The sequence below is a fragment of the Achroia grisella genome, unplaced genomic scaffold (assembly GCF_030625045.1).
Source record: "Achroia grisella isolate CSIRO2021 unplaced genomic scaffold, CSIRO_AGI_Agris_v1 utg783, whole genome shotgun sequence".
Classification (NCBI taxonomy): domain Eukaryota; kingdom Metazoa; phylum Arthropoda; class Insecta; order Lepidoptera; family Pyralidae; genus Achroia; species Achroia grisella.
The window spans coordinates 733,981-1,022,338 of NW_026713023.1; the positions used below are offsets into that span (position 1 = coordinate 733,981).

The 288,358-nt window shown below is 33.8% G+C and overlaps 11 protein-coding genes and 1 long non-coding RNA gene across 15 annotated transcripts in view; 7 read left to right on the forward strand and 5 right to left on the reverse strand.

Moving 5' to 3' along the window:
* The first annotated feature begins 6,574 nt into the window (after positions 1 to 6,574).
* Positions 6,575 to 16,474, forward strand: LOC131851446 (putative phosphatidate phosphatase). Its single transcript, XM_059201949.1, has 6 exons — positions 6,575 to 6,908; positions 8,273 to 8,427; positions 10,330 to 10,529; positions 10,984 to 11,098; positions 13,040 to 13,213; positions 13,926 to 16,474. The coding sequence occupies exons 1-6, from the start codon at positions 6,860 to 6,862 to the stop codon at positions 14,034 to 14,036; spliced, it is 804 nt and encodes a 267-aa protein (XP_059057932.1). The 5' UTR covers positions 6,575 to 6,859; the 3' UTR covers positions 14,037 to 16,474.
* Positions 16,475 to 20,791: 4,317 nt separating this feature from the next.
* On the forward strand, positions 20,792 to 30,675 carry LOC131851466 (probable glutamate receptor). The gene is made up of 12 exons (XM_059201970.1): positions 20,792 to 20,852; positions 21,302 to 21,421; positions 22,200 to 22,345; positions 22,752 to 22,911; positions 23,690 to 23,882; positions 24,524 to 24,693; positions 25,156 to 25,385; positions 26,225 to 26,324; positions 27,038 to 27,216; positions 28,032 to 28,136; positions 29,705 to 29,871; positions 30,438 to 30,675. The coding sequence occupies exons 1-12, from the start codon at positions 20,792 to 20,794 to the stop codon at positions 30,673 to 30,675; spliced, it is 1,869 nt and encodes a 622-aa protein (XP_059057953.1).
* A 1,185-nt stretch (positions 30,676 to 31,860) lies between these two features.
* Positions 31,861 to 41,090, forward strand: LOC131851467 (glutamate receptor 3-like). The gene is made up of 12 exons (XM_059201972.1): positions 31,861 to 31,912; positions 33,845 to 33,985; positions 34,669 to 34,814; positions 35,154 to 35,313; positions 35,866 to 36,058; positions 36,201 to 36,370; positions 37,008 to 37,237; positions 38,069 to 38,168; positions 38,792 to 38,970; positions 39,291 to 39,395; positions 39,906 to 40,072; positions 40,883 to 41,090. The coding sequence occupies exons 1-12, from the start codon at positions 31,861 to 31,863 to the stop codon at positions 41,088 to 41,090; spliced, it is 1,851 nt and encodes a 616-aa protein (XP_059057955.1).
* Positions 41,091 to 61,701: 20,611 nt separating this feature from the next.
* On the reverse strand, positions 61,702 to 73,879 carry LOC131851427 (threonine--tRNA ligase 1, cytoplasmic). 2 transcript variants are annotated; one of them, XM_059201925.1, is made up of 14 exons: positions 73,698 to 73,879; positions 72,600 to 72,844; positions 69,874 to 70,045; positions 69,290 to 69,367; positions 67,891 to 68,148; positions 67,076 to 67,222; positions 66,403 to 66,512; positions 65,939 to 66,094; positions 65,347 to 65,524; positions 64,995 to 65,117; positions 64,539 to 64,717; positions 64,002 to 64,176; positions 63,079 to 63,193; positions 61,702 to 62,183 (listed from the first exon to the last, which is right to left on the reverse strand). In XM_059201925.1, exons 1-14 carry the CDS (start codon positions 73,761 to 73,763, stop codon positions 62,029 to 62,031), a joined length of 2,157 nt encoding a protein of 718 aa, XP_059057908.1. In that variant the 5' UTR covers positions 73,764 to 73,879; the 3' UTR covers positions 61,702 to 62,028. The 2 variants fall into 2 exon arrangements, with proteins under 2 accessions (XP_059057908.1, XP_059057909.1); XM_059201926.1 differs by having other exon boundaries at positions 73,822 to 73,872.
* A 1,471-nt stretch (positions 73,880 to 75,350) lies between these two features.
* LOC131851460 (uncharacterized) lies at positions 75,351 to 76,218 on the forward strand. The gene has a single exon (XM_059201964.1). The coding sequence runs from the start codon at positions 75,521 to 75,523 to the stop codon at positions 75,995 to 75,997; it is 477 nt and encodes a 158-aa protein (XP_059057947.1). The 5' UTR covers positions 75,351 to 75,520; the 3' UTR covers positions 75,998 to 76,218.
* Positions 76,219 to 77,162: 944 nt separating this feature from the next.
* On the reverse strand, positions 77,163 to 86,077 carry LOC131851453 (peptide-N(4)-(N-acetyl-beta-glucosaminyl)asparagine amidase). Its single transcript, XM_059201956.1, has 10 exons — positions 85,746 to 86,077; positions 84,586 to 84,768; positions 83,967 to 84,132; positions 82,556 to 82,734; positions 81,445 to 81,627; positions 80,894 to 81,064; positions 79,524 to 79,675; positions 78,705 to 78,979; positions 78,011 to 78,172; positions 77,163 to 77,705 (listed from the first exon to the last, which is right to left on the reverse strand). The coding sequence occupies exons 1-10, from the start codon at positions 85,956 to 85,958 to the stop codon at positions 77,539 to 77,541; spliced, it is 1,851 nt and encodes a 616-aa protein (XP_059057939.1). The 5' UTR covers positions 85,959 to 86,077; the 3' UTR covers positions 77,163 to 77,538.
* Positions 86,078 to 86,803: 726 nt separating this feature from the next.
* Positions 86,804 to 92,150, forward strand: LOC131851477 (Bardet-Biedl syndrome 4 protein homolog). Its single transcript, XM_059201981.1, has 9 exons — positions 86,804 to 86,893; positions 87,416 to 87,549; positions 87,953 to 88,065; positions 88,242 to 88,336; positions 88,778 to 88,940; positions 89,444 to 89,720; positions 90,411 to 90,566; positions 91,112 to 91,321; positions 91,878 to 92,150. Exons 1-9 carry the CDS (start codon positions 86,881 to 86,883, stop codon positions 92,037 to 92,039), a joined length of 1,323 nt encoding a protein of 440 aa, XP_059057964.1. The 5' UTR covers positions 86,804 to 86,880; the 3' UTR covers positions 92,040 to 92,150.
* Positions 92,151 to 97,947: 5,797 nt separating this feature from the next.
* Positions 97,948 to 180,214, reverse strand: LOC131851424 (zinc finger SWIM domain-containing protein 4-like). Its single transcript, XM_059201922.1, is given in 25 exon segments — positions 97,948 to 98,160; positions 98,577 to 98,763; positions 99,257 to 99,379; positions 99,749 to 99,970; positions 100,402 to 100,552; positions 100,814 to 100,929; positions 101,195 to 101,373; positions 101,620 to 101,777; positions 102,097 to 102,320; positions 102,666 to 102,807; positions 103,674 to 103,827; positions 104,306 to 104,555; positions 105,055 to 105,164; positions 105,836 to 106,002; positions 106,564 to 106,656; positions 107,266 to 107,343; positions 107,800 to 107,927; positions 108,386 to 108,673; positions 109,057 to 109,137; positions 110,083 to 110,173; positions 110,655 to 110,775; positions 111,372 to 111,499; positions 114,170 to 114,263; positions 179,795 to 180,184; positions 180,187 to 180,214. Coding segments are annotated over 25 exon segments (3,834 nt in total). The 3' UTR covers positions 97,948 to 98,029.
* Positions 180,215 to 194,782: 14,568 nt separating this feature from the next.
* LOC131851455 (uncharacterized) lies at positions 194,783 to 206,026 on the reverse strand. The gene is made up of 17 exons (XM_059201958.1): positions 205,568 to 206,026; positions 204,935 to 205,111; positions 204,356 to 204,533; positions 203,820 to 203,999; positions 203,365 to 203,541; positions 202,247 to 202,365; positions 201,910 to 202,051; positions 200,781 to 200,851; positions 199,894 to 200,113; positions 198,961 to 199,149; positions 198,265 to 198,362; positions 197,510 to 197,629; positions 197,064 to 197,222; positions 196,260 to 196,337; positions 195,929 to 196,000; positions 195,607 to 195,783; positions 194,783 to 194,854 (listed from the first exon to the last, which is right to left on the reverse strand). The coding sequence occupies exons 1-17, from the start codon at positions 205,841 to 205,843 to the stop codon at positions 194,783 to 194,785; spliced, it is 2,505 nt and encodes an 834-aa protein (XP_059057941.1). The 5' UTR covers positions 205,844 to 206,026.
* A 1,397-nt stretch (positions 206,027 to 207,423) lies between these two features.
* LOC131851479 (uncharacterized) lies at positions 207,424 to 211,352 on the forward strand. Its single transcript, XM_059201983.1, has 5 exons — positions 207,424 to 207,491; positions 208,225 to 208,462; positions 208,867 to 209,029; positions 209,850 to 210,011; positions 211,161 to 211,352. Exons 1-5 carry the CDS (start codon positions 207,458 to 207,460, stop codon positions 211,287 to 211,289), a joined length of 726 nt encoding a protein of 241 aa, XP_059057966.1. The 5' UTR covers positions 207,424 to 207,457; the 3' UTR covers positions 211,290 to 211,352.
* A 2,223-nt stretch (positions 211,353 to 213,575) lies between these two features.
* Positions 213,576 to 288,358, reverse strand: part of LOC131851429 (sodium/potassium/calcium exchanger Nckx30C) — an 81,086-nt gene continuing 6,303 nt past the window's right edge. The window contains exons 2-8 of one of the 2 annotated variants that reach the window (XM_059201929.1): positions 276,278 to 276,301; positions 245,198 to 245,369; positions 232,091 to 232,281; positions 225,949 to 226,087; positions 224,645 to 224,897; positions 217,444 to 217,702; positions 213,576 to 215,205 (exon numbers count right to left, since the gene is read on the reverse strand). In XM_059201929.1, coding sequence (XP_059057912.1) covers positions 217,459 to 217,702; positions 224,645 to 224,897; positions 225,949 to 226,087; positions 232,091 to 232,281; positions 245,198 to 245,369; positions 276,278 to 276,301 — 1,023 coding nt within the window. In that variant the 3' untranslated portion in view covers positions 213,576 to 215,205; positions 217,444 to 217,458. Of the gene's footprint in view, positions 217,703 to 224,644; positions 224,898 to 225,948; positions 226,088 to 232,090; positions 232,282 to 245,197; positions 245,370 to 276,277; positions 276,302 to 288,358 lie in introns of both variants that reach the window. The other variant, XM_059201928.1, reaches the window with a different exon arrangement.
* Positions 217,611 to 232,189, forward strand: LOC131851430 (uncharacterized). 2 transcript variants are annotated; one of them, XR_009357889.1, is made up of 3 exons: positions 217,611 to 217,697; positions 225,064 to 225,148; positions 232,102 to 232,189. It is a non-coding gene; the product is annotated as an uncharacterized LOC131851430 (long non-coding RNA). The 2 variants fall into 2 exon arrangements; XR_009357888.1 differs by lacking the exon at positions 217,611 to 217,697 and adding an exon at positions 224,745 to 224,835.

A 288,358-nucleotide genomic window follows, 5' to 3' on the forward strand; every position in this document is an offset into this window, starting at 1 on the left:
CAGCTGGTATTGGCAACTTGGTATGTTATTTTTTTATTTCTTATTTTGTGTATTACTTGTAAATTGTTGTGTTGTGTTGGCAATAAATTATATATTTATTTATGTTGTGTCATGTCATACGTTACGCTAATAGTGCGTTTCTACGACAATAGATACTGTCAGTCTTCAGTCATGCTATCAGTCGTCAATAAAATCCGTTATTAGTAGTAATTAGTGTTCGTAATTTCACGAAGAACTGTGGATGGGACACAACATTTATTATTTTTAAATAATAAATAATAATAATAACATATCAGCGCATTTTTTGCCTTTAATGCACAACAGAATTTTTTGTCACTATACCTGATAGTGACAAAAAGTTCTGAAAAATACTGAAACATTTGTTTGTGTGACATGGCTGTGATTGTATCCGATTGACCAAATCGTGTCGTGTATACACGCCTTAACTAAATATAAAGACGGTTAAATCCAGTTCGGTTTCACCGATAATCTTGCCCTTTGTTTGAACTGCCTGCTATGTACTTTTTTAATTTCGTTGCGGTGCAAGCAATAATTCCGACTAAAAGTAAAAATTCTATTAAAATACTCCGTATCTTCTAACATGTACCTATTTTTAAAAAAATATGATCACAAAGGTATTTTAAATCAAAATTAAATTATTAGTTATCCTAAACAAAAGAAAATAGTAGTATTCGTCAAATAATAAATAAACTTATATAATTAAATTATACAATTAATGTACATAATAACATTTTATTACTATATTATTCGCGCCATATTTTTCCGCCACAGGGAGATCTCCACCTACAACTTTTTCGCGCGTTATTCCACAGTATGACATAGATATACCTTTTTTTTCTTCTTTTGGCTCCGGCGAGACATATATCTTGTTCCATTGTTAATACTAATTCCACAGATTATTAATGTTACATAGCATCACAACATGATGATTCCAGTGACGTATTTAAAAGAAAAATTAGTTTGATATAAGCACAGATAACATATATAAGTAAGATCGAAATACTGGAACACAAATTCCTAGCACAGTTAACGTTACGTCCTCTTATATTTTCAATAAATTAACAGTTTACTTTATGTTTAATCTTTAAAACCTTTTGTAAGTACTAATAGAACTGAATAAATATTCATTTATTATTATATACATTATCCAATTCACATAATGTAATAAAGGTTTAATTCCAGAAACTTATTTTATTTAAAAAAATATATATGATCATTTACAATTCCTTCGACTTGCACTGACTGCAGCATGTACGTTTATATTAGAAGTACAAATAAGAACCACGGAAATGTAAACACTATTCATACGTTCTCATTTCAACTACCTGCAGGTAAAGCTGATTAACTTTTTTTATAGATAGATAGATAACCAGCTTCATCCGTGACTTCGTCTACTATTTTTGAGATAAGAAGCCTAGTCTGGTCGTAGAAAGGTAATAAACATATACAGACACTTTTGCATAATAATATATATGTTTTTTTATGGATGATAATGGAATGGTGCCCCCGCCTGCGCTAACGGTTTACGTTGGCGGGGCACCAGTGGAGGATGATATGATGAGGTCAGGTCAGTTAGCCCATCTAGGTAAATGGCAATTTATCACGATGGTTTCCTGTGAACCGCGTGGATGTCAACCTGACATAGTACATATCTAACAATGGGAGCATCTGTCCAAATTAATAATAATAAATAAATAACCCTGGACGAACACAAACACAGCGCCATCTAGTACCACAGTAATACCTTGTGTTATGTGTACTTGACAACTGATATAAATACTAATTATTAGATATTTTTTTGGAAATACTTACATAATATGTATTTTACAAACAATCATACTAGTATACAAATATTTGAGCTGTGCGAGAAATCGAACCCGCGAAGATCGGAAGTAAAGCGGGTTACTAAACCGCTAGACCACCGAGGCTATTAAAAGTACTACTCTACTAAGTACTGTCAAATATTACTAACAATACCTATATTTTTATTAGCAATTAGATTACTTTTTTTTTATTATTATATATACTTTACGGCCCTGGAATTAGATGGAAGTTTCCATTACGAACAATCTCATCCATTATGTTTTATTATTATAAACATGGTCTACAAATTTACACAAGAATAGTATGAAATGAAACCAGTCAGTTGATTACATTAAGATAAAGATCGACCCTCAACCAATATACACCTGTTTCCTGTACATTGTTTGAACCCCGAGGGATGTTCTTGTATTCAAATAATAAAAACATTGCTCTATTTTTTTTAATGTAAGGCGAGTCAAATGCGTTTCATAGAATGACAAAGTTACTACGTGGCTCTCTTTCTGCCGTGTAGCCTCCAAAGAGTGCCATCTCCTCCCATCTCGCCCCTCCTATACCCAAGCCTTTTCCCCTCGTATACCCAAACTCTTCTAATAATAGTGCAAAGATGCTATTTCACATTGATTTATTTATCTACAGGCTAGAATACGTATTCCATACTAAGATATAATTTCGTCCGCTCGATTCGTCCAGCGAAGCTGTAATACAATGTTTTTTTTTAATTAATATATAATTTCGATATTGTGTAAACTAAATAATTTATGTAGGTAATTCACATTGTTCAATCAAATGATCATTCTTATGCAAATAAAATAAAAGGTATTAAATATTTGTGGATTATTATTACATCAACATATTCAAATTACACCCCGTCAAACTGGTAACACATCTTGAATTTAGTATTAACTCATTACACAAGTTTAGGCGGGAACCGTTGACCGCGATAAGAAATCCCATGGTCTAACAACTACTATAAACTCCTTATCATTTTACACCGCGCCTTTTAAATTTGCTTCATTAATACTAATCCCAGTATGGACCATTTTATCACGGTCGTTATAAATTTAGTATGAAGCTGCGGTTGGCCAACATCCCGACTAGGACTTATAAAACTACGCCGCGGCCACACACGATGAATTTAAAAAATAAATAAAAACATGCGCATCACTTGTCTATGGTATAACTAATGGGCTTGATTGTAAATTAAATAGTTCTTTGTAGTTCCAAATTCAAAAGCATATTAAAATTTGTTACTCCAATTGCCTATCCGATTGTTTTAAATTAAAAATGGATTTTTTTTAAAAAGAATGATATATGAGATCTTAGGTACCAATAATTTTACATCTAAAATAGTACTTATTTTAGATCAATCGACTAACTTAAATGCATATTTGAGAGTATAAGTCGTAGACAAATATATAAAAATGAAATCTTTCCTTTTTATATATTTTAAGATTATGTCAATTGGACTATATTTTTGTTTTTTTTTGTTCTCTACGTGAATCAATATTGTTAATTTTTTTATTATTTCAAAGCTTGTGGTTCTAGATAGACTAGATCAGTATCTGATTAGTCATTTTCGAGTTATATTTAAATATACGATATAGTCAGTGTTTCCGTGCCCAGAACATGGTGTTGTATTAACTATCTTGTTACAGAATCCTAAAAATTATGACCCATAACCTTAATCAATTCAAATAATGCAAAAACATTGAGATCAAATTCGTAAACACTTTTACGACCAAACGTTTTGGTTAAAGGGTTAGCCCACACGTAATTTTAATTACAATGGTAGTTACAGTAGGTACAGTTAAACAAAACTGATTGTTAAATTAGTGAACTGAAATATCCAAACATTTTATTACCCATAGTTTAGTTCTGCCATTATGTTATATGTTCTCGAGATATATATGTACTATACTACATATTTTATGTTATATAGGTACGATTAAATGTACTCATGTAGGTATACGAAGGGAAGTATCATCTTTCAAGTAAAAATCAAATCAAAAGCGGTTCAAATTAAAAACAGTTTTAAGGTAACACGATAAAAAAATTCTATCCAATTAAGAACTGTCTCTTTTTTTAAGAAATAGAATTAATCTTTATTCAAATAAACTTAATATAAGCACTTTTGAATAAGCAAGAAACTTGTGTGTTGCTCTTTTGAATAGATTTTTTTATATAAACAGTTACACAATAACAAGTAAGAGGCATGCGTTAATACGTTTGCCTGGCTTTTCAACAATGCACATTAAAAAATATGTGCAAATCATCAAAATTTATTTGCATGCAAAGGAGGCGATATGCGAGGTGATACATTTTGTGATGAAAATTTCGATGGAGAGAATTATATACTTTCTTTTTCTTTATTAATTTAGGCACTCTCGTCTCTTTTTAGTACGCCAGTCCCATATTTTTTTTAATATACTTTTTAATATTTATTCATATTATATATGTATATATATATATTTGATACTAGCTGTTCCCGCGACTTCGTCCGAGTGGAATTTTCTAAAATAAAAGTACATAGTAAAGTTACTCCTTATTACATCAGCTACCTGCCAATAAAAGTCCCGCCAAAATCAGTCCATTGATTTCAGAGATTAGCCGGAACAAACAGACAGACAAAAATGTAAAAAATAATATTTACTTCAATATTACATACAGACGCTCCAATTTTATTTATATGTAAAGATAATTACGATTTTATATATTAATCTAGCTATGTCTGCGGTTTCAACTGCATGAAATTTATAACCTGTGATATTCTGATGTATAAGCTATATTACTATAAAGTTTCATTAAAATCCATTCAATAATTTTTGCGTTAAAGACTAAACAAATATCCATATAAAGTATGTACGGATAGTACATACTCACAAACTATCGCATTTTTAATATTAGTATGATTGTTCTAAATTCCAATTTCATTTAGTACATACATATGCAGTACCGAGTACCGAGAGTCCATTGTTTAGCTAGTATTACATTCCTCATAATGTTGCCAGTATCATTATGTAAAATCTATTCGAATTACGTGTACATAACGATTAAGTACGTACTTAAGAATATCGGAGAAACATTGTTTATGGTCGAACGATAACTATGCCGTTCAAAGAACAATAGAGTTTAATCTTTGACCCTTCTCATAATACCAGGAGATTTTTCGATTAAAGGGACATGCGTATAATATTATAGTAGCTTATTATTGTTTATGGTAGGTTTTGCTTCCAATATGGATTTAAAAAAAAGTTTTAGTAAAAAAACTCTATCCGTTTGAGTGCCTAATTAAGTAGTGCTTAAGTAGATATAAATTTATTTCAATAAAGATTAATTCTATTCTATTCTATATTATATGTACTATACATAGTTAAGTGGTAAAAATATAATACTAATGCAAAAATACTATGCTAATAAAAATATACTTAAAAAGACAATAAATGATTTCTCCAAGCAAATGGTAATAACAGCAAAGTTTCGACAATCGTAATTTAGTTATGTTAGTTACATCTGACTATGTACTAATGTAAATGTAGAGTTGATACACATTATTTATACATAAACAGTCCGTGTGTCCGTTACATCGTTTGCATCTAAACACAACAACATTCCAAAGCACCATGTGAGTTCTTGTATAATTAAATTGGACTTGTAAAATTGTGCATTCTAAGATTTATTCATTTATTTATTAAAGGAAAACCAAGGCTATTTAAGTATATCTTAAATAAAATCAATATATACGTCATACTAAGCCATTGACAGGCTTTCACTAATAACAACAGACTAATTTTAATAGATTTTCATCCCTACGTATAAACGCAACAAAACATTATAAAGTTAACAGAGAATATGAAATTTAATCATGTATTCTAATTGACAACAATCTCATTTGAAACAAATAAAAATATTTTTTTTTCTATTATAAATGTAAAACTCAATTCGTAACTTATAACTGTGAAATAGATGTAAATAATCGCAAAACTAAAAAATTCCATCTCTTGAAAAGACCGGTCCTTATTTTACAAAAACCTGCTGACTACTGGAGAACCAAAAAGTATTACCCGTATTATTAAAAGTACTTTATTTAATAATTAAAACAATAAAATCACTTAGGACATACTTGTCTTAAGATATCTTATTGGTTTTACCTCTTCTTACACGCTCTCTAATTATATAAAAATATTTGCATCCCAAGACAAAACATTATTTGTTCGCCATCTATTGTCAAGTAGTATCAACTATTCTGGTTGAAAATACCTGAAGACAAAACTATCAAAAAGGCCCTTCTTTGAATGGTTATTTTAATACGAAATATTTATAAAATAGATTTATAGGATTTTGTTATGCTTTAAATTATATAAAAAAATAAAGTTAGTAGTCCTTGCTCGACAAATCTTTTCAATGATAAATATTTTATAAAATTAACCAGAGTATAGTGTTCACTATTTGAATTTAGTACCAAGTTTTTGACGAACGTAGTTTTAAAGTATATTATTTAGTAAAGATTACAAAAAATGAAATATTAAATTAAAAATAAAGTGGTTTCTTTTCTTTTTAATACAGAGTTTTTTCATTACGCAGTCTACAGCAGTCAAAATTTCAAAATGTCATGTCTGACATTATTCTGCTAACCGTTGTCAAATACCAATTACCAATGTCAATTTTTTAACTGCTGTGTGAAGAACTACTGTCTTTAAACTTCGAGGAATTAAATATTATAATAATTATTAAATTAATATAATTAATTACAAATGAAATAAAATATTTCTAGTAAAAACCACAAAAATTCAATAAACTCTACATAACTTTATGTTACGTTTTGAGAGAATTTAAAACAAAATTACAATCAATTTTGAGTTCTTCCTAAATACTAATTAATGTATCATCTATTTAGTTTGTGGTAGACATATTAAAGTTTGTAAGAAATTAAAGTGTAGTGGCAGTCGGTCTGACTAATTTCAGTTTCATGATTCATTTGCTAATATCTATCATATAAGTTTCACGTGTTTAGAGAATGGATAAGGTGAAATTAGTATGGTCTAAAATGAACCGATGGCACCGATGTAAGTGATCTTTACAATACAATTTTTTACTATTATAGATTATATTTTTATAACTTTTTTATTGGTTAAATTATTGAAACAAAGGAACAACCAAATATTAGGTATTAGTAGATATATATATATATTAGATTTTCTCGAATTTATATTATTGGCATGGACTATAACCTTCTCAGCTTGCTACAACACATTGGTGAAAACCACAAATTGATTTAGTGTTGCCTGAGGCTATGATGCACTGATTTTCGAACCTCCTAGCAATATTCTCAGACTAAATATCTCACATGATGGATCCATAACTTACCATGAGTTGGGGTGCCATCTACACTCACCCCTTATCAAATGGTGAAGCTGTAATGGCTAGCTGAGGCTTACAGTAGTTTGGAAAAATGATACTATATTGCATATGTTATACACAAAGTGATAAAAATTTCTAAGTAATATTTTCAAGTCAGAATTTTAAACACTAAAGTGTACAAATTTAATTTATGATCAAGGCTTATGGCTTGTTTATGATTATTTTATAATTAAGTATGATATACTCTGTCTAAGCTAAGACAGCTTGTCTTTTTATTGACATAATTGCTTAACTGTTAATTAAGAAAAGGAATTGGAACAAAATTGATTTTGTTTGTCATTATGGATAAACATCATATGAAAACAAACAAGATTTTTATGCGAGTCACTGAAGTTGTAGTAATACTCATATTTAGGCCTCCTTATGCGGAGGAAGCCTATGTCGAAGGACATTGTGACCACAACCACAATGTTCCTATTGTTAATACATAAAGCGAAAAAAGTAAAACTTGCTCATGTAACAGTATATACTAGTACTTTTATAATAAGGAGGAAAAATTTATGGACAGAAAAAATAAGGGTTTTTTATTTATATATTTTTTTAATTAATTAGGTCACCAACAAGGCATACAACAGCACAATTACAATATATTGAATACTAGCTGTGCCTGCTAAATTAAATTTATAGCCTATGTATTATTCTGATAGTTTCATTAAAATCTGTTCAGTAGTTTTTGCATGAAAGAGTAACAAACCATCCATACTCACCAACTTTCACATTTATAATAAGGAGTTTCTGAGTGCAACCTTAATTATTGGCAGCTACAGCATTTATATGAAAAAATTATGTGTAAAATTAATAAAACATGTGATGTTAAAATGACTTGTAGCTACTCTGGGCAAAGTAGCTACAGGTCTCAGGTCACAAGTAACCTTGAGAAGATGCACTGTAATACTTGTCAAAAACAATTTCGCTTACGGGCTCCATGGGCCCAACATCCAAATCCAAATGACCAAAACCAATACCGTTTAAAGGTGAAGTGTAAATTTATTACTCATATTGTTACCAGTATTGCTACTATTCCTCGTGTCGGAGTTCCAGCTGTTTCCGGGTGGAAAAATTGGATTCCTATGCAATGACCCAGCGCTGTCACACCAATTTAATGGAGATACAATCTCTTGGAAGTGGTTATTGGTGACAGTCATCCTTCTTCCATTAGTTGTTGTAAGTTTATTTATTGTATTTGTGTATATTTATATATTTATGGCATTTGTAACTTCACACAGCACAAAATGAATGAGCTTCAACAGCACAAAATGAATAAATAAAAATTAATAAATGATATTTAGTACGCACAGTAGACACAGTCTGAGTGTTATCTATGTACATTATGCATGTATTTCATCGCCCCTATCGATCCTCTGACCAATTCAAAATTACAACGGCCTGAGTCGAGGTTCGAAACCCTAGCGGTGTCCTCAGACTAAAGTTGTATCCGTCAGGCAGGAGTAAGCTTTCAGACCCTCCATAAGTACTTCTACAGCTTTGGAGTGTCATTAGAATAGTTCGAAATAAAAAAAGTATCTATATTACAAAAAATATATATCGAAGTATTTATATCAGTTGCCTAGTAGGTACTCATAACACAAGCTCTGCTAAGGTTGGGATTAGATGGCGCTGTGTAAATTGGGGTTATTATTATCTATGTTGTATGTACATGTTCTTCCAAAATTTGAATAATCCTCAATTACATTTATTTTTACATTACCATGTAAAGAGTTGTAACGAATACAATAGATCTGTATTTTTTTAAGATGTATGAGATAAATTCAAGGCTATTTATATTAACAATTTGACACCGTCATCGTGACGATTACGTATAGTAAAGTGCGATAAATATTATGTATATCTCGTTCCTTTCGTCATTCGAATATGAGGTGAGGTGAGGAGGTTTTTTTTTAGCGTTATATATTAATTAATTGCGCCCGCGACTTCGTCCGCGTGCAATAGTAACTTTGACCAAATAAAGAAAAAGTATTTAAGAATCTAATGCAATAGATTCAAAGAAAAGTTTCACGTTTCTAGCTCCAAAAATGACGAATTTCCATATAAACTTTCATCTATCCTTTCAACCCTTTTTTCTTATTAAAAAGTAGCCTATGTTCTTTCTTAGGATCTAGACTATATGTGTACTAGATTTCATTTCAATCAGTGCTGTATTTTTGACGTGAAAGCGAGACATACAGACAGAGTTATTTTCGCTAATATTAGTAAGAATATCATTACTAAAAAAATAGATTATAAAACAAGGAAGGAATACGACCCTTTTTGTATGTTTTAGTTATCAATATGTTATCTGACACTTTCGTCAACCTGATAATATTTCTTTTCAATCTACATGTTCTACTTCCATATTGGTCCCTTTACTAATTTGATGATATTTCAAGTAACTTCCACTGAAATGTTGAATTAACCGACTTAGAAAAAGGAGGATTCGTAACTTTTTTCTACGCAGACTGATTTTGATGATTCTTAATTTATTAGAAAACTAGTGATTCAGTGGTCCCACATAAATTGAATTAATGATCAAGATCTAACCAGTAGTTTTTGAGTTATCCTAAATGGGATTTAAGTCGTTTGTGCAATTTGCTCTCTCTAATATTGTTGAGTGCAATCTTTCGTCATACTCGTGAACCGGTGCCGCTTGTGACTGGTCTGTGCGGATTACGGACACTGATTACAAATAAACTGAATATAAATAAACACTGATTACTATTTTCTTTTGACAAAAGTGCAATAGCCAGATGCTGATGGTCACTCTAATCTCCCTTATTGAATTTAACAATGATTCTGTATTCTTGTAAATATGTACAAGCTCATTTAAAAATAATACGAACTGACTTTCTTATCAGTTCTTCTCAGCTCGAAAGCACTTCGATACGATACGTACAATACGGTAGATTTGAAATATAAGAATCTGTTGTAGACTAACATTTAGTCAACAAAAACCAAACCAAATAAAAATTTATTCAATTTTTAATTGATTTGGTTTTTGGTGACTAAATATGTTTTGTGGTTCTATTTGATTTTTGTGTACTAAACACTGCACTCTATTATTATTTTCAGATGTTATTAATAGAGAAAGCTTACAATTCGGACAATAAGACGGACAGAGCGAAGCAGCAAGCATTGCGCTGGTACAAGGAGTACATGTTTGGTGTACTTATAAACTTGACTGTGGTACATGTTCTGAAGCAGGTTGTTGGCTCTCCAAGACCGCACTTTTTCGATACATGCAGCCCCAAAGAAGCGCTGACTTGTGAGACGTACGTTATTATCATATACAGGGTGTATGGGATAGGTTGACAAAATTAAAACTGTGATTTCAAACCATTATTGAATAAATACTGAACTGAAAACCAGTGGAAAATCTTTCCGGAAAAAAAAATTCATCTCTCCTTTTTTTTTTTTTAAAAACATCTAAACTATGATATTATGTATACTATTACTAGCTGACCCCGAAAAAGTTGTTTTGCCATATAAATGAAAATCGGTATTAGAAAATAGGGGTTGGTGATAGAAAGGTGAAATTTAGGGTTATATACATTTTTAATGGTAAATTGTAAAAAAAAATAAACAATAAAAATTTTGACTTAAAAACAAAAAATAGATTGTACCCGGTTCTTAGATCTAATGAATATGCATATAAAATTTTATAAAAATCGCTCAAGCCGTTTCAGAGGAGTATGGTAACTGATATTGTGACTTATTTTTTTTTAGAGGTGAATATGTATACAGCTACACTTGCACGAAGGCAGGCTGGGTGAGTCAGTCCGACAGGAGTTTCCCGTCGGGTCACACCTCGCTTGCACTACACGCTGCGGTTTTTATTGTGGTGAGTAACTAATAACTGACATTTGACTAACTTAAAAAGGGGTCAACCAGGAAGGAAAACATGACGTAAACAAAATGCTTAGATACCTAAGAATCGTGGTATATATTATTTATATGAAGATTGTCTCTTCTTATTAAAATAAGGATAGCATATCTTCAGCACTTTGTTTAATGGATGATAATGGAATGGTGCACCCGCCTGCTCTAACTGTAAACGCTGGCGGGGTACTAGTGGGGGATGATAATATAATACAATAATAATAATAATAATATCAGGAAGGGGTCTTCTATGTATTACGTATTCTATGTTTTTTACGAACACAGAGTTATGGGAGTGTTTGGAGAAACATGAAGCGTCTGGGAATTGGACCAGCTCCCCAAAACACTGGCTTACTGCGTAGAATGGGATTACCCAAAAAAATGTATCTATGTATTTATATAAGTTGTCTAGTACCTACACTACACCTCAAGGTGTTAAGTCCGCCATATCATGTATATTTGTGCATTAAAGTTTGAATAATTAAATACATATAGCACAAGCTCTGCTTCGCTTGGAAACAGATGGCGCTGTGTGAATTGTCCTGAGATATTATTCTTATTATACTAGCTGTGCCTGCGGTTTCAATCGCGTGAAATTTGCTGGAAGTAGCCGCCTGTTAAACTGAATATCATACGTCACTATGTATAAAATCTTTAAAACTACGCAACGAATTCTTAATAGATAGAATGATTCAAGAGGCAGGTTTATATATATAATACATGTACACCCGTGGCCGGGGCGATAGCTAGTTACAAATAAATAAAATTGAATTATATATTTGTAATTAAAAATTAACACATTTTTACTAAACGCATATGTAATTATATACCTTACTTACATCAAATAATTAATAAAAAAAATATACTTAATGTTTTTGATATTCTAACACTATATTTTTTACTAAATTCTAAAACAATTTGGTACAAACAAGACAACTATATGACGCACATTTAACCTTAACTACACCAGCCTAAACATCTTAACCTCTCTGCATATTAAATATGTAGTTTTTTTTTGGATGATAATGGAATGGTGCACTTACCTGCGCTAGCAGTTTACGCTGGCGGGGCACCAGTGGTGGATGATAAGATGAGCATGAGGTCAGGTCAGTTAGCCCATCGTGACATTCACGAGGAATTTATTTATTTATTTATTCATTTATTGCAGGCAACTAGGCCCATATTATTAATACCTTATAGACTAACATACATATAATATAATATTTAAAAACTAATACATTGATATTGTCTGTGTGATCACGGCACTGAAGACGGCAATCTGCCACGGTAGCTCCGGTATACCACACCTTTCGGCCAGTAGTCCTCTTTCATGAAGGTGGGCAGCAAGTCAGTGGGGACCAGGGCCACAAACGCTTTGAAACTCGCGTTGTTATTTAACACGATGGTTTACAGGAGGGACCGCATGGAGGTCAACCTGACATGGTACATTGCTAGCAATAAGATCATCAATCCACATTACTAACAATCCCCTTTCCCCCCTATCGTAGCAGATTGTCACACAAACACCAACTATATATTAGTATTAAAATATTAATTCATATTTATGTTAGTCTATAAGGTATTTATAATATAGTCCTAATAGCCTATCTATACATATAAATAAATCTGTTTGTAATATTGAAATAACCGTTTTTTACTACACGCACCAAAATTACATTTTTTTACAATTTTAGTCTGTCTGCCTGTTTGTTGCGGCTAATCTCTGAAATGGCTGGACCGATTTTGACGGGATTTTCATTGGCAGGTAGCTGATGTAATAAGAAGTAACTTAGGCTACTTTTATTTAAGAAAAATCTTTAATCTTAGAAAATTAAAGTTAAATTCCACTCGGACGAAGTCGGTACAACTAGTGATAAAAAAAAATTAAAATCTCTTTCCACAGTATTATCTCCAGCAGCGTACCAGTCAAGTAAAGCCGCCGGCTGTATTCGCATCTCAGATACTGTGTATGATGATAGCAGTATACTGTGGTCTATCACGAATGACGGACCATAGACACCACTGGTGGGATGTAGTGGCCGGCGCTGTTATATCTCTACCTATATTGTTTTATACTGTAAGTATACATTTTAGTCTATATGTTTATGATCTCGGTGGTCTAGTGGTTTAACACACCACGTTCTAATGAGCACAAGTTTGATTCCTTAGAGATACAATGATTTAAATAGATGAGAATGAGAAAGAATGGAAAAAAATAGAAAAACGCTTTAAATATAAAGAGAATTTTCTCAACGACCTCGGTGATCTGTGGTTTAGCACACCGCCTAACTTCCGATGGTCGCGGGTTCGATTCCTCGACCGGCACAAACTTGCATTCATGAGTATGATTGTTGGTATCAGTCTGGGTGTTATCTGTGTATAATATGTATGTAGTTACGAAAAAAATTATATCTACGTATTTGTATCAGTTATCTAGTACCCATAACACAAGCTTTAGTTAGCTTAACTTCTAGATGGCGCTGTGTGAATTGTCCGGCTCGAAGGACCATTAACTATGTATAAATCATAGTTGAAAATTTGTGGAGATAAATAAAACGCCATGATGGTATTTTCACATCTCTAACAATATTTTTTATTCTTAAAACAAATGAATGCGAAGCGCGTTCGAAATTTAAAATAAATACAAAGAAGTTTTTATGTCTCGTACAATTATTATTATTATTTATATATATACAGGCAACGGTAACCGTTCTATTCAAATTACGTAAAAACACTACTTCATGCACTTCGTAAATTATTTAAGTCAAATAATTCTTATTAATTTTCAGATATACTCGCTGTGTAATAACTTCCACTGTCTGAATATAAGGAGCTCTGAAGCACCAAACATAGACAATACTAATAAACAACACTCCACACTTTTAAATAATTCGACGTAACCAAAGACAATATATATTTTATAACTGTCCACAATAGACATTTATTAAAAAGTAAAATATTTTTGTAACTATATACTTTTGTAAAATATATTTTTTATTTTGAAAAAGAACTTGTGAGACGAATTACAATGCCACTCATTTACGTTTTTACTTTTTCTACGTCTTTTTATTTTTTCTTATTTATTGACGTATGGAATAATTATGACATAGATTAAAACAAAAAGGTTTTTTTTATCCGATATATAATGCTTCAAAATAAACCTTTTTGTTTATATATATTACAGCATAGTATTTATTTGACAATGACCACTGGTATTTTATCGACCAATTATATTGAGTGAGATTTTTATGTAATTTATTTTGATGGTTAATTTTATAGGCTTATGTTAAAATATACAGATTGTATTATATATAGTTATATCTGGAGATATAACCATAGTGCAGTTCGGTCTTTTATTAAAACGCCTCTGTGGTTTCCATTCATTTCGAATTTTTAGAAGAATTTGTAAAATTGAAATATTACTGAAAAGTTTTACTTTTTACTGAAATCAGAGTTTTACTGTAATATAATTATATATTTTTTGTTACTAGAAAGTATTTTTGTTTGCTTATAATTGACGCTTTTCCACTAGTCATGTATATAATAAAGTGTTTAACACTTTTATATGACCATTAGTTTAAATATACATATTTCAAACAAATATATATGTTACAATCATTTGTATACCTCTTTTACTGTTAGTTAATAGAATAGAATAGAAAATCATTTATTAAAATAAACTTAATTTAATCACTTTTGAATAGTCATAACAATTTGTTTTTTATCTACCACTCGTTCGGAAAGCTGTCTCATCACAAGAAGAACGAGCAAGAAACTTGTGTGTTGCTCTTTTAAATAATCCTTGTAAGTTTACATTTACAAATCGAAACGTGTGAATACAAACTACCAACATTGAGATTGTATGTTAAATGCTATAAAATTATTTAGCTGAATGTACTGTTTTAATATTAAAGTAACAAAACAGAGTTTGTATATAAATTTAGAAATGGAAAACAGTAACAGTGTTTATTTTATCGAATTAGCTGTTATTTTTCAGAAGTGCATTTTTTGCGTAATGGATCAGTGCTGCACAATGAAAATTGGTACTTCCATATCTTAACTATAATATATATGTATTATTTATTTTTTAAGAATTAATATTTTAGTTAAGAATTAGTTTAATATTTATTCTTAATTGCAAGTATGTATTTCAACTCGTATTATAAAGAGTGATAGGTTATTTTTGTTTGTCAAATAATCAAATATCAATTTTTTTATTAATTTGATTTATTCATGTACTTAGGTCTATTACAAACTCTTATGTTATGTCAAATCCACCGTCGGTTCGGAGTGTTTTCAATCCAAGATGAACGGACAATGAACTTGCTCGTATTCTTTTCAAATGAGCTTGTACATGTTTAAAGAAAGGGTTCATTTTTCAAATAGACTTCTATTTCAATTTTGTCAAAAGGATATAGTCTAATTAGTGTCCGTAATCGAACAGACAGACAGACAGACCAGTCCCCACAAACAACTCTCGTTTCCGAGTATGACGGATGAGCAAACCATCATTGTCAATGTCAAAAACAAATTCAATTAATACTTGGGGAATATAAAAATTCCCACGCTTATAAAAGGCTATATTATTTATGAATAAAATATGCTTTATGTCACGCATACGGAGCCACGGGGCATATATAGTTTGTAATAAATGTACAAATAGGTACATTGAATTGAAAGTAATTATTTTAAGAACCTTATGATGGGTGGAATGGATCAAACGAAATCGCTTTAAAAAGCTAATTATAGTAAGTGAGTAATATTGTTTTGTATCTTTAAGTACTGTTGTACATCTTCAACATAAAGATAACTTATTCATGTAATTTATGTGTGCAATAAAGTATAAGTAAATGATGATGTCCTCCTTGTGGTAAGTGGTAAACCCGACATCAGCAGTTTCTCACTAATGTTTCCTTTCATGCGCTCTTATGTGACTAGTGAAACCAAGTTTATTTAAAACTTGATCGCATTGAGTTAACCCGAAATCATGTATAGGTTCAGAAACGCATTATTACTAAATAAATGTTAAAAAAATTATCACAATTCATAAGGGTATATTAAGGTTTCTTAAGGGTCGGCAACGCGCACCTGACCCTCTGGTGTTTCAGGCGTCCATAGGCTACGGTAATTATTTACCATCACATGGGCTGTATGCTTGTTTGCCTACATGATATAAAAAAAAAATAAGGAATTGATTTTGGTCGATAGGAATTGATAAGGGTATAACACCACAGAAATATTTTGTGTTATATGTTCTTATATGTAGTAACACTCACAATGGTCCATATTAGAACGTTAAATGAGGGGAATAGAGTCCCTATTACATCATAACAGACAAGTAATACAGATAAGTAATAATAACTTATCTGTGGTAATTAATATATGTATATTTAATTTAGAGCATTCATATCAAGTTTTATTGTAGATGGGAAACATAATATAAAAAAATATTGTGACGAAGTCAATATTTTTTAACAACAATATTGTTTAAGAAAACAAAAAATAAGTATATGTATCAGTCACAAAAGGTTTGCAATAAAGTAAGGTCAAAAATGACATATAAAAAAGGAGTATCAATAAAATGCGTAAATATTTATAAAAGGGATACAAGACAAGTTGCCAGCAATAATTATTAATTTTAAAAATGACAGCAATAGTGGCACCCTCGCATTAAGTTTTTTTATATTATTTTGTTGCCCTTCATTTCATTTTTTACTTAATTGTGTGACCTTTTGAGACAAATATATTCATATAATTATTTCTGTTTTTTTTCTGAACTCATCTCGCTATAAGTGTTTTATATTTTACTGTCAAATAAGGAAAAACAGTTCAGAAGAAAAGGCCAAGGCAATACAATAACTAAAAAATAATTAAACCTATTTATTAAACGTTTGGTATTTTTATCTATAAAGGAAAAAAACTGGTTTACACCATATTTTTAAGGTATTAGGAAAGGATTGGGAAAGAAATATATATTTTAGTAATATTGTGTAAAACCGTCCAATTTTATTTGTAAGTAGCAATTTTTTTTTATTTATTCATTTATACTCAGTTCTTTCACGGTACAAAAGGGATATGTGACATGGTGTCAAATGGAAATATTTTTCTTGGAATATTATTTATAACATAATATCTAAAGACACTGGATTAGAGATAAGTTATATGTAATAAAATTAATAGATTATAAAATATAAAAAAATATGTGTTCTAACTACAAAATATAACTACTAAAGTTCTGTCATACGGTAACTCACTCACTCAAAAATAAATAACTACCAGTCAAAATAATTATTTATAAGTACATCTTGTTTAAACTAATTTTATATGTAATTGGTAAAGGATTTATATTTTTTTGTAATAACTATGGTATTGCACTTTCAATTAAATTTATTAAAAATGATTCATATATAAATTTGAAATATTATCATTCGTTCTTTCAAAGTTGTAGAAATTATCCAAAATGTCTACATTGAATAAAATATTTAAAAAAAGAACAACTTTTTTTTATTTATTAAGAACAACGGATCAAGAAAATAAATGTTTTTAGTATCAGAATAGAAGTTGATACAACGTAATGAAGAGAAAAAGTAAAGAGGTCAGAAATTGTAATCTTAATATTAATAAGTGAAGCAAAAACTTCATAAGTTTTTGCTTCACTTATTAATATTATCCTTTTTACGATAATTGCACGGATATAGGAGTATAAAATTTCGAACACTTAGATACAGTTTATATAGAGGAGTGCATAAATTATTTATAAAAAATACATTAAAATGAAGATTTTAGATATTTAAATTCATAACGAATGCTATTTCTTTTTTTTCAAGTGGCTCCACTGAAAATCAGCGCTGTAGGCTGCGGCACCAGCTGAGTGGAGGTCCTTTCAGCTCATAGCGAAATATTAGTTTTTAAGTTTTCTTTTATACTCTGTACTATGATGCTGAATAAATGACTATTATTATTATTATTATTATTAATAATGTTCAAACTTATAATTTAAATTAATTATGGTAGAATTTCGATCTTTGGGCGACCACTAGTATTATTAATTCCCTTCACTATTCGAATAAATTAAATCGTTTTCTTATCTATGGGAACCGTTTTATTATTCCACCATTAACGTTTTACAATTTTATTAGATACTAGCGGCCCGTCCCGGCTTCGCACGGGTGGACATTTTTACAACATTTTACATTTTTATCTGATCTAGCAAACCTCTATCTCGACAAGCAGATTTGTAAGTTTCTTTAACAATTCCATCAACTATTTTTAAGTCCTGAAACGATGTTGGGCTACGGTCACGATGAAGTAGTATCCTGAGATAAAAACCTTCTGACTGGAAAGGATAAATACTGTATACTCATTTGAATGCTACATCTTTTTTATTATTCCGGGTTGTCCACCTAGGTCTTATCCACGTTTCCTTCTAGAAAATTTATTGTTAGCATTGAGTAGTGTTGTAGCAAATCCGTCACTACTGTAGATCAAAAAATGCCGTGAGTTTCATTTTTGGTGGATTGTCTAATGTTTTGCATGATTTCTGGTGAGAAGTATACTCGTCCGTTCTCTAGGTATACTACGGTAGAGTGTCTGTCACGTATAGGAAACTCTAACAACCTCCACACTGCTTCAGATGTAGCGGCTGTTTAAATAATTTTCAACTTCGTCATGAGCATTTCTGACACTGCTTATTCCGAATGCTTGATCCGATCCGAAAATTGCTTGATCCGATGAATAGAATGTACACCTACGATTACTGCAGGTACTGAAACAATTTTGAATAATTAAATAATTTATTTGCATTAGGATTAATAAATAGGTATAAATAACATGTACAACACGATAGCGTTTTGTTTTCTGTTTCTATGACTTATTAAATTCGTAATTCGGGACTGGTCTGCTCTTATCACTACGACTGATTTAATCTTATTGTATATTTATATTTGACCCAAAAAAATTGTGCTGGTTGGTAGTTTGTATTCACACGTTTCGACTTGTACCTAAATGTAAACTTATTATGCAAGGATTATTTAAAAGAGCAACACACAAGTTTCTTGCTCGTTGTTCTTGTGATGAGACAGCTTTCCGAACAAGTGGTAGATAAAAAACAAATTGTTATGACAATTCAAAAGTGCTTAAATTAAGTTTATTTGAATAAATGATTTTCGATTCTATTCTAATATCTATTGAATGGAATAACCGATTTGAACAATTAAAAAAGTAATATACATAAATTGAAACAGTTTTGAAAACAACATGATTTATTTAGATAAGGATTTAAACTGAATGAATAACATGGTCTAATTTTGGTCGGTATTTCTATCAACTTTTAAAATGTAAAAAGTAGTTATTGTGACATAACGATAATAGTTGGATATATAGTATAGCTAGGTTTTTTGTAGTTATTGATACGTTCTTCAATATTGTAGAACATACTTTTGTTCTATCACCAATAGTTTCCGCAGCGCACGCGACGAAAGATATTTTATAGCATTTTTTTACACCTTGAGTTACGTTACTAAAGTTTTCATAAGGATCCCTACTCTTTTCTAGTAATAAATATAGCATATGTTACTCAGAGTGAATGTAATTTTCTAATGGTGAAAGAATTTTTGAAATCGGCGAATAAGTTTTGAATTTATTCATTTTTAAACATACATACACACAAAAATACAAATCTTTCCTCTTTATAATATTAGTATAGATTTATGGTACTACCGATGGTATCGTTACTACAACTTTTAATTACAATGGATCTACCATCATAATACCATTAGCCAATCGAGTTCATAAAAATGTTTTTTACCTACCTTACTTAGTGTAGTTGTCATTTCATACTGAAGTGAACGGTACGTCACTTTCAAGTGACATGTAAGTGATCCTTTTTGTTTTAATCAAACTTCATAGACGTGCCATCCCATTTGATTTTTTAATGGATGATGATGGAATGATGCACCGTGCTGCGCCATCGGTTTACGCTGGCGAGGTACCAGTGGAGGATGATAAAATGAGCATTAAGTCAGGTCAGTTAGAACATCTTGGCAAATGACAATTTACCACGATGGTTGCCAGGGGGAACCTTTTGGAGTAAACCTGACATGGTACATTGCTAACAATGGGGTTCTTAGTCCGCATTACTGATAAACCCCTCCCCACCCTGATTTGATTTTAGAGACTTGTAAGGGGAAAATATTTCGTGGTTATAACATACACCTACCAGGGGAAACGAGTTTGTTAATAATATGGACTAATAACATCCATTGTTAGCAATGTATCAGGTCAAGTTGACCTCCACATGGTTCCTCCTGGAAACCATGCTACGCCACTAAGGAACAGGACATTGTCGACTACATATGGACCAAAAATAGCCTGACATTAAGGGTGACGCAGCTGGAATTGAGTCGTAACGCGAGTTTCATGGCGTTTGTGGCTCGAGTTCCCACCAACATTCTGACCAACTTCACGAAGCAGGACTGGCCGAATGGTGTGGTGTATCGGCGCTACCGTGGTAGATTACCGTCATCAATTCAGTGACCACACAGACAATTTATGTTTAATTTTTCTATAAATGTTAATATCATTCATATGTATGTTAGTCTGTAAGGTATTTATAATATAGGCCATTAGTAGCCTAAATTAAATAAATTAAAGGAAAATGCAGCAGACTGCTATACGTGTTTCCAAGCGAGAAGCATCCCTTCATAATTGTGTAATGTGTAACTAGCATCTCATACCGACTTTGAATTTCGAATGGTCGAATCGAAAGGTCTTTGATATTCGAAATCAAGATGTGATAAGGATATATTTACTTTTTAATTACTGATAGAATTTTTATACGGTTCTGAAGATTTGTTATTTTCTAGATTTTTATGTTATTATTTAGCTGGAACATATAGTCAACTTGACTGTAACTAAAGCCAAGTTTTGTCATAATGCATGAGCAGGAATAAATGAGTACTTTGTGCAGAATTTTAAATTTTACACCCATCCCCTCATTACTTTTTTATAGATTTTTAAATATGCTTAAAATATTCGAATTTTAAATACAAGACGAGTTAATAATGTAGATTATAAATATTGTTGACTGAGGACACTTAAGAATATTATTTATATTGCAGCGACCTATTAAAAATAATGGAAACTTTGTTTAAACTATTAATTCTAGTTGCAACCGATGCACTAGTACACGCTTATGATGTGAATTCTATCGATTTTATTAAAAGTTTTATCGATAACGAACGGAAACCGACTCATTTGATCCTAAACGAACTCTGCTGGCCAAAATGTGAGTCTACCTACCTATATTACGTATTACTTTCTTATGTTAAATGTTAGGTATTACCGAGAGATATCTCCCGGCATTGCTCACTTGACTCAAGAGTTAAAAGTATTTTATGTCTTAATCTAGAGTATAATCTATGTGTATATACCTGTCATCTGTCTGTCCAGCCAAATTATAATTAGCATTTTGTAAAAAAATTCGTTGGTATTTTATATCCTAGATACTTATTAGAAGTTTGTTTAGATATTAGACCTTTCTTTTGCTCATGTGTTCAGAATTGCGCCTTTGTTTATGTGTATGGCTAAATCGCTGTTTCTCTACTTCTAAACCATTCAATAGATTTTGATACGGTTTCCACTATCATATCAAGATTCTTTTCAAAACGTAATATATATATATATACCTATATGTTCCCAAAAATGTTATTCTGAACAATATTTATTTAAAAGATGTTTCTTGCTCGTTCTTCTTGTGATGACGCGTTCCACTCATTCAGTGGCAGAATAAATAAATATTACTATTCAAAAGTGCTTCTATTAAGTTTATTTGAATAAAGATTATTTCTATTCTATTTAACTATTATATTTTACTAGCTACCTGCTACTACTACTAGCTACCTCCTCTTGACTCACTCTATCTATTTAAAAACCGTTTCAAAATCCGTTGCGTAGTTTTAAAGATTTAAGCCTACATAGGGACGGACAGACCCCAACTTTCTATACTAGGTAATGAAGTTATAAGACATAGTGGTAGACTGTATGTTAATTCTATTTTATTCCAGCTATTACTGTCAAACTATATAATGAAATTATACGAAAAGGCCGTAGAGTATCATCTACAATCAAAACGTCTTACAGCTACCAAAACCATGGGATTATATTCCTACTCGATCTGGACTGTCCTCGTTCTGAAGAAGCTATTCAGAAAGTGGGTTTAGAAATAATATTTACCTATTGTTTTATTTACTACCCCAATTGAAACCTTTTCTAATCGTAGATTCGCCTCACGCCGAAATATAACAAAATCTGTAAGAACTTTCACGTTATTCAAATATACTTGACGCCCTCAGTGGTTTAGCGGTTTAACATACCGTTTTACTTCGTTTAGCGCGGGTTGATTTCTAGCACGATTACTTGTATCAGCCTGGATGATTTCTGTGCATATCTATATGTTTACAAAAATAAATATCTAAGTATTTATATCAGTTGTTCAGTACACATAACACGAGCTTTCTTTAAGCTATGGGACTGGGGAAGATGAGGGATTGCGCTGTATAAATTATCCTAGGTTATATGTATATATTATTATTACAATTAAATGTCTCATCTATTAGGCTATATCAAAAAACCTCTTTGGCTCTCCGTACCGTTGGCTCGTTTTATCTGGCGACCCTGAAAAGTTAAGGTCGTCAGGTCTGTGGGAAACTCCCGCTTTACCAGATAGTGACTTGGTGTTAGCGGAAAGATCGGAAAGTGGATTTACACTGACTGAATGTAAGTAAAATTCGTTTAACACCTGAAATATTAAAATGTCCTTACCCGACTCCAGTGACGTATAGGCATTATGATATATTTTATCAAAATAGGTCTCTTTTGCGAAAGTCTATTTCATTACTTAATGTATTTATATTATTTTGTTTAATTCCGCTTCTATTAGCATGTATGAGAACAAAAATATTCTGTGCGGAAACTTGACCCCCGCTACCGGAAGCGTTACGACCTTTTCTATAGATGGTCAAATTCCGACCGTTATTGAATCTACACTCATATTGCGATACATGTTTCGCCTCAAAACGAGACATTATCAGCCAAGAAATAGAACTCGGGTATAACTTTGAAGGCTGGTGTTGTGCGTGCAGTCACAGTTTGGATATATAATCAATAACGGTCGGAATTTAATCACCTATAGACAAAGTCATAATGCTTCTAGTGTCGATGGTTGGGTTTCTGCACTGAGTATTCATGATCTCACACATGCTAATAGTAGCAGAATTAATCAAAATAATATGAATCTATTAAGTAACGATATGGTTTTGTGATATGATGACGTTAGGTTAGTCTTCTGGAATGGCAACACATAAGTAGTATCATGACAGTCACAGGACAACGAGTGTGGTGCTATTCATATATAAGGGTTAGGTAAGGTTTGCGATTTACCATCGGCGTGCTGGTTTGTTTACCATTCCAAAGACAATTTTGTTTATTTATCCTTAAAAAATATTTGAAAACGAAGTTCTTACATTACATTGTAAACATTTCAAATACTCCACAGTACATAGATCATCAAAGAATAGTTCAATGGTTTCAACCCCTCGCGGGTACTACGATACGACCCTGGTGGATATCCGACCACACCGGGAGATGTTCAGGAGACGAAGGAACATGATGCGATCCCCTTTGACTATGTCAAATGTGGTGCAGGACAGCAATAGCACTATGTATCATTTACCAAGAGAGGACAGACTGTAAGTATTTATATATATATATGGGCAATATTACTAGGAGTTTCCGGGCTGACTTCTTATGGTTATGGTAGAATATCAGGGTTTTACCCTTTTCATAGTCCTCTCCGATCGAACCCCCGTACAATTTCGAAATTACGACTACTCAACCCTCTCGGATTGAGCCGTCTAACCCCTAAAAGTCGTATCCGTCAGGCAGTAGTTGGCCTTCAGTCGCTCCATAAGTCCTTCCGCGGGTTTTAAGTGACTACGAATAGAAGTATAGCCTATAACAACCTTAATAATGTTCAGATATATATTTTAAAATAGTTATCTTTGAATATCGACCATTGGCCGAATACTAGTAATATTCAATACACTATTGTAATGGGCCCATAATGATAGTTGTGCAAACAAATAAATAAATGACTTTCTTCTGAAATACGAGTTAATGACACTCTTTTAGGTATTTTCGGTAGTTAAAACTACGGTCTTCTCGTCGTTATATTAGAATATAACGATCAGAAGACCGTTTTACTGGACCGTGACTGGAGACCAATTTGATCACCAATAGTGATCAATATGGTCTCCAGTGTCGGTGGTCAGGTTTCCGCACTAAATATTTGTGGTCTCACAGTATTTTTATGTTTTACATACCTTTTCAGTGAACTCCAGTACGATGTTATATCAAAAACTTGTTGGATAAATGTTCACTTGGCCTTCCAAATGCTGAATGCTACCCCGCGGTACATCTTCAATCAAAGATGGGGTTACAAATATAAAGGGAAGTGGTCTGGGATGATAAATGATTTGCATATAGGCAAAGCGGATGTAGGTAAGCGAAAAATTTTGACCTGGTAAGCCGACCTCGCATGACTGTAATTATTGTAGAGATCTATATAATAGATACATATAAATATGTGATAAGGTTACTTTCAATAGACGAAAGAAGTTTTAAAATTGGTTGAGTCGTTTTGGAGTTATCGACTACAAAGAAAGAATCAAATATTTCCTCTAATATTATATTAGTGTACAGGACAAGATCCATTGGTAGAGTTCCTTATTAAGTTACATAAATCTTCTCTTCTACCCATGTCATAAAATATTCAAAATCTTTTTATAGACGGTGTTTTCTTTAATGACCACTACAGGTAAAGAGCGACCACAAGCGGTAAAACAAAAGATTTCTTCTCAATTCCAAATATTCCATCAGGTAGACTGTAATCTTTTTGCCAACAGTGACAGAACTAGAACATAGTTAGAGGCACTCTTCTTGTTTTCTGGTTGTTTCTTTCAGGTACAAACTGTTTGGGAACATTCATGGAACGATTCGAGATAGTCACATATACCGATATGTTGGCTCCCTTCCACGTTAGCTTCATACTCCGGCAGCCTCCCCTCTCTTACGTCTCCAATATCTTCTCGCTGCCGTTTTCCAGCAACGTCTGGATTGCCACTGCGGTGTGTTCAATTCTGGCCATGTTCGGTCTTTATATCACCAGTAAAATTGAAGCCAGGGGTGGAAAGGTTAGTCAAATGGTAACAATTAAAGCAAAACTTCGAAATATCAACTTAGTTTAGTAAGCTGACGGCCAAACTGATGATAAATGGACGAATCGTCTAATTTACATATATAGATAGTGTTAATACTCATAGTATTAACATCGCGCATACAGCTATGACGCGCTCTGCGTAATATTCTGCATCTGTGGCGCATTTCGTTTTACGCGGGAAAACTAAAAACAAAAAAATGGCTGCTTCTGCAGACATACTAATAAACTGTTGTACTCCTGATTCCTAATTATTTTATACCATTCTACATAATTTTATGTGTCTGCAATTTACTTTTATTTTACTATATTACTCTTATATACAACAAACCGATTATAACAGCCTTTAGTATAATACCTAACAGATAGTAATAATAGTACAGCTCTGACTATTTTTTTTTATTGGGTTGTTTGGGCTATTGTCAGGTGACTGTAGCACCTGTAGCACTGCGACCTACATAGATATATTGTGCTCGCCCTTTTTCAGAGTTCGCTACCTAGACCCGTCAGGGACAAGAATTGAAGGATATTCTTAGGAGCGATGGTTTTTATCTCCTCGGGAAAGGGTGTAAACTTTCCAAAGGAGAAATTTCGTTTATGCATGAGTGGGCTACATCCACATAGGATGTGTAGTGGAGTTTCCTCTTCAAAGCTCTATACCAATGTATCAAGTCAGGTAGACCAACATGCGGTTTCCTCTAAACTATCGTGATAAATTTCTGGTGAATTTGCCTCGATGGCTGACCTCATGCTCATCTTATCATCCTCCACTAGGGCTCTGCTGAAAGAATAGTACAGTACATAGATTATTTCCAGACTGCATCACAACTGGACGGCACTATGGGAGATGCGTTCTTGCTGACCATGAGTGCTGTAAGCCAGCAAGGCTGTGTGATTGAACCTAGAAAAGTTTCAGGTAAGTGCCTTTAACTGCCATATTAGTACCGTACCTATATCTCAGTAATGGCCTCGATGGTCTAGCGGTTTAGCACACCGCTTTACTTCCGAAGGTCGCGGGGTCGATTCCTCGCACGGTGTAAACATTTATATTCATGAATCATGAATCATTAGTATGATTGTTTGTATCAGTTTGGGTGTTTTTTATATAAATTATGTTGTATTTATAAAAAAAAATCTAAGTATTTATATCAGTTGTCCATCCATAACACAAGCTCTGCTTACCATGGATCTAGATGGCGTTGTGTTAATAGTCCAGGGTTATTTATTTATTATTTATATATTTCGGATATTTATGATATTCGTATACAGATATTCCATATATTCATACATTTTTTAAATATTATAAAGTTGAAGCACAACTTGTTTGTTTGTTTGATTTTTTTGTAAATACATATATGAACGATCAATAAAAACACTAATAGTTATGAATATTAATCATCAGAAACTACTATTTCGAATTGAAAAAATATTTTTGTATTGGATAGTCAATTTGTTGAGGAAGCTTTAGGCTATATAACATTACGCTACTACTCATAGGAGCGGAGCTGCAATGAAAATTATTACAAAAGGTGGGGAAATGAAACGCAGACATAGTTGCGCGGGTTAGTTTAGTTTAGTTAGTAGTAGTAGTAGTTTAGTTAGTAACTATATATTTCTCCCGTCAAACAGGCCGCATCATAGTGTTCATATTCTTCACTGTTCTGATGGCGCTATACGCCGCGTACTCCGCCAACATCGTCGTCCTGCTGCAGGCGCCCTCCAACTCCATCAAGAGTCTAGCACAGCTGATCTGGTCCAAAATACCTCTGGCAGCTCATGATGTTGATTACAACCATATTGTTTTCAGTGTAAGTTTTATTTCGGTACTTTAGCTTTATTATGTTTAAAAAAAGAAAACCCACCATCAAATCATCTCAGGTGGGACATAGTCAATTGTCGGAATCGTGGTGAACTTAACACTTGATATAACCCACTTTTCCTGCAAATATTTGAAATATAACGTACCAGGGGGTGAGTCAATTCCCTTACAGCAACCGTACCAGGGAGGGACTCTATTCAACCTTCTTTTGTGAAGAAATTATCTCCCGGAAGGAGGCGGTGGAAAGGGCGCAGGAATCTGATCTTTCTGGTACACAAAAGAGTCCGATCTACACGCACATCGGCCCAAATATCTTTAAATGGGCCATTGTGTAAATGTGGAGAATAGAGTCTAACTTACATTTCTAAGAGTCAAACCTAGAGAGGCGTAACCAACTCAACCCCACCTCTATCCCCCACTGGGCCGAAGTGCTTACCTTGAGAGAGGTAGCGTCCCAACTAAATGGTCTCAAAGATATTTGACGACCTCGGTGGTCTAGCGGTCTAACACACCGCTTTACGTCCGATGGTCGCGGGTTCGATTCCTCGCACGGCACAAACATTTGTATTCATGAGATTGAGCAGCGCGAAGTAAGTCGCTCTGAGATGCGGCCTGCCACTTGTATCCCCCACTGGGGCCAAGAAATTCGCCTTGAGGGAGACATCGCCCTAACTAAATGGTTTCAGAGGCGTGCATGCATAACTAGATCCTCTTATTTGTAACGGTCAGATTTAAACTCTCATCATGCACTAGACACGATGCTCTCAATAAAAGAAGTGTTAATGTTTTTTATCATCATTTCAGACCTATAAGGACCCGCTGCACACGACAGTCTACCGGAAAGTGGACCCAGAAAAGGGAAATGGACAATTTTACGCAATGAACGAAGGTGTCGAAAGAATTAGACAGGTATTATTTAGTATGAATCAAATTTAGATGTTTGTTTTTTATTTATTTATTAACAAATAACTTATTATTACCAACTAACCAGATTTCAATTTTACCTGTAAATATCCCGTAACTATTTGTATGATGTATACCTACAATGTAACTGAAAAGAAACATTTTAATGCTATGTAAAAATAGTTTTTTTTTTGTTTTTTGTATATAAACAAAAACAAAACAAAAAACAGACGTAATAATATTTACAATAGCATATACATATATATCGTATACCGTGCGAGAAATTGAACCCGCGATAATCTGAAATAGCGGTTTGCTAAACCGCTAGACCACCGGGGCCTAAAATACTATTGTATAAACCTATAATTAAACATACATAAGTCTAATTAATAGTTATAACTTGTTAAGTTTGAGAGCGATTAAACTGTTGTTACCATTTAACAGTTCCCAAAGTTAACAAGAACCATGTAATTAGGTACGTTAAACTTGTTTCGTAATATATATGGAAATATGTATTTATTTCAAAAAACAATGTAAACTATTTAAAGCAATTAAATGAATAAATAGATTTTTATACGCAGAAATGTTTTATTATATACTGGCTCATCCACCCAACTTCATTCGCGTCACATTTTTTCCGTATTGCTACATTTTTATTCCAGCTCCGCTCCTATTGGTCGTAGCCGGAAATTATATATTTTACACAACTCAATATCACTTCTTTCCCCCACTGGGACCGAGGTGCACGCCTTGAAGGAGGCACCGCCCCAAACTAAATGGAAGCGTGCGAGCTTACTCACACGCTATCTTAGCTGTGGTCTGTATCTTAGCTTAATGAATCTGATAACAAAGCAAATATTTGCGGCAGAGATCTCAATTTATTAAGCTCTTACAAATCAACCCGATTTGATTTTTTCATTTAGATTTTTTTTATTTACTGCATTTTATAATTTATCTATAATAAACTAAGTACTTCAATATATTTTAATGGTTGATAATAGAATAGTATAACCGCCTGCACTAACGAAATACGCTGGCGGGAGCAATATAGGATAAGCATGAAGTCAGGTCAGTTGACCCATCGTGGTGTATTCTTATCTGGGCTGGGCTGGGCTGGCTTATCCGTCATACGCATGATCGCCTGCTGCTTGTGGGGACTGTACTGCTCTAATCACTGCGATTAATTTATTCTTATTTAGTTACTTAAACATTCTGTATTTAATATTATGACTCTAATGAATTAGGTTTATTGGAAGCTTGTATTCACAAATTTTAACTTAAAAATGTAAAGTTACCTCAATAATTTAAAAGAGCAACACACAAGTTTATTTCTCGTTCTTCTTGTGCATACGAATGAGTGGTAGAATAATAAAAGTGTGACTATTCAAAAGAGCTTATATTAAGTTTTTACTAATAAAGAAGATTTCTATTTCTAGTAGCCAACATGTAAGAATCAAATTAAATAAGTTTCAAAACTACTGCCTGTTTATTTACTTTCACCACTAATCGTTTCATCACAGAGTAAAATAACTAATCCCTACTTACTAACAATACCTTTTCCCCTCTGTTTCCAGGGTTTGTTCGCGTTTCACTCCATCGCGGAGCAGGTGTACCGGCGCATTGAGCAGACATTCCTCGAGGGTGAGAAGTGCGACCTGGTGGAGATCGACTTCTTGAACAGAATCGACCCCCTCGTGCCTATGAAGAAAGGCTCACCATACTTGGAGCTGTTCAAAGTCGTGTTAGTAGTACAGGGTTTCTACGATTGATTTATCGTTTTGTTAATGTGTTATAACAATTGTTATAACACAAGGCCCAAGTTAATACATTGAGGCAGAGCGGCCTCATATTAGGATGAGGTTTGAATAAACTTAAAAGGATTAGGCTCACGCGCTTTGTCTATTGTAATTTGTATTCTTTAGATGCATTTATTTTAAACACACGTATGTTTACTAAAAAATTGCATCTACTTACGTTTTTTTTTCGGACTACTCTAATGCTGTTGACCACAGATGGCCTTTACAGCTTCACCGGACGATACAATTGATCCCCCGACCAATTCCAACGGTAATCGAAATTACGACGGCCTGAACCGAGGTTCGAACCCCTAACGGTGACCTCATACTAAAATCGTATCCATCAAGCGGGAGTTGGCCTACAGCCGCTCCATAAGTCCTTCCGCGGGTTTGGACTGCCATCTGCACTCGCCTCCTATCGTCCGATGAAAATGTAAAAGTCAGCTGCAGCCAACAGCATCAAAGTAGTCCGAAATAAAATGTGGTAAGAATAAGATTCCTGTTCCAACAGGTTCAAACAATTGGCAGAGTCTGGTATACGATCAGCGATAATTAAACGTATGCTGGTACCTAAGCCCCAGTGTTCCGGCAAGATGGCAGCGTTCAGCAGCGTGGGCCTGATGGACCTAAAGCCGGTGCTGCTCCTCATGGTGTACGGCGCCGCGCTCTCCCTTACCATCCTTTTCCTCGAGATAGCACACCATAAATTGCAAGTATCAAAGTTAGAAGTGGGGGGATGGGTGTTTTAGTAATATAATAATTGGGGAATAATGTAATATATGGGGAAGTGCCCCATTGATAATGTAGAGTAATTAAATTGAACTGAGCAGGGTCGCCGTTGTAAATATTATGAAATCATTCATTTTATCGAATCAGGCTTATTTTTTTTATATAATATTATGAAATCATTCATTTTATCGAATCAGGTGCTTATTATATGGACGTCCTATAATGTTTTTAGATTATTTTATCTAATGGTACGGGAATTAAAGAATATAATACAAACCCATTAAGTATTGTACACATTTGTCAATTTATAAAACATCCAACATTTCATTTGCTGTTTTTTTTTCACAGGTACATTAAGACAAAAATGATAAACAAAAATAAAATGCATCCAAATATGATCAATGATTACCAGCAAAAGTAACATTATAAATAAGATAATAATATAAAAATATGTTTATTTAAATGTATAATTGCGGAATTAACATGTTTATTTACTAGAATTTGTATAAAATTCAATACCTAGACTATATAGATAGAGATACAGAGACTAAGCTAAAATTATTATAGCTAAAATTAGTATAGTCCGGACGAACAGTGCCGATGATGACGTCGCAAGCGCGTGATTGGCGGAATACAAACTGATCGGGGTGTAGCAACCAATCAGGCAATCGATCCATCGTCGGCACGATTTGTACGACTCTTACCGGAAATGTGCATCCAGCATTATTGTGTTCACAATATTGTATGTCACATTATTTATGCAGTCCAAAATTTTAATTATATGTTTAAATTTAATTATTTAACTATTAGAAATATTAAACAAAATTATTGCATTATTAGAAAAAATATAATTATTAAATATAGAAGATAATGGACTATAGGTCTCTATTAAAGAAATATGTAGTATCTGGCAATTTGTGTTTTATTTTTATAATTTTTAAATTATTGCCTATTTAAAAATTTAGATGAAAGCCGTATCTACGACTGAATATAATATAACTTGGTGTCAATCTACAACTGAAATAGTTCTCAATAGTTCTTTTCAAAAAACGCGAAACATTGAATACTCCGTTAGCGGATGTATACCTATATTCGAAGAAACTAATAATTAAATACTAGTAGAGCTCAATTTACAGCAAACAAATATACCTAAAGAAAAGACCATGCAATAATAACAAATATATATAAGAACTATAAACGAAATAATGATAAAAAAGTATGTGGTTAAATCACATGCAGTCGAAGTGAGAGCGAGAGGTATACCAGCGAAATCTCTCTACAATCTTCTCTTGACCTGTTTAGAACTGCAGTAGATTTTATATTAGAACGTGTATCTAAAGCTGCGTTAGCTGGCTCCTACTAGATTTGGCTGAGCAGGAAGAGCAGGAGAGGTGACGTACGTCTTCTTCGTCGAAGGAGAGTTTTGTCTGCCACACGATGGACCCGACACCCGCACTATGAATCCGTCGGCAAAGATGGACCCGACACCCGCACTATGAATCCATAGGAGGTGAAGGAGAGTGTTCACGTACGTCGGCAAAGAGCCTTAAACCTACACCCGGGTCACAAGTCCCGGAAAACTTCTTGGAGTTTTGTCTGCCACACGATGGACCCGACACCCGCACTATGAATCCATAGGATGGTAAACCTTCTCTCTCAATATTTTCGTCTTTCGCGACAAATGTTTCGACTTCGTATGAATATCTTCGACAAGATGACGCGGTGTGTCTATTACAGCGACTCACCTCGCACTCAAAGCGTATGTGGCTTTATGCAGTCTTCTGCATCTCTTTCTTTGTAATATTTGATATATGTTAAAATATGTTCACCATCTACTGATATTTTATTAAAAATATCGTCAAATATTTATGATGCAAAGGTACAGTCGCTTTTCAATGTCAGTCAACAAACATTGTTAAGGCTTTCAAAATTACACTTAATAACACTGTGACAAATAATTACAGATAATTACAGTCAGTAGAGTGTAGCCATTAATTATATGCAATTTGGTTCCGGAATATGAAATGATGAAAGTTTTATTAGCATTGGTTTATGTCCTCAATTTGTCATGGTTTACATAAACAATATTCCAAACTTATGTGGGAACAGTGGCCACGGAAACAACGCATTGGAGTTAATTTAGTAAGTTACGGGATATGGGTAATTCTTTCTTCTTAGCTGGATATACAAGATATACGTAACTCAATAGTATTTATAATATTTTAGGCAAATTTAAATCAGGTGAAAAGTCCAATAAATACTAAAATAAGTCTTATACATAACTATAAATATAGAACAGAAAAACCAACATCAGATAAATTAGAAAAAGCTCATATTAGAACAGAAAAAAAATCTTATTGAAATAAACTGATATAAAAAAGCGTTACTGAATAGTAAAAATTAATTTAAATTCAGGTTATTAAAACTATGTTCATATTAATAGTAACATTTCAATAACTAAATATTGTTAAAAAATATATATGAATTAAATATACTGTTTGAGATTGGGGTAAACTCACTCACTTGACACTTTTTTCAAATATTACAAATTACAGATTTTATACGAATAATACAGACTAAAGCTAGCAGTACCCAAGTTAAATACGAAATTAAATTTCGTTGTCAATGAAAGAACCAACCCAAATATTATTGTTATAAGTTTTCTTGGATTATTCATGATGGAAGGGTATAAATTAAACGTTTAAGCATATAAAATTTGTCTATTGTTACTACTTCACATCTACTTTGTCTATTGAATTAATTTTACTTTATATGTTTAGTTGTTCCTCTAGAACAACCTCTAGTCTCGTTTCATGTCCCTAACCCCTATAGTTCTTTACAAAACTTCAAACATTATCAGCTAAAGCGTAACCCGAAAGCGCAAACACGGAAGCAAAGAGAGTTGCAAAAATATACTCATTTAGAAAAAGAAATCCCTATAATTCAGATTAAGACTTCAGTTTGTGTGCATTGTTCTTATTATTTACGGATACAATAAAACTGTTCATATAGTTTACGTTACATTCATTTTTTTTTCAGGACAATTCACACATCGTCAATTTGTCTCAAGCTTGTATTATGGGCACTAGACAACTGATATAAATACTATATAGGTACATTATTATACTTATCTTTACAATTAATATGTAAAAAAATTTGTTCAGTTGTATGTTGTAATAATGTATGCAGAATTAAAAATATTTATTCTGATCACAACTGAGGTGCTAGTATACGGAAACGACGCTAATACAGTTAGTTTCATTAGAAGCTTCATCGATAATGAACAGAAACCTACCCATTTAATCTTAAACGATCTCTGCTGGCCAAAATGTAAGTATATATATATTTTTATAATTAACTGAAATGCCGAACAAGCTGATGATCAAAATGATGAACGTGGTGGTCGACTTTCGTCTAACACGCAAAGAATTATTATGTGTTCTGCAGAACTAAGTTGATATGACTCTGGATCATGCATGAAGTCAATAATCATAGTCAGTTGTTAAAAATTGCACTGACAAAATGAATACGATCGAAACCGGACGATGGAATGTTATCTGTGCTATATTGTGTTTTTTAAAGCCAGAACAATTCATACAGTGCCATCTAGCCGTAAACTAAATAGAGTAAAAATTATAATTTTCTGTTAAATACAATTCTATAAAGCGCTTGCACAGTTTATGCAAAAAATATTTTATTCTGTGATACGGGCAGGTAGGTCTACTCTGGATTCTTCAATATCGATTCAGTATATTTTTAATGATTAACATTTTTTTAAATTTAATAATGTTTAGACTAAATACATCTATAACAATTTTACTTAGTTTTTTATTAAAAACAAAATAATGGATTTATATATACGTTGCTAGTATATACATACGTCTAACTTATTTTGTATTTTGTATTACTAAGACAGACATTAATTATCCGATTACACAGATGAAAAAAGATAGGTTATTATTTTATATCTACTATGACTTCAATATCATTCTAGCGGGAAAATTATCTTACAGATAATGAACTGCAACTAGTAAAAGAAGTATCAAAAGATGCGTGCAGCGTTTCATCTTCTACATATCAACTAAATAGATACCAGAAACATGGAATTCTGTTTCTTCTTGACATAGATTGTCCGAATTCAAATGATGTCATCAAAAACGTAAGTGTTCAAGATTCTTTTGGGTACGTGAACTTAGAAAACAAAACAGTATCTAAAAATTTTTACTTAATTAGATATACACAATATAAGTAAATAATTGCTTCTTTAAATGTACTAAAGGAGCCATTATTCACTTATTTTGCTTACTGATGAATACCGTATTTCGGTATTTTTTTCTTTCGAGTAAAGTAATATCTACAACTTATTTGAATTATATATTTTTAAAATAAGCCAATAATTACTCGTTTAGTAATGTTTTACTGACAAATACCGTATTCCAGTATTTAATTCTTTTAAGTTAAGTATCTACAACTTATTTTAATTATATATTTTCACTAGGCTACTTCAAGAAATATCTTTGGTGCTCCCTACCGTTGGCTTATGCTGTCCACAGATCCTAAACGGCTAAAATCGTCGGTACTGTGGAAAAGTCCAGTTTTAACCGATAGTGATGTGATTTTGGCGGAAAAATCGGAAACTGGTTTTAAACTGACTGAAAGTAAAGTTACTTTTGTTTATTTTTATTCTAGGAAGTAAAAATGCAAATGTTTGTGCTTTGCGAGGAAAAAAACCCGCGCGAATCGGAAGTAAAGCGGTGTGTTAAACCGCTAGACCACCGAGGCCCTCAAATATGCATGATAAATATAATAATAATAATCAACATCATTATTTGTACCAAATAATGAACTATTATAATTGCTACTTATAATAAAATTAAGAGATATTAATCGAGAGAAACCGGTGTACAACTCAAACGGGGCAGTGAGTCCACCCTCTCTATTCTACTATTCTGTTGTGTCGGTAAATTATTGTGATAAAAAATCAACGAAGATAACATTCAAGTTCAAAGTTGTTCTCTACTAACAAACTAATTAAACTAAAAAAAATTAAAAATAACAGAATTAAAACCTAACAATTACTCATTAAATAAACATTCAATTATTATAATATGAAAATTATAACTTCGCTTGAGCCTACTTTTGTCCCCCATATATTCGGATCTGATCATTAAAAAATTTGGTACTTAATTCACATTAATTAACATTAACAGTACATAAACCATCAAAGAACTTGTCAATGATTTTAACATCACGAGGGTACTACAATGGGACTTTAGTGGACACTCGACCACATCGGGAGATTTATCGGAGACGAAAGGACCTTATGGGAGCCCCTCTGACCATGTCTAACGTGATACAAGACAGCAATGTGACACAGTACCATTTGCCAAGAGAAGATAGACTGTGAGTGTTCATTTTATATATCTTAGATAGATATATATATATATATTACTACCTGACAAAACAAACATTGTTTTGCCATAAAAATTTAAAACACTATTATAAAATAGAGGTTGGAGAAAATTAAAGAATGAAATTGGTTTAGGGATCTGCAACACGATGTCATTGCAAAAACTTCCTGGATGAACGCGCGCTTAGCTTTCCAAATGTTAAACGCTACCCCACGGTACATATTCAGTCACAGATGGGGGTACAAACAAAATGGGCAATGGTCAGGCATGATAAATGATTTGAACACCGGCAGAGCTGATGTAGGTAAGTTCATATCTCCCGAATACTCCAGCAAGCTTATCAGCATCTTGCTTGCACGTTGTTTTCCAGATATATACGTTATAACAGTCCCCTGAAATAGCAACAGTATAGGTGATATGTTCAATAACTCGTGTTGTAAGAATCATATTACAACACTTGATAATCAACATTTTGGAGAGTATATAACTAGTGCATAGACCTGCAAGAGACGAGACGTAAAGACAAATGGCACTCTGCCTGCTCCTAACCTTTGGTTTGAAGTAAAGGCAAAAACATAACGTTTCGACTTTACTATTTGCTAATAATAAAGACGTTATTTCTTTTTTTAAATTCTGGGCTGAATTTTAAGGAGCAACTTGTGAAATTACCGAGTAGAGACCATAACTTCAGGTACCAAGTTACGAGTACATATGAAATATCTTTTGATCATATATGCTAATACGACCTCGCGACCCTCGCACCAAAAAGCCAGTAGAAATCTCCCTGGGGTTAAGTACTGCCGAACTCTGAACGGCTAACCGTTCAGAGTTCGGCAGTACTTGTCTACGTCCACTGGGGCAGGCGGTTTTCCATGAGGATTTTCCGCAGAAAAGTAAAGGCTTCAACACTGATAATGTTATAAAGAAATCTTTATTTTAAGGTACGAACTGTCTGGGAACAATGATTGAACGACTCGAGGTAATCGCATATACAGACACGCTGGCCAACTATCGGGTCGCCTTTGTGTTGCGACAGCCTCCTCTGTCTTATGTGTCTAATATATTCTCCCTGCCGTTCTCTGGCACTGTGTGGATAGCTATTGCATTGTGTGCAATACTTTCCATGTTTGCTCTGTATATCGCCAGTAAATGGGAGGCCAAGAATAGAAAGGTATGAAGTCAAGTTAATAATAATAAACTCTTTATTGTGCACACAGGAGATTTAAAGCAAATGTAAATAAAAATGTAGCAAATGGTTGCTGCAGAAACAAACAATTTAGTTGTAGTTTAAAACTTAATATGCTATCGTCGTCGCCGATCTCACATTATATTCTACTGATAAAGACTATTACAGAATAGCAGAGAGGGTGGACTCACTGCCTTCACTGAATTGTAGACCGTTTTGTCTCCTTTATTAGTTTTAAATTATATTATTGTATGGACAATAGTTGTATTGTGTGAAAAGTTTTTGTTTGAGACAAATAAAGATTATTATTATTATTATTATTACTATTATTAAACATTAAGTAGAATTGTAATAACGAAAAGCTTATCACTGTAAGCAATTTGTTACAGCCAATCTGGAAGAAAAACTTATGTACTCTATGTACATAACTTTTTCTTCCAGATTGGCTTGGACTGTGAATGAATTGGAATAATTTACTTAGGTTATTTTGGTGATGATGAAATGGTGCACCCGCTGTTAGAACAGGTTGTATTCATCAGACTGGCAAGATACCAGTGAATAATGATAATGTGATAATGAAGTCACGTCAGTCAGACTATTATGCCGAAATTACTAGAGAAATGTAGTGATTTCTAAGTGTGAGTCATTAGAGTGGAGGTCACCATACATAGTTCATTTGCTATGGGACCACTGGTTCCTATTACTATTAATAGAATAACTTTAAAAACATTAACAAGTGCGGTTTCTGTTGCTCTAACCAAATCAAACAGTGGTACCTAGAATAACTATGGGAATTTATAATCTACATTCTTCCAGAATTTATCACAACCAGATGGAACTATAGGGGACGCGTTCTTGCTGACCATGAGCGCTATAAGCCAACAGGGCTGTGTGATTGAACCCAAAAGGCTTTCAGGTAATATACAATTAAAATAAATATGTGTAAGTGTGGAGAGCGTTAGTTGAGTAGAGGCTGTGGTAGAGGATTACAATCCCGACTCGAAACAAAAACTGCTACTATGAAAAGTTCTACAACCAATAATAATAGTTGAAACTACCTGATATGTTGTCATAGGATAAGGAAACTAAAATAAAGAAATCACATTAAATAGATTTTTTAAATAACTTCTTTTTAAAATTACACATAGCTCAAAAACCTTTTGGATTTAAGTCGAGGCAGGGGTAAAGGATTTTCGTAAAGAGCGTACGGATAAAGACAGTTAATATATAAAAAATCCTTACCTCGACCTTACTTTGACGACCCCGGTGGTCTAGTGGTCTAGCACACCGCTTTACGACCGATGGTCGCGGATTCGATTCTTCGCACGGCACAAACATGAGTATGATTGTTTGCATCGGTCTTGGTGTTTTCTATGTATAATATGTATGTATTTACAAAAATATATATATGTATATGTATCAGTTATCTAGTACCCATAACACAAGCTTTAGCTAGCTTAACTTGGGTCTAGATGGCGCTGTGTGAATTGTCCTAAGATTGTTATTGTTATTATTATTACCTACAATTAATCAACACAGGCCGCATCATAGTGTGGATATTCTTCACTGTTCTGATGGCGCTATACGCCGCGTACTCCGCCAACATCGTCGTCCTGCTGCAGGCGCCCTCTAACTCCATCAAGAGTCTAGCACAGCTGGTGTCATCGAAGGTCGCCCTAGCTGGTTATGACGTGGACTACAGCCAGTTCGTTTTTAAAGTGAGGATTACCACAGATAAGTTAATTACGGAGTTAGTAATTAAATTAGAATTGACAAGAAGGGATATAACTAATTTATTTTTGCGACTCAACTATGGTATCGAACTCAAAAAGAAAGACACAAACTGGAAGCTTTGGAAATAAGGTGTTGGAAAAGGATGGAAAGATAAAATAAGAAATGAAGAAGTACTGCAAAGGGTTAATGAAAAGAGACAGATATTGAGAATAGAGGGGAAAAATGTTGCCGACTAAAATAAACTCAAATGTCTTAAAAACGACACTAATAATTTTATATAAAATATCTGTACTTAATTTTTCAGGTCTACAATGACTCGCTGCATATGGCTGTTTATAAAAAAATTAAACCAGATAAACCGAATGGACTGCTATACGAAATGAATGAAGGGGTGGAAAAAATCAGACAGGTTTAATTTTTTTATATCTTTCAAATTATAACCTAATTATATCAATAAATAAATTAATATTTTATTTGTCTGTTTGATTTTGCTAATCTCTGAAATGGTTGGACACATTATTTCGGGACTTCACTTTTAGATAGCTAATGTTATAAGGAACGTAGGTTACTTTTATTATTGTAAAAAAAAAATTTGAATTCCACACGGACGAAGCTGTGGATAACAGCTAGTTTATAAATAATTCCGGACAACTGTATACAGATACAGATAGGTATTTTATTATTAATATTATAAATGCGAAAGTTTGTAAGTATGGATGTTGTTAGTGTTTCACGCAAAAACTACAGAACCGATTTTGATGAAATTTTACAGTAACATAGCTTATGCATCAGAAAAACATATAGGCTGTAAAATTCACGAGGGTGAAACTTAGGGCATAGCTAATAAAGTCAAACTGATATTAGTAGACAGTGCTGTATTATCCCTTTTTAATATTTATCAATGTTTAACCCTATCCAGGGGTTGTTCGCGTTTCACTCGATCACGGAGCCGGTATACCGTCGTATTGAGCAGACATTCCTCGAGGGGGAGAAATGTGACCTGGTGGAGATAGACTACCTCAACGGATTCAACCCTTTAGCGCCCGTGAAGAAGGACTCCCCATACTTGGAGCTGATGAAAGTCGCGTAAGTTCCGTATAGTTTTAGTACCTACAACCCAATTTTACGAACGGATTTTTATTTTGTTTTATATTCCTAACAATTTATATTGTGATTGTTATCTTTTTCTATCTCGGGATATTATTTAAACTTTTTATATTTTAAATTGTAATGAAACACAAATTACACAGTAATCTATATTTTGGATGAAATGAACAGTTTGTATATCACTATGTACCCGCCCCGGCATCGCACGGGTGTGGACCACTCTATTTCTGAAAACTGTATTAAAATCCGTTGCAAACAGACATCGATAGCGATTCCATTTTATATTATGTAAAGATTAAATATCTACTAACAATTCCTTCTTTTTCTACTGTCCTAGAAAATGCAATGTTGGTAGATGTCCATTACCAATCCTTTCTAATATTATAAATGCGAAAGTAACTCATATCTGTTCCGCTAGACAGACAGACAAACTTTCACGCCAAAATCACTGAACTGATTTAAATGAAATTTGGTACACAGATAGTGGCAATACTAAATACCATGTATCGCCAATACTAAAGTTAGGAGTTTGACTTATTTTTTAGGCTATTGATAAATATAAATAAACACCTATCCCATTCAAAGTGTGTGAAAATTTTAGCCATAAGGGGATAATACATAATAAAATAGGGGAAAAGTCTGTATGGCAATTCGTCATTTTTGAAGCTACAACCATAAAACTCTATTTTTAGGTTTGGATTATTAAATATTTTATACTATCCAAGGTGGACGTAGTCGCGGGCAAAGCTAGTTTACAATATACCACAAAAATTACTTTTTATTATACAGATTCAAACAGCTAGCCGAGTCTGGTATAAGAACCGTGCTACATAAACGCATGTTCATACCTAAGCCCCACTGTTCCGGCAAGATGGCGGCGTTCAGCAGCGTGGGCCTGATGGACCTGAAGCCGGTGCTGCTCCTCATGGTGTACGGCGCTACACTCTCACTTACCATCCTTCTCCTCGAGATAGTGCACCACAGGTTGTTTTTATAATTGTATATTTATTGACGACCTCAGTGGTTTAGCGGTTTAGCACACCGCTTTAATTCCGATGGGCGCAGATTCGATTCCTCGCGCGGTACAGACATCCGTATTCACGAGTACGATTGTTTGTATCAGTCTGGGTGTTTTTTAAGTATTTACAAAGAAATCTAAGTATTTATATCAGTTGTCTAGTACCCATAATACAAACTCTGCTTGACTTGGAACTAGACAGCGCTGTATGCAACTTCCAAGATGTATTATAAAATTATTGTTTAGTTTATAGAGATATATATACGCGTGTCCGGTAATTAATAGATAACCTTGAAACGTCTTGTGGTACACTTGAAACGTGGTGTGGTAGTGGAAACACTTCCCATGCCATTGGCGCTGCCACTCGCGCTGCCCGGCGCTGCTCGATTGTCGGTTTTTCGTGTGCGAGTCAAAAGACTAGCAGCGCGAGTGGCCGCGTCTTTTTACATTCAGCCCTCTCGCTCAGTTGTCGCCCGGCAATATTTCCGACAGCGCGAGTGGCAGGGGAAGCGCCTGAATGTAAACGTAGCATTATAGTTCAACTTATGGCCGTCCTAAAAAATATACGAAACAAAATATATCATAAGTTATCTTTATTTTAAAGAAAAGTCATTTTTTTCTGTCTTATTGTACTGTCCTGATCACTATGACCAGAAATTAATTAATTCTATTGGTTTTTTGTTGTTTTCTTATTATACACTAACTGTGCTGATAATTAGAAAGTATAATAAGCTGTTTAAATTTTTATTTATTAATACCCAAACTAATTTATTTTTGATAATTATGCAAAAAAAATTTTTAAGCAAAGTTCAAACCTCGTGGGTATAAAAAAATATATGAATATATGGGAGACCAATAATTTTGAAATAATGTCTCTTTCAAGTAGATTTTACAATGGTAATATCATAACTGTATCTATCATAAATAGTGAGTTATTGCCATTAATGTAGAAATTCAGAAAATTTGACTAAATAACAAAATTTGTAATATAGGATCATTTTTTAAATTAAATTGTATTTCACGCGGACGAAGTCGCGGGTGCAGCTAGTTCTATATATTACGTAGCTATATTTAGCAAAGCGTAGATATTTTAATCATAGACTTAATAATAGATTTTCCTACTTCTTATTCTATTGTTTTTTTTTTCTATTTGTTATATGCTTGTTAAGATTAAATTGTCTGTGCTAAATTAATTACCAAAAACTAGTTTTGCTATACTTTTAGATTTCAATCTTTTTTTTTGTCTTCAAATATATATATATATATTATTCAACTACTTGAATATATTATTTAATAATTAATTCAAACAAACATTGTAATTCAACGCGGCATGGCACATCGAGGCAGCGTATCCATGACACTGGCAGCGTTGCCTCTTTGAATGGCCATACTTAGCCTTTGGGCAAAGTAGCTACCAGCTCTCGGGTCTATTTTCATTCTTCATTCTCATTGTTATTCTTCAATATCAATATTCATTCTTCATTCTTTATTCTTCTGAAAATATCGAGTTCTCATTCTTCATTCTCAATTTTCATTCTCATTGTTATTCTTCAATATCAATATTCAGTTTTCATTCTTTATTCTTCTGAAAATATCCAGTTCTCATTCTTCAGTCTCATGCTCATTCTTATGAAGAATGTAAACCAGTATAATAACCTTTATTGCCAACATGGTTTAAATAACGATCATACACAAACAAGAATAAAACAATCATATTCAAGAAGAAGTGAAGAATAACAATGAGAATGTAGAACAAAGAATGTGATTGAGATTGTGAATGAAGAATCAATGGGAATGAAGAATGAGAATGAAAAATGAGAATGAGATTGAGTATTATTATTCATTCTCATTCTCATTCATTCTTCATTCTTCTTTCATCATTCTTATTCAGTCTTCATTCTCATCCATTCTTCACACTCGTTCCTCATTCTCCATTCTACATTCTTCTTTCTCTTTCTCGTTCATACATAATTCATTCTTCATTCTCATTCATCATTCAGCATCCAATAATCATTCATTCATCATTCATCATTCATCATTCTTATTCAGTCTTCATTCTCATCCATTCTTCACACTCGTTCCTCATTCTCCATTCTTCATTCTTCTATCTCTTTATCATTCATACATCATTAATTCTTCATTCTCATTCATTCATAAATCATTCTACATACATCTTTAATTCTTCATTCCCATTCATACATAAATCATTCATCATTCATTCTACATTCATCATTCATTCTTCATTCATTCTTCATTCGCATTCATACTTCATTCTCATTCTTTAATATCAATATACAATTCTCATACACATTCTCTTTTGAAACAGAATTTCTCATTCTCATTCTCATTCTTCATGCTCCTTCTTCATTCATTCATCATTCATTCATTATTCATCATTCATTCATCATTCACTTTCCTTCCTGTAATAAAATTAATACATTGGCACCAAGTTATGTGTCGGGATCGTCTTCTCGTCCTGGCACGACAGCAACACAGGCGGCAATTTTAAAAAGACGAAAATATACGAATGTGGACGGTCGTATTGGTTTTTACCATTTGTCGTGGAGATGTGGAAAAATGGAGAATGAGGAATGAGAATGAAGACAGAGAATGTGAATGGAGAATGAGAATGAGAATTCGATATTGAGAATTAAGAATGAATGAGAATGAGAATTCGATATTTTCAGAAGAATACCAAATTCTGATAATAAAGAATGAGAATGAATATGTTTGTTTTATTCTTGTTTGTGTATGATTGTTATTTAAACCATGTTCATCATTCATTCATCATTCATAATGATGAATGAATGATGAATGATGAATGATGAATGAATGATGAATGATGAATGAATGATGAATGATGAATGATGAATGAATGATGAATGAATGATGAATGATGAATGAATGATGCATGAATGATGAATGATGAATGAATGAATGAATGATGAATGAATGATGAATGAATGATGAATGAATGATGAATGAATGATGAATGAATGATGAATGAATGATGAATGAATGATGAATGAATGTTGAATGAATGATGAATTAATGATGAATGAATGATGAATGATGATGAATGAATGATGAATGAATGATGAATGAATGATGAATGAATGATGAATGAATGATGAATGAATGATGAATGAATGATGAATGAATGATGAATGAATGATGAATGAATGATGAATGATGAATGAATGATGAATGATGAATGAAGAATGATGAATGAATGATGAATGAACGATGAATGAATGATGAATGAATGAATGAATGATGAATGAATGATGAATGATGAATGAATGATGAATGATGAATGAATGATGAATGATGAATGATGATGTATGAAGAATGATTGAGAATGAAGAATGATTGAGAATGAAGAATGATTGAGAATGAAGAATGATTGAGAATGAAGAAGAATGAATGAAGAATGAATGAGAATGTAGAATGAATCAGAATGAAGTATGAATGAGAATGAAAAAGACTTGGAATAATGAGAAAATATATATATTTGGATAGTATACTAACATAAACAGAATAGACTGAAAGTAACAAACAACAATCTACAAAAGGAATATAAAACGTTTCTTAATGAAGCCAGTTACAACAGAACGGACTACAGACTCCAATGTTATTGGATCGGAATTAGTAACTATACAGTATCGATAGATGTATGGTATTAAAGGATAAACAGAATGAAAAAAATATACACGATGAATGAATGATGAATGATGAATCGTATTTCTGACTATCTAAATTATTAATTTCTTTAATTAGCTGTAATAAAATTAATACATTGGCACCAAGTTATGTGTCGGGATCGTCTTCTCGTCCTGGCACGACAGCAACACAGGCGGCAATTTTAAAAAGACGAAAATATACGAATGCGAATCGTATTGTCGTCGTCTCATCATTATGAGAATGAAGAAAGATGAATGAATGATGAATGAATGAATGATGAATGATGAATGAATGAATGAATGATGAATGAATGATGAATGAATGATGAATGAATGATGAATGAATGATGAATGAATGATGAATGAATGATGAATGAATGATGAATGAATGATGAATGAATGATGAATGATGAATGAATGATGAATGATGAATGATGAATGATGAATGATGAGTGATGAATGATGAAAGATGAATGATGAATGATTCATTCATGAGAATGAAGAATGAATGAGAATGAAGAATGGATGAGAATGAAGATTGACTGAGAATGAAGAATGAATGAGAATGAAATATGAATGAGAATGAAGAATGACCGATGTATGAAGAATGATTGAGAATGAAGAATGATTGAGAATGAAGAATGATTGAGAATGAAGAATGAATGAGAATAAAGAATGAATGAGAATGTAGAATGAATCAGAATGAAGTATGAATGAGAATGAAAAAGACTTGGAATAATGAGAAAATATATATATTTGGATAGTATACTAACATAAACAGAATAGACTGAAAGTAACAAACAACAATCTACAAAAGGAATATAAAACGTTTCTTAATAGCCAGTTACAACAGGACGGACTACAGACTCCAATGTTATTGGATCGGAATTAGTAACTATACAGTATCGATAGATGTATGGTATTAAAGGATAAACAGAACCAAAAAAATATACACGGCATGCTTTCATTCATTCATCATTCATTCATCATTCATTCATCATTCATTCATCATTCATCATTCATCATTCATCATTCATCATTCATCATTCATCATTCATGCATCATTCATTCATCATTCATCATTCATCATTCATTCATCATTCATCATTCATTCATCATTCATCATTCATTCATCATTCATAATGATGAATGAATGATGAACATGGTTTAAATAACAATCATACACAAACAAGAATAAAACAAACATATTCATTCTCATTCTTTATTATCAGAATTTGGTATTCTTCTGAAAATATCGAATTCTCATTCTTCGGTCTCATTCTCATTCATTCTTAATTCTCAATATCGAATTCTCATTCTCATTCTCCATTCACATTCTCTGTCTTCATTCTCATTCCTCATTCTCCATATTTCCACATCTCCACGACAAATGGTAAAAACCAATAACCGTCCACATTCGTATATTTTCATTCTTTTTAAAATTGCCGCCTTCATTCATCACTCATTCATGCCAGGACGAGAAGACGATCCCGACACATAACTTGGTGCCAATGTATTAATTTTATTACAGCTAATTAAAGAAATTAATAATTTAGATAGTCAGAAATACGAGGCACAGCGAGCAAAGCATGCCGTGTATATTTTTTTGGTTCTGTTTATCCTTTAATACCATACATCTATCGATACTGTATAGCTACTAATTCCGATCCAATAACATTGGAGTCTGTAGTCCGTCCTCTTGTAACTGGCTATTAAGAAACGTTTTATATTCCTTTTGTAGATTGTTGTTTGTTACTTTCAGTCTATTCTGTTTATGTTAGTATACTATCCAAATATATATATTTTCTCATTATTCCAAGTCTTTTTCATTCTCATTCATACTTCATTCTGATTCATTCTACATTCTCATTCATTCTTCATTCTCATTCCTTCATCATTCATCATTCATTCATCATTCATCATTCATTCATCATTCATTCATCATTCATTCATCATTCATCATTCATTCATCATTCATTCATCATTCATTCATCATTCATTCATCATTCATTCATCATTCATTCATCATTCATTCATCATTCATCATTCATCATTCATCATTCATTCATCATTCATCATTCATTCATCATTCATTCATCATTCATCATTCATTCATCATTCATTCATCATTCATCATTCATTCATCATTCATCATTCATCATTCATTCATCATTCATCATTCATTCATCATTCATTCATCATTCATTCATCATTCATTCATCATTCATTCATCATTCATCATTCATTCATCATTCATGATTCATTCATCATTCATCATTCATTCATCATTCATCATTCATCATTCATTCATCATTCATCATTCATTCATCATTCATCATTCATTCATCATTCATCATTCATTCATCATTCATCATTCATCATTCATCATTCATCATTCATTCATCATTATGAATGATGAATGAATGATGAACATGGTTTAAATAACAATCATACACAAACAAGAATAAAACAAACATATTCATTCTCATTCTTTATTATCAGAATTTGGTATTCTTCTGAAAATATCGAATTGTTGTTTGTTCATTCTCATTCATTCTTATGGTATTCTCAATATATATATTTTCTCATTCATTCATTCTCCATTCACATTCATTCTGATTCATTTCATTCTCATTCCTCATTCTCCATTTTTCCACATCTCCACGACAAATGGTAAAACCAATACGACCGTCCACATTCGTATATTTTCGTCTCTTTAAAATTCATTCTTCTGTGTTCTGTCGTGCCAGGACGAGAAGACGATCCCGACACATAACTTGGTGCCAATGTATTAATTTTATTACAGGAAGGAAAGTGAATGATGAATGAATGATGAATAATGAATGAATGATGAATGAATGAAGAAGGAGCATGAAGAATGAGAATGAGAATGAGAAATTCTGTTTCAAAAGAGAATGTGTATGAGAATTGTATATTGATATTAAAGAATGAGAATGAAGTATGAATGCGAATGAAGAATGAATGAAGAATGAATGATGAATGTAGAATGAATGATGAATGATTTATGTATGAATGGGAATGAAGAATTAAAGATGTATGTAGAATGATTTATGAATGAATGAGAATGAAGAATTAATGATGTATGAATGATAAAGAGATAGAAGAATGAAGAATGGAGAATGAGGAACGAGTGTGAAGAATGGATGAGAATGAAGACTGAATAAGAATGATGAATGAGAATGAAGAATGAATTATGTATGATCGAGAAAGAGAAGAAGAATGAAGAATGAAGAATGAGGAACGAGTGTGAAGAATGGATGAGAATGAAGACTGAATAAGAATGATGAATAATGAATGAATGATTATTGAATGCTGAATGATGAATGAGAATGAAGAATGAATGAATGAGAATGAAGAATGAATTATGTATGAACGAGAAAGAGAAAGAAGAATGAGGAACGAGTGTGAAGAATGAATGAGAATGAAGACTGAATAAGAATGATGAAAGAAGAATGAAGAATGAATGAGAATGAGAATGAATAATAATACTCAATCTCATTCTCATTTTTCATTCTCATTCTTCATTCCCATTGATTCTTCATTCACAATCTCAATCACATTCTTTGTTCTACATTCTCATTGTTATTCTTCACTTCTTCATTGAATATGATTGTTTTATTCTTGTTTGTTATGACTCGTTATTTAAACCATGTTGGCAATAAAGGTTATTATACTGGTTTACATTCTTCATAAGATTGAGCATGAGACTGAAGAATGAGAACTGGATATTTTCAGAAGAATAAAGAATGAATTCTGAATATTGATATTAAAGAATAACAATGAGAATGAAAATATATATATTTTCAGAAGAATAAAGAATGAAGAATGAATATTGATATTGAAGAATCATTCAATGAGAATGAAGAATGAAAATAGACCCGAGAGCTGGTATTCTCACTTTGCCCATTCTTCATTCTTATGGCCATTCAAAGAGGCAATTGCCAGTGTCATGGATACGCTGCCTCGATGTGCCATGCCGCGTTGAATTACAATGTTTGTTTGAATTAATTATTAAATAATATATTCAAGTAGTTGAATAATATATATATATATATTTGAAGACAAAAAAAAAGATTGAAATCTAAAAGTATAGCAAAACTAGTTTTTGGTAATTAATTTAGCACAGACAATTTAATCTTAACAAGCATATAACAAATAGAAAAAAAAACAATAGAATAAGAAGTAGGAAAATCTATTATTAAGTCTATGATTAAAATATCTACGCATGCTAAATATAGCTACGTAATATATATATTTTTATTCATTATTCGCGATTTTCAATCGTGAAATACAATTTAATTTAAAAAATGATCCTATATTACAAATTTTGTTATTTAGTCAAATTTTCTGAATTTCTACATTAATGGCAATAACTCACTATTTATGATAGATACAGTTCATGATATTCATCATTGTAAAATCTACTTGAAAGAGACATTATTTCAAAATTATTGGTCTCCATATATTCATATATTTTTTTATACCCACGAGGTTTGAACTTTCTTAAAAATTTTTTTTGCATAATTATCAAAAATAAATTATTTCATTAATAAATAATCATTTAAATTCATTATTATCTTTCTAATTATCAGCACATTGTATCATTCAACAAAAAATCATAGAATTAATTAATTTCTTGGTCATCATTCAGGACAGTACAATAAGACATTCAAAAAAATGACTTTTCTTTAAAATAAAGATAACATTTATGATATATTTTGTTTCGTATATTTTTTAGGACGGCCATAAGTTGAACTATAATGCTACGTTTACATTCATTCCCCTGCCACTCGCGCTGTCGGAAATATTGCCGGGCGACAACTGAGCGAGAGGGCTGAATGTAAAAAGACGCGGCCACTCGCGCTGCTAGTCTTTTGACTCGCACACGAAAAACCGACAATCGAGCAGCGCCGGGCAGCGCGAGTGGCAGCGCCAATGGCATGGGAAGTGTTTCCACTACCACACCACGTTTCAAGTGTACCACAAGACGTTTCAAGGTTATCTATTAATTACCGGACACCCGTATATATATATATATATATATATGACGTAGTACACGACTGACGTAGTGATCTATCAACGCACAGCCCAAACCACTGGACGGATCGGGCTGAAATTTTACATGCAGGTAGATGTTATGACGTAGGCATCCCCTAAGAAAGGATTTTGATAAATTCCACCCCTAAGGGGATAAATTAACGTGAGCGAAGCCGCGGGCAAAAGCTAGTCTTTCTATAAGTTACTTAACAGATCTCAAACAGAATTTATATTTACGATACATTCTTTTCACAGGTACATAAGACAGAGGATTGCTAAAGTGAGAAATAAAAGAACATATTGAAATATTATAGTTATATGTGTTAATATTTTCTTGTGTAGCATTTAATAAATTTAAATAATTCCTCGTTTTGCTTCATCCTAACCAATGGTCCAAAGATATCCGATAAACAATAATAATCATTTCATAAAGAATGAACAAACGAAATGTATTAAAATGTTCTATATGTAATATAAACAGAATGAGACACCAGCATACGCCATCTCGTTCTATTCTATATGTTTAGCGAAAGTGGCTACTTAATTAAACTTCAACGAAACAGACTAAATAGTCTATTCTGGAAACTAATTCCCATCCAATGATATTATAACGCTGCGTTTCACATCTATTCTTACTACAGAATATTACATTGCTAATATTATAATATTAGAATAGAATAGAAAATCATTTATTCAAATAAACTTACATTGAAGCACTTTTGAATAGTCATAACATTTTTTTTTAATCTACCGCTTATTCGGAATGCTGTCTCATCACAAGAAGAACAAGCAAGAAACTTGTGTGTTGCTCTTTTAAATAATTTATTCTTACTTACAATTTAAGTTTAAGTGTGTGAATACAAACCACCGATTAGCACTAATTCAATTAAATACTCAAAAAGAAAAAATATTGAATACATAACCAACTGGTTAAACAATTAATAAGAGGAAATCAGTCATAGTGATTAGAGCAGACCAGTCCCTACAAGCAGCACCCGTTCACGAGTATGACGGATGAGCCAGCCATCACTGCGCTCGACCATATTTTAGGGAGCCCAATGACCCGGCCCACCACGCCGCCACAAGTCTGGACATTTTAGTGAGCATGACTACTCAAAACACCAGACCACGTCATAGCTACTCACAATTGCCATCTGATGTTTATAGTATTCACATTTCACATAAGAATGCATGCGGCAATTAATACAAAACCCGCTACGCTTTCATATTTCTAAAATAATTGAATCGAGAAAGCAATGAGATAAACAAATTATAACGTTGTATGCTAATAAACTAATTATTTACTTGATATGTTGTCGTCTATGAATTCGTCTATCCTGTAATAGGCTTTCTTACACAAAAATTGTTTAATATAAGATTTGAATTGCCTCTCAGTCAGATTTAGTGCAGATTCTGGCAGTTTATTATAAAATCTTACGCAATTACCATAGAATGAGTTACTGACTTTGTGCAGGCGGCATTTAGGTAAAATTAGCTTATTTTTATTGCGTAAGTTTCTATTTGTACAGTCTTTAAGTTTTCTAAAACTCTCTAAATTCTTCCGTGTATACATGATATTCTCATAAATGTATTGTGAAGTAACGGTGAGGATATTTGAATCTTTAAAACACTGACGTAATGACTCTCTTGAACCCATACCATAAATAGAACGTATGGCTCTCTTTTATAAAATAAATATAGTATTTATATCGGCTGCTTTACCCCACAGTAGTATACCATATGACATAATGCTATGGAAATAACTAAAGTATACAAGTTTAGCCGTCGCCACGTCTGTTAATTGCCTAATTCTTCTAATTGCATATGCAGCTGAACTGAGTCTATTGGCCAATTTTGAAATATGGGGCCCCCATTGTAATTTCGAGTCCACTGTTATACCTAAAAAAACTGTATCATTAACAAAATTTACTATTTCGTCATTAAGCAATAACTGTGTATTTATTGGTCTTACATTAGGAAGTGTAAATTTTATACACTTTGTTTTGCTGGAATTTAATAATAGGTTATTACATGTAAACCAATTTAATATAGCAGACATAGCACAATTTACATCGTCTAATTGATTAGTTTGACGTCCAATTTTAAACACTAACGAAGTATCATCCGCAAACAGCACTATATCTGCAATTTTCTCTACCATAAAGGGAAGGTCATTTATGTAAATTAAAACGAGAAAGGGGCCTAAGATTGACCCTTGTGGAACGCCCATCCCAATATTAGCTCCCTTAGATTTTATACCGTCAATATCTACAGTTTGGACCCTATCCTCTAAATAAGTTCTCATTAATTTTAGATCATTATCTTTTATACCATAATGTTCGAGCTTGTACAAGTGTTTTATGATCCACGCAATCAAATGCCTTTGATAGGTCACAAAAAACTCCGAGTGCATCCTGTGACTTCTCCCATGATTGGAAAATATGTGTTATCAGCGCTACACCTGCGTCAGTGGTAGACTTGCCGGCGGTGAAACCATATTGTTGACTGTGAAGCAGTCGGTTATCCCTGAAGTGTTGTAACATTTGATTTAACATTATCTTTTCAAACACCTTACTTAGAACTGACAAAATAGATATAGGTCTATAGTTCCCTGGCTCAAATTTATCTCCTGATTTAAATAGTGGGATTAATTTGCTAAATTTCATTAATTGTAGAAAAGTGCCATTATCAATACATTTATTAAAAATAGTAGCTAGATATGGAGCAACAATATCTATGAAAGAACTAACTACTTTTACAGACATGCCCCAAAGATCTTCTGTATTTTTTAAATTTAGATGTTTGAATATTTTTATGATATGAACGGGGCTAACATGTGAAAATTTAAATCTTAAAGCACAACAACCGATATTAGACTCTAGTAATATTTTTGCTCGAGATGGAGATGAGTCCAGAGAAGATGTAATATTAATCGGAATATTAGCAAAAAAATCTTCAAAAACATTAACTACATCTTTTGTTGCTGTTATTAATTTATTATCATAATTTAATGCAAATTGATTATAGGCTAATTTAGATTTATTATAAGAAAGAATCAAATTTCGTGATCAATGATAGGGCAGATTCCAAATAATGGTTAAAAAAAATAATTACAGATATAAACAAAAAAAATGAAAGCAATGAAGTGATCGATATTGTTATAAATTTTAGTCTTGATTACATGTTAAAACACTACAACACTACAAAATTCGATTGGATTGAAATCAATACTGAGGTTAGAAATCCAGAGTATGTAAATTTAAGTATACATAAGTATGAGATCTGTATGACTTATATACTATATATACTAATAAAAAAAACAAATATTAATTAGAAGCATTTATTGTAACCACGAAATTAAATCTACTACATAAATTATAGATGAATTCTTGGAATCACAAAAGAATACAACTCATGAGGATGCAGATACTAACGAATACTAATCACCCTGTATGTGACATGTCCTGACGTGTTCACACAATAAATACGATGCCTTAAGTATTAAATTAATTTCAATAACTAAGCTGATGTAAAAAATTGACGCTATTTTTTATATATTAATTGTTATGTACGAGCATTTCCAAATTAGACAATGTATTGCAAGAGAAAATTATGTTTTTATACCTTTCTCCCTTCTTCATATAAAATAGACTCCTCGCCCTGACTAACCCCATATTTAAGTTTACAATAAATATCTTAATTAATATTTACTATCAATTCAGGAGTATTTTAAAAGCACTCCCTAACTGAGTAATCATGGAAGGGGACGGGAATTGTTAGTATATCCCCATTGCGGGCAATGTACCATGTCAGGTACCTCCACGTGGTTCCCTGAAAACATCGTGATAAATTCATGGCGAATTTACCACGATGGGCTACCTTACCTGAGCTCAGGCTCATCTTACCATCCATTACTGGTGCCCCGCCATCATAAACCGTTAGCGCAGGCAGGTGCACCATTCCATTATCATCCATAAAAGTGAGTACTTACGATAGTAAGGGATAGTGAGGGGAGGGGGGATTTTTGAGCAGTAATAGACAATACCCTAGATTTAAATAACTAAATCTCACTGCTCAGCAATTATTGACTAATTTAACATCACAAAAATAGTTCATATACTAGTAAGTGGCCGATAAAATAAATTTAGTAAATAATTCTCTATTCGTTGCCACTGTAGTAAAATATTATTATAACATATTCTATATAACTAAACGAGCTATAGCCAATTAATACTCAATAATGTTCAAATTATAGCTATATATATGTCTACCGGAGACATTTATTAAATATATAATAAAATCTTAAAATTGTGAAAGTCTGTTTTACATTTTTACAGGTTTCAGACAAAATCAACTGCAGGAATTCGGATAACTATTTCACAGAAAGTGATGTATTTTTTAGCCACACTGCAGTGATCGTAGGAAAAGGGAAATTAAGGAACTCACCCAAATTGCACAAATTATAATATTGATGATCTGCGTCGGCGACTTGAAGCACTTGAAGTTTTCAATTACAATACACCACACTCGCGACACAAATACAGTTTGTTATAATATTTAAGGAGCTCCTTGATTAATTAAAATTGATGCATGCGGTGGTTGTTTCACTTGTTAGATGGCGGCGAATAATGAATTGTCCATATTGTGCCGGGGAAAGGGGGGCGGGAAAAAGCAGTGTGGCGGCTTACCAACCTATTATTATTATTTTTTTTTTTTATGGATTTAGAAGACGCGCGAACATTCTCCCGGCCTTGAGAATACGTAGTATTTTCAATAAGAGTTAGAAAAATAACGGAATGAAATTAAATGATACTATACTAATATTTATATGTTGTTTATTAACTATGGAATTTTTGTTAAGTTGGGTTATTGAGACGGTAAAGAACAAAGTTTTACAACGGGGCGTTTGTACGAACCACTACATGTTTTTACTAGCGCGACACGTACTTTGCCGTCTGATCCAGGATATGTTTCAGTAATAACGCCCAAGGGCCAACGTAACGGAGGTACATCATCTTGATGCACTAATACTACAGTACCGGGTTTTACATTCTCATTATTAACAAGCCACTTCTGTCGCACTTGTAAATTATTAAGATATTCTAAACGCCACCTTTTCCAATAGCTTCTAACCATGTGATCAAGTAGCTGTTTACGTTGTCTAATACTTCGAGTATCTTCGGATACGCGTTCAATTGGCAAGTACGAAAGAGGAGATGCCATAATGAAATGTGCAGGAGTTAGTGGTTCTGGAAATGGCTCCTCAGTGAGTACACAAAGAGGCCTTGAATTTAAAATTGTCTCAATTTGCGTTAATACTGTTAATAGTTCTTCGTACGTGAGTAATTGAGAACCGATAGTACGAAATAGATGATTCTTTATATTTTTGATATTTGATTCCCACGCACCTCCAAAGTGAGGTGCGCGGGAGGGATCATATGCCATTCGATACGATGGCTAAGTACTAAAGTTTGAAGTTGAGCCTTTGCTCCAACAAAATTTGTTCCATTATCGGAATAAAGATATGAAACAGGTCCGCGTCGAGATATGAAGCGTTTAAAAGCAGAAATAAAGATATCGGACGATAGGTCTGTGGCTAACTCAATGTGTACAGCCTTTGTTACTAGACAAATGAATAAACAAATGTATGCCTTTTGAGATCTTTGGCCGCGACGCCTACATAGAGTTATACTTATAGGTCCAGCGTAATCCACACCGGTATGCACAAAAGCTTTCGTTTCACGCACGCGGTACGAAGGTAAATCTGCCATTTTTGGCGCCTTACTAGATGGAGAAGCTTTAAAGCATTTGTTACAAGAGTGAACTCTTTGTTTAATTACACTTCTAGCTGATAAAATCCAATATTTTTGGCGTAACAATGAAGTTAATAATGACGCACCAGTGTGACAGTGCACGTGGTGATAATAATCTATAATCAAATGAGTAATATGATCGTGTTTAGGTAACAATGCAGGATGCTGAGCTTCAAAGGGTAAGTTACTATTAGATAATCTTCCTCCTACTCTTATAAGTCCATTATCATCAATAAATGGATCCAGTTTACGAAATTGAGAAGAAGGTAAATTGTTTTTCTTTAAATCATAAAAAAGCGATTGAAAATATAACTTTTGCACTTCACGAATAAGATACATTTCTGATACATTAATATGGGAAGACATGACGCGGGGGCTACTTGGTATTAATTTTACAAATTTAAGAATATACGAAATAATACGTAATATTTTATTCCAGGAGGAGAACTTCAGCGCCATTTGGTATATTATAGAAGCGGGAGTAGACGTCGTACAGGTAAGTGTTTTATTTTTTATTTCAGGTAACTGTTCACATGCTACAGATTTGAATGGTGATACTGGCCATTCGGCGACGGGTCGCTGTAACCAAGCGGGGCCATGCCACCATAATGAGTGACATATCAACTGATCAGGTAATAAACCTCTAGACAGGCAATCACTAGGATTCTCTGTCGTATTTACGTAATAGAAATGACAAGGGTCTAGATTTTCTTGACATTTAGCGATGCGGTTACTTACAAAAATGTTCCATCTGTGTGGTGATGAATTAATCCACGAAAGTGCTATTTTTGAATCGGAAAATGCATACGTATTATTAATATTAATGCGTGTACGATACGTTTCTGACACTAATTTTACCAATTTTGACATTAATACAGCGGCACATAATTCCAGCCTAGCAAGAGTTACAATTTTGATGGGCGCGACTTTAGATTTAGCGCATACTAAAGCAACGTGCACAATGCCTGCAGCATCTGTGACGTGTAGGTATACTACGCAACCGTACGCCTTCATACTGGCGTCCGCGAAAGCGACTATATTAGTACTACAACCATTTTCTACCTTTACATGTCTAGGAATTTTTAAAGAAGAGAGATGAGGTAATTGCTGTTTAAAATTAAGAAAATGGTTTTGTATGTCTATTGGTGGTGAGTCATCCCATCCAATCCGTTGGACCCACAGGTCCTTTATTAAAAGTTTAGCAAAAAGGATAACGGGCGCAGCGAATCCCAGAACGTCCCATAAGCGAGCAATAGCGGAAAGGATAGTACGTTTAGTACATTTGTTGTCCAAGGGACATGTTGAAAAAGTAAATTCGTCTTCTAAGGGAAGCCATTTTAACCCGAGTATTTTTAAATTATCATCATTTACAAAATTAATAGCGGCGCGTTTACATTCAGGTACCGTAGATAGTAGTTCTACAGAGTTACTAGCCCATTTAGTAAGATGGAAACCCCCTTTTTTAAATAAGTCAATAGTTCACGTGACAACGCCACCCCCTCCTCGAGCGTAGGTAGCTAAATCATCAGTATACAGTTCATGAGTAGCTATATCTGCTGCTCGCGGACCCTTCTCGTCCTCTGCCAACTGCCTGACAGTACGCATGGCTAGGAATGCATCTGAGACCGAATGCGACTCGATTAAATTGAAACCGCGAATGGGTTCTGTAGAATTAAAACGGTACAATATTTTTTGATATTTTCTATGTTCTTGTTTTACCTCAATTCTTAAATACATTTGTTTAATGTCTGCGGTTAGTGCAATGGGAAATAAGCGAAAATTTAATAAGAGAATGAATATATCTGCCTGTAAATTGGGTCCCGTATGTAATACGTCATTTAAGGATATATTATTATGACATTTAGCGCTTGCGTCGAGAACTACGCGTACTTTCGTGGTAGTTTTATCGTTCCTAATGACGGGGTGATGTGGTATGTAATACCCTTTACCGTATTCGTTACTGGTGGGTGGAACCTCGGACAGGTAATCGTTACGGAGATAATCTTGTATGATTTCATTATAACTGACACGAAGACTTGGATCTTTTAATTTACGTTCCAGTGAGAATAAGCGGCGAGTAGCTACAGAACGGGAATCACCCAATATAGCTGGATCCCTAGAAAATGGGAGCGCGGTACAATATTTACCTGAGGAATCACGTGACACTGTGTCGCAGTATATCTGTTCACACTCTTTTTCTTCCGGACTCATGAATTTATTTGAAGGAATTTCTTCAAGTTCCCAGAATTTGCATAATGTTTTATCTAAGTAATCATTTTCGTTATCATGTTCGGAATATACAAGAAATGTTGAAGAAGCGGGTTTCGTATTGGAGTCAACGACTGAAGGTGTGTCTCCCATTAAAATGTATCCAAATACGGTTTCCAGAGCGGCTGGCGCGGGAGGTGCAATAATTTTACCACCTAATAGTAAATATGGGAATAATTGAGCCCCAATTACAAGCTCAATCTGTCCAGGCGTATGCCAGAGTGGATCAGCAAGCGGTATATTTAATAAATTATCAATAATCGTCATATCTACTAAACCGGAAGGCATGTTATCCGTTATGACATCGACGACAAGCGCATCAATAGTATATGTATATAAATTATCTCTCGAAGAAATACAGAGCGGAACCCAACCGCGAACGGTTTGCGAAGCGGACCCTATACCTTTAATAGTAGAATGCGTGTTAAGTGCAATTGGTTTTAAATTAAGCCGTTTACAACAAGCAGTTGTCACTATATGATTTTGTGACGCGTTATCAATAAGGCATCTAATATTCGATCTTTGTTTATAGTAATTTAAGACAGTTACTTGCGCCGTGCTAAGCAATATTGTATTGTTGTTATTAATAACATGCGCGCGAGCACACAATGATACCTGACTCGCTGGGGTCAGCTGTGCCGCGACTTGAGCGGCAGCCCTCGCCCCCTCCCCCGCCGCCGGCGGTGGCGGCGGCGTCGGGCAATTGCATGAGGTTAGAGCAGGCACGTCAACAGAATTGACGGTTGACGCGGTGACTAATGCGTGCGAGCAGGACGGCGGCGCGGAGGATTTTCGATTATTATTAAATTTATTGTTTACAATATTATTATTATGTAATAATGTGTGATGTTGTTTATTACACATTTTACAATGCTGCGATGAATTACAACGCGATACAGTATGTGACATGCTCAAGCAATTTATACATGCACGTTTATTTTTAATAAAATCGAAACGTTGTTCGGTTGGAAGCGATTTGAAAAAGGAACATTGATATAATTGCAAGTGATCACCACTATTGCACATTGAACAACATTCATTATTGTCGTGGGATAGCAAAGCTTTCGAGTTGTGGACTGTATTATTACGCGGGCTAGCTACGATAGGAAAAACCGTAGGACGGGTGCTATACGATCTAATATACTTTTAATAAAATCTACAAACTCCGAATAAAGGAATATCTTTATCTCTAATTGACATTTCGAATGCGTGTGCTGTTACAGAGTCTATTTTTCTTAAGGCAATCGTTAATAATATGAAATCTTTAAGATCACCAATTTTTAATTGTTCTAAGGCTGCCACTGCGGCGTTGAAGGATTCGATAAAGGAATTAAGCGAAACAGAATTATTAATAGCGGATTTAATATTCAATAAAATGGACATATAATGAGAGCCTAATGCTCGTTGGTCTTGGTACTTATCAACTAAACTTTGCCAAATGCTGGCGTAGTTTTCTCCGGCTGGTACTATCCCAGTCGTTAGTCTTAAAGCGGGGCCTGACAATTTACCTATCAGAAATGTATCTTTTGGGAATCAGATACTTTTGTTATATATTAGCTTTAAAACATTCATAGAAGCTTGGCCAGGAATCCAATCGGCCATCAAATGATTTAAGATCAATAGGTGGAAGGGGTATAGAGACCTGACATCCTGGGTTTGCATACGAGAACTCTGCCCTGCGATTGCATTAACTGAGAACGAACTCTCTGAATGCGTGTGTAAATATCTTCAAACGCATTAAGTTGGGAATAGTTGGGTACATACGAAGAATCATCATCAATTTTGTATTGATTTATCATATCCAAATTAGCAATAAATTCATCACGAATTACTGACAATGTCTCCGTATCCGCCATGAACGCCTCCGTAGAACGAAGTTCGGGACTAGAAATATTTATCTTTTTTGCGCAATCATGCAGCCTATTTATACGTTGAAAAGTGCAATTAATTTTAGCAACTAAAACAGTGACCTTAGAACTCATTTTTAAAGATGGCGAATAGCTTTATTTAATTATAAATTAATTGAAGGGCAGTTATAAGTACTCAATAACTAAATTACCTGTAAATAATAGGTACACAGGTGCGGCTTGTTACTATGCGATATAGAACATCGATATCTATTCGTATTACACAAATAACACGTTATTTAAGTTAAATAAGTATCGTTTTTTTTTTTTTAAAAATAATGCGAATGTAGACATGAAATAGGTTTGTAAATAATTAAATTATATTTACGCGGTTGTACGAAGTTTGTGTATTTTAAGCGGTTTGATATTACGATGTTTCGTATTAAGCGATTATACGAATAGCAGTAGAAATGTATTATTATAGCGGTAGCGAATAGAAAAAAAATAAAATATCACGATCACGTGCAATTAGCGATAGGTTTCAAAATGGCGAATGCCGTGCGCTAGCGACGACAATTGTTTTGAACGCGTTTGTAGGTTTTTAATGCTAATACAATGCGATGAAGGAATATATATATAGAAAAACGCGTTCTGGATCAGTTTTACAGGAATCCGGTTCGATTGGTACCATAAAATGATGTATTTTTTAGCCACACTGCAGTGATCGTAGGAAAAGGGAAATTAAGGAACTCACCCAAATTGCACAAATTATAATATTGATGATCTGCGTCGACGACTTAAGTTTTCAATTACAATACACCACATTCGCGACACAAATACAGTTTGTTACAATATTTAAGGAGCTCCTTGATTAATTAAAATTGATGCATGCGGTGGTTGTTGTTAAATAATGAATTGTCCATATTGTGCCGGGGAAAGGGGGGCGGGAAAAAGCAGTGTGGCGGCTTACCAACCTATTATTATTATTTTTTTTTTTATGGATTTAGAAGACGCGCGAACAGAAAGTATTGTTAAAAATGTAGGTTATAGAGAGGAGACGTCAAAAGAGATGATATAATTAATTTTGTAAAGAATTTCAATACGCCACCAACTATTTTATTCATTAAATAAATTTTCAAAATCGGTTCATTAGATCCAGAAATTGTCACCTATAGTCGCACAAACTTTACAATATTAGTTATTAATTATTTAACAACGTTAGTATAGTAATCTAAAGTAATATTGTAGAGCTAAAGTTTGTTGCACTGAACCGATTTTGAATAATCTTTTAATGTTACATAGCCCATATATCGAGAAATGAAGGCTATATAACAATACGCGACTATCAATATAAGCCGAACTGCAATAAAAAACGTACTAAAAACGGGGAAAATGAAAAAAAATTAATTTGAATTTAATTATAGATGGCGTATAGATGCTGTATTAATTGTTATCAGGTTGATTATCATCAATAGATCTACTATAAATACACGCGGGCAATAGCAGTATATATAAAATAGTATTTAATTTGCAACATTAGTCTAATTTGAATTCACTCATAACATATCTTAAATCTTACATTATCTGACAAAACACACATTGGGATCTTTTATTATTATAATTTGATAATAAATAATGAATTTTAAAGCTTTGTCTGATGAGTAATGTAATAGAACAAAACAATTTTATAAACCAATCATTGCGGACTAAACGTTAAGCCACGCCCTCATTTTGTTCGAATGACATGTACAAATTGTATATTTGTACAATATATAAGTTGTACACATTGTACAAGATTTCTATTCTTGTACACGTGAGCGAAAATATATACTGGAGTTAGTCGTATCATTCTACTTAACAACTAAAAGAAATTAAATGACAAGATAAGAGGCGTGGCATCAATATGTACCCATGCAGTTACCGTAGGCTTGTTTGCCACCATTGTGGTATAAAACAAACGAAATAACTGTACAAAGTTTAGCTTAGTAATAAAAAATGAAATAAGAACAAATAAACTACAAAATAAGAATAATTATTCTTATTCTTATTCCTATTATTCTTAAGAAATATTTTGATTGTAGGAATAATATCGAATATCGGCAATTCAATCATTCATCATCAATCTATGAGCAAAGGCCACCATTAACAATCCCCCCTCTCTTAAAACCATTTATTGAAATCGTTCTGTGCAATATATTTTTAAACGTGTGTTTTGTCATAAAAATAAATAGGAAAAGTGTAGTGTAGACTATTTGAGTAGTTGACTGTCCTCTGATGGGGTCTTATCTCGGACGAGCGCGTTCAGATGCTGTATAAGCCCTTCTACGGACATCTCGCCGTGCACTTTGTTATCTCGCGTGCGTACGTTCACTGTGCCAGAGCTTTTCTCCCGTTCGCCCACAACTGAAATTAAAGTTACATAAACTTTATTACCCGCGGTCAATTGATGTACTGAAAGAAAATATCCGACGAGAAATGAGAAGTATTCAAATTCAAATTTAAAATAGCTTTATTCATGTAGATCTATTACAGACTCTTATGATATGTCAAATCTACCATCAGTTCGAAATGATTTCAGCTGAGAAGAACTCAGCACGTATTCTTTTCAAATGAATGTTGTACATGTTTATAATAATACAGATTCATTTTAAAATTCAAATTTCGAAGAACAGAGACCACCAGCATATGTCATTGCAAAAGCAAATAGTCTAATCAGTGTTCGTAACCCGAACAGAGCAGTCCCCAGAAGCAACACCCGTTCACGACTATGACATATGAGACAGCCATCATTCACTGAACTATGACATATGAGACACGTCGTCACAAGCGAACTTTATATCATTCATCATCGTGTTTACAGCATACATAGATTGTTGTCGCGCGATATAAACTTACGAATGGATGAGTAAGATTACATTCTTTATGTTTGACGGCCTACATGATCTAGCGATTTAACATAACGCTTTGTTTCGATTCCTTGCATGGTACAAGAATTTGTGTTCATATGTATGATTATTTATATTGGTATGGGGGTTTTCTATAAATATGTATTTACAAAATAAATATATCTAAGTATATCTATCAGTTGCTTAACTATAACATAAGCTCTGCTTAGCTTGAGACTACATGACGCTATGTGAATTGACCAAGGATATTCTATGGTTTCTTAAGGGTCTGTAATGTGCACGTTATACCCCTGGTGTTTCAGGCGTTCATAGGTTACGGTAACCGTTCACCATTAGATGAACCGTATGCTTGTTTGCCACCATCATAGTATAATAAATCGACAATAACTTACCGAGTATATAATTGAACTGCGCTAGTTGCGCGTTCCTCACTTTCTTGTTGAGTGTATCGCCAGCGTCCGTGTCCACTTCAGACATAAATCCAGCCTCATATAGTTGCTTATTCACCTAAAACATAGTACATAATGGGCTAACTGGCCTAATATAGCAGGATGGTTACCCCATCCTGTCATTTTCCACTAGAATAATATTAAAAAACAACAGTAACATTTATTAAATTGGTGTAGTTGTTCCAGATTTATTTATTTAGATACTCTTTATTGTACTAAATATATAAGAGGAATCGATATTAACAGAGTTATATGGTACAAAAGTCGCCCTTATCGCTTAAGCAATTTCTTGCAGACAACCTTTTTAGGCATCATTTTACCTTTCATATAACAAAATCAGCATTATTTCCCTTTGTTTCTCTTCTAACGTGGCAAGAATTAGTTTCTAATATAAGCATTTCTCTCTCTTTTTGCTTTTTCTGTCAATGATAGATATATTTTATTTCTATTTGCATTATACAGTAAAAGAGAAAAGTTACATCAAAACATCTGTATAAATACAATAAGACGGGCTTATCGCTAAGAGCATTTTTTTAAGGCAACCATAGGGTAAAAGGTATAATTGTGACATACAAATAAAGTAGAATGTTGTGGTGAACGACTAACATAAAAAATTGTGCGTCCTTCTGATCACTCTCACGTCCAATTCTAACGGGGATTGAAATTACGTGGTTCGAACCCATATGGTGCATGGTGCCCTCAGACTAAGGTCGTATCCATCAGATAGGGGTTGGCCATCAGCCGCTCCATAAGACCTACCGTGGATTTTGAGTGCCATCTGTACCCTAAGCTGTAAAGGCCAGCTACGACCAACTGCATTAGAACAGCTAAAAAAAATAAGAATTGTCTTTAAACAAAATACCTACCTGTACAGCGTAATCATCGAACGCGGGACCGACGGGCACGACGCAGACCTGGCGCGGACTGAGCCAGAACGGCCACTTCCCGGCGTAGGACTCGCTGAGGATGGCCATCATCCGCTCCACAGAACCGAGAACAGCACGATGGATGATCACAGGCCTCTTCTTCTCGCCACTCTCACTGTCATTTTTTTTTTATCTTATTAAATATTGAGGGCTTATTTTCGTAGAATATGCCACCCCCATCGGTACACCAATACATCTTCACATAGAATAAAATAAAGTAGTTTTCCACGTGGTTTCCCCCAACCATCGTGATATTTCCTGGTGAACTTAGTACGATGCTAACTGATCTGCCCTCATGCTCATCTTATCACTCTCCACTGGTGCCCCGTCAGCATAAACCATCGCACCGCACAGGCGGATGTACCATTCCATTATCATACATTAATAAAAAATACCAGATTGTGATCAGGAGTAGTAATTCAACGTTTTTTAACGATTTTTGGGTTGATACAGCCTTTAAACTACAATAATACTCACCTAACGTATGTGAGATTGAACCTCTCTGGTAGTTGGAAGTCGAGCTGTATAGTAGCGCACTGGTGCGAACGTCGCAGAGCATCCTGTATAGTGATGTCGATCTTAGGTCCGTAGAATGCACCATCCTCGGGGTTCAATTGCCAAGGTTTGCCAAACTTGTTTAGGGAGTCAGCCAGAGCCTGTACCAATAATAATAATAATCTCATAACAATTCACACAGCGCCATCTAAACCCAAGCTGGCTAAAGCTTGTGTTATGGGTACTAGATAACTGATAGAAATACAGAGATTTTTTTTCGCAAATACATATTATACATAGAAAACACCCAGACTGATACAAACAATCATACTCATAAAAAATGTTTGTACCGTGCGAGAAATCGAACCTGTGACCTTCGGTAGTACTAAACCACTAGACCACCGAAGTCGCCGAAATAAATTATCATAATTATATTACCTTTTCAGCTTGGTCCCACGTTGCTAAATCGCCGAGGTACTTCTCAGGACGGGTCGAAAGCTTCAATTGGAATGTGAATCCGAAGGTCGAGTACACATGCTCCAGGAATTCCAGACATGCAAACTGTGACAATATACAAAATTTATTTTATTTATATATTTCTTATTGTTGTTTATACATTCATTAAAACTGTTGTGTTATGTCATTTTCTTTTGGATGAAGTAGTAGGTTGATCTCCAAAGTTTCCCTAGGAACAATTGTGATATTTCCTGGTGAAATGCTCATGCTCATCTTATCACGCTCCAGCCAGTGTATACCATTATTATTATCATCATTCAGAAAAAAAACTCACGATCTCCTGCTCGATGTGTTGGGGCGTACAGAAGATGTGCGCGTCGTCCTGCTGGAAGCGCCTGACGCGCGTGAGTCCGGTGAGCGCGCCGCTGAGCTCGTTGCGATGCAACACTCCGAAGTCTGCCATCCGCAGCGGCAGCTCGCGCCACGACCGTGTGCGGTTGTCGAACATCAAGCTGGGGAGAGAGACAGAAGTTAGTTAGCAGGGAGATAGTGATAGGGAAAGATATAAGTTACTTGGTAGAGGGAGACGGAAGTTAGTTTCTAGGGAGAGATAGAAGTTTCTTCATGTGAAGAAACATAGGTTAGCTGGTACGGAGAAACAAAGGTTCATTGATAGGGAAAATCCATGGTTAGTTGGTAAGGGGAAATAGATGTTAGTTGCTAAGGAAATATAAAAATTATTTGATAGAGAGAGAGGTTAGTTGGTAGGGAGACATAGTGATTATATGATATGGAGAAAAATGGGTTAGTTGGTGACAGTGGTAATTTAGTAGGGAGAAACAAAAGTTAATTGGTAGGAAGACAGAAGATAGGTGGCAGGACAGACAAAGATTAGTGGAATAAATGTATATACATATGTATATTACCAGTGACCAGGACAGTTCATAGGCTTCAGCGCGAAGGTCTCTTTCTCCACGTCGAATGAGAACATGTTGTCTGCATAGTGCGCCCAGTGGCCGGACGTCTGCCATAACTTCGCGTTATACATATTTGGGGTCACTACTTCCTGAAATCCGCGAACTCTGAAAAATAAGAACAATATTATTATCCAGATCCAGGATCCTGAAGGTGCGAAAATTGCGAGGATTGTGGAATTTGAAATATTGAAGATTTCTATTTTATATAGACAAGAAATGAAGAATATTAATATTATTTTTTAATTATGCATAATAAATACATTAAGACAATAAATAAAACATTACACACATTACTATTATATTACACGACTGATAACAAAACGTCAATGCATTGCACTGACAATGAAACGTCATTCCATCACATTTACCCCGTTTTTGCACTACGTTCGCCGAGTCTGAAAATATTAATATACCTGTATTGATCTCGTATGAAGTTAATGAGAGTGTTGTATATGTGGGCTCCGCGTGGTTGAAAGAAGCACGACCCAGGCGACAGCTCGTGGAAGAAGTATAGCTCTTGTTCCTATAAAAATAAGACTCAACATTACTTATTCGGTTGTGTGATCTAACTTAAAGTACCTTTTCTGAACCTTCTATTTCATTTTTTTATAATTGGAATGGTACATATACTGACTACCCCCTAGATCATATGAATACATCACAAAGGTGTCATGGCTTCATACCATGAAAACAGTCATATACTGTACTTTATATCTGTCTTAACTATTTCAATCACTAAGCCTTGGTTGAAGGGTGAGATATGGTAGTAAAATCAAAGAATATGGATGCACAACATCTTTGTCATGTTGAATGGCAACACACTATATTTATGAATGATATGGGACACAGTTGCCTAGATATTAAAATGTAATAATTACAATTAAAGCTATTAAGACAAAGTAAATATTGTATACTAAGCATAGAAGAAACTGTTACATTTTTACTATTTATTTATATACATTTAGTATATAATAAGATCGATATTTTAATATATATTATCAGTTCCATATCACCTATAATATACATAGTCTCAACCGACAACAAAATATTATTTACCAGCAACAAGCAACTTAAAATAATACAGACCCTGCCAATTTTTCTGTGATCCCTCTTAGCTGCTTCTTCCTGTATCACTTCCCATTCTTTCAACTGTTTGGGCTCTGGAAATGAAACGCCGTACACTCGTTGTAGGCTTTCCGCATCCGCTTTGCCTTCCCAGTATGTTGCAGAGTTCTACACAGAAATTTTTTTTCATTAAACTTATTTTATTAAGGACATCAGAAAATATTTAACGATAAAACTCTATAATCTCGGAAACTAAATTCACAGTTGAAAAGAATAAACCAGAGAAAATGTGGTATGGAGAATATTTTCTTATTTCATTGCAATGGCAACACTTGATGACGTAATGATTTTGGCACTGTTTATGCATAAACGCGACATTTACCACCTACCATCAGATGGGCCTATAGCTTGTTTATTATATAGTTACATAAAAGATATTTGTACAATATCTTTTATGCCACTCATATGTGGTAGCTTCAATATATAAACTTAGATGAATCATTTGGCTAATTTGTAAAATTATACACTTAAAAGTTATCCATACTAATATTACAAAGCTGAAGAGTTTGTTTGTTTGAACACACTGATCTCAGGAACTATTGGTTCGAATTGAAAAATTATATTTGTGTTGGATAGTCCATTTGTCGAGGAAGGCTTTAAGCTATATAACATTACGCTACGACCAATACAAGCAAAGCATCAGTGATAAATGTTGCAAAAACAGAGAAAATTATTCATATTTGAGGGGTTCCGTTGCGTGCACTGCACAATGAAGTCTCGTGTACAGCTTGTTGGTTATAAAGGCTATATTATTATAACAAACAAAAAAAACTTACTTTTGTAACCTTGACAGCTTTGACCTTCCCAGTGTGTCGAACATGTGGTCCCCTACACAGATCAATCAGCGGGCCACATCTGTACACGGTGGTGGTCGGTGTATTCACCTTCTCGTTCAGTATCCGCACTTTGAATTGATTGTAACCGAACATTTCCAGGAGCTGTTCCTTAGTCAGCTCCAAACGTTCGAAAGGCTGCTTCTCTTTCGCTATCTTCTTTATTAAGCCTTCGAGTACGTGGAAATCACCTGATGAGATCTGTGAAATTACAATAATAATAATAACTCAGGATAATTTACTTAAGCGAGAAAGGGATTGTTAGTAATGTGGACTATTTATTTATTTATTTGAGCGACCAACAAGACATACACCATGAGGTTACAATTATTATAACTTGCAAATAGTTCAGGTATATAGTGTTGACTTAATTACTGGTTGACTATTAACCTCATTGCTAGCAATATATCATGTCAGAATGACCTCCACGTGGTTCCCGCAAGAAACCATTGTGACAAATTCCTTGTGAATTTGTTCTTCCTTTCTTTCCTTCTATATTTCCCTCAATAATAATCTTCTTGAAATCATCGTGCCCTATCAAGTGTCCTAACATTTTTCCTCGTCTATTATATATCTATACTATCTACCCATCCCGGTTTCGCACGGGTGTACATGTATTATACATATAAACCTTCCTCTTAAATCACCCTATCTATTAAAAAAAAACGCTTCAAAATCCGTTGCGTAGTTTTAAAGATTGAAGCATACGTAAGGACGGACAGACAGCAACAGCGACTTTGTTTTATATAATGTAATGATTTCGACGCCGTCGTATTGTAAAATGAAAAAAAAACGTGACCACACTGTTTTCAGGTATGATGCCTCGCATGATACAAACATATGTATTTATGAGTTTAATTGGTTCTATAGATTAAGATGTTGTCATTCCCAAAAGTGGAAACTAATATCATTTTAACCCAATTAGTATCGTCATAAATTTATATTTATCATGTACTAATGTTCAGATAACATTAGTATAGTTTTTATATTATATTGTAATTTTTATTTCTGCCAACATTCCTTAGATTAAGGTATAATAATAATTAATAATAAAATATTAATATAATAATAATTGCGCACACAAGTAATATTTACAAAAATAATTGAATATAAATATGTATATCACTGTACTTGATAATATCACAGTAAACAGTCATGTTTAAAGTGAAATGTAGCTTGAAAAGCACGCTGTTGATGTTGGTTATTACACATAAAAATTACCATAAATGGCAACAGATAAAAGACACTCCTATTAATGTAATTCTGCTTTTGTTGTATCACATATAAAAGAAACAAAATTAATAGACTTTTTATGTGGTAGAGCAAAATTAAATATGCTTACCCCTTTCTCTGGATAATACATATCATAGTAGAAACCTTCCTCAATTGGTGGACCATAGCATAGACAACCACCGTATACCTGAGAATAAAAAAAAAAATATTTTCTAAGCCACTTGTTTAGCAACCTGGTTATCCTTATACAATAGTCCAATCTGATGTGTTATCTTATTTACATAAGTGGTTGTATATCTTTCAAGTGATGAAGCTGATCCAATGAATAAAAAATAAATAAAACTGTATTGAAGGTTCTCACAGAATGTACATTTGTAACTTTTTTTAAACGCGAGAATAATATTTATTAGGATAATTTTAAACGATTTTTAATACTAGGATGCAATAATAAAGATCTGCATTACTCATATACTAAGTTAGAATAAAACCCAGCCTTGCTTTTTATATCTCATTTTTAGTGTTAATCTATGTATCATTACAATCACCTTTGTATGAAATAAATTTTATTTCATAATACAGTAGTGAAAACCAGTCAAATTGATGCACAGATAAACGGACCAAATTCTAACTAGTTTTGTAATCTAAGATAGATTTTTTCATCTCTTCCACATGTATAAATTATCTTTATCATACCCTTTCCAAAGCCTCGCCTAACATATGTGCTGACGAGTGCCAGAACACAGCCTGAGCGTCTGTGTTGTCCCAGCGCAGCAGCTCCAATTTGCAGTCACCTTCCAGAGGACGGTCGAGGTCCCACAGCTCATTGTTGACGCGCGCAATGATGGTGGAGTCCGCCAGGCCCTGGCTAAAGGTAGAGAAACATTATGATAAGATGCAGAATAGTGCTAATTTTTTTATACTACAAGCCAAAGTAACGTAATGATAACGATAAAAAAAAATATATATTTGTATAAGAGACCGTGTCCTCAATATGAATAATAAGTCCAGGTCAATATGAATAATTATTTTTTTATTTTGCCTTGACAAGGATCTGCATAAAAGAGGAAGAGTTTATCACAATCAGGATTTGTGAGCCTCATTACTTAGGTTTAGCCTAATTACATTACTTGGCAGATTACATTGCTAATATCTTCTGCCAAGTCAAGCTCTCCGTGCTGTGCCCTCTCAAAGATATGATTTTCTTTAGTTAGTTCCTTGAAAAGTTTCCACAATATGCTAAAAGGCCTGACATACTCATCCATTCCTGTATTGATACCCCATCTAGTTGAAAAAAAATTAGAATTTTTAAGTCACTATAACTTGAAAACATCAAAGATAAACACAAACTCCAATCAAGCTGTGCTTGCCCCTTTATAAGGTAATTAATGTTTACATTTTATTAAATTAGGTTTTATTTTGAAGTCTATTTAATTACTTAATGGATTTACAGTTTTCTCTAATTCTACTACCATTAGCATATGTGAGGCCATAATGAATGTTTGTAGTCTCACACATAATAAACATCTTACTGATATTCTAAACGCGGAAGTTTGCGAGTATGAATTGTGACTTTCACGCAAAAACTACTAAATGGATTTTGATGAAACTTTACATCAATATAGCTTATATATCATAATAAACACATAGACTGTAATTTGGAAAGATATTAAGTAAATTGAACATATAGTGATAAATGTCAAGTAAGTGTAATGCAGACGAAGTTGCGGGGATCAGCTAGTAATAATATAAACCCATTAAGTAATGTAATTAATGTTCACAACAAACCATACAAGTCTTAAATTGTTTTAATTAAGTAATTAATCTGTTATTACAGACAGAGATATTAGACTGAAGAGACTCCAACACATTAAACACGTATACATCAACATTATAATAATAATTAAATTTGATTAAACCTGTCTTCAAAATAAAAACTGTAATAATTGAATCAGTCTATCAATTTGGAGACATGCAAATGGACAAAATACTTGGTAAACTTAAAACAACCATATCCTATACTATATTAAGTTTGACGCGATTATTATTTATACATAAAATTAAGAAAAAGCATGGTATCTTGCCACAATTACCTTTATATACCACTAGCTACCCACCCGGCTTTGCACGGGTGTACATGTATTATACATATAAATCTTCTTCTTGAATCACTCTATCTATTAAAAAACCTGCTTTAAAATCCGTTGCATACTTTTAAAGATTTAAACATACATAGGACGGACGGACAAACAGCGACAGTGAGTTTGTTTTATACTACGTAATGATCTACTGTCTACTTGAAGAATAGACAGTAGATCATTATAGTGATCATTACATTACAGTTTATAGTGATCACCTTGATGGTTGAAACACTGCCAGAATATTGAGAAATCAATAAAAATTATCCCATGATTTTTCTTAATTTTACATATAAACCCTACTCTAGTATCAGTTGTTATTATTTGTGTTAAAGACAGTTATCAGACAATTTTCATTCAACATCAAAACAACATTAAAGCTTGTATATTGTATATAAAGCCATTATATTGTGATAGTGAATTGATAAATAATAATCAATTCACTCAGATATCATTGAAAAATAAGGAAATCCATTGACACATCATGTAAATCAAGCTCTGCTCATAAATGATACTTACTATTCAATCCAAAACTCGCTTGCGAGCAGGCAAACAAGATTTTCTATTATTTATAGTTCTGTATTAATTATTCTGCGATCAGAACCATATACAATTATAAAACACATGTATCATTAAATATACAATTAGTATTGTATTAAATTATTAGTAGTAATTTTTTGTTTATTTGTATGTAAGAGATGAAACTGTTAAGGCACAATACCATTATCACCCACTATTGGAGTTCTAATTATTCCTTGTCTGACACTAAATTAAAAATTACCAGAATATAATTTAAAAAAAGAATGCAGACAATTACTTTTTAAAATTAATATGTAAGGCCCAAAAGTCAGCCTGCTGGTACTTTATAATGCACAACATTATAAAGTACCAGCAGGCTGACTTTTGGGTGTGAACTATAAAATATCAAATAGTATCCTTAGATAAAGACAATTCCAAGGACAGATATATAAATTAGGTATAGTATATCTATGATAAACATTTGTTAATACCATAAAAAGTCAACCATTAAGCATATAATCATTCAACAATATTTAAATTCAAGAATGTTTAGCTTTTTATAGTATAATATACAGCTTGAAAACCAAGCAATTGATAGCTTATTACTTATAATAGAGCAACACAGCAAGTATCTTGCTCAATTTTCTTGTAATGAAACAGCTTTCCAAATGAGTGGTAGATTTAAAAAAATAAGTTATGGCTATTCAAAAGTATTTAATTTAAGTTTATTTGAATAATTTTCTATTTTATTCTTTGTAGACTCACCTGATGCCCTTAGCGACATCATAAGGTGTGGTTCTCCAAGCCTTGGCTTCTACCGTCTTCCCATCGGGCAGAGTTACAACAATGCTGAGTTCCGGTTTTTGTGCCAACTCCTCTACATATTGAGCCTTATATTTATCCCATAGTGTAATTCTCTTCTGGATATACTCCGGCCATGGATTCAGCTCTGACACTGAACCAGACTCTTCAGTTTTCTTCTTTTTTTCTTTCATTGCTTTAGTCTTTGACTGCAAAGGAAAATAACATTTACTTTTTTTATAAGGAACAAGAAACCTAATGTCATATTACATTGGTACTTTTAATTTAGGGATTTCTATATTTAAATTAAAATGTAATTTTGTTGTAATTAAATAATCTTTCTTCATTCAATTCAATCTTCTCACATGAGTAGTAAACTATAAGTATTATATTTTAAAAACAGTTTTAAAGTGCTTTTATAGATTATATGTACATACAAATAAAAAAATATTATGTTACTCCTTATTAGTTTACACAATAAGCTAATGTAGACTTTTATGTAACTACAGAAATATTAAGTAATTTTTTTATTTAATAATAATATGATAAAATTGTAATTAGAATAATTAAATAAAATGGTAGTAATGGTAGGTAGAGATCTGTTGCCTTTCAAAGTGGAGATAATAAAGAATAAAAAATAGGTAAAAGGCATATCTTTTGTATAGTAAACAAGATAGGTTACCAAATATGATAGGTTATATTTACAAATATTACTCAACCGTTTCCTAAAAATTGTTATACTGTAACAGTTTAATTTTTTTTCATAAATCGCATTTGTATTTGAAAAAAAAATTATAACAATAACAAAAGATATGTTTGTTAACTACATAAGTAATAAACATTTCACAATAATTAAAAAACAGAAGCGTTACTTCCGTGTTCCCAACAAATCCTATTTGCCTATATTCCTATAAGTGAAATAATAACTTCATATAAGGTCTTATTACTTTAATAATTCCATATTTAACAGCAACGTTAAATATGAAATTATTAAAGTAATAAGGCGGTATGTAATAAATGATTCATTGCAGCAACATTTGCTGACGAAACAATCCTACAAACCCATGTGGCATAGGTCTCCTTCAAACGAACTACGCAACGTCCGCGGAGGCCGAGCAATTTTAGCATCACTTAAATGAACCACAGAAATACAAACTGTGACTAAATAAATTGTTTAAAATCCTGCCTTTTCGTTAATATTTAGGTTTTTTATATCTTCCGCGGCGGTGTCACCCATCACGTTGCTGTGCTAGTTTCTTCGCAATTGACAGTTTGACAGTTGGAAATGGTTGACACTTGACAGATTGCACAATTGACATAAAATGTCAGCAGAGGCTGTCATCAAAGGATTTATATTGGCTGCATGTGCAAAATTCTCTTTGCCTTTCCTTTATAAATATTACGTCATTTTTGTATTTTTTGTTGTCTTATTGTAAAGGCTGTACGGTCTAAGGATCTTTGCCTGTTCCGTCAGTGAAAAGGAGATGGACGAATATGGAAAAAAAAATGTATTATTGTAAAGTACTTGTAATCTCAGATGAAACAATGTTACATAGTTGTAATGAAACATTTAGTTTGTAAACAATGTAAAACCACAGATAACATAATATTACATATTCCTCATTGAGTGCCACTGGTAAAACTAACTTAAATTGTATTTCACAGGCCCTAAAGCTTATTTTCTATTTACTCCACAAAATTAAGGAATTCTGCTCCTTTCGCAGTTTGCTATTATATGAATGAATTTGCCCTAGTAGAAAACAGTGAACTATTTCAGTATATTATTGAAACTAGCTGTGCCCGCGACTTCGTCCGCGTGGAATAGTGACCCTGATCAAACAAATAAAAACTAATTACAAATGTAACCAAAAAAACCCAAAAAAATTTCATCTTTCTAGCTTCAAAAATAACAGTACTTCCATATAAACCTTTCTCCCCTTTCAACCGCTTACATCCCTATTTCTTTAATTATATTAAATTAATAGCCTAAAAAATAAGCATCAAGCTCCTAGATTTAAAAACGACAATACTAAAGGGTTTTTCGAGGAAAATTGGAATAAAAGAACTTTACACTCTCTTCTAATTTTCACACGCGTGAGAATTATTTCTATAACATTTCTATTGTTCTTAAGTTCTTTAGCGTTCTTTCTTCTTTAGGAGCACTTTCCCAAGTTGTTACAAAGATTGGTAGTTGTCTATATTTGAAAGAATGTTTAGTATTTTAGATTCTACCATTGCATCATCAAATGGCATTTTTAATTGTGTCAGTCTATGTATTAAATTTTCAAGCATTGTAAAATGTTCATCTGTGTCCTTTCTTATTGGAAAGCAGAATAATATGTTTTGCTGTTTGTATTTTTTCCCTCAGTATTGTCTGCATTATCAATATATTGTAATGACCTTTGAGAAGAATTTTTATTTAAAATTTTGCTGAATTTTTATTTAAAACTTATACTTAGACTGTGTGTATTATTTGGATAGCCCATAACCTGAAGGGTTTTACGAGGAAAATTGGAATAAAAGAATTTTACATCTTTACAGAACAACTATTATATTTAGACAGCGCTTGTAACATCCTTTTAAAAAACAAAGTAATTTCTTCTTTTTTTACAAATACTTTATATAAACTAAGGATGTATCAAGAAGAGCCGTATTTTATGCAATTACTGTAATTTGTTCTTTAGCCCGCCAAAAATCAAACCTGCAAATTGACATGTAACTATTTTATAAATATTATAAAAATGAAATTGCATGATGTTGGTAAATATGAGATTTAACCTTCTGACATTTATAAAAAATTTAAATGTGACTAAAAATGGTTATTTAACAAGACTATCAATATATATATAATCAAAAATTCTAGTTTGGTTCGATCAATTGCACTTATGCAAAAATTCAGTTCTATGGATGCATCTTTGCAGCGAATTATGACTGCTTTTAAGCAATTCGAGAAAAAACTTGACAAATTGCAAGAAGACGTAAACAATCATGGTCAAACTTTATCGGAATTACGTTTCATGGTGACTAGTCTTTCGAGTGGAGGCGATATTAAATTGGATGATTTCAGACGTCCCACAAAGAACAGCACCGCTATGCAATACGAACGCCTGAATATAGAACAACCGATGAAAAGAAGAACCGCCATACAGCCATTCTCTACTAAAATAAAGGTTAAAAGCTTCCAAAGCCAAAAATATGGGCTGAGATCCTCAAGTCTAGATACATCATTTTTGAATAAGGTTCCGACAGATAAAAAAGGATTAGGAAGCCATACGTATAGACCGGGAAAAGGTGATGCACCTAGAAAAGCTACTATGCTGAGGACACGGAAGGGAATGGATAAAAAGAGAAGCAAGGTCTAATATAGACATTATTGGAATTGATGTGGAATAATAGAAACTGAACTTTATTACGAAACGATATATAGATGAAATTGAAATAGCATGATTTTACTAATTTAATGGGAGTAACTAAACCGAATTTATGTAAAATAAAATGCTTACTGATATAATTATTATTCTATATTCATAAAAAAACATTGGAATGTATAGAAATAGACAAACGTAATTTAATTTAAATATGTTATTAAAACATGTTACCCACAGACATGAAGCATTCTCATCTCTTAGTTATCCAATTATCAAAGCTAACAGTACCTCCAATTACGCTATAGATGGAATCGCAACTTGCGAATATTATGAAATGAGAAAAGATTAACAAAAGTTTATAAATAACACTTAAATTTATGAAACACGTTATATTTCAGATAGTAAAATTGTGCAGCGAGGTACTTTTTCAAAAGCAGATATATTTTAATAAGTAGTACATATAAAAGTTCTATAATAAAGGTTAACTACAGTAAATTAATTTTAGCGATAAGGCCGCCTTTTGTCGAGCATATTCTCACAAATCTTCGTTCCTTAATCACTATTATGATATTAAATATTGCAATGGCACTTCAACACATGCTTGCAGAGCATCTGGCCAGTAACGAGTTTTAAAAAGCAAAAACCATATATAAATAGATTAATTACAAATTATTAATAAAATAAATTCTAATATATTATTAAAATAAAATATTAATATTAGGTTATGAAAATTATGTGGCATTTCAATAGATAGAATATTATAGATGTGAATTACTGTTCCTCAATCATACACTAATAACTGAACAATTAAGAGATGCGAGTTCAAATCCCGCCGAAAGCTATTTCAGTCTATAATAGCCTAGGGCAATTAATACAATGCTATCTAGTTTTATTGTATATACATAGAAACCATACAGAGCAATAAAATCAAACTCAATATAAATGTTAATATATATATGTATATAAGAACAAAAAAGAAAATGTTTATACCGTGCAAAGAGTCACACTCATGACCATCCGTCAGGGACCGTCAAGTCTAATATATAAAATTGTAGCATGCAATGCGTATATTTTAAAATTGCTGAACCTAACACTACTCTTATAGAACTCAAACAGAATCAGTCTCAAATGTACTTATTTTCATATACATGTCAATTGATTGTATGTAAACAGATGCGCAAGGTATATAGGATATTAATTTAAAAAATTACCGCCATTACTGAAATGCCACTATTCACCGTCAAAACTTAAACTAAAAATGTACAAGAAAACATAACATTATAAACCCAATTTTATTGGTATCAACAACTTAGAACAGATTTTATAAAATTCACATAACAAATAAACCTCTAAATACAGACTAAACATTCTGGAATATCATTTAAAAAGTACAAAATAAACCAAAACTTCATAACCTAAAAATGTATACAAGCTGTGGTCAAATTTTTAATTTAGAAATTAGTAAAGAAACAGCACCTTATAATATAAAAAAAATATATAGAATCTGTGGTCAAAATTTAAATTTATATTTGGTTTTATTGTTTTTTGACTACAGTGGCCAGTATTTCGAAGCCACTAGATTTGGTTTCTAATGATTGTCTAAATATCTGCGCGTGTTGCCATGCCACATCACCGTTGCCGCCACTGAGATCCACTGTAATCACTGCGGTGGTGAATTCGTCACTGAACGTTGTTGGTGATTCTGAAAATTATTATGAATTTCTATCATATATTATACTAGCTACCGAAGGCTGGCTTACTGTTACTCTAGGTTTAAAAATTAAATGTCTAAGTCCAAATTTCTCCATTACACATACAGAGAAAACTATCCCTAAACCAATTAGAGCTATTATTAGCAATTCCACCGACAAAACTAAAATACAGGCCTATAAATAGGTCTAGCACCTTTGCCTATAGCACAGTTTCATTCATTGTTTTATTTCATTCATTCCATTGCACTATCAAAGTAAATCTTCAAAAATAAATCAATACTATATGAATACTAACCACTAAATTTAGTATACACAGGATCCTTATTATCAAATTTTAACTTCCAGTCGATCTTTCCGGTCTCAAACACAGCGGTGCTGGCTTGTATGCTGATTACCTTGAACACGTGATCGGCTGTTGTACTTAGTCTCCACGAGATGCTACCATGATTTTCGTCCGCTGTGATATAGAAAATTGTTATTAATTATTTTTATGTATGTGGAATAGTTCTTCACGCACGGGATTTTCATTTAATGTTATTCATAAACACCTATACAAGTACACAATGTAAATAAAGTGGCTTTAATAAAAAAAAGAAATTCAGTTGAGTTTATTGCCAGTGAACTGGATTTGAATTAAACTTCTATACTGAACTGGACGGTAGGGGAAAAAAGTATAGTAGTACAAAAAAAATCATTCATAAGCGGCTAAATGTCCTACATGAATAAATGATTTTAATTTTGAAGAATAGATTTTAAGAAGAACTTAGTAATGTGAATTAATGGCCCCATTCCTACCAAAGTACCAAGTCAGATTGACTACACGGTTCCCCCTGGAAACCATCGTGATAAATTCCTGAATATGGCATGATGGGCTAACTGACCTGACCTCATACTCATCTTATCATCCTCCACTGGACCCCACTGTGGTTGTACATATAAAAGCATTATTATTATTATTAACTACGTAAAATTAATAAAAATGCACTTACGTTCTCTTGCTAAATAGACTTGTTTCCAATCCAGCTCGATCTTCCTAAACATGCCCTTTCGCTCATAAGTTCCAGCCTCCCATCCGATAACCAGATCGTCTTTTCCTCCGTCGCAGGATATCCGGTACTTGTCCGTGCTCGGATAGTACCGGATACTGTAGTTGCCCGGTTTAGAGAGTTCAAAGGTATGACTAATATTGCCGATCTCGCCACGCTTCGCTCGCCAGTCTTTAGAGCCGGTTATCCGCCCGTGTGATTCACTGTCATTTGGCTTTCTGAAAACATATTTCCTCTGAAATATATGGGTTTAGTAAGCTAGCTTACTAAGCCCATATATTTTAGCTTAGAAAGGAAGAGTAAAATTAAAATGGTGGTCAAATGAAGAGAAGAATTATGAGAAGTGAAATGATCAAAATATCCTTTTACCATGATTTTATTGTGTTCACAAATTTTAACTTAAAAATGTAAAGTTCAACTAAATTATTGAAAAGAGCAATACGCAAGTTTGTTGCTCGTTCTTCTTATGTTGAGTCAGCTTTCCCTATGAGCGGTAGTTTAAAAAAATAAGTATGACTATTCAAAAGTGCTTAAATATAAGTTTATTTGATTTTCTATTCTATTCTAACTTCCGGTTTTTCGAGAGTAGTGGACCATTAGATGGCGATCTATGACCGGTGATTCGGACAAAAAGGGCATTATATGAGCAGCCTGCGAACAGAATGGGCAAGTTGTGAACAGGTTTCTAACAGTACAAAATTAATTTTATATGTATCAATTGCGATTGACATTTATAGACTTTGACTAAAGTATGAATGTTACCTTTCCACCATGAGCTCGACCAGCTCCTCAAGTGCTCGTTTGGTGAGATATCGCCGCCTAGCCTCCGACACCTGGCGTTGTCTATGCTCCCGTAATGTCATTAAACCCGTTATCAAATCAGCTTCGTTGCAGAGATTTCGTCTGCCCAGGATCTAGAACATGCATAATTTTCACGTCATTGACCGTCTCGGTTTAGCACATTTCCGATGATCGTAGGTTCGATTCTTCGCACGGTACATATATTTGGAAATGTGAATCACCACACTGACTTATCTGTATGGTATGTTCTATTTATTTAAAATACTGTTCATTATTGACCAGTATCGGATTTATATTTTTATAAGAGAGGGCAATTTATTTCCCCATGTACCTACTACATCATCAGCAGCAGTATCAGTAGGTAGGTACTACATCATCCATATACTTTTCGAAAATATTAACTTTCTCTAGTTTAATTGTTTGACTTTTATCCACTGAAATCGAATGACGGTCCTCCCTCTAAAATCTGCCGCCCTTAGGCCGCGGCCTATATGGGCTATTTATAAATCCAAGACTGTTACTGACGATATCGTCAGAAATAATTATAATATGTCAGGACTAACACTGCACTATTTCGTCCCAAGCTAAGTAAAGCTTATGTTATGGATAATAGACACATGATAAAGACAATAATAATAATAATAATCTCAGGACAATTCACACAGCGCCATCTAGACCCAAGTTAAGCTAGCTAAAGCTTGTGTTATGGGTACTGGACAACTGATACAAATACATAGATAATTTTTCTTTTTTCGTAAATACATACATATTATACATAGACAATATTACTCGTGAATACAAAGGTTTTTACCGTGCGAGAAATAGAACCTGAGACCATCGGATGCAAGACGGTATGTTAAATCGTTAGACCACCAAGGCAGTTAACAGTTCAATAGAGGAGGTTAAGTCCTAGTTAAGCCCTAAACAAAATAGAGTTTGTATTAGTAAAAATAAAAATATATTTACGTATTTATCAGTTATCTAGTACCCATGACACGAGCTTTAGGTAGCTCAACTTGGGACTAGATGGCGCTGTGTAAACTATCCTGAGATTATTATTATAAAAATAAAAGAACGCAGAAATATAAATATCTCTTTTTTTCTCTTTCTTTCTTTAATATTTACTAGCTACTCGCCCCGGATTCGCACGGGTACACATGTATTATATAAATAAACCTTCCTCTAGAATCACTCTATCTATTAAAAAACCCGCTTCAAAATCCGTTGCGTAGTTTTAAAGATTTAAGCATACATAGGGACGGACAGACAGCGACAGCGACTTTGTTTTATACTATTTAATGATAATATACTATATAATATCTCCCGCTCACCTGTTTGTGGTTAGTGGTGTACCTCCAGGTGACGTCCTGAAGGTCATCTCTCGAGACCCCAATGACGTAGGAGAGTTTCTTGCCCCATCCGTGGCTGTAGGTGAGCGGTGCGTCCATTATGGCTTCACATGGGTCCACGTGAAGCCATTTTTTTGTGTCGTAGTCGTACACCTGGTTCAGGGGAGGGGATATTTAATATATATATATACTATACTAACCCGCGGTTTCACCTGCGTGATAATAGACCTTATATCTTTTGAATTATCACTATTTCACGTCATTCTGATGTATAAGAAATAACATTATATTACGAATATAGACGAATAAAGTATAAATTTTTTTTTCATTAAAATCAGTTCAGTAGTATTTGCGTGAAAGAGTAAGAAACATCCATCCATATCCTCACAAACTTTCGCGTTTATAATATTAATATATATGTATATTGTTAAATATACTCTTTACCTACAGCAAAGGATTGGTAAGTTATTCATTTTACCATAAAAGGCATTTGCCAGCCGTATTATTAGTTATTGTACATAAGGCAGGCTTACCTCGCACCAAACATGATCCGTGACGTCATACACGTATCGTGTATCGTAGCCCATTGCGCGGCATATTAGAGTGAAACAGTTGGCCCACTCGCCGCAACGTCCGCGCCGCGACTTCAACAGCGCGCGCAGATCGTTGTATCGAGGGAAGTCTGTTTCTATCTCGCACTGGTAGCAGTGGTATAACTGAGACAACAATATAATATTAGTTATTAAATAATCATCATTACATAGTATAAAATAAAGTCGCTGTCGCTATCTGTCCGTCCCTATGAATGCTTAAATCTTTAAAACTACGCAATCGATTTAGAAACCGTTTTTTAATAGATAAAGTGATTCAAGAGGAAGAAATTGTGATTCAATCAGCACGTTCGATAGTAGATTGTGCTTTACGTTATGTATAACGACACGTAGGTCACGCAGTACCTCATATATATAGTTTATGTAATTAGTCTAAAAGTATTCAAGATGTAACAGTTAATATAAAAGTTACACCCTAATAGCTAGTAATAATTAAAATGGCTATTAAAATAGGGGTTAATGGTAGGAGGGTGAAAATTTAGAGTTGTACGTGTATTTTAAAGACACATTATAAAAGAATAAAAAAAAATGTTAGAGATGGACAACAATTATCACTTAGGTGTATGAAAAATAGATAGTAGTCGATTCTCAGACCTACTGAATATGCATAGAAAATTTCTTATAAATTGGTCAAGTCGTTTCGGATGAGTATGGTAGCTAACATTGTGACTCGAGAATTTTATATATAAAAAGATTATCCCAAAACTCCCGCACTGACAGTCATTTTATTATGGTTACCTTTTTTGCATTTCTTGTACAGTATATTATGACAGTTTAAAAGCACACAAAAACGCATAGCAGACGGCCTCGGTGGTCTAGTGGTTTAGCACATCGCTTTACGCCCGATGGTCGCGGGTTCGATTCCTCGCACGTATGTATGAGTTATTGTATCGGTCTAGGTGTTTCTATGTATATTATGTATTTTAGAATAAAAAAACAAGTATCTACATATGTATTTATATCAATAGTCTAGTGCCCATTATACAAGCTCAGCTTAACTTGGGACTAGATGACGCTGTGCATTATTACATACCTCCAATGTACATGTTTCGGTTTCAGTTCTCAATGATGTGGTCTTAGCGAATACGGTCTCCCCACCGCATCTCTTGCACGCTGGCTTGTCGACCCACGAGAAAAACTTGTGCTTGAACCAGTTGATGAGTTCCATCAGCAAAGCAATGTCGAATGGGAGGTCTTGTCCTTTGAATTCTCCTGCGAATTAACTTATTTTTTTATATTCTATCGAATTATGTGTTATTTTTGCAGAAATGGATGTAGATCAAATTACACACACATTTTAATAGTAGCAGAACTAAATAAAATAATACAAATAAATTGAGTAATGTTTTTCCTCTTTATTTTGACACTATCTGTGCTCGCGGTTTCAGACGCATATATAGCCTATACGTTATTCTACTGATTAAGCTATATTACTGTAAAGTTTCATCAAAATCCATTCCGGATTTTTTTCGCGAAATAGTAATGAACATCCATACATCCATCCATGTATACTTACAAACTTTCGTGTTTATAATACAACAACTAAATAACATGAGATAGAATGTGAAGTTTAGTACATATATTTGTGACCTGCTATTCCACTTCAGGGTCGAATCTCAATATAGATTTTAAATCAATCAATTTTGGTACTCTTCTTTCGAAACATAATCATGTCAAAACCAGATATCAAAAACAATGTTATGATATATTTTACCGTATTAGGTGATATTTTGTGATATATTGTTCAACTAACAGTAACATTAGCATGTAGATATGGCGGAAATATTACCACAGCTATTGGAAGCATTATGTTCCCCATTAGTGATTGAATAACATGTAGTTATTACTTCTTTCATAGAGTACCAAATATAAAAATTTGCTATTATACAATTCAGGAGTATTGTATAAATAAATGAATCCAATATAATAATAGCTAATTGGTTGATTGCAGATAGTCAAAAAAAAAAAAAAAACAGGTTTACAAAAAATACACAACACAGAATCCAACATAATTAGATTGTAATTAATTTCCTAACTAGATAGGCTGTTTGGTAATAGGGTAAGAACTAATTCATCCTAGTTAACATGTTCAAGAATGAAATCCCACTAAGGACTGGCATTTTTTTATTGTTCATCAGGTGGGTATGTGCATCTTTAAAATGTTTCATTTCTAAAATGTGTGTAGATTCCTTTCTAAAACTAAGTACTTAATTACTTAAATACAATTTTAATAATTAAATAATATACAATTTCAAATTATTAATTATTACTATTTTTAATATAATTATTATATATTATATAAAAAATAACTCATCCTCCTCTCTTCTCTTCCGCTTGCTGTACCCAACAGGGTCCATAATTAACCTACTTTGAAATGTACCTGTCTATCTATCAACTGTAAAATTATGGAATGCAAAGCTTAAATAAATAAATAAAATACTGACCAGCTTTGATCTTCTTTTGTCGTTCTCTGACTCTGTCAATAGCCATCAATTGTAATGTCACAATAGGAATACATTGTCGTGCTAAATCTTGTAAGTCCTCATCTTCATATTTTATCATATTATTGAATAATGCTTCAATTTTTAGCAACAATGGGTTTTTAGTTTTCTGTAAAAATTAACAGCATTCTAATTGAGGTGAATACAATACATGTCAATAGGTCTACTGACATAATATAGATATATTTAAAATATATAATATCTCAGGATAATTCACACAGCACCATCTCCATACTCCCAAGCTATATATATAAATTATGGGTACTAGACAACTGATATAAATACATAGATACATTTTTTTTTTGTAAATACATTTAACTATATATATGTCTATAGGGGGGAGAGAGGATTGTTAGTAATGTGGACTGAAGATCTTATTGCTAGCAATGTACCAAGTCAGGTTGACCTCCATGCGGTCTCTCCTAGAAACCATCATAAATTCCTGGTGAATTTGTCACATCCTCCTCTCTGGTGCAGCATTACATTATCATCCATAAATATATATATGTCAAGGATTTGAAGGCTGTATAAGCTCTTATTGTATAATTATTCTAGTATATACCAGTATATTAGCTGGAGTGAGTATAGTCTTCTTTGTTTGTGGTTGGCTTCTTATAGATTTAATACTGGTTTTGCTCTGATCCAAGCCTCCATAGCACACACAGAGCTTCCTCTCTATTGTCACTTGAGCAATCCTCAATTTGCTGAGTGAATAGTCCTTCGGGTATATTAATGTATCTGCCACCTAAAAGTAGGAAAAAATAGATATAGAAGTTTTCCATTCTCATTCATAAACATAGAATTGTTCAAAAAAAAGAGATATGTAAAATGAGACAGTTTCCTAATTGGAAATACAGTCCTGTCTTGTCAACAGATTCCCACAACAAATATGCTGAAGGCTTGGTGAGCCGATTGTGAGATATAAATGTGAAAAAAACTTCTGAGAATATATGTGGCATGTTTGAGGCTGTGTGTGTGCACCTTAATTCTCTTTCTTGCTACTAGTACATACATATCATGTGTACCAGATAAGTAGATGTATAGCCATATGGCTGTATTCTCCTTTTAAATGCTAGTATAATTGTGAGTCCATACAAATAATATGTGTTAGAACAAATATCTCTCGTATGACATATTTAAGCAGTTAATTATTGTTGTTTTAAAATTCATCCAATTCGGACAGGTGAAGAGCAAGAGATATACTGCCTAGTTATTAGTTCTATCAATCTTGAGTATGTACATCAATTTACATAAATTCATAGATTGAGTAATTCACAGCCATTAAACAAACATGAAAATTGTACCCAAAAGTACAAATCTGACGCTCATGGCACCCATGGTCTAAGTAAATGGTGATGTACCCACATATTTGATTTTGAATTTACAGTTTACCTCATTAAGAATATAAAGATAAAATATAAAACAAAGTCAGTATGGTAAGTTTTCTGCCCGCAGAACATCGATAAGACATGGTATACAGAGGCAGTGTCTGAATAACTTGTCACATACAACAGTTATAAATATATTTTAAAATTTAATTTCTTCCTTGCAATGGATAAAAAATATTCATGTTACATGGGCTGCGAATCATGGTATACAGCCAGTATTAAAAAAAAAAGATGAACAATCTATATAGTTCTATGGTTACATTTCAATATTATCTAAGGGCAAAAAATATTTCGCGAAGAAAAAAGTGCGGTAGATAAAACCAATATAACTTACCAGTTGAAAACCAATGTATTTCATATAGTCCACTAAAGCTTCATACTGTTTACATTTCTTCACAAAATCACCACTGATCGTTCTCAACTCGTAGTCATGGGGATTTTCTAAAATACTAATAATATGACCGAGAACTTCATAAAGTATTTCACTGAATTTCCTACTGTCCCGTACACTTTGCTCCACTAACGCCAGGCGTGCCATATCCTCCATTGTAAATATTTTATTCTATATTAAATTACTGTAATTATATATTTGATAACTTGTTATTATTTTTATCAAAGCAAGAATTCATTCTCAGGCCGATATGACTTGTCAATTTTTCATTTGTGTGCCGGCTGATTCCCCATAGTGAAGTACACAGAGACATATTGTAATATCGAGTCGTTATTTACAGTGAGAATTTCTAATTGAGTGTTCTCGCTATAATTGTTAATAATAAAAACTACATAGTCTGTATTCTACACAATGTTTTAATTTATCCAATATAAATAAATTTTGTTGTTATCAGCATATTTGTTTTCAATCTATTCTAATGCTGTTGGCCGCAGCTGGCCTTACAGCTTCACCGAACGATACGGAGTGAGTGCAAATAATAATACAAACCCGCTGAAGGACTTATGGAGCAGTTGAAGGCTAGCTTCTGCCTGATGCATAAAACTTTAGTCTGCAGGTGCTACTAGTAGCACCGAATACCTAGGTATTCGAAATTCGGCTCATCATTAAAAATATAAGTTTATAGATATGAAGTTGATTATTATGTCTAAACTTTTATTTATCGATAAAAACACCAATGTCGTTTGTTCATCACTATTAATCGGTTTGCTGTCAAATAATGTGTTGCTATGACTATATAGAAATGTTGCCATTCTTAAACATTTTAGATGTATATATTACAAATAAAAAAACCCATTTTATTGCAGAAATGACTAACAACTGCAATATCGATGTTAATAAAATTATTTACTTATATATATATAGGTATATTTCAATAATTAATTTTGTATGTATCTATTCCACTATAGTTACAAAGAATGTAATGTACTTGTTACCATAGCATTAGTGAAACAAAACAAAACAATCTAAAAAAAAACATATAGAATTGTATACGTAAGATCCAATATATACAGATAAAATGTTGGAAACTGGTTGGTACTTATTATAAAATAAAATGTTTGTTTGTCTAAATGATTCATTGCGTATTTACTAAGCTACGGACTTATGATTTGGCATAACTACCTCACTTGTTTGTATTGAATGATAATGGAATGGTACAACCTCTTACGCTAGAGGTATACGATGGAGGGGCACTAGTGGAGGATGATAAGATGAAAATGAAGTCAAGTCAGTTAGCCCATCGTGACAAATTCATTAAGAACTAACGATGAGTTTGCACTTGGTGAGGTCGACTGACATACATATGTAGTTAGTAATTGTCACCATCATTGCCAACCTTCTTCGCCGTGCCAGTATTTTTTTTTTAATTTGGGATGAAGATCATATACATTTGTTAATCCGATGTTCCGATACCCGGAAGTGATCATAGGAATATAAATGTTATAAAAAATCCTTAATATAGCATAAACCATTGCACCATTCAATATTCATGTATACAAAAAGACTAAGTATCTACCTATCTTCGTATCTATCAGATCTAATTTATCTTTTAGAATTTCGTGGAGCATCTCGCAACTGGCTCCTGCATGCTAGGTATGTAAGGGGCGAACACGCAATGTGCATGGAGATAGCTGATGAACTGCAAAAGCAGTGTCAGAATACACATAGATATGCACACTTTATTAAGGTAGGTGGGAATTGGTATAAATTGTTTTAAATCCTAATTTAGGCATAGAGTAATTTTCTTTTTGGAACATTATAATGACTTCATCGTGACCTATCTCTAATACACACACACGCATACAGTTATACAAATACATGTATAAGGGTGCACCCTTCAAACCTAAACCAAAGAATAAATGATTCTATTTTTGATAGAAAAGTTATCCTCAGATTCTGACAATAAATAATTCTCAGAGTCAGAGAATAAACCCTGAAAAATTAATTTAAACTCTGAGAATAAAATATTCTCAGTTTAAGAATAGTTTTTCTTAGACTATGGGAATAATTTTAAAGGAATCATCCTTAATAAATATAATTTAAACTTTGTATCTACAATAACAGCCAAGTTAATTAAGATGTTACAATAGGGTTTGGTGTTAGCGGATGCTGGACGGTACCAAGAAGCTCTGGAGAGATTCCATAGCTGCATTAGACTGCAACCTCATGAGCCTGAACCATTGAAGGAAGTCGGAAAATGTTTGTAAGTTGGTTTCTAATATAAATAAAAAAATCAGTTATTTACGCAGGACATTTTAATCACTTATGTAAGTATGAATATTTTTCCCCTACCGTCCATTTCAGTTGTTTGAGAAGAACTAAGAGAATAAAAAAATAAATCAATAAAAAATGTCTCTACTTTATGCTGTACTTCCATAGATTTCGTCAGGGGCGGTTCCAACTTTCCCTTGAAGCGTATTTAGAAGCTGATAAATTGACAAAACACCCTGATCCAGACACCTACTGTGCTTTAGGTATGTACACCTATATGATATGGTATATATATGTATATTATAAATATACCTGTAACTGAAATGACAGTATACGAGAGCATAACGTCTTAGTCATCCGCAATGGCAACACGTGACGTCATGATGGCGTCTGTGGCTCTCTTCATAGCACTTGATTGCCATTCCAATAAAAAAAAAAAATTATGACAATGATGAAATATGTGACTACTAAAAATATAGGTACCTTCACTGGCGGCGGACCAATGAGTAGTGCCAGATATACAACAGAAATACAAATCTTTGTCCCGTATTAGGAATCGAACCTTAATAAAACTGAATATTAATAAAAACAACGGCCTAACTTAATATGATCTCTGCTATAAACCTGATTCTCGTCTGGTTTTTCATAAAACAAAGTTTGACTATTAAATAATTGATGTTCTTTTATCCAATGATACTCCACAGCGGAATGCGCATGGAATCTTGGAGATTCTGAACGCGGTGTGGAGTGGGCGAGAGCTGGTGTTCAGGCGGGCGGCGGTGAGAGAGCCGGCGCGCTGCTTGCCAAGCTTCTACTCTCTTGTGATGATAAACAAGGAGCACTGAACGCTTACGACCATGCATTATCGTGAGTCCTACAACATTGAAATCCGTGAGCCATAAAATGTGTATAAAGAACTTTTGCGCAAATTATATATTTGTAATAGAATGGTTTGGGAACTTAGTATAAGAAAAGGATAAAATTTTCGTTTAAACAAAACTGTGCTATATTTTCACTAGTATGCAAAGTCTGCAAAGTTTTGGGCTTAGATAAATACTAAAGAGAAATGTGGGTCTAATATAGTTTATATAAACTGTTGTTATATAGCCCTAAATAAATAACATCTAGTCCGTGACTAAGCAAAGCTTGTACTATGCATGCCATACAACTGTTGCACAACTTAAAATTAAATATCTTTTTACGCAAAGAAACACCCAGACCAATATTAATACAAAATTACAAACATATATCCATGTTTATAGAGAGCCTGGATCGAACTCACGACCAAAAAAAGGCAGTGCGCTAAAACAATAAACTGTATGCAAACATGTATTACCTAACACGTATTCTCTGCAATTATTTAAATTTAGAACACACGCCTGTGGTGCGGACACTCTGGCTGCAGCGGGAGCTCTTCGTCTCCGACTTGGTGACCCGCGACGTGCCTTTCAACTCCTCGGTGCAGCATTAGCTCAGGAACCAACACAGCACGCTGCAGCTCTCGCATTAGCGGCTATGCTGCTGCAGCATAAAGATCTGGATGCAGCCCTGGCGAGGTTGAAAGCGGCTCTAACAGCACATCCTACCTGTGTGGCCGCACACACCAATTTGGGACTAGCATTGATGGCGAAAAAGAAATATATCGCTGTGAGTATAGATAATTAACTATATATAATAAATTGGCTTAAAAAAACAGAAATTCAGTTAAGTTTCTTGCCATTTCTTCTCTATTAAATCTGTATACTAAAATGGACGGTAGGAAAAAAATATTAATTAAAAAATTTGGCGTTCCTAAGTGATTAAAATGTCTTCCATGAATAAATTGTTTTTGATGTGATATCCCACGGCGCTGCTAGTGAATTCATATAAAAAGTATGTAAATTTATTTATCCTTTTCTACACAAAATTGTATACATGGCAGACTCAATACCTGAAGGTATTCTCTTACAGTCTCAATATTTTAGTAAATTTAGTGTATGAACTATAGTGTGTAGTAAATTAAAATTAAATCTGTTCAGTTGTTTTTGCGTAAAACAGAAACAAACTACCATCCATCCTCACAATTTTTTTTAAAAAAGCGTGCTATATACATGGTAGTGTGTGTACATATTTAATGAGCTTTTTATTACGTATAATTAAAAAAAAAATATGGATTTAATGTATTTTAATCGTAATTAAAAAAAATACTATTCTTGATTCCCGCTGTATATAAACTATGTGTGCAAAATTTCATACTATTCTGTCCTCGCAATTTTTTGCTTTTCGCATTATTATAACGAATTATCTCTAGATCAAGACATTAAAAGCACAAATTGAGTTAGTCTTTTCGGATTTCAGGCTCTGACATGTCTGCAGCGAGCAGTCTGGGCGGCTCCACTTAGTGCTAGAGCCGCTCATGACCTCGGCTTGACTCTGCTGATGTGTAAAAGACCTACATCAGCATTCTGTAGACTAGCGACGGCAGCCGCTTTACAACCTACTCAACCATATACGGTCAGTTCTGAAGAACACTTCTGTTGGCACGCATAATCTTTCTTATCCTTATTAATATAAACGCAAAAGTAACTCCAGCTGTCTGGCTTCAGACTAAAACTACTGGACCAATTTAAATGAAATTTGGTATACAGATAGTCTAGACCCTGAGAAAAGACATAGACTAATACTAAGTAACTAAAGACGAATACTTTATAATGCTATTAAAGGGTTGTAAGGGGTTGAAAGGGGTGATGAGGTTGTATGGCAGTATTGTCATTTTTAAAATTTGAAGCTTGAAACTTATGTTTTAGGCTGTCTATTAATTATAAATAAATATAACATTCAAAGTTTGTGAAAATTTTACCCCTAAGAAAATCGACATTTGTATAAAGCTAGGAGGAAGAATAATTTTCTTGATTTTTGGTCAAGGTCCCTATAATACGCAGATGAAGTCGCGGGCACAGCTATTTATGTATTGCATAGAAAAAGATTGTTTTTTTTAACCAATAGTCATCTTGTTGTTTTCATAAAGCATTTAACAATGATTAGACTTGTTACAACAGGTGCTCCTTATAGGTGTGGCTCTGGAACGTCTCGGAGACAGTCGAGCTGATGCAGCGTATGCCAGAGCGATGGCGTTGGCCCCCGAAGATCCCCTAATCAGGTTAAACCTAGCTGGACGGCACGCGCGGGCTGGTAGACTGCTTGAAGCTGTAGAGGAGGCTGCAGTTTCAGCGGAGTTGATAAATAGAGAAGAGAAAGTTGATAGTCAGGTAAAGTACATCGGTATATTTTTATAAAAGTATCTATACGATTTATTATTTATATGTGATAGAGTTAATAAAATCGGTTAATTTGAATTTATCCATTACAAACAAAATCCAGACGGAGTATAATTAAGCTCTATCTGCTAAAAAAGTGTTTGGACTACAAATTTAATTTATTGAAATATTTTTGGTATCGGCCAGAACACCAAAATTCGAACTCACGACTTTCGGAGTCAATAAGTTTAAATAGTAATACGTCATAATGATCTCAAAGCCAGCTCAAACAACAAGACCGCCTACCTGATGGTAAACGATAATCATCGCCTGCAGACATGAACTGCACTACGGACATCGAATTATCATGCATTGCCATTCGAGGTCTCAGACATCACTTTTCTGTAATTTCACTGTCTAACCGCACCACAACATAAATACAGCTTATTAAAAAGGTGGCTTGGGGGCTCATGTAACTTGGTTAGACTTAAGTGCTTACAAAGAGGTCTTTTTAGTCTACCTTTGGTAAAGTTTACTCTACCTTTCGGGGTATTGCTATTGTTTCCAGTTGGCAAGTTGTCTGGCATCATTATTGGCAATGTTACGGGATGCTGGCGTCGAGCTATCGCGATTACCAGACGTACCAGATGCGGACGCAACTTTGCCAGTCGGGACCACAAACGATTCAACTACTGCAGATGAAGAACGCTTAGCACCGGACGAGGTTTAGATGTAGTACTACACCTTGGGCCAAGTATGAGGGAAGGGGAAATGTAACCATAATATGGGATGTAACCAATGGCTATATTTCCACAAATCATTATTCCATCATTAACAACGACTTCACCTAGTTGATGTTATAATAATTAAATTATATACATATGAATGAATAGACGAATAGATGTTTTCTTTCATGCAAAATCTACTGACGGATTTTGATGAAACTTTACAGTAATATAGCTTATAACATAGCAAAACCATATAGGCTATAATTTAAAAAGATATGTAAATTGTGCGAAATAAATTAATATGTAATGTCAAATAAGTGATTCAGAAGAAGTTACGCGGTCAGCTAGTAATAAATAATTATGTATTTATTAGAAATATATAGAAATATTAGAAATATAAAAATACAGCAAATGTATATTTTTCTGTTTATCTATTGTTATTGAGCAAGCAATAAAGTACGAATGTTATTTATTATTTAACGGCTTCGATGAATGTAATGCAATCATGTTTTTATTGCATGTGATTTTTATAACGCTGTGTGCGGCAGTGGTAAGTACCTACATAAATAATTTAAATATATAAATAGTAATTTTTATTTAAACAAACCTTACTATTACTGCTACTACCTTATCCACTAGATTGAAGCACATGCTAACATGTCGATTAGTTCACCCTAATCATATGATTTATAAAACTCTTGCGTCTTTTATTTCCCATAATAACATTAAATTTTAATACCCATGATCACTAATTTCGAGTAATTCCAAAATTTTACCCGTTCATTTTCTGTTTGTTAGGCTTAGTAGTCTCTTGCCAAAATAAAGAAAAATGACGAAAAGAAACACAAACAAACAAAATAGAGAAATATGACGAATGAAATTTACATATGGTCACGAGGCATGCATATAGTGACGGATACTTTAAATACTTAAAGCCATTTGGTATTTGTGAACAACTTTGCTATATGGCTTACTGTACACATTTTAATAGTGCAATAAATAATAAAATTATTAACAAAATAACTAATGTCGTAGATAGAAGGCAAGAATCGAACGGCAAGTTTAATAGTCTTGCCTCCTCTAGTACTCGGATACGACGAGCTCCAAGAAGAGGAAGAAGTTAGAGAAAATAATGAAGAAACTAATGAAGTGAAATTACGTGGTACCCTTAAGGGTACAAACGAAGAACATGTCAATGTAGAGGAAAATTTTAATGCGATACAGAATAGTCAGGAAGGTAACGGAAAAGTGAAACAAATTGAGCGGGCAAAAGTAGATAAAAACATTGAAACACAGAAACTATGTCCGTGTCAGAATAAAAATAAATGATAATAAAGTCCATAATTCATAAATGTAACTATAGAATATATTTCAATTATACTTACCTATTGTTTTAATGAATGAAAATGAACCGCCCCCGCCACCCCTTTTTGTAAATGATAATCGTGACCTGTATACATGAACAGCACTACGGATATCACGTTATCATGTAACACCCGTGATACCACTCATGCTACCATTTTGGCATTCCAGGGGTCTAAGATGTCATATTTCTTCTGCTCTAATTTCATACAATGAAACGAATAGGGAAAATACATGTTAAGCAATAGATATTTTTTTTAATATATAATATACACAGAAAACATTAACATCGATTCAATCATATTCATGAGTACAAATGTTTGTGCTCTGCGAGGAATCGAACCCGCGGCTAATGTAAAGCGATGTCCTAAACCGCTATGCCACCGAGGCCGATTATTATTTTATTAGCTTGCTTATTATTTTATCAGCTATTGTACAGTGTCTATGTTTGAGGGATTGAATAAAAAGAACATGAATATTTTTCAATTATTTATATTGAAATTATCACCATCTTAATACCAGCACTGAAGGGTGTCCACGTTATACGTTCAACACAATGATTACACAAAATGATTGTTTGACACTGATCGGAATATTAATAGTGAATAAAAGAAAAATCAACGAAAACAATGGCAAAGCCGGTCTGGCTAATATGGACTTGCCTAAAGGCACTTGAGGTCAAATATTTATTTGCTTGGAGTTACAACTTGGCAAGTCATTTAAAATAAATAATTACAAATAATAACGGCTGTAGATTCTCATTATAAATATAAAGTTATTTCCTACTTTTTAATATAAGTAACTATTATAAGCTCAAAATATTCTGAATTGATTTAAACAATTCTTTCACCTGTAGAGAGGAGAAAGTAAAATCAGCGAGTTTCATAGACTGTATTTTGTTTTTAAAATTATTAGATATCTCTACAGTAATCTATGGTCATCCACAGTATTTAGTTGTAACTTAAATTTTACAATAATCATCTACAGCTCAATAAATATATCAAAAATAAAAACAAACAACACTCTAAAGTCCTCCCAAAATACAGTTTCACAACAGACCGGCTCAAGGCTACAAAATTATTGCTCTATATTAAATTTATTTGCATTACACAAATCAGTAATTATATTATAAAATAATTGTACACGTTTCATTATTACCTAGACTATGTTCAGACTAAATGAGTTTACATTGTAGAAAATGTAATTTTATATAAAATTCTTTCGATTTTATGTTTAAGTAAAATAATTCAGTCTGCACATAACCTCGCTGTAGGTACAGTGCCGATTTTGTTTTATTTTAGGCTATATTGTAGGTATTTCATGTAAAGATCTATTGTTTAAGGCAAGCTGATTCATAATTTTATGCAATTATTTAAAAGCCGAGTATACATTACAGAGAATACATTAATATATCTCAATTTTGAATATTACGGAAAAGACGCTACGATTCGACAAATAGTGTGTATTCGAGTTTATGTATCTAAAATGTTTATTTCTATTCATTACTATTATAACCAGTATAGCTGTTCTTTCAAATATTATTCAATTTACAAACCAATACTACTAAATAAATAATATATTTAAGAATCAACCAGAAGTTTTTTTTGTTAAATAAAAAATACATAAGGTTTATTAAGGTCATATTATTCGTCTCAGCTCTACCTGTGAAGTACCTACATGCTATGAAATTTATTGATCACTTATTTGTGAGAACTTTTGATATTTATCGTTATGATATTTATTGTTGGTTTTGCAACAATTCATGTCTGTTCGTTTTCAATATAGAGTAAGATTTACGCCGAATGAGCACTGGGTCGACTGGCAGTGCATTTTATGTACTGGTAAAGAATATTAAAGTATCTCTATAGAAAATATAACGTTCACCATTTGATGTGAGAAATGACGTATTTCAAAATCGTCCAAGTTGATAGAGTAGTTAGTATAAGTTCCATGCAAATATGAACCTTAACTTAATGTGTAGATACTTTATTTTTGCTTTTATTGTGTTCAAGATAAAATGCTGTCGCTTAGGTGCGTAGCAACGATTTTCGGCGTAAATCGTGTTTAACATAAATTATGTACATATGTGTTACAAAACCAACATAGAAAACGTCCTTTCCGTATATCAAGTTGTATATCTTGACTTTTATTATAAATCTAAATGAATCACTGATTGGGAAGATACTGGAAGTCTCTATAAGATGTATCTCAGCGCTCTAACTAAACAATTCGCTTTATATTTACATTCTATTAACATAAACTAATGTCGAGTTATTAATTTTGTGATAACACTTCATTATTCTTACATTCCTTTGCTGATTTGACACATCACAGGGTTGGCAAAATATTTTCTCAAATTTGTATAGTGTTTTATTACTTAATGACCCAGTGATACGGTGCATTTTGTGTCATATATATTTTTTTATGTGATTGCTGGTGTAATTTTATTTGGCACACATTATTATTTTAGGTAAGTTTACTTGCTAATTCCCTTTAATTAATTAATTCCCTTTAAAACCTATCGCCAACATACTTAAATAGCAAATAACACGGATATCATATTTATACTGAATTACTAATACCAAAATTTAAAATATTGAGATTGTTTAAATGAAATTCATATAGAGAATTTACTTTTACTGATCTTGTATCCGTGTTTTGAACGCACATTCCACTGCATCCACCACTGGGTCCTAAAGTTCGTTTTAAGATGGATTTTATAATATTGTATTGTTATTTTATGAGCTGATTATATTTATATTATTAGTACTTTGCCCAACCCTCTTTCACACCACAAAAAGTACAAAAGTCCTTCAATAAACTTACACACTATGCCTTTATTCCGCCTTAACCTCTGAACACTGTCCAATCTTCGTCCACTATATTTAAATATTATTTTTCTATCTTTATAAATGCACTTCTTGATAAATTTTATACCTACAGAAATTATGATGGTAAAAAAATAACTAAAATAACTGGCTGAAAGGTGTATTTAGAAAAATAAAAAATAAATGCAAATAAAGTGAAATATATACTCTGTGGTGTTAGAAATACAAACGGACAGGGTATATATTTATTTGAGTTTCAAAGTGTGTAATATAGTATTTTAGAATACGTTGTATTCCGAAACCTTTTGTTTTTCAACTGAGCATGTAGCTTTATCAAGTAAATAGCGAATATATTGACTGCAAAAATCGCGCCATAACTTCCCGCGCAAATGTGGCAAGATGGCGCATAATTGAGATCTTCGCATCACTGGGTTTAGGGGTTATTATATATACCTTTTCCGTTTAATACATTGTATATCATGCTAGATAATAAACTCAACGAAAATCGACTTTAATTGTAATAAGTAAAAGGCGATTTTATAATAATAGTAATTTTTTAGTTATTAATGATTTTTAAACATGTGATATTATGAACATGAATAACATAGTTTTATATAATATATAACATTGGATGAAGACAACAAAATACGAAATCGGTATAAAAGTGTAAAAAAGAAAAAGGTGTAGAAACATATAACTATATGTATCGAATACTCGAGAATACTGAAACAATGATGGCATTGCTTATCTCACACTTGGACTTACTATATATTTCTTTGGTGTTGTGTCATTTTCATAATGATTATCCATTGCTATTGGACGCTATAAGAATGGCGCACTATTCACCTACCAACGCTCTGCGTTTTGTGTTCGCAACGGCTAAATACCGAATAAATCAGCAATTTACAGATTATATAAAAGTACATTGCGCTCACAAAACGCAGGAGGACTACTTATAACAACTATAATTCTCAGTACTAATCTTACATTGCCATATATTTACATAACCCTATAACTATTTACACAAATGGAATCATTGAGATCATTATAATATTACTTACAAATTACATGACGTTCACGAGTTAGCTATAGTAATTAAATTAAATAATACTTTAGAATAGACTGGTTTGGTACGCGAATGTACACTAGTACCATTACATGAGGTAATCGTCTACCGCAGTCCGCAACCATTGCTGTATTCTGTACTAAAGTACTAGAGAGACGTCGTATTATAGACCCAATCAATTGCAGTGATATAGCCACACTGCACACCGTCATTCATCTGACACTCTTTATTGCAATCATGTATTTTTATAGACAAATTTGTTATTTTCATGAAATGATGGCGAGCTGAGTATTTAGATACGTAAATAATTAAATGTTAGTGTCTGTTTCATTATATTTCTCAAACGCTCACATTATTTCGTACTGGGTATAGCTTAATTATAGCGTCATCTCTAATATAATACCTCAATGACCGCAATGGTCTAATATTTTGGGACATGTTCTTTTTACATAACATATTGTCACATTGTGATTACGAAAAATATATACACGGTTTTCTATTGCACTGTGTCAACAAAAAACAAGTAAAAATTTAAAAGAAACGATTGCACTAAATTTACACAAAAAAAGTTTTTCAAAAAAAGAACATTTGTTTTAAATAACGTTCTAACTGACATAACCAAATGTCATTTTGAATGTCAAACTTCAAGTGACAGGTGCCAAATTCGAAAGTCAAACTTAACTTTTTTATTGGACATATTGCATTGGAATAATAATGTCGGTGGACGAACAGGCATTCAGCCGAAGCGCTCCTTGACCAGGAACATGAGTTTCTTCTTGCCCTTGTACTTGAGTTTGATCTCCTGCAGCAGCGCCGCGAACTGGTGAGGTCCGTCGTGGGCGAGTGCAAACGTGTCACGCGCTTTGCCTGTACAAACATTTTAAAGTAAATAACTGTTCATCCACTTCATCCATTTTGTGTGATAAGAGATAGCATATAAATATAAAAATTTATTTCATTAAGGTTACAAAGAAGTAGACAGACTTTCGCATTTATAGTTATCATACAATCCCATCACTGTCACTACGAATCATTACACACATATTTTAAGACACATGCAACCGTACCCGCAGTTTAGAAGTGCAATCTGCACTCGTTTTCTATTCAGTATCGTTCAGTGAAGCTGTAGGCCAGCTGCGACCAACAGCATTAGAATAGTTCGAAAAAAACCACCTTATAAACATTTGTATTACTTATGATTGTTATATCGGTCGGGGTGTTGTCTGTTGTGTGAATTGTTCAGGGATATTATTATTATAATTGGTCGGCGCTGGTGTACGTACCGAGGAATTCTACGAAGTCTGCGTAGTGCCTGGGCGAGATGTGCGCGAGTCGCGCGTGCGTGGTGGAGGCGTAGGCCCGCAGCGCGGCCTCCAGCAGCGGCCGCAGCGGCGTGGGCGGGCGCGGGGGCGCCGGCCGCGCGCGCGAGCACCCCGCCGCCGCCACGCAGCACCGCCGCAGCACGTCCGACTGCAACGCACACCGCACGCTCAACACACGCACTCGACATCTGCCCCTCCGATGATCCCCCGTCCAATTCAAACGGGAATTGAAATTACGACGGTCTGAGCTGAGGTTCGAACCCCTAGCGGTGCTACAGACTACAGCCGTATCCGTCAAACGGGAGTTGGCCTTTATTATTTAAACAGTTATTAGAAGTAACTTTTGTAAACGTATATATGTTTCTATATGTCGTTGAGTCACGCTTATTTACGATAATACACACTATTTCGTAAGATATGGCGTATGTATGCCAAGTCACTTAAAAGTCACATAAAAGAGCCTTGTGCTCAGTAGAACAACGTTTTTTTATAAATATGACCCATAGATACTTGAAGAAATTCGATTAACTTATTAGATGTTTAATATGAATCGACTTTATATAACTTGTGTTATTCAAGAACATATATCACAGATAACAATATATCAGATACCGTTGTTATAAGAGTTATTGTATACTGACCAGCACGGGTGCACACTGCACGTTTTTGACGAGAAGCGGGAGCATCGCCTGCAGCTCGGCGCGGCCCAGCGAGTGTGCCAGCGCCACCGCCCAGTGGATGTCCGCGATCGCGGGGTGGCTGTCCTGTAATTTAAAAAGACGATAAACTTTTATAGCTCCTATATATTACTAGCTATCGTGACAGTAGTCTTTTGAGATAAAAGAAAGCAAATGTCCATCATCGTTATAAAATCTATCTTCAAGCTAAATTTCATTAACATTAATTAAATTGTTTAGTAGTAGAAATGTGAAACCAGACAGCCAAACATACAGCATCCGCCGCTATATACGTCTGTACATATGTACGCAGAAGGACGGAAGGCGAGCGTACCTGGTTGTAGTGCAGGTGCAGGTTGCGCATGGCGAGCGTGGCGAGGCGCATGGCGCGCGCGGGCTGTCCGCGCTGCTCCATGTAGCGCGCGACTGCGAACAGCTGGCTGGAGGCGAGCGTACCTGGTTGTAGTGCAGGTGCAGGTTGCGCATGGCGAGCGTGGCGAGGCGCATGGCGCGCGCGGGCTGTCCGCGCTGCTCCATGTAGCGCGCGACTGCGAACAGCTGGCTGGAGGCGAGCGCGCCGCGCGCCGCCGCGCCGCCGACGGCCGCGCAGGCCGCCTCGAACGCTCCCGCCGAGCCCTCGCACACCGACAGCGCACTCAGCGCGCACCCCGGCGGGTCCTGCGACACCGCACACGTAACAACTCACATTTTTCCGTTCAGTACGTTATTGAACTATGCGACTTTCGTTCGGTTCGTCTATTTGGCAGCTGCGACTTTGGAATGCACCAATTATACACATATCATAAGTTTCTTGCTTTCTTATGATGAATGAGTCATAGAATAAAAAATATGACTATTCAAAGGTGCTTCTGTTGAGTTTATTTGAATAAGGATTGTATGTATTTCTATAACGAAAGTAACAAAGGACAACCGTCCGACTGAATTGAATATATATGACCCCTGTAAAACAGCGAGTATGGAACGATTTGGACCCAAACTAAAATAATAAAAAGTTCTAAGAAATAATGTCGTACGAATTACATATCTTTAAACAAACTATTAGACGTCTACATATCAGTTACTAACGAATAGACTATAATGTTAAATACCTTGGCGGCACACTGCAGAGCCAGCGTGCGTGCGCAGGCGCTGAGCTTCTCCTGCTGCTCGAAGGTGAGGCCGAGCCGCAGAGCGGTGGCATGCGACATGGCCGCCGCTGCCACCGGGCCCGTCGCTTCCGTCGGCGTAAACAGCTCGTACCTTCATAGAAAAACAATGTTTTACGTTTGGAAAAAGTATTTAAGATCGCTTATTCTTTTTTTATGAAACGAACTTATTATTAATCTACTCAAAAAAAGACTAGATTTAGTTATACTCGTTAGGAATATGCGATAGTTAGGCGACTAATATCGCAATTCTTTCTGTAAGTAATTGTGAAAAATACCCTAATCAATTCTCTGAATACCTTATTCGGTATTAAAAGTAAATTATAGTTTATATGCAGACATATTAATAACTAACCAATTCTGCATAATAGAGAGCAGTGCGTCCAATCCAAGTTCTGTAGCACAGGTCACCAGCCAACGCACCATTTCTCGCCTCCGCCAATTTACCGAAGACAATGTCATCCGCAAGACCTGTAATCAAAAATATTTATAATTTAAAATCACAAATCTAAAGTAGTATGTTTGTAGATACCTAGTGGAAGAGTTTTCTGAAAGCAAGTTGTCTATTAAGCACGCTTATAGGTAGGTAGAAGAAAACCTTCCTGAAAGTTGAGTACAAAAAGCAGGCGCAGGCTTACTGCGACAAGTTGATTATGAGGTGGGATAGCGCGCCCTGCGCGAGCCGGGACAGCAGCAGTAAGAGGAGTACAGCAGCAGGCAGGAGTACAGTAGTTACCTGGAGGCCGAGTTCGAAGGCGGCGGCGAGTAGATCGCGGTGGTGGTGCGGCGCGTCGGGCGGCGCGGCGTGACGTAACGCGTCCTGCGCGAGCCGGAACAACTGCGCGGCGGACCGCACGTGACGCTGTGCCGCCGCCAGGGCCGCACGCAGCCGGGCCGGACTGCCTCGCGCGGCGCCTGCGCAACACGCACCAGGATCACATAAGTTTAAAGCCGAAATTATAATCTAGCATCATTCTCGACTTAAGAGTGTGTGCGTCGGGCTGCCTGACGCCGCTCCTGTGCAATGCGCACTGGATCACACAAATATTATACGTAGGAGAAATAATAATGTAGCATCATTCTCAACTTAAGAGTGAAGTAGTTAGGTTGTCTAGGCGTTAGTTCGCCCTAGTTGCATGTGGATATTCTACGTGAACTAACCTAGTAGTGCGCTGGCGAGTGCTGCCTGCTGCTGCTCAGCGTGCTGCAGCGTGTGCCAGGCGCCCGCGCCCGTCACCCCCGCAGCGCCGCCAGCTAACGCACCGCTACCGGCCAACCCCGCGCCGTCAAGCGCGTAAGCTTCCTCCACCATCGGCAGCCTGCATGTATACCAGAGATCTCAGTACAAACATGTATAGAAATAACTTCATACATTATGTACAAACACCAGGGTCATCTAGTCTTATAGTAGAGCAAACTCTGTTTACATTTCATCTATGGATTATATCACTATTTTTTATCACATAGTCAGTTTTTGTAATACAATGATGGCAAATATACCAAAAACCGAACCGTTTACCATCAGTTATTATGACTGATGGTAAACGGTTCGGTTACCGTAGCGTATGGATGCTTAGAGGATGTCGTGTGCCTTACTCTATCTTAAGAAATCTTAATATACTCTTTTTGGTCACTGACCGCATGGCGCGCAGGCCGACTCGGTAGGCGAGGTCGGGGTCGGCGGGCAGCAGCGCGAGGAAGAGGAAGCGCGCGAAGGTGTGCGCGGGCGCCGCCCGCGGGTGCACGCGCGCGCCCAGGCACGAGGCCGGGCCGCCCGCCAGCAGCGCGCGCGCCACGTGCGCGCACACGCCGCCCGCCGCCTCGCCCTCCACGCGCTGCAGCTGCGCGATCAGACGCTCCTCCTGTCGAGAACCACTCTTTTAGCATAAGCCTATACGACGGCAGCAGAACAGGTAAACAATAGGCTTACACGACGCAAGCGCGTGCCCCGATGACATCAGCCTGTACGGATCTCTGTGACTTTCTAACGTTTGCTGCGCCAGTATACGCTTAGGCTTACTTTGGCATACATGAACTGACTTCATATTCGTCTTATAATCTACGGCCGGAAAGAAAGTTGTTTATTATCGGAGACGGTAATGTAATCTGCATTATCGGACGTTTAGTTTACATAACTCTTTAAAATATATATGTTTCCATATAGGTAGGTATTTTAATAAATGAAATAAATAAATAATATCACTAACCTGTTTACAATACCGTTCTTGTGCGTAAAGGCCACTAGGTAGCATTCTCTGCACGCCGAGGCCCAACAGCGCGGCCTCTAGCGCGAGCGCCAGGTAGGTTTCTTCAGGGTTTTTGCTGCCCGCCACTGGTACATGCTGGTACCTGTTACGACAAAACCGTCACTATGTACCGGTGGTTTAGGAATTGTCCATCTGTATAGCAGGGATGTTAGGGAGCTCCGTAACCGTAACCGAAACTATCGGATATCCGATATAAAAAAATATTCGTAACCGTAACCGAATCCCAAACTTTTGTTTCGGATACGGTTATTCGGTAACCGAAACTATCGGATATCCGATCTGTAAGGGGAATCCCAAACTTTTGTTTCGGATACGGTTACGGTAATATCGGATAGGGGCGGAGCCTAAAAAAACTACCAAATGTTGAAATAAAACCATTTTATTAGCTATTTCTATTTTACTTTTGAAATTCTTTAAAAAATCTAATCCGTAACCGAAATTATCCGAAACTAACGGATGATCCGAAATAATTTCATATCCGTATCCGAAACCTATCCGTATCCGAAATTTCATATCCAAAACATCCCTGCTCCTTCCCTGCATCCCTGTATTGAAATACAATAATTATCGAACGAATCAAGAAACATTGATATCTGAAAACATCGTTATTTCCTTTTGACCTATCGGATATCATATCGTTTCGAATGATCTTTTATTGTCGCTGTTATAGGTTGATAAATGATAACGATAAATTAAAAATCAATCATTTTTAATTCCTGATAATTCCTGATAAATTCACACCGTGGGTCAACGGACCTTACTTCATCCGTATCGTATCTATCATCTTCCATTGGTGACGAGATACCCTATCTCGGATCCTATACTGATAGAGCAACTGTATGAATTATTCCATAGTTATAAAAATTACATGCACTGTTACCATCTTTCATTAGACATTGGTTCCATTATTCCATTTCAATAGATAGTGAAAAATAGAAGGTCAATTACCTGGGTGGCAGACCAGTGTTAGGCTCCTCGTCCAGGTAGGCGGTGTGGAGCCGCGGCGAAGCTCGCTGATCATCAGGCGCTAGGCACGCATCCGCCAGGCACTCATACACACACCAGATGGCTTCTAACGTCCACCCCGTCCAGCATCTGCTATCTGTTTGACGAAATATAAGTAATGTTTTATTTGGAGGTCGGTTCTGTTTTAGCAGCTCAAATGGAAATGTACAAAGTTATGAAAAGTAGTGATATTTTTTATTTATATTATAAGTATTGTTATGAGAGTGAATTTTTGAAGTTATTTCCGAAATAAATGAAAATGCGACTACACTCAAGTCTTGTAAAGAACAAAGTATTCGTGAATTTTTGATTAGGTATTTGAAATGTAATTTGTAGCAAAAATGTTGATTAGGATGTCAATTTATTTGTCTATTTAATTCTGCCATTAATTTTGATGTACAGGCTGTTTTAATGTCAAAGGCGAGACATGAAAGTCAATTTTATCGAGGAAGGCTATGGGCTAGAAAGCTAAAACCAAACCAAAGAAGTAGTAATGAAAAGAATTTCAAAAACTGCCAAAATGTGACAAACTTAAAGTTACTGGTCAGGTAGTATAATAGTAAGTATGAGGAGACCTCTGCCGATGCAGCGCTGGGAGTGCGAGAGCGCGCACGTGGCGGCGGCGGGCGTGCACGTGCCGGCGTCCATGTGCGCGACCACCAGCGACAGGCGCGCGCGCTCTCCGCACGAGCACGACCCGCCCCCCGCACACGCCCCGCCCCCCGCGCCCGCCGCCCCCGCACCCGGCCCCGCCCCCGACCCGCACGTGCTGCTGCCCGAAGCCTCGCCGCCGCCCGCTTCGTGCCATCGGTGCTGCGCCACCTCCTACCGAACGAATACCGATCGATACTCATTACTATTAGGTTTCTTTTGACTTGCTTCAGATATATTAATGATTACTAAGCAACTCCTTGTATATTTTGCAACAAATTATTTATATAATTAGTTTTTGTATGAAATATTTTGTTTCATTATTCTGATATAAATAAAATAGAAAAAAATGCAATTTATAAAGTTGTATACTACTGAATATCGACTGCTTAATTTGTTTAAGCATTACTAATTCTCTATAGAGGAGGGAAAGGGGATTGTTGGTAATAGGGACTGATGACCCCATTGCTAGCAATTCACCAATCAAATTCTCACATCTCCACTTCCCTGGAAACCATCGTGATAAATTCCTTGTGAATTTGTCACGACTAACTGACCTGCCTTTCATCTTATCATCCTCATCGGTGCTCCGCCAGCGTAAATCATTAGCGCAGGCGGGTGGGAAATTGCATTATCATCCATTCAAATTCTCTATAGATGAGTAGTCGCGTACCTGTCGGTGTCTCATGGCCCTCGCTGCCGCCACGGCCAGCCGCAGCGCAGCCGGAGCCCGGCCCGTCGCCCGCAACGCCTCTATACGGGCCCCTACCACTGGCAGGTGCTCTGTAAAGTACCAAATACTTAGTCACTACACTTAAGGCCTAATCAGCAGGTTAACTTTATCTTGTTAAATTCTGGTCTAATATCTAGGTTACATTGATGTAATAGATAGTTACAGGGTAAAGGGGCATGACACCTTAATATTCAAAAATTACATTATTAGAGGTACCCGTCACATCATCAAAATGATCCCAATTTGTCATATGACAACGTTACTTTAATGAAGAGTTTGAACACATATTGAACGGAGAAATTTACTGTAGCGGGGATGTCAACAATATTATCGCTGTATGCGAATCTGCTCTTACTACGAACGTCCTTGGTGAGCCGAGTCAGTCTGCCGTCCGTCTGTCATGCTTTGCCCAGAGTGAAGGACACCCTGCCGCTACGATTTTTTCCGTTTTTGCGATATATGAGTGATAAAGTGTATTCATAAAATAGTAATAGAATGGACTATAGTTTAATTTTATTATGTACCCTTTCAATATATCAGCGACGTTTGCTACTTACTATCAGGTGTATGAGTTTGTTAAAGCTCATATCTGCTTCCGTACCCCGTAATCTTCTTTCACATCAACGGTAACCTATAGTCATTTTTTTAATCTCAAAGGCTAAATTGTAAATATCAAATTTTTAAATAATGTTATTCCGTTATATATAAAAAATACACCAACCATGCCATAAAGGTTGTCCGAGATCATTGAACTTGGGGTAGGACTGCGGAGCGGCGACAGATGCACCAGCCTTCTCCGAAGGCTTCTCAGGGTCGGAATACTCGTCGCTGCCCAGGATATTCTTCAGGTGATCATTCTCCCAAGATATGTCTACCGCGTCCAATGCTCTGTGTACAAATAATGAAATTACTTTAAAATATACCAGATTATTTAATGATAATTATCCACACCAATACAAACAGAATCATGAATATCATTGTCTTTGTCAACTCATGAATATTGTGCTGGAATCGAAACCGCTATCGGATAATGAAGGACAGTTCTTCACCGAGGTCTTAACTATATTTATTAATAGTCATAGAGAAAGGATTTTATGTTTTATCTACAGGAAGCAACATTAAACAAATGCGAAATCTCAGCAATACTTGGATCGTAAAAAAGTTATCTAAGATATTAGAAATTTGAAGGCATTTTTTCGTAATTTTTTCGTATCAACAATTACTAGTTCACGTACGCATTATATACGATCATTTTAAATTAACACGGTGATAAATGAAAAAGATCGATCCATCGAAATATTGAGAGTTTATAAATAAGATTATGTTGGAAAATAATCCGATTACATAATAGGTACAATTGTATAAAATCGTCAAAAACAGTTTTAAGTAATAATCTGTGCCTAACCACCCATGTGAAGCTGTGGTACAAGATATATCAAAATTACTCACTTATGAAACACAGTGCGCGGCGCGCTCTGCGGCGCGGACCGTTGATTGTGTAACCTGAGTCTCTTACTTGCTCTCCTATATTCACGTTCATAGCTGAAAACAAATAATAACCTCTCAATAAGGAATTGATATGGAGAAGATTAGTCCATGGGTTAAGGTGGAGAACCATAAAAAGAAGGAGGAAGGGCACTATTAGTAATGTGGATTAATAACCCCATTGTTATATGCACCATGTCAGGTTGACCAGATGTGATTCCCTCTGGAAATCATAGTGATAAATTCATGGTGAATTTACCATGATGGGCTAAATAACCTGACCTAATCATCTTATCATCTTCTACTGGTGCCCGGCCAGCGTAGACCGTTACCGCCAGCGGGAGCACCATTCCAATATCGTCCATAAGAATAAAACCGTAAAAAGAACAGAGTATGTAAATGGAAATCTGTCTTTTTCATTATTACTTCAGGGGGCGTATTATGAACTCTTTAAAATCCAGTCAGTTTCCAGGTAGTTTAAGCCGTAAACTGAATAGGAATAAGAGTTCATAATACACATCACTGATTTTATTTTTATTTTTATTATTATTTGGTGATTTAAAAGATTCTGGGAGTGTAAAGAGATATAATTATTACAACATCCTAGCAATTTTACATCATCTAATGTTGGAAAGATAAATAATCAATAACAGAATTAAAACTTACTTATTAGGCCTAGATTCTTCGTCAGAACTTTCAGAATGGGAATGCATCTCTCTTCTTTGTCTTTCTCTATGTCTTTCTCTGTAACAAAATGGAATATTGAATATAGAGCATTTCTTTTACCAAAATGTGGGGACATTTTCTTCATTTCCATTTTAGTACAAGTTTAATGTAATTAAAAAATATGGATTACAAATAAAATATTAGCCAAAATTGGGTCAACTGTCACTTTCATTAACTATAGTAATATAGTTATAGAAGTATTTAATAAAATCATGAGGTTTTATTATTTATAATGTTGTATCGTTTATAAGTATATGGTATTTATTACAAAACAACATTTTTCAATGAAATAAAATTAAAATTAAAAATCAATATACCTCATAAAGATATCCACAAGAAAACAGTTTGGTCCTATAATTACCAAAAAAAAAAAGCAAACACTTGCAGTTTCACGGAAGAAAAGGTGAGAATAGGGTTTTCTACTCATGTGATTTAATAACATTCAACTGCCTGATAAATATAGGCAATGCTCACCTATCTCTCTCCTCTCTCTCCCGCAGTCTCTCGCGATCTCTCTCCTCTCTGTCACGGTGGCGTTCTCTGTCCCGGTCTCTGTGGTCCCTGTCGCGATCCCTCTCATTTCTTTCTCTTTCTCTTGCGTACTGAAATATAAGTATAAATTATAGGTTAAAATCATATTACGATAGGATGCATGAGACTTGTTACAGGCTAACTACTAGGCCCACCATTATTCGGTAAGCGTTTTTACCTATATTTTATTTCTATATTGTAATACTGTTGGCTTAATACGACACCTTACTTCTGATGGTCGCTGGTTTGATTCCAGTATGATACAAATATTTATGTTCATGGGTATGATCAGTTTTATAATTATAAAAAACATATAATATGTTTCTATCAATCATTTAGCACTTGCAGTACAAGTTTTGCTTAGTTTGGAACTAGATGGCGCTGTCTGAATTACCTTTGGTTATTATTAACACATTGTATTCTAAATCTAAGACTACGAAATTTAAATATAAGATTTATACGAGTAAACTGGCGTTACTAGAGATTCATGAGGTTAGAGAAATTATATACAGAAGAAAATATACCTTACCAATGGAAAAGACCTATAATCCGGATCCTCAGTGGGACAAACTTCTACTGCGGACCACTTCTCCAATAAATTCCTCCATTGCATCCTATGATTCTTATTGCTGCCAGGGTCCAACACTATGCTGACCCACAGAGCACCAAGTTGTTCCCATAGTTGCCTGCATTTCTCTGTCATGGGGGTGTTTTGGTTCCTCCACAACAGGAGTCGAGGGTCTGATAGGAACTGCTCTGTCATTAACATGAGCATTCTGGGGCCGTTCGAGTCTTGGGCTCTTAGCATTTCTCTAACCTGAAATAATGAAAATTACAAGTTAATATATCTTCACGACTTTTAACACTTTGCTTTTTTGAGAAAGGACCTCACTTTCTTGAATATTGACTTCTTGGCTCTAGTTCTATGGTAAAAGAACCAGACTGACTGCCAGTAATAGTATTTGAGAAACTGATTGTGTACAGGAATTAAATTATAATTTATTTTTGCCGTTCTGGATAGTATCTGGCTCAAAGGAATTCTTTAGCAATTTAACCAGGAAATGCTTTTAGAACATGATTACCTATGGGCCGGTAACAAGAGGGGTTAATTTGAATTGGATTGTTATAGCATTCATTTTCATTATTTAAATATAATATTGCTCTATATTTAAACAATTAATTCTTAATAATAATAATTACCTTCGAAAATAGTGAATTAAGTTGCTTATTCGCATTATAATAGGTTCCCTGTAGTAAGTAGGCGCGGACTTGTTCACAGACCTGCAACAAAACATTTACAGATAATCTCACGGCCGTCACAACTCACTACATACATTGTAATGACTTAATAATTGCCTCACTAATTATACACCAGTAGTACGTACGTTCGGATATCTACTATCTACCGATTTGATGTAACGTGGGCGAAGAAAGGTCATAAATAGTCATTAATACAATATTAACCTTTACCTATCACTTATTTGAACTCATTTCACACAATTAGGGGTTGATTTGGAAAATATATAAAGAGTTTTGTTTACGAAATTCGTCACACTCGTGAATGAATGCCGTTTTGAGAACTCTATTCTGGTGGAAAGAATAGTTAATTATGTAAATGTAATTTAATGAGAATTAGAGCAGTTTCATGTTATTTTTAGTTCTTAACATATTCCATGGGGGAGAAAGGATTGTTTTTAATGGGTCCACTGGTCATTACTAACAATTCCTTCTTAACTTGTTTTCTTTTATGCTTATCCGAACGTCCACTGCTATATAATGATATAGTTATCTTTTTAACTGCAGTTTCTCTCTACGCTCGTAATTATTTAACAACAGTTATATATATATACTATTTCGAGAAAATAAAAAAGTAACATTGGCTAAACTATACTATAGATTAAATGTTATTAGGTATAGCAAATCCTAGTGAAGGTTTCCTTCTGAAAAACATAACCTTCAAAACTCAAAACACATTTTTATTCTTCTCGACCTACTCGAGCAAGGAACATAATACTCTAAAGAATCCTCGAGTTTTTATTTCACTAGCTCAACAATACACTTTCTACAGACTCTATAATATTACCGAACACACTGTAGACTAATTACATTTTAGTTTTATTTATTTTTTTAAATTAACTTCAACTTCAATAATATTTGAATAGATGATTCTAAATTCTTTAGTTAATAACTAAAATCTTACAATAACGACTTTTATAAGCCTCATACCTGCTGTTCATCTAAATGCCAAGCGTGATGAGCATCTGGAGGCGGGCCAGCGGTGGGGTCTGGTGCTCCACAGATCCTGTTAATCGCAGACCTGGAGGAGAAAAGGGGATTGTTAGTAATATAGTTTAATAAGCCCATTGCTATGCATATACAGTCACGCTATTTTCCCTAATGAATTTAAAACTGAATCTATATTTTTGGAAACATGTACAAGGTCCTTTGAAAAGAATAAGAGCTTGTCCATTCTCCTTAGCACGTAAGCACTCCGAACTGACGGTAGGTCTATATATGAGTATATTGCAGACTCTTATGATAGGTCATTAATAGGAGTCTGTAATAGACCTACACTACTACTCGTAAGGATACTTTAATTTGATTTGATAGCAATATATCATATCAGTTTCACCACGCAGTTCCCTGCAAACCATCATGACAAATTGCCATTTGGCAAGGTGTGCTAACTGATCTGACCTCATGCTCTTCGTATCATCCTCCACTGGTGCCCCGTCAGCGTAAACCGTTAGCGCATGATCCATCAGTCCATTATCATCATTAATAAGAAAAATACACACCTGGCCTGCAGCACCTCGTCAGCTAGACGCTGCGCTGTCGGCAATACTTCTGTATGGTGCTCTGCTATGAGGTACTGCACAAACTTCTGTAACTGTTGTCTGTCCATTTGCAACAACGTTTCTGGAATTAAATCAAATTAGCATTAAAATATTTATATATACAAATAAATAACATTTAACTGGCTGTTTTGCTATCACTTCCGGTTGTCCGAGTCCGAGTGCACAAGATGGCGGCCTATGAACAGGAATTCTGACAAAAAAGGCATCATACGAGCTACGCGCGGACGAGTTGCGCTGGTCTAATAGTTTATAATATCTAGTTAACAGCTTTTCACTAAATGCATATGAAAATATATATATTTATAGTGAATACTGTATATACACGACATTTACGTTTTTTTTTTAATTTTTTTCTGTTTGTGCTTGCTAATCTTTAGCTGGCAGGACTAATTTTGACTTTTGATTTTATTTGTCAATTTAAAAATCATATTCATATCCAAATAATAATATAACAAAATATATTAAATGTAACTCTATACATTGAAAACAAAAAATCATCAAAAAGGTCTAAAATATTTAATGATATTGTAACATAAGTAAAGGTACCAAAAATTAAAAAAAATAACATAGCACGTCTTGTTATCATCATTAAGTCTATTATTGAATCCAATATTGAAAGTCCCCATGTTTAAAGTGATATGCAATATTTAAAATCACCTGATATAGGCACCCTGAGCCTGACGGAGTCTGCATTCCTGATGCGGTACAGCGCCAGCGCCACCACATGTTGACACCAGAATATGTCCCGAGCTTCGCAACTGCACGTTACACCTGTGATTTTGCATCTGTGAACATAACGGACAGATTCTATTTTAATTTATGTAATTAGAATAATATAATATCATCAGAATAATACATAGTCTACAAATTTCACGCAGTTTTCCGCGGGCACAGCTAGTATTTAATGATTTATTCTTAAACCGCCAAATATTTTATTAATGTTTTGTCATTCTCAAGGGTTATATATTATCTTCATTAAAAAAAATACAAAACACTGTTCTTTATCTTTGTTTTATATGGCTGCCACCAATTTAGACCGATGATTTCACCAACGTCATGGTTTGAGAGACACGGTGGAATTTTGTAGTTGTGGCTTTTTTTAATGTGCTCAGTAAGATTCGACAATTTCCAAACTGCCATAGTTATTTAAGTTATTGTTTTATATCTAACTATCTACTCGCCCCGGATTCTCATACTACATTTATCTTTACATCTATACGTATAAATAAAATTGGAGTGTCTGTTTGTAATATTGAAATAACCGTTTTTTACTACAGCATATATAACAATTTTTGTTTGTCTGTCTGTTTGTTCCGGCTAATCTCTGAAATGGCTGGACAGATTTTGACGGAACTCTTTTTGGCAGGTAGCTGTTGTATTATGGAGTAACTTAGGCTACTTTTATTTTGGAAAAATAAAGTTAAATTCCACGCGGACGAAGTCGCGGGAACAGCTAGTAATATATATAAACCTTCCTCTTGAATCACTCTATCTATTGCTAAAAACTGCATTAAAATCCGTCGCGTAGTTTAAAAGATCTAAGCGAACATATTATTATATCGGAACCCACTTTATTTTTATACTATGTAAATGGCAAGGAACCGACTTCAATGTTATACTATATGTAAAGATATTGCTAAAACACTATATGTAAATATCGATACCTCTTGTATTACTATGAGCCAATACACGAAATTAGTTCCACAGATATTTTCTATTAGACAAAAAAAAAACGTTAAAACCTTACGGTAGTCATAAAGTAAATGAGACAATCGTTTCTATTATGGCGCTGACAAAGTTTCGTACAGAACAAAGGTATTATTCTGGTGCGTTGCCCTTTGCGACAATAAAAAAGGGTCCTTTTACTGATTTTAGCCCGACAATAGGTAAGGTCTTTGTGACCTTTTTAATTCATTGTTGTTTTAGGAAAAGAAAGTGTGATTTGTGGTTTGGGTCGACTACTGATTTCTTATTCAAAAAATTATGTTACATTTAGATTTATGTTACATTTATATATATATGTGTGTAAAGTGTACAATTGTCAAATGTGTATATGTAATAATGGTTGACAATAAATGTTTTTTCTTTCTTTCTATTTATTAGAATTGCCAAAGAAACAGAGCAATGCACCTGAGAGTGTTTTAATCGTCGCCTGTAAACATGAACATCGCTACGCGCATCACGTTATCACGTGACGCCCGTGATACTCAGTCTTTGTTGATCCGACGTCTGTGTTATCTGCCCGTACTCAGTAATGTCTTAACAATGAATATACAGTAGATCTTTGACGGCGGAATTACGAGTGACTTAAAAATATACTATCTGTAGTCAGGTAATCCTAAAGACTGTGTTATTTGCATGTACTTAGTTATGTCATAACAATGAATATGTCAGACAAAGAAGCTTCTAAAACGGAGTATTACAAGGGGCAAAAATATATAAATTTAAAAATAATTATAAATAACGCTAGACATATAACACAACGCCATATATGCTAAGCAGAGCTTGTGTTATACCCATAACTAGATAACTGATATAAATACTTGCTTAGATATATATATATATATATATATATATTTTGTAATAATATATATAATATACATGGAAAACACCCAGACCGATACAAACAATCATATTCATGAATGCAAATGTTCCCACGTTGGAGGAAACTTGGAACTAGCGACCATCGGAACTAAAGCGGTGTGCTAAACAGCTAGACCAGTGAGGCCGTCATATATCATTTATCTGTAGTACAGTGCCCGTAATACAAACCCTATGAGTTGTCCTGATTTATCTATATTTAGAGCAATCGGTTTCCTATTCATATACATATTTGAATATATATATTTGACAGCTTCGGTGGTCTAGTGGTTTAGCACACCGCTTTACTATCCGATGGTCGTGGGTTCGATTCCTCGCACGGTACAAACATTTGTATTCATGAGTATGATTGTTTGTATCGGTCTGGGTGTTTTCTATGTATAATATGTATTTATTTAAAAAAAATGTATCCATGTATTTATATTATTGTCTAGTACCCATAACACAAGCTCTGCTTAGCTTGGGACTAGATGGCGCTGTGTGAATTGTTCTGAAATATTATTATTATTATATGAACAAGTTTTACTTAATTGAAATGACGAACAATTTCATGGCCCACCTTATAGTAAGTGGTAAGCCTATATACATGATCAGTACTATGGACATCACGTTATCATGTGACACCCGTGATACCATTCACGCTTTGTCATTCATAAACACTAAGGTGTCAAGTTTTTTATCCTGTATTTTCACTGTTTAATCTGCACCCTGCGACCGAAACAGATTGCAGAGTAAGCTGTGTGGCGATTGTAATAGTTGAGACTTGGGTAATCATACAAATGACTTTGTATTATGGTATTATTTCCTTTATACAATCAAAACTTAATTGTAATAGAGACTGGACTAGATGTTACCTGTCAAATGAAACTGTAACTCTGTAAAGTCTTTCTGGTTCTGAGCAGGGCGGAACTGTGGCCGGGGCGCGCACCACGCCGCTCAAATGAAAACCTGTAATGAAGATATTACAATATGTTAAAAGAGATTAATCAATTATATAAGCTTCAGAAGGAAGTTTCTAAAATAATAATAAACCTGGACAATTCACACAGCGCCATCTATTCTCAAGTTAAGCAAAGCTCATAAGTACTAAAAAACTAATATAAATACTTATATATATTTTGTAAATATATACATAGTATACATAGAACACACCCAAACAAAATAAAAAAATCATAATTATGAATACAAAAGGCACGGTGCATGAGTAATCGAACCAGCGACCATCGGAAGTAAGGCGATTTTGAAAATCGCTAAAGCACCGAGTGCGTCTAAAAGTTACTAATATTATTGTAAAAGCCGTGTTTCTAAAATTATTTCTTTACTTTCATATTATCACTAGCACTATCAAATCACCATCCTTTTGCGACATTACTTATCACAAAACAGATTGCGATGCCTGTGGTACTCCCACACATCGCTATTGAACTGAAAATCAGCGCTAGAAACGATGTTTCCAACATTATGTTACGTTGTGGTCCACATTTACTCTGTGTTGTAAGGTGAGTAAATTGCTGTTTATTTTCGTTTTATTCCATCATTTTATTCTATTTTGAGAACTAATATGAAGCTTTTCTACTCTTTATACAACAGTCTTATCTCTAAATCTGAAGAGTACGTCGCCTTTCTGACAAATCTAGCAAATAAACCAGTATGGATGGATGTGTGCAACGGTGCAATTGCAACAATGAAAAATATTATTGTATTAGATCTGTGAGATTATTATTGTTGTAAATACAAAATTTCCGTCAAGTCTATTAACGTATTCTGCCACTTTTATAGTCACTTGACCCATACAAACATGTCAAACTAAATAAAGCTTGTAATGAGTGATTTTTAGATGTTTATTCTCAAAATTGACCAACCCATGCATATAAAACGAGAGTTTGTACACACTTCAGATATACAGTTATTCAAATTCTACATGAAAGGAGTTATGATGACAACAGATATTAGTAGCTATCGTAGACGGGCTAGAGAGTCTCGATTTTCTATGTCTTGTTCAGTCACACACACAAGATTAGGTTATGGATGGAATGAATAATCATTGATCTCACTTGTTTTATTTAATTTCACACCTTCATTATATTATATTATATTACATTAGCATTCATCAAACAAGCTTTTGTAATTTTTCATAATATTTTGTAATTTTAAACAAAATTATGTACATACATCAAGAAGACGCTACTCCATCTTAAGCTTGACTTCAAAGATATTGTGATATATTTTAGTAATGATGGAGTACTATTTTTTGGTATTTTTTACAGCTGTCTTCTTCTTTGTCCAACCCATGTTCCCAGTTTATCTGGGGTCGGGTCTCCCGGTACATCTGCGCCAGAGAACTCTGTTCTGGGTTGTCTGTATATTAAGGTTGTCCTGGTCCATCTGCTTCTTAATATTATCCCACCAAGTGGCGCGTGCCCTGCCCCTACCCCTATTTTTTAGAGCTGTACTTTAATAATTTCGTAATTCATTTCACATATTAGACCAATCGTGCCAACATAGCGACAACCTTGATTGCAATGTTGCTTGAGTGCATGACAATTCGTACAAATGTAACGGTACAGTAAACATGGATTGACCCTATAGTAAATATTTCGCGATACCTCTTGATCAATGATGCAATGATTTCACGCGGCCCATAGAAATCACTATAGAAATGATTTCACTTTTTGGTGTGTAAACTGATCGTTCAAGGTAATAAATTTTTTATTTTTGTTGTGTGACGACTTTTGCAACAAAGAATAGTGTTTTTTTGGTTTTGATTTTCTACATAATTTCTGCCCTGAGACCTGATTGTCAATGGACAAGAAAGTGGCACCCGAAGGAGATCAGCTCAATGTAGTAATTATAATAATAACACAGGACAATTCATACTGCATTATCGAGTCTCAAGTAAAGCAGAGCTTATGTTATGGGTATTAGACAAAGGACATAATACTTAAATATTTTTTTTAAATATATACATAATATACATAGGAAACATCTAGATTAGTACCTACAAACAATCATACTCATTAATATATAAAATTAGCTGTCCCGGCAAACGTTGTTTTGCCTTAAAATAAAAAAAAATTAGGGGTGGATTACCTCTAACATTTAGGGGGATGAAAAATAGATATTGGCTGATTCTCAAACCTACTCAATACGCTCACAAAATTTCATGAGAATCGGTCAAGCCGTTTCGGAGGAGTATGGGAACAAAAATTGTGACACGAGAATTTTATATGTAAGATATCGGAAGTAAAGCGGTATGCTAAACTGCTAAATCACCGGGGGCGTCAAAAATCTTTAGGTTTGTAGTAAGCAATTCCTATATTACCATTAAGAACCTAAATGTTCCCATTGCTAAATGTACATATTTTTATATTCATTGGTTCTAAATAAAAAAATTACAGCCACTATTGAAATTAAATCATTCTGTAGCAACACAAGATGGAGGCCATCTAAAATAATAAAAAAATCTTATTATGTGATTTTATTTGCAAAAACAGTGATGGTCCACGTTCTGCTTGTACATATACACGGCTACTGCAAGCGCTCTAGTGTGGGTACTGGATAATTGGAGAGAGACATTAATTGTATAAGTATTTGTTAATTTATTTGTTTTGCATGGGTGTACATTATATTATACATATAAACTTTTCTTTTGAATCACTTTATCTATTGCTAAAAACTGCATTAAAATCCATTGCATAACTTAAAACATCGCATCAACATGTAACGTGGAATGAGATAGATAGCAAAAAAACGAATAATATCTAATTAAAAACATATTCAAGAGTAGCTTTCAAATTTGGAACCTCCGAAATACGAACACAGTATCATACGAGATGGTACTGATTGCCCATGATCTAAGCACACCCACTTCCGTTGCGTAATTACAGTCATATGAAGTATTGACCTTGGTAAGTTGGTTGATGCAGTAGACAATCAACATGATTACTTTTCCTGCTTAATTCAACCTTATTCCTCGGGAATACGGGAGACCACGGGCGTGGATTACAGGCACGATGTTCACTGATATCTATAATATCGATGATAGCTGATGGTTGCTATTTTCCAACAGGTAACTGTCAATTTGCATGACATTACTATTATCAATTTGTGAAGCAAAAACTTTGTAACCCTTTTTAGGAAAATTGCGTGGACAGAAGAGTATGAATTTTCACACACTTATAGTCTGTTTATAGAGTACTGTCCAAAGATAATATTTATTTATAGTTATGCCTAAAAATACATTAAATAATTAAAAAAACATCACACATATTACCGTGTTTTAACACACACACGCCTGAAAAATTGTTTTACATTATTTGTCTAGTCTTTCTAAATGTGAAGCATAACCATAATTTTAATTAATTATGCTTGAATTTCGACCATTGGACGACCAATAGTATAAATAAATATGTTAAGAAGAAACGATGTGATGGGAAAAGGAATCTTAAAACAAGTGCTATAACGTTTATGACAATCCAGCTAGCAACGCGGCAACGCCTTGCTCTGTATTCAATACATATTTTGTACAGGTAAATTTTCTCACAATGGAAACTTCAAGATTCTTCATAAAATGCATAAAGGCGATGGCAAAGTTGTGTAAAGGTTTTTTATACTCTGAGGACATAAGAACGAGATAGGAGACCGAACAAGAGATTGCAGGTTGAAATATCTGAGTTTCCATATTATTACATAGTACAAAACTATGTTTTTGTACAATTCAATCAATATTAATGATGCAATTCTAATATTAAATAAAATGTATTAAAGTATTCTATTAGTTTTAATACGCAATAGGGATGGATGCTTGGGATGGTGCTGTGTCGCTTGTACTGGATAAAAAAGATATGCATTATAAGAAATTAGAGCTTATCGTAGATGTTTAACTAAGTATAAGTAGTAAGTAAGTACTAGATAGTCCATTTGTTGTCTCTATCGGATCAACTTATATTTGAAAGGAAGGCATTATCTGCATGAAATAAAAAATATGAAATCGCATAATAAGTTGATAAGAGTTCTTATAATAATAGCAATAAAAATCATATAAACATATCGTTATCAAAATCAACAGCTATTATTTTAGTAAACAAAGGAACGGATTATAAGCAATTAAACAATGGTTAATAAATAAATTTTGTATATATATGAGACTATAACGGGAATGGGTTCTAAACACGAGATAAACTCGATTCAAACTCCATATTTCGTAACGACTCGTGTTATCCACGCCACTTTTGAGCGCAACAATTATTTAGAACCAATTTGTTTATATCGTAATAGTAATTGAAAGGTTCCGATAGTGGAACGTTAAAATTCAATTATCGATTTAAGTACTCGATTTTTTACATGAAACAATCAATTATTCAAGTACATGGATGCGATAAATCGCAACGGACCGATGCGAAATCGATAAAACGACAAAACTGCCAGCCATTGTTGCGTCGAAGAAAAAAAAAACTGAGCGATTTGAAAAGCAATTGCGGCAATATACTACGGTGAACTACAATTAACCTGTGTATTGTTGTTACTCGAGAATTCGTGATCGTTATTGCACAAGTTTTAGAGTTCAATGTTGCATAAAACTCTTTCTATAAGGCCGACCGAGCAATCTCGTTTACCTTTGAGCGTGGTTACGGAGATGGAAGCGAGCTGGTACTAGAGAAAAAGAATGGACTAAGGTTTTTTGTTGAGAAAAATTCGTAAAAAGTATTCGAGTGTTAGCACAGCTGTTTTGTAGGGCAATTTTATTACAGAACGGTCTGTGGCGAGGAATTAAATGTGGTTAAGATGCCTATTTTGAACTTTATTGATTTTACATCGTTACTTGTATGTGTTTGCAGCTGCATTGATTCCTACATTAATTTACGCGTTACTACTCACATCTATGAATTATTTACGATTAAATTATACTGTATAATTATACTACTTGTATGTCGATATAAGGACAGAGAAAAGATGACAGAAGAAATCGGATAGACTGGATAGACATCAATAGAGGATATCTTGAGTCGATACCAAATAGTGGTACAAAGCATTTTCAACATCATATTGGTAGATAAGCAAGGATTTCTCCAGTATAGCTGGAGGTTAGTACTCTTTACGTTACGCCACAAAACGTTTCTTATCTTAAGCATTTGCATTCTGTCTATAAATGACAAGTTTAGAGAGTCTCTCTATACAAAATCTGTATAACATGTAAATTTTTATTACATTGTGTCATTAAGTTTTATTATTAATTTTTGCTATCTACCTACGCTAAGAATAAGGGGCACTTACGTGATACCAAGAATGGCACGTAGGTCCGATTATCCGACCTCGTGTAAGTGGTAACAGTCTCTCATAGATGGTAACAGCAATTATGGAACTGTCACCTCTTGAATTGACTAAAGTACCAATATATTTCACATGTAATTCGGTATTTTATAAAAATGGTAAACGTCTGTCTTAGATGGGAGTAAAATGAATAGCAGGTTAAATGTAATATCATTGGGACTCTGAATAAATAAATATATACTTCTAAGGTAGATTTAGGTCAGAATAATAATTACTATACAGAAAAAGATGGTTTACAATACAATTCTATTCTAATAGCTATAGATTGAACAACTGAGCAAGGATCGTGTAAAATTATTCGCATAAGTTAGCTGCTAATAAATGCAAATAGCAATCTCATAAAACACACGGATAATTATAAAAATTTCAAGAAGAATATCAAGTCTACGTACACATTTAGAATAAGAATTCAAGTAATGGAACTAAATAGGTATTGTAACTGTATTAAATTTCATTATGATAATGGAATTATTAACTGTTCGTACTGTTGTTAACTCGTAAATAAAATAAGAAGTGGACTGTAGGTTATTATATTTAATACGAGGAGTTATAATATTACAAGGAACATTAGCTAATTAATAAGGTACGCGTGCGGTGACGTCGTAGGCGCAAGGCAAAGTGAAAGGTGTCCCGGCCTAGCGGCTGTCAATAACTCATGTTCGATAGCGCTCGAACATCCTCCTCGGGTTGAAGTATTCAAGAAACAGGAAGAGGGCAGAGGTTGTTGAAAGCCCTCAAAATTGTTCCCTTCTTGGTCTTCAGTTCGGCCACGCGTGCGGCCCCGTCGATGCCAGGGAAAACTTTAGTGATGCGCCCCAGGAGCCACAGTAGCGGCGGTTGTCCTCTATCCTTTACTAGGACGAGTGTTCCAGCAGACAGCTGGCCAGTTGAAGACGTCCACTTGGTTTTCTGTTGGAGTAGAGAAATATACTCGAGGTGAAATCTTTGCCAGAAATGTTGTTTGATGTGCTGCACCCTGTGATAGCGTTCCAGACGCTCAATTTTGATGTCAATTACTTGTGGATGTGGAACCGACATTAGTGGTCGTCCAATTAAAAAATGTGAAGGAGTTAGGGCTGTTAAATCTAAAGGATCAGAGGAAATAGGGGTTAATGGACGTGAGTTTAAAACTGCCTCAATTTGAGTCAAACATGTTGCCATCTCCTCATACGTAAAATGAGCTACTTGCAGTAATCGCCTTAAATGATGTTTGGTAGAACGGACTGCTGCCTCAGCGATACCATTGAAGTGTGGTGAATAGGGAGGAGCGAATGCAAACTCAATACCTTGTTGGGTGACCTCGTATGAAATATCAGATTTCTGTAAAAACGTTTGTAGCTCGTTGCAGGCGCCGACAAAGTTAGTACCGTTGTCAGACAAGATACTTTGAGGTTTACCTCGACGAGCCACAAAACGGTTTAAAGCAGACATATACCCTTCTTTTGATAGGTCTGTAACGAGCTCGATGTGCACGGCTTTGACTGCAAGACACACAAAAATACACAGGTATGACTTTATAAGCTTGCAACCTCGCCCTTTCCGGTCAGCTATAAACACTGGCCCAGCATAGTCGACACTGCAATGTAAAAATGGAAACTCTAATTTTGTTCTTGATGTCGGTAACTGTCCCATAATAGGTTGTATTGTTAAACATTTATTTTTGAAGCATTTTATGCAATTCCTGACTACTAATTTAGAAATATTTCTGCCTCCTAGAGGCCAATATGTAAGTCGAATATTAGCTAAAAGAAGCTGGGGACCAGCATGTAACAATTCTTTATGGTATTTAATAAATATTAATTTAGTGAAATGATGTTTTGCACACAATAATATGGGATGTTTTATATTATAGTCGTAGGGAGAATTGTCTAGTCTGCCGCCTACGCGAATAATACCATTATTATCTACGAATAGACTTAGAGATGCAAGTCTATTTTTACGTGGTAATGATTTTTTTGATGAAAGTAAACTAAGTTCTATTGGAAACATATCCTTTTGGGCATGGATTGTAATAAGCTGTAATGAATCAGTAAGTTCTTTACTAGTAAGAAAACCATGCAACTTATTGTTTTTACCTTTTAAATTGTTAGCAAATCTTAGTATATAAGCAACTACTCTATGCAAACGATGAAAATTTGAAAATTTATGAATTAGTGTTTTAAATAATGACTGATTATTATATTGTGATTTTATTAATACATGTGAATGAGGATTTGATGTAAGGTCGAGTGATGAAAAGCGATGCGATGACACTACATCAGGTGGATCTTGTTTCACAGTTTGATTGGGCATTTTTGGCCAATCATTTTTATTTAACAATAAAAACTCCGGCCCTGACCACCATAAAGAACAGGTGCTGATTAGGTCAGCCTTCAGCCCGCGAGAAACAAAATCCGCCGGATTATCCGTGGACGGAACATAACTCCACGTATGCCCTGCTGTACTTTCCTGTATTTCATGTACACGATTGCGTACAAAGGGTTTTAATGTATTAGCTGCCATAGATAACCAACTCAACACTATTGTCGAATCGCACCAGAACCGACAATGACTAATAGGTAAAGTAAGAGAACTCATCACTTTAGTACACAATCTTGTTCCTAAGAGGGCGCCACAGAGCTCAAGACGTGGTATTGTAGTGGGCTTAACCGGTGCCACTCGACTTTTTGACACTAGAAGTTGGACTTTAACTAATCCTTTATTATCTGTAGAACGAATATAAATGCATGCACCATATGCCGCCTCAGACGCGTCTGTAAAAACATGTATTTCGTTACATACATAATTGTCACATAATACCCATCTAGGTATTTTTAAGTTATTTAGACAGGGAAGGGTTGTTATTAAAGAAAGCCAGAGACCTTTTAACTCGTCAGATATAATGTCATCCCAATCATATTTACTAAGCCATAGCTTTTGCATAATTATTTTGGCTTCTACTATACACGGACTGACTAGACCTAACGGATCAAAAATCTGACTAATAATTGACAAGATATTGCGTTTTGTAATTTGTTTGTTTGTATCTATATAGATAGAAAGTACTAACGTATCTGAATCGCATAACCAACGCAAACCTAGCGTTTTACATGAAATAGTACTCTTTTCAAAAAAATCTAGACTGTTTGAAGCCTCTGTAATACCTGAAATTTCAGTTAAGATTTGTAATGAATTAGACTGCCATTTTCGTAGATGAAAATTTGCAGAAGATAAAATAGAAATTACTTCCTTACTCATTTTGACCACCTCAGAAATTGAATTACCACCGCTTAGATAATCGTCGACATAGAAGTCACGTTCAATAGAAGTCTTTACGGTTTCATTACTTGATTCTGGTGATAAACTAACCAGACATTTCGTGGCTAAGTAAGGGGCAGAAGCTGTGCCATAAGTTAGGGTATTAAGTCTGTATGTTTTTAAGGGTTCATTGGGATTCGATCTAAAAATTATCTGTTGTAAAGAACGGTGGGAGGGAGTGATGTCAATTGCTCTATACATTTTTTCTACGTCGCCAGATATTACATATTTGTGTTGACGGAAACGTAGTAAAATGGAGAACAGATCATCCTGGACAGTAGGCCCCACCATCTGAATATCATTGAATGATATTCCAGATGTGGAAGCAGCAGAGGCATCGAAGACTACCCGGAGCTTAGTTGTAGTACTGGATTCCCTAACCACACCGTGATGCGGCAAAAAATACTCAATCTTGCTACTAGAATGCGGTTTCAATGGTGAAGTAATCTCAGTCATATGTCCCAGGCGCTCGTACTCTGCCATAAACTGAACGTATTTCTCTTTATAGTTAGGATCACGTTGAAAACAACGTTCTAAGGAAAGAAATCGACGTTTAGCCATTTCATAAGAATTACCTAACGTGTTACAGTTGTCTTTCAATGGATAAGTTACCATAAAACGACCGTCTTTGTTTCGAGTGGTATTAGTACGAAAGCTTTCCTCACAGGCTCGTTCTTCTGGAGATAAACTATATTTTAAAGGAACCGAATCCAACTCCCAGAATTTATTTAAATTTAAGTTTAATTCATTAGTTTGTAGATTACAATAATGCGATTGTTTTGTTGAGAAATACTTTGATGAAACAATCACAGGACCGGTAACTATCCAACCGAATTTAGATGCATATAATGTAGGTTGGTTTTTACCGAGTTTAATAGATGCACTACCGAGAACCGCCCAAAATACTTCAGCACCAACTAATATGTCAATAGCTGACGGACAATAGAAAGAAGGGTCGGCTAACTGTAAATTTGAAGGTATAGGAATGTTGCGAATGTCAATTGAAGTTGGAGGTAACAGTTTTGTAATTTCAGGCAGAATATAGCAGTCAATATTAATTTTAAAATTGTCATCATGTGATATAATAGTAAGATTACAAGATTGTGTACTATTTGATGTTTGGCTATTTATACCTGTTATTGTGGAGTTAATGTTCCGCCGAGGCAATCTCAGCTTGTTACTAAGCGTCTGCGTAATAAAATTGGCTGTGCTACCATTATCGAGTAGGATCCTGGCGTCGAACTTCTCACCGTCATCGCTCACAACCTTCACCATAGCTGTGGACAGTAAAATAGAAGAAGTAGTATTCTGTATGATAGTGTCACAAGATAAAGCGACATTGCCTGTTGGACAATTAGTAGAAGAAATACCGGCAATGTCAATAGGAAGGGCGACACTACTACTACTACTAGGCATAGAATTATTAATAGACGTAGACATGGTCTGGTCATCTACATGCAAGAGAGTATTATGCTTTCCTTTGCAATATTTGCAGCGTGATAATCTACATCTTGATGTGATATGACCTGTGCGTAAACAATTCATACACACATTGAGTTCCTTTGCTTTACAAACTCGTGATTCTATAGATAGATTTCTGAAAGATTCACATGTATATAATAGATGGTGTTTAAAACAAAGGGGGCATTTTAATGGGGGTTTATTGTAAGAAATTTGGTTTGAGTTATGATTATTGTTATGATTGTTATAATTATTAGTGGCAACTATGAAGCTTTTTTGTTTATTATCTAATTTATGTATTATTTTATGATTTTGATTATTGTTTTCTAATGTTTCTAATAAATCTGCTTTGTTGCTAATGAATTTACAAAATTGTGATAAAGTGGGTGCAGTATCCAATGTATTGCGATACTCCTCCCAGTTCCTACTAGTGATGGGATCTAATTTGCATGACATCATATACACTATAAGCGTATCCCAAGAATCCGTGGGCTCGTTCAATGTTTTTAACGCTCTAATATTTTTATTAATGCTATCTATGAGTGAACGTAACGACAAATGTGATTCTTTTGGCAGCTTATCAACATTGAACAGTGCCTGCACGTGGTTATGCACTAAAAGTCTACTGTTATCATACCGATCACATAGTAAACTCCACGCCATTAGATAATTGTCTCCTTTGAAATCAATATTCTTAATTATTTCTTTTGCGCTTCCTTTTAATGACGCACGAAGGTAGTGGAATTTACTAATGTCATCTATCGCGCTACTATTATGGATAAGCGATAAATATGTCTCTCTATACTCTAGCCAGTAATTATAACTACCGTCATAATGAGGTAAATTGATGGTCGGCATGCGTATAAAGCCATTTTGGAACGATTGACCTGTGTTTTTATTCGAGGAGCCCGCTACAGACCCGCCGTCACCACCGGCGCAGGCAGCATTGCCAGTGCCAAGTAGTAAACGCGCCTGCGCAGCCAATGAGTGATACCGTTCCTCGAACTTGGTTCGCTCTGCATACGCTCCCTCTGGGTTATCCGCAAGTACTTCGATCTCCAACTGTAATTCATCGAATTCACCAAACAATGCATCGAATTTACTTAGACGGCCTTCCAACTCAATGCGTTGGAGGTCCGAAATAGTTTCACAGCTGAGAAGTACAGTAATAAAATTACTAAAATTAGTTAATTTAGCTTTCATAGCACTGCGTTTTCTACATAATAAATCTTCGTTATTTGCCATTGCTAAATAAGTTTTAACTTAATATAACGAAAAGATTATAAATTAATATCGAAAAATAAATATAGAAATGAAAAAGAAAAGTTATTTATGTATATAAAATATGTAAAGATGCTATTCAATTATAATAACTGCGTAGTAACACGAGCAAAAGAAATAATTTCTATTGAATAGATAAGCACGACCTTGACCGCGAGTGAAGTTACGGTCAGCTGCAGCGTAGTGCAAAGTCCAAGCGGTGCAATAATGCAATCGTTAGCCAAATGTACCTACGAATATTGATGCGAGATATTATCTAAACGCACGCTTAATACAATCGAATATGTATAATATAAAAGTAAGCAAGATGCGTTTAAATATTAAATATGTATATAGGTATTGGCGACTATTGACTTATTTTGAAGTAGTGAAAGAAGGAAAAAATAATAATTGAAAAATAAGCACCAATTGCACGAAAGTATGCGGAGATTATATAGAAAGGAAATAATTGGAACAGACTCACTAGATGTTGTCCTTATCCACAAGAATTGTCCTCAGTATATGTATAGAAGTTTCTCGAAGTGAAGGCAGGATGCATCAATTTGTAATGTTGTCTTGAATTTCTACACCACTGTCTTTTGAAGGCCTCGGGAATAATTATTATATATTCTTCTCCTTATATAATGCGACTTCGATGCGCCGTAGAAGCGATGACACGTCGTATTCTCGTAGCACTTATTGCAATGCCCAAGTTCAAACTCCAACGAAATTCCAATGGTATTGGTATAATCTTGCGGGTTACTTAAGGCCAGTCTGATGGACCAGTTTGTTGTTAACTCGTAAATAAAATAAGAAGTGGACTGTAGGTTATTATATTTAATACGAGGAGTTATAATATTACAAGGAACATTAGCTAATTAATAAGGTACGCGTGCGGTGACGTCGTAGGCGCAAGGCAAAGTGAAAGGTGTCCCGGCCTAGCGGCTGTCAATAACTCATGTTCGATAGCGCTCGAACACGTACATACATATATTAACCATATAATTATACAACTGCATAAATATTACAATAATATCAGAAACCTACTGCACCGGATCTCTCCTCGACTTTTGCATCAAAATGTCACTATACAAGTATATTCCCAAAGCGCAGCACACAATCGCCAAACCAGCTATCGAATGGAGGTGTTTGTTTGGAAAACTGGTCGACCTCATATTCTTTTGGAAACGTTGTAACCAGCCAAACTAGACTCTCATAAACCAGCCGTGCGGCAACGTTTTGTGAATTATTCAAGGTATTTAGGGTTTTATAATTCAATACATTCATTTTATTTCAATACATATGCAATTCAAAAAGATCTACTTATTTATTATCACTGTAATCGTCAAATTTCACTGTTTCACCGTTGAGTTCGAAAACATACTCGTATGTAGATTAGCAGATAAGTAGTATTTCGTCTTCTATTTAAATGATGGTGAAAACATATAAAATATTGTATTTATAATAGTTGTTGAAGAGAATTCTTCAATGGTATTTAAGTTGTAATTAGGATCCATTAATATTAGATTTTTTTATTAAAAATTAATCCATCCACTTACACATTTTCGTTCAATAATATAAATATTTATGTTGATTGAAGATGTCGCTGCAAATAGACATAGTCGTTAATTTGTTCGGCAAATAATTACAATAAATAAACAATGACGTGAGCACGGTCTCTTTCAACATTTTGTGGATCCCTTGAGATTTTATTAAACTACATGTAGTTCCTATATATACTATTAGAATAAAGGTAAACTTATAATAAAGCTATCATTTCATTTAATTGAACTGTTTTATTCTTTACTGTCGAAATAGTATCTTTATTTGGAGATTTTATTAAGAATAAAGGAGTTAAACTTATTAACAAATAAGATAAAGTGGAAGAAATAACTAAAAACTGAATGCGACTGTCCAATGACACAAACAATAATAATGCTAAATCCGATCATATTCCAGTTAAATACAGCCTGTCTAGCACACGTCAGCCAGCAACGCAAATAAACAATGCCAGACTAGTCCAGCATTCTGCTGATGTAATAATAACCCGGTTAACACAACCGGGTCAATAGCGAGGTCAAGGCGCCGCCATTGTAATGCAATGTGCTATTTACGCTAAACAATGTTTAATTACGTATAATTACATAATTAGGCCGTGTAGTTTTGATAAACTTGTTTTAATTCAAGGATAAATAACAAGTTTGCGATTAAGAAGGATAGGATAAAATTACTTTTGCGGATATAAAAGTGCATTTCCAAGTAGATCCAATTTTTGCAGTTAATTTATAGGAACTTATTTTTGCCGCGACTCATTCCATGGATTCACCGCGCGGGTGCCAGGTCCATCGTATGGTAGAATGGGAAACTCTGAACAGTTTCCGAGATCCTTTGCAGACGTACGTAGCACTCACCTTTAGCGCTCGTGTTTCTCTCCCTGTCCAGCTAAATCTGGTAGAAACTTGCTAGTGCTACTTTACACGTTCTAGTATAGAACTTAATGCAGTTTTAGACAGGTCAAGATCTTTTAGAAGATTGTAGAGATTTTGCTGCTATACATCTCGCATCTACTTCGACCGCATATAAATTAACCACGTAGCCTTTTTCATTTGTTTTTTTGGCCTCAAATTGTCCGTAATACGTGGGAAAATTGCCCTACATAGTAAAATAGATTTACACAGATGATAGAGCCGCTATTTGAAATAAACAGGAAGTAGTCTCACGTTTTATATTTGGCATATCATCCGTTTAAGCATCGAAAACTATAAATAGTTATTCTGGAAAAAGATGGGTAAAGTTTGTGATTATTATAACGATAATAAAGGAGGATTGGAAGAAATCTCTTTTTTAGGATAAATCTGCTATTATACTCATTTATTTCTTAAAATAACTGTGTATCCGTTTAAGTTTTTTACTATACAACTAGCTAACCCTACCAGGCTGATATAGGGTAGTAGCAATTTGCGTAGTTTTAACATTGAGGTCATTAAAAAAATTCAATCTTTTAAGTTGACAGAATTACACACAGAATCCAATTTCATAAAAAATGGTTTAAGTAGATTACAAGTGTTTAACTTGTATACTACTGATTTATATTGACATGACATGTTTTCTTTATATAAGGATATCTGTTACTAGTCAACCAGAAGCTGTCTCAGGGTAGGATATTTTTGAAATTTGCACCTAAAGAGTAACGTCAGTAACAATTAGAGGTCTCTGAGTGCGGCTAGTGTTATAAATCAATAAACAAAAGCATTTACTTTAAATTGTTGTATTCGGTTTACTAGAATGTCAGCCATACATCGCAGTTATGCATAAAGTAAATTTCGTCCCTATTCTATTCACGTTCTGTCTACACAGTTTGTGCACATGTCATGACGAACTATCATTCAACTGCTACTATTTGTTTCTACAAGTACTTGTAATATAGAGACAAAGATCTCACCATGATGAGATAGCACTTCCTTGGCACTTTATTTGTCTTCATTGTGATATATTGTAATGAAAATTTTAATTTCGTAGTCGATTCTGACAGAGTAAGCAATTATGCATGATACCATGTAATACTAAAGTAATGAAAGAGAGTGTATTTTATAAAGCTTCAGCCTTCAGTTATTTACAACAAATGGCTTAAACATACATAACATACGTGATTAGATCGTTTTATTTCTTAAAAAGAGTCTTAATGACATGTTAGTTAATAAAAGCATTTATAATATTAATGACTATTTCAATGACAAATATAATCGTTACTACTATTACTTGTTTTTAATAATTTTTCTTATATTGGTATACACGTATTTTTATAAGCTTTGACCGACTTGTTGTATGCTCTTTGAGTAGAACTTTGCAATAAAATTGTAATTTTTTTTTGTAACAGTTTTCCATGATCTCTGATTCGGATTTCTGTATTTAGTTTTTTTTGTTCTATTGTGTAGTACAATCTGTGACCGTATTTCTACATTTAGTAGTATAATTGTTGGGATGTCGTCATGACATATTCGGTATGTGTCACACACATTCTACTTCACTTTTATTAAATTATATTTAATAAAAAATATATCTATTTAATAATTAATGTATTTATAATTCTGTTAATTTCCGTAATTCATTTGGTCGGAAGTTGAACAAGTTAGAAAGTTGTCAAATGGTGTGTCAAATTATTTTTTTTATTACTAGAACTAGTTTCAGTACAGCACCATATTTCACACGACAATATTGACTTTTGGTGAAATCAAACGTTTGAATATCGCACAGAACTGGAAATGAACTCGTTTCTGATTGGTATATTCTAGAATCTAAAAGGAAACAACTCGATGACATCGATACTACTATTAGAAATACGAAAGTATCTGTTGTTTTGTTAATTTTTCACGAAATAACCGTTGTATTGGTAACATTTAACGTAAAGATATTAAGTTTATTAAATTAATAAAAAACATACGATGTCGCCGGTCATTCTTTTTTAATCAATTTGGAATGACTTTTACTTGTTTAATTTTTAAATTTAAAACATTTTTAAACCTAAAACCACCTGCCTATATGCTATAAAAGGAAATAGTCCAATCAGTCTCCATAACCCGAACAGACCAGACTTATACCAGAAGTTGGCTTCATGAAATGTTTTCAACGATCATCATATAAAGACCGTTGACCTAAAATTAAGAGGGAAAACTTGTTTAAAAGCATTAAAGGAAAATTTTAATCCGCTAAAATGCGGAAAGGACGGCATCGCAACTATTTATGCTATGTAATAGGGCGCCCTAGCAGTAGGAATTCAGTGCGTCATAAACTGGATGAAACTGGTAATTTTTGGGCAAATGCCATAAATTTGGGAGTAATAACAGTACGCGTCGGCCTGCGCGCTATTCGTTTTTATTTACGACTGTACTTGTTTCACATTCAGCCGGTTATAACTTTTGTACACGACTGTATTCCCTTGATTTTTTTTTATTTAATTTTTTATTTTCCGGTATCTGCGTTCGGCGGTTTTATCGTTCTTTGTCTGTGGGGATTGGTGGCTTTTTGCCTTATTCGAATTCGATATTACTGTTATTTTATTCTTTATTGCAAGAATAATAATCATTTGTCGTATTATATTTGGAAACTTGTTTCAATCTTGAAGCCTGATATTTGATTATGTATGGTTATGTACCTTTTTATTTGTTAAATATTCAAATTATTATTTCTTTATTTACTTAGTCATATAAAAACTTTATTATACTGCGCATAGAGAGCACTACAAGTAAATTATTACAGCGAATAAAATATATAGTTTAATTATAATGCTGTAACAAATTAACATTTTAAATAACTTGAGCTAGAAATTAATATACTACGCAACATAATGCTACTTCAACGGAAAATCTCCATATACCTATATTTATGCCTGTTCTTTATTCATTATTGTCTTGTGAAAGTTGGAGTAGCAGGAGGAAAAAGACGTATACTTATTTACAAGGTAAGTAAGGTATATAATGATAACTTAAACTTGACGTAACTTTAACATTATGGTCTCATAATTCCTTAAACTAAAAATCTCATTTTTTAATTTTACTAATATTATAAGTTGAAAGTTTGTGAGTACGGATGCAAAGATGAATGGACGTTTGTTACTTTTTCAAGCAACGACTACTTTATGGATTTTAATTAAACTTCACAGCAATATAGCATATACCTAAATCAGAGTAACACATAGGCTATAAATTTCAGGTAGGTGAAATCAAGGGAACAGCTAGTATAGGTATATTTTTTAAATATTGATTGTATGGAACTAAATTACTTAGAAAATAAAATAACGTCCAAGTAGTTTCTCATAATGTAGTTTTCTGTTGATTAAGGAATTTAAAAATATTATTAATATTTTTAATTAATAATATTTTTTAAGTTTATTCATCACAAATATGGAATTTTTTTGCTCTCTATAAACAAGAGATTGAATTTAAAAACCTAGTTGGCATATTTTCTATAGCATTTTGAAATTTGTCATTGTAATATATACTTAAAGATTATGAAACACTCGATTCCAATTTAGTTTTTAGTAAGCGTGAAAGTGCACAATCTAAATATTTCTGTAAAAAACACAATGCATATCCAATGCAATATTTGTTACGCGCTATATAATACCTACATATTAGACAATGATATAACATATGGATATGGCCTAGTTCCTGCGTATGTAGCTGTGTGAGTGAGCGGCATGACACGACCGGTTTGTTTACATTAATCACCGACATCGTTGTGTATTACGAACGTGCCCCAGTGTGAGTCATGTCGCTACGTCACTTTGTTTACTTCTGTGTCAGTGTGCGCTTCTATACTGTATAGCGCATTCAAAATGTTTCATAATGTGCGTGAATACGTCACGTGGGCAGCTCGCCACGTGCACGTGTGGGTGTGTTCGCGTGCCGGCGTGACGTCAGGCGCCATTTCGTCACAGTCTTCTCTGTGTGCACACGTATTTAGTAGTGTGAGTGCAATGTATCGACTCAATGTTACATTTTTGTGACCTTAACCGCTAGTTATACATCAAATACATTTACAACAGTGATCTATTATATCTTGATTATTATTAACGAACCACTAATCAGTTGCTTTTAAAAGATTGTACCTGCCTTTACGCTTTATATTGGGAAAGTCATAAAGGAGCGGTACAGGTCTGAACTTCCCCCAAAATATTCTTTGTGTGTGTACAGGACGTGGCTACAAACAGGGTATATGAGGGAAGAGATAAATTTAATAATTTTCGATGTGTAACAAAGGGGTGTAACTTTGTCGCATATCTTCATATTGGCGCGTAACTATAGAATCTATATTATAATAAAATAAGAAATAAGCATATTATTTAGAACAGAATAATGTATGTTCTTTGGCACACAAACTATTAAACTGTATACAAAAAGTAATTGATATAGAATAAAGTGGCAAACAATGTTAGACTGATTTACTTAGACGACAATATTTCGTTTAAACAGTTTCTAGAATTTGTAAATGTTAATGTCTTACCAACTCAAACCTTGCCTTACTATATCACCTAATCTACTGCACGCGGCTCTTCGTAGGAAATGGGGAGGAAAATATTTCTACTTCTGCAGTTAGTAAAGTTCCTCCATGCTTAATAGACAATATAAAATAATAGACTTTACATAGATAGTAACTACAGTAGCAAGCAACGAATTTATTCTATTATTCACAGTTCCACATATTCTTGGATGATGACATATTAGCAATCCATGTTCATCATTGTTCATATTTTAAAAATAAATTATGAATAAAACTGCCATAAATGAAATTTAATTGTTTATCTTACTAATATTATAAACGCGAAAGTTTGTGTGTGTGGATGATTTTAGTTACTCATTCACACCAAAATTATTATAAACTTTACGGGAATCGCGGATACAGTTAATACTCTTATAAACTTCGTTATTAATTAAAAGCACATGATAAGTCAAAACTACTGATAATTCGAAATAAAGATTAAATAGAGAAGATTGTACAGGAAACTCAGTTGTAACATATTTACAATGAGATTCTACATGGTTTTATTAATACTAAATATATGACGCATAGCATATTTTTAGCAATTCTTGCTTAAGACTTTAAAGCAAAAGCCAATAGCTATTTATAGGAGGGTGGACTCGGGATTGGTGTTTTAGTAACAAGTGTTTGTGAAAACGGCAACATCTGTGGCTCTGTTGCGAATCGCTCCTAGGGGAGATCTTTGGCAAACGTATTTTTATGTGGCTCTATCATTTTGAACTCTAGCTGTAATAAATTAAGGACTCTCCTAATGTTACCAATTTATCAATATATCCAGCTACGACTGAATTTGAAATGCAGTGGATGTGTAAAGCATATCGGAAATTTAATGTTATCTGTCAAAATTAAGGTCAATAAATACACATATGCATTGTAGAGTAAAATAAATAAAAGTGTTTTAGAATTCAGTATTCTCTTCCAAATTATTTGGTATCAGATGTAAAAAATATGAACAAGTACGATTACCACATCGACGTTTATCGACTAATGGTTTAGACTACCTTATGTGGTAAAATAAATATCCAGTTAACAAGGTTTAATGTTAGGTCAGCTCCATTAAGGCAATAGTAGAAGATTGATGGTTGCAAAGAGTTACTTCCATTGATTTTATCATCAATTTTTGAGTGGAAATATAAGGAAGTTATGTGACTTTTCCCACACTTAACATTGTTTTGGGTGTTAACTGAAGTTAAAATATGGCATTTACAAACGCAATTCGTTTGCCGCCCTTATGGAGTTATTCTCCCAATGCTACAAGAACCATAGACTATTACGTTTTAATTGCATTGGGTGCAAATATTAGTGAAGAATTTTAATGATGTCATTTTAAATTAACTAGTAAGGAAAGCACTTAACATTCTATTTGATCTGCACGACACCGATTCCGTAGCAAATACACTTGGTAGATGTTCACAGAGATCAAACTAACGTATAAACAGAATATATAGTGAGTACTGTCAAAATATTTACCAGGTCGGGAGTATTGAGCAGACGACGCCATGTTTTTCCAGTGCAAACCCAATATCGACAAGAGGCGGGGCGAGTATGTTGGAACCCTATAGCTTCACACCTGCCTACGCACAGGTGCCGGAAATCTATTAACACATGACACGCGAGTCTTTGTTCCATAAATGTTCTAAAAACTGTTGGAAAATTGCGTCAAACCAAACGCTTCCAAGTATTAATATCGAGTTTAGTGAATAATTATCAATGGAACGTTTCTCCGAATTATTTTCGAGCTAGTCTCGGTCGAAGTATTTTGTAGTTCGTTTCGTTTTTCAACTTTGTTTCATGAGTGTGGTTCAATAAACTCTTTAATAACCTGGTCTTCTTCAAAATAATTACCATAACAGTAATTATTATTACAACATAAATATGTAGAACCCTCATTATCAATACCCTTATAACTTGTTTATACATACACCACGTAGGTAGTGTTCCATTTGGCGAGCAATTTAAAGTAACCGTCTCGACCCGCATGACAGATGTCACTTTTCTTTTTTTTTCATAAGCAACGGACTCAGGTAATATGGCCGCCAACGCAACAAAATGCAAACGAACTCCATTAGCGCAGTAAAATATCCGGACATTCGAATTTATTGCTGGCTTTTACAATGACTGGTCAAGGAAACGAGTGGCAACGAGTGGCGGGTGTTATAAAAAGTTGTTTATTGTTACTGTGGGCTTCGATAGATGGTTGGATGTGGCATGTTTGTTTCCCAATCAATGTAGAAGGGCTTAATGGACTCTGTTCTGATTTCGTAAATAGATAGGGCCATGATTATAAAAAAAAACATAAATTTTATGAAGATAATGTTGTTGGTATTGATTATGCCTATTGGATGGAATTGCAAGAGTTCTGAAAATGGTTAAGTACAGTATAGTTATTATAATTGCATAATGGTATTTGGTATTGCGATTGTTATTGTACAAAATATTTAAAGTTTTTCTTTATAAAAACATATGTACATTGTAACCAACATTCTTTGTATTTTTGGACCAACATTCGTTATGTTATTTGAATAACTTTCGCCGATGCAACTGATATCCATTTCTGAATGTAGGTCTCGGTAGCCACAGTCAAAGATTTAAATAGATCGGTATCGATCTTTATCCAGAATACCAGATGTACTGATATTCTACTTAATTCGAAAACTCTTTCAAATATTTTACCGTTTTACTTTTATTACAAAACTGAAATATACATTTAGCTGAATCGAAATTTAAGAATACTTATTTTTTGTTATAGGACAAGTGTAAAATAAATATAAAAATTGGGGATACTTTTGTATGACAATGATTACAACTAGTCTCAAGTTGTTCATATAGTAGATATTCTCAATTGTAATTAATCTAAATACCATAAGTAATTCTGAAGTAGCCGCTTCCTTTTCCATCAACATAAGGATAGATACGTTAGGTTCAGAATATGCGGGGCCAGATGTTCAATGTAACGTGTTCGTTAGTCATTAAGTTCCTTCGCATTTAATTCTTGAAACAAAGTAGTAGATGATGTATGTATTCATTATTATTACCTCTTCCTTTTCCGTGGCATCCTTTATGATTACGATTACGTCAATTAGAATCTATTAGATTCTCTGCTTTGTGGTCTCTTAGTTACATCTTTACATGGTATAAAATAAAGTCGCTTCCGCTGTGTGTTCGGTTAGATCTTTTAAACTATTCAACGTATTTTAATGCAGTTTTAGCAACAGATAGTGTGATTGAAGAGGAAGGTTTATGTACAACCCCGGGGCTCGTAGCAAGTAAAAAATAAATTAGCTTTATTATAGAGTTATTGTCTTTTACTGTGTTTTAGTTAATAATATTTGTCTACGCACTCAACGCAATGTATAGATGTACGTATTTTGTTATGCATTCAGAATTTTTCAGGCGCCTGCCACATATATCAAATTATTTTTTACTAGCTGTGCCCGCGGTTTCACCTGCGTGAAATTTATACCCTATATGTTATTCTGATGTATAAGTTATATTACTGTAAAGTTTCATCAAAATCCGATTAGTTTTTGCGTGAAAGAATAACAAACCATGCTCACAAATTTTCGCGTTTATATTATTAAGATAAGATATGCAACGGTAGAAGCACTTTCTTTTTGGATAATATTTTCTTATAGGTGGTTTTCTAGATTCATTGTCGTTAGAGCAGTATCAACTCTTGAAACGACAGTGTTTATTATATAAATTTGTGGTATTTTCTAAAAGTTTACACTGTGTAATACGATTCTGGGAATTTTGTCAATTTGTGTCTATGTTCACTAATATGGTAATTATCTCAGGAAAACTACTGTCATGTATTTTTAATAATATTGTATGCTTATTATTCTAAATGAACTACACGTCATGTACGTACATTATACCCATGCCAAGACTTGTTGTGGATGATAATGGAATATTGCAACAGCCTGCGCTAACAGTTTACGCTGACGGGGCACCAGTGGAGAATGATACGATGAACATGAGGCCAAGTCAGTTAGTTCATCGTGGTAAATTCACCAGGAATTTATCACGGTTTCTAGGAACCACATGGTGCTCGACCTGATTTGGTACATTGCTAGCAATGGGGTTATTCGTCCATATTACTAACAATCCCCTACCCCACCCCATGCCAAGACTACACGGGTCGCTAACAATAATCGGTCCAGATGACTAAATATAACTTAAACTCTACATAGCAAGGTAACATAAAATTAATACAAAACCAACGTTTTACACTCCAGCTGAACCGTCTAATGTACACAAACATTGAAAAAAGCAATTTGCAAGGCCAAGGAATGCTGGCGTCAAGAGTGCGACGACCGCGCGTAAATAAAGCAGCGTGGAGTATTGACGGCGAGTTCATTGTCTCTTACGTAAATAATGTAAGGCGCATTCGGTCAGAGATACCTCAAGGCTGATTTGGAAGCGATCTTATCGCGTCTTATATTTGGCGAACCAGTCTTATTTTGACAGCGTGGCCCAGTGGTTTACTCCACTTAGATCCAACGCTTGTAAGTTCTAATCAGGCTGACATTAAGAAACTTTGAGAGTAGATTTTAGACTCTACGGTAATATGTAATCAAATTAATCCAAGAGACGGCAGTAGCTGCTATAATGTAGATTTAGTATACTACATATGGGTATTTGAAATAATGCTGAATTTCTAGGTTTGGGTAGATCATATTTTAATTAATACGATATTACTTTGATTTATTAATAAGATTGTTATAAAATACTATAAATATGTATTGTTATATTTCTTAACATTTGTTTGTTTGGGAGCCTTATGTACGAGACATAAAAATTCTGTATTTATTTTGAATTTGGATTGAGCTTCGCATTCATTTGTTTTATGAATAAAAAATATAATTAGAGAGATGTGAAAATACCATCATGGCGATTTATTTATCTCCACAATTTTAAACTATGATTCATACATAGTTCATGGTACAATAAGAAATTCGGGAATACAAAATGTATGAATAAAAAACAAATAATAAACATAATTTTTATGACATCAGTGGCCCATTAGTAACAATTTTCCTAAACTGATGTTAGTATAGTTATAAGATATAGTTATTTTTCTAATTCTTATTTATATTTTTAATGAAAGATAAAGGAAATGAAATTGTTTCAAACTGTTTGCTCATTTTTAAATATATTTTTTCAATAAATTTTAAATGTATTTTTATTTTATATATTTAATGTCACTTTTGCCTTGCTACTGTTTGTATCGTCATTCTTCTTTCATTATATTTAACTACCTACTCGCCCCGGCTTCGCACGGGTGTTATATATATAAACCTTCCTCTTGAATCACTCTATTAATAAAACCGCTTCAAAATCCATTGCGTAGTTTTAAAGATATATATACAGGGACTAGGGTTCATTCCCGGGAATTCTCGGTTCGAGAATTCCCGGGAAATTCATGGTTTTTGTTCCCGGGAAATCAAGCTCGAGAAAAGTCGAGAACTCGAGAAATCATGTACCTATATAGAAATTAAATTGCCCTTTGTTTAGTTGCGAGGCGGCGCAATAATTTAAGATACTAACGTTTTTACTGTTCTAAACTTGACGCGGTCATTATTTATACGTATAATTAGTAAAAATCACGGGATCTTACCACGTTTTATATTTATTTGCTGAGTTCCCGATATTTCGGTAGTGTTTCAACCACCATGATCACGGGTAAACTGAAGAGCAGCGGGTAGATGGAAAATGAAATCTTTTTATGGGCAGACATATGTGTCTACTTTCACACGTCTTCGTTTGTTGCTACTACTGGAACTCGCTCGATATTCATCTCGGCAAACTGTACTCACAGTATCTTTACGTACATTTAATACACTTTTTGATCGCGTTTTTTATTTTTGTTTAATTAAACCAATCACTGGATTCCAGGCATTAGAGAGCCTATAGCCGTCTTCTCGATTGAAATTTGTATATTTCTGTATTTCAATGGCCTCTCTAACCATTCTTGGGATATAATGCCGTTCTGATGTTAATACTTTTGGTTGGTGTAGTTCAATCCACGTAAATCAGCCATAGCGGAACACTTGTTGGGATCGGGACCCAATCACTGGATTGAACTACACCAACCAAAAGTGTTAACATCAGAACGGCATTATATCCCAAGAATGGTTAGAGAGGCCATTGAAATATAGAAATATAAAAATTTCAATCGAGAAGACGGTTATAGGCTCTCTAATGCCTGGAATCCAGTGATTGGTTTAATTAAACAAAAATAAAAAACGCGATCAAAAAGTGTATTAAATGTACGTAAAGATACTGTGAGTACAGTTTGCCGAGATGAATATCGAGCGAGTTCCAGTAGTAGCAACAAACGAAGACGTGTGAAGGTAGACGCATATGTCTGCCCATAAAAAGGTTTCATTTTCCATCTACCCGCTGCTCTTCAGTTTACCCATGATCATGGTGGTTGAAACACTACCGAAATATCGGGAACTCAGCAAATAAATATAAAACGAGGTAAGATCCCGTGATTTTTACTAATTATATTAACGTTTTTGTTTTCTTTCATGTTATTTTTTTATTTTGTAGAAACTATTTTTGTTTACGTTGTTTTTTTTTTCTAAATAAGCAGCCAAAAATGGTGCTGTCTTTATAAATATAAGCCTGAATAATTAGGTCCTAAAAAATTTAAATTGGCGTTTTGTAAGGGAATAACCTGAAGTATTTATTTTCAATATATATATATTTATTTTATCAAAATATGTGCCATTGCTATTTATGCACTTTTGCCTTTTGTTTTTGCACTTTGGACTGCCCCATCGGAGTTTAATTTTTTCCCTTGCAAGAAGTTATCCAAATTTCGAAAAAAATGGTAATTTTCCCAATTGAAGCTCTTCTAATTTGGTAACTGTCTGTTGTGCAGTATGTGGTCAAGCGTTCTTGGCGATTGACCAGCCTCGGTTGTTTGGCAGCTAGCTTTTCGATCATGGTTTCTCAATTGCTGACAATACACATTTGCCGTAATCGTCTGGCCAGATTTAAGAAAGCTGAAGTGAACAACACTGGAAATAGTCCACCAAACGTTCACAAGTAATATTTTTTGAGCAAATTTTCGCTTGGGGCAGGATTTGGTTGGTTCGCCAGGGTTTAGCCATTGCAATGAGCATTTCCGATTATCGTACAAGATCCACTTTCCACCACAGGAAATGATTTGATTTAAAATCCCTTCATTATTATGCCGGTTGATTAATGTAATGCAGCAGGCTACGCGCGTTTGTCGATTAACTCCAATGAATTCATGAGGGACCCACTTTCAAGCCTTTTCGCCTTCCCAATTTGCTAAAGGATTAAAACAGTTTTGTCACTAACACCGCAGCCTGCAGCTAACTCGGATGGGTTTGCGATGGATGCGCTTCCACAATAGTCTTCAATTCTTCATTATCAACCTTGGATTCCAGCCGCCCACAGAGATTGCTTTTGCAGGTCGAAATTTCCAGAACGAAAACGTTGGAACCAAAAATGCACGTGTTTTCTTTTGCGAGACCATACACATCATTAATACTTCGTGCCGTTTAGCACCGTGTAGCACTGGTGCCACAGCGGAACTCGTACTCGTAAATAACGCGATATTTTAAGTTTTTCATTTTGTATGCTGCGAGTGACCCAAAGTGAATAGCTGTATAAATTTGGATATGGAGTTCCTAACCAAAGAGGAGATATTAAGATCAAAGTGGCCAGTACGACAAAACGTCAATTTCATATGTAAGGACCTAATATTATTTCTCTATTAAAAAAAAAATTATTCATAATATTAATGTTTTTAAATATACTCAATAAAAGTTTAATTTGATACTTTTATTTGAGAGGAAAACCACTGAATTTTTTGACGTTATTGGAACCAAATAATATGAGAAAACGTACGTAAATATAAATTTCTCGACAACCCGAGAAGACCCGAGAAATTGACCTCGAGAATTCTCGAGACCCGAGAAATTGAAAAGCTCGAGAAATCATGAACCCTAACAGGAACAGACAGCGACAGCGACTTTGTTTTATACTATGTAATGATAATGATAGTATCTAATAGTTGTATTATAATTAAAGTGATCAGAATTATAGTAAAATTTTATCAGTAAGTGCATCTTTGTTCACAATTCGACTGTATTCACAGTCACACAATGGCAAACAGTCTCTACAAAACGCTACCATCTGAATGCAAGTGTTGCGTGCGAGTAATTACAGTCTGTGGTGTTTAATTGAAAAATTACTGCGCAAAAATGTTTCACTTTAGTGTGTGCGGCGTAATTATGGACGGTGATGGATAACGTAATTTGACCAGCTGAAAAACCGAACTGCGTTCACACCACGTCTATATACTGCAGTAGCTGTGCCTGCGGCTTCGTTTGTGTGGTTATCACAAACAAAAATATAAAAATTCCGTTCAAGTTACCCAAAATAAATATATATATTTTTGGGTAACTTGAACCGTTTATGCAGCGCACGCAACAGAAGCCCTCAAATATGAATAATTTTCACCGTTTTTGCAACAATTTTCACTGATGCTTCGCTCCTATTGGTCGTAGCGTAGTGTTATATAGTTTAAAGCCTTCCTCGACAAATGGACAACACATATTTTTAAATTCGAACCAATAGTTCTTAAGATTAGCGCGTTTAAACAAACAAGCTGTTCAGCTTTATAATATAAGTGTAGATGTACTATTCACGATGAAAAACTACTGAAGTGCGAATTCAATATTTACTAGTATGTAAAGACTAAATCTATAAGTGAGTGTGATTATATGTTACATTAGAATGCATTTCAATGAAATGTGGCGTGAAAATTTGACACAATGACATATATGTATATGCTATCTATTACTACGTAAAAAGAAGAAAGCAGAAGAAAACGCATGTAACGGCCTCGGTGGTCTAACGGTTTAGCACACCGACTTATTTCCAAAGGTCGCTAGTTCAATTCCTCGCACAGCACCAACTGTTGCGTCGGTTTTGGTGTTTTGCATTATGTATGTATTTATAAAAAATGGATGTATGTATAGTATCAGTTATTTAGTACGCAAACACAAGCTCGGTTTAGCTTGGAACTAGATGGCGGTGTGTGAAATTATCCTGAGATATTATTATTATTATCTAGTATTGTACTAAATAATTTGTTGCAATTAAAGATATTATTAATATTGATTTATTTTTAATATGAAACATTTAATTATATTATTTAATACATCACCATATTACGTTGAATTATGCTCGATTTATAAAATCCGAAATGAATGTTCACATACCTGAAACAAATATAAATAATACATTAATAATACGAATAAATTCAGAGAATACATGACAAACAGCTGAAATTCACGTGGCAAATGTATAAAGCAGAAAAAAAATGTTCATAGCCGTTTAAATTGTTATCTAGGCCATGTTTATAAGGAAAACGTATAAAAAACACTTGAATGAAGAATAATGTCACTAATATGAAAAGATAAGAAAAGTGAGTAACTTCTTATGAATAATCATATAGTGAAACGGCCGGCCTCGGTGGTCTAGCGGTCTAGTGGTCTAGCACACCGTCATACTTCCGATGGTCGTGGGTTCGATCCTCGCACGGTACAAACATTTGTATTTATTAGGGTATGATTAGGGTATGATCGTTTGTATCGGTCTGGGTGTTTTCTATATATATTATGTATGTACTTTACAAAAAGAAATATTTATGTATGTTTTATATTAGTTGTCTAGTGCCCATAATACAAGCTCTCAACCTTACTACTACCGTACTAGATAATATTGCGTAAATTGTCCAGGGGTATTATTAGTGAAAATAAATTGTTCATAATGATTTGGTTTTCACCAGTGAAAGTCAATTATTATGAAAATGAATTCAGGTCAGTCAGCTTACCATGGAGAATTCATGAAAGAGGTGTGTGTCCACGCAATAAAATTTCAATATAGGTATTCTTCAATATTCCATTTGGTCCATAGTGGGAAGAGACGAGAGCAGTGTCTTCCCTTACCCAAGCGTGATAACAATACTTTCAATTGAAATTTTACCGTAAAAATTTACATTTGGTCTAGTCGACTTTTTTATTTATTTATTTAAACTTTGCATTCCATAATTTTACGCTAAGCAGTTGTTAGGTAGTTAAATTCAAAGTAGATCATTTATGGACCCTGTTGGGTACAGTAACCGGAAGAAAAGACTTACTTATGTAACAGTATATATATAAAAGGTACATTATATCTATACATATAAATAAAATTGGAGTGTCTGTTTGTAATATTGAAATAACCGTTTTTTACAACATGCATATGAATATAAATACAATATAACATTTTTTAAAATTTTTGTCTGTCTGTCTGTCTGTCTGTTTGATCCGGCTAATCTCTGAAATGGCTAGACCGATTTTGACGGGACTTTTTTTGGCAGGTAGCTGATGTAATAAGGAGTAACTTAGGCTACTTTTATTTTAGAAAAATAAAGTTAAATTCCACGCGGACGAAGTCGCGGGAATAGCTAGTATATATATATATATATATATATATATATATATAATTCTATGTCTTGAACATTTTTCCTAATTTTTATACTGTCTTGGATTGTTGTCAAATCAGTTGTCAGCGAGCCTAACTTGAGATTAAAACAAACGAGTCATTATGTTCGTACTTGTAACCCACCATAACATCCCGTTCCGTCAACCAGGCCGCGTGCGAATCAGGAATCAGGATTGCATGTGGTCGTCTCGGGTGCCGTTATTACATCCACTCCCCGCATGTCAGTGACATCATATACGCTAGTATTAGACCTCTGTGGTCCAGCAGTGTACTACACTAAACACTTCCCTACTTCGAGTCGTGAGTTCAATTCCTCATACTCATATCGTATGTAAAAAATGTATATAATTATTTCTGCCAGTAGTTAGTACCCATAACACTAATTCTGGTTAGCTTAGGGCATGCCAAGAGTTGCAGAAGACTGCTCGCGCAATTTTGTAACACTGACAAAAGGTTAAGAGGTTGGTTTTTAGTCGGTAAGAGTCAGGCAGTACTCGTTTACTACCTGCCAGACTCCATTAGGATGTTTTACAAGTTAAAAAAAGAGAGTGCCAAAAAGAAATAAATATTACCGAAATTTATCAACTCTCCCAAACAAGTTATCCCCCTAGTTCTTAATAATATATTGAACGCGAAAGTTTGTACGTGTGGATGTTTGTTACTCTTTCACGTAAATAATACTGAATGGAGTTTAAAATAGATAATATTTATTAGTAAAGTGTGAGAAATTTCATACTGCTCCGTCCGAGCATACGTAAAAAAGTGCTACAAAGTTTTTGCTTATTAATATAATGATTATTAAAATATAATTACTAGTTAATTTACGATTTGGTGTTTTTAATGGTTTTTAACGATCTCGGTACATCACAACGAGGTATGTGGATACCTCGTTGAGATGTACCATACGTAGCAAACTATGTTTTGTGCAAACTGACCTTATTAATAATAATAATAATTCCAGGACAATTCACATAGCGCCATCTAGACCCAAGTTAAGCTACCTAAAGCTTGTGTTATGGGTACTAGATGACTGATACAAATACATAGATACTTTTTTTTGTAAATAAATATTACTATTATTATTTATACATAAAAAACACTCAAACCGATACAAACAATTATAATCATGAATACAAATGTTTGTGCCGTGGGAGGAATCAAACCCGCGACCATCGGTTGTAAAGCGGTGTGCTAGACCGCTAGACCACCGAGGTCGTCATTACACCGGCTAGGTTATGTATCCAGGTGGATACAGCCGCGGCAGTAGCTTGTATGATAAAATTGAAACCAGAACAATCTGGTTTGCTTTTCGCTCGACTTCGTGCAAGCATTGAGTTACTGAAGTTGAAATATGCCAGCGGAAACCGGACACCTGCCCGTCGATGGGTATAAAGTATAATACTTGTTAATTGGTACAATTTCTCTCTGTACTTAAACTTTAAGTAAGTTTGGGAAGCCAGGAATCTAGGTCAGAGATATATCAATTCGTCTTTGACAGTATTTTTCACATGAAGTTTGATTTAATGTCAAACTTCATGTGAAAAATGTCTTTTTTAAATTATAGCCAATGTGTTATTCTGATGTATAAGTTATATTATTGTAAAGTTTCATCAAAATACGTTAAGTAGTTTTGGCGTAAAAGAGTAACAAACGCCCAACCATATATCCATCCATAATCAGAAACTTTCGCGTTTATAATATTAGTAAGTTAACATAGTATGTAATAATAAATATTCAATACAATTTTATATTTTTAATATTACATATATAGAAATGAATCCTTAATATCATAATATTTCCCCTGGTAACGCTAGGTATATCTTGAGAATTTATCTTGATAGTAATAAACACCCAGACCGATGGAAACAGTCATACTTATGAATACAAATGTTTGCACCGTCTGAGGAATTGAATCTGCGACCAGCGGAAATAAAACGGTGTGCTAAACCGCTCGACCACCGAGGCCGTCAAACTAAAAACTATTTACATTAGTTTCGTACAAAAATGTTCCAAAGTTCAGCCGGCATGTTGCAAAGTGCAACTCGATGTATCAATGCATACGGCTGGGTCCAGCGATTGATCAGCGGGGTCGGCGACCGCTCTCCCCGTTCCTAATTTGAATTCGCGGCGTATTATCGCGCGGGAGGTCGTAATTGGATAACAATGAGGGTGCTGGCGCCACCCCACACTCCGTTGCCATTCGGACATAACGCCGCAAAAAAAAACGTTGTAACGCTGTGGCCTATTTCTGCAAATGGATAAAGAGATGTTTCGTGACTACAGTTTTGTGTTCTTTTTTTAAATGACTAATTATTATAACATTATATAATAATAATGTGTGAAAAAAAAACCAGCAAAAGCTGAGAGAATGGAAACTGAAAATAATAATAATAATACCCCTGGCCAATTCACATAACGTCATTTAGTCCCAAGGTTCACGGCAGTTTATATCTAATGTTATGAAATAATATATATATAAAAGATCAGGATAAAGTAGAATATAATATAGGACTCATAAAATTATATTTTAACTTTGTTGGAATTCAGTACATTTTGTAAAATATTTTGAAAAAAAAATCATCTAATATAGATAAGTAATATTAAAAACTCTTTACTTCTTACTGTACCTACTCTAAAATATATAGGCATATATTTGATAATTAAAAAAATATATATTCATAACTAGCTGCGAAATCCTACAAATATGACTTTACCTTTTGTATTATATGTATTAGTACTACTATATTAAATATATTATATCTATAAATCCTGTAGGTACGCAATATGTATAACATTGTAGGGTATGAGTATATCCACCGAAATGGTTGGTTTTTATGGTCCTATAGTTGGATAAAGCCACCGAATATCCGCGAATCTTCCAAAACCACACTCGTATTTGTCATAGCGCATAATTCTATAGATGGCACTGCGCAGGCGCGTCGCTAACGTCGTTAGACGGCACTAAAGAGAGACACAGGGCGTAGGGTGGCATCAGGGTTGCCAACTTATTTATTTATTTAGGACATCCCATGAACCATACGCATAGAATACATGTAAAAAATGTAATTTTAAAGTGCTACCTTATAAACTGCCTATGACTGCTATATAACTACAACATTTAAAACGTAGGTACTATCTTACTAATATTATAATCGAGAAAGTTTGTGTGTATGGTTGGATAAATGGCCGGATGTTTGTTACTCTTTCACGCAAAAACTACTGAACGAATTTTGATATTTGAAACTTTACACTAATATAGCTTATGCGACGAAAAATCTATTCATAAATTTCAGCAGCAAAAAATCTGTCGTACAAAATAGCACGAAATTAATTATGCCCTCGTACCACGTAGACCACAAATCTTGTATCAGCAAAAGGACATTTTGCGGAAATAATATGTCTATATATATATTGACAGAAGATTCGGTAAAAGTATATTCGTACAGCTGACAGCCCTGTGTGGAATCGTCATTGGAGAAATTCTATTACGCGTTTTATAGCAACGCCTTAATGCCGTGGTGGGGGTTATAAAACATGTCCATTATAGTTGGAGCCGAAATATTCCACACTGTACACCCCTTCGCACCCCTTCTAAGGGTCTATTTAGAGCGGTGGTGTCGCGAAATCTGCGTTGTACGTCTGTATAGGTTTAGTTGGACGATTCGTTGCGCACAGTTTATTTTAAATTATACGAGGAAGGGTGGTTTTTAATCCGTACAAGTCGAATGCCAGATGACTGTTGATAAATAACTGGGATACTGCGATTTTAAGGAGGGGGTAGTGCTGGGGATGTTCTTGTTTTTGTATTCTGAGATTTGATGCAGGCTGACGTAAGATACTATTACCCCATTTTCTCGGAGAAGTATTATATACTAGCTGACCCACGCGACTTCTTCCGCATCACACTTATCATTATATATCGCCCAATTCACATAATATCTTTTTAAATTATAGTCTATGTGTTATTTCGTTGTATAAGCTATGTTACTGTAACTATTCACAGATTTTCATTGTATGTGCCTTCTCATTCCTTACCATTTCGATTATAAAAAACCCCGTATTTTGGTGTAAGACCTTTTTGAATAGATACAGTACATACATATGTACAGAGTAGATTATGATTATTATGAGATGGCGCTCTCTGGTTAAAAATTCCTTGTAAAATGTTTACTCAACAACATCCGACTTTACCTATTCTATCTTCCTTTCCTTCAGTGGGCTTGGAGTACTTTCTGCACTCGCTCCCGTATTCATCCAGTTATCTAGTGCCAAATACGGCAAGACCAATGGAATATTAAAAAAAAAGTGGTCTCGAATTACAAGATCACTTTATCCTCCATCCGCTTGATTCACACGTCATCATAAGCAGAATTTTTAAAATACTGGTGAATCCCCACTAACGGAAATATAATTTTAAATTTAAATTACTCATTATTATGCTTCTTTTTTCCTGTTCGAAATTAAATCAATTAGTATTAAATTATATAAATCGCACGTTAAATAATAAAGTGAAGTAACTCAACATTTATAAATTCTGCAAAAAGATCTTTAACGCTTTGCTATAAGATCGAATTAAGTCTGTGAAATGCGTAATAGTCTTAATGTATAGATAAACAGTTTAGTATGTAACCACAACAATCAGTTGACATCTCACAGTAGGGAATGGGTCTCTCCCTATAGGAGGATATTAGTCTACCTACTAATACTAGGCTTGCCATGCGGTTTGGCATATAGAATTTTATTTAGAATTTTCTATCTCTTACGCTAGTGTGTATCCCTAGTCTGTCATTAAGATTACCACTGTATGGTAATTACCTGATATTACTCCGTTAGCATAGGAATGAAAATATTGCGGTTATCTGCGATTTATCTGCTTTCAATTTTAAAAACCCGGGTTGGGTTTACTACAAAAAAAAAATGAAGACTAATCTAAAAATAGAGTATAGTTTCAAATTAAAAAGTTTTTTCAAATCAGATTTTATATGACGAAGCAATGAAGTAACAAACATTTAAAAAAATACAGCCGATTGGAGAAATGGAGGAGTTTCCTTTTTTGAGTTGGTTAAAGAGATAGCCTATATAGCCTTGATATATAAATCTATCTTAATTACAAATTTAATAAAGATCCGTTTAGTCGTGAAAATGTAAGAAATACATACTTTCGCATTTATAATATTATAAAGGATGATATAATATTTAAGTGACAATATAGCTAATAGTTTGCTGGCACAACATAGGCTGTATTTTACTACAACAAAATTGGTATGTTGCCAGTTTTGTTCACTACCATCGAAATTTTGCAATAACACAAGCGGCCATTTTTTTCAACTAAACGATGAAATGAAAAGAGCAAACGTTGGGACGTGACTAATAAATGATTGGAAATAGTACGTGATGCACTCAAACGGACGCCGGGAATCGAACCCAGTTGGACGAGCTGTTATATGCAGGGCAGCGGACTTGGCGATATTAATTTATGCCACGGCACGGTTTCAGACTGTCTGACAGGAGAATTTAGACTGGACTAAATATAGAAATACATGTTGGTCTCTTTTTATATTATGACTTCAATAAGTTTTGATATACATATAAATAATTGGAATAACACAAAGTAAATATAAATAAGAATAGGGACTAGTCTGCTCTAATTACTACGATTGTTTTACTCATATATAGTTACTCAACTAGTTGGTTGTACATTTCATATTTTGACTCAAACGAATTACTATTGTTTGGTAGTTTGTATTCATACATTATAACTTTAAAATATAAAGTTACAAGTACAATAGCAACCAGCAAGTTTCTAGCTCGTTCTTCTTGTGATGAGACAGCTTTCGCAATGAGGCGTAGATTAGAAACAAATAATTATGACTATTCAAAATGTATTAATTAACCGTTTACCATCAGATGGGCCGTATGCTTGTTTACCACCTAAGTGGTATAAAACAAAATTATATGTAAGTTTATTTGAATAAAAATTTCTATTCTATTCTATTGATTCTAGGACAGATATAGATAATAAGTATATATATAATAAGTACTATTACTTACTTATATATATACTTATTATCTCTGATTAACGCAACGGTTGACTGGTAAGGAATGCTATAAGTCTGACATATATACAATTTTGTGCGCAAAAAAAGAAGTAAATAATATATCTTTAGATCAGTAATCCGATATAAGGTAGTCAGAGATATTGTTAACTGTCGACGTTCTAGTAACATAACACACTGGCCATGTTCGCACATAATATATTTATATTCCGCTGCATGTTTTTGAGAATTGCAAAATCCCTTAAAAATTAGATTTGGGATTAATATGATCCATTACCGGAAATTTGTTAACGTTTTGGGTGGGCGCAGTAAACCAAGGCAACAACGCTATCTAACATGATATAGTAAACATTTTACAAGGAATCATCAAAAACATGCATAGCATAGACTAGTCAAAATGTGGATTTTATATTATAACTATTGGTCTGGGTGCTTTCTAAGTATATTATTGTATGTATTAAAAAAAAAATGTTTATAATAATAATCTCAGGAAAATTCACACAGCGCCATCTAGACCCAACACAGCTTGTGATGATGAACGTATGGGTACTAGATACTAGGTACTGATACAAATATATAGATTTTTTTTTTCGTAAATACATACATAGAAAACACCCAGACCGATACAAACAATCATACTCATGAATACAAATGAATACTCATGAATCGAACCCGCGACCATCGGAAGTAAGGCGTTAAACCACTAGACCATTGAGGCCGTCTATGTATTTTTATCAGATGTCTAGTACACAAGCTCTGGTTAATTTGGGACTAGATGGTACTATATTAATTGGTATGAGGATATTATTACTATTGGTAAATAAGCTGATATAATGAATGATGAACAGGCTTTTTGAAGTGAGTGTATACCCACAGACGGTCATCATTGTAAATTAAATAAATAAATATAAAAAATAAAATAAACCAGCATTTACTGTTAAATGAACGCTTCATTAAATTGGAATTTAATCAACTGTCGTAAATGTTTAAATGAAATATATTGTTTAACTTATATTTATGCGTGTGGGCCAATACATAATATTTTCCTTCTCCTGTTTCCTTCCAACAAAAACCGCTTTGGTCTTTAATGACGTGAAATTTATAAATATATTTAAAATTTACATGCATTCTATTTAAATAAACTAAAAAAATTAACTTTTAACATTGTTATTAAATTATTAAATTTCGTAAGTTAAACTATATGTATATAACCTTTTTTTTATACTACTATGGTGGTAAACAAGCATACGGCCCATCTGATGGTAAACGGTTACTATAATAATTATATCTGGGATATTATATAACTTTTAACTTATTTATATACTTATACAGGTTTTAAGACGAATAATTTTCATGCCATCTAGAGTTGACCACGGCTACTGCAAACTTGTTGAATTGTTTAAAGGTTGTTTTACTTACCATAACAAAATAATTTGTGATCAAATCTGTTTAATTATACTAATAAAGTTAATAAAGAAGTAGCCTTTTATATCAGCTACCTGCCAAAAAAGTCCCGTCAAAATCGGTCCAGCCATTTCAGTGATTAGCCGGAACAAACAGACCGACCGACAGACAGATAAAAATGATAAAATATGCCATTTTGGTGTATGTATTTATTTTCATATGCATGTAGTAAAAAATGGTTATTTCTATATTACAAACAGACAATCAATTTTATTTATATGTATAGATGTATAGTAAAATGAAATTTTCAAAAAGTAAAAAATATTTTATTTCTTTAATTATACCTATGGTTTTATAATAACCACATATTCTGTAAACCTTATATTTTGTATTTTTTCTATAAGAAATGTCTTATTTTGCGAAATTAGCATGTGGTAATCGAATTTCAATAGAAAAAATAACACTTTGTGTACAATAATTTATAAACGTACAACAACATTTTCATTATACTCCAGTACGAAATATTTTAACAATATGGTTTATTTTTATAGCGTTCTAAATGGGCACAATGGTGTATATTATATCGTTTTGTATTTATTACCAATACTAAAATATACAAACGCATGAATAACACTAACAAAAATATTCTCCGTGCCATAATCCTCTATATTCGCAATTGTATGCCAAGATTTTTTGCAATTCTCAACAGATTTATTAAAAGAAAAATGGAAATTACTACTTTTTTATACTATATTTCGTCATAGGCAAAGGAATAATTATATAATTCTATTATATGGCATTATAAAGTTTACAATGCAAACACTTATTATTATTTTTTTCGTTAAATTACCAATTTCAGTAGAAATTCTTACATTTTTTATTTGGGTTTCTTATGTAGGAATATAAAACGCTTCCCTGCAGGTTTTTTTTATTATAACGCCTACAGTAACGTTCTCAATATTTTTTCAGTAAATTAATCACTTTTACGGAGCACTCGAATATAAATCACTTTTTCAGTTCGAGAGATCGAGTCAAGTGTACCGTTTCACGTGGCCATTGGCCATCTAATGGCGCCCATCGAATTCCCCGTACCCATTATGGCCCCGTGCCACCCTCCTTAGTCCTTACCATTTATTGCGTAATCTGGACTCACGGCTCATGAGTATTTCAAGGATTTGCTATAAACACAAATTTTGTCTATGAACTATACCATAGATATATAGAAATAGAAAAAATATAGAGTGCCTGTGTACTATGAAAATTACTTTTCGAACAGTTTAAATATACTGAGTGAATAAAGTCGCTGTATTTCTTTATGTATATATAGCTTTGACTGGTATTGACTATCGAGAATTTTATTCTAGAAGTTTATATATAATACAGGTATATAAATTATAGAGCATACATCAGATACCCGTGTTCCTTTTGAAGGGGAATGATGGCTTGTTTTCTTCAATTAAACGTTTTTAGATTAATTATCGTAGGCATGTCATTCCATACGAAATTAATCCGATTAAAGAGATATGCCGACTCTGCTTTAAAGAATTATATTTTATAAGGAAATATTACATAAAATTAGGCTGTATGGTTATGTACCTTTGCCTTTGCCACTTGTGGAAAAATGTACTTCTAACCTGAAAACAATTCATGTTTTGTATATTATACTGAGTATAAACCTACAAAATGTAATACTTATAATAATACAAGAATCTTAAACCTTACTAATATTATAAATATGAAATTAGGGATGTTTCTTACGGATCGAATTTTGATGAAATTTTGCAGTAATATAGCTTATACTATAATAAAAAGAAATGCTGTTACTCTTTGGAATTGACCTGACATCTGATATTCTTATTTATAATGTAATTTAATTGTAAAAGTAATTGTTATGAATTATAATTTGCATGTCCCCTGAATATGAGGCGAACATTTGTACTGTTGTTGTAAATGTTGAAGCAAATAAATTATCTATCTTATCTATGTATCACTTAAATAATTTTCGGTGCTCCAGTTTCGTAGTCTCGTGTTATTCCGTTAGCTTGGTCACCCAAGCATTATGCAAACTCCCATAATCTGCAGAATAAACAAGGGTGCCGGGTCGCAGCTTGGTCGAGATAGTTTTTGCGGAACACTCTTTATATCCCTCCTGCTATGCAAACACAAGTTTTTGCATTACTTCGTCCAGACAACATAGAGTAGCATGTGCTCTTTTCTTTTGATTGTATAGTTTTTTTTTATTGTATAGTGTTTTCGCATATTTCTACTACAACAATTTAACGAAATATCTGTAGCAATAATCCGTTCTGGCTATAGTCAAATCACAGAGCAAATGAAGAAGAACGAAAGATATATTTATAAATATCTGTAAGAAGCCATTTTAGCCACAGAGTAATTAACAATATTTTATAAGGCTTGATATCAAACTTAGGAGAATGAATTCTAAAAAAAATGCTTACAGGGTTTTTATACCTGAATTTTTTTTTATATAAATAATACGTGACTTTAAATTAATCTATGCAATAAATTAATTTCATACAAAAGTTATTTTCTTTTATGTGTGATATGAACTTGTTTGAGATTAAGGAATATAATCATAAAGTTATATTTTACTTAAAAGCAAATTATTATCTATATATTTATTATTTAAATATCGAACGGTATGTTCCGAACATGTACCAAACTATCCGGTTATCATTATCACATTTGAAAATAGAACGCACGCGAAGCAGGCAAGCGAGTAATCGGGCAAAAGCTTTTATACGACCCACCGGTATAACCAGACCCCACTGTTTATATGGCTATTTCCCGCTATAGCCCGTTTTATGACGCTTCGCAGGGGGTGGTGGGTGTCTTTTTATAGTGGCATTAGTTTAAAGGCCCCAAGGCACGAGCTCACATGTGCCCGAACAGATAAGCGGTGGCATCCCCACTCGAAAACTTGTTTAGTCGGACCGATAATAACTTCGTATTGTCTGCAGGGGATGGATCCCAGTTTGCCGTAAAAATTGTTGATGCCCAACATTCTGTGATCGAACCTATCTTCATGCTAGACTTTAGAGTCTAACATGAAGATAGGTACGAATAGACATAGGGATAAGCAGACAGAACTGAGCTGAAAAAAAATCTGCTTTCTGAAAATTCGAATTCATCAAAAGATTTTTTATACGAATTTAAATATGGTCAATTGATGAGAAATTTTAATTTGACCTCTAGACATCTAGAATCTTCTATTCTTATGCAAATCACTTCTAAACTTCGCATTATAGTTGTAATATTATACAATAGCCTTCTTTTAAAGGTAGTCCGTTCTACAAAATAGCATAGAATGAGCCCGTAAGAAGGAAGGAAGGAAATAAATATCATTTTAAATATATTTAATTAAATTATGTTACTTTTTGTATTAAATGTCTAAACAGAAACCTTTACAAATACAAGCGTCTTACGACTATTTTGTTTTTAAGATTAGTAATAAGAAGCGTAGGACAGCCCTATCGCGAGGTTTAAGCCATTTAACAACACGAATCAAGGGCCCTAAGCCTATAACATAAATTCTAGCTCGAGATCAGAAAGTAGGGCTCACACTCGAGGGAGTTTGCCCAAAGATCGATATCAAGTGCCAATGCTTCGCTGTGCGCTCCCCTATAACGGATAACCAATATATATAGACCCCTGCAATTCCATACCAATCCCCAAGAGGTTCACGATTATGGTTCAGCTGGGAGGCACGGTAGTCAACTTATAATGGCCAGGGTGCGTTCCTTTTATGGTCCAAGTGTAGTGAGTCGTGGCGCATCTGGTGCGTTGCATAAAATATGTAATTTAAAACAATGGGCTTGAAAGCGTTTCAATGACAGTTAACGTTTAATATTTAATACTTGTATGGCGAACAAATGGTCGCTATACCTCAGACGCATCTGGCCGTCTGTTTCCTTAAAAGATTTTTAAATATTTCATTTTGTTATGTCATTTACCATATACAACTATCAAGGCAATAGAAAGCGAGTCGCGTATATGCACAGATATATCGTCATACCGGAATATTCATAGTTCAGGTTATGAGTAATCATTCCAGAGGTATAAGATATAGTGCCTCTTATACTGTGATTTCACTTAAATGACTAAATAATTTAGTATGAAATGGTGAAACCATCTGCGCAAATAGTCAGCCCAAAACGTTACGTCCCATCAGAGTTAACATCATAGCTTTTAGGGGATCAACCTGACAAGATACATTGCTAGCAATGGTCTAACAATCGCAGTTTACGTTTAGATTTATTGAATGGAAATCGAATGCAAACAATATGACGGTCCATCTAGATGTAAATAGTATAAAATAAAATTACCTTCGCCTATACATGAAGTGTTAGTGACATCACGTCATCATATGATGTCTATAAAGCCCATCACGTCATCATGTGATACCTATAATACCCTCCATGCATTGGCATTCCGGAGGACTATGATATTGTACATCACATGCTGTAATTTCACTGCCATATATCACCTTCCGGTCAAAACACTTTACAAGGAATAAATAAAAAAGCTTTCGAAGCTTTTTTATTTATTATCCAGTATTACATACTTCCACGATCTTATATCAATCTTTTTAGTCACGACTCCAACATTATCCTTAAGATCGTGGAAGATGGCGAGAGCTCTACCGACAAGAGCACAACTTAAATTATGAATATAAACTCATGTATAACTAACTAGTGGTCGCCAAGTTGTCGAAATTTCAAATAAATTAAAATTATATTGAACATTATTAAGGTTCTATTGTCTTGCTTCCCGTAATACATAGCTTACTTCGATAAAATCTTAATTCGCTGATTTGACACTAATATTATACTGATTATTCAACTAAAACCGTTAAACATGAAGTATATAAACTCAAGAATAACGGAAACACGCGTGCAATGTAATCGCAGGAAACACACTTAAATCTGAAATCAAATACAATGCAAACTGCATGGGTAAACGAAATCAATTCAATAATAGCATAAGAAATTGCAGTTCCCAGTACTGTATTATTAACGTAGGTAACCACTACAATAATCTGTGGTTATTAACGATAATATAGTGTCAAGAACACGATAATGGGTTGACCAAATCACATATAATTGTATGCCCTTTGTCATAAAATGATTGTTGGTGTTCTAACGAAATATTACAAATGAGAAAGTGAATTTGATTGCTACGCTTTCACGCCCTACTGGCGAAATTTGGTAGCATTTGGGAGGCAGAAGAGAATAGGCCATTTACTTTTTACCTGATAAATAAAATGAAATAAGAAAGGTAAAACAAATACATATTCATAATCATAAAATTCATGTATGGTAGGTCCATACATACGTGAACAAACCTTTGATTTTGATTCGATAGTGGTTACGCATGCGAATTCGCGGGTAGAGTCTAGATCATTAAAATTCTCTTAACATTTCGAGATAACAAAATAAAACTGTATCACATCCATAGAGATAAATATACTCCGTATAGCAATAACGTTTAAAAGGGTTGTGAAAAGGAATTTGTAGCAAAACGTTTTTCACTATTGATATAGTCAAAGTTTTATGAGTACAACGTCGCCCCTCCATCGCGTTCTCAAGTGCATCTTAAAGATAGGATGGTCCACTCAAAAGGATGGGGGCCTCTATGTTTTGAACTGAATTGTCCATGTTATCCCTTGTCTATGGTGGTCTTTGTTTAGGGCGTGTGGCGGTTGTATTATGTTACCTATATTTTTTATACAAATATTATTAGTTGCCTACGCCTAAAAGAATTGATAGAATAAAGCCTAAGAGCACTGTCTTCAGCCAGTACCATTAGGATCTCTTTGTTTACAATTTAATTTATAAATTGCAACAATTAGTTATTGCAATATTAATTACTGTTACGCATAGATAATTATACCTAGAATGAAAAAGATTCATATTTTTTTTGTGTCGTAAATGTCTGCCGGTTTCCCGCTAATAATTAATCATTCGTTAAGTGAAAGATTCTTCAAAATCGGTTAAAAATTTATATGGCTTTTTTCATTCCTAAAAAAGTAATACTTCCTCTGTATAATATTAGCATACAACATAAAATATATTAGAACAAACTTGTATACCAGATCAGAAATTAACATACGAATTTCTAAGAAATTTTAATCAAGCCGACGACGTCCCTGGAAGTGAATCTTTCAATAGCCTTAGATCGTTGGGAGGGGGAGCAAATGAGGTTAATCCCTCCCTGCGTGTAGTGGGGAATTAGCTAGCCTCCTCCTTACTTGTGCCTATGAGAACTCCAGCGTTAAATCCAGCCAACTCAAATAGTACGTTACGTCGTTTCTATTTGCGTAAACTGTTTCATGAATAAGAATTATTGCTCGTATTTATAAATCAGCTAAACGTGTTTATACAAACCTATTTTATTCATTGAAGTTTACTTTACTCTTATGTAAGAGAAGTTTAAAAATATTGAATGTATTTGAACAAAAATGAAAACATGAATAGATCTATTTGGAGATGTTCTAAAATTTTGCAATTACCTTTTTAATGAAATACAAAATGAAAGTGTGCATTTTACATTATCAACCGACTTTTTGCCTAAACAAACTTGAAAATCTCAAAAACCAGTTGGGTTTTGAGACTATCAAAAATTTCGTAAATCAAATGGTTGGCTTCGTTTTTGAATTGATATGCAATATCTCGAATTTGGAGTCTTTGAAAGCAGTTTCTATGTTGTATAAAATTAGATGATAACATCTACTATAAAATTCTCAAAATCCTTGCATATACCAGAGAACTCTTTTATAATATTAAGTTTCAACGGAAATAACATGTCGTGCCTCGATATCCGATAATTTCACTACCATATCTCACCCTTCAATCGAAACACATTACAGAACTAGCTGCTTAGTGCAGAGACAGTAAAACGCAGACGACTTTGAACAAAGTCTACTTCAGAATAAAACGTATTATTTATTTGCTCAGCGTCTGTTAGTTCTCTGTGTAATTTTATCCTAAAAGTACAGTGACCGATTGATGTCCGGAAATGCCTACTGACCGAGACTGTTATTATGTATCAAAATCTTCGGTAGCCTCTTAAATTGGTTGTGTGAAAACCCACCAAGACGTTTTTATATTAGCTATTTGAAATAGAAATACATTTCGTTTATTCAGTATGTTTAAAACTTTATAAATGATTTATGATTGATGACAAAGAAGAAAATGCTAAGAATATGATTTTAAAACGTAATTAAGCAATAACATACACGAATCAAAATAAAAACCTGCTATTTTCCGAAACACCTGTCGTTTCAATAAATGTAACTTTAATCGACAACAATGTACGGCCATGTTAATTATTATTGTCAATTTCCTTATTGTCCGACATTAAACCATTACAACGTTTGGTTTAAAACGTTGAAGCTAAATTACAGCAACAATTTAAAGTTTATTTAGAATTAATGAGAGAATCAATTTATTTATTTTAAAACAAAACGTATTTATGTAGGGACCTAAAATCGTGCCCTGCGGAGCACTCCAATTTATTTCTCATTTTCCTCTTGCTATCTTAAGTTTGATTGGTTCTGGCAGTAGTTAATGTACTAACACCACATTTTAATCATGTAGAAGGTAGCATTAAGTAACGACAAGAAATTAACAAAACATCTAAATATCATAGGTACGAATATAATTACAGAAGACCCATTTTTCATATACTATAACAGATGGGTAAAACATATTTATTTAAAAAAAAAGGTACATGTAATGTTAAATATAAGAGTAGAGAGTAATCTATAGCTAGGTAAAATAATGACTACAGATGCTATCAATAAATTAAATAGCTACATTCAATCATCTAAACTTGATTCTATAAACTTAATAGTGGTACACACCCCTAAGACTCAATGAGGCATGGGATGCAAAACAAACATGAATGAGAAGCTAAGTTAATGGGAGGCGGTCGCTTCGAACCACAACTCATATTCCAGTTTGGTGCGAAATAAATGAAATCCAAACAGCCGTCAGCCAACATTAGGTATATCAGGGAATGTCAGGAGCAACAATCACACGCACACGTAGACTACGGTCCATGTACGGTTAGCAGCAGCAATAAATTAATCGCATAAAATATTGGTCTATACAAACTTCATTTCACTTTCGGTTTTTCGGTCACTTCATTTCTTTTGATTTATCGATCCCTCTGGAATAAAGCATACTAGAAACTTTAGATTCGGTAAAGATCACAGAAATTAAAATTGGTATATTATTCTTTTCATATTCTTTATTTATTGATTTTTTTATATATGTAAATACTCTGAAAGCCGATTTGGTTGAGCACGGTAATACAGTCGTAACTACAACCGAGATTATCAATGCAATGAACAGCCTTTTAATAGAGAAATTACGAAAGAAAGAATACCGGTAAGACCATTATTTACTTGCTCAACACCATTGCAAACATTTAAATATATTTTCTTTTAGTATCTATTACGTTCTATAAATTTAATTATATATAAGTTTGTTATAATCTTTTCGCTTTTTAAATCTACTGAGATATGACAGTGAAACTATTAGGGCATATGGGTATAAAATCTTAGTCGTCAGAATTGGCAACCACGTCATCTAATAATTAATTTCACTGTCACCAAGAAACTTTAAGATAAATTCTATTTTTAACAATTTGCAATCCCATAAATCCGGAAAACATTTACTTAAGCGTACACAATTGTAAAAAGGAGTTGATATCGCTTTATTGATCGCAATCAGCAAATTGGAGTATCCATTGTAACCTGCTAAAATTTACGGACACAATCACACAGATTGGCCAGAATGCTGTACACATTATTGGCACATATCCCATGTATAAATCTTTTTTTGTGGACAGTACGGCAATTTATTTGGGAGGTAGGCTCCGGGCGCTTTCAAATGCAAAGTGTCGGCTCCCTCCCCTGCTATACGAAGGCGTCGTTTTCTTTTATACACCGCGTACAATTAGGCGATTTTTATATATCATTAGTATTGAATTAGCATTCTTTATTCTATTGCCAATGATAATGAGAATCGATCAGAAAGAAATACATGAAACAACCTGTATTTTTTACCCGATAGTCCTCTTTTGCTTACTGTAGCAAGAAACGTGGACATTACATAAAAAATAACAAAATTAATCATTTCCACACACCTACATCACTAAAATCTACGTCAAGTATACTCGGAACATTGCTAATCAATTTTCAATCCTATCGCTGAATGATAAGGCTTAGATAGATTACCAAACAGGTTTCCTTCTAACCCGTTGGACTGGTCTGCCATTGTTTCCAGGTTTTTGTTTCACAGCCCACCCGGATGTTGTAGCGATATATTCACGCTGTATTGTGGTAGGAAAGTAAATGTAAATTCCACATGTAACTAATTAATACCGTTAGGGATGTTCCTTTTTACATGTACATATACTAACTAAAACATATATATTTCAATAATCCAAACTAAGCAGAGCATGTGTTATGTTTACTAAACAGTTTACAGAAATAATAGTTTTTTATAATTGACTCCAAAAAAGAAGGAGGATTTCTAAATTCGGCTGTATTTTATTTTTATGTTTGTTACTTCTTTATTTATAAACTGATTTGAAGAAAAAACTTTTCTTTTTTCTAAAAAAGAGTATACTTTCAGAGTGGTTGAATCTTTTTTTAGTTTTTGGGGTCGGTATTTTTTTAAATATTATTTTCAAAGTTCAACCCAATCACTTGGCTTGCGATGTTCAAAATTTCAGTAGTTTATACCTATAGTGCATCCTGTATTTGCCTTTAATAGAATTTACCCGTGGATAGTTATTAACCGTTGACAATATCGCATATAACATAAAGGGGTTAGAGTTACCCACTGGAACGATAACCGACGAATCAAAGTACAATATTATACTAATGACTGCCTAAAATTTTATCCCAATGCCCACTCCGTATTCAATTCGTGTTGTTTGTATGGTAATGTTGTGGAGGGGACTTGGTTGTGTTCAAATAGAGGACGAAATAAATAATATCGTAGTGCAGAAGTGGAATTAGGAGAAAAACTATAGGATATATCTATGGAGTAATGTATAATATTTATTTATTTATTAATTCTTTATTGTACCAACATGTTATATAAAAATTATATGAATAGTGTATTTGATGTACACAAGGCAGTCTTTTTACTCAAGTAATATTCTTTGTCTATATAACTTCACAGAATTGGAAGGTTTTAGTTATTTTCAGTTAGGTTATGTTGAATTAAAATATTTATTTATTTCTTAGCGAATGATCACGATGGCGACAGGTGGCAATTCTTCTTCTGATTACTCCATTTAGAAAGACAGTCTTATATGTGTATTATTATACTAAATGTACAAATTCAGTTTCTTGCCACTTCTCTGAAGTAGCTAGCTGAACTACTTTAGTTGAGAAGGAATGGACAGTAATGAAAAATATTGTAGTAGATAAACAGCAAAAATGTCCTATAAAAATAAAAAAATGACTATATATTGGCGACTACGGTGTTCTTGGGATTTAGCATACCCGTTTTACTTGCGACGGTCGTAGATTCGAGTCCTTGGTACAAACTATCATTATTGTTATTCATTCATGAGTATGATTGTTTCTATCGGTCTGGAGGTTTTCTATGTATAATATACATGTATTAATGTCAGTTGTCTGGCAGATCTGCTTAGCTTGGAATAGATAACATTGTGTAAATTGTCTAGAAATATTATCAAACGTCGTATATATCATATATATAATAAAATATGGTAGTTCTCATGTCTTGAATGAACTTAGTAAATTGGACTAATGTTTTATACCCGTACTTACCTAGCCAACACCTCGAATCGAAACCCATTGTGTTCGCTGCGCATTCAGCGGCCAGACAAAAGAATATTTCTTTTGCTTAGTACCTACTTGTGTCTAACTACCGAGGTGTGAAGATTGAAGATCAAAGTATTGGGTGCGTGATAAAGTGTCATAAAGACCAAGAACGTTAGGCACGCGTTGATAAAGTTCTGAAACTATATAAGGGCTGAATAAGATTTTTTGTAACTCTACAATACCTATATAAAAACGAACTAACCCGCACAACTTTATATGGATCACTCTTACCTGACATTTATCATTATATAATTTTAAATTACATCCTCTCATTCTGATGTCTAAGCTATATTACTGTAGAGTTTCGTCAAAATTCACATCGTACTTTTTGTGAGAGTAACAAATATGGGACGAGTATGGAGGTAACAAAACATAGGATACATAAATAATAAATAAATAACCCTTTGGACAATCAACACACCATCATTTAGTTCCACGGTTAACAGATCTTGTGTTATGGGTATTAGACAATTGATATAAATACTTAGACTTTTTTAAATACATAATATACATAGAAAGGACCCGACCGATACCACAACCATGTATATACAAATATATATACAAATGTTTGTACCGTACGAGGAATCGAACCCGGGACCATCGGAAGTAAAGCGGTGTGCTAAACTAGACCACCGAGGCCGTCAATATATACTTCGATACATATATAACGTGACCAGATGTCCCGTTTCAAATGGGACTGTTCCTTTTTATAATTACGAGTCTCGTTGTCCACACAAGATTTCTGGGACGCAAAATTGTCCCCTGTTTTTGGTAAATCCACGAAAATTTGTGTAGTCGAGCAGTTTATAATGTTATTCAGTTCTGATGTTGACAAGTAAAGTGAATATAAAAACAAGTGCTAAAAGTATCAGTTTTACTTAAAAGCTTGACTAGTTATATTAAAACAAATTTGTTCATCCGATAATACTTAGCTTTTAAGCTAACTTTTTCTAAATAAATAGTTTTAAGCAATTGTTTTTTTCAGTGACTGTCTATTCACATAAATTAACCAAAGTCCCGTTTTGAGTCAAAGAATAAATGGTTACGTTATACATATAACATGTCTGCATTCTATGCACAATAGTACAACACGACGCGACGCCAAAGCCCGATGGTAACACGTGGAAGCAAGTGCTTGCATCTGGACGCGTTTCGACTTAACCCCCCCGTGGCTGCGGGCGCTTTTTGTCCCGGCCGCAGGTACGAACAGCAAAAAACGCGGGCGAAAAAATACCACCGCTTTCTCTGAGGGGGTACGGCTGAATTGTGTTTAAATCTCCATTCGAAACTGAAACATATATCAGAGTGGATAAGGTTTGTTTTAGAAAGACACGTTTTTTTCAAGTTTCGGATAACAACGCAGGGGTCTAATGACACGTGAGACTTTTTATAAGATTATTTCTCTAGTCCCAGTTAATTAGAGTTCAAATTGAAGGTTTCTGTTTACTAATTTATTTTTAATCAATCGGTATTCTAATGGTTTTTGAACTGAACATAAATTCCTTGGGGGACGAGGATTCTTACTAATGTGGACTCATAACCCCATTACTAGCAATGTACCATGTCAGGTTGACCTCCACGCGGTTCCTCCTGGAAACCAACGAGATAAATTCCTGGCGAATTTACCACGATGAGCTAACTGACCTGACCTCATGCTCATCTTATCATCCTCCACTGATGTACCGCCAGCGCAAACCGTTACCGCAGGCGAGTGCACCATTCCATTTTCATCCACGAAAAAAAACATACATTCCTAGTTCAGCTACGTTTGTTTGTTAAGATATTGTTATTTTTCTGTATCATCTACAGATCAGTTAGTTTAAAATTTTTTAACATTTATGTGATAGCTAGGAAAATTATTTTTTATATTTTATGTATTTATTTATGTCGTCTGTGTGGAATAGTAATTTTGATCAAATAAAGAAAAAAAAACACTTAATAATGAAACAAAAAATCCAGAGAAAAAGTTGCATCGTTCTAACCGACGAAAAATACGACGCTAGCTAGATGACGAATTAGCATAAAAAAATCTACTTTATTTTACCCCCTTAAGGTTAATTTTTTTACAAACTTTTAATGTCATATATATTTATATTTAGTCAATAACCCAAAAAAAAAAGTTTCAAGCTTCTATCTTTAAATATGACGATAGTTTCATACGATCTGTCATCTCCTCTTCCACCCATTACAACACTTTTTTCGCACTAAAAAGTAGCCTATGTCCTTTCTCAGGATCTAGAATATCTGTGTAGCAAATTTAATTTAAATCGATACAGTACTTTTGACGTAAAACCACGACAGATAGACAGACAATGTTACTTGGGCATTTATAATATTAGTAATATGGTATAGAAACTGTTGACTTTCGTAGATTATCATTTTGTTTACATCATAATTTGCCGGTTCATTATAAACACTGAGCAAAACCCCACAGCAAATAAATCCTTACGTACAAGGTGTAGAAACTTGTTCGGTTGCCAAATCTCCGGATGGATCTGCCTGCCAGCCATTGGCAACAGCTTCCACGCTACGCGAAGCCAAGCTGCCAAGAGGCGTCGACCGAGCATGCTTGCCAGGTGGCATGCCAAGATAGGCTGATTTATTTTTTTGCGATCTGCAATGACGCCGCACTAAGCTTGGCTTCGTACATAATTATATTTTTTATGATCATCATTATCAATATATCAATAATTTATTAAAGAAAAAAAAAAGGTTTTTTCTTAATGACACTTTTATTTTGTTTGCTATATTATTATATATGTACATACATATATATACAATACTAGCCACACAAAGATTTGATTTTTGCCATATAAATTAAAACCTCTATTAAAAAATAGCGGTTGATGCTAGAAGGGTTAAAATTTAGGGTTATATGAATTTTTAATGCCACATTCTAAAAAAATAAAAATGTCCAAAATATTAACAAGAAATATTAAGGGTGGAGAACCCTTATTACATAGGGGTATGAAAAATAGATAGCCGATTCTCAGACCTACTGAATATGTATATAAGATTTCATAAAAATGTAAGAAGTATTATAACTAACATTGTGACACGAGAATTTTATATATAAGATATAATACTATTAAAACAAATATTTCTTTAGGTGAATTAAAAAAATCCGCAGCAATTTTCACGGGAACGAATACTAATATGATAGAGTACACGGGCAACAGTTCATATATTGATAATTCTAATCATTATAATAAAATTATTAGACAAACATTTTAGTTTTCTATTAGTGAAATATTAAAAAAAAAGTATATGTACTAACTAATAAAACATTAGTAAGTATAGATAGACATTATAACATCTAAATTTACAGGAATGTAGTATGACGAACCTTATTTTGACCTGCCTGGTAGATGCCGGGTAGGAGGCATAAAGTTTTTAAAGCCTACTAAACTGGTAAGTTGCTATGGTAGGGGCGTGACAGGCCCTTGTCGGCCGTTTTGTTGCTTCTCCCATTGGCAGAGTTATGGAGTTATTGTCAAATTAATATGGTCGTACTTTGTTGTTTATTGCTGCGCGTGAGATTACTTTATGGTTGGCAGCCATTTTGCTTTCAATCATTACTTTCATAAACGTGTGGAAAATACAGGAAAATTAAATTACGAAATTGAAATCATTAGACAGAATTTAATTTACACACAAAATTGGTTGGGCTGCAAAATGTTATTTGAATTTAAAAACGTAGAATAACTCAATACAACAAAAATTGCTTTGTATAACCTGTATAAATTTGATAGACATCTTGGACTGAGGGCGTAATACTAATGGAGTGGTATTTTACAGCGGCGGATTATACGTGGTTAATCACCCACTGGACGCGTCCACTGGAATTAAATCGTCAGCAAATCAGAAAGCCGTGAGGCATTCAAAAATAAATTCGATAACTCCAAATAACAATTTTAGGTATAGTCGACACTTTGGTATTTTACTGACATTTGATTTTTTTAAACGATAAAGAAATAATAGCTCTTTAATAATCGTGTGTCAGTGTGGTAGTCCTCTTGAAAACCATGACTCTAACGGATTAAATGCCCAGTAGTCTAATAGAGTATCTAGAGTCAAAACAAAACCTTATAGTTATAAAAAGAAGTGGTTATAAAAGCCCTAGCAACGTATAGTACGTGTCAGCTTCACCTCCACGTGATTCACCCTAAAAACCATCGTGATAAATTCATGTTGAATTTCGTCATGACTAACTGCCCTAACCTTATCCTCCACTGGAGCCCCGCCAGTGTAAATCGTTAGCGCAGGCGGGTGCAGCATTATCATCCGTAAGTTTTAGGAGCCGTTGTAATTTCACAGAATTTATTAATGTTTCCGATTTGTTTATTTCAAATATAACAGTAGGCATATTGTGTATATTGTTTCGACTGAAACCAGCGTTGATTGTCATTCTTGCATGCGCGGAACACATCAAAACATTAACAAAAATTATAGGCGATGGAAGGGCAGGTACATAAGAGCAATTTATTTTATTATTGATACAAAGTTATTGCTCCAAATTACAGATGATTGTTGTGGTACGGTCGGATCGGCCCCGGGTCGCGCTGGAGGGTTATTTATAGTTTTGATTACTTTTGCCGGCGTCGAAAAATAAAATCGGGGTTATGAGTTTTGTATGCGTTTGTGATTTATCAGTGTCAGGTTGGGTAGGTAGCAAAAATGGGCACGTTTAACATAATTTACAGACCCTTTTAATAAGTTTTATATTAATCAATTAATCCATTTATAAAATTTTATCATCGTTTCCTCGTCATTATTCCATATCATTTGAGGTTGGCAAATATACTTTTTTTTCTTTTGATTCATTTCTGATTTCAGACTTCATAATTTTAGTTAGTGATTAGTTGAACAAATTTTATTTATCAAGCTTAACATAATTGAAATATTAACTTCTAACTATTGATTTAATATCTTCTAACAATTGTAAAATTTCTAATATCCCTGGACAATTCATACAGTACCATCTAGTCTCAAGCTTAGCAGAGCTTCTATTATGGGTGCTAGACAACTGATATAATTTAAAAATATCTATTTATAAATATTTAGTTCTTTCTTTATGAATAGATACATGATATACACTATATTACATATAAAATAAATGTAACTCTACATACATATATTATTATTTTTGTACGTAGAGAGCTAAAACCAACTATTATTCACCAAATTACACTAATACCTCTTGGTAAAACAAAAACACGAACGTATTCTTTCAACGGTTTGGATACCATCAAAATGTAATGTAACAATCTACTTCCGGCCGCGTCGAACCCACGACCGTCTAATGCGATGCCTTAATGATAACAACGGCCCCGAAACATGGTGTTACCATTGTTTAAAACAAGGTCTAATCGTATATACGACCATTTGGCAAATCTTTTTGAAAATAATGTAATTTACACTTAATTATATGGTACAAAGAAGATTTTTAGAATTCCGCATTTGCGAAGAAGTTATTGTTGATGGTAAGTGGTAACTATTACCTATATATGAACAGTACCACAGATATCATCAAATAATCGTATTAATAATAAATCCTGGACAATTCACACTGCGCCATCTAGTCCCAAGTTACGTAGAGCTCGTGTTATGGCTAGACGACTGATAGAATGTTTTGTAAATACATACATAATATACGTAGGAAACACCGAGACCAATTCAAACATATCATACTCATGAATACAAATCTTTGTACTGTGCGAGCAATCGAATCCGCGATCATTAAAACAAAAGCGATGCGCTAAACCGCTCATCGTTTCAAAAATGACGAATTTCCAGACAAACTTGCATCCGCTATTTTATTTTAACGTTTAAGTGTAAAAATTTAATAACTTTGTATGTAAACAATTATTTATATTTAATCAACAGCTTTAAAAATCATTTTCAAGCTTCTAGCTTAGCTTCAATAAAGTAAGTTACACACAAACTTTCATCTCCTTTTTCAACCAGTCACAAACTCTTTTTCGCATTAAAAAATATAACCTATTGCCTTCTCAGGGTCTAGACAATCTGAGTACTAAATTTTAATAAATTGATACAGTAGCTTTGGCGTGAAAGCGCGACAGACAGACAAAGTTACTTTGGCATTTATAATATTAGTAAGGATTTATGTATTTAACATTAAAACGCAGTACCACCCACTATACTCGTTCCATTTGTTTAATCAATAATATTTGCTAGATATATATAGATAAAATGACAATATTTGATGTCCAACAAATATTTGGGTCAGCCATACAAACCGGGGCGGCTGAGTGTGCGTAACGATACAGCATCGATAGCAAAACGATAAATTACGCAAACTACTTAATCTATTATATTTACCAGCGTTAGGTTTCCGATACTATGTGAAGTGCTGAGTATATTGACCTCGATAGATCAGGAATGTGGAGTAATCCGTTTGTCAAACATTGGTGCTTCATTTGAACAATTTTTTAGGCGCATCCCAGAAAATACTCGACTCAAGCACTTCATTTTTGACATTTAATAAAAATAAATAGATAGATAATTAATTGATTGCCAACACAACACAACATTTTACTAATAATACACAAAATAAGATATAAAAACATAACATACAAAATTGGCAAAAGTCTCAGCTGTTGCTGATATAAATTAATTGTTCCCTTTTGTCTCTAAAAAACATATAAAAGTATGTGTAAAACGAATTAGATTATTTTTGTGTAAATTGCAATAACTTGCTATTATCAATATTAACTAGTTACATTAGTCCATATATTATAGAAATAGATATAGTAATAGTCTTTATTCAAATAAACTTAATATAAGCACTTAGTCACATTTTTTTATTCTACCACTCATTCGGAACGCAGACTCATCGGAAACAGAACGAGCAAGAAACTTGTATGTTGCTTTTTAAATAAATGTTGTTTTAAGTAAATACACATCAACGAGGATTAGGCATGCGACATTCAACATACAAACCGCTACAGACTCAATCATTGTTCAATCAGACAATATTGACTTGTACAGTGTATACAATTAGAACATTATTGTGCATAACTCATTGCACATAAATAACTCACTAATAGGATACCTACCTATTTTTTTTAATGGGGGTTTTGGGCTATTGTAAGGTGCTAAGACCTGTAACACTACGACCTGTATAGATCTATTGTGCTCGCCCTCTTCTAAAGTTCTACCTAAACCCGTCAGGGACAAGAATTGAAGGATATTCTTAGGAGCGATGGTTTTTATCTCCTCAGGATACAGTGTATATTTCCCAAAAGATATTTCGTTTTTGCATGTACTTACCTAAGTAAAAACAATAATTTGCCATAATCCATAATAATCACATTATATTAATTTGGAATATCTCGATTTACTTTCTCAGTTCTATATACATAATTACATATATTAAAGTTACAACAGAAAAATAATACGATTAAATATTTTAACGTATAGCTAAATAGACTAAATTCTTCCTAGAATCTACATAATGTGGGTCAGCCATTTTGTACCATCTAAGTTTGTGGTAATGTTTCTGAAAGTCCAATATCTCCTCGATTCACAACATTAGGCTCCGCCCTTGGGGCAATTATGGTCGAGACAGTAGCCTCATAATCCATCGAATTTGGGACACTCCTTCCATATTATGAACTTCAATAAAGTATGTGATGACTTCGATTCCTCGCCCGATACATTTGCATTTATGAGTATCATTGTTTTTCCTATATTATTTCCAAAAAAATAACTAATCAGTTGTATTCTACCAATAACAATGCTCTGCTTAGCTTGGTACTAGACAGTGCTGTGTGAATTGTCCAATGATATCCCTATATATAAAAAATACGTGTCACGTTATTTGTCCGCGATGGACTCCTGAACTACTGAACCGGATGTAAATTGGATTTGCATATTGTGTGCAATTTGATCTAACTTGAAAGATAGGATAGCTTACAACTCAATTTATAGTCGCAATATTATTTTATTCAAGCACCAAGCCACAGCAACACGTGGCCGGGTCTGCTAGTATTAATATAAATTTTAAAAGTTTTAGGAGGCAACTATTAAATAAATATCAGACAGAAATAGACCGAAATAGAACTACTGGCATACTGACCAGAAAGGGATCACCAAATATACCACAGAGAGACAGAATAATAATACTATAGAAATACATTGATATATTTTATTTTTTACATCGGCATTAAACAACATGTCACACGGATCAAGGACCTTTCTGACACCTCGTACAATAGCGGACTGTCAGTCAAAGCAAGTTGTAAGTGACGTTGAAAAATGACATGGACTTGTGTGCATATGGCATATGGAGCGCTGGACTTCAAATCCACGGCCGGTTTCGTGTCGAATAAATTAGAAAGATAACATGTCACTAGACGGGTTAACATTTATAAATACCTGAAGTTACGAAATTTATAATAACAATGTGCATATATTTCTCGTGACGGCCTCGGTGACCTAGCGGTTTAGCACACCGCTTTATTTCCGAATGTTGCGGATTCCATTCCTCGCACGGCACAAACATTTGTATTCATGAGTATTATTGTTTGTATCGGTCTTGATGTTTTCTATATAAAATGTATTTACGGTTAAAAAAAATCTACTAGATAACTGGTACAAGACCAGTTATCTAGTACCAATAACACAAGCTTTAGCTAGCTTAACTTGGGACTAGATGACGCTGTGTGAATTGTCCTGAGATTATTATTATTATATTTATAATTGTCTGTATTTCCAATTATTTTTACATTATTCTTTATTTCTAAACTAGATATAGAGCAGATATGAAACTTAACAGATTCGAGATCATGATTTTACTAAATGTGTCTGTGGCTGCATGTGTGTTAGAAATTCAAATACATTTTTTGTTATACGTTAGGGAAATATAATAATAATATTTAACATAAAGACCACAAGGACTCTCCAACATCCAAAAATGACCTACACGTTAAAATGTTAAATGTGTATCTATGAAGGCTTTAAACGTACGTAAAATACATTTACTCCTGTACACGTAATATCAATACATTTATTTGTATAATATTTACAGGGATACATCAATTGATGTAACAGTATAAGGCATTCCTATATCTTAAATTTTAAATATCGTCCGAAAAAGTGAAAAATTTTATCGTAATTGGCAATTTCATTATTGGTCGTAATAATTATTTAATTCTCATTTTCTTTCGTTAGGTACACGGTTGTAAGGAGAAGATTGCTCTAATTTCCTTCATTTATACACCCGTGGCAACCCGGGGCGCGTAGCTAGTCATCTAATAATTATCGCTAATGCATATTCGGTACAAAATAACTTTCCGATGTATTTAATTACATTAATACGCTGGGTCAGTGTCGGAGCGTAAAATATAATAACTTGATTCTGTCTTCCTGCGTTTGATTGGAGCTAATTTGAGCGACCTCCCACCTCACCCTCTTTGTGCCAATTATTGTCTGACCTGAGGGTATTTGACTATTTGACCCTCCCGCGATGATACAATTATGATGCGCCAAAGGAAGTGTATTTGATTCCTTAAAAATAATACTTTCCATATTCAAGAAATTAAAGGTGTAAAACCTTTAATTTCTTTCAGAGTTTTAGAATAGTATTCAGAAACATTTTTAATACCTATTTTTAGAGATAAATGCGCCCTTGTCATCACCATCATCATCATCATCGCAGCCCGGAAAACGTCCACTGCTGGACATAGGCCTCCCCCAAAGAACTCCACGACGATCGGTCCTGCGCTGCTCGCATCCAATGCCTTCCAGCGATCTTGACCAGATCGTCAGTCCACCTTGCTGGAGGCCTTCCCACACTGCGTCTTCCGGTCCCTGGTCGCCACTCGAGGACTTTATTGCCACAACGGCCATCTGTCATACGAGCTATGTGTCCTGCCCATTGCCACTTCATTTCATCATTCAATTCGCCCTTGTACATTACATTTATTGGATCACTGTTTTTTTCCTACATGTGTGTACAATAAAGAATCTTTTGACTATATTTAATGCTATAACTGTAATTAATTTAGAAATATACTAATTGGTATGATTGAAATAAGTTTCCGTGTAATTCCAATAGTTCACGAGTGTAATAAATGCACATATGAATAAAAACCATTATAAGTCCTGTTGACTATAGATGAGTGGACTGTATATATGCGATGAATTAAATAATGGAAAATACTTGTAATGTATGAACAGTAACAGTGATAGGGCTCAATAATATATGTGACACTTCAAAGGTTAAAAATTGAAATTCAAAATCTATATGTAAAAATAAAATTGGAGTATCTGTTTGCAATATTGAAATAACCGTTTTTTACTACATGCATATGAATAGAAATACGGTACACAACCTATATATAACATTTTAAAAAAAAAATCACATTTTTATCTGTCTGTTCCGGCTAAGCTCTGAAATGGCTGGACCGATTTTGACGGGACTTTTTTTGCCAGGTAGCTGATGTAATAAGGAGTAACTTAAACTACTTTTATTTTAGAAAAATAAAATTATATTCTATAATAGTTCGTTGATTCATAAATAAATAGTATTAAAATATCCAAAGTAAGCAATAAGTAGTTTAAAATCGCACATGCATATATTTTCCAGCGAATTCTCCTTCACACAATGATTCAATGTATGTATTGTAATGGTCTTTGTGAGTTTTCTGATGAACAGTTTATTGAATAATATGCTTATTGTGTGAATTTCTGCATAAATTGCAAACACCAAATATTTGCTAAATGATTTTATTTTTGTCAACAAAGTTTGTTGCTGCAACAATATCTTGATGGGAAGTCTTTACGTCATAATATTATCCATGAGTTTTATGTAGTTGGTCATCGATTTATGTACCATGAAAATGTAGCAATTTTTTTATAATCCCAGTCAATTCACACAGTATAGATGGTACTGTCCAGTCCAGTCAAGCTAAGTAAAGCTTGTGTTATGGGTAAAGACTTGATAGAAATGCCTATATACATAGCTTTTTGTACTATTGTATACATACTCATGAATACAAATGTTTGTACGAAAAATCAAACGAAATAAATAAAATTTTGTAGTGTCTGTTTGTAATTTAAAAGTAACAGCTTTTCAAGAAACGAATATGAAAGTATATACGGTACTTACATCAAATAATAAATTAAAAAATATTGTCTATATTTGTCCTTGCTAATCTTTGAAATAGCTGCACCGATTTTAACGGAACTTTTACTCGCAGATAGTTAATGTTATAGGCAGTTATTTTTTATTATAAATTAAAAAAAAAACAAATAGTTCAATTCCAAGCGGATGAAGTCGCTGGTAACAGCTAGTTAACAATTAACTGTAACAATGAGACAGTAACTGTCAACTTTAAATATTTAATCACATCTCACGTAGCATGTAGATCATATATTCAGCAGCACGGTGATAAATACCACGGTTTCTTCCCACAATCACCAGCATTAATTATGTGGTATTTGTACCATATCAGGTTGACTTCACCGTGGTTCTCCTGGAAACTATCATGATAAATTCATAGTGAATTTACCACAATGGGCTAACTGACCTGACCTCACTCTCATCTTATCATCCTCCACTGTTACCCCGGTAGTGTAAACCGTTAGCGCAGGTGAGTGCACCATTCCATTACTTATCATTCATAAGAAAAAAACTCCATTGCTAGGGGGATTGTTAGCAATGTGAACTGATAACCCCGTTGCTACCATGTCAGGTAGACCTCCACACTGGAAGCCATCGTGATAAATTCATGGTCAAGTGACCTGACTTCATTCCTATCTTATCATCCTCCACTGGTGCCCCAGCGTAAAAAAGGCGTTAGTGCAGGCGGGTGTGCACCCGCAGGAAAATATTATGTCCTCATGGGTCATATGGTATTCAAATAGGGAAGTCGGTACATTGACACCAATGATGAAATGCGTTTACCTTGTTGTTCTGTGGCATGTAAATTGACACAGAGCAATGCATTATCCTTGTTTGTTCCGGTTTGTAACCGCTTTTACCGAGGTAGAATCTATTTATTAACTAACTGTCCTGGAAAACGTTGTTTTGCCATATAAATAAATAACGTTATAAAAAAATAGGGTTTGGTGATAGAAGAGTGAAAATTTACGGTTGTACCTATATAATTATTAATGGCACATAATAAAAAAGTCGAAAAATTTTTGGGGTGAGCCACCCTTAACACTTACGGGTGTAAAAATTTGTTATAAACCTATTCTCAGACCTACTGAATATACAAATAAAATTTCATCAAAATCGGTCAAGCCGTTTCGGAGGAGTATAAACACAAAACTCGTGACACGAGAAATTAATATTGGCTAGGTGAAGGAAAAACTATGTATGATAACTATATATGAGTATATATAACTGTGAGTATGATATTTCGCACACTTATATTTTATATAGAGGAGTGCAGCATGTTAATATTTTTTAATAATGCATAAAAATACGTTAAATCAATAAAATAATCATTACGTAGTACGTGCGTACTACCACGTAGTTGACACTTCAACAATAAACAAAAGAATATATACATATGTGTGTACGCATAGGTGTATACTCTTTTGTTTATTGTTAAAGTCTATAGTCAAAATGAGAATAGATTTATATTGTTTGTCTTAATTTATTTTGATATCATTGTGTCCTTCACTGAAGTGTCAGTCAAAAATGGTCATATTTTTTTTGGGTGCCGGGCAGATTTGTTTTCACGACCTTACAGGTGTAAGACAAGATAGTAGACTAGGCAACGTCTACCAAATTTATCACAGATTGGCTTCCAAGCCTCGCGTTCTCTGCAATCAATTTTTTCATCGGCTTTTTCTCTATCAGACTTCCATACATATTACGTACATTGTAGTACAAAGTAATTGCATATTATCAACAGTAATTGTTCGCGATTGTTTTAATGACTTCATTTAATAGTATCAACTAATTACTCTCTTTGTAATACAACGCAATTCATGTTCATTATTTAAAACTATTACTGTATATATTTAAATGGAATCTTTTTATACTGCAGTCACAGTCTATATTTTTTTTCGTAAACAGCAGATTTTAGTCTCTAGTACACTTAGTTAAGCAATTAAACAGCCAAAAGGTTTAGAATACACTGACACAATTAGTTTTCATTAGAATTATACCTTTCTATGTACATATATTTCATTCTTCATTCATAAATGACGTCATCCGCAAAAAACAAATAATCAGCTCCAATTATATCTACAGTACAATAAACTAGCACATATTGAAAGCCTTGTAACACTCACAAAATGTCCTGATTCACCCAAGTACACTAACAAATTTATAGATCCCAGCTAATTCCCTTGTAAATACACTTTCAAAGAACAAGAACCTTTTTATGTCTAACAATCGGCACTTTATCTATGGCTTCACCATCAAATCAGGCATTCACGACTCTTCAGAATCTTGTTTGCCTTCAAAGATTCACTGTACAAATTTACCACACACGTAACACTGTTCTTGCGAATTGTTCCTTATTACTATACACGTAAGGTACAATAGATTGCAAAACTGGCGCAGTTATTGGGCTCTAAAACGCGGAGGTGCTTTCTGTATAAGCAGGTCTTTGTGATGGGACCAGTTTAGTGTGAGCTTCCACGGCCCCCTTATTACTTATCGATGCTGGCGTAATAGGGGGTGGTGTTGGGAGATCGGGGGGTTAATTTAGTTCTGTCGCCGGGACGAGGTCGTGTGACAGAAATGTTCATAAGCCGACACTGGAACTCTGTTATTGGACAAGGGAGCATTCAGGATGGTCTCTCGGTTCGCTCTATGTATTCTTTGTTGCAATGAATCGCGTTTGTATTGACAGATGCTGTTTTTTCTTCGGTTATGGCTGAAGGCTGTTATAATATTTATGTTAATAATCCCCACAGTACAAGAATTGCCACGTCTGTTAATATTTGCCCGTGTATGTGCAGGGAGATCTGGTTTTGTTTGTAAGACCGCTCAAACTATAAGACTGGAGATATTTTAAAATTTATCTTTTAAATATTTTGCTATTCAAATATTTCTTTATAATAAAATGTTGGCATTCATAAATAAGAATAATTCACGAATAAGTTTGTATTATGTGCTGCTATAATAACAGATATTGTAGCTGTTATTGTCAATTTAACATGAAGTGTCCTCGAAAACCAAGTTGCGCAGAGCAACTTGGTTTCCTCGTAGGTTTTATTAATTTTATTTTTGTATTACATACTATAGCTTTATACTCTTTACCTACCATTACATACGCTGACTTACTAACTAAACCACTAACTGAACTAACAGTGAATGATTAATATACTACTTCAACAATGAGAAATGAAAATAACAAGCCGACCATTTGCGTAATCTCAAATTTGTACAAGTTAAGGAACCAGTCAGTTGTTGAGATAACGTTTAGTACGTTTGTATTTCCTTATCAAAAGAATAACGTTTTCAACATAGAACATTGCTCTTCTTTACCAGAACCTTAGTTGTTTTGCGACAGATAACGCAGCGGGCATGGAAATTCCTGGATATTCTCACGTTGGAAGATACTTAAAAACCAACTCCATAAGGAATTTGTTTATGTAACTGGATGACAAACAAGCTGATGGTCCAGCTAGTGGTAAATCTTTTAAGTATACAGGCTCGTGTAGCAACCATCTATACTATAGAAAGTTGCTACGCTAGTGCACATATCATTATCTTACTAATATTATAAACGCAAAACTTTGGTGACGATGGATGGATAGATGGATGGATTTTTGTTACTTTACACAAAATCTGTTGAACGGATTTCCATGTAGATTTCATCAGAATAACACATAGGCTATAAATTTCATGCGGGTCAAACCGCGGGCACAGCTAATTTATAATAATTATAGGCATAGGCCATTAATAAATCTAATGGTAATCTACGCCAAAAGTCGGTCACTTTCAATTAAAACAGAAATTTTAATATTTACAAACTGATTTTGAAAAGTGTTTTTAGACTTTTAATGACTACTTTGATGTAGTATTGAAAAGGCATATTGTGATCTTCTAGCTGGCGGAGAGTGGAGTATAATAAAATGAGCATGAAGTGAGGTCAGCAACCAAGCCTGGTAAATGCCAATATACCATAGTGGGGAACTGCGTTGAGGTCAATCTAACATGGTATATTGTTAGCAATGGAAATATTAGTCCGTATTGCTAACAATCCTCTTTCTCCCGAAATTACAGAGTAGGCACGTAATCATGTCACCTTAGTTCTCTGGAAGAGTAAAGCTTAAGGTATGCCACTAGCATCACATGATGATATAATATCTGTAGTGGTGTTTATTTGTATACGCAATGATTGCGTTTTTTTTGTGATTCCAGATATATAAAAAATGTTATGTACAATATTTTTTATATATTTGTTGTTAGCATAGTAAATATTTAATAAACATTACTTTGATAATAAAAGTAAGGATAAGGATAAAGATTGGATATATAATACTTTAACAACTTTATTTTTATCATTGCAGATTAAAGTTCATATGAACTATTTTTCATGATAAGCGATCATTACTATTCTACCAATATTATAATACTTGTAAGTTTGTGAGAGATCTTTCACATAAAAGTCTGAGGATTCGAATGAACAAATGTATTATATTGGTAATATAGATTATGTTCTAGATTGACAATTTATTCAAAAATTAAAAAATCATCTTTATATGTGATGTCCTTTTTTACTACATCATCGCTTATTATTCAAACTATTAATAAAGCAACTCATATTTATATAATCTGATTTTCAATCTCATTTCTAGTAGCTGTATCATACTTGACCTCTACCAATTGTAAATTATCATTAACAAATGTAGGATTGCGTAGGATTTAATAATAGAATTACTAGTATACATTAGAATTGTATGTACATTAATCAATTATTATTTTATATAACGTACAATAGCATTCACACTCATCACCTGCAGTAAAGTATTATAAATAAAGTTTCTTGCTTTAAAACTTTTAAAGTCAAGATTATGAAGCACAAAAACCTTGGACGAATACATGCTTTTATATTAGCTCTGTGTACTTAAGAAGATATCAGCGATCATCACAGATGAATCATGAGACCTCGAGCAATAAAAACTCTCAACCCTTCTTGGAATTACTGCGTTGAGCACACTATGTGACCAGAAAACCTAATACAATTAACAATGGTTGCAACAAAAAACACTGACAGCATCTTAGATGAATTTGAATTTGTAAATGTTAACTTTTTTGAGAATCCTTTATTATAAAGCAACTGTAAATGTTGAGCAAGCCATCTACAATATTAAGTCTACATTATTGATGAACCGTCAACGTGAAAAGGGTTCTAATGTTAATCTAAAATTAGATCCGATACAAAGTTTACTATCAATAATTCAATCGGATGCAACTTTATCCAAAGATCTTCATCGGACACAAAACCGGTTCTGTTCCAACACAGATTCGGGCTCACAACGACATGAAGTTATTACCATTAAATTAAAATATTTACAATCAGACGCCGGGTGCATTCGTTTATTTTTGCATGACAATCAAATATCACATACATAGTTATATTAAAACACATTTGCATGATCCTTCAGGGCAGACTAAATGTTCTTTTATTCATGCTCTTGAATCTGACAATTCCTGTTTGGTAACTTCGACGGTGCCAACGAGATATTTTTTCATCGCCTCTGCTTTTTATTCTGTTATCGATTATACGTTACGACTAAATACAACATACGATCAAAACTGGATTCCAATTTGATGTACTAATAATTCCATTAGAAATCCAATCACAATAATGGGAAAATTTATCATATCTTTACTGAAGGCGTATCACCCTGGCCTCGTTTTAGTTGCAATTTACGTAGGTAGACAATTTAATCCTTCCTCGACGTAAGGGAAGGCGTCGTGCCTTCAACTCACTTCTGAGAACATATTTCAGCCTGTTTTACTTAAGTAGGCGGCACCGTCGTATCGTAGATTGAATGAGTCAGATGATATGGGTGTGGGAACTTATATTACTTTAGACACGAGAAATATGGGCCACTAACAAGTTTATCTGAAACTTAAGTACCTACGTGATTCATATAGTGAACGCTATCTCGGAAATGTTCTCCGTTGCCCTCAAGTTGGACGAAAGCCAGTGCCTAAAATCGTACTGCGGGCGTATTTGAACTATGAAGCCGTGTTTATACACCGTATCTTTTATTGCTCCAGCACACTCAGAGTTCTCTAGAGACGTGAAGACATTATGGGCAGCGATGCCTTCCTAATGTGGCATATGTGGCCGCGAGGCGACCCGAAACAGGCGGAATGACCAGTAATCGTCGTGCTGATGGCAGATAAGCGCAAATGAATATGTAACGCCCGTCCTCCCACGACCGAGCACAATAAAACGAGTCTGACCCTATAAAATAAAAACAGGCAATTAATATTGTTTATTCGCGTCCGTTATTCAGAGCGGACACTAACAAACGATGTCTGCATGGATTAATGCGACTCTACTCATCTTGCACGCCGACGCGACGCAATGCTGACACCCGAGTCAAAACGCAGTCAAATATTCCGGTTGTGTAATTCCGTATACGCACTTATAACGGAACATCCAGTTATGTTAATTTTAGCCGAATTTCACGAGCCATCTGACGTAGTTTTGAAAGTAGATTTTAATCGAGCCATCGATCGACTAGGTAAGGTTTAAAGGGAAATTGCATACGAGGAAGCGTTGCTGTGGAATCGTGGCTTATTGTTTATGAATGCGGCTCGCTCTTGATGCACGGCAATTACCTACGATTAATTATTAGCTGTGCGATTCCTCATTGGTCGGTAGGCGTCACGAGGCGTGTCGCAGGGTAACACTATCGGACCACTCTAACCTAGTTCTATAGATTGATGTATCATGATTAATGTCTCCTCGGGAATCGATCGCCGACTTATCTGTATCAGGACAGATTAATCTACCGCTTACGTCATTTCAATAGTGATGCATCAACTATGGATGTGGGCCATGGGGTGTCGGGCTTGCGACCAGCCCTGCCAGTTCCTAATCTCTTGAAACTTTTACAAGCAGACGCATGAATAATTCCCGAGAGGAGCAGCTATCGATCGCATACGTCGAGGTTTTTATTTATACGGCGCGGGTGGGCGAGGCGCATATTAGTAAACAAGCGCAGGCGCGGCGGAGGCGGACACTCACCGACTTGTAGCACGTTCTCCACGCAGCCGGCCTCCAGCAGCTTGAGGCCGCGGCAGAAGGCAATGTTGCGGTGGTCGTCGGGCGGCGCCCGCGCCAGGGACGAGTACATGCATATGTCACGCTCGTCCCGCGGGAACGACCAGTACACAACCCGCCGCTGCACAGGTTCAGGGATGCGTTCGTAACGCTCCTCGATACGTTGGAAGGGAATAGTCGCGGCTACTATTTTTGCTGTGATATCTAACAGCGTTGCCGGGGCGCGCGGCCGGCAGCAAGCGCGCGGCGCACACACGGACATGGCGCTCGCTCGGCCGCTCGGCGCGGACTGACGGAAGGCCGCCGCTCCCCCCCTCGCCGCTGACCTCACCCCCCGCAGCGGGCGCCCCCCGAGCCCCGAGGATGCGCGCCCCGAATCGACATACCGCGATAAATTATTCATTTGCCGGCATAATGTGCGATATATTATTAAAAGTTGGCATTTTTGTGTTGTTCTCCGGTGGTGAGGAATAAAATCGATAACTATGTGGAAACGAGGTGGTTATAATTTATTAAACGAACTGGATTGCAGTGCCGCCAGCTTTCCTATTATAATTTAAATTATTTATGAACTGTCGGATATGTAACTGACTATTCTTGATCGCTTTTCAGTTCATAGCTAGTAATGTTTAATATTTGCAATAGAATTCTATAGGTATGGGCTATCTATAATAAAGTGTAAAACAATAAAGTAATAACCATAATAATAATTTTATATTACATTATTTTATTACTACAAGAAATCTTAATAACATTAACAGAATGGGTGATGATTAAGTAGGTTACAGTAATAAAACGAAGGCAAAATAAATATCATAAATTTGTTCCTAATCCATTTTAGCCCTGCCTCCTCACATTACACAAACGAAGGGGAAAGGCCGGCGGGGGGCGGGCGGGGGTACATTAACAGCTGATGACGGCGTCGAGGGTTGCGGGGGAGGGGGTATAGACGTCAGGTGTGCGACCTGCCGCCATGCGCTGCTCAGCTGAGATTTGGTCGCTCAGCGCTTCAGCGGCTGAACGTTGCGCGGTGTGCGTTGACCTTTTTGTTTATCGTTTATTTTTACGTAAACATTACGTAACATTATTATAGTCTTGGAGTCTTATTGTAACATTAAATTATAGCATTTTTTAATTACGGGACCTATATAATTATTTATTATGATTTTATTTATTTTGTAAACTTATATATATATATAACAGGAGGAATATTAGATTTTTAATTTATAATATTAATTACGAAAAAGTAATATTGAACTTTAATAATTTAAATCAGGTAAAATGTTTTTTAAAAATATTTTTCTTTTAACGTATAAAAAATCTACATTGCCAGCGTGTAAAAGGGTTGTAAATTATATTGAAGAAATTAAGAAATCCCTTCAATAATTGCACATGTGGGAAACGATATTAAGATTAAGATTTTAAAACAAGACAACCCGCGTCAAACTTAATTTTAATAATATTATATTATAAACGCGAAAGCTTGTGAGTATTTGTTGCTCTTTGACGCAAAAAGTACTGAACGGATTTTGATGAAACTTTACAGCAATATAGCTTATACATCAGAATAACGTCTGATGCATTAACTAAATTACTGTAAAGTTTCATCAAAATCCGTTCGTTCTATTATATTTATAGGCTATATTTTTTATTGAAATTTAACACGTGTGAAACCGCGGGTACGGCTAGTATTTCGTAAGTAGATATATAGGTAGGTGTAAAAGGGTAATATCAGTAGGTAGTAATCAGTACGATACCAGCATTCTGATTTATATTGCCTGATTACTGCTAACACTAAACCCAGATAATTACTAGGTATACCTACATCTAACAAATCTTATCACTAGAGGACTATCGTAAACTAAAATTTATAGATAATTAGATAGTAGTTAGGGGAGAGAAGGGATAGTTAGCAATGGAGTAGCGGTCCGCGTCAGGTCGACCTCCACGCGGTCCTCACAAATATATTGGATAATGATAATAACTTTATACATAATCTAACTGATTGAAGTGTATGTTTGTAATTTCAAATTAACAGCTTTTCACTTGCATATGAAAGTGTATATACGGTACTTACATCAATTAATTAATATAAATTTTTTATCTCTCTGTCTGTCTGTTTTGGTCCTGCGAATCTCTGAAACGGTTGCATACATTTTGATGGGAATTTTACTCGCACATAACTAATCTAAAAAGGAGTTATGTAGGCTTGTCTTATTTTAGAAATTTAGTTAAAAAAGAAGTTAAATTCCACGCAGACGAAGTCGCGGGTAACTAGAAACTTGAAATATTTTAAATTAGTATATTATTTTAAAGTAATTAATTTACTGGTAACAGTAGTTTACCATTTACCATCAGCTGAGCCGTATGTTTGTTTGCCAGCATCGTAGTATAAAAAAAGTTTAATATTACACATTATTATTTAGGGCCGTTAATATACTTTTAATGGTAATAGCTCAGATAACATATTAGTAATCGTTTACCATTTACCATCAGCTGAGCCGTATGTTTGTTTGCCAGCATCGTAGTATAAAAAAAGTTTAATAATACAGTCACATACATAGTAAATATTTTTGTAAGTACTTACTACAATAACACTATTAAGAAAAGTAGGAATTGTCTATGGTATATAAATCATTATGACGGAGGAGTCACCGTTACTGGCGTGTAGTGTATGTTTGAGACGTGTTGTGAATGTAAATGAAGCTACAGATCTCAGGATAAAAGCCAATGTTACTTCGTTTTTTCTCTAATTACTTTACTATGCCCATATTATCTTAATTTCTTCTCAAGATATTTGTAAAACTTAGTAAAATAGGATTATGTTTATAATCTTATTTAATCACGAATATAAAGAGTATGTTTTACATACAGAATAAGGTCCGACATGTTTTGTATAGTACACAGTTACCTAGATGCATCAATGTAAATACTTGCTATTAATTATGGATAGAAAGACTAATATAAATGTTGTCCACTAAGTACTGAAGAAACTTTGTCACCACACCTTTTCCTACTGTTATTTAATATATAAGATCAATATTATTATGTACATTTTGTCAGTTCATTATCATCTGTAATATGGTGTATATTACAGATGATAACTGACAAAATGTCTCAACTGACTACATCGTATTATTACTATCCCTCATCATTTAGTTTATTTATTATTTATGAATAATAATGGAATGGTGCACCCGCCTGCGCTACCGGTTTACACTGGCGGGGCACCAGTGGAGGTGTAAGGTCAGGTCAGTTAGCCCATCATGACAATTTCACCAAGAATTTATCACGATGGTTTCCAGGGAGAACCGCGTGGAAGTCAACCTGACAACCTGTCCACATTACTAACAATCCCCTTTACCCCCAATATTTAATATTGTAGCATACAAAATACTCTAATGATATAGAAAATATTAAATATATATGTTCAACATATGTGTTTAACATATGTGTTTAACATGTTTTGCAATCTCATTGCTAGCAATGTACCATGACAGGTTGACCTCCACGCGGTTCCCCCTGGAAACCATCGTGATAAATTACTGGTGAATTTGTCACGATGGGCTAACTGACCTGACCTCATGCTCATCTTATCATCCTCCACTGGTGCCCCGCCAGCGTAAACCGTTAGCGCAGGCGGGAGCACCATTCCATTATCAACCATTAAAAAAAAAACATGTTTTGCGGCATAACTTAATAATAAAAAAACAACGGCGTAAGAATTAAAGTAACAATATATGTATATATGAATTAAAACTAGTAATAAATAGTAAATTACGTCAAATTTTATTATTTTTAAAGTCCAATGTATAACAGTAACATTTGTCGATTATTAATTCCTGTAATTTACATTTTTGTCACGTACACTCGCCATTTTGGCATTTGTGTTGCACCACATTGTGGAATCACTTTCCACCAATGGAATTTCCGAACCGATACAATATTGAAACCTTCAAAACCTTATTCATTCTTAAAAGGCAAAGGCACTTGAAATTCCTCTGGTGTTTGCGGATGCTCATGGGCGGCGGTAATCATTTACCATCTGGTGAGGCAAAAACTTGCTTGTCCCCTATGCTATGGTAGATTTCATCAACTGCTAGGACTCTCTGCCTCTATCCCACTATAAGTCAATTGCTTAGTAAGGCAGTTAAAGTACTGGATAAGAAGTGTGTCATCTTAGTCCTGTCTGGAATAGCAACTCATGAGGGGCATTTGCGTAGTTAGTGCCCGGGGGCATATCAAAAAATATTTTTTTTAAAACGCACATATCGCTATCCGTCAAATTGACAACACTGCCAACCCACAGAAAGAATTTAGGGGAATTCTGAAGGTATAACTTTTGAATTTCTTTCAACTGAGTTGCCATGATTAAAGTCAGGTTGCAACCTGTCATATTTATTTTGAAAATGGGAGAAATGTTCAAAAGTTCTGTTCGATCGAGATTTTCTATTAAGGGTCGAGGGCCCCCTGAGCTTGAGGGCCCCGGGCACTGTCCCGTCTAGCCCCTAGGTAGCTACGCCACTAACGAAAAGTGTTTTTTTACCTTACCATCGGGTGGGCGATCAACCGTTTTAAAACGTAAAGCGGACGAAGACGTATGCAGAAGCTAGTATTATATATATTACCATAACACTAAGTCGAAAGTCATCTGAGGATGTGACTAACAACTACTTTAAAATGTACTACATATACAAAAATGTAACAATAAAGCGCTGCAGCGCTTGAAAGTTGAGCGCTTCTCTCGGATCCAGAGTGTATTATGTCTCTCGCAGACGGAGGAAATCCCGGCGATGCGATACCTACATACCTACCATAGACTGTACATAACAATATTTATAATTATATGACAGACAGCTGGCCATTGAGAGGGAAACTGTTTACATAAATTATATTTAAAACGTTTTCATCTATACATATTAAAAATTGGAGTGTCTGTTTGTAATATTGAAATAACCGTTTGTACTACATGCATATGAATATAAATACAGTACATACAACCAAAATAACATTTTTTACCGTTTTTGTCTGTCTGTCTGTTTGTTTGTTCTGGATAATCTCTGAAATGGCTCGACCGATTTTGACGAGACTTTTATTGGCAGGTAACTGATGTAATAAGGAGTAACTTAGGCTAATTCTAATTTAGAAAAATAAGAAGTCTCGAGTACAGCTAGTGTACATATAAATTTTGAGAATATATGTCGGTAATTATTGACATTTCATATTGAAATTTGACTACTGGACAATGTCGTCTTAGTACTTGTACTGTGTTTATATTTAGTAAATAATGAGAGGGAATAATTACATAATAAATAAGCCTGCACAATTAACAAAGCGCCATTTTTCCCACGTTTATGCAGAGTTTGTGTTATGGGTACTAGACAACTGATATAAATACTATAATATTTTTTTTTGTAAATACTTACATAATATACATAGAATACATCCAGAATACAAATTATCATACTCATAGAATTTTTATTTAGCAGACATTGAGAGAGAAACTGTTTATAGAGAATATTTTTATAAATTTTGAGAATATATGTCGGTAATTATTGACATTTCATATTTTAAATTTGTTGAAGGTTGTCCTTTTACCAACTGTACTGAATTTTTATTTAGCAGACATTGAGAGAGAAACTGTTTATAGAGAATATTTTTATAAATTTTGAGAATATACATATGTCGGTAATTATTGACATTTCATATTTTAAATTTGTTGAAGGTTGTCCTTTTACCACCTGTACTGAATTTTTATGTAGCAGACATTGAGAGAGAAACTGTTTACAGAGAATATTTTTATAAATTTTGAGAATATGTGTCGGTAATTATTGACATTTCATATTTGGGATTTACCTATGGGACATTGTTCTTCTTACTATTTCTACTTTATATCTGGCAGGATTTTTAATTTTAAAGTGACTTTAAAAATAGTGCAATTATGGAATATGACTTCACTAGTTGCGTTTATAACGAGTGTTTTAAGAACTGTTTTATAAATATATATAAAACTGGTGACGTTATCACCACTTTACTAGCAAGTGTATGTAAAAATTATATTGTGTCAAAGTTTTAAAAATAGTAGAAATATATAAAAATAACTTAAAAAAAGGAAAAAACACCACAAAATTATGCACGTGTCTGCGAAGTAATATAATATATTTATAATATATAATATAATAAGCGTTTTTTTTTTAATCTTCTACATCTCTGTGCTCGTCAAAGTGGAGCCAAATTCGTGTTGCGAGTGGGATACAGGACACAGTGGTGAATATATAATTAGGTACTTCGTCGTAAACATGTCTCCTAATTGCGGCACTAATTGATGGTCCTAATTGAAGGCCTGGTGGTCTAGTGGTTTAGCACACCGCTTTAATCCCGATGGTCGCGGGTTTGAGTCCTTGGACGATGCAAACATTTGTAATAACGATTGTTTGTATTTGATCTGGTTGTCTTATATATAAAGTTACTAATATTTTAAACGCGAAAGTTTTTATTTGTGGATGTATGGATGCTTGTTAGTCTTACAAGCAAATACCAGTTTCTATTGAAATGGATTCTAATGAAACTTTACAATAATATAGCTAGCTATACATCAGAATAATACACAGGCTAAAATTTTCACCCGGGTGAAACCGCTAACGGTTTACGCTGGCGGGGCACCAGGATGATAAGATGAACATGAAGTCGGATCAGTTAGTCCAACGTGACAAATTCATCAAGAATTTATCACGATATATCACGAATATATCTCCTTTCCCCCTCTAGTAATGGGGTTACTAGACCCTACTACTTACAATCCCTCACCTTATTATAATATTATGCGAAGTCAATACAATACCTCCTCTGTGTGAAAAAGGTCAAATCAATTGACCTAGTTGCAGAAACCAATAACTGTATGTGCTTTATTTATTACCTGTATTAAGTCCTATATTAAACCAACTCGTATAGATATATATTTTCTTTGGATGATAATAAAATGTGGTCCTGTTGATGGTAATAGTATAAACAGACTGGACACTAACTGAAGAGAGGAGAATTAGGTAGAGGTAGATGAAGTTTCTAGAAAGAATGAACAGTATTATAATTTTCCAATTCGTTTTAGTATTCTCCCCTTAGACTTGTATTTGCGGGTGAAAATCTTCAAACAATGATAACTATAAAAGAAATGATGATGATAAGTAAGACTAAAATTTGCGGACAATAACTACAGGCGTTTAGTATTATAGCAATTATTACTATTATTCAAATGAGATGAAACGGCGAACTTATAAATAGTTTACAGAAGTGGTCGGGACGGTGTTTTAATACTTAAATTAATTTCTTAACTCTGCCTCGTCATAGAGGCCTCGGTGATCTAGCGGTTTAGCACACCGCTCTACTTATGATGGCCGCGGGTTCGATTCCTCACACAGTACAAACTTTTTTATTGATGAGTATGATTATTTATAACTGTGTTTTCGATGTATGTGTACAAAGAAAATATATGTAAGTCTTTATATCAGTTGTCTGACACATAAAATTCACTTGTGACGGTCGCTTGAAAAGATGAAAATGGGACTCGTGAAGGAAAGACTTCACAAACAAATTCTAGGGATTAAAATAATGTCTCGTCTACTTAAATGGCGTAGATACTTCTGAAGTTTCGAGGCAACATCCCCCAACATCCCCCATTTATCGATCAGCGTTTACAAATTAACAAACAGACTGAATGTCCAATGATTCATTCATTAGTTTCAATGGGTGGGGTGAGGTGGGCCTTGGGAGGTGTCTGAATAACTTTTAAGTGTCCCCCTTTAGGGGGGGAAAACGTGTATGTAGAAAATAATCTGTACTAATATTATAAAGAGGTAATTTTGTGAGTTTGCAAGTTCAGATTCAAACTTCGATACTGAACTCAGGGGCGGATCGTGAATTTGTGGGGCCCTGGGCTAAATTTACTTAGGGGCCCACCTAATTATATTACTGAACTAAAAATATACACCGACCTAAAACAAGCGACCAAAAGTTCCTTTCAATAGACGCGCACTTGTATGGGTTGATTGATCTCAGGGTTAACCTTAAGATAGGTTTTTTAACATTCTAGATATTTTTTTATATTCTAAACATCGACTCAAGGGGGACTGCGGGCGCTTTGTATCCTCGGGGCCCTGGGCTGTAGTCCAAAAAGCCATTAGGTAGATCCGCCTCTGACTGAACTGATTATGAAAAGTGTTGGATATCTCCGTTACTGAGGAATGTTTTTATCATCACGCTACGACCGAAGGAGGATAGAGCTGCAATGAAAAATATAATAGAATAGAATATCCATTATTCAAATAAACTTAATTTAAGCGCTTTTGAATAGTCATAACAATTTTTTTTAATCTACCGCTCATTCGGAAGCTTGTGTGTTGCTCTTTTAAATAATTCTTATATAAATGTTGTTAACACGAGGAAAAAGTGATGCAGACCAAATTGTCGTACGTACGCTGTCTCGTGGATGGTGGCCCTATTGAAAATCAGCGTTGTGGTAAAACTTAGTTATACTACAGTATAAATGATGAGTGAGTCACATTCAGTGTTACCAGTAGGTATTATTAACCTGGAAAAATATAGTACAATTAAAAAAGCACCGCGGGAGTTTCTTGCTCATTCTTCTTATGATGAGTCAGCGTTGCGAATGAGTGGTAGAATAAAAAAATACAGCTATACGAAAGTGCCTATAAAGTTTATTTGAATAAAGATTAGTTATATTTCTATTTATTGTATATGATATAATCTATACATATAAATAAAATTGGAGTGTCTGTTTGTAATATTGAAATAACCGTTTTATTCTACGTGCATATGAATATAAATAAGGTACATAATAAATAAAATATGAATATAAGCACCAAAATAACATTTTTTATAATTTTTGCTGCCTGTTTGTTCCGGCTGATCTCTGAAATGGCTGGACCGATTTTGACGGGACTTTTATTGACAGGTAGCTGATGTAATAAGGAGTAACTTAGGCTACTTTTATTTTAGAAAAATAAAGTTAAGTTCCACGCGAACGAAGTCGCGAGTACAGCTAGTGTTGAATAAATGTCTTTTATTATTATTATTATAAATTGTATGGTGAAATATTTCTTTAATCTCTTACGTATTTTATTAATTGATCCATTACTATGAGTAGTTGCATCTTTTACAGGGATGATACAAATCCGTCTGCGTAGCTCTGATAGTTGCAGAGGTCTAGATTAAAAAAAGTCATTAGTGGTGTCAGTCAATGACACCATCGCACTACCCGCCAAAAACTAGAATACCATCCCGTTCATCTGGATGAATGTCCTCCATGCGTTTTTTCAGAAACTTTTTGCCACGCTCAACCACACCGTCCAACAATTGTATTTCCGAACCGATTCGATATTAAAACCTACAAGAAATGTGTTTATTCCTTCTTAAAAGGTTGGCAACGCACTTGCAATTTCTCTGGTGTTGCAGGTGCTCATGGGCGGCGGTAATCACTTACTCTGACCATCACGTGAGCCGCAATCTCGTTTGTTGCTATATGCTATGCTATAAAAAAACTATGATTTTAAGAATAAACATTTCTACGATACCCACTTTGAGTATCATTGATTAAGTTTTTGAAACTAAGCAATGTGTCATCACTTCATCACTAGGTTGTTAATTTTATAGATCTTTATATGAAGGTGGTAGGGATACTAGTAACATTATTGCAACTGATATAAAAAAGGAGTAGATTTTCAATTAAACTGTATTTTTTGTAGGCGAACTGATTTTTTTTCCACTTAAAAACTGGTACATTGACTTCTCATGTGGTACATGTCATCAAAAATTTACTTGTACATTTTTTAACCTGTAGTTTAAATAAAAAATCTTTCAGATTCTCAGAAGTCACTGTTTTTTTAATTCATTATATTTTATTGTATTAATTCGATGAATATTTCAATTTATAAATACTGAATAATAAATAAATACTGATAATGGTACAATTATACCTAACTGAATGAATAAATTAATAGGTTTTTTAGATTACTGAAATTACCGAACTAAACGTTCAGTTATAAACTTTTATTTAATAAAATTGTTCTTTTTAGGAAGATATTGTATAGAAACACACAAATAAAAATTATTTCATATATTATTATTTAGTGTTCTATAAGAAAGTTTTTATAATTATTTTAATGTAAAAACATAAACGTCTTTCCAAACCCGACTAAGAATAGCAACCGATCAAAAGCGCATGTCTAACACGCACGCACATGTATCTAAGTCCATACTCTCCGAGTATCCCATCTCTGCCCCCCCATTTTTCGCCACAATGGCCAGCAATACATTTCGTGACTTGGCAGAACTGATGTTGAGAATTTGGCCCCCCCGCCCGATCAATACGTGCGCACAGCGCCATCTACCCACGGCCGCGCATCCAAATTGCAGTTTAATAGTTCATTAGATCCGGCAGAAATGGCGGGACACAGTTTAAATTCGGAACGGTATCGATTCGCGGGCGCTGTTAACGTTTCCTTATAAAAGTTGGCGGGCGGTTATTGTTTTATTTTTATGCTGTACAATATGGGCACAGAGCAATTAGTTGTACGGTTTTAGAGTTGGCAATGACGTTAGAGAATTGAATCTTTGTAATAACTTGAAATGGTTCTAAATAAGATAACCTTGCATAGTTTTAAATGGAAATTAATTTATTTTGAATGTTTTAAGTCTGACTGCTTGTACATGTGGACAAAACCTACGTAATGAATTTATTTAATCAATTGCTTGGAAATATATGGTGTAAATAAAATTGGTTACACAGATTCTTACAAAAAAATATTTTGTTATTAGTGACGTAAGCATGTTTACAAGTGAATATTAAAGCGTTCGGTGTATTTCAAAATATAAATAAATATGATTATTATACATTCAACAAATTATCTTTAAAACACAATAAATAAATAAATTAAAAATTTTATTGTATTCCAGGCGGACGAAGTCTCGGGCACAGCTAGTATTATTGTAAAGTTACATCCAAATTAATTTAGTAGTTTTTGGATGTTTGTTACTCTTTCATGCGTAACAAACATCCGTCCATCCCTCCACACAATTTTATAGTATAGTATTATAATAGTAAGATTGGAAAAATACGCATATATGTATTACCTCCACTTTTTGAGGTCGGTTAAAGTAGTATCGTGGTGCTAAACGTGTAGTGCGTGTAGGGTGTCAGAAGGGGCGGGAATGGCGGACACTTGCCAATATGCCGGCAGTTTTTCGCCGTTCTGGTAATAATCATCACAACTTTTTTTCGGACTACTCTAATGCTGTTGGCCGCTGCTAGCCTTTACAGCTTCACTGGACAATAGGGTGCAAGTGATCTGCACTTGCACCCACTCCAAACAAACCCATTTAAGGACTTAAGGAGCGCCTGAATGCCAATCCCTGACGGATACGTCACAACTGCAGTCAACGATTACCTATTGCCACCTAACTAGTATCATCACACGGTTTTCCATGCCATTAAATCATTTTTATTATTTGTCTTAACACGAATAATTTTATGGCAAATAAAGGTATATATCTCTCTCGACGTCTCGACTAGGTTGCACTATCCGTGGTCACGAGCTGACTGGAGTAACAGCGATATCAATGTAGATAGTGTCAGCAGTTTTTTCATCTACGTAGGTAGTTCAACAAAATTTCGAAAAATAAAATAAAACTCTTAAAGTTTTTAGCTATCTGACAAAATCTATAGAAATAAATAGAATTTAAGTAACTGTCCGTTATATCAAATTAACAGCTTTTCACCATATTCGTATGAAAGTATATAAAAAATATAAAATATCTGTCTGTGTGTTTGTTTCTTGGTAATCTTTGAAACGGATGGACCGATATTGACGGGACTTGACTAACATGTAGCTAATATTATAAAGAGTAAATTAGACAAATTTTATTTAAAAAAATTCTGATTATTTTAATCAAAAACAAAGTAAAAATCCACGCATACAAAGTCAAAATAGCTAGTAACTAAATGATTTCAAAGTACATATATTTATTTTTTTGGGCAGGCTACGACCACAAGCCATTCTGCCTCGCCTTTGGTGTTATGATATGTTATAAAAGTATTTATTTTTTTAAGCAAACGTCAGGCAAAGGCACCAGGTCGCAATCCAGCCAATACCTATAATAATAAAACTTTATTCGTCTGTTCCCCCTTTGGTTTAACAGGCCATCTTAAGTGGCGGTGGGGTCGAGTTTTTATGTTGCTATACAATTTGCACTAAAAGTATATTTATTATTATGATATTTGGATATTAAACATTTAAGGAATATAGTTACGCCTACACGGTACGGTTTGACTGTAGTTGTCTGTTCGATATCGCACGCAATATCTATAAGCTAATATGTATATAGGATCTCTTTGATTGTCAAATTATATTAATTCCCGTCTCCTGTAAGTATATTGTAGGATTGGTAGAGAATGCTATCAGTTTTGTGTACAAAAGAATAAATAAATAAAGTATAATACTATAATATTATCATATTATGATCATGATAGAATTTCGTAACATATTTTTTTAATACAACAAATATTGTTAACTAATAAAAATGCATTTATGAAGTGCATAAATATTAGGTTTCATGTAAATTTATCTACAAAATCATCTGTTAGCGCTCACGCTTCACACTTCTTCTTATTAAACGTTATTAGCCCAAATTTTTGGTGTCGGCCACCTTCATTCTCTTCCTCATCATCTACATACTCTCAATTTTAATCCTATTTTGGACAAATAACATCCAGTTGCGCTCTGCCATAATAATTATGTCATTTTTCGACCTCATATGTGGCCTCCCTTCAGATCTTTTTGCGACCCTGTGGCCTCCACTTTAATACGTCCTTACAGCACTTAATGAGCTCTTGTTTGAAGCCCGTACCCAGCAGCCAATAACGACCAGCAGATGACCATCGTTCCTTCCTTCCCTTACAGCACGATTTTGGCTATCGGGCTATATGTCAGTCATACTATAATTTGGTAGGTACTGTAAGATATCAATGAACTGTCTTAGTACCTAAATAAATACCTATTTACAATATTTCTTTCACAATTTATATATAATATTATCTTATTTGTGATGCTGCCAAGACGTAAAATACTTTTATTATTATAAATACACATAATTAAGACCATACCTTGTGTCAGAATACAAAAAAATCCGTAACATGTTAAGTTTAAAATATTGATACAGAAAATAATTTCGTAGCAACTTATGTTTAAAATTTAGTTCCAGAAAATACTCGAATTAAATAAATGTAGAGAGAGCAGGATTAATAAAAAGTAGTATTTGTACCCACACGATTATAACCCCATATTGGGTGGACAGAGGCATTGTCGACTGTCGATTTCGCGGTGAATGCAATCGTTGAGTATAGTAAACCACTTTTGGAACGCTTCAAAATCATGGTAGGTAGGTTATCTGTGCGGTAGAGGTCAGCTTAACGCTTATTTATTTAGTTTGTTACAGGCGTTTCTATCACCGGAGAGTCAATCAAAATTCATGTAGAATTTAAAAATCGTTGTATGTCAAGGTTTAGGTTGAGGTTTTTGGACAGATTCGAATTTATGACCTTTGTTGAAAAATAATCACATTAAAGGATTCTGAATAATCGAAGCTATTGTACAATAACAGCGATGCCTGACCCTCTTAATCACGGAATATTTATCTGTGCTATATTTAAAACTATTATTACTTTTGTTCATCAATAACACTCAAGGAAGTTAGCATAAAAGATTCGGTAATACTCTTGCTGGATTTGCTTTTTGCAACTCACAACGACATTCTGGATTCACCTAATCCTCGAGGTCGTGAGTTGCAAAAAGTTTTTTCAAAAGTCCACGGTGGAGTACCGCTGTTCATACAGATCATCAATATAGTATTTTATTTTCTGGCGGGTAGTGCAATGGTTTTTTTACCATATAACTGTTAATAATCCAAACAACGTACCATCAGGCATGCGTTTGCCCCTATACTAAAAATGTAAAGAGAATATGGAGCTATAATTATGGAGCCTAGCATGAAAATATATATTTATTAAGCTAATGATATTCTCTTATAGAAATTGTAGGTAATAATTTACTGCTTCTTTTATTATTTTTGTTAAAAATTCATTAATATAAACGTAACATACATTTATATTAATAAATTTTTCGAAACAGCGCCATCTGTTGGCAACAGTTGTAATTGTCCAGTTGCAAACTCCAATGTTGATATCATGCTTTGTGGCGCTACAATACTAAATAGTACCACTTGTAAGTGGTAGAGGTGCAAATTTTTATATCACCAAATGGGCATTGGTAGTTTTTACTTGTAAATAAAGGCAAGGGTGTCCAGATGGCATTCTTCATTTGAAATGTGTTTCATTTAATGGAGGAAGGGGACTTTTAGTAATGTAGACTATTAACCTCATTACTAGCAATGTACCATGTCAGATTGATCTCCACGTGGTTCCCCCTGGAAACCATCGTGATAATTTCATGGTGAATCTACCACGATGGGCTGGGAGGAAGGGAATTGTTAGTAATAGGAACTAGTAATCCCTATTATTAGCAATGTACCATGTTAGGTCAACCTCCACGCGGTTCCTCCTGGAAACCATCGCGAGAAATTCCTAGTGAATTTGTCACGATGTGCTAACTGAACTGACCTCGTATTCATCTTATTATCCTCCACTGGTGCCTCGCCAGCATAAATCGCTAGCGCATGCGAGAACACGAAATTTTATTTTGAAATTAGATTCCATTATCAAGCAAAAAATACAATAAAATTCTTCTTCTACTTCGCTCCTACTTTTTTTTCACTCCTACATTATTATTGTTGCATATTAAATGTAATTTAATGAAACATATGTTTAAATATAAACATTTATTTACATCTTATGGTAATAGTTTAAATATTAAATTATGTAATACACTAAGGCCCAGGTAGTTCGTTATATCGGACTGGATACGTGAGCTGATTGCCTCTGTCCCAAGAGTACAACTCCTGGAATATAAAAAGAAAAATATAAAATAACACTAGAAATGAAAAGAGAAAAAAGACACCATCAGATTTATTAATTTGCTATTTTTACTATAATAATACTATGGATATACCATTATTTACCATCGCTTTGCTACAGGGAATTCATTCCCACAAGCTGGAACCTAAGTGTCTCAGACAGTGCGGTTTCAGAGGAGCTTCCTGCCGCGTACACTTAGATTGTGGAATGAATTACCTGCCGAGGTTTTCTCTAGACATTACAGTATGAGGTTACTTTATATATTGTGGTTTTTTAAGGGTCGACAACGCTCACGTGTTATTCCTGGCGTTCACCTTAGACACCTGTAAGCCGATGGCCCGTATGTTTGAGTGCTACCATAGTTATATAATATCAGGACAATTCACACAGTGCCATCTAGACCCAAGTTAAGTCCGCTAATGCTCGTGTTATGGATACTAGAAAACTGATACAAATTGGTAAAAATATCTATGTATTTTTTTCGTAAATTAAATATATTATATACTAGCTACTCGCCCCGGCTTCGCCCGGGTGTACATGTATTATATATATATATATATATAAACCTTCATCTTGAACACTCTATCTATTAAACTATAACGCTTCAAAATCCGTTGCATAGTTTTAAAGTTTTAAGCATACATTGGGACGCACAGACAGCGACAGCGACTATTCGTCTCTATATATATATATATATTTTTCAATAAAATCAAATATATTTTTTTCTTTAACTTACTTTATGCATATGGTCGTACCCCAGCTGCGTTGTCTTTCTGAACGGGTTGGTGAACTGTAATGAGACTTCAACTGGTTTTTTGAGGTACAGATCTATGGCCACGGTGACTTTACTCTCTCGCTCCGTAGCTGAGTCGAGAGCATACAGCACCCCACAGACTATAAACATTTCTCCAATCTGTAAATCAATAAAATATTTCAAAGTCAGACACCTTATCATTGTACGGACAAACATATTTTCTAGTAGCAAATTGGAGACTCTAGTTCTCTCGTTTTTTAATTTTAAAAACAATAAATTATAATTAATATTTATTATTAATTACCTGTCTGTGATTAAGTGATATATTCCAAATGTGATCAATATTTAATCCATCCCTGCTGGGGTCAAAACTAAGCTGAAAGCAAAATACAAATTGAACATGTTGGTTTATCTGCTTATAATTATTAGGAGAAATTTACACAATACACATAGAAATACAAAAACAGATATTCATGAATATTGTAATGTTTGCAAGGAATCGAACCCGTGACCGTCGGAAGTAAAGCGGTGAACTAAACCGCTAAACCACTAAGGCCGTTAACATTAACAAAGACTGAATGAAATTAAGAAGCAACGGAAAGAAAGAATGGTATTAGACATAAAGTTCATAATACCTTAGCAACTGCGGTGTTGTTAGAACCCTCAATTGAATAGATGGCCCAAAGCCCATTATCGTCGGCACTGAAGTCTACCTGAAATTAATATCAATAGTAATTTTAACAAAGACTCATATATGGTAGAAGTTTTATGTAATGTAATCTACCAGCCAAAGTTTTCTCACGAGACTACACCATGGGGTTTTTCTAGAAGAGTATACTCGTATTAAGGTTCCTTAAGGGCAGGCAATGCACACGTGACATCCCTGGTGTCGCCGTATATAGGCTACGGTAACCATTTACCATCAGATGGGCCGTATGCTTGTTTGCCACCATCGTAGTATAAAAAATACAGTTTGTCAGATAGTATCAACATCAACATTCTTACCTCAATGGACTTTATAGAAAGAATTTGTCTCGCTTTTTTCAAACGCCAAGTATAATAGCTTTGTAAGCTGTATTTCAGTTTGAATGACACGTATAGGGGGAGATGGGGTTTGTTAATAATGGGAACAAATTCCTCCACTGCTATCAATGTACGGTATATTTCAGGTCACCCTCCACGTAGTCCTGGCAACCATCATGACAAATTCCTGGTGAATTTGCCACGATGGGATAACTGATCGCACCTCATGTTCCTCTTATTAATCTCCACTGGTGCCCTGCCAGCGTAAACCGTTAGCGTATACGGTGCACCATTCCATTATCATCAATTAAAAAAATATATGACCTAAAAACTGTCATGTATAAAGGGTACGATGGCAACTTACTCCTTTGCAATTAGAGACTTTAATAATTATTACATAGAAAAAAAATAGATACCTGATTGTGCTGAGCGGTGTACAACCTTCCAGCAGCGTGAGGTAAGTGCACAGATTTGATTCTGCTCTGCGACAGGTCGTACCTGATGATATCACCAGGATGACCAGACTCGTTGGCTTGATAGAAGAATGACCCGCTGTAGACTATATGTCCATTACCCTGTAAAAACGAAATAAAGAGAATTAATAAGGTTAACTGTCGGTGATATTTTAAAATTAAAGATTAAGACTTTTAAAGTTTCAGACTTATCAGAATTATGAATTATCTTACATTTGAAGTTCTCATGTATTGCCACTCTGCAGTCAGCAATTTCACTACTTTGTGTCACGCTAAATACATCTTAGTAGGTAAGTTGTTTCGCGGCTAAAATAGGTGATATAGAGTTACCCAACCAGGCGACTTTGTTCCAATTATATCTCTGTATATTATACACAATAAATACTTACATAGAATGGTCTCTGTAGTTTGTGAAATTCATCAACATGATCCGACTTGAAACTGACTTTGCTCCTATATTCCCGTAGTCTTTCTACATCATTCTCCTGCGTCGTCCATAGTTTATCTCTCTGCAAGATACAGAGTATACATATATGTAATTGGAAAGGCAAACAAACTGAAGTCCTATCTGGTAGCCGTTGCATATATGAAGAGCAGTGCGGACATCAGTTAATCATGTGACGCCATTTAGGAGATCTAAGATGATACATCTCCGTATCCTAAACTTTCACGGCTATAGCCTCGCTATTCAAAGCTAAGTGGTTGGTGTCTGAAATTAGATCAGCATAGGAATAAATGACTAGCTGCAGGGTGGAGAATGGATCAGCTCATACGAAGTTCACCAGGAAGAAATGGGTGCAGAGGTTATTCCTTGCACGCCTATGATAGATGTGAGGTCAATTTGATGAGAACAGTGCGGGGTCTTAGGCGAATGCGAAAGCGTTCCCATAGACTCGGCGATATGTTTGAAGAGCAATAATCGTTACGTTTATAGCCGATTCAAAAACAATGTTAAAAAATTTTTATCCAATAATATTGGTCAGTTAGCTCCTGACCACGTTCAGTGCAACCTAGCCGAAACGTCGAGAGAGGTATACCTTTATTTACCATAAATATATTAGTTTTAAAACTTGACTTAAGTGTATAAAAAATTTTAATTTGGTTAATATTCTGAAATATGCGCAAGCACAAATATCCAGATTACCTGAGCCTCTGAAGCATTAGAATCCCTCAGCCAAGCTCCGAACAGTTCGTCTTTATATCTGTGATACACAGGTTTTCCTATAGCATACAGTTGACAATCTAGAAAAGATTTATATTAGAGTTAATGTTATTTAAGAATTAGATATTAACATATTTACACATTTTAACTTTTCACAAATTAAAAATTGTCATGACACATTAGGGCTCAGGAATGGTAATGTTGTCACAAATTTGTTTTATGATGTCCGTTGTGTTGTTATTGTTGTTAATTTCTGTTGGCGACGATTGTCATTTTCGTGGGCCATTAGCTCTTATGGGCATATAAGCTAATGGCCCACAGTTCCAGTTACATAAAACTCCTTAAGAATCTGACTGGTGCAGTATTCAAGAGCGATTCGCCTGGTTCTCAGATACTAAACGGCGAATTTTTTTGTATACAGCTCTTTGTTCCGTGTCATGAGTACATACTGTCATTCCGAAAATCAGTGAGATGATCAAATCTCTCCATAAACAAAGAGAAAGAATAATGAAACATTAATATAAACGGTGTGGTATCCTGACCAATTTAGTATCCAGAAATCCAATTAAATTATCGGTGAATTTGAAATCATTTTCATAAATATTCTATCTGCCTATCATTCGACTTGGTATATATACCCTTTACGTATATAAATACAAATAAAAACAAAAGACGTACTGGTATTCCTTCTCATATTGTACCCTGCAGTGGAGTTCATAGTCAGTATCAGTAGTTGGGCTCGGTCGCAGCGGGGACAAGACGGGCACCGCTGCACCTGGCACAGCTCCTCGTAGGACGTGAGGATTGGGGGCCGGGAACCGAACTCCATCGGCTGCTGTACCGGCATTTGCTGGTGAGGGCTTGGGTCTGTTCCATAAATCGTATAACATCACAACACTTATTAAAATAATCATTCTAACTGTTAGCCATGTTTTGAAGACCGCAATAACTTTTGATATTTTTAAAATTTATATATTTAGAACAACTAGTTTTATATGTCATGTGTTTGGATACATTTCAATTATTGTAGCAGTCTTTACCATAGTTCGCAGCTGCATATTAATATATTTTATTATCATAATCTATGTGATTTCATTCACCATCATCACGGATTCACCATCAGATTCGTTACATCCAATATCATAAAAAATGTTGATATAAAAATGATCTACATGAACAATTTATACCTAGTCCAGCTATAAGTTCTATTACAAATGAAAATACTTTTTTTTTTTAAATTCAGTAATGTAATATTATTAAAATCTATACCTACATATTTATTAAAATCTCGGCAAAACAAAAAAATATTCTATTCGCAATGGCCACCTTTGGCTTTTATACAGGCCTTTAGTCAGTTTGACCACGAATCTATGGATTTAAGTGCTTAACGCCGTGTTTCCCAGGGAAATTTCGCCACTGCTTGCTCCAAAGATTTTTTAAGAGAAATGAGATAATGAACACGAAAAAATATGAAATGACGCAAAATTGAAAGAAGTTTTTAAAATAATATACGTGTTCCAAATTCAAAATAATTAAAAAGTTGAAAAAAATAATAGATTTGTTATATAACAGTATTTATGGTCAGACTAGTTATACATAAAAATTACTCACACGCAAGTTTAATATGTCCTTTCACAGTTTGATTATTCAGCTCGTTCTTCGCAACACAACTGTACTGGCGAAGGTCATGCTCCCTCACTCCTGGGATCTCTAATCTCATGATCCACCGCCAGGGATCACCAGTTGTTACCACCTCTGTTTTGTACCGAGGACCTTCCAGGGTTATGCCTTCATACTCCCAAGCGAGAACTGGTTCCGGCCAGGCTTGTATCTGCAATATTCATAATAAGCCTAGGAACTTAGTACAAAAACCCAGGGCAATTCACACAGTGCCATGTAGTCCCAAACTAAGCAGAGCTTTTGTTATGGGTACCACATCTAATATTTAATATTTTTTGTACATATATACATAATATACCGGTACATAGAAAACTTCCAGATGGATCCAAACGCCATACTCATGAATACAAATGTTTGCACCGTGCGAGGAATCGAACCCGCGGCCATCGGAAGTGTCTTATTTAGTGTGCTTAAATTATGGGCTTGCATGACATTTTGCGCATGAGTGGTAAGAGTCACATATAACATGATATCCATACCACTGTTCATATATATGTATATATTTATATGTATAAACCACGGATACCATTTATCATCAGGTGGACCGTCAGCCATTTCAATTACATAAAAAAGGTGCAGGAACAAGATTTTAATTTAATTAATTTATTATTTTATTGCACTTAAAAATTTTACACACTATGTTGTTCTCTACCAGTTAACTTAATATATAGGACCGCTTTCTGTTCTTACCTAATGGTAAGAACAATACTAATGGAACAACAAGCGGTTGATGAGTAGTGGTGGGAAAGGACAAAATAATTTTACCTAAGATTTAATGTAAGATACCAAAAGATAAGAGAATTGTGTTTTTAACTTACCTCACACTCTATTTTGGCCGTTTTGTTGTACACATACACTATGTTGTTCGGTACCCTTATATAGGGGCTAACTGAAACAATACGGAACAACACAACTTCATTAGAAATTGAAATAATCTTTGTTCATATAATCTTTATTTATATTTAAATATACTAAACTAAATAAAGAAACTTTGTTTATTTTTAATCAACACCCTAAAAATAAGTTTCAAGTTTCTAGCATTAAAAATAACTATACTTCTATACTACCTTTCAACCCCTTACAATTCTAAAAAAGTAGCCTATGTCCTTTCTCAAGGTCTAGACTATCTGTTTACCAAATTTCATTTAAATTGGTTTAGTAGTTTTGGTGTGAAAGCGAAACAAATAGACAGTTGCTTTCGCATTTTTTAAATATTAGTTTTTTTCGGATTATTCTAATGTTGTTGGCTGCAGCTAGCCTTTACAGCTTTACCAGACGATAAGGGGCGAGTGCAGTTGACACTGCAAACCAGCGGAAGGACTTATGGAGCGGCTGAAGGCTAACTCTCGCCTGACGGATACAATTTTAGTTTGAGAGCACCGCTAGGGGTTCGAACCTTGGCTCAGGCAGTCGTAATTTCGATCCCCGTTTGAATTGGATGGCGAATAGATCGATGGGGATTTTTAATATTAGATAAGATAAATAGGTTTATATACGTGCAGTGTACTTCTATGTCAGTAGTATGATACAATAAATGTACAAGGGCGATCCCTAAAAAGAGATTTCTTCCAGCAAACCTAGAAAATGTCATAGGATAGTGTGTTAACTAGATCAGCTATACATACGAGTACATGTACGAAAAAAGGAGACCTTGAGATATTGTTGTATATATAATTATTATTTAATACATTTCTATAAAATATTATGTTGTTTGTGTTAAAGCTGCTTTCTGTTTGCTTTGGGAGAAGTGGAAATTTTGTACTTAAATTTAAATGAAGCGACGTTGTGTCTACACGGCAGTATTTTGGCGACTGATTGTAATGTACACAAACGGTGGCCGGCCGGCAGAAACACACATAACTATAATTGCGGTCCGATATAGACCAACCATATTGGATGGTAACTAGTATCACAGGTAACATAATATTACATAGTTTATATACGTACAGTGTACTTCTACGTCCGTAGTTTGGTTGGCAGATGGCAGCATCCCGTTATTGGCCAGACACACGTACTTCCCTGTGTGCCATCTTGATACATTTGGAATATTGAGGAGATGACCGCTCACAGATGCATCTCGCCATGAACCCTATTAATTAGTAATAAATTATATTATAGACATATTTTTTTCACAAATACATACATACATATAATACATGGAAATGTTTGAATGCTAATGTTTGTGCCGTGCGAGGAATCGAACCCGCGACCATCGGAAGTAAGGCGCTAAATCGCTAGACCACGGAGGCCGTCAAAAGCTTATATTATTACTATATTGACATACCTGAATAATAGCGGTCCCATCAGATCTTCTCCATTCCACGGATGGTTCAGGCCGGCCAGTTGGATTGCAGCTGATGCGAAGCGTGTCACTCTCACGGACTATTACACGAGTGTGTTCCTCTGAAATTAGAGAAAGGTATACTTCTGTTATAAAATTTCTATCTACGAATTATTTTATTATTCCATTATTCATTACTGTACACACATAGAAAAAAATTAATGATATAATACAATAAATGTAATCGAGCGAATGTCTAATAAGAGATTGCTTCTAGTAAACCTAGAAAATGTTAAAGGATAATGTGTTCTTCTGATCAAGTGGATCAGCCATACGTGTACGAAAAAATTGGGATATTGTTATATGTATAAATATTCTCTGATAGTCCTCTATAAGATATTGAATGATAACTAGTACTCGTATATAATCTATACATATAAATAAAATTGGAGTGTCTGTTTGTAATATTAAAATAACCGTTTTTTACTACATGCATATAAATATAAATACGATATATATACCGAAAAACACTTATAAATTTTTGTCTGTCTGTCTGTCGGTCTGTTTGTTCCGGCTAATTTCTGAAATGGCTGGACCGATTTTAACGGGACTTTTTTTGGCAGGTAGCTGATGTAATATGGAGTAACTTAGGCTACTTTTATTTTAGAAAAAACATTTTATTTTAGAAATTAATATAAAATTCCACACGGACGAAATCGCGGGAACAGCTAGTATAATAATTATATCCCTGGACATTTCATCTAGTCACAAGCTAAATAGAGCTTGTGTTATAGTTACTTGACAATTGATAGAAATACTTAAACAAATTATTTTTGCCAATACATACAACATATAAATATATATTATAAAAAACACTCAGACTAATACTCATGAATACAAATGTTTGCACCGTGCGAGGTGTCGAACCTGACTATATCGGAACTAAGAGGATGTGCTAAGTGCTAAAAGACTAGACCATCTGGGTCATAAAATATGCTTTAGACCTTTTTGGATTTCAATTAAATAATAATTAAATTGAAATCACAAAAAAAATTTTCATTTGTGTTTTTTAAATAGTTAAACTATTTTATTTACTTGATACAAATATTAATAATACTAACGTGCAAATGTTGGCGGTATAAACAGTTCCTTCTCTTTTGTATAGTTGTATATGGAGAGTCCAGGTCTGCCCGGTGCACCATCTCGCCCGTCGTTGCCACGTTGACCCTTGGGACCTGTAGGTCCCCGATCGCCTTTTACACCCCGAAGACCGGGCGGGCCTGGCGCCCCGGCTCTACCTAATGAAGAAGTGGATGATATCATTAGAACTTGGGTGGACTAGTTCTCTAGAATCTTTTTTTATCAACAAAAAAAATAGGTAAATTTAAAATAACAAGATGTAATTTTAGTTAGCAAAAATATAACTCTATAACGTAGCGATTACTAAAAAGTAAAACACAAGCTTCATTGTACAAGATACTTTATCCATGCGCTAGACTGTTCGTCCATCATAGTTTAATATTCAACCTACAAAAATAATATTAGTAATGAACTAACAATAAAAAATTTCACATACCGTCTTTTCCGTCCTTCCCGTTCTTTCCCGGACTGCCATCTCTACCTGGCACCCCGTCGCGTCCATCTTTACCTGGAGCTCCATCTGCGCCATTTCTACCTGACATTCCATCGAGTCCAGGCTCTCCTGGTACTCCATCACGACCATCAAGTCCAGCATTGCCAGGAAATCCACGTTCTCCTGAAGATTCATATATATGCAATTGTTAATAAAATTCTTCTAATATTATAATTAGTAAAGAATACTTGTGGCACAGTCACGTTTTAACGATCATACCACTGGAGACGTTTTCCTAAATTTACGTCAGTAGCGCCTCAGAACAAACCTAATAACAACAACTTTTCTGTTACAAAATGATTTTAGTCAACTGCTATCTCAGGCGTAGATAAAGACTTCAATTATATTATTACTGTGGACCACTTGATACTCGATTTGCCAAAATTATTCAAGCTAATTGTGATGACAACATTACAAGAGTGAAATGTAATGACGTACTGATATTTTAAATATAGGTTTTATAATTTAATTAACTTTACCTTTAGGACCCGGTGGTCCAAGTGGTCCCCTAGTCCCCGCATGGCCTGGGGTTCCAGGTGCACCTGGATCACCCCTTTCTCCTTTAGGTCCTGGCATACCAGTAGGACCTTTAGGGCCTTGGACTCCGGGAGGACAGTAGTCCTGGGTTGCCTTGCAAAAGCCTTGCACTACTTTGTACTAAAATTAAAATGATTAATATACCTTAGTGAAATATAGAAATTAGAAAGCCCTTATCTCTTCTTCATAATAAATTACTATACATTACTATATTTTTATATGTTGTGATTATCAAGCAAATAATAATCATATACTTTTGTTATAAGAAGTAATTCATTATTTTAGACTTATGTTAGTTCTGACTGTGCATTAATTAATCAGCCCAGATTCTAATTTTTTATGCATAGACTCAGTTTATCAGTAGATCTTGCGAATACTCCGATTTATTTTATTAATTATTTGTGGTTTACCATTTAATATGGAAAGTATCGTTTAACCAAACTCAACTGTGAATATTACTTTTTATTTAAGTGATAAGCTGCATAAAATTGTCCATAACACTATTTATTAATTTAACATACTGGAACCCTGGAGTAACTGGTGAGCCACACCCATGTGTCGCCACCAGGAGCCGGACCCTTGGCACCAGTCCGGCGCATTTCAGCTGCATCCTTCTCTTCAAGTTCTGCGCGCATTTTTGGATTAAAGAACTCAACATGTGGTGCCACAGTATTATCTTCTTGAATTTGAGATGATTTCTGGAAGTAATATTATTGTTTGGTTCTATGAACGTACATATTGTTAATCTCTCTCATCTCTTTCGCACATTTCAGATATTAGGCTAGCATCATCAATATTTAAACAATTCATGCCAAATCTTCACCATGTATAAAATTGGTCTGGCATTATTATAAAAATAAATTTATGATAAAAAAATCGGTGTTCAGAAATGAATTAAAAGGTATTACAAATGAAAATGTACAACTTTATTCAGAAAAATAAAGGTACAAAGTATTGTAGCAGACTTTACGGTGAGCAATTGGTTAATAATACTCACAATGATACATACATTTATAAAAGGATTATGTGGTTTACTTGTTGACAAAGTCTGTTCATTATTTTAACTATAGTTTAAAATTTAAACAAATGTTCAATTCACTACGTTCAAAAACAACTCTAAAAACATGCGAATTGTTTTGTATTTTTTTGCATACCAACATAGCTTCTCGTTTTAGTCTACTTAATGTTGTTCCACTGAGTTCTGTGAAGTAACTTTCAATTTTTTCTTCTAATTTATCTTCTAACATATTTCTCACTACATTTCTAGCTTCTGTATTTAAATTGGCCTTCGCATCTCCGATTTCTATGTAATTGTAAGTATGAGCTATAAGGGATATTACTGCACACACGCAAGCGAAAATAGACAAGTTTTTACAGCAAGTTGCATCAACACCGCTGTCTGTTGATAATTTTCTTTTACCGTTTTTCATTTTGAGAATTATTTTAACATCACTGTATTAACACCATCACAAATCCACAAATCCGCATCACTAATCATTATTCCATCTTTTATTTGTATCAGACATAGGTACTGAGTAATTGAAATCTTCCGATGAAGAATTTTGAACTTAATTTTCAGGGCCACTTCGTATAATTTGGAGGGACGTGTTCCCTTGTCGAGTTATCTGAACATAATCCGGTCCAATATGATTCTTCCGGCACGATACGAGTAGTTGCACAACGGTCCCGATAACCGACAATTGGGAGCGCTATTTAAACTCTGAACTCAATCAAGCAATCGACAGCCATAGTACGGTCTTCAGATTGTTCATTCATAACAACGAAAAGTACGAACTCAATAGAAACAATGTAATAAATTAATAGAAATACCATTATCAATTATTACACAGTTTGGCTGGGTACTTCCATTTTTTTTTTCTCATTTGTCTCAATCTACGGAAACTAAAATGGAGACTTGTAAGGAAAACATATTAACGAATGAAAAATTTATGACCAAACCAAAATAGATTCTCAGAACAAATAACTGGCATTTCAATGTATTTAAAACTAGCTGTGACCACGGTTTCATCCGCGTAAAATTGTGTTAATGTTATTTTGATGTATAAGTTATATTACTGTAAAGTTTTTCAAAAGCAGTTTAGTATTCTTTGCGTGATAGAATAACAAATGGAATAGATGGATATCTATACTCACAAACTTTCGTGTTTATAATATTAATAAGATTGGTACGCTTGAGGAGCTACTTGTTATGAATTGTAGCAGAGTAATTTATATTTTAATAAAGTTTTCATTGCAACTAGATGTAGAAAACAGTTATAGGGAACTAGAGACCAAATAGAATTCGGATTTTCGAGTTTATTATTAATTAAAAGTTTGGAATACGTAGAGTTCGAAATGAAAATTACATAGAAGTCATCGTCCCTGGTGTTTGTACATATGTCACGGAGGATGGTGTACGTATTTGACACGGAGTCAACCCAGATATAGTTCTTAAAAGTAGCACTGTATTGTAAACGAATGGCAGTTACGTTTTAAAGGAGAAATCAGCTCACCCATTTTTAAATAGTATATACGTATAAAACAAAATCGCTCCCGCAATCTGCATAGATCTTTTAAACTACGCAACGGATTTTTATACATATCAAAATCATTATAAAAACCAAAATATGTGAGAATTAAATACCTTATTATACCTATTTAATATAGGTAATATCTTAATATATTTAAAAAAAATTACTTTAAATCTTTGACTCGCCGTGTTCATTATTTGGAATCTACAGATACCTAGCTACATTATTCTTTAGGACACTTGAATTGTTCTATTTCAAATTCAATAAGCCTACAGACTTTATCATTATTGTTCCTCTATCATTGTCTGAAACATGAGAGCTTTGAAGTTCCCACAAAAGAGACGCAGCTTTCGCGCATGCGTCAGTAACTATGTCAGGGACATGACCTGCTGTTACCAAGGTCGTTTGTGTTTAACGTTTACACTGTCATATACTGAGCAGACTTCAAGAAGTATTATCCACATTTTGGAGTTTAAGCTTAAAAATATAATAACTAACAATATTAGATAGGAAATGGATTTAGTGCCTCCGTTAGCTGCTGTTCATGGTACGTCTACAGGAATTTCTATATTGTATCTTGGTCACTTTTCTAGTATCTAGAATGTTACTGATGCTGTTGCTAAGCGCTACGTGGTTTCGGAATTTTTTCGACAATATTAAATATTTGCTGTATTTGCTAGCTGGTTGTCACCATTTAAATCAATAATGACATTTTACTACAGAACTTCAATGAACAAGCTTTTCTATTTCAAAGTTCTGATTACATTTTCTGTGTTGAGTGTGTGTATACCACGTTATACTACTAGTTTAGTATTTTCATGATGATTTTAATAATATAACGAGTTTAGTACCATGTTTGTAGCATGCTATATTACGTCAAGACTGAAGTTGTTGAATACAAAAATATTGGAAAAGCCATATTTTTGTAAGATTTCCATGTCATGACACCGTGTCTAGAAACTAGTATAGTAATAGAATATTGAATATTAAAGGACAGTATTATGATATTGCAGATCAGCAGAGCTAAGCAGTGTAATTATTATGATGTGTTAACATTAATAAAAGTATAGATACTTCTAACATTATTGTAATATCTAAATTTCTTATTTGAGTAACGAGAATTAGGTACAGATAAAAATTGACTCGAGACAATTACTTTACTTATCCTTTGTTCAAAACAATATTCTCAATTTGGTCTAAATTTAACTTTAATGAAATAGACAACAACTTCTGATTTGGATATTACTCAGAGATGTAATATCGGTCACTTTTTATTTCAGCATGCAGTGTTCAACCTCTAGAAGAGTATGATGCACCACGTGCGCCTCTGCTGCGACAAGTCTCTCTTGACGAGGAGCGTCGGGACGAATGCCAGGGTCATTGGAGAGGGGCTCACCTCTTGGGCGAAGAAGAGGAAAAAGGTGTCAGACTGTTCAGAGCTTTGTTGCTCCAGCATTTGAGGCTAGAAGAATTGAAACCACCACCTTGTATTGTGGCGACAGCTAAACCAGACCCAAGGTATTTTTTTACAGAATCTCTTTGATTCAAATTTATTTAATTTAATTGTAATGATAGATAAGTCTAATTTACCAACAAACTTCCAAAATGTACATGAATTATTATAAAATGTAATGTAATAAATACAGATTATTTGAAAGCATCATCGTGCAATTTTACTACTATTTCCAATATATTTGATTTATAATTTAATTAATAAATAAATGAAGGTATATTGTTTAGTACCTATTTGTTATGCTACTGTTATGTAAAATTTCATTAATTCTACCTTTTATTTAGTTTTAAGACGTTGCTGGCTATGCTAACCATAACTTTGCCAATTTTATTAAGAATCCAAACTATAGCATTATAGACCTTAATGCAATATGTCTTTGATATATAATTGAGAAACCTGTTATGATTAGAGGTTGGTGGATGTACTGGCGTGACTGGCGAGCCCTGGAACGGGCGGCAAAAAGGTTTAGAGAAACAAAAGCGAGAGCGAGACTGGCTGCCAGAGCTGAGCACATATCCCTACTTTGCCTTGATGAAGTTGCCTTTGAGGACATTATGCAGGAATTATGCCAGGTAAGATTCTCCTTTATATAGACCAGGAATGGTAACAAATTACTGTTTACGAGTAATGCCATACTTACATATAACGTTATAGAAACTAGATGAACCCGTTAATTCATAACTTTTTTATTTGTAAATCGATCGGTAAACAAATACCAAATTTTAAGTTGAACTTACCATAATATATTAGTGAACACCGTCTCCAAATTGGTTGAGCTATTTCACACAAACAGATAACAATTCTAAAAATGAGAGTTTTTGATGACAATTTAGTTTTCCTCGTATATATATTAATTTTATCTAAATATTGAGAGTTTACGTCAAGCCCACGGATGCAACGATACGTAATATAGGGACTATGGTTAGTTTCTAACATTAAAACCGTTAACTTTATATATTTTTCAAGTACAGATAGCAATCAGTTGCATTTTTAATACATGTATAGATTACACTGTATGGATCACACGTTTATCGTTCAGATTGAAATACAATCATGTACCTACTTTAGGCTTTCTCATGGTATCGCAGTTGGAGATAAAGTAGTAGTACATTAATATTCCATGATATATAGTACTTAAGACGTCATCATCGAAATTTTCTCGAGAGACTAAAGCGTGGGGCTTATCAAGAGGGGTATATTAAGATTCTGAAGGGATGGCAACGGTAACGATTCAGGATCCAGAGACTATGGCAACGGTTTGCCAACAGATGGGCCGTAAGGTTGTTTGCCACCACCGTAGCAAAAAAAATCGTCGTTCGCATCTCGTTGCACATAAAAATTACGTACATCATCCTCTATTATCATTAATTACATCATCACATTACCTTTCAGGCTTGTGCTCATATCGAACAACGTGCTCTAGTGGTGTTAGCATTTCTGTGCGAAGTATGCGCGAGAGCGGTTCGCGTGGGGGGCTGGTGCAGGGCGGCGGACTGGGCTGCCAGACATGTGGCCCAATGCGCAACGCCGTGGGCAATCAGACATGGAGGTTGGGTAAGTGTCAGCGATCTTTTCTCTTTCATCATTTTCTCCAGAAAACAATTCATACATTGCCATCAAGTGGGCTATGGACCGTCAGACATATGGCCCAATGCGCAAGCCGTGGGCAAACAAACATGGGGGTTGGACAAATGCCAGTGAGCTTCTTCCCTTTCATAATTTTTTTCCTACATCAATTCACACATTGCCATTTAGTGGGACTGGCTATGGAACGCCAATTATGTGGCCCAATATGCAACGCCGTGGGCAATCAGACATGAAAGTTGGGTAAATATCAGTGACTATTTTCTATTTATTACTACAATTCACACAACGCCATCTAGTACCAAACTAAACAGAACTTGTATTATGAGTACTAGAATCTCTCTCCGATCGATCCCCAATTCCCTAGAATTCAATTCAAACGAAGATCGAAATTACGACAGCCTGAGCCGAGGTTCGAACCCCTAGTGGTGCCCTCAGACTAAAGTCGTATCTTCCTAAACTTATCTTCATGGTAAAAGTGATATATATGACTAGTTGTTTGTTATTTTAGTCAAATCATTTCACGGTTTCATGGCTTTCCGAGGCCTAAAATATCAAGGACTTAGTAAATGCTTTGCTTAGTAGTTATTGGCGAGGAAAAAATGTTATATATATTTTTACTTTATTTTGATGGATAAACTTGCTACAGGTTCGTTTTTATAGACCATGTATTGACGTGAGGAAACTTCTTTATAATCACGCTATGCGTGACTGTTCAAAATACGTCAAAAAGTGTAATTGGTTCATGAATCACTAGAACCTCACAATATATCCCACATGTTATATGAAACATTCATTAGTTTTCAATTTGAGGTAATACTTACTTTATAATAGATTTTTGTTGAAATCCGAAGAACATTTATTGATACAGTGAAATTGGTTCTTATATTTCTAGAATGTTATGATTAGAACTTTGTAGTAAGGAACAGTCAATCAGTCTTACAATCTATCCCACCTGTTATATGAAACATTTTTTAGTTTTTAATTTCATGTAATACTATAATTATCCGAAGAACACTTTCTGATACTGAAATGGAACGTAAAGCCTTTCCATTTTTGAAAAAAGAAATTATTAAAGTTCCTTAATAAGTCTTATAGTATAAAACGTGTATTTTACAGAGTGCAGTAGTAGAGAGAGCAGGCGGGACTCGCAGAGACGATACAACGATACTGGCCGGAGCGGCGTTCGCGGCGCTACTAGCATTTTTACTGTTTTGCCGCGTGAGAATGCGCCATGCATTGTTGTAACTACCCTCCTGCATCGATTGGGTCATGTAACATTAATTTGTCCATTGCGACAATGGCAAATTTTCAAAGCATTAATCATCTCGTTATTGTACGATTAATGTTATCACTGCAATTTGGAATATTGCATGGTCACTCAACATGTTTGTGCCATGTATTGACAGTGGAACAGTACTGAGATGGGTGGCAAATTTTACTATAGCGCCAATTTTCGGCAACTTTCTAAATTGTTATATTCTATCTTCTTAGATCAAAATATATGGACATATTTCTTACGTTTAGCTTTTTGTTTTATGTCCTTTATTATAAAGATGTTTGCTATTAAATTATAATTAACTTACTTTGGTCTCGTATTGTTAATGTTAGCGACACGCACAGTGAACGGTCTAAATAAATTATTTTAGTGTTCGATCTCAATAAGTGTATTTAGCTGTTATCGTATTTTTGTATCGGAGCGATGTCAAATATTATCGAACATTATTTTTATATAGCATAAATGTATTATGTTCATCAATAAAAAGTATTTAGATATTCAGGGTTTTATTAATATACGCAATTTCTTTTTAGAGTTACGATTCGACTAGAAACAAAACATGATGTATTTATATGACTTCATGCGTTATTTTTTGTAGAGTGAGTGATGATACTTATTTATATATTCAGGTCATTTAGCTATTTAACTGGAAAACTATAAGAAACAAACACACTTTCATATTTATAATATTAGTTTTTTTATGTAATTGAAAAAGCAAACAAGTTGTCGGCTCAAATGATGGTAAACGGTAACCATCGCTTATACATGAACAGTCTTACAGATTTCACATTATAAAGCGAAGCTGTGATACCACAAATGCATTAACATTCTATAGTACGAACAAATAGGCATACTTTCATAGTTGTAAATTAGTTTCTTTTATGTAATTAGAATAAAAAACAGTATATCGGCTTAACTGATGGTAAGCGGTAGCCGTTGCTTATATCCATGAACAGTCCCATGCACTTATAATGTGACATTTGTAATACCACTTATGCATTTACTAAGATGACTAAAATGTCATATCTGTTATCCTGTAATTTAACTGCCTAATCTCTCTGCAACACTGCAATATTCGTATTTGGCGTCTAAAATAGGTGAAATTGAGGACCCAGACGACTTTTTACAAAGTCTATCTAGGTAATAGGGTGGATGTATAAAGATTATATTAAAATAAAAGACATGCTCACTCACTATTTTATTATTTTTATTGTAATTTCTCATAATACCGCCGTTCGACAGCGTGCGGGTACGCCGATGCTCTTCAGATACGTAAAATTAAACTTCAAACCACTATCATAAACCAATGTATCGTCTATAAACATCTGAATGCATAAACAATTAGAGAAACTATCACAATGTTTAATTATTAACAATCACAAAAACAAATCTTGATTGAACTGTTCACGAGACTCCATATTAGAAATTGCATCATTAGTAAATTTATATAAATCTGGTACCTCTGACTATATAACAGCTGATAGAAATACGTAAATATATTTTTTGTAAATACAGACAATATGCATGGAAAATTCAGACCGATACAAACAATTATACTCATGAATACAATTGTTTGTATCATGCGAGGTTTGAACCAGTGGCCATCGGTAGTAAAGCGTTGTACTCAACCATTAGACCACCGAAGCCGTCAAACATATCTGTTGTAAGATATTTAATCAATGATAGCGTAGCCTCTCCACAGTTCTACCAAGATTTACTTCTGGGTCAACAATATTAAAAGCTTTGACAATAGCAACAATATTAAATAGTGTACAGCAAAAATTTAATATGTATATATATTTATATATATACAACTTTAAAACTCAACTAGCTCACTGAAATCAATGATAAACCATGTAATACTGCTAATACACCATCAAAATCACAATAACCCGATACAAAATTAAATGCCGACTAGAGCTTTACTTCCCATTTTTTTATCATTACAACATGATGAAAATTCCTAAAACTTATCTACTTTGTTTAAAATTAATAACATTTTTTTTTACTTTTACTTAATTTGTAGTATCACTATTAACAACCTACGCTGATATCTCGACTTCGAGGTTTTAACTCAATTGTTGATCATTACATTTCGTTTGCACCTTTGTTTTCTTCAAAATTATACTTTTTGACTTCATTTATATAGTTAAATTTAGTTTGAATAATGTTTTCATATTTTTGTACTTTCGAATTTCTTCATATTATAGACATGAACAATTACAAAAAAATCATCAGTGTTATCAAAATTTAATTAAATTTACCGAAAACCTTTGCAGATATATTTCAATATTTTATTATACTCTTGTAACATTGTTGTATGTTCTTCAATTTGTCTACTTCGATCCAGATTTGTACTACATCTCGTCACAACATCCCGAAATCGAGATGAATCAGCCATAAACCAAATCGATGACTATGTAAATCCACTTCACTTTTCTTGACCCATACAAATTTAAAGCTGAATATAAAGAGTAATAGCATATTTCACTAAACATACGACATTACATTTATGGTGTTCGTATTGACGCGTGTGTGTCAAAAAAAGTGTAATGCTAATATTTTTATTATCTGCATAAATTTTTACTTTATAATTTTTTATATAAAAACCATCACTCTAGTAACAATCTCTACCTGGATATTATTATATTTTAATTTTTTGTTAATAAACATTTTTAATTTTAATGATAGCATTTAGTCTATAGATATCTTAGTCTACGAAAGAAGTTATAAAGTTTACGAGTTAATCGGTACCAATAAGTGAGACGATACCGTACGAATAGTTAATAGAGTCAACTCTTACAGTAACTAGGTATAACAAACGCTGAGTAATGGTATCTAGCTCGACGTGCTATTTGGTACTGAACAAATGCAAGTTGATGTAACTACGTGTGACATGCAGTAGGAGGGACCAACGCCCACGTGAAGTACCTAACCCATGATTTGAAACTCAGTCCGACAGACCCAACGGCATCGCACTACTACAAACAATGGAAGGATGATAAATTTACAAATTCTACTTATATTATACAAGAGATAGATAGAAATCGCTAGTGTAATAGTAATAATTATATTTAGCGTAGCTTAATAGGCGATACATACAAATCGTACGCGCATGGTACTTGGTGCTTCCCACAGTATGACAGTTACAAATATGTAAAAGGATATACTCCAATTTACAGCATCTACGTCGTACTAGATTGAATTATTAAATATAATGAGTAATATATCACCAAACCTTAAAGAAGTAATTGCATCAGTTAGAGCAAAGATGATTCATTTCTTAACACTTGTATAGATTGACCACTCGACGGCTTTACAGTTCCATTGGAAAATTTAGATGAAAGTATAGGAATTGGAATATAATTTGTAGTTATAGATGTTTAATAAGATTTTTAATAGTAATCGAAACTGCTCGACCGAGAGTGGCCGCTAAGCGAACTACAGAAGTCTATCAAATCCAAGCCTAACCTTATATATAAAGAATTTGTGATTGTAAAGAGATGAATTTCTATAAACACTTTATAAATACGTCATAAGCATGCCCTTATCACAGATTATGACCTACTCGATTGTCCGGTACCTATCGATATGTCGTTATTAAAAATGTCAAAACCACCGCTAATTTGTCATACATTATGTATCAAGTGCAACAGTGTTCATTCTATACGAATTTAAATAACTCTCTATTTACTCTTTAAGTTCTATCAAAAAGAAATAAATAGTTAATATTTCTAAAATTTATTCATTTTTACACTAGCATTTTTCATAACTGTTTACGGGAATTACAGTCTGAGGTAAGACGTTGCAGCGAAGGCTACATACTCACCCTGAAGAAGATTTCCGGACGAAGTCGAAACAATTGTCGTGAAAGAGGAAAACACAGTAAGTTTGTTAAATTCTCGTATATAGTTATGAAAAATATTAGTCAATAATTCATTACATAAGCAAATATAAATGTTTGATACACTTGTGCGCATTCAATATACATATTAATGAATTTTGTACGAACTAAACAAACTTTACAATGAATTTACTTTTAACCACTTGAGCTTTACACAATGGTCTGATTGTTAAAGCTTAAAATACAAATATTTAACTATCTATTCTAGTCTATTTATTGCTATGTCAAATAGGCGGGTTATCAATATAAAACTTTGTGGGATGTTAACAATTGAACATACAAAATTGTTTGATACTAAAATCATCATTAACCACCTATTGATAAGCTAGTCAAAATGAAATAAGAAAAATACGGAGAAAGCGAAAGCACATATAACGAAAAGATCAGAAAGAAAACTGGACGGTTTTATTAATGAACCAATTTTAAATTACCCTTCGAACTGTGTCTTGTTGAACGCATGAAGAAAAATACATTTCTTACAGCTAAAACGTATTTTTAAGAATTGACTATTTTGTCAGATGTTATTATTTTTATAATAGAATAATATATAATTGAAGGTAAAGATTAACCACTCGAGAAATACAAGAAATAAAAGTATAGAAGAATTATAGTGAATAGGGTAAAATATAACTACCGTATAATATTTGAGAGCGGGACATATGCGCCCTGGAAACTTTAGGTCTATTATTATAACGATAGCTACATTGACAGTACCTACATATATGAAAGTTAGTACTTTTCGTATCGGCGCATTACAATATTTAAAACGAAGCTAACAATGTTATTGAGTTCGTAGGAACTCTTAGGCACATTTTATGGAATGAGAACTTTATTAAAAATTCTGTCACATTTGCCCCGCTCCATGATCGCCTTATCTTCCTCTACTTGTGTATTTACAACTCTTTCATTTCTAGCAAATTGTGCTGAGACAACATTACCGACATCTACCCGCAAGAATTTATTTCACGTTACGTTAAAATTAATGATTTACATCGAACCATGGACTGATCTGTCAGGTCATACCGACCTGTAGCTATCCATAATACACTATTATCATTTGTATACAAAACAAGATTTTTATATACAAAAATAACTTCACTGACTTGTACACGAACATCCTAATATTTCGGTACACACTATAAAACATAATCGACTTCGACGTATATTAAATTTGATACGATATCACATATTGCAGTAGTTGTGTTGTAAATATTTTAAAATCTAGTAACGAATTTATTTCAAAATTAGTACTCAATATAAATTAGAAAAATTAATTTACACCATCGACGCAGAAACGTTGTCTTAAGCGCCATTTAATGAACAACTAACATTTATATAATAAACTATTACAGTCTCTATTGATGGCCTAAATATCTGTAATTACTTATAGTCTCTTTAATATAAAAAAAGAATTATTCATTTTACATAACCTTCAAAGTTTCGTATAGATCTACTCTGTTTATAGTCACCGAAGCTTTTTATAATTTATTGCATTTAGGAATATTTAGAATTCAATCCGTTTTATTTCCACTACATGGGAAATATTTCAAACAATAACTTCTTAAAAATTACATTTGGTGCTCGATTCTCTCTTGAACTGTACTCTATCACAAGCCAGTATAATTAGAAAATTCTAAAATAATTCTATTCAGCAAAACAATCACAACGTAAGAAAGTTAATTGAGCAATTTATTTCTTTTATAATTTGTGCTATTACGACATCTATAGAAAATAGGGAGGTACATATAAAGAAAATTAACATTAGTAGTAACGCTAACTTTTAAATAAACTTTATTCACGGTAAATACATCATCATAAAGTTGTCATCTATTTGTATATAGAAATAATTATTGATCTTCTAAAGCATAAACCCTCAAAAGGACTATAATTTCTTCAAAATCTAATTAATAGAAATAAGTACAAAGTCATAATCGTGTTGATTGGGAATTTCCTATTTAACAATCCAGAACTTCTATTATATAATAATCATTTCAAAATTCGTCTATCATTTAATCGGCCGTTAGATTTTAAAGCACTTTAGCTATATGTACAAAATTTCCATCCTATACTACGTCATTTGATATAAATGATACTACAGTTATTAACTTATTTAATTTAGATACTGGATTGTCGCAAAGAATATTCCCAATTAACCATTTGCTTCTAATAAAGTTGAGAAATCAGAAAATTAAAACGTTAAACATTGTCTTCAATTCCATGACGATGATGTTGCTTTACTCGCTGGGACAATGCAAGTATCCGTATTCAAGACCTAAACTTACTGCAACGAAGACAAAGTAAAGAAGGAACATCGTGAAGCCCAGTCCTCTGTTCATTTTCCACCTGAAGCAGGCTATGCTGAGGATGACGAAAAGCAGCATGGCAAATAGCAGGACAATGCTGCAGACCATACCCTTGGAGTTCACTTGGACTGGCTCACCATTAATTAACCCGTATAACAGCCATGGCAGAGGTAATCTGGAATGAAAATTAAATATTTATTATTTTAGGAAGATTAACGGTGTAATATTGCATGTTACTGATCCTATTGAATTGTCTTATGCTAATTAATAATCTTTACTAATAGTAATTACTAAATGCCCAAGGAAGGTTGATGTTAGGCAGGCGGCAGGTCCTAAAATAAAACTGAAGCCAAAACCATTCTCTGATAATATGAATTTGAGTGAACGAATTTATAATGATGAGTAATTAGTGCACAATATAAGTAAACAAACTAATATATGATGACCTCGGTGGTCTAGTGGTAGTAGCTAGCACACCGCTTACCGTCCGATGGTCGCGGATTCGATTCCTCGCACGGCACTAACATTTGTTTTCATGAATATGATTGTCTGTATCGGTCTGGATGTTTTCTATGTATAATATGTATGTATTTAGAAAAAAAAATCTAAGTATTTGTATCAATTATCTATTATAGTATCCATAGCATAAGCTTTAGCTAGCTAAACTTGGGTCTAGATGGCGGCGTGTGAATTGTCCTGAGATTATTATTATTATTTTTACTCATCTAGATGGCAGAAGCACAGTCGGCCGGGGTTCAGGGCCCCAGGGACAGAAACCGGCGTACAATGCGGGCTGAGATTATCATTATGTTGTTCCAGACTGGTTGTTCTTTGGAATGATTTTTTTTTTCTCGTGAGCCAGATTATTATTATTATTATTGTTCTTTATTTATTTTTATTCTCAGCTTTTGCTGGTTTTCTCCACACTTACGGGCCGAAATTATTATTATTATTATTAATATACCCATAAGTAATGATGTATCTACAGAATATACAGATAAAGCACAGACATGCACCATTAATGAATTTATTGAATATAAACTGCGTTATCCTACACATTATTTTTGACCGCGGTAGACATTGTCAAGTCGTCTGCGTAGGTACCTCATTATCTACGTATACTGCCATTTCAATCTCCTAACAAGTTGTATTGTAAGCAGCTTTTCGGTTGAAGGGTTAGTATAAGATCGTAAAATTACAGGCCGAGATGCTTAATATCTTAGTCCACTGTAATAGCATCGTGTTGTCCGTAACGCTATTCATATTTAAAGGTAACTATGATCACTTACCATCAGGTGAAACGGCAACTTGTTCCCATTCGAATTACATGAATAATGTTATATATGTGAAACTTTCTTTAAAATGTTCGAGAATATAATTATATTTAAATGGCTTGGATTCTTATGGATAATGGATAATTCTATTGGATTATTAATGGATTCTTATAATTAATAAATTTTGCTAAACTAGTAGCCCATATCCTAGATTAAAACGTTAATAACAATATTAAGAGTGATATTCATATAATTATAAAGGTTTGTTCACATGAGTTATGGCAACACCGATAACAAATCAAATTAACTTGTAAAACTGAATCCCACTTTGTTTGATGTGGATAATATTTACTGATAAATACACGAATGAAATAGAAATAGAAATAGAAAATAGAAATAGAAAATCATTTATTCAAATAAACTTAATTTAAGCACTTTTGAATAGTCATAACAATTTGTTTTTTATCTACCACTCGTTCGGAAAGCTGTCTCATCACAAGAAGAACGAGCAAGAAACTTGTGTGTTGCTCTTTTAAATAATCCTTGTAAGTTTACATTTACAAGTCGAAACGTGTGAATACAAACTACCAACAAGCACTAATTTTTGGGTCAAATATAATCATGCAATAAGATTAAATCAGTCGTAGTGATAAGAGCAGACCAGTCCCTACAAGCAGCACTCGTTCACGAGTATGACGGATGAGCCAGCCATCACTGCGCTCGACCATATTTTAGAGATTGACCCGGCCCACCACGCCGCCACATGTCTGGACATTTTAGTGAGCATGACTACTCATTCCACACGACCACGTCACAGCTACAAAAATTACTATATGGTAGTTACAGTATTCGCACTTTACATAAGGATGCATGCGGCAATCAATACAAAAGCCGCTACGCTATCATATATCAAGAAAGCAGTATGAAAATTAAAATTATAACGTTGTCCGCAAATAAACTTATTCTTGCTATATATTGCTATCATCTATAAATTCATCTATCTTATAATAGGCTTTTTTACATAACATTTGTTTAATATAAGATTTGAATTGCCTCTCTGTAAGATTTAGCATAGACTCTGGCAGTTTATTATAGAATCTTACGCAATTACCATAAAATGAATTACTAACTTTGTGTAGACGGCATTTAGGTAAAATTAGCTTATTTTTATTGCGTAAGTTTCTACTTGTACAGTCTTTAAGTTTCTTGAAACTATCTAAGTTTTTCCTTGTATACATAATATTTTCATAAATGTACTGTGAGGCAACGGTGAGGATATTTGATTGTTTAAAGCATTGACGTAATGACTCTCTAGAACCCATACCATAAATAGAACGTATGGCTCTCTTTTGTAAAATAAATATAGTATTTATATCGGCAGCTTTACCCCATAGCAGTATGCCATATGACATAATGCTATGGAAATAACTAAAATATACAAGTTTTGCCGTCGCCACGTCTGTTAATTGCCTTATCCTTCTAATTGCATAAGCAGCAGAACTAAGTCTACTGGCTAATTTTGAAATATGGGGCCCCCATTGTAACTTCGAGTCCACTGTTATTCCTAAAAAAACTGTATCATTAACAAAATTTACTATTTCATCATTAAGCAATAGCTGCGTATTTACTTGTTTTACATTAGGCAGCGTGAATTTAATGCACTTAGTTTTGTTGGAGTTCAATAATAGATTATTACATGTGAACCAATTTAGTATAGCAGAGTGTGTGAATGTTTATACAAATCTTCGTATTGAATCCGCGATCATCGGAAGATGAGACAGTCTACCAAACCACTACTCCACTGGGATTGTCAAACAATATAAATGCAAAAACATACGCAAATCGACGTTGTCATGAATTTAAACAAATATTTTTACGTTAGTTGGCATTTGTTTGACCCGATATTTAGGGCAAGGTTCCGTATTGGGTAGATAAATATCAGACCGTTGCGGGGTAACTTTTCACCCCGGCCGGGTTTGTTAGGGTTGCCATTTATTCAACCTAAATTCAAATATAATTGATTTGTTCATGTACCATTATATGCCGTTGGTCACTGATTTCGTTCTAAATCTAAGTAACTCTTTATCACTTCATATAGAAAATAGAGCCGAGTTTATTGTCAGTTGTAACTCAAGTAGCTCAAGGAAAGATGAACATGGAGAGTTTAACATCTACTGGCGTTTTCTTTCAATCAACCATAGTGCAAATAACTAATATAATATATATAGACGTAGCACCATAGGCAGTGTCTCTCAAAAATATGTATAAATATCTTACCTTAGCCGTTAACCTAATCATAGCTTACAAAGAAAGCTGCTTAGAATAAGTAGCATAAGTAGCATACTGACGATAGTTTACAAATTTTGTTTCGATAAAGTAACATAATTATAATACAAGAACAATTATCTTTAATTTTAATTATTTATATATTTGGACATTGTTTTGGTTTAGAAAGCAGCAACCCTATCTGTCAATATGCCTAGTGCGTTGTTCTTCGCCGATCGTCCTCGAAAGTAGGCTACAATCCCAATCGTACTGCACGCAAACCTTACTCATTAAATTAAACATCACTGTGCTAAAATTAAAGTGATATCCATGTACACATGTTCAACTTAAAACATTTACTAAGCAAGCAAATGTCTTGCCTATATAGCAAAAGTTGTTCACGTATGGGATTTCTAATTGAATATTAGACAGACCTAAATAAATAAACAATATTCACAGAATATAACAGTTGAGTTTTCTGCCAGTTCTTCTCAACTGAATCTATAGCCTGAACATTGCAAGCATCATTTGAATTGAATTTTGAACTAATATTATAAGGAGGAATTATTTTTTATGATCCATCCATTCAGAAGGTAATATGAAAAAATTCGTTGATCTGTAAAAAGCTACACTATCTGCTAGCAACACAGGCTTTTTGTTATAAAAAAAACTGATGTCTACAATGATTACACTGACGCTAAGTAGGAGAGAGTCGGGAATTTAAACTCTAATTTACTATAATAATATGTTATTGTTTCAAGTCTAAAAGAAATTTATGAATTCACAACCATCGAATAGTAAAGTAGACCGCTAGAGCAGCGAAATTACAGTTTCCAATGCAAATGTGTCCACGGTGTCTTGACTTTCTTTGTACGTAATATTCCATCTGGTACATCTTAGTGGATAGTTTACATAAAAACTGCACAAGTATACATTTATGAAATTACTCTGCTAAACGATTTTAAACTTTACGTCAAGGGATTTGGGCGGTTAGAGTTTGCGGTTGTGCTATCGACCAAGGAATGCAGCCAATTGTATTACGAGCTCGGAAAGGCTTTTGAGATAAGCTCGCATCTGTATAGACATAAAATTATGCTAGGAAAGTTGGCTCAAGTTGGCGAAAGGCATTCCGGTGGCGCGACCTTAATAGGATTTAAATTTTGCATTATGATATACCTTAACGATTGGAATCTCAAAATGGGGTAGACAGAGGCATTGCCAATAGTCGACATTGTAGTGAACGCAATTCTTACGAATATTATAAATGTGAAAGTAACTCTGTCGGTCTATTTGTCTGTCGCGCTTTCACGTCAAAACTACTAAACTTTAAGCATAGACTACTTTGTAATGTAAAAAAAAGGGTCGTTAGGGGTTGAAAGGGGGATGACAGTTTGTATGTAAATATCATTATTTTTAAAGTTCGAGTCTTGAAACTTATTTTTGAGTTTCAAGACTCGAACTTTATTAAAAAATTACTTGATTAAATATAAATAAATATGACATTCAAATTTTGTAAAACTTTTACCCTTAAGGGGGTGAATAAAATGGGATGAAAGTTTGGAAAGAATGGAAATTCATCATTTTCAAAATATCTTAAACAAAATGTCGATGCTTTTATTAAAAATATAAAAATACTAATAGATGCGAACTACAAGAGCTACTTCAGCATACTATGTTTACGACGTCAAGTTTATTTTCTTGATATATCGTTGTACCATTTAGTATTAAAAATACGACCCTATTTCTACCGAGATATGAGACAAATTCACATTCCAGTAAAGTTAGACATGTTTCAGCAAGGATTTATATGGTACTTTATTTGAATGTATGTAACGGCGAGCACTGTTTGTGGTTCGAGGTTGTTGTTGTACTATACTAAACTCTATGTATATCGTTCTAAAGTATATAATAAAAAGTAGTAATGTAGGTCAAGAAATATTATGACTTGGCATTTTATTTCAAAAGATCTATCAATGTATATAGAAGGTCATATATATAATTTTCATCAAATATGATTAGAAATCTTATTTGATCTGTAATTGTATTCGAATTGCAGTAATAACGTAGCCTAAAATTGTACTATCATCCAGTCAAGTATCAAAATAGTTTTCTTGATTTTTTTTAAAACAAACATACCGTCACCACTGTTATACCAGATCGAGAAGACAGAGACTGGTTTTCGTCAACGGAGAATAAGTTAGAAAAAAAAATACACACAGTATGTTTTTGTTTCGTCCAAATTTGAACTCGGGACCTGTTGGGTACAATACAGGGAAGTAAATCATCTATACATCTTTAAAACTACGATCACAAATGAGGTGGTTAGATGTATCTCAAGTATTCATGCGGTAAACAACATTCGATGTGCCTAATTTCACTCAGAATAGTTAAATCCAATATAGCAAGTGCGCATACCGCTATCTCTTACATTTGTTATTGGTATTTCCATCACCATACATCTTTAATTAGGTACGTCAGGTATTTCTGCCACCAAATAGCTTGCTTTGTAAGCTGTGTTTCGTTTTGATGGATAAGATGTGGCAGTGAATCCACAGTAATATAAATATGTCTGAATCAGATAGAATGGCAACGTATGAGGTATATCATAGTCTTTCAAATATATTTACACAATGTTGTTTATCTATATAGACGACGGTTACCACATTCCATCAGCTTATTTGCCATTCTAGTTCAGAGAATACTTAAAGATTCAGAAGCCGTTCATATTGAATTTGCTTGCAATAAAAATGTAGATAAATTGTTTAGTTAGCCCTGACCTGACACAGAACTTCATCTCCTTGAACTTTTAACACCCACTACTCACCCCTGACCTTGTCGAAACACCTTGTATGTAGTATCTATATCGGCCTAATTGAAGATATTATTTGTTTGTAGTCTGGTTACTGAATAATAAACAATATCCGACACTTATAGAGGGGTTGAATGCTAACGAGATAGAGTGTACTATCCATCATAGATAAAAGTCTTGAAGTGTTGGATATCATAAAAAGTAGGAAGTTACAGCACTTTGGACAAGTAATGCGAAATGAAAAATATGGTCTTTTACAATTAATTATTTAAGAAAAAATCCAGGGCCGAAGACCAGCCTAGCGCCGCACTTAATGGCAAAAAATTTAAGGCAGTGGTTCGAGATTAGCACCAGATCCTTGTTTAGAACAGCGGTGGACAAACATGACTCCGACAATGACGCTCGTAGGTACACTGTGTAGTTTTTTAGTGGGTAAGAATCCTATACACCCCCTCGTATCCCCTCTGGCGGGAAGACGACCTTTTCAAGATTTTTCCAAACGATAAAAAAAGGTATCCACACTATATCCAAACTCTATTAATTAACTGATAATATAACGTGAACAAGAGGCCGAAAGGTCCTATGTAAATAGACTTTTAGTCTATCATAATTTCAATTTTAATGTATTATAGTTTTAATTTAGTTAGTTATTGGATATGTTATATGCCTGTTGGATGGATTATCTATATTGTGTTTAACAAGACATTTTATCTACCATATTTGATTCAATAAAGTATATTATTATTATTATAAAAAATAGTATACTTACCCAACGGTAACATCAAAAATATTGCTGCCCACCGAGCTGGAGACGGCCATATCTCCAAACCCCTTTCTGGCGACGATGACGGACGTGATGAGGTCCGGCACCGAGGTCCCCGCAGCCAGCAACGTGAGGCCCATCACCTCGGGGGGTATCTTCGCGGTCGCACCAGCTACGTTCGCCCACCATACCATTAGGTATGAGAAAAACGCTATCCAAACTATTGACCCTATAAATGTTATAGGGAATAGATTCTTCCCTGAAAAAAAATATAAAAAAATAAATAAAACCAACATAGGGGGGGGGGGGGGGGAGTGAATTGTTAGTAATGTGGACTGATGACCTCATGATAAATTTCTGGTGAATTTATCACCCGCAATGTGCTAACTAACCTGACCTTATGCTCATCTTATCATCCTCCACAGGTGTCCCTCCAGCGAAAACTATTAACGCACAGGCGGCACCACTCCATTAACAACTATAGAAAAACCTACTTTGTCGATTTAAAAGGTAAGAAGGCAAATTGGTAAGGTGAATTATAATTAACTGTATCATTCATACGGGATCATCATCATCATCATAGATGTGATACTCCATGTAGATAGACTAGTAATAATTATCATTATTTAAATAAACATAATACAAACACTTTCAGATAGTATTTTTTTATTCTATTATACATTTCATTCGAAAAGCAGTCTCCGTAAAATTGGAATGAATAAAAAATTGCGTGTGGCTCTTTTACATAAATATTGTTCAATATTACATTTCTGAGATTAAGTGTGAATACATGCAGTCAGTCGCGTCGTGTCAACAACTAAAGATATTGTTGGAAAATCGTGGAAAATGGCAAGAGCTTCACCGACAAGAGCGCGGCTCTTAATTATGAATGAAGGAAGGTGTGAATACAAATTACCAAATTATATTATATACCAAAATAAATAGTAAAGATAAAGTAAGAAATGTAGAAGTATTAAACGGGGTGAAAGAAAAAAGGTAGATATTGAATACTGTAGAAAATAGACGAGGAAAAATGTTAGGACACTTGATACGGCACGATAAATTTATGAAAGTTATTATTAAGAGAAAGGTAGAAAGAAAGAGGGGGAGAGGACGACCAAGGCACAGCTACATCAAGCAAATTAAAGACAAAAAAAAGGTCGTGTCGTATCAACGTTTAAAGAGTATGATGGAAGATCGTAGAAAATTGCAAGAACTCCACCCACGAGAGCGTCGCTCTTAAATTATGAATGAACCAAAATAAATAAGTGATAGTAATTATTTTTTCAATATCTATATTATTGACTTACCTCTCGGAGTCCGCGTATCCGGGAGGGTGATCCATAGAGGGAAGACAATTGGTGCAACCAACAGGTAAGTCAGTCGCTTTCGGAACCCGGTAGGCCACGACATGTCCAGCGGAGTCGTGTCCTCCTCCAGGTCTCCTATCTGCAAATGAATACATTTCATTATTATTATGTGAAGCAAATATTTTCTTGTTGTTTCACAAAAACAAGGGCCAGAAAATAGAATAGAAAATTCTTTATTAAAATACACTTAAATTTAAGCACTTGAGTAGATATACTCATTTTTTTTCTTAATGTACCGCTCATATGGCTGTCTCATCACAAAAAAAAACGAGCAAGAAACTTGCTTGTTGCTCTTTTAAACAATTGCTGTAACATTTTTAAGTGAAGAAATGTGTGAGTACAAACTATTAACAACCAACAATTCCTTAGTATCAAAATATTAAATACAGAGTCCCTTTCGTTCACGAGTATGATGGATGATGAGAATCATGAAAGGTATAGTTAAAGTTTTCGTCTCCGATTGATCCCCAGTCTCTTTTAAACGAGTATTAAAATCACGACGGACCGTTCCAAGGTTTGAACCGCTAGCGATGCCCTCTGATTAATGTCTTATCCGTGAAGCTAGAGTTGGTCTTCAGCCACGCCATATTCCATCAGTCGCAGGTTCGATTCCTCACACTGTACAACTTGTACTTTAATTAATGAATATAATTGTTTATATCAGTTTGGGTGTTTCTATGTATACTATGTATGTATTTACAAAGAAAATGTATCTAAGTATTTATATTAGTTGTCTAGTACCCATAACAGAAAATCTGCGTAACTTGCGACTAGATGGCGATGTGTGAAACTTAAAAAAATGTACCGAAACAGTATCGACAGTTAAGTAATCTCGGTACGTCTTTCACATCCTAATTGACCATTAGCCAAGCGGTTACGACGCCTATATATATGTAAATTGACCTGTAATACTATTATATTTTTCACTTGGTACATGATAATTGTTAAATAACAAGCAATTAAATGGGACATATGACATCAACTGTATAACATCAAAATATCCACTTTGACTCATATTATATTGGGTGTATCGTTGTCAATATATATAACCAACAAAACTCTTCCCTTATTCCTCGAGGGATTAATACGTGGATTCCATAGTGTAGGCAACTAGTTAGTAGGACAGGATGTAATGTAACCCGTGTTACACGTTTCATGCCACAATCCCCCAGGATGTGACAGTTCTTGACACGTTCTTGCAAAGCCAATATTGTGTATGGTTATATTTGATCGGTATTTTTTCGTAAACACCAAGATACTCTCAAAATGACATTCATATGTATGTATATATATATGTTTATGTACAAAACTTACGTGTCACGTTGTTTGTCCGCGATGGACTCCTAAACTACTGAATCGATTGTAAATTTGATTTGTGTGAAATATGATCCAACTTGAAAGATAGGATAGTTTACATCTCAATTTATAGTCACAATATTATTTAACCTTAGTGAAAGTAACGCGTGGCCGGGTCTGCTAGTATATATATAAATATATTTCTCGTGTCACAGTATTTGTTACGCCTTCGATTGATCCCTAGTTCAATTCAAATAGTGATCGAAATTACGACGGCCTGAGTCGAGGTTCGAATCCGGTTCACGCGGGAGTTGGCCTTTAGCCGCTCTATAAGTTTTTCCGCGGATTTGGAGTGCCATCTGCACTCGCCCCTATCGTCCGGTGAAGCTGTAAAGGCCAGCTACGGCAAACAGCATTAGAGTAGTATGAAAAAAGTTTTTGTTATCAAACTACTTCGATTTCGAAGTAGTTTCATAACAAAAACTTGATAAAAAAATCGGTTAAGCCATTTGGCTTAACCGATTTTTTTGTAGATCTGAGAATAGGTCGTTGTCTATTTTTAATACCGCTTGATACCAAATATTTTACATGGCATAGACTAGTATTGTATTATATATTTTTTTTTTTAACGTTATTTGTTTTATTTAAAAAAAATATTGTCTAATATATAGTACAAAAATATATATACCATTGTATGATCTCCGAGTCGTGTATTAGAGAAAATGTTAAAACGAAAACAAAAATACTGTCCTCAAAAAAGCATTGTAAAGTTACGACATCTCATGTAGACTCAAATCTGTAATCTTTCCTAAAAATATAAATGTTAAAGTATATTTTTTTGCCGGTGATAATATAAAGATATGCAATCCTAACATTCCCACTTTAAAACTGTAAAAAGTTGTGAGATTTTGTATAAAACCAAATGTGCAATTCATACTAATACCTACTAATGTTATTAAATTAAAAGTAAAAATGTTTGTTGAAGTTAACATTAAAAAAAGTAATGCAATTCTCACATTGAAAAACATTGTGAAATGTCACGATATTTTGTAGAGCCAAGTTTGTATGTAAACCTTCCTTATAATAACAAAAATATTTCAAACAATTCACATAGTAATCTAGTCCTATAGCGAGCTCTATCGATGTATAGATGTATATTTGAATTGAATTTAATCAGATCTTTTTGTTTTGTTTTACTTTAAATAATATTAAAAAGATTTCCATGAATCTTTACAATAATGTAGTCATTATTATTATTATTAAATTATTTATAAACTAGCTATTCGCCTCGGCTTCGCCCGGGTGTACATATAATATACATGTAAACCTTCCTCTTAAATCACTCTATCTAATAAAAAAACCGCTTCAAAATCCGTTGCGTAGTTTTAAAGATTTAAGTATACATAGGCACGGACAGACAGCGACAGCGACTTTGTTTTATACTATGTAATGAAGTGTCTACGTCAATGTAATTTACAATTCGTAGTAGAACAAGAAATAAAGGTAACGTACCTATGTAACGGCTGCTCCATTTATCTCTGTTGTACATGAATGATAAGCCCAGCGCGTGTGTGGCCCATACTTTTTAGTTTCGAAGGAAGCACGAGTCATTAATCTCACTCTAAAGGTACTATAATGTATTGTCGATAAATCTATTGGAGGCAGTTGCGGGCAAAATGTGGGGCGAACGAAATTGTTTTGACATCACTTTTTTTAGGCCTCTACACAAAGCCTGCTTCTTGAAAAATCCCGTGGCGCTTTTTCAAGAGAGAGCTTTCGCTTTTTGTTTTGAGGGGTCAACCTCAAAACAAAAAGCGAAGGGGCTCGCATACTAAATACACCTTCAATTGAATCCCCGTCCCCCTTCCGAACGATCCCCCGTCCAATTCAAACGGGGATCGAAATTACGACGGCCTGAGCCGTACGAGCCCCTAGCGCACCGCTAGGGGCTCGAACGGCTCAAACTAAAGTCGTACAAAACATAAATAAATAGAAATATTATGGGGAAGTAACCCTCATGCCGATACTATACGTTGTAACATAGAAGAATTTATAATTGTATTCCTAAGACATTGAAGATGAATAACAAAATATTTAAGAAGATATTACGAGAATGGTTAAGGATAAGGAATTTTACAATTTAAAGGATATTTTTGACTATTTATAATTATCGACTGGAGAGATCCTATTTTACTGTAATTATTATTTGTCTCTGTATAGTTAATTATGTATAATTAAAAACAGTACTATTTTTGCATGCCATTACTATAGCAAAACACATAATACTATGCTTTAATTATCAACTGTATTTTTGAGCAAATAAATTATTATTATTTATTTATTTATTCTTTTGCACACAAAAATGTATACATGGCGGACTTAATGCCTTATGGCATTAAGTATTATTAATATCCGATCTACGTTATATTTTTATTTTCATTATACAAAACTTAAAAACTTAAAACAATAATGTTTGAGGGCCTCGGTGGTCAAGTGGGTTGGCATACCTCTTTAGTTGTATTCCACACAGGGTGCAAACATTTTGTAGTCATGAGTATTGTTGTTTGTACTGGTCTGGGTGTTTTATTTATTTATTTATTATGTAAGTATATATGTATTTTTAACAGGTTTACAGAAATAAACTATTCGAAATACTATAGTAATCCCTTTTTATTTTTATTTTAGTCATTATAATTTTTGTACTGTAATATTCTTATTCATTTTCTTTGTAGTTGTATTGTTTTGTTTTTATTTTAGTCCACTAGGCTCAATAAAATTAAGTAAAAAATTTTCAGCACTCAATGTCTATTGTAAAAATACGTTTATTTGTATATTTATATATTTATATAACGACTGTTTATTGCCAATGTAAAGAGAAAAAATAATATTTTGTATGTAAGGAAGTAAAATTTGTTTAAGTATTTCTGTCGGTTCTCTAATCCCTAGTTTACTTAGTAAAATAAGTAAAATATGACTAGAGTTGGCCCTAATGGTGCTTGCTCCTAGTGTAACGACTTCTAATCTCTAAGTACTGTAAATGAAATATTAATTATTTTTTTATTTCTCTATACACCCCAAGGTAATCTGGAAGAGAATGCTCAGCAATAAGACCGCCTTTTGTACCAGTCAATGTATATTTTCTATTTTGTTTTTTTTTTGTTCTGTAATTTTTGTTTTTGTGGTGCAGTAAAGAGTATAAATAAATAAATAAATAATGTAACTGATAGAATTTATTATTTTCTCAGTTAATCCATTACATACAAAAATTTAATCTTTCCTATTAATAGTATCATTACATAGTATAAAACAAAGTCGCTGTCGTTATCTGTCCGTCCCTATGTATAAATCTATAAAACTACGCAACGGATTTTGAAGCTGTTTTTTTTAATAGATGAGTGATTCTAGGGGAAGGTTTATATATATAATACATGTACACCCGGGCGAAGCCGATGCGAGTAGCTAGTATTATATAAATTCAATCCGTCTTTTCATACGTTGACCATTTTTTACAGGCTAAAGTTAAAACGCTGGAGGCAAGAGTCAGAATGACTGTATATTAGATAATGAATCCACTGCACGTCCTATCAATCAATCTTGTATCGTGTAAAATGGGCTTAGTCCGGTAACATGAAGTTAATAAATTACTGTCTAAAAGTTACAAGTATCTATACATGTATTTGTATTACCTTGGCAATGACAACTATATAGAATAGCAATTTATGATAGAAACAAGTGATGCAATGTATGATATGGTGTTTTTTTTGTTCTGTTCATAAATAAATATACTTACCGAAACAAACGTTTGTACCACGCGAGGAATTTGTAACCCACGATCATTAGAAGTAACGCAAAGGACTAAACAGACAGACCACCGAGCCCGTTAAAGACGAATACAAAGCGGATATCTTTTATAATAAATATAAAAATAAGTCAGTTGCCTATTCACCTTTGCACACATAGCACATAAAGCGACTTCCATTTTTTTTTATTTGTAAATTTATTTTTACTATAAATATGTGTTGTATGCTATTTGCAACACAACACACTTTTATTCATCAAATAGCTGCACTCGCGACTTCGTAAGCGTGGAATTTAACTTTATTTATCTAAAACAAAAGTAGCCTAAGTTACGCCTTATTACATCATCTACCCACCAAAAAAAAAGTCCCGTCAAAATCGGTCCTGCCATTTCAGAGATTAGCCGGAACAAACGCATAGACAACATTGTAAAAAAATATTTTGGTGTATATACTGTATTTATTCATATGTATGTAATAAAAAACAGTTATTTCAATATTATAAACAGATACTCCAATTTTATTTATATGTATAGATTAGAAACACATAGCATAGATAAGGTACAGAAAAAAATGGAGTGCTGAGACATAGTGCTCCTGCCTCCGCCGCCACCAGCCTTTCTCTTTCTCTCACAACGCGATATATAGCGCACTCTCTCCACGCAACGGTAACACATTTTCGTGACCGAAAAATTATACTACGGGGTGCATCTACTCAATCGGCTGCTGAAAAGTAGCCGACTTTCGAAAAAGGCCCGAAGTCCGCTTCGGGACGGCCGGTGAACTAACGACCCTGGGGTGGCATGCCCTAGCAGAATGTATTATTGATGGACCCATCAATAACACACTATGTATATATAATATCAATAATACATAGTGTATATATAATACACGGTCTATGTAGAAGTTTCACTTAAAAAATTAGTGAATAAAGAATCTACCTATCTAAATATTAGTATTAGAAGACACTGTTATAGACTAGTACTGACCTCTTCTATAGCATCTAATTGGACGTCCGCGAGCCCCCCGTTGGGAAGATCGAGTGGCGTTTCCTTCGCAGCAGCTGCCGTATGCCTCGCCGCAGTTGCGCCCGCGCCACCCGCCGTCGGTCGAGTCGCCTCCAGAAGCACCTTGAGGGACGCTATCGCATGCAGCTGCGTAGCCTTCTCATCCACTTTACCTGGAGGACAAAGTATTGTGAAGAGATTGAGGCCAAATCTGCGTCTCTGAAACTGTGACAGTGCCTTTGAATAATGTGAAGTAAATTGATAAAATGTGTACAGTTCCGGAAATTAAGAATGAATTTAATATAAATAGTGTATTTAATTGTTGTAAAAGTTATGGTATTTAGTAGTAAAATAACGACAGTATATGTATATATAGACAATAAACATTTGTATTTATAATTTCTTTCTATTAATTTATACAATAAATAAACAATAATTCAAAACGAAATATTAAACTTGTGCAAATATTTTGCACACTTATTTCCAACTGCAAATATGTTTATATATACGGGTTCATGAACATCTGAAAGTAAAAGGAATTTGAATATTAGATATAAATATGCTAGCATATGTATCATAATAAACCGTCAACTTTTAATAATTTTTTTTTTTGTTTCAATACTTTTAATAGACAAAATAAATTTATTATTGTACCTGCCACTGCCTTGTTAGTGTTTTGTTTTATAAATTTGAAAGACACATCACTATATCAATTAACATAGGTCGGAGGGAGATTTTCTGGGTATATGAACAAACTCTAAAAATCTTAGTGCACATTAATGTATTTATTATTTATAAGTTTAGCACTATATTTATAAGAGATATTTACGCATGTTAACATGATAATTTCATTCGAAATATATTTTTTTTAGTTAAAATACTACTATAAATCTAGGGCACATCCTATTGGGAAGTTCTTAATGTAACTATATTATTTATTCATTTATCTAAATTACATTATATACAAAATTGTAATATATTATTTATGAACAAAAAATAGAACAAAGAACTCGTATCGTATCCTGCTTAATGAGTATTAAGTATGATACAATACGATTTCTTTATTACTTACTTAAGTAAAATCAATGATAGGCAATTTCAGCGCCGCGCCGTTCATATATAACTAGCTATTTCCTACGGCTCAACAGCATTTACAACTCTTTTAAGGCTGTTTACTATTGTACCCATCATGTACCTAAACGAGATATTTATTATCATTAGGTACATTATGTATGAGCTCCTAATATTTTTTTTTTATTTTTTAAATCGATTTTGGGATTCACTCTATATTTGGACGCTGTTACAAACGTCCCGGTCACGTGTCTACTAAAGGTTGCGGTCGATGTAATGCAATTATTACGAGCAGGCAAATCTGTTTATCCGCTTTCTTTGGCTTTTCTACGTATATAATCACCACTACTACACTGGAAAACACTTGATAATTAAGACGAAACACACTGTAGCATTTCGATTTTTAAGAATATCTCGATTTTCACAATTTTTTACGTAGTTGATTAACTAATCTACTAGTTTTTTTTATTATATATATATATAGATAAAAAATAGTAAAAAAACTAGTAGAATAGTTAGTTAACTACGTAAAAATTTGTGTACTACGTAACGTACTAGAATACATATACAAATTCGTCTGAGAGGATATCTCAGTATCACTTATTTCAGCCGCCTTGATAAGGAAACTGTGGTTCTGCTGTAGGGCACAGATTAGACTATGAAATTCTGATTTTATAAGTTTAGACTATACAAATCATTTCATATAAGCTGTATGAGATAAAAGTACATAAAACTTCATGCTACATCTCATTACAGTGCAGTCATATTGCGGGAACCGAAAATAGGTCAAACAACATTGCGGCTCGAAACCAACTTTTACACAACAATTGAACAAGTCCAGCGTGCTCAAGTTGGACGTATGTACGTCTGTCTGTTTCAATAACAATCTCGGAATGAGATTTTAACATTTAAAATAGTTTAGTTAGGTTGTTGCGATTAGAAGTTGCGGTCTCTTAGTTCATGAGAAGCGTAGATGGCGAAGTTGTTACTCCCAACCACAGATAAGATAATATTACGTACTCTCAACTCAACTATATACAGTGTTACTAGGGGCTGTATTTATATTCAGGTTTATTGTGTATATAGGTATTGTATTATAATAAAAGTAAATTGCAGACATATATTATAAACAACAGTATAAAATAATTAATAATGAAGAGCACAACAACTAATCAGTATGTCTGCAGAAGAAGCCATTTTGTAGTTTTTTATTTTCCCGCGCAAACGTAATTATCCACAGATTCACTATGTTGAACGGCGCGTAACCGCAGTAGGATGACAAGCGCGTCATAGCTGTATGCGTGATGGTAATACTGGTATTAATGCAGTGTTATTATTATTTCTGCATCAAGCATGCAGGCAGAGTTACCAACTGTAAGAGGATTGACTATGAAAGTAACCTCGTATAATGGCCAAAAATCTCGTATTGTACGTGCATATGTTCACCCTCATACAAGTTTGTATGAGATTTGGACCTATAAAACTTAGTCTATTTAAACAGATACTTGTAGGTACATAACCGCCACTGACAGTCCTTTTTGTCGGGGCTGCTTTGAAGTTAATGAAACGGCCGTTCACGTATTCCTGGTGTGCAGTAGCAGTGACCAAACAACGTTCATAAATCTTCGGAACGGTGAGGTCACTCCATAAAGCCTATGAAGACACCACGAGGCTTCGGCGCTTTTGGGAGGAGGTTGCCGGCTACTTAGTAGTCTCGGCTGTACACGCATAACGGCCCAAATGAGAGGCGAAATTCGGACAACAGAGTCGAACATATACAATACAAATTGGTTAAAATATTATAATGTACGAGGTTAAAGAGCCATATTGGATTAATGTAGAAATTGTGTCAAATTATTTCTTCGTAAGTTAAGTGTTTTCAGATTGACAATGAATGTATATTTTGTCTCGAACTATTGCTAAATTCTAACATCATATAACAATTAGATTGTTTTTTTATTGAAGGATTAAGAAATGTATGTCTATATATACAATGTTAGTTTAGTTGCACCATATATAAGTCAAGAACGGCAGGACTCATTATGATTTCTGATTTGTAGGATTCATTTCCTCCTCAAATAGTCGTTTTAGCTATAAAAAATAGGAAAAGAATCACAGAAAGAAATATCATAATATTAATACGTGAAGCCAAAACCTTGTACCTCTATTTACGAAAATTGCTCAGACTTATGAAATATCGCATACTTATAGTTTATATAGAGAAGGATTGAATTGAACTATTATATTACACGTCTGATAACAAATCATCAATGTCAAATAATGTCAATATTCTTAATTGTTAAGTCAACGAATTTGTATCTGTGTTTCTATCAAAGTTTATTTAAATTAATTATGATCGAATTTCGACCGCTAGGCGACCACTTGCATTTCTAAATACATAAAAGTACACGTATATAATTGTCAACATGGATATTGAGAGCAATTGACAATTGTCCGTGTCAAATTGATTGATTTTAATCATTCCAGATTGTTCCAGACCAAGTGGTCAATCAAACATCTTGTCAATATTTAATTGAGATGTAAAGTAAGATGCATTGCGTTTTCGGTTTACGAAATTACTATATAATAAAGTAATTAAAACAAATGTAAAGTCAATGATAATTATAAAAATCATATAAAAGAATAATTTTCTATAAGTACTATTCGGCAGGACAGCTAATCCAATACATATATACATATACAGATAACTAGCTGACCCCGCAAAAGTTGTTTTGCCATAAAAATTCAAATCGCTATTAAAAATAGGGGTTGGTGGGGGGGAAAGGGGATTGTTAGTAATGTGGATTGATGATCTCATTGCTAGCTAATGTACCATGTCAAAAAATTACTGGTGAATTTGTCACGATGGGCTAACTGGCCTGACCTCAGGCTCATCTTATCATCCTGCACTGGTGCCCCGCCAGCGTAAACCATTAGCGCAGGCGGGTGCACCATTCCATTATCATCCTATAAAAAAAAATTAGGGGTTGATGGTAGCAGTGTGAAAGTTTAGGGTTGTATTTACTTTTTATTGCCACATTATAAAAAAATGTCCGAAAAATTAAAAATGGGTTAGGGGCGGACAACCCTTACACTTAGGAATATGAAAAATAGTTAATGGCCGATTCTCAGACCTACTCAATAGGCATATAATATTTCATAAGAATCGGTCAAGCCGTTTCGGAGGAGTATGGCAACTAACATTGTGACAAGAGAATTTTATATATAAGATTATTTGTAATTAGGTTCGAAGATACGGCATCAATAAAAGAGTACAGTAAAATATTTTATGTATTCACGTTGAAGTCTAAATTTACAGTCCTTAATTTTCTAATATTCAAAGATGACAAGGAACGTATATATTTTTCAAATATAATATTTTCTTTATACGAACCAAAGAGTTTTTAACAGGTATTCATATTATTAGGAGGTAAGAAAGAACGGATTTTGTTATGAGGTAATTGACTCCTAAACTTTGATAGGTATATTGATTCAGAGTGTCATATTAACTAAACAAAAACCTTGGAAATTTATTAGTATACGGACAAAGCCAGGTCATGGTACTAGTGCTAAATAAAGAAAAAAAATTCTATCCTCTCGTTTGGCATTTCAGTCACAGAAAAATATATGGGAAAATCTCCGTGCATCGAGTTTTCCTTATTTTACACTGGTGTATTCTTTGTTCCTTTAGTCGCTTTTACAACTCTGTGGGGATGAAAACAACTACATGTATATTTTTACTCAAAGTTCGAATTTTGTTTAATCTATATATAGAATTGTAATCAAACTGACGGCCCGCCTGATGGTAAGTGGTAGAGGTTGTCTATATACATGAAAAGTTCATTATTTAGTTTTTTATAAATCTGCCTGAAAAAAGATATAAATGTCATATAAAACACTGGCCTTGTAATAAAAAGCTTAATATAAAATTGAAAAGTTCGTTAACGATAATAATGTTTTTAGACAGTATTATCTGATTGCACTAAAAATGATTATCGCATGCCTCTTACTTGTTGTTGTGTAATTATTTATATAAAAAAGAGCAACACACAAGTTTCTTGCTCGTTTTTCTTAGGATGAATCTGCATTCCGAATGAGTGTTAGAATAAAAAATATGACTATTCAAAAGTGCTTGTAATGAGTTTATGTGAATAAAGATTATTTCTATTTCTATTTAAATATAATTATATGCACCGAGGTAGACTTTAATATATTCAGTCTATTTCAGTCACCAAGCATTGCTTTGTTAGCTGAAAGTCGGTTGAAGGTTAATGTTGAGATAAGGCAGTGAAATTACAGGAAATAGGATATGACGCGAGATCCCACTCATGGATTATTTGCAAGGACTAAGATATCATGTCTTTTTATCTGAAATGTCACTATTCAAACAGTTACTAATGTATAAATATCGTTCTCAAAGTCTCTGATTTGTAAAATTAAAATCTATCTTACTAATATTAAAAAGGTGAATGTTTATGAGTATGAATGGATGGATGGATGGATGGGTGTTTGGTATCCTTTCACACAAAAACTACTGAACGTATTTAGATGAAACTTCACGGTAATATAGCTCCCACATCAGAATGACACATAGGCTATAATTTAAAAAGATATTATGTTAATTGGGCGATATATAATGATAAATATCGTGTGTGATACAGACAAAGTTGCGCGGGCAGCTAGTCTTTTATAGATTTAACGTGAATTCGCATACAGTGGAAATAGACTCAGTTACATGTAGTTTTTAATGGATCCAGACATTTACAAGAAACAGGTATACGAGAGAGCACCGCTTTTATTCCAATTGTTCACAATAATAAGAGCAAAAATTTTTACATAAAACAGACTACGTTGTGGAGGAAATTCATAAAAATCTACCTTTTTATATGTATATAAAAACCTACTTCGTATGTAGTGTTTTGTGTATATCTGCAATGACAAGCAAGTTTAGGCTAGCTCTATTTAATACTAATTGATAATCGTAGTTTATATACCTGAATATCACGGAAATCTCGTTATCATGTGATACCCTCGACCCCTTCTGAGGACCTTCGTTTCCTGTACTTTATTCCTGCGATATCTGCAACACAGCTTACAAAGCAAGCTGCTGACGGCTGAAATGTGTGAGACTACACAAGCTTTTTTTTTTCGGACTACTCTAATGCTGTTGGCCGCAGCTGGCCTTTACAGGTTCACCGGACGTTAGGGGGCGAGTGCAGATGGCACTCCAAACCCGCGGAAGGACTTATGGAGCGGCTGAAGGCCAACTCCTGCCTGACGGATACGACTTTAGTCTGAGGGCACCACTAGGGGTTAGAACCTTGGCTCAGGCCGTCGTAATATCGATCCCCGTTTGAATTGTACGGGGGATCGATCGGAGGGGGCCACTACAGACGCTATGACGACGACTTTGTTCAGTCTAGTTCGGTAAGGTTAAAAGTAAATTTATATATTCAAGCAAATATATCGTATGTTATTAGTAGCAGTAGATTTTAACTGTACTAGTGGTTTCCTAGTGGTCAAAATTTGACTATAATCAATTAAAATTATAAATTTGAACATTATTAGAGGTATATCTACAAAGTCTATATATATTTTTATGCGTGTATGTGTCAGTTACATGGTTGTGTGTATAGTGTTTTTTTATTGATTTAATGGATTTTTTATGCATAATTAAAAAAAATTTAGCATTCTGTACTCCATCGCTATATAAATTGTAAGTATGCGAAATCTCCTAATCCGCGCAATTTTAGTAAAAAGGGGTATAAAGTTTTGGCTTCGCGTATTAATATTACACTATATATAGAATATGAAAATTGTTGTGTCCAAAATAAATTTATACTAATATTATTAATGAAATGAAAGTGCATCTGTCGGTCTGTCCGTTTAATTCCTTTTTACGACTAATAGCTGAACATATTGAAATATAATTTTACATGGAGATAGATTGTATTATGAAGATGGACGTAGATTATCTTTTATAGCAAATAAACTGTAAGGGCTTAAGATAGGTAACAGGTAGTAACACCTAGTATTACACACAGGCACACAAAGAGGACCAGGAGAGAGATACAGGAGTAATCTGACATTGAAGATGACGCAGCTGGAGTCGAGTCACTGTGCAAGTTTTAAAGTTCAAGTTTGTGGTCCGGGTCTCCACTAGCATGCTGCCCACCTTCATGAAGGAGGACACCTGGTCGAAAGAGGTGGTGTATTGGCGCTACCGTAGCAGATTGCCGTCGTCAATGCTGAGACCATACAGACAATTTATATTTATATTATTATTTTATATGTATTTATTAGCCTATAAGGTATTTATAATATGGGCCATTAGTAGACTGAGTTAAATAACGAATTTTTTAATCACAAAATAAACTAAATAATGAACAAAACCGTGCCGATTGTATAGTTATAAATATTTCACGGATCACGTGTCACGGCAGCCATTATTAACCCGTAACAGGTTCACTGGGCTCATTCAGTCCTATAAATAGTGAAGGATTTGATCCAAATATATATAAAACATTATTTATACACGATAATTAAGTAAGGTCAGGTGCTTTAAATGTTAGGCACGCTTAATGGAATGCTGGATGGGGATTATTTTGGGAGGTCTATATTTATTTCTGATTGAACTATCGCAACAAAAGGGTTAATATAAAAAAAACTGCATTCACGTAGCCACATTTTGACAATCTCGGTGGTCTAGCGGTTTAACACATCGCATTATGTCCGATGGTCGCGGGTTCGATTCCTAGTGTGGTACAAACATTTGTATTCATGTGTATGATTGTTGGTATCGATGTGGATGTTTTCCATATATATTAAGTATGTATTTACAAAAAAGTATAATATTTTATTATTGTCTAGTAACCATAACACTCTGCTTAGCTTGGGAGTAGATGGCGCTGAGTGAATTGTCCTAAATTATTATTATTATATATAATGTAAGAATGTTATTAATGCTATAAGAACTCAAGTAGATGGATTTTATTAAGAAAAGAATAGCAATGAATGTATGTGTGTGTATCAAGTGACCATTCATTACATTTGTTGCCATTTACAAAAAAAAATATTGCCGTACCATAGTCATAATATACTTGGTCCTGACCATACATAGACAACAGTTGACAGTTTCTATCAAACCGAATTGCCGCCAGTTCAAAGTCGGCCATTTTGTTAGCATTCCAGTTACATAAAAATACTAATGTGCCAAAGAATAAGCTAAGTTGGACTCGAGAACAGTCCACTTCTAACAATCTCATGTTTATGACAGCTAACAGAAATCGATACGTAGAAGTAGTGCGAGGTCAAAAGGAGGTCACAATTCTCAGTCGGACCTAGCTAATTTGGTTCCGCGGGCCCTTACGCGTGGTCCGCAATTTGTAAACTAGGTTAATTTTGTTTTTATACCGCATCCATTTAGAAAAGTTGTATTGTACTTTCAGTTTTAAGTGGAACTGTTTTACCTACGTACAATATCGAATGGTAAAGCGACCTCGCGACTTCGGCTATGGTCTTTTTTTTGGACTACTAATGTAATGTTGGTCGCAGCAAGCCTTTACTTCTTTACCGGACGATAGGAGGCGAGTGCAGATGGTACTCCAAACCCGCGGAAAGACTTATGGAGCTGCTGAAGGCCAACACACGCCTGACGGATACGACTTTAGTCTGAGGGTACCGCTAGGGGTCTGAACCTCGGCTCAGGCCGTTGTAATTTCGATCCCCGTTATAATAGAACGGGGGGTCGATTGGTAATAAACCTTATGGTTTTTTAGTGGGTAAGAATCTCACACACCCCCTCGTCTTCACTCTGACGGTGGGACAGGACGATAAAAAAAGGTACACTTTATATGAAGTCTTTAGCGTTACTTTAATGTACTTGTATCTTATTTGTCTCGCCAAACAGTTTGTTAACAGTGTTTCGCCTTACTTCCGATGGTTTCGGGTTCGATTACTTGCACGGTATAAATATTTGTATCCATAAGTGATTGTTTGTACCGTTTTGGGTATTGTTGTATCTGTATATCTTATATTTGATGCTAGGAATCAAACCCGTGACTACCGGGGCCATCAATATCTATATAGCTACAGAAATAGCCATCTGTTTCATCTAGTTGGCCGCCAAAAAATATACAAAGTGGTAGATATGAAAAATTCATCATGGTCGGGTGTGATAATAAAAATTCACTAAAAACGTCGGCCATCCTTATGCTGCCCTAAATTTTTGCGTATAAATTAGCTTAATTATGATGGAAGATTATGTAACGTGCCCCGCTCAATTACATCAGCCTATTGTGCGAAATTTATTTAATTACAACGACGCCGGCATTTTTTTTCTCTCTTAGGAGAGATAGAAGAGACTGACTCTTAAGAGAGAGTAGCGTTTGATCCTATTTTAACTGCTATAAAGATGAAAGAATATGTTTTCATACTTGACAATAAGCATTTTGAAAACAATATTCTATATCTAAAACATATACTACGAATATATATATATATATATTATTTTTCATATTCAATATAGGTATTCGTAGTATATATATATGCAGACGAACAACCCAAACGAAATATCTTTATCTTCCCTTTGATGTTTGCTACAATATACTATACTAATACAGATTAATGTTCAATTACAAATAAAACAATACTTATATTTATACATTTATACATTAATATAAAAGGCATTTATGGATAACACGATTTGACACCTGATGAGTAAAGCCCGTCGAGTTTAGTTCATGTGTCTCTACAAATAATACTTCACCCCGTCCGCTTGACTGCTGTTCAGATTGTGGTAACTGTTGATAAATAGTAGCATTGAATCGTGTTCTTGACACATCAATTTGCTATGTGTATGTTCAATTTAACACCAAGATCTTGCCCTCAGCCTACTGATCTACACTGGAATCTAACATCTAAATCGATTTCAATAGAATTCATTATTGTAATGTTATTTTGAAATATAATCAACTCTAACCCAAATAAATCGATACTTCTTTAATTTAATACGAAAAATGGAAGTTATATGTTGCTAATGTATAATTTCAGGGAATAAAATTGTGCACAACTTATTATTATTTTAATTTTTTTTGCCATACTTCTTATCCTGTAATTTTACTACCAAATAGCACTCTACCAATAAAACACTATTGCAAAGCAAGCAGTTTATGAGACGAGAAGAGAAGGATCTACACAGACGACCTTTTGCAGTCTTTAGTCACCTTTGACATCATTGGACAACAATTACTTTCCAGCGTATATCAACTGATCGGCCAACCGATCGGATGTCAAATCATGTAACAATATCATCATTACCAAACCGACCAAAACAGGAAGACTCGGAGCGAAGACTGATGATGCAGACAGCACATGCGATGACACGGCACACACAGGGCTCAGTAATTAAAAGTACACAAATGTAAAAATTTAGTACCTTAAATTACTAAATCCCGTATGTGCCACAGTTTCATTAGCTTCTTTTGTACGACGACGCGTGGCGGCGGCAGCAGCTTGGCAAGTCACAACACTTGGCGAATCACGACACTTGGCTTACACAATACTTGGCATTTTAGCATTATTTACAGTATACTAAGCATAAACATTGAGCATAAAATTAAATAAATACGTATGTAATATGTTTATTTTGTATTAATTATACTAATATATAAGTTATATTTACGGTGTAATCAAAATCTCAATAATTGAGGACATCGATGTCAATATGGAAGTTTTTATACGATTTATAGTTTTTTATCATAATTTATATATTATATTATATATCAGGTAGTTTTTTTAAAAATATTGAGAACGGTTACACATTATGTTATATATGCGTATAATTTATGGCAATTACATTAAAACATCTAACATTTTATATACAATATAAAATTCAAAATAAATAAATTTCATAGTATTCATAGAATTTGTAACATATTCCACAATAGGTGGCGCTGATAAAATAATTTCCTAGTTTCTACGTTTTTTTTTATACTGACCAAAATGTCTGTTCGTATGTTTAAAATTTGACATTAATTATACCTAATTTAAAGATTTTATGAGTATATCAATAATACATTTTCTGTTTTTAATTGCAATACAATAATTATTGAGTAATAAATCTATAAATTTCATGTTAACAAATAATAAAAATATTAAATTTACTTATTATGATTTCACACACATTGTATTGTTGATTTATATACGAGAAAGCATTTATATCGACTATGAGAATAATAATACAAATATTTAAATAAAGAACAATAAGAAGCAATTTGAGACCACGGCGACCTCAAAATATATTAAAAGACAATAAAATATTAAAAGACAATAAAATATTAAAAGGCAATAAAATATTAAAAGACACAAACCATAAATACAAAACATTCTCGGAAGGACAGATATTACATTTAGTCATACAACGAAAATTGTATTTCACATACACAGTCAATACATATTGGTATTAATTCAATTTATGTACATTTCACAAGTATTTAGACCTAGATTAATAACTTCGTGGTGTTAGTAGGGGCAGTATTTATACTCTGGTTATCGTATATATGGATAGTATATTGTATTAGAAATTAGAAATAGATATATAAATAATAAATTATTATTATTAAGATCACATCAAATCAGTATGTCTGCAGAAGAAGTCTTTTTTAGTCTGTTATTTTCCCGCGCAAATGCGCCATCACGCATTACGTTTTTGCGCGGGAAAAAAACGTAGAATTGTATTGTAGAGTAATCGTTCTGTGTGCTCCACAGATACACAATATAGCAAGGCACCGCAGTACAATGACAAGCGAGTCATAGCTGTATGAGATGTTAATACTAAATATGAGTATTAACACATGGTAATTCAGTAATAATAAATGAAATTGATAAGATGTATTAAAAATATTGTAGTGAAGGTAATTATTAAAATATTTGCAAAATTTTAACAAAACACCTTACCTTGTAGATGCAAGAATTTTATAAAAACGTAGTAAGTGTAAAAGCTGCACTTGGCGTGCTTGGCTTATATCTTGCGTAGCGTGTATCCGATGGCGTACTGATGATACTGCTTGGCTGACTTGGCACTTGGCTTCTTTGGTCGATCTGTGTTGACGTCAAGTGAACGAGCATTCGATAGATAATTTATAAACTATTACTGAGAGCACTTTATTTGCAATGATAACTTTAATACCTAATTATTTATTATCACAATTATTTGAGTCTATGGACATGTCAGCGGATGTAGATAATATAGAATGGCCATGAGAAAAATTATGTGAGCCTTTAACTGTAATAATGGATAATAGCCTCTAAAGTTTCAGAATATGTTAGGTATTGAATATTGATGCTACTGATTTTGTGGAATAGATTGCAGAGTCACTGAGGCTTTCATATATCTAATGAAAACGATATTAGTTAAAAAGTTATATTTAAATCCTAGGTTTTTAAAGTTAATATATAGACCAGTTATCGAAGTAGGAAGTCCCTTTTACAGACAGTCCGTTGGTAGCAAACAAGCATATGGCGAATCTTATGGTATACGATAATCTTCATTTCTCTGAACTTCGTGTATAGGGAATAAAATTATTATGAAACATCAACCCTAAAAAAGTGCGCGTTACTTTTCCTGAGACCTACACATAAGGCGTATTTGGATAGGGGGAGTGAATCTTCATTTCTCTAATGATATCATTGTCCACTAGAGAATAAATGTAGATATCTATCAGAAGCGGGGAATTGTTAGTAATGTGATCTGTTCAGTCTATTGCCGGGTACCAAGTCGGGTTGACCTCCACGTGGTTCCCTTTGGAAACCATCGTGATAAATTCCTGATGAATTTGTCATGATGGGCTAATTTACCTGACCTCTTTCTCATCTTATCATCCTCCACTGGCGTCCCGCCAGCGTAAACCATTAGCGCAGGAGGGTGCAACATTCCGTTATCATCCATAAAAAAAATATTTCTATCACGTGACGTCAACACAGCAAGAGTGTAGGTGTAAAGCGAAGCGCGGTGCGTACCTAACTCACCGTCGTGCATCGGATCGATGGTATGTATCATGAGCTGCAGCAGACCGTGGCGGAACTTGGCAGCTGGAGGCGGACCCTTGCTGGAGCCGGCGGTAGGCGCGGTGGGGGCCGTCGCAGTGTTCGTCCCAACTGAGGTCTCACTCGACGTCGTCGCGTTGCCGTGCTGCTGCGAAGATAAATTGGAAGGTCACAATAATATATTGTAATTTTTTATACTTTGTACAAAGTCATCTGTCGCCATGCAACTTGCTTTGATTAAACGGCGAGAAATGTCAGTGAAATTACAAGGTAGGTACGGAGACATTGGTACTCCCAAATGGGAATACATGAGTGGTGGCTTGGGTTGTAATGACCGTGGTGCTGTTCATGTTTATAGGTTTACTATAAGGTGGTTTGTTAACATGTTTATCATATTAGTTACGTAAAGAAAAATTGCTTAACAAATATCCTAAAAATTTTGTAGTTTATAATGGATAAAGTAAATAAGTATGTATGTAATCGATTTTATTAAATATATAAACTAAAAAAATACTTCGGAATAGCAAATCAGATCTAACAGACGAGAGACGGTTGATTATAATAATAAACCTATAGGAGAATTTATACAGCGCCCATCGAGTTCCAAGCTAAGCAGGCCTTATGTTATGGGTACTAGACAGCTGATAGAAATACCTAAATATATATATTTAACGCATACATAAAATACCTAGAAAACACCAAGACCAATACAAAGAATTATACTCATGAATACAAATGTTTGTATTGTGCGAGGAAATCTAAGACCATCGGAAGAGGTAGCGGTAAAGCGGTGTCTTAAACCGCTACTCCATCAGCCGGCATTGTCACATTGGAGCGTAATACATGTAGGTATAGTTTTTAATAGACATGTCAAGTGTCACTTTGACCGCGATATCAACTACTCACAATGGCTCAGACTATACACCCTACACCATGTCAGATTTCTCGGATTTTCTTTATGAATTTAATGGAATGGTTTGCGTTAACGGTATAAGCGAAGCACTAGTGGAGGACGATAAGACGAGCATAAAGTTAGGTCAGTTAGTATATCGCGACAAATTCACCAGGAATGTATCATGATGGTTTCCAGGGGGAAACGCATGGAGATTAATCTGATGGTACATTGCTAGCAATGGGCTTAAAAGTCCGCCTTAATAATCGATCCTCTTTCTTCCGAATTGAGTAAAGTTTGTATTTTGAAAGATGGAAGCTATTAGAGGTACTTGCATCTAGCAGTTGATGGTTGTACGAATAGGATAATCTAGCAGCTTAGCACGTTGTCTTACTTTCCGATGGTCACAGATTAGATCCCCTTTAAGTTCCGCTAACGGTATACGCTGGCGAAGTATCAGTGGTGGATGATAAAATAAGCATTTGGTCAGGTCGGTTAGTCCATCATTACAAATTCACTAAAAATTAATGACGATGGTTTCCAGGAGGGACCGCATGGAGGTCGCCGTATTATGTATAGCACATTAATAGCAATAGGTACAAATGAAGTTCCGACTACTATTAATTTTGCCTCCGGCACTACCTAGGATTATAATTGTTAATATATAGAGACGAACTTGTTTAGCATTCCATGGATTCACCGTATGGTTGGCTGCCATGGTTTCATTGAGAGGCAGAAGGAAATTGAGGTCCCGGGACTTGTGAGAATAATTTGAAAAGGGAATTATAAAAAATTGTCTGTGTATCTGTCTCTTTGTTCTTGCTAATCTCTGGATAGTTCTATTTTGATAGGCCTTTCATAGATAGTCCCTTTTGCCGACGTGTATCAACACTCACTTTGACCGCTCGTGTGTCTCTCCCTACCCAACCAAATTTGATAGGAGCCTGCTAGTCCAGCTTTATAAACGTTCTTGTACTCGTATAGTACCCATTGCAGTTCTAGACAGGCCTAGATCTTTTAGAAGATTATAGAGACATTTCGCTGGTATATCTCTCGCTCCCTCTTCGACCGCATATAAATTAACCATATACCCTTTTTCATTTATTCATTTATTAGTTCATAATATTTATTTGTTTTTATTATATGGTTTTTAGGTATATTTGTATCCCATGGTACAGTGAACTCTACCAGTATTACACGTTTAGTCGAATATAGGAATATATCGAATTGATATAAGATTTTTTTATTTGACAATATTACGTAATATAGAATAGTATAATATGAATGATGGTCAAGTTATTTCTCTGTAATGCTCCTCATTCCGGAGTTTTGGTATTTGGTCGTGTTATTTCAGCAAACGGTTAGACAAATCGCCGGCATTAAGCTTGATGGCCGGCTTAAATAGATATATATCTAGCTCTTGTTGATTTGTTACAATTTATTTTATTTCAGTTTTTATTGCAATACCCATTTTTTACAATATCTAATGTAAAATTCAAAGGCACTTATTCGTGCAGAATTTCTTATTAGACTTAGGTATATGGTTCAGGTCTTTCCATACTAATGTTATATACTTGTGTGTTTGTCTGTCTTATTTAATTGTTTATTGAAAGGTAATACCTATCCACGAATTAGCATCTGAACAGATTATGAAATTCAACGTGAAGATAGAATATTTTATTATTATCGCAAGGCATTTTTGCATTTGGAAAAGAAAGCAAAGTTGCGGGATATAGCTAGTCTTTTGTATTATTTTTTTTTATACCGTCTAGTTCACGTTTCTTCAGGTCTGTCGAGAAGAGCAGGCAAGAAACTCAACTGTTGTTATATTTAATGTAATTTTAATGTAATAGTAATTTTATTTTGTTCAAAAGAGATTTACAATTTTGCATAGGGTTCTGAACTAGCGTTATTTATACAAATAATAATAGGTGTTCAAATCTATACAATCTAAATACAAATCTTTTTACAATTGTACATATTAATAGTTCGTAGTTATGAGACAAGTTAGCTGTATATCAAATTTTATTAAGAACATAGTCGTGAAATCTTAACAAACAAAGAAACATCTCTTTGCATTAATAATATAAGAATCTCAGTACAATTCTCACAGCGCCTTTTAGACCCAAGTTAAGATAGCTAAAGCTTGTGTTATCAATACTAGATAACTGATACAAAGACATAGATATATTTTCTTTTCGTATATACATATTATATTATACATAGTAAACAGTAAAAACTCTGACCTTTAAAACCACTTTGACTCTGGTTTTAAAAAAAAAGTAATTCAATTGAGTTTCTTACCAGTTCTTCTCAATTAGATCTATATAATATCGAACTGGAGGGTAGGGACAAAAATAAAATTATAGTGTAAAAATTTGACGTTCATAAGCGGATAAAATGTCCTACATGAATAAATGATGAATGAATGAATTTGAATTTGACCGATACAAATAATCATACTCATGAATATAAATGTTTGTGCAGTGCGATGAATCGAGCTCGCGACCATCGGATGTACGCCAGCGTGCTAAACCGCTATACCACTGAGGCCGTCAATCGTTGTCATTAACTTATAATATTAGACATTCGATTACACATTGTAAATAAACATTTATTTACAATGTGTAATATAAATATATCATAACTGGTACATCCGATACGGTGTAAAGATATGTTGTTTACGATGCCGTGACTTAAAAGACCCAATGTTGTAAGACAGGAAAAATAGACGCTGGTAGAGAGTTCCACTCCTTAGCTGCTCGCATAAGGAAACAATAAATTGTTCCTTAATGTTCGGATATCGTGGATAAATTTCTATACGCTCGAATGTGTTCACCCAAGGGGATAATATGGCTGCAGTTATTGACCCAAATTGTTGGGTCTGTTTCGCAGTGACACAAGCGTTTTAGGGTTAAGAGCATTCACGTCACGAACATCAGTACGTCTGCATTCAAGCAATTCTGAAGAACAATTCTGTAAATCTAAAGCAAATCATGTTGAACATTATAGTCAGTTATATTCATGAATGATTGTTTGTATCGGTCTGGGTGTTTTCTATGTATAATATGTATGTATTTAAAAAAAAATATCTATGTATTTGTATCAGTTATCTAGTACCCATAACACAAGCTGGCTTAACTTGGGTCTAGATGGCGCTGTGTGAATTGTCCTGAGATTATTATTATTATTCATCACTTTATGATATTTATTTTAATGCTATTTTAAAATTGTTCCTTAATGTTCGGGTATCTTGGATTGAAGAATACGCTCGGATCTGTTCATCCAAGGGGATAATATGGCTGCAATTATTGACCCAAATTGTTGAATATGGTTTGCAGTGACACAAATGTTTTAGGGTTAAGGTTGAACGTCTGCATTCAAGCGATTCTGAAGAACAATTATATAAATCTAAAGCAATTCATACCGGCCGTTTTGATTAATTATAGTCACCAGTTCTTGGTATTGCTTTTTAATCCTATTTTATTTATTAACTTTATTATTCCTTGTCAATAAAAGAATAAAATAAAAATATTTTGTTCTATCTTTTTTTATAGTACAGGAGACAAATGAGCATACGGCTCACCTTATGGTATGTTATTACCGCCGGCATTGCAAGTACGTTGCCAGCCTTTTAAGAAGGAATACGCTCTTTTCTTAAAGGTTTCAATATAGTATCGGTTCGGAAATTCCATTGCTGGAAGGTGATTCCACAATGTAGTTTTACGTGGTTGTAAGTTTCTGGAAAAGAGCACGGTGAATGACCGACTTTCATCCAGAGGATCAGAATGGTATTTTAGTTTTAAATATACCCACTAAATTTCATTCAAATCAGTCCAGACGTTTAGGAGGAGATAAGTAACAAATACCCGACTCAGGTCCCACTAACATGCTGACCACCTTCATGATGGATGACTACTGGCCGAAGGAAGTGGTGGACCGCCGCTACCGTGGCAGATTGCCATAGTGAGTGTGGTGATCACAAAGACAATATTATTATTTTATTATCTTATTTATTTGTATATAAAAATTACGTGTCACGTTGTTTGTGCTCGATGAACTCTTAAACTACTGAACCAATTGCAAATTTGATTTGCACATCGTGTGAAATTTGATCCAACTTGAAAAAAAACAGCATCTCAATTTGTAGTCGCAATTTTATTGCAAATTATTTTTATATATAAAGAAACTGTTAGCCACAGCAACGTAGGGTCTACTATAATATATATACTAGTCCGTAAGGTATATATAATATGGACAAATATTGTTCTATAAATAATATAAAGTGGCCTCAATCAAATAAATAAATAAAACTAGTTTTATATAAATATATAAAACATAAATATGTTTTATATATTTAATTTAATGCTACTTAATTCAGAAACAGTCTATGCATTATGTAAATGAGAAGTATTTGTTTCAAGAAGACCCCATTCAGCATTCACGTACGCTTTCACGAAATGACTCCGCAAGTCTTTTCGCTTTGAATTTAGTGACTTGTAAGTTTAGTCTATTGTGATGCTTGATGAAAGGAAAGCCACGCTTTACAATAGTCTGAAATGGGTTTGAGAACGTCCCAAAATAACTGTGTAGTTTGGACAGAACGAGGTGGGTTCAGTATACAGGAACAAATAGATACCTAATTACCTACCTACTAGTTTTGATGACGGGTAAAATGAAGTCGATGTAATATGATATACATAGATACATATACACTTAGTAAATATTCTGTTAACTGTTGCCATATAGTAATATGATGTTGTTGGTTGAGACGATATTTACAGATGAAAGTGAACTGACCATATGTATGTTCCATTTGAATATATGTAGATGTATCCTTACTAATATTATAAATGCCAAAGGAACTCTATCTGTCTCGCTTTCACGCCTAAACTGCTTAACGGGTTTAAATGAAATTTAGTACACAGATAGTCTAGATCCTGAGAAAGGATCTAGACTATCTGTGTACTACTTTGTAATGCGAGAAAAGTGTTATAAGGGGTTGCAAGCAGAGATAAAAGGTTGTATGAAAGTATCGTCATTTTTAAAGCTAGAAGGTAAAAACTTATTTTTGTTGACTGTTGATTAAATATAAATAAATTGGGCTTTCAAAGTTCCTAAAAAAATTACCCTTAACGAAGTAAAATAAAATAGTGATGAAAGATTTATAAAAATTCGTCTTTTTTGAAACTAGACTAGTTACATATATAATTTAAATAAATATTTTCTTTATTTGGTCAAGGAGACTATTCCACGTGGACTAAGGCGCTGTTTGTTCGGCACAGCTAATCCTAATATGTTTATACGGTCTAGTCTTTACATTTTATGATCACACAGTAGATAACCGATACAAATACATAGATCTTTTTCTGTAAATACATACATATTATACATAATAAACACTCAGATCGATACAGTCAATCATACTCAAGAACATTAATATTTATACCGTGCGAGGAATCGAACCGGGACTATCGAAAGTAAAGCGGTTAGCTACACAGCTAGACCACCGAGACCATCGAATTAATTGCCGAGATTGCACGATAATATCAAAGCGGATTACGTTGAAAGTAATAATTTCAATATGACGATATGTCACACCGTCAATTGCAGCTCTCGATACTGTGTCCAAATTGTATAACGGTGCTACATTTGGACCCTTTTTATTGCCAAATTCAGTAGGGGTTAAAAATGAAATACGTACGCGCCAGTTGATGGTAATTACTTTAAGTGCTGACAGAAAAGTAATTACACCAGCTCAGGGTACCGTTACTTATTATATTATATTGGTAAAGTCAACAAACTCGCTTGACATACTCGTAATTTGAAACCCTCGTAAACCTTTGTATGCATTTAAAAATATGTCCAAAGCTTCTTTAAAAAAAACAATTTTTAATTTGTCAAATGACGATAAAAGATGTGTAAAAAAATGCGGTAACCGAAATATTCGTTTCTTCAAAACTACTCGCTTTATTTAAATGAGATAAAACAAGAGATATATAGGCTGTATTATTAAAAAACTTACAAGTGTTTTATAGATAAATGAATGAAAGATTTTTTATTTCTTTTTAAATTTAAAGACTTTTCTACCATCTAAATACATACCAGTCCCATTGTACCCTAAAACAAATCACTCCATTACCTCACCACTGAACAAATTGCCTTAGCCGCACTGTCTGAAGGATCGGCTAAAACAGTTTGTATGGTAGCAACATCTAATATAACCACAGGATTCTGTGATAGTCTGATGTTATTCTATGTCGTAGAGTCTCGTTCCTATGAGAATGAAAGGTAAAAAGAAGAAATAAAATCATTTTATTGATAGAATGTCAAGGAAAAAAAGGTTCCATAGGCACCATATGATAACGTGATGACAATGGTGATATTAAAGGGCTATGTATATATGCCTTAGGTTGTCGCATGAAATAAGTGAGACTGGGGCAGATGCCTTACATTCTACGTCTAGTGATATTTCATCCAATACATAGTTTGAATGCCTCTAGGGGGTAGCAGTTTAACACACCGTTTTACTTTACCGATGGTCGCGGGTTCTATTCCGATATATCCGTACGATCCAAATATTGATGTATCATTTGTATTTTATATGTATATATTTACAAAATTTACAAAAAAATAGTTATCTATACCCATAACACAAGCTTTAGCTAGCTTAACTTGGGTCTAGATCGCCTGAGATTATTATATTATTATTAAGCAATTTTATATGCAAAAAATATATACCTGGCGACTATATAAAAATAATAAAAATATGTGAAATAAAAAAAATGTACCGAAACATCATTGGCAGTTAAGTAATCTCGGTACGTCTTTCACATCCTAATTGACCATTAGCCACGCGATTACGACGCCTATAAATTATTGTGAGTCATTGTTTTCAGCTCAAGTACCATTCCGGCCTATTTTTTTATATTATATTCCAGATTATAATGGAAATTTATTTGAATCTGCAAGTAATGGATTTAGTGGTTTCAAAGATTTCTTTTTTTTTAGTTGTAGCTTAAAAATTTAATACTACAAACTACTACGCTGTGAAAGTAAAACGTAATTCTTATGATATATTGTTTAAAAAAAACAAGTAGAATAAAATAACATTATTGATTCTAAAAATAAAGTCAGTTTATATATATAGCTATATATATTAATATACATATATCTCTATATATTTTACGGTAAAAACGTCCATAAAGTATAAAGAGACTTGATCGAAGTGATCAATAAAAATAAACAATCTAGCTCGAGCCGTGGATATGGTATCTTTTGTTAGTATGTATATACGAGTATACTGAAAAAGGATCTGAGATCCCCAAGGGAAGAGAAGATAAACGGGTTCCCATGGTTTCGAACAATATATACATAGTAGCTAATATACATATATTTATTTGGTACTGTATATTTATTTTAGAAACGAAGAAGTACTACACAGGGTAAAAGAAAAAAGACAAATATTGCACACCATAGAAAATAGACGAGGAAAAATGTTAGGGCACTTGATACGGCACGATGATTTCATGAAAATTATTATTGAGGGGAAAATAGAAGGAAAGAGGAGGAGGGGAAGACCAAGGAATAGCTACATCAAACAAGTTGAGGACAAAATGGGAGTCGTGTCGTATGAAGAATTAAAGAGCATGATGGAAGATCGCGGAAAGTGGCAAGAGCTCCACCGACAAGAGCGTAGCTCTTAAATTATGAATGAATGAAGTGTATATTTAACACGCTTCACTTTACTATAGTTGCAAGTGCTATTGCATTCATGAACATGTTGTTACACGCGATTTAGTCTACTTTTATGAGATAATCGATAGTGTAAGTGAGTATATTATTTATTTATCTATATAACATATAAGGAATGGGGAAAGGGAGGTCATATATAAAATTTTATAATTTACTAGCTGTTCCCGTGACTTCTTCCGCGTGGAATTTAACGTTATTTTTAAAAATAAAGTCATTTTTCTAAAATAAAAGTAGCCTAAGTTACTCCTTATTACATCAGCTACCTGTCAAAAAAGCAGAGTATATAAAAAAGAAGAAACAAATACAATATATCTATACATATAAATAAAATTGAAGTGTCTGTTTGTAATATTAAATAACCCTTTTTAATACATGCATATGAATATAATTTTTTTGACAGGTAGCTGATGTAATAAGGAGTAACTTAGGCTACTTTAAAATGTGTGTGTATCTGTTGATGTAAATAAAGTAAATATTTGTGTATCTTTATTCGTGAGACATTTCATTTATTTATATATTAAATAGAATGAACATATAATGTTTCCAGTAGCAGTCAGCTTTCCGCACTGAATATTTGTGGTCTTATATTACGACGGCCTGAACCGAGGTTTGAACCCCTAACGGTGCCGTCTGTCTCATCACCTCATTCAAAAGTGAGTCATCACTCACTAAACTCTTATTCGTCAGGCGGAAGTTAGCCTTCAGCCGCCCTTTGTGTTCTTCCGCCCCCAGACCGTTGTTGTACCGTGTGAAGAATTGAACCCGCGACCATCATAAATAAGGCGGCGTACACAACCGCAGACCACCAAGGCCGTCTAATAATAATAACAAATTCTTTAATATACACAGAGAATATATATTAGATGTACATAATATAGGTATTTATATATAAACTTGCACATATACATGCATATATGTATATAAAATATTGACAAGTATCAGGAAAAAAACATAAGCTATAGAGATAGTGAGACAATGAGAACTTAGCCGATTTTTAAATATTGTAAATACTGATTATTTATTAGTAGTATTAATCCTAATCAGCCTTTAACAAAATTTGACTTTAATTAGCACATATTGCTAATCTGCATCTTTAAAAAAAATTGAGACCAAATAACAAGTTCCGAAGGATTCCTGGTACATTACGCTGTCGACCTTTAATTAAACTTGAATTTAATTCATAACAGTGGGTAAATGTTTAAAAAACTATATGACGAAATAACAAGATGTGAAATATTCGTGGTACATCCCGAATGCTCTGTTACTAAAGTAATCCGAAATAAGAATGGCAAAAAACTTTTGGTTATTTTTCAGTTGTACTTTAGCGGTTTTTCGACTTATAGCGAATTAAGCTAAAAAAATATTCTATTTTGTTAAACATTTTTTGTGTTTAAACGAAAGCAACGAACAATTGTCTTTTGTATATGCAGACGGAGTTTCGTCTTGTATCGTGTAGATTTAGTTCGAAACCAATCTCATATAACTACGTCTGGCAGCTGAAAACAAACAAGTAGTTAATTAATACATAGTTATTTAATTAGTTGGTTCGCTCGCCCGCAGTTAAAGGGAAACACTAGCTAATACAAACTATAATGTTTATCTCTAGATCATGCTCTATCTATTTATCTATCTATATTCCAGGACGTACAGGGTAGACAGAAATATATCATTACCGCTATATTTAATTTCTTACACATAACTCTTCATTTCTATTCATGACTCATCTGAGTCTTTGCATTCTATCCTATATTATTCTATCTACTACTACTACGCTTCCTTTTTATTCTTGACTTATCTAATACTTGTACGTCGGATCTTTTTAAGTTTTCAACTAGAATACCAAACAATTACCATTATAAACATGGACAGAATGAAAACCTAATTTATTAGACAGGTAAGTGACAATCGTCATATATAAAAATGGACAGCATGAAAACCTAATTTATTAGACAGGTAAGTGACAATCGTCATATATAAATACATGAAAACCTAATTTATTAGACAGGTAAGTGACAATCGTCATATATAAACATCGACAGCATGAAAACCTAATTTGTTAGACAGGTAAGTGACAATCGTCATATATAAAAATGGACAGCATGAAAACCTAATTTATTAGACAGGTAAGTGACAATCGTCATATATAAAAATGGACAGCATGAAAACCTAATTTATTAGACAGGTAAGTGACAATCGTCATATATAAACATGGACAGCATGAAAACCTAATTTATTAGACAGGTAAGTGACAATCGTCATATATAAAAATGGACAGCATGAAAACCTAATTTAAATATCGTCATATATCATGAAAACCTAATTTGTTAGACAGGTAAGTGACAATCGTCATATATAAAAATGGACAGCATGAAAACCTAATTTATTAGACAGGTAAGTGACAATCGTCATATATAAACATCGACAGCATGAAAACCTAATTTATTAGACAGGTAAGTGACAATCGTCATATATAAACATCGACAGCATGAAAACCTAATTTATTAGACAGGTAAGTGACAATCGTCATATATAAAAATGGACAGCAATAAAAAAATAAGGACAAGCATGAAAAAAACCTAAGTGACAATCGTCATATATAAAAATGGACAGCATGAAAACCTTTTATTAGACAGGTAAGTGACAATCGTCATATATAAACATCGACAGCATGAAAACCTAATTTATTTGTAAGTGACAATCGTCATATATAAACATCGACAGCATGAAAACCTAATTTATTAGACAGGTAAGTGACAATCGTCATATATAAAAATGGACAGCATGAAAACCTAACAGGTAAGTGACAATCGTCATATATAAACATGGACAGCATGAAAACCTAATTTATTAGACAGGTAAGTGACAATCATCATATATAAACATGGACAGCATGAAAACCTAATTTATTAGACAGGTAAGTGACAATCGTCATATATAAACATGGACAGCATGAAAACCTAATTTATTAGACACAAGTGACAATCGTCATATATAAACATGGACAGCATGAAAACCTAATTTATTAGACAGGTAAGTGACAATCGTCATATATAAAAATGGACAGCATGAAAACCTAACAGGTAAGTGACAATCGTCATATATAAACATGGACAGCATGAAAACCTAATTTATTAGACAGGTAAGTGACAATCGTCATATATAAACATGGACAGCATGATAAACCTAATTTATTAGACAGGTAAGTGACAATCGTCATATATAAAAATGGACAGCATGAAAACCTAACAGGTAAGTGACAATCGTCATATATAAACATGGACAGCATGAAAACCTAATTTATTAGACAGGTAAGTGACAATCGTCATATATAAACATGGACAGCATGAAAACCTAATTTATTAGACAGGTAAGTGACAATCGTCATATATAAACATGGACAGCATGAAAACCTAAAGTGACAATCATCATATATAAACATGGACAGCATGAAAACCTAATTTATTAGACAGGTAAGTGACAATCGTCATATATAAACATGGACAGCATGAAAACCTAATTTATTAGACAGGTAAGTGACAATCGTCATATATAAACATGGACAGCATGAAACTCCCGCCCAATTTAAACGAGGATCGAATTTACGACGGCCTGAGACGAGGTTCAAACCCTTAGCGGTGGCCTCTGACTAAAGTCGTAACTATCAGGCGGGAGTAGGCCTTCAGTCGCTCCATAAGTCCTTCCGCGGGTTTGGAGTGCCAGCACCCTATCGTCCTGTGAAACTGTAAAGTCTGTATTCTAATGTCCTCCACTGGTGCCTCGCCACTGCATACCGTTAGCGCATACGAGTAGCAAATGAGTGGCAAATGGCAACGCAATATCACGAGTGTCATATGATAATGTGATGTTCATATTGCTGATCCTGTATATCAGCTTATTGGCTATTCCAATTACCTAAAATAAAATTTGACTACCATATAGTTCAATCTGGTAGTGAATAGAATGTATGGTATCATAGAAAATGTTACCATACTATTCACAGCATTCACTCTTTTTCCATCTTATTTATATAGCTATAATGATAGATGACCATAAGATCATGCTCTAACAATCTAGAAGTAAAGGTAGTTTAGGAGTTAAGGATGCATATACAGATTAAAAACTTATGTAAGATGTTAAAAATATTTCTCTAATACTATTTATCTATTCTATATAATATGGGATACCATAAAATATGGATAAGAATATTCTAAACTGTAAGTAGATAAATAAATAATATGCACAGATAATTTATTTAGTAATTACAAAGAGTAATTGTTCCACAAATTTCTTACTAATACTCGTATTATTAACGCGAAAGTTTGTAAATATGTGTGTGGTTGGATGGATGTTTGTTTCTGTTCTGTTTCTTACTTCTTTTGTTAAAACATTTAACAGATTTTGATGGATTAATATAGCTTATATTTGAGACTAGCACATAGGTTATAATTTAAAAAGATATTATTTAAATTGGGCGAAATATAATGATAAACGTCAAGTAAGTACGATGCAGACGAAGTTTCGCGGGTCAGCTCGTAAAAATAAATAATAACTGATTTTATTTAGTTTTATTCAATTTTAATAGAATCAAATTTTGATAAATGTAATTTAGTTCTTTAATTCATTTTAACAACATCAGTATTTATTACAAAATGTATTAAACACAAAACATTGTACCATTGACCAATTTGTATTGTAACCAATTTCATTGCAGTTTCGTGCCTATTTTCACACAAGAAAAATGTTTTAAATTGAATCACTACTGATTCAAATAATTTTTAAAGAAGTTAAAAACGTAACGAATTTATTGACAAAAGTAAGCAATGCATTTAATAAGATTGTTAATAAATTCCAACTCAGAAACATGAAAAATGCAATTATGCCAACGAACGTTTCATATATTTCTTTTAGAATTCAAAAAGAGTTTCGACCCAATTCCGAAAGTTCATCTGTCGCTGAAAATTCACTGCTCATTTCAATTGTCGGCCGTTGTACGACTTATGCCAAATTCAATCTTATTGTCTGGTGGTATTAACGAAATTTTCTTGCCAATAAACTTAAGGCAATGTTCCGAGGAATGTAGCGCTGTTTTCAGCGAAGTCTTGAAGGGTATTCGTGTTTAAAGCACGGAGATATCGTGTCAGTGTTACAGCATAGTGTGCTATATCATGACGGTACGCTCGTCTAATAATAAAAGAAATATCACAGCGCCATCTAGTTCCACGGTAAGCAGAGCTTTTTTTATGGGTATTAGACACATGATATAAATTATTTTTCAATATACATAGAAAAACCCCAAACTGATACGAACAATCATACACATGAATACAAATGTTTGTGCCGTGCGAGAAGTCGAACCAGCGTCCATCGAAAATAAAGCGGTAGATCACCGAGGCCGTTAAAAATATATATCAGAAAAGTCTTCTATAACTATTAGTAAGAAATTAAATATACACAATACGCCAAAGCAGGGGGAAAGGGGATTGTTCATAATGTTGACTTAAGCCCCTATTGCTAGCAATGTACCACGCGGTTCCCCTGGGAACCATTGCGATAAATTCCTGGTGAATTTGTTACGATGGGCGAACTGACCTGACCTGATGTTCATTTTATACCTCCACTGGTATCTCGCCAGCGTAAACCGTTAGCGCAGGCGGGTGGACTATTCCATTATCATCCATAAAAAAAATAAAGCAATGTAATCAACATTGCTTACAAAATATATATCGACCGCTGTATATTTAGAATAGGATAAAATAAAATAGATAATAATTTATTCAACTTAATTTAAGCACACTCGGAAAGCTTGCGTTTTTCTCTTTTAAATAATCATTGTAACTTTACATTTCTATTTCAAAACGTGCGAATACAAACCACCAACTAGCACTAATTTATTAGGGTCAGATATTAAGTACACAATAGGATTAAAACAGTCGTAGTGATTAGAGCAGACCAGTCCCTACAAGCAGCCTACCTATTTACAGTATTTTGCTATCCAATATTACGTCACGATCCGAGCCTAAATTCCCGCAGGCGGGAAACAACCAAATGCCCCCGTAATGCTAAAAGAATCGTAAAATCCGTATAGATGAGAAGATAGGAAGCCCTTATCTTTGAATTTGTTTGATGGTGTCACATTTTCAATTTTATTGGACACCATTCACTGCCAATTGTTTCTTTTTTTGCATGAATTTATACAAATGTTGTGTTCATTTTGTTATAACTAAATTATAGTATAGTTTTTGTTGTATAACATTTGATATATTATATTTATACTATGATTGCGTTATCTAATTTAATATTGTAATAGCATAAGGATTTTTTGTATCTAATGTTTAAACTCAAAAAACATTAATAACCATAGTTTTTAATGCAGAAAATAATACTGTTCTTATTTCTTTATCTGATAAAAAAATCTCCGGAGATGTCGGAACTGATCGCTAGTTTGCGTATGAGTCCTGAATATATGTACTAGGTGCAGTTCATGTATATGGTTTGGGATGCCGTTACTTTGTGCTGTCCTTTGTGCCCATCATCCTGCACAAAAAATCTAAAAAAATGCGACCTAATGCGCTGAAGTCAACATTGAAATTAAAAAAGTAAAAGAAGAAGTTCATACATAACGATATAGCAGCTTGGTATTTCAACTTTGTTAATCTTACTATAATGATAAATGAGAAGTAAGTGTGATTCAGATGAAATTGCGCGAGTCAGATAGTAATATCACAGATAACATAATATTACATAGTAATATTATATATTTAGTTTAGTTAGTTTCACAGTATTTCGTACTAACGACGATATTACGCGACTTTTTGAAATTGCGTCTTCATATTTATAGGAAAGTAGCACGGTTTAGTAATGTTTATCAGTGGCTTGTGGCTTAGTATCATCCTTTAAGTCTAACCCTGTATGTCATGATACGATGCACACTTCCGATAAGATTACCCGCAAGCCCATATACCTCTTTGTAGCTTAAAAGCCTTCCCGTCACTCTAGCGTCGTGTTACTTGAGATTCATAAGACCTGCTAATATCTTTTTAATATACCTATTATAAAGTCAAAATCGTTTACTTACTTAAGACATTTTTTGTTACTTTTTATTATTTTAGGACAATCCTAATTTTTCGACTAGTTAGGTGCTTCAGTTGGGAAAAACTAGTAAGAAACATAACTGGTATATACTTTTAAATTAAATAGTGTAAGATTTCATTGTTTTTGTACGTCTCTTTGATTGTGAATAAAGGGATGAAACATTTTAGTGATTAAAACTATTTTTTACATAAATATATCTATAATGTCGACATATCTAGAAATAAAGCTAGTTCGCTAATATGGTTCTAGTGTGGTGTCTTTTGCCTCTAGATTACAAAATAGTTAAATAATTTTAAGTAGTAATTTACTGCTTTTCAGTCAAAATCTCAAGAATAATAATATCCTAAGTTATTTTTTTTATAACCGTTTCCGATAAAAAAATGTGACTACCGTATACACTTTATATACATTTAGTGAAAAGCTGTTAATTTGAAACTACAACTACTAGCCAATGTTATAGGGAACATTGGCTGTCTGTGAAAGAAAGTCCCGTCAAAGTCGATATAACCGTTTCAGATAAAAAAAAATGTAACTACTGTATATACTTTATATAACATTAGAAACTACAAACAGACACTTTCATTTCATTTATTCTTTTAGAATTATATAATATCGTAATCGATCAATCATAATAAAAAACGGTTGAATATAAATATTATTGCACGCAAATATTGTTCAAAGTGCAAAGGAAGTGGGTACGTTTGTTTGCGTGTTACGTCTTGGCACATTATTTGGGCACAAAGCTACACACAACACAAAAAGTGATTAATTACCCCCCAGTGTACGCTTGTGACTGGTAATTTATTCGTTGTACTGTGATTCGGGGTTGAACTTTAAAACAGTTGGAAAAATAAGCATTGTTTTGGGCAAACATGCTGACTATACACCTGTAAGTCTAAATACGTCACGCATTTTTTTGTTTTGGTTGGATAATCTTCGCTGTTCTGTTCCACGCCTCATAACTGGGCTTATGGGGATGGGAGCTTGGAGGGTTTTCCTTACCTCTTGGAGTATGAACTGATTCAAGCAAGAGGGTGGTAGATAGCCGCTGTAAGGATTCTTCCTTTGATGTCGTATTAGGCCTTTTCATAAGTCCAATTTGGTTATTTGGTGCCTTGGTAAGCATTTTCTGTAATGTGGATGTTGAAGAGATTTCGATGGTAAGTCTAAATACGTTTCACGTACGTCACATTGTGTAATGCCCTTTTTTGTTTTGGTCGGAAAATCCTCGTAACTCCGATCCACGCCGCATTATTGGATTTATGGATGTGAGCTTGGAGTGTTTTCCTTACCTCTTGGAATATGAATCGAATCAGGGAAGTGGGTAGTAGCAGTAGATAGCAGCTGTAGAGTTTCTTCCTCTGATGTCGTATAGGTACCATTACGCCTTTTCATAAGTCCAATTCGGTTATTTGCTGCCTTGACAAGCATTTTGTGTAATCTGGATCCTTAAGGAGATCCTCGAGTAAATCTAAACACGTATCACGCACGTTACGTTATGTGACGCCCTTTTTTCGGACTACTGTAATGGTGTTGGCCGCAGCTGGCCTTTCCAGCTTTACCGGACGATAGGGGGCGAGTGCAGATGACACTCCAAACCTGCGGAAGGACTTATAGAGCAGCTGAAGGCCAACTCCCGCCTGATGGATACGACTTTAGTCTGAGGGCACCCCTACGAGTTCCAACCTCAACTCAGGCCGTCGTAATTTCGATCCCCGTTTGACGGGGGATACCTCTCAAACGTTGCCATTCCGAAAGGTAGTATCATACCTACAAACCCTGTATTTTATACGCGGTTAAATTTGTGTACTTATAATATATTATTACTATAAAAGATTTATATTATATTATTATTATAAAAAATGTATCTTTTATCTACATATGGTTAAATTTTATATCTTTAGACTTTAGATAACCAATTAAAGGCGCAGCGATAGGAAGTTAGGCGTTTGTTATATATGTAATTAGGCGGTGTGTTAAACCGCTAGACTACCTCGATCATCAAATATATTATAAATATACGCGGTTATATAAATAAATAAGAAGCTTATACCTCAGTAATTACTTACTGGGTCGAAACGGTGGTTATAAACTCGTAATTCTACGATAATCGCTCTTTTATGTTTCTCCCAAGAACGACCGGCCTAGTTTGCCGGAGACGCTAAGTAAATTACAGTTGTAAAACATATAAATTATTACAATTATTAAATACTAACTACTCGCCCTGACTTCGCACTGGTGTACATATTTTATATACATAAACCTTCCTCTTCAATAACTCTATCTATTGCTAATAACTGCATTAAAATCCGTTGCGTAGTTTAAAAGATCTAAACGAAAGGGACTTCATTTTATAGTACGTTCATTTTAAAGTCAACTCAAAGGTTATTTCGGAATTTCGAAATTCTTCTTGGCTTGAAAGCATTCTCAACTGACGGTAGATTGACTTATCATAAGAGTTTGTAATATACCTACACGAATTAAATAAAGATATTTTGATTTGATTTGCTTCTTTGACGTGCCCGTTAAATAAAATGAAATTTCAAAATGGCGTATATACATACAAATATTATTTCTTTTATTTTTTTAACTATTCCAACGTAGTTGGCCATGCCCTTCACAGCTTCGCCGAAGAAATCGATCCATTGTAATGCTGTGCTACTTATTCTATAGCAATATAACGCAGTGGACAAATCAGTTCACAGCACGTTAGCTGGAAACGAGCCAAGCGCAGCCATGTTTCATAACTGCCATATACATAACTCTGATTTCAGAACACGGTGACATGATCTCGTTTATCTAAGCCTATATGATATTGGCGTTACTCCATTTATAATCTAGTGATATGCAACCTTATACGCGTGTACGTACATTTGTAAATCGCTACCTATTAGTCATAACAACAACAAACAGAGTATTCAGCATCATTATTAATTAGCGGCCTTTGTGGTTTAGCAGTTCAGCAAACCGCTTTACTTCCGATGGTCGCGGGTTCAATTCCTCGCATAGTACAATACTGATCTGGATATTACCTGTGTGTATTGTCTGTTTAAAAAAATGAAGTATTTCTAGCAGTTGCTTAGTACCCACAACACAAGCTCTACTTAGGTTGAGACTCGATGGTGCTGTTTGAATTGACCTGAATTATTATTATTTTAGTCAGTACTTGTAGCATGAAGTCCATTGCAAAAAAAGCAGCATAATTGTCAAAAAAATGTTATAAATCAGCTGAAATGTTTCCTTTTGTGAGTTACACTTTAACATCTAATAATCCAGTCGTGTTCACTCACAGATCTTAATGAAGATGTCCTAAAAAAATACATAATGCTTCAAGTTATAAAAGGCGACCCAATAATCTGAGAGTGGTTGACTTTCAAAAGAAAGTAGGCAAGATTCCCCTCTTTGCTAATAAATATAACAACAACAAGAAAAAGTTTTAGCGATTCATATCTGCGCGAGACGCTCAAATGTCAGCACCGAACACGCTTTCATAAGAATAACATTTTAAACGAGAAGCACGAATAATATTTAGAAATTTGTTTCACTGAAAACCTGTCATCAGTCCTGCCAACATTATGATGTAGATAGGGAAGGAATTTATCACGATAGTTTCCAGGGGGAACTGCGTGAATAATAACCTGACCAGGTACTTTGAGAGCATGGAGTCATTAGTCCACATTTCTAGCAATTTACGCCCCACCTTACCCCTACCCTACGAAATAATACTTTAATTTTAAAACGAGCAGCAGAGGGAAATGAGATAAGTTACATTAAAAAAAAATACAACCTACACATTATGCAGCTTTAACCCGAGTGGAGTGATCTACGCTCGTGGCTGAACCAACAAAAGCTTCCACTAGCGCAGAGCAGTTGAGCCTTGCTCGGGATTTCCTGCAGTTTGTCACAAAGAAAACCCTATCATTTTATTTAAAGAGGCCTCCCAAACTAATATCAACTTTAACGCCTGAAAATAAGTTAGAAAATACTCTGTAACTTATATAAATTCCATGGACCTGAAATATTCGCTGGAAATGCGACTTAAGCACTTCGACATAAAGTTGGTAATGGACTCTAGGGAATCTCTTGAAAGATTTTGCAGCAACTCCGTTGATAATACGAAACATGAGATAAATTGGTAAGTACTGACGTTAAAGATTGTTGAACGAGTTTGGCCGTAACTCATTACTATTTTGACCACAGTATGACTGATTTTATGCCATCAATCTACATATACTAATATTATTAGCAGATTTTGTTGTTAAGAAAGAAAACTCCTGAACTATTATTACGGCTATATCAGAAATTCTCACACTGTTAGAAAAGTATATTATTATAGAGTAACATATGCTATGTATTATGTTAATATATACAAAACTAACAAAGTTATGAGCAAGGAAGCCGGGTCACGTCACTAATTGAGCTGGTTATGAAAGTATATTAAAGTACACAAGAGGCAAAAAGAACATTTTGAGTTATAAATAGTAAATAAAATTCTGACTACATTCATAAAATATTGTAGTATTGGTATATTGGTGTATTGGTTGTATAATTTTTATAATATTGTTCGTAGTCTGTTGTGCATTTCGTAGACTTTGTTAATTTAGTACTTTTCATAATTGTATTTCAATGCTGGCCTGTTCAAACATTTTGGTTTATACAAAGTAAAATATACATTCATACAAAGTAAAATTACAGTAAAAATATACATTCGTTATCACCTTTACTGTATAAAAAAATTGCAAATTTTACTAACGTATATAATTAATTTACTTTTCCCAATTACCCTATCTCTTATTTCGAACATAAGCAGAAATATTCATTAACAATATATTATACATTGGGTTTACTGTACTGCCCAATATTGTGGTGACTGACTCAGCACACAAATCTTCGGATTGTACTTGTAATTGTTATTAACCAAGTTACCACCTATTTAGATAGTTTATTGATGTACACAAAAAAAAACCACTTAATGACACATCTAATATTATGACAATGTCAAAAGTTACCACAAAGGGATATACCCAAAATCAAGTTATTACATTATATTATTTAGAACATACATCTGAGATCAATATTTTAAAATATTTTTATTTTAAATCAATACATGGAATAAGGTAAGCTCGTAACAAAATAGGGAACTAATGTAATCAGCACCATGTAAGTTTATGAAGTACTAGATGAGTTAAAAAGAGTGCTAATTGCAATACAGGAAAACATACAGCACCATATAGTCCGAAACTAAACAAAGTTGTTAATATGGACTCTGGACAACTGATAGAAATCATTAAGTAAAGAATTTAAATACATACAAGAACATGTAAACCAATACAAACAACATAGTCATCAATACAAATATTTTTATGGTACTAGAATTGAACCCGCGGCAAGTAAAGCGGTATATTAAATCACGAGACGATGATCCGGTGAATTAATCAGTTATTTAATTTTGTGAGTTACATTTATTTAAATTCAGCAGCCTAACAAAATCTCGCCTTCGTAGTACTTTCTTGAAAATTTTCACTATAAAATTCTCTCTTTCAACTCAAAGAAGTTAATCTATAAAAGTATTTAAACTGTTGTTTTCAAGATTTATATGAATGGAGTAGAGTATTTTGCGTTTTATTTGCAGAATTGTTCCCGACTGCCGGAGGGTTTAATGGGATCAACTTGGCTAATTACTTTCCTAATCATCGTTCATACAATTTAGTTGAATATATTCATAAAAGATGTTTAACTGACTGCAGAAATCCTGATAGAAAGCAACCAAAAAATAGAAAAAATCATATTAAACAGGAAAAAGCTAATGAAAAGAATAAGCTTAAACACGATAAATGTCAACAATTCAATAGTGATCATATAGTATACAATCGTGGTAATTTTATTGAAAAAGAACCTAAAACTTGTAAATATAGTAATGATCCTGTTGTAAATCAAACAATACGATTCGCGAAAGACTTAGTACCACTAACCATTCCACCTACTGATCAGTCATCGCCAGTGTTTTACACTATCAATACAAAAAAATATAAAAATAAAAAACAAAAAGAACATCGAGAAAATAAGATTGAAAAAGATGTAACGTACAAAAAAGGGAAAAAGTCACATACCACTGAATGTTTTCGGAAAGAAAAAGTTATTAACCACACAGAAAGTATTAAAGAATCTAATACACGTTCATTGCAAAATACCTTGGATGAAATAAATATAAATGAGACATTATCCTGTACTATTTCTGAAATATCAGAAAGAAGACAATATGTTAGGAAAGAAAAGGAAATTAATAAATACTATAAAAATAATTCTAATAAATTTATTATATCTAATTCATTTGAAGCTTTAGCAACAGAGTCAATGGACATATCTGATGGAACAAAGATCAAAATCCATCTAATGAATGAAGCTGATAAAAATGCTTTTACCGAAAATATAAGTATTCCTATTATTAATGCAATTAAAGACTGTATTTATGAGTTAAATAATTGTAGGGACACAAATATGGTACAAAGGTTTATAAAGTACAATAATGAAAAACTAGATAATGTGTTAGATAAAGTAACGATCATTGAGCAAAAACTGGAAAACCAAGACAAAGACATTATAACCATTAAGTCTCCAAAGCAGTCAGTCAAAGTATCAACATTAGAACAATTAAGCAAAGATTTAATAGATGTCGACGAAGACTTAAGTTCTGATGAAACTTTTCAGGTGAGCTCAAGAGAAAAGAGTATGAAAGGAAATAGAAGCTTAACTGGTAAAAGCATTATTATGGGCTTAAATAAAAATGGAGAAACAGTAAACAATCAAAAATATTCTTTCAAACGTAGAGAAGTTATAGATTGTGAAAAATCTAAAACAGGACTACTGGATATAAAACCGGATCATCTGAATAGGATACCAGCAAAATTTTGTTGGACAGATGCAGCAAGAAAATAATCTTAATTACACAATGTTTTGAATGACATTTCGAATACAAATTTAGATTAGTTTTACTTTTGATAATCGATGTAGATTTCTCATACGTACTTTTAGTATAATAATATGCTTGTAATTAAATACTTATTTGAAATACTTGTTATAAATGGAGACTTCAGAAGCAGATATTTTTTATAGTTATACCTAATGTTTATACTTTATAGTTTAGAAAGTTAGTTTATAATTAATGATTTGGTTTTTACGTCGTGGATAACTTACTTTGATATTCTACAATAAATAAGCCAAATGGCCAAATAGTCGAGCTTAGTCCATTTCTAAAATCAATAGTTGATAAATATTTAAAATGTTGTTAATATTTAAAAATTGCTATTGATACTAGGGCCTATTATTTGTAGTAAGATAGAACCGCTTTAGTCAATGGTACAAAAATCCTTGCTATTAAAAATGCCAAGGCTGTTCCGTTTCCTTATAGCAAGCCAGATCGCGTGCCTGGCTTCAATAAATCATTCTTAGGCAATATTGTTATTCCAATGCTGGCTTGGTATCTGAGATATGTATCGATCCGTGGGATCGTTGAATCTCGGCTAACTTCCAACTGTTGGAAATTATAAAAGTATACATAGCTATCTCTTTTGAGATCCGAATTTGAGTAAAAATATATTTATTGAGAGGCAGGTTGTGGTTCAAATGTATGACTGGAATTGCAACCAAGGTGTTGTAAGTTACCATTACCCGTACACTAGCTTCACAGATATCATATCATCATATGACGCCAGTGGTACCATTCATCCTAAAATTTGACTGCTTCCTTTCACTCTATCCAAACCAAACAGCTTACTAACAAATTACTTCGGTGCTAAAATAGACAGAGTGTACATTGCATAAAGTCTATCTTCATATAACTTTTTCTTCGATAGTCTTTTGATAGAACGGTCGTGGTCATTATGTATTAGAGGATAAGGCAGATGTCATCAGCCTTAGGACAGCTAGCCATTGCTGTCTATTGGTTGCAGTTCTAGTAAACTCGTGGAGTGGTAGACGATCCCCTACATTCCATATACATATATGTATATGCAATGTTACAATATTGATTAACATTAATATTTACAACATATAACTTCATTTTAAACCGTAAGTTATACTTGGTGGTATGGTTAATGTTTAATGCAACTTTTTTGGAATTACTGTTCCGATTAATTGTTTTTCTTAATTTAGAAATATCTAAAACAATATTGGGAGGAGAACTTAATATACAAGATTAGCCTATATCTGTAAACTTTGTAAGGATACTTAAATGATGACGTCCTCGCTGGTCCAGGATTAGCACACGGCCTTAGTTTTAATAGTCGCGAGTTCATTTCCTCGTAGAGTACAAACATTTATATTCAAGGAAATAATTGTTTTTATCAGTTTCATGTATTACGTACATTATGTATGTATTTTAAAAAACTGTGCCAACGCATTTATATTAGTTGTCTAATACCCATAACACAAGATCTGTTCAGCTTGGGATAAGATACCGCTGTGTTAATTGTCTAGAGATATTGTTATAATAATAATAATATATTTTAATTAAATTTACAATGACTAAAACTAAATCACTCAATCTTACAGTTTCAATAAATATATTAATAACCTCGAGTTTAATGAATAAATCAAGCTTGAAAATTAGCTACCCCATAATTACACATTGAAATTTCTTATTACAGTCCCTAACGGCCGCCTTACGTTATTCACGAGGAAGTCATAGCTCCAAACAAAGTAGGTATTGAATATTAATTATTGCCGTGTCATAATCACGATCAGAAGTTCTTCCACGTCCCCACAGAGGGTCTAATGTCCTTTGTGGGGGTATTAATTATCCTGCCTCCATGCTATTACGCAGTTTATACCATCCGCCGGTTTTTAGGATTGAACGTTAACAATTTTACTTATATTTTAAGGTTGTTTTGTGTTATCTTGTAATGTAATGCTACTCTAATTGCATTTGCCATTTTATTTAATATTTAATATTGCCATAATATAGCAGCAGAGACATTTACGTAATCGTCTGCGAGGGTCTTTTTACTGTGTACCGGTTTATAAGTGAAATAAGATAAAGTATATAGCCGATATGATACCTTAGTTCTTATTAATTCAACATATGAGATCAGACGTCTGCTTATAGAGATTTATTTGCAGAATTATCGGAGACTGACGTCACATCGCAGTACCACGGGCATTGCATGATGGCGTGATGGTCGCAAATCCGACATATATATATATATACATAAATAAATATAAATATTTTTATATATTTCTATACATATATATAAGTATTTTTCATACATATTTAATAATCTACCTAAAATAATGACCAAATAGGTCGTGGTCACTATTTTACGTGGACGAAGTAGTGGGTACAGCTAAAGGCTATATAACATCACGGTTCAACTAATAAAAGCAGATAACGAAAAATTTGGTAAATGTGATGCAGACAAAGTTCCGCCTGATAGCTAGTTCAATTGAAATACAAATAAAAGTGAGTAAAGTCTTCTTCGTCTGGTTATAATAAATAATTGGATGTTTTAGTTTTTATAATGAGTTTTATATCCATTATTTAAAAATAATTAATTCTGAATCAAATTTCTCATCCCGTTTCAGATATTTTTTTTAGTTAAAGATAAAATCTATCTACACGTATTTTTTATACTACGATGCACACAATCAAGCAAACAAGCATACGGCACATCTGATGGTAAATAGTTACTGTACCTCTTACAGGTCTTTCAGTAAGAATTGTTCAGTTAATGATAAGATAACAAAGAGCAGATATACTTTTGCAATAAAAAACATAGACAAAAATATTATTTTAATAATTTTGTTTTGAGGCACGGACCGCGTCGCTTATAATATTAATATTGATTAAACAAATAAAAGATACGCAATCATAATCTGAAAAATTGTAAAACGATCTCCAAGATCGAGGCGGCTCTCTCCATTCGTGTAAAGCGAAATTAACGATGCAAAAAATCTCGAATTAGAGCTTCTTTCTTCATTAACTTGCTTTCTATTCATCTTAGTATAATTACTGCTTTCATAATGCGTTGAAACTTAACAAAATTAATTAATAGAATATTTTGGTAATACTGAAATCTCTGACGGTAATAAAAGTACAGTCCACCTCAATTTTAAGGCCTAATATATTTTACACACCCCCGACTTTGTCTACCTTTTTGAGATAAGAGATACCATATGTCTATGCGCGTGATATAAACTATGCTTACGCAAAATATTATTGAGACTGGTTAAGCCGTTTAGTAGTGAAAATGATTTTAAAGCATAGGGGACAAACGAGCTTGCGGTTCACCTGATGTTTGCCATGATGCCTGATGCCCATGAGCACTCGCAACACCAGAGGAATTGTAAGTAAGTTGCCGGAATTTTAAGCAGGAATAAACTTTTAAACGTTTGAATAACATATCCATTCGTAAATAAAATCGTGCTGTCATTGTGGTTGTGCATGGCAATAAAAGTTTCTGGAAAAAAGGACGATGGAGGATTCATTCATTCAGATGATTAGGATATTTTAGTTTCTGAAGGGTAGTGCGATGGTGATATTCGGCATTTGATATTAATCCGAACAATTCTCAGCTATACTTGCGGTATAGGTAACAAAACAAACAGACCGCTTTATAACATTACTATGATTATTTTCAACTATCAATATGCCCATATTCTAATATATACGTCTGAACGTATACTTTTCAAGAAGGGTATATTAAAGTCTCTTAAGGGTCGGCAACGCGCACGTGATACCCCTGGTGTTTCAGGCGTTCATAGGCTACGGTAACCATTTACCATCAGATTGGCCGTATGCTTGATTGCCACCGCCAACAAAAAAAAACTTAGTGCCGAGATCTATATTATTCTTAATGAAATGCGGTTTAGCTATCTATCTGATATTTTAGCTATATACAATTTAAAATCGAAAGATATTTTAAAATCGATTAAGAATTATTTCAGTTTATCATGAAACAAAAACCTAATAAAATATTATTTTCAATACCAATGCCTATCAGTGTTTCTACTTTAATATTTTTACGATATTTATTGCAACAGAAATCTAAGAAATTATTATACCTTTACATAGTATAAAAAGAAGTTGTTTCCGCTGTCTGTTCGCTTAGATCTTTTAAACTACGCACGGATTTTAATGCAATTTTAGTAATAGATAGAGTGATTCAAGAGTAAGGTTCATATGCATAATATATGTACTCGTGCAAAGCCGGGACTGTTAGCTAGTTTCTTATAAAACTGTAATAAAGAAAATTGTAGAGCTGCCAACAAATCCCACAAAAATTAGGCAATTGTTCTGCTTGGGTTCGTGTTCAATAGATCGACATTTAACACGCTGGAAATAATTGAGTTTCCTTATACATCCAATCTGGTCATCATTCAAATATAATTATAACTTAATTAACTGTCACGACAATTAATACGGTACTGTTGTAATTAAATATATATTATAACATAATTATAAAGTCATTTTAACGACTTGTATCATGGTAGTATAATAACAGTGCTAATAAACTATAAATATAGGTATAAAGTGCCGTTTTACTAATATGAAAACAATAAATCATGCCAGATCGAACTCCACGTGATCTCTTTTGTTAATTATAGGTTAATTCCCGGAGAATTAGTTACGATACCTAAAGGAGAGTCGAGAAGGAGACGAGCAAAAAAAAGCACCGGTGTCACAAATATTTTAACGACTGGTATCATATATAATACAATATAGTTATTAGAAAAAGCATAGACAATAGAGGAGATATTCAAAACAGTTTTCAACAACGGGCTTCACTGCGATTTGACTGTTCGGTGGTCAGACTGTGACAGTTAATTAACAGTTAATTAATTAGCGTTAAGGACTTCCTATATCGGAACACTATTCAATACGTGATGATGCCTGGTTCAGAGACGGTACACGTGTCGCAATATAGGTGTGAACTCGATAATGGTCGGAATTTAATACCAATAGAGAACATCGTAGCGCTTCTAGTAACGGCAGTCAGGTCTCCTCACTGAATATTTATTGTCTCATACATACCAATTATAGCGGAATTAAATAAAATAATATAAAAGGATATTTAGAACACTAAGGATTATTTTTAAATATTACGGTTATGCAATTAAAATCGATATTACAAAATGAATGCAATATTTGCTATTTTGGGGCGGAAACTGCAAGTCAGCTTCTTTACTTAGTGAGTGACATGATTAATGTGACCTCGGGAACTGATGGATGAAAGATTTGGTTCATAACATCAACGTAGACCTGCCATTTAACATCGGTATTTTACTCAACTATAAATTTTCTTATTTATATATTTCATAAATATAAGAAAGACACTAAAGCTCAAGATACCAAACTCGACCAGAGGTAGGGCCAGGCCACGCGCCACGTGATGGAATAATATTAAGAAGCAGATGGACCAGGACAACCTTAATATACAGACAACCCAGAACAGAGTTCTCTGGCGCAGATGTACTGGGAGACCCGACCCCAGATAAACTGGGAACATGGGTTGGACAAAGAAGAAGAAGAATATATTTCATAAATATCAGTCAGTAGCTAGTTAATCAGACAATCCTATACTTTCAGTCAGTAGAAGCCACTTACTATAGGAATGACTGGATATAGAATTGTTTGAAATGTAGCCCACATTTCATGAATCCATTTCTAGCAATGTTAGGAACTGAACGGAGGGAACTGCCCTCTAGAAGCCATCATGATAAGTTCCTAGTGAATTTGCTACGATTTCATCCTCCACTGGCGCCCCAGCGTAAACTGTTAGCGCAAGCGATTATACCGTTCCGTTACTTTACGCTTACTAAAATTATAAAGCTGTAGATTTTGTGTCTTTGGTTGAATGCATTAATCTCAGCAACTACTTGTCCGAGGTAGTACTTTATACTTTACCACAGGATGAATTGTCAGACTTATCATTGACTAAAGTAGTTTAAATCTATATTAACATAATGAAACTTTAAAGAAGTGTTTGTTTAGTTGCACGAGCTGATCTCGGGAACTACTTGTTCGAATTTAAAAATTCCATTAGTTTTGGATAGTCTATTTACCTAGTCAGGCTTTAAATATACGAACATCACGCTACAACCAACAGGAACAGAGCATTAAGGAAAAATAATGCGAAAACAGGAAAATTTATTTCTTTTAGAGCAGACGAGGTTGCGTGACTCTACTAGTTTAGGTACAAATCTACTTAAACTGTTTACACCCATATACTTATTTATCAATTGAGAGCATCGAGGCCTAGTGGTTTACTGTCCTGACCTAGACTAAAAGGTCGGCAGTTCAAATCTGGCGATAATACATTGTCATTTTATATTTTACAACGATACCCCGATGATAAAAACACTAATAACAGATCACCAAAAATATTAAAAAGATGATTATAGGCTGGCCCCCTGACAGTTCCAACTGGTAATATACCGTTATTGTTACTTATATAAATTCTATCTGGGTACCCCTATATGAGTTACGATTTCAATTGACAAGCAAATATCTTTGTAATAACATAACATGTAATAATATGATAACGTGATATCCTGCTGGTCATATGTATAGGAATAGGAGACGCTTATCATTTACAATCACATGGGCCGTAGGCTATATGTAGCAGAGTACGTTCGACCAGATCAAATTATGGTATGGAACATCCTAGAAGCCCATATTAATATTCATACAAAATAATACTAGGTATCTAAAGCAACACTAGCAGGATCCTACCGAAATTAGCTGGGCAGGGAGATAAATATGAGCGGTGAAGGTGAATGTATGACGTACGTCGGCAAAGAGGCTCTCAAACCTACACCCGGGTCACAAGTCCCGGGAACTGCTCGGAGTTTTCCTCTCTGCCACACGATTGATCCGGCACCCGCACGGTGAATCCATGGAATGCTAAGAAGTTCGTCTCACATATACCTCCACTCCGTCTATATAGTTTTCTTATTTATATCCATGCAAAACCGTGGGCAATGTCTAGTTTTACATTCGAGAAGGTTTACTAACAATGTTGAGGATTACCTATACAATATCTTCTTATAATCAGTCTTGTAATTCTCATATTTATAGAAGAAGAAGAAGAAAAAATGTACATGTCATTATTTATGTGACGACCTTGGTGGTCTAGCGGTCTAGCACACCGCTTTACGACCGATGGTCGTGGGTTCGATTCCTCGCACGGCACAAACATTTGTATTCATGGGTATGATTGTTTGTATCGGTCTGGGTGTTTTCTATGTATAATATGTATTTACAAAAAAACATATCTATGTATATGTATCAGTTATCTAGTACCCATAACACAAGCTTTAACTAGCTTAACTTGGGTCTAAATGGCGCTGTGTGAATTGTCCTGAGATTATTATACTATTATGTTTATTGCAAATGGTTCAATTCCCAATACAAGTGTATATTTAAAAAAAAATCGACATAAAATCCTCATTTCAAGAAAAATATATGTTATATGAATTTAATATTATTTATAAATAATTAATTATAAAGTTAAAATAATTGGACTCGGTCAAACATATAAAATCATACTTTAATTAAATACTTTTTTTGTATTTCTCGATGCCATGCAAGTAGGTATAACAAGCAAAATTTTATTAAATTATTAAAAATATCCAAGAACACGCCGAGGTTAAATTTTAATTATTAAATATAGTAAAATAAAGCATAGCATGCTCACTCAAAATCACTTAAACATAATAAATATATGGTAATTAAAAATATTGTTAAAAGTTTATTCGATTCATGCAAAAATAATGGGCATTTCAAGCTGAGCAATTTCATTTTAAAATAATAGAGACACTATTTCTATACCGAGTTATACCTTGATATAGTTATTTAAGAAAGTTTATTTTAAATATAAAGAGCGTATTTTAAAACAAAATTCACCAGATAATATGAAATTATAATATCGATATCGAAACAAAATTGAAAAAACAAATTCAGTAACTCTATCATATCTATATATCATTGTAAAATACTGTTGTATTCTTATTTATTAATTTAAATACACAAATAAATATTTCTAGAGTTTTTAAATTTAATTATCAAAGTTCTTTATTTTGAATCTCGAATCTCTCTGTTTACATTTTTGTCTATCAACTTGCTCTATGACTTTATTTTGAATTATTTATAAAACAAAAACTAAAGAGTTTTATATCCATATTTATAGCATGTAGGTATATATAGATATGGGTTCAGTGTGACTATACCTCGGATTCTGTGTGAAGCTGTATGCAAGCGAAGGAATAACAAACAGGAAATCAGAAGTGAGAAGTGTTGAAATAATGCAGACACTCACCAAACTCTGTGCTGCCGTCTGGTGCTGCAAAAACAGGCCGAAGTCAGATAAGCCAGTTAGAAGAATCACTTAAGCAAGAGTAGGACAGCCTGATTTTATAAGTTACGTATAGAACACTTAGTAATAACGAAATATAATTGAACTAAATATGTTGCCCTGTGCACATTATAGAGTGACATGAACTAAATATATGACATTAATTAATAACGAAATAATGTTAAAGTAAAATATTTGGCAATTTTTTGTATAATAAGAATGGTAAGCTAGGTGCATCACGTTATCATATCACACCCGTGATAACACTCATGTCTTGCCATTACAGCGGACTTAGTCTGCCCTTTATCTGTAATTTCTGTAATCTGTAAATTGTATCTGTAATATTACTACCTAATCGCACCCTACCACCGAAAATCAGCTTACAAAGCTCGGTGGCTGAAATAGGTATGACTAGAAGTCGATTTTATACAGTCTACCTATAAAGAACCCTGAATCTAGTAACTAAGAAGAGCTTGTTCTAAAGTTACTAAACAATACATAGATATGTTTTATATGAAATTTCACATACATACATAAAGAGAAAGATCTATTAAAGTGATAATAATAATGTAATAATGTAATGTGTTATACGCTACACTGTTATCGTAAGGAATAACGAAACTAATTCATTATAATAGTTTAATCAAATCTAGGTCACTGATACTGATAATGAAACATAATTAAAACATTGTGAAATGATTAATTAAATTATTTTTTCCGCCCGAAATTAGATTTATACGTAATTATATAGTAATATTGTTAAGCAGCTGTATCCGAGACTGCGACCGCGTGAAATGTTGCAACATTACTTTATTTTTCTTAAATAAAAGGATTTTTCTAAAATTAAAGTAGCCTAAGTTACTCCTAATTACATGAGCTACATACCAAAAAAAGTCCCGTCAAAATTGGTTAAGCCATTTCAGAGATTAGCAGGAACAAACAGACAGACAGACAAAAATTGTAATAAATGTTATTTTGGTGCATGTACCGTATTTATATTCATATGCATGTGGTAAAAAACGGTTATTTCAGTATTACAAACAGACACTCCAATTTTATTTATATGAATAGATGTATAGATTTTCCTTAAAACTTGTTTACAAAAAACATGCTTAAATGAAAGGTTGCTTTTCAAACAGATGCGTGTGATGGAGGTCGACGTCAAACATTACCAAACTTTATAGCGTCGTGGTTTATGTAAAATCATAATTTTTCTACGTAACACCCAAATGCTGTAATACCAGTTTAATTTTTTTTATATATAACATATATCTATACATATAAATAAAATTGGAGTGTCTGTTTGTAATATTGAAATAACCGTTTTTTACCACATGCATATGAATATAAATACGGTACATACACCAAAATAATATTTTTTACAATTTTTGTCTGTCTGTCTGTCTGTTCCGGCTAATCTCTGAAACGGCTGGACCGATTTTGATACGACTTTTATTGATTTTTGATGTAATACACTCCGTATAACAGGCTACGTTTATTATAGAAAAATTATTTTGGTTTAAAAAAAATGAAGTAACAATAATATAATAAAATTAAGTAACAGTAGGAACAGCTAGTAAATAAATATAAATATCCTTGGACAATTAACATAGCGCCATGTAGTCATATGGTAAGCAGAGCTTGTATTGTGGGTACTAGATAAATAATAACTACTTCGATTTTTTTTTATAAATACATACATAATATACCTTTCTAAAAATTTTGATTTGTAATACAGTCTCTAACATTGCAGAAATACAGTAGAATAATACGTTCTAACACTTGCGTGTATAGCGTGTATTTTTAGTGTGAAAATCAAGGTAAAGCGTAAGTTAACGAATGGAAACACTATTGTCAAAGGCTTTAAGTCGTAAATTAAATATTCAAGTAAAGTGGCGGTGTCCGTACACGTTGCTCATGTAGATAACAATCAGAACAATAAACTTGATGTGTACATGTTTATATAATTAGTGATTTAGTAAATTCACTACGCTAATGCTAGGGGTGAAATTATAGAGACGTCAGCCACGTCGAGTAAATGGAATGACTAAACAAAGAACAGTCGATTAGTTGTACCGCGCTGTGTTAAATATAGAATCGAAATAAATCGAATAGCGTCGAAAAACTTTTTGTAATAACATGGCATAGTTACAGTTTGGTATTATCAAATGGATCTTAAGTCCATAATAACAAGGTCTAATTAATTAATCAACGAATTTTTATATCATACTAGTCTTGGGTTGCCAACTGTCCTCTTTTCCCAGGACATGTCCTAGTTTTTGAAGTATCCTGGGAAGTCCTGAACAGTTATTTTGCATTGTCCTGGATTTTTAAAATATGCGCGCATCTAAATTACTGCTTTTTAACAGTATAATTTTATCAAATACCGTTTATTAAAAACCTGATTATATTAATTACTTGAATTTTACAACTATTGCAACACTATTACTGCGTTCGGTTTTTAAACTGGATAGTCCAGGTTTTTTGAACTTGCAATCCTGGTTTTTTAAATTTGGGTTTGGCAACCCTATACTAGTCTAGTAGAATTTTTAAGATATAAAAATAGAGATAGAAATTTGACGTGTAAATAGTCTGTATCACGGGGACTGGTAAATCCGTTCCGACGCCCCCAGTATACAAACTATTTTTACATCGAATTTTATTTGAAATCCGGTCAGTACATCAGACTGATTATAACATTTGATATTAGAATAGAATAACGACGCACCCTGGTTTTATTCATGTATATAACTAGCTTTTGTTCGCGGCTTCGCTCGCGGTAATTTATCCCTTTACGGGTGGAATTTATCAAAATACTTGCATAAAGCTACTATGGTTACGTCATAGTAGCTTTATGCATGCAAAGTCTCAGCCCGATCGGTTTAAAATTGACAAAGTTTCATACAAACTTTCAACCCCTATTTGATGCCATTGGGGATAGAAATAATCAAAATCCTTTCTTAGCGGATGCCTACGCCATAACATCTACATGCATGCCAAATTTCAGCCCGATCCGTCCAGTGGTTTGGACTGTGCGTTGATAGATCTATAATCTACTATGGCAGTCACCTATTGAGTTATATATATATAGATGATTGTAAAGATCATAATAATAATTTTATAAAATAACACAGTCGACTTTTAATTTTCTCTGTCTTGTTCTTTTTTCTTTCTCGGCTAACCTCACGCTATATCGAATAAATTATCTAAATTATTTTATTGACGTAGATTTAACTTTGCTACAGTTATTTGATGGTTTAAAAAAATACTTTTTTTATTGGATCTTAATTCCACTGCCATTTTTTTAAACATAAAAACAATATGTTAATCTTTGAAAAATAAGGGACACGTTATTTGTATGAACATGTTTATGCAAGTGTTATCGTTCTCCAAATTATATAAAAATGTATTTTCGAGTGTTTTAGGAACATATACAAAATAGAAATAATCTTTATTCATATATATATATATTAATATAAGCACTTTTGAATAGTCATATTTTTTTTATTCGACCACTCATACGGACACTCACAAGAAGAACTATCTTACGCATTGCTTTTTTAAATAAATGTTGCTCAGAATAAATAATAATTCTGTATGAACCAAACTGCTGAATAGTAAACTTGACATAAATAAATGAACAGATACTTATTAGTTACTTAAATGTGAAAGTATAATTAAAATCTATTTATTTTCAAAGTATATTTTCAATTTATCCACTGCAAACTGTAACTTGAATCTTTCTCTTTATAGTAATAGATACACTTGTAATATTTTGTCTGGGCGACTTAACTTCGTTTAGCGTTTACGAGATTTCATTTCCCGCGAGTAAATGCGTTTTTAGAGAGTAAAATATAAAAGAGATATATTATTCAAAATATGAAAATACTCTGCAAACTGTTAAAGGGTACTTATAGACATGGAAACTTTGTCTTTATGTTGCTTGGCATAGAGTTTTATTTCGAATGTTTCTTCTCCCACATATAGTATTTAATTTAATTATTTTTTATGAAATTGAAATTCCAAACAAGCTAAAGGTTTATCTAATGACAAGCGGTAACTTTCGCTTATATACATAAATAACATATGTATATAGGCGACGTGATATCTGTGATAACACTCATGCGTTATAATTCCAGAGGAATACGATATCATGTCTTTTATACAGGATAAAATTTCACTGCCTGAACAGAAACACAGCTTGTAAAGTAAGCTGGTTGGCTGCTGAAAGAAGTAAGTCTCAGGTAGCCAATTTTTTTAGTCTACCTGTGGTTTTTTTTATTCAAAAAACTTCATTGACGAAATAAATATTAATACTAGAAATAAAAAGGATAAAGCACAAGTATTATTTGTTTATTCATTCTATTCTATCTTTTTGTATATTTAGGTCAAGTCATAGAAACCTTTATATCTTTATCTCGCGTTATTTTTGTTATTTCATATTTATTCATTTCTACCTGTTATTGCAAGAAGTTGTTTTAAATGTAAATCAATTGCTGTCGAAGTATCATAAATATGTAGTGAATAATAAAATAGCATGTTCAACAAATTTCAAACATATTTTCGATCTAATGGAATGTATTTATTATTTTTGTTAAATAGTTTTGAAGAATTCTATTTGCATTATATATGTATACCTATCTATTGCATATAAAAAATAGTCAAGTTCATTATTCTAACAGTTTTATGTGCTATAAACTCTATTATTATTGTTCACTAGCGGCTCGCCCCAGTTTCGCTCGGGTACGTATAAAATTATGAGTTTTACAGGAATATAATATTATTCTAAAATAAGATGTATAATATATAACTTACTCTTAATAATATATATTTCGAACAGTGAAAGAATTTCTTAAAGCAGTGGCAGTGGTTTAGGAGTTTATTTTCCTCAGAACAAAATTCGCTTTCAATCTTTATAATGTTAGTATAGATTTTTCTTTCTTACTTTCTTTCGTGCCTACTTGCCTTTCAGTTGTTTTTTTAATTATCATAAGCTAACGGCCCGGCTGGTTGTTCGTAATTGGTAACCGTTGTCTATTGGTCGTATTTTTTGTAGATTTATGTTAAACGAAGTGTATTTGTTACTAGAAAGATTCATTCATAGATGGTACCATAGGAATATTTAGGATATTGGTAAATGACACGCAACTGTCTCGATTTATACGAAAACTATATGTATCACTACTGAACTATTTTCCATGTTATTACAAAAGTTATTTATTGTCAGCATAGCCCCTTATTTCACCAAACTCTTTAAAAACAACATCAATATTACTATTTTTGTTTCGAAACTATTCATATCGGAAACGCAACCTGGATACGTTAAAGCTTGAACTGGAAAATGAAATGTATTTATCTACTAAAGATTATAATGAAATTATCAAAACAAATTTACTTTTTATATTACCAGATAGCAATATCTGGATTCTAGTTATATAAAAATAATAATTCGTCTAGTTGACTATTAAACGATTATATTTTACCAGTAAAATAGTCGATATACTTCTTCATATCAAATACTGTTCCAAATCTCATGATCAATCATCTTTTAGTAATAAAAATAATAACCCAGAAAGATTATACAGTGCCATCAAGTCCCAAACAAAGCAGATCTTCTGTAGCTACTAAACAACATATAGAAACATTGATATACATTTTATTAAATAAATACATACATACATACATCTAGTCCCACTCACTCACCTCATCACCAAAGGTTGTATTATGTGTACTGGATTAGATAACGGATAGAAATACTTAAACGCATTTTTTTATAAATATATAGAAAACATCCAGACCATTATAAACAATTAAACTAATCAATACAAATGACCCACCGACCATTGACCCACCCACCATCTAAATCTCGATGAACCCACGACCATCTAAAGTTAGGCGGTACGCTAAACCGCTAGAACATCGAGCACGCCAAATCTAGATAATTTTTATAGAACCTATCTATGTAGCCGATTTCAACGCGGTTTCATTTTGAAATTTAAGCAATTTAAAGTTATGAGCTTATATGCGGTTGAAGGCAGTACTTCAAGTGAGCCCTTACTGAGATTGGATATCGGCTTAAACTCATTTACTTAGTTCTAAATAGTGAGGCGGGATGGGGACATTATCGTGAAAGGTCAAATGAAATCTATCATAACTTTGTCACTTTGATAATACGAACTATATAAGTCACAAACTTAAACAATATTCAAATACAGGACAGTCTGACAGTACAGACAGCAGTATTGACAAATAAAAACTATTGTTAAACCGAATAATAAACCTTAAAAAATGTTTTTATAACAACGTTTAAGTTACAATAAATTAGAATGTTGTGAATTTCTGTGTATCAAAACTGTTAGTTTTGTTACTGAGATCTCCTAATATAGGGTAAAAACATATATTATGTGATATTGTATCTTCTATTAGATACATATCACTACATATACTTATAGAACAGTGACGTTTTTCTTTTTATTACCATGAAGAACTCAAAAAATCAAAAATATTCAACAACCACCTTTAATAGTTCTAATTTTAGTTCAGTTCTAGTTGATTTTGCCAATATTTTCATTTTAAATCAAGCAATTTAATATTAAGCATGCGTTATTATCCATACAAGTAAATAAAATTGAAGTGTCTGTAATTTCAAAATAACAGGTTTTAATAATAATAAATTTTTATAATACTGTTTAACTTATATCAAAAAATTATTTAAAAACATAATTATTTGTCTTATTGTTTTTGCTAATCTCTAGTGTTTGCGATTTTGACGAAACTTTCACTCGCAGATATATTTTGAATTAAGTTGTAGAGAGTAACTTAGGCTACATTTATTTTAAAAATTATATTTTAATAAAAATGAAAGTTAAATTTCACACAAAGTAGATTGCATAAGCACGAAATAAATACATGAGGGGAAGAATATATTTTGATAGTACAAGAACACGAATGTGTTACTAAATGCAATGAAAGTAAATTGAATCAGGCTTCGAATTCAAACGTAGAAATCATAAAAAAATATGACAATTGATATGTCGTCTATCCATTTCCATGACAGGGGGAACTCTGGCTCTCTTTTACTGACGTTTCCTGGGTCAGATGTCGCATTACACGACGTCGACACAATGATTTGTCTGTTTTATATATGTTCAGATACATATAGAACACAAAGTATTGATTTTGTTAAAAAACTATCCTAGCGCAAAATTAATAATTTAAAATCCATTCCCTGAATATTTAAAAAATAATGGAATCTTAAATATCTTATTAGTTTTAAATAAAAATGATTAGGATTTGTCTTCATTTCTTCTTGATTGATAACTGAAGTATCAATCTAATGAAGACAAATCTTAATAATAAAAGATGCCACACTTTTTTATGTATATAAACAAAACCATTCAGTATGCTACATAATAGTAGTAATACTATTATGTAGCATACTATTATAAAGAGAAAGAGAGCGGATTTAGCTAGCAGAAAACTTAAAAAGGCTATTTTATATATTATAAAAAAAAAAACACTTTTTAAAAGGTAGGTACATTATTTCAGTATAACATTAACTATACATTCACAAAGCGAAACTGGGGCGTGTCGCTGTTACGTATAAAACCTTACAATATAATGGTTTAATTGATGATAATGGAATGGTGCACCCGGCTGCGCCAACGGTGTTCACTGGCAGAACTCCAAAGGACGATGACAAAATGATCATGAGGTTAAATCGGTTAGTCTATTGTGACAAATTCAATAGTAATCACAGATAATATAATATAGTAATTAACCAATTTCACGTGGTAGTCAAACTGACATATAGATTGTTAGTAGTAGAGTTATTATGCCTCATTTAATTTTTTTAAATATTTAATATAATCTCAGGACAATTCACACATGTTATGCTTGTGTTATGGGTACTAGACAACTGATACAAATACATAGATTTTTTTTTTCCGTACATACATACATATTATACATAGAAAACAACCAGACCGATACAAACAATCATACTCATGAATACAAATGTTTGTGCCGTGCGAGGAATCGAACCCGCGACCATCGGTCGTAAAGCGGTGTGCTAGACCGCCAGACCACCGAGGCCGACCGACGCCATTGCTTACAAACCCCAAGGAGCGGATTATTGTAAGATTTTATATAAATGATTATTATAATCATCTTTATTTGTCTCAAATAATAAACTAATACAATTGCTGCTTGTAATAAAATTTAAAAGAAATAAACGTTCTTAAACTCAGAGGGGGCAGTGAGTCCACCCTCTCTACTATTCTGTTATAGCCTTTATTAGTAAATTAATACAATAAAAGATCGACGACAACGGTAACACTTAAGATCCAAACCGTCCTCTACCAACAAAGTAACATAAAAAAGACCCTAACATTACTAACTAATAAAATTCGACAATAACAAAATTAAATAAAAACTAAAAATCATGTATACCATCAGACGCGGACGGCCGCGTACACACATATATTCACCGACACAACTTACTACTACTACTACTACTACTATATTACAGCGAAATGATGAAATGGTGTTAATGTGATCTTGTTACTTAGACCAGTTAAACTTTATAACACGGTTAAGTACTTGGGTAGAAGCCAAGCAGTTCCTTTCAATAATGTCCAACAGTGAAGCCTGTTCGTTAACTAAGTAGGCAGCGATACGTGAGTTTCATGGAAACTAACACTATAATTATTGGTATTATGTACTTACGAGTTATTGAAGCTATACCAGCAACTACAATCTTGTTACGAGGGAGGTAATTACGTATTTAAAACTCGCTGTGCCTGTGGTTTCACTCGCGGGAATTTTATAGCCTATACCTTATTCTGATGTAAATATAAGCTATATTATTGTAAAGTTTACAACGTATTCTTATTGAATAGATTTGCTATATTTGATTGATATATTTGCGTGAAAGAGTAACAAGAATCCATACAGCATTCCATCCATCTACACTCACAATTTATTATGATATTAATAGATTGGTAGTTAATGTATTTGGTTTAATTTTATTCATCATCATCTGCTTCTTCCTTATCCCATTTATTTGGGGTCGGCGTAATATTTGGTTTAATTTTATTAATGTCTAGTTTTTGGCCATGGCTTCGCTCGCGTTAATTTCCCTACACCATTCTGATCTTATTATGGAATTTATTTACAACAAGTTATGAATTATATACATATATATATTAAAAAAAAATGTGTGAAAAAATGTGCAAATATTTTTAAAGTATATCCGTTATAAATTGGATAATAATTTCTAAATTATAGTATATGATCAGAGAAACAATAAATAAATTCTATTTCGCATTCGTTGCAAGGAGTGTAGAATGCTGTTTTTTTTTACTGTGCATAAAAATACATGAGGTGAATGTATTTTTATGCATAATTAAAAAATAAGCATTACACACAACCATGTATTTAACCCTCACACATATGTATGCTGTTTTTTTAATGTAATATCAATGGTCAAGTTAAGAATATATTAATATTATTTGTGACACATAGTCGTTGTTTGAAAAAATAGGCAATTTAACAAGCGAAATCTGTGATTATAGAAATATAGTCTTTGATAATAGAATATTAATAATGTTCATACTTATAATTTAAATGAATTATGGTCGAATTTCGAAAATTCGACCATCGAGTAACCGACATCGAGTAATCGAGTACGAGCAGATTCGCGTAGCGCTACGTTATTGCTACGCCACTCACGCTACGCGCAGACAGCCTACGCTGATAGCTACGAGCTTTTAACAATAATACGTACCTTTGTTGTCGACAGCGAGCGAGCGAGCTACTTTTGTTCAGGTAAATACATACCTGTTTTAAAACCGAGCATTTATAGTCCTAGCGTAGATATTGATTATTATTTTAAAATCTGACTATATTGTAATGTGCTTGGGTGAAGCGGATGTAAATTTAAATGATTTTAACTACTGTTGAACACTGAATTTCTTTATTATATTGTATTTATAGACCGCTAGCTACGCCCGCGACTTTGTCCGCGTAAAATGACAATAATTCCATATAACCTTTCATGTCCCCTTCAACAACTTACAACCCATTTTTCGCATTAAAAAGTAGACTATGTCCTTTGTCAGGGTCTAGACTATCTGTGTAATTTTATTTAAATCGGTTCAGTGGTTTCAGCGTGAAAGCGAAACAAACTTACCTTCGCATTTATAATATTAGGAAGGAAGTAAGGATATATTATAAACGTTATTGTCATTATGTTTATGGCATATTAATTGTAATACATTTTTTAATATATATAAGAAAATATTTGTTTATTTCAATTACCAAAATATTATTAAATTACTAAATATACTGAGACGTTCTTAATACAAGGAGAATACAGTCACGAAGGAGCAAAATTTACTTATAAAGTTAAACAAAATCTAAATTGAAATACAACTAGTTGTAGTTAATTATTAAAAATACTAAACTTATAACGATTGGTTTACTTTTATGATATAAAAATACACTTGCTTGTTAAGACTAAGTTTAAGCGTAGCATGTTAACTGCACAAGTTCCAGAGTTAACAAATTTCACAATTTCATGCAGTTCTCGTCAATGTTGCCAACTTCGCAACTTTACTGGATCAAGCTATTTTTTGCTGAACATCCGCTACAACTTAATATAACTTGAAGGTATTTTTTGCATCTTGCTAGCAATTTTTAAGTAATATAAATTAGTGATTAATATTATATTTATTAATATCTTCATTTAGGTGTTTATGCTTGAATTTGTATTTGTTGATAGTTTATATTCAAATACAGACAAATATTCTATTTAGTACATTCGCATCCAACGTGGCGACGATGGCCTACTGCCTTCTCTCGGAGAAGAATGTGGAAAAGATGACTATGAATGCCATCGTTATCTTTTCTACATATAACAATATTTTTGTTCAAAATATTTGTGAATAAATTTATAAAAATTTTTTGTTGAAAACATCCATTTCAATATTTTAACAAACAAGAGAACGTTAATCATACTCCTGAAGGACAGCCGGACCGGTCTACTCTGATACTACCACAACTGGGTTCTTCTGTTATTCCTACTACTAAGTTTAATGTTTTCACTTTTATGAATTAAAAATAATAAGTTGAACATTATTTATTTAAAAGACCTACGAACAAGTTCTTTATATTACTTCTTGGCTGACACTACATTCCAAATTTAGCAGTATATTAAAAATACTGGTCAAAAGTGCATAAGGTTAAGTTTTAAAAAGATTATTCTTATTCTATTTTTGAATTAATCAGTCATGCAAATCTGGCAGCAGCTGTTCCTCCTTCATAACATTAGGTTACATACCTACAAAAAATATCGAGTGACCCTTATTATTCATGTTTTATATTAAGTCGTTAACTTTTTCGTAAACCGTCCATAAAACTTAACCCAATTTCCAGCAATCAAGAGCTAACCCAAACCTCATACTAAGTTGCTAATCGTTCCAATAAAAATGGTGGGGAAATGGTTGGCTAGGGGGCGTAATCAGTACCATCAAGACTAAATTCCACACGTGATCGGATCACGCGATTCTTACATAACCCAGTAATTCTGATATTGGGTACCTTGGTCACAGAAATCATTTATATACAGTATACTAGTTGTGGCATTGATCAGGATACACAAAATGTCATCCAGAACTGAGTAGTCAGAGATTGCCAACTGTCGATATCCTGGTGAAAGCAATACTTCAGATGCCCTCATTTTGCTACATATCATCAGCTTTTAGAAGAGGAATAGCTGTCAGGTCTTAGCTGGTAAAAATTCGGCCGCTTCCATCGGTCCCGAAATAAGTGTGCAGCGGGGCTTTATGAATATTTACCTAATGTATAATTAAGGATTACCAGCCTACTGCAGGTTACTGCCATTTGTCCATAGGCCTCTCCCAAGAATTTGAGACATCGATACTGTAGTTCTCATTATAATAACATTCATCGTCATCTGCTTCTTCCTTGTTTTCATTTGTCAGCATAATGTTTTTCCATTCAATTCATCTCTTTTATCAGTCA

Bases quoted from the DNA above. Each gene is read 5' to 3' on its own strand.
- LOC131851446 (XM_059201949.1), top strand. From the start codon at position 6,860: ATGGATAAGGTGAAATTAGTATGGTCTAAAATGAACCGATGGCACCGA. The intron at 6,909-8,272 runs GTAAGTGATCTT...TATTGTTACCAG, and splicing joins AATGAACCGATGGCACCGAT to TATTGCTACTATTCCTCGTG. The intron at 10,530-10,983 runs GTACGTTATTAT...ATTTTTTTTTAG, and splicing joins GAAGCGCTGACTTGTGAGAC to AGGTGAATATGTATACAGCT.
- LOC131851466 (XM_059201970.1), top strand. From the start codon at position 20,792: ATGCAGCAGACTGCTATACGTGTTTCCAAGCGAGAAGCATCCCTTCAT. The intron at 22,346-22,751 runs GTGGGTTTAGAA...CTCATCTATTAG, and splicing joins CTGAAGAAGCTATTCAGAAA to GCTATATCAAAAAACCTCTT. The intron at 28,137-29,704 runs GTATTATTTAGT...CTCTGTTTCCAG, and splicing joins GTGTCGAAAGAATTAGACAG to GGTTTGTTCGCGTTTCACTC.
- LOC131851467 (XM_059201972.1), top strand. From the start codon at position 31,861: ATGATAAAAAAGTATGTGGTTAAATCACATGCAGTCGAAGTGAGAGCG. The intron at 36,371-37,007 runs GTAAGTTCATAT...CTTTATTTTAAG, and splicing joins CACCGGCAGAGCTGATGTAG to GTACGAACTGTCTGGGAACA. The intron at 38,971-39,290 runs GTGAGGATTACC...TTAATTTTTCAG, and splicing joins ACAGCCAGTTCGTTTTTAAA to GTCTACAATGACTCGCTGCA.
- LOC131851427 (XM_059201925.1), bottom strand. From the start codon at position 73,763: ATGCTAAAATTGCTCGGCCTCCGCGGACGTTGCGTAGTTCGTTTGAAG. The intron at 64,177-64,538 runs GTGAGTATTATT...AAAAAATGACAG, and splicing joins TTCAATCTCACATACGTTAG to TGAGAGTGGCGAGAAGAAGA. The intron at 62,184-63,078 runs GTAAGTTATTGT...CTTTAATTTCAG, and splicing joins GCAGTTCAATTATATACTCG to TTGTGGGCGAACGGGAGAAA.
- LOC131851460 (XM_059201964.1), top strand. From the start codon at position 75,521: ATGCAAAAATTCAGTTCTATGGATGCATCTTTGCAGCGAATTATGACT.
- LOC131851453 (XM_059201956.1), bottom strand. From the start codon at position 85,958: ATGGAGGATATGGCACGCCTGGCGTTAGTGGAGCAAAGTGTACGGGAC. The intron at 84,133-84,585 runs GTATATACTAGA...TAATTTTTACAG, and splicing joins TCACTCCAGCTAATATACTG to AAAACTAAAAACCCATTGTT. The intron at 79,676-80,893 runs GTGAGCGGGAGA...TGCATGTTCTAG, and splicing joins ACACCACTAACCACAAACAG to ATCCTGGGCAGACGAAATCT.
- LOC131851477 (XM_059201981.1), top strand. The intron at 87,550-87,952 runs GTAGGTGGGAAT...ATGTTACAATAG, and splicing joins GATATGCACACTTTATTAAG to GGTTTGGTGTTAGCGGATGC. The intron at 89,721-90,410 runs GTGAGTATAGAT...TTCGGATTTCAG, and splicing joins CGAAAAAGAAATATATCGCT to GCTCTGACATGTCTGCAGCG.
- LOC131851455 (XM_059201958.1), bottom strand. From the start codon at position 205,843: ATGAAAAACGGTAAAAGAAAATTATCAACAGACAGCGGTGTTGATGCA. The intron at 204,000-204,355 runs GTAAAGTTAATT...ATGAATCTTCAG, and splicing joins TGGACCACCGGGTCCTAAAG to GAGAACGTGGATTTCCTGGC. The intron at 202,052-202,246 runs GTATGTCAATAT...ACTAATTAATAG, and splicing joins ATGGGACCGCTATTATTCAG to GGTTCATGGCGAGATGCATC.
- LOC131851479 (XM_059201983.1), top strand. From the start codon at position 207,458: ATGGATTTAGTGCCTCCGTTAGCTGCTGTTCATG. The intron at 208,463-208,866 runs GTATTTTTTTAC...TGTTATGATTAG, and splicing joins ACAGCTAAACCAGACCCAAG to AGGTTGGTGGATGTACTGGC. The intron at 210,012-211,160 runs GTAAGTGTCAGC...TGTATTTTACAG, and splicing joins CAATCAGACATGGAGGTTGG to AGTGCAGTAGTAGAGAGAGC.